The sequence below is a fragment of the Ambystoma mexicanum genome, chromosome 1q (assembly GCF_040938575.1).
Source record: "Ambystoma mexicanum isolate Mex_15411 chromosome 1q, UKY_AmexF1_1, whole genome shotgun sequence".
NCBI classification, from domain to species: domain Eukaryota; kingdom Metazoa; phylum Chordata; class Amphibia; order Caudata; family Ambystomatidae; genus Ambystoma; species Ambystoma mexicanum.
In genome coordinates this window covers 521,696,088-521,984,445 of record NC_090922.1, presented here as the reverse complement: position 1 = coordinate 521,984,445, position 288,358 = coordinate 521,696,088, and the positions used below count along the sequence as shown (strand labels likewise).

General features: G+C 45.3%; 1 protein-coding gene across 2 annotated transcripts; it reads left to right on the top strand.

The window, feature by feature from the left end:
- The first annotated feature begins 86,579 nt into the window (after positions 1-86,579).
- LOC138530615 (cornifelin-like) lies at positions 86,580-221,131 on the top strand. 2 transcript variants are annotated; one of them, XR_011284852.1, is made up of 4 exons: positions 86,580-86,773; positions 119,831-120,024; positions 159,483-159,619; positions 218,874-218,892. XR_011284852.1 is itself a non-coding variant. In XM_069640924.1 (4 exons), exons 2-4 carry the CDS (start codon positions 119,838-119,840, stop codon positions 219,873-219,875), a joined length of 414 nt encoding a protein of 137 aa, XP_069497025.1. In that variant the 5' UTR covers positions 86,581-86,773; positions 119,831-119,837; the 3' UTR covers positions 219,876-221,131. The 2 variants fall into 2 exon arrangements, 1 of the variants encoding a protein (XP_069497025.1); XM_069640924.1 differs by lacking the exon at positions 218,874-218,892 and adding an exon at positions 219,786-221,131 and having other exon boundaries at positions 86,581-86,773.
- The last annotated feature ends 67,227 nt before the right edge of the window (positions 221,132-288,358 follow it).

Here is a 288,358-nt window from a genome sequence, read left to right as displayed (position 1 = left end):
TGGACAGTGAAGAACAGCTTTATCTGTAAGAGCTTCTTTCAAGGTATTAAATGCTTTCTCTGTCTTCTCATTCTACCAATCTCTTCTCAAAGGAGTTGATTTTTTTAAAAGATCCGTTAGAGGGGCTGCTATGGTTGAAAAGTGAGGAATAAATCTTCGGTAGTAACCCACAAACCCCAGGAACGCTCAGACCTATCTGGCATTTCCTGGAAACTGTAATTTTCGAATTGCTATTAACTTTTCCTCTTGTGATTTGATAACGCCTATGCCCACATAATAGCCTAGATATTTTGTATGAGAATTGGCTATGTGTGTTTTTTTCGGATTAAAATGTAGCCCTGCCTGTTGCAGGGATTTAAAGATAGCTTCTAGATGAGTTAGATATTCTGACCAGGACTGACTGAACACGATAATGTCATCCAGGTAAGCCCCAACATACAACATTGCCATTGGGGTAGCAGGGCCTGATGGCCTGGGACTTACTGTTGTGGGCCTTCAGTGAAAATTGAAAGATGGAGGCCACTGCTGACTGCGTGGCTGCTCGGGAAAGAGCTCTTGCCATATTCTAGAGGCATGTGGCTCAGGTGGAAGGTACTGTGATTTTGTTGAAACATCAGCCATTCAATTTTCTTAATGCTTTACAGTCCACTATCAGTAGGAAAACTGTTTTTGGTAATCTTAGATAGTTGTCCTTTTTTGGATTAGAACTATGGAAACTAGCACCCCTCCAATCACAGATGGATTGGGATTATAGTCCACATTCCGCATGTTCATAGATTAGTACCATGGACCCCGTCCCCTGTCCCCTCTTTTTATTTTTCCGAATTTATTGCAGTTTTTCTTCTTTAGAGTGGAACATTTCACGGCCCTCTCCACGATTGAATGTATGGCATATTGTAATGGATCATCTAATTTCCATCACATATACTTTTCCATTTTGGTACAGCCCCTCCCTCCCACTTCCATAGACTAATTTCTCTAAGTACATCCCCCCATAAATTGTTGTAAACATTGCTTTACAAATATGACAACGGTCGTAGATATTGGGTTTATCGGTTGGGGAGGAGGGAGGGAGGTTTTGACAGGAAATAAATAATTTAGAAGAAATACAGTCATCTGAAGAAATGACAGGTTATCTTATTTACTTGCACGACCCCATCTACATTGTCCTCACTCTGTCCCTGCGCCTTATGCCCATGCCCAACTGCCCTATGCCAATCTGCTCTGTACAACTCCCCTCCTCAAGCAGCACCCCAAAGGTGCCTTCAGTGAGTGCCGGTGCTACTGTGTGCTCATTGTAGCACAGCTGCCTTGGTGTCATTGGTGGGCAGAGCGGTGCCATGAGACATGTTGTTTCAGGGTATCCAGAGTCCCCTGCTAAAATGATTGGGGAGGGTTATGAGTAATTGATCTTCCTGCTATGCAGGCAATGCTGGCCCCTGGGTTTTGTCAGGGTCTCACATTTCCTACTATCTTAAGGGTCTGGGACTCTTTTTGCAGGTTGACATATGCTTTTAAATGCTTAACAAACACATGTAATCTATTGGTTGTTCATAGGATAAGGCTATAAAGCTCTGGATGCTGTGACCTGCATAGGAGCTCTGGTAAGATCAAGGACGCAGTCTCACTTTGCACCAATGGCCTACCCACATGAAGATATGCGGTCATTAGCACGCGATTGAGCATTGTTTACATTGCCATCTGTGATTGCCTTGAGTGACGTTTTGCAGTTTGTGTCGCAAAACCTCTTTCTCGCTCATCAAGATGTGTGCAAGGTGCTTTCACATATGTACTCGATTACATTGCCTTTGTGATGACATGCATTTATGTACAAGTGTTGTACTAAAGACATACCTAGCACCAAGCCCAGTATTGTTGTAGTTGTAGGAAACACACAGATTTGGCAGAACAAGTCAAAGTCCACAGCACTTGTACACTGAAGAAATTAGGGAAGCACTAAAGCTGCAGGTGGCTGAAGGGTGTGGGAGCACTGCCAGATGCCACCCGCAGTTAAGAACCTAAATGAACACAGACAGTTCTCAGTCTCACTGCGCTGAACAGTCCAATAGTGACAGGTCTTCCAAGTAATTCAACGAAGGAGGGATTTCTCATGAGTCCAATGAGTTTAATAACGAAGTAGCCTGACACGTGTTTCGAGTCATCACCGACTCTTCATCTGAGGCTGAAAGTTTCAAGAGCTAGCCTAACCAATTAAGTATATCGTGGCCAGTGCCAGATGCACTCTCTCACTGCTTCGCAATTGCAGAACTCTGTGCAATGCTGCTGAACTGAATGAAATGAAAGTAAGCCCAGACCTTGCTGTAGTTGTAGTCCCACAATGATATGTGGCAGACAGTTGCTGTTGTGCATAATCATCAAACCATGTGTGGACCATGGAAGCATGCACAAACTTGTGCTAAGTGTAGCTCTGCATCACAGACTGATGTTGTGCAGCATGTGTCCGTTTTGAAAGATCTGCTCTAGATGGAGAAAACCTTGGCTCTCTGCAGTTTCCAAATCGTCCTCTAATGATGAGAGGGGGCTGCTGGGCCGACTGGTAGGCTGCCTGATCAAGGGGCCAATGGTAAGCTGAGGGGCTTCCTGATGGAGTGGGGAGGCTACTGGGCTTCCAGTTGAGGGGCTGCTGTGGAGGCTGGTGGGCAGCCTTTTGCAGGGGACTGCTAGGGAGGTTGATGAGCTGTCGGCTGGGGATGGATGCTGAGCAGGCTAATTTTCTGCATATTGTCAGGGCTGTGGTGCAGGCTAATGGGCTTTCAGTTTGACGGACCTCCGAGGAGGCTGACAGGATGTCTGCTGTGGGAGGTGGGGGGCTTCCGGTTAGGTTAATGAGCTCTGGTGGGCTGGTTGGCAGTCCGGTGGTTACCTGGTTGGCCTGCGGCTGCTGCTACACCAGGGCGGCTGTTATTAGCAGTGTGATTTGTCTTAAAGTACAGCAGTAGGGGCTGCTCCCTGCATGGAGACAGTTATAATGCATATGTCTTTTTTGCATTTTTATATTCATCCAGCCCCGTATTTGTCCATGGTTCTAGAAGTTGGCTATTTAATGAGCGTTCAGATTTCTTTTCAATGTTGTGATGCTTTGTTGTCCCGCCCCCCTGTGTGAGTAGGTGTTCATTTCAAGTGGTGTCTCGTGTGGTGGGCATGCATAATATTTCCATGTGAGCTTTTTCCCCATGGAATATCCAGGTGTACCATCTGTGTGGTTTCTCCTACTGTTTTTGGTCAGATCCTCTAGACAGATATTCATTGTGGAAAACCATAAATTGCACGCAACTGTAGAATGTTATGTGGCAAAATACTTTCTGCCTGATAACCTATTTGAGCCTGCATCAAAATAAGGCTGTTTGCCGTCTATTTCCTTTGATCCTAGTCAGATACCTAGGGCTGTTCTTAATATTTACTCTTTGCCGCGATGTAGGTGAGCTGGGCAAGTTATTTCAAGCCCTATTTACACAAACCCCCAAACCAGACTCATGTTCAGATGTCTCTCTTGTATGTAAAATTCACCAAATTTCATAGTGTGATAGTTAAAGCGGCCCCTCCCCAACGGTCCCTTTGGCCTCAGCTTTGGCGTGCAGCAAATAAGGAGATTAGACACAGACTGATGGATAAACCAAGATACTTGTATTAGATAGAAAATACACAGCATACAGAGTGATCCTCTGATGCAAAATACAGCAGGACAAGTGGTGGGTAGTCAGCACTAAGAGCTCTCAAGGGACAGCCCTTAGAACGCAGTTTATGTAGCATATCCTATGCACTCACTAATATATTATAGCATTTGCTCAATGGTGGGAGGTACTTGGCATGAAAATGCAGACATTTGGAAATAGCTGTCAACATCTCACTTGTGACCTTGTGATGATGCGTTGAGGGACATCTGCGGGGTACATCATGTTGTACTATGGATAAGCTTGCAACTTGTTCGCTTTTAAGAATCTGTATTTGTTTTGCAGTGTTGTTGGATACCTGCTCTAAGAGGAGCAATAGGGAATGAAGATCGGCCCTGTTGGTTTTAGTGCCAATGCTTGGGATCAGGAACCCTATGAGGCCTTTGAAACATGTCTAGGCATCACTTTTGAACCATTGGGGTGTGTAGTGAGTGAAGGCACGCCCATAAACGCTCATACCAGAAAAAATACAACCCGCTAGGAAAAAAGGCACAAGAAACTCTTGCAAAGATAACAAGTTTTTATTTCTACAAAAATAGGTGCACAGGCAAAGAACTCTGCTGTCATGGAATGTTCTGAGCAAAAAGGGTGCAAGCAGAAGCTTAAAAGGGGACACAGCGTCATTCCTATACAGTGAAAACCTACGTGACTGGTTGGTGCAACTCTATGCATGGTCGGCCTACTACCTAGGGGATGCCAGGCCATTGGCGCCAGCCCCGTCCATCCATCTTCCATCACACAGGGTCTGCTGGGCTCATCGTCTCAGGGGGAATCAAGGTCACAGAAACAATTAGATATATTTTGCAAATAGTGCTACTCTATCATTGTACAGTGCATCTGGCATGCTCAGAGACTGGCACGGGGGGGGTCTCGAGGTCTCACTGACACACACACATTTCATTCATCCCAGTCACGTCTTTCAGCTTCCAAGGATTCCATCCTCGCTTTTCTATCCCTTCCTGTACCTTATGAAATAAAGGTAGAGTGACCATACTATTAGATCTGTTATGGCTGATTGGTTTATGGTCGGCGGTCTGGGGTCGGCTGGTATCTTGGAATTCAGGGTCTTGGGACTAGGACAGTTGTAAGGGATAAAATTCCTGCCTGGGACTCCCAGGACCTCCCTTGTTAATTTGCATATTTAAGTAACTTTGGGTCTCACCCTAAGTTACTAGGGGAATCCAGACGTGGACCTCTTGCTCACTATTCTTAGAGAGGCACAGCTCCACCCTACTGATGAGGTCCAACCAGACCGAAACATGTGTCTGGGGATGCTGTTGGTACTCTTGTTCAGAGGAGAATTGCCTAGCTTTTCGGTGCTGTACTGCCCCAGGGCTGGACAAAGACTGATATGTTTGGGATATTTCTTCTCTGTGAAAGATAGTGAGCTAAAGACTCTGGGTAAATCTCTCGTAACCAGAACTAATGTCTGGCAGAGGGACTCCCAGGACCCCCCTTGTTAATATTCAACTATAGTTACTTCATATCTGCAAAATGGCATCTGTTTATATGCACACGCTATGTCTACACGTCTAAATTGAGTACAATATAATTGTGTTGGGACCTTTAGAGTACTCTCTCACCCCCTGGTTTACCATGGTTCTTCCATTGGGACTTGCCTCACTCTAAAGCGCCTAGGGGGGGTGGGATGGATCCCTTCCCAACATTCCCCCTTTTGTTACTTCCAGAGTAACAAACTCCGCCACACACATGCTAACATTCAACCCTTCTTACTGCCTCTTCATATGGTGGAGTCCCCTTGTGCAGTATCCAGTCTCTACGTATAGACCGTAAGCTTTCCCCTGATCATGCATATTCCTCAGGAGTGCATGTCATGTAAATAGATCCTTCATATCCTGCCAGATCAACCTACACCGCCTCATGATTCTCAGGTTCAGGGGGTGGAGCAATAATTGTTTGATACAGGTGGTCCACTTCATCCCCATAGGGCATGGGAAGCATTTGAGGGATGGTGTGGTCAGTTTGTATTTCACTATCTTTTGTATTGCGAGGTACTTTTGAAACCCTCATCATTGCGCTACTAGGCACTGCTTTGGCACAGCACCGGAAGCCCCTTTGTCAGGTTCGGAAGATAACCAAGTTGAACACGATGACAGGTACCAGCATCTTCACAATGGCTCCTAACCAGGGCCCAATTGAATGTGACATCAAACCAGTCATTTCTTTGTATTCCACCTTCTTTTTTCATACAAACTCCTATGCCATGCAGGGCTGCAATTATGTGAGACAATGACCCGTTCTCTGCATCTTCGGGAGCCCCAAAGGCACAATAGGAATCCCCAATATTTCAGCACATGCCTCCTTCCATCACTGTGAGCCTATCGAGGACATGCCTGTTCTGCATTGTCATCAACCTTAGGGCACGTAGCTCGACCTTTATGATGTTCAATCCATGCTCTGTGTCATTTGCTAACTGGACCAGCTCCCAGCGTACAATTTGCAGCCATTTTGCATTGGCCACTGCTTGCACGCCGGGTAACAGTAGGGGGGAAAAGAAGGTCTCTGCCGAGCTTAACTTTCTGTATTCTTCAGGGATTTCAGTGAGCAATGGGGTTGAGTCTATAGATAGATAGTTTGATCTCTTTTTCCTGCGATGGTTCTCGTATTGCCCTTTCCCAGGTAAGATGCAAAACTCTGGTGTTGTTAACGGGTTCTGTTCTTCAAATGCGGGAGAGACGGTTGGGGCTGTGTCTGGTATTGGCCCCCCTTGCAAGTGTTCTTCTGGGATTACTAATAGTGCTGATTGCTGCGTGGCCAGCGAACAGTAGCCCCTCCATTATGGTGAGAGGTCAAGTACACTTGTTGACCACAGACCCAGTAATAATCCTACACCGCTACCGTGCCCTTCTTCAGGTCTGGAATCAGGAGGGTCCTGGAGCATTTTACACAGGAAAATAAATAGTTCCTTCACTGTGGAAGCAAAGTTCACATGTTTCTTCCCGGTGCACTTTCGCTGGCATTTCCATTGCTGCCATCCATTGCAATTTTGTAATGTGCTCTGTCCATATTTGTGCGCAAGTTGCTTCCACTCGAGCCATGAGTTCCTCTTCATATCCTAGGAGGTCTTCTGCCAGAGTGTGGTCTCTTGCCATTTGCTGTTTATATATTTAAGTCCTTGAATCACCAAATGTGGCTGCTGCAGACATTTAATGTCTCTCAGATTATCAATACATTGCGGGGGTTCTGGATCAATGAGCTCTAGTCGCACTCTGTGTGCCTTGAAAGTACCTTCAAACCTACATAGCGTAAAATGAACCAGGCACTGTGCCTCTATGATTGGTGTCACGAGCACTACTCCCGAGGAGCCAGGACTGGCCCAGCGCCCCCGGAAGCAGACCCTTCTTCCACATCTCTGGACCCAGCAGACCCCTACAGGGGCCCTTTGGACTGTGTCCTGGCGCCTTTGGCGCCAGGCTCATAAAGGGCTTCAGTCCCGGCGCCATAGGCGCCGGGCTTATATTGATAAACTGTGTAATAATGCTTGGGTGGACTTACCTGAGGCAGACCATGCTGCATACTTACCCAGAACAATCCAGTCTGGCTGAAGTCCCCAGCCATCAGGGCTGGGAGGAACTATTTCCTCTATTCAGGAACTCTTTTCTTACCTGGGTGGGGCCGGTGGAAGAACACAACCTGAAGCACTTCTCTGCTATTTAAACCATGCCCGATGGAATACACGTGCTTCGCGTTATTCTGCATCAGCAGCAGGACGCTCACCGCGTCGGCTCCTGCATCCTGGCTCCTGACACGCCCGCCAGCACCCAGAACACCTGCAAACAGACAAGAAAAGAGAAGGCGAGCATTAGAAATTATACTTACCGCAATCCGGCCTCAGCAATCCTACCTCCGACGATCCTGCAAAGGAAAGGTACAAGATTAGCAGCGCTCTCAAACGCTCGCAGCCGCGCCGCTTTGCCTTACCCATCCGTGGCCTCGCCGAACTCCACCGCGGCCACGACGCCGGCAGCATCTCGGCACCTGAAAGACAGAAAAAGACAGTCATTAGAGGTGCCCGCTCTAAAGCGGCCACTTTTCTTCCACTTACTTACATGCTTCATCACGCGCGACAGCGGCTGTGTCGCCGGCAGCATCTCAGCACCTGTAAGCAGAAAAAGACAATCATTAGAAGTAAGCAGTCGCTTTTCTTTCACTTACCTTCCTCCACCGCGGCCACGACGCCAGCTACATCCCAGCACCTGCATAAGAGGAATACATGGTGAGCACTAACTAAGCACGGAGAACAAATACTCACCAAGAGACTTACCTGCTTTAGGTTTCTGGGCCCCGGCTCCTGTGGAGAAAAGACACTCATACTTACGGCTACCGCAGGAGAGACGAAAGGACACAGTGTCCGCAACTATTTCTCATCCAGTGACGTAACTGGATCCTACGCACCCCTGCACCTGAAGCAGGATGGAGAGCTCATCTTTACAATACCTAAGGTGAGAGCTCACAGAAACCAAGTTGGGGGTCAAGAAGAATGAGAAACGGGAGATTGGTGGGAACACATATCCACCCCAGCTGGTAATCAATCCCTTTTCTTCCACCTGCAGAAAACTTACTCTACGAGCAAGGCAATCCAAATTCGGAGGCCCCATCCAGAGCATCTTCCGGGCCCTGCGCCTCATGATAGAAGAAACGGTAGCAGTCCAGTTCGGGTCAGCGTCTCTGTGGGAATCAGATGAGCATTACAGAACGCGAAGCCTACCAATAATCTCCTACCCAGGCGCTATGGAAACTTCTGATACAGATCAACTGGCCCAGCTACTGGGGGAATTAAGGGCTGAAGTTCATGCTGCTCGCCAGGAGACGAACGCCCTCAGGAGAGAGTTAATAGTGTCAAAGGAACAAACTGACGATCTTGCCAGACAGTTATTACAGAGCCAAGCGGGGCAAACCCCTCTGCCCAATCCAGGGGGGAATTTTACCCCAGTTACTTCATCCAATCCCGTTCAAATCAACCTACCTGGAAATGTACCACTGGCACCACCTGAACGTTTTGCTGGAGACCCTAAAAGATTTGCAGTGTTCATAAATCAATGCCAATTGCACTTTCTCTGCAGGCCCGCGGCCTTCCCGAATGACCAGACCAAGGTAGCATTTGTACATTCGTATCTTAGCGGCAGTGCCGCCGATTGGTCAATTCCACTGGTTACACAAGATGATCCAATCCTTCGGAATTTCCAAGCCTTCCAGACGAGTATGGAAAGACTTTTTGCAAGGCATTCCCAGGGGCAGGCCCTGGACAATGAACTCCTTTCCCTACGACAAGGCAACCAGGATCTCTTAGCCTACATTGCATCCTTCAATAGGTTAGTTGTGGAAACTGGATGGCCCGAGGAGAAAAGAATCACGCTATTTCACCGAGGTCTACGCGGCGAACTCAAAGACGTCCTGGCCCAGGTCATAAATCCACCTCAGGACTGTTCGGATTATATTGATTTGATGGTCCAATTAGATCACAGGCTTCAAAACAGGAAGGCGGATCGATCCAGGTTTGAAATCCGAATCTTCACTAAGACTCAGAGCAACTCCAAAAGTGTTGATGGCACCGAATCTATGCAGATTGGGGTTGTAGAGGGCCCCTTAACCCAGAAAGAGCGTGACAGAAGACGGCAAATGCAACTGTGTCTCTATTGTGGGAACTCGAGACATTTCCTTCGAGACTGCCCTGTAAATCCACCTAAGAAGACCGTAGGAGCTTCCGACAAGAATTCCGAAATGTCTGAGCCGGGAAACGACCTTGCCCGACAAGCGTAGATGTCCGCTTGCCGAGCTTAAAAACCATTTCTCTGACCTCGCACTTCATTATGCCAATGGTCCTCGTAAATCCAAAGCAGCCAGAAAGATTGCATGCAATTAAGGCATACGTGGACAGTGGAGCTATAGGAAATTACGTGGACCGCGAGTTGGCTTCCAGGATGAACTCACCTCTTTGCCCAAAAGCTGTTAAAGATGTCATCAACACTGTGGATGGGACTGAGATCGCCTCCGGGCCGGTAACCCATACCACTACTGAAGTGACATTACTAGACCAAGACGGGCATCGGGAGGTAATAGTGTTCGACGTGATCAAGGCTCCGCAATTTCAAATAATTCTGGGAATCCCTTGGTTGGAAAAACACAATCCTCAGATTGATTGGCGAGCAAAGACGATAACGTTCCCAGAGTTTGCACAAACCTGCTGTCTACGATCAGACATTGGCCTAGCGTCAGTAACGGCTGACAGTTTGCAATTACTGCTAGAGTATCGAGAGTTTCAAGATGTTTTCCAAAAGAAACAGGCTAACACCTTACCGCCCCACAGGTCATACGATTGCCAGATAGATCTACTACCCGGTGCAACTCCTGCTTGCAGCAGGATCTACGCCCTTACCGAGCCCGAGAACCTTCACCTGCGACAGTACCTGGACCAATACTTGGCCAATGGTTTTATTCGTCCATCGAAGTCCCCTGCATCCTCGGCTCTGTTCTTCGTGCCAAAAAAGAAGGTGACCTCAGAACCTGTATAGGCTACCGCGCTCTGAATCAGATAATGGTAAAAAACAGATACCCTTTACCTCTGATCCCGGAACTCCTTGACCAGGTGAAGGATGCTTGCATATATACAAAACTAGACCTACGGGGGGCTTATCACTTGGTACGGATCAAGGAAGGCGATGAATGGAAGACGGCGTTTCGCACTAAATATGGGTTATTTGAGTACCAAGTGATGCCTTTCGGACTATGTAATGCACCGGCCGCCTTCCAATATTTTATAAATGATGTCCTCAGGGAGCTCATTGACGTCTGTGTTGTCATCTACATAGATGACATTCTTGTTTACTCCTCTTCGGAAGCAGATCACCGAAATCATGTTAGAACAGTACTTGAAAAACCTCGCCAACACAAACTATTTGCCAAACTTGAAAAATGTGTTTTCCATGCCACTGAAGTCGAATTTCTGGGTTTTATCCTGACACCCAAAGGAGTCCACATGGACTTGCGAAAGGTGGACGCTATTCTCAAATGGCCATCACCTACTTCTGTAAAAGGCGTTCAGAGCATGTTAGGCTTTGCCAATTTTTATCGCAGATTCATTCCGGAGTTTTCACGAGTGGTACAACCCATCACGGCTCTCTTAAGAAAGAATAAACATTTTGAGTGGTCTGAAGAAGCTGAACAAGCCTTCCAAGAGCTAAAAGCCAAGTTTACTTCTGCGCCAATACTGAAGCACCCACGCCCAGATCTCCCTTATATCGTCGAAACCGACGCATCCAGCTTAGCAATGGGAGCGGTCCTCTCACAAAGAGACCCAGAGACTAACCAATTACATCCCGTGGCGTTCTGGTCTCGAAAATTCTTGGCGCCTGAGGTTAACTACGCCATCACAGACAAGGAATTGTTAGCTATTAAATCCGCCTTTAAGGCCTGGCGTCATTATCTCCTTGGGGCCAGACACACCATCACGGTGATCACCGATCATCGGAATTTACAGTATCTGAAAACCGCCAAGGCTCAATCCTCTCGACAGCTCCGCTGGGCCCTGTTCTTTGCCGAATTTGACTTTGTGATCACTTACCGCCCCGGCAGCAAAAATGGCAAAGCAGATGCTCTTTCCCGGATAGGAATGAGAGACACCATTGTCAACCCAGACCCTGTACCAATAATTCCTGAACAAAGGATCTTGGGCCTGATTTCTTCACAATCCATCGAGGACATTGAGGCAAAAGTTAAACAATTTCTGAACCCAACAGACTTGCAGAACTGGCTACAAAAAGGAATGGATTTCACTTTAAACAATGACTTGCCTTATTTCCGAGGACGATTATTCCTACCACACGCCGATTTGCAAAGGCAAGTAATCTCCTGCTATCACAATTCATTGATAGAGGGCCACCCTGGCACTGCCAAAACAGAAGAGAAAGTGAGAAGACAATTCTGGTGGCCTTCGTGGAGAAAAGACATAAAAGAATTTGTGATGTCCTGTGGTGTGTGCGCTCAAAACAAGGATCAAAAGAAAAGACCGGCTGGACTTCTCCAACCATTAGACATTCCACCGTCTCCCTGCCACACCCTTTCTATGGATTTTATCACAGACTTACCCTCCTGCTCCGGGTACAACACTATTCTCGTTATTGTGGATTTGTTTTCCAAGATGGCCCACTTCATTCCGTTAAAAGGCTTACCCTCAGCTTCGGTACTAGCCAGAGAATTCCTCGAAAACATTGTCCGGTTACACGGATTCCCATCGGTACTTATCTCAGATAGAGGAAGCCAGTTTATTTCCCATTTTTGGTGTAGTTGCTGTCAATTGGCTCAAATCGATGTAAGACTGTCAACCAGCCATCACTCCCAGACCGATGGTCAAACTGAAAGAACTAACCAGACTCTCGAACAATATTTACGATGCATGCTACAACAGTCCGAGAGCAACTGGAAGGACATCCTTTGGATAGCTGAGTATGCATACAATAATTCCCCTTCTACACTTTGTATGGAATTCATCCTCGAACTTCCAACCTCGATCCACCTCAAGATCTTGGAACACCCGCCGTGGATCAGTTGGACCAGGTCTGGTTGTCCACCAAACACTTATCACTCAAAGGACCTTGCACTTCTAATCCCAAATATCTGGGGCCATATCCAGTTACGGCCATAATAAACCCAGTGGCCGTTAAACTAGGATTGCCAGCTCATATGAGAATACATCCTGTTTTTCACATATCGCTTTTGAAACCCATGCAATCTGGAACCAGACTAACCAAACCTCCAGAACCAATTCAAGTGAATGGAGAACCTGAATTCGAGATTAAAAACATTTTGGACTCTAAGATCATCAGATCAAAGCTGTTCTACCTGATTGACTGGAAGGGTTACGGGCCTCAAGAGAGGTCATGGGAACCCTATGACCACGTCCATGCTCCTCGTCTAATCAAGAAATTTCACCGACCCTTTCCGGATAAACCAAAACCCCCGGGGAGGACAATTTTGGGAGGGGCCTTGAGAGGGGGTGCTGTCACGAGCACAACACCCGAGGAGCCAGGACTGGCCCAGCGCCCCCGGAAGCAGACCCTTCTTCCACATCTCTGGACCCAGCAGACCCCTACAAGGGCCCTTTGGACCGTGCCCTGGCGCCTTTGGCCTTTGGCGCCAGGCTCATAAAGGACTTCAGTCCCGGCGCCATAGGCGCCGGGCTCATATTGATAAACTGTGTAATAATGCTTGGGTGGACTTACCTGAGGTAGACCATGCTGCATACTTACCCAGAACAATGCAGTCTAGCTGAAGTCCCCAGCCATCAGGGCTGGGAGGAACTATTTCCTCTATTCAGGAACTCTTTTCTTACCTGGGTGGGGCCGGTGGAAGAACACACACCTGACGCACTTCTCTGCTATTTAAACCACGCCCGATGGAATACACGTGCTTCGCGTTATTCTGCATCAGCAGCAGGACGCTCACCGAGTCGGCTCCTGCATCCTGGCTCCTGACACGCCCGCCAGCACCCAGAACACCTGCAAACAGACAAGAAAAGAGAAGGCGAGCATTAGAAATTATGCTTACCGGAATCCGGCCTCAGCAATCCTACCTCCAACGATCCTGCAAAGGAAAGGTACAAGATTAGCAGCGCTCTCAAACGCTCGCAGCCGCGCCGCCTTGCCTTACCCATCCGTGGCCTCGCCGAACTCCACCGCGGCCACGACGCCAGCAGCATCTCGGCACCTGAAAGACAGAAAAAGACAGTCATTAGAGGTGCCCGCTCTAAAGCGGCCACATTTCTTCCACTTACTTACGTGCTTCATCACGCGCGACAGCGGCTGTGTCGCCGGCAGCATCTCGGCACCTGTAAGCAGAAAAAGACAATCATTAGAAGTAAGCAGTCGCTTTTCTTTCACTTACCTTCCTCCACCGCGGCCACGACGCCAGCTACATCCCAGCACCTGCATAAGAGGAATACATGGTGAGCACTAACTAAGCACGGAGAACAAATACTCACCAAGAAACTTATCTGCTTTAGGTTTCTGGGCCCCGGCTCCTGTGGAGAAAAGACACTCATACTTACGGCTACCGCAGGGGAGACGAAAGGACACAGTGTCCGCAACTATTTCTCATCCAGTGACGTAACTGGATCCTACGCACCCCTGCACCTGAAGCAGGATGGAGAGCTCATCTTTACAATACCTAAGGTGAGAGCTCGCAGAAACCAAGTTGAGGGTCAAGAAGAGTGAGAAACGGGAGATTGGTGGGAACACATATCCACCCCAGCTGGTAATCAATCCCTTTTCTTCCACCTGCAGAAAACTTACTCTACAAGCCAGGCAATCCAAATTCGGAGGCCCCGTCCAGAGCATCTTCCGGGCCCTGCGCCTCACGATAGAAGAAACGGTAGCAGTCCAGTTCGGGTCAGCATCTCTGTGGGAATCAGGTGAGCGTTACAATTGGTACCTCCTGTGGTACTAATACTGTAGGTGCCCCTGGTGCATGTGGGGTTAATGAACACTTATATCAGCTGCTATTTGCTGTGTGTGTCCCTACTGCACTCTTATCCATGTACCACCTATTGGTCATCTCAGGGTGATGTACATCTTCAATCGCATCCAGGTCTAGCCCATGGTATGCCTCGTACTTGGCCCTTCATGCTTGGTGTCTCATTCTTCTATGTGGGCCAATGGCTTTACTCACAACACTTCTAGTACTAATATCATCATAAATAGTTGTGTTATAAAAATGTTTTAAAAAACAAATGGGATTTTTTTTCTAATATTGTGTTCACAGTCATATTCATGTATACAGTGTAATTGTTGACCTATTGTTATTATTACATTCATCACTATTATTGTACATATTTACAGTAATGTTGGTTATGTTTATGTATATCCCCACTCCTCCCAAATACATTCCTAATCCAAACATCAACATGGTAAATAGTTCTGCACCACAATGCATTCCACACATATAGGAATAGGAATATCTAGGAACATTCTGATAGCTAACATTTATTCTAACATACATAGATGTATTTGATTTTGCCAGCTCCATTGTCTTCTCTCCTAAAAGGAAAAAGGATGCACACAAAAGGAAGGGTGTGTGTGGGAGGGGGGAGAGCGAGAAATGGAGAGAGAGAGAGATAGATAGAGAGAAAGAGAGAGAGAGAGAGAGAGAGAGGAGGAGAGAGAGAGACAGAGAGAGAGAGAGAGAGAGAGATATTCTGATTGCTATTTCCCACACTCCCAACCAGTTCAGATAAAACACTACGGCTCTCACAATCCCGCTTGTTCAATTCCTGATAATAATCCCAGGCATTCCCGTTTGCTTCACAAACCCTCCATTTTTCACACAAACACTTTCTTACCCCACAACAGACAGCAGATTGACCATAGAGCCATTTTCCTGACATGTACAAATACAAGGGTCAGGCAAAGTCAGGCAATTGACCAGAATCACACACACAACTGACAGTACAGTACTGACAGTCTCTCCGCTGACTGCCAAGCCAGGGAGAGAAACATGGCCCAAGGGTACCGGCCTTGACTCTACGCACAAGAAAGAAAACAGTTCATAACATAAAGAAACCAAACTGTGTTGAGCGAAAGTAGCAAGTGGCTAATTGAACTTTGGATAAACAAAGAACAAATGATATAAGAAAAGAGGAAGGCCAGCATAGCGGAATCAAGTACCATGTGGGTGTTCACTCGAGAAACTCTAAGCGATTACCCTGCTGATGAACTACAGCTACCAGAAGACCTTGGAAAAAAGGCGGAAGTTGGCCAAGGTGGTCATATGGGGGTCTGGTCAATCCTGCATACAGTCAAAGGTCTTTGACCGACAGATGATTGGGAAACTAAGGAAAACGAATCCTGCATTGTATGAAAAGTGCACAGTGCGTTGCATTGTGTTGACTGGAGTGATCCCGGCGGAGGTTAGTTCACAGTGAATTGTTTGAAAAGACATTAAGACTTGTGAGTGTAAGAGTCTAAACTTCCATGAACAGTGTGTCCACAAGAGTGAACCCGGAGGAGGGATTTCCACAAAGAAACTGTTTTGCAAAAGTTGACAAGAGTAAACCTGGCAGAGGGAGGACAACAAAAAGGGACAAAGCCTAAAATAACTATTTAAAGAGACCATTAGTTTTTAAATACAAGAAGTATTGTAGGACCAGGGGAAGTGGATTGTCCCCCTTGGCATTGGTTTCTGAGCCGGCAGAGGGAGCCCCCGAAAGACAAGTTTGTGTGAACCCGAAGGAAGGAGGCTGGAAATTGAAAAGGGGTCGCAGCCTGAAGGAATAAAATCTGGGGGTGAAAAGTTACCACCCAAGGTTCAGTGAGAAGGGAACTGTTTAATTAAGTTGTTGAGTATGACTGTGAGGGTTCTGTGCCCAGAGGAGGGGTACCCAGATGTGAAGCCGCCACCCAAAGCGATACATGAAACAGAACTTTGTGTTTGTTTGTTGAAAATGCCAGGCCCTTGAAGGCAAGAGACTTTTTATTCAAAAGAGACTTAAACTCGAAAGAATCTGATAGCTGGAACGGAACTGTCAGCTCGTCCTCGGGAAGCTCAAGTGCGTTCTGTGCTCAGGAGACCCACCTTGTCCTGTGCTGAAAACGTGGGTAAAGGAGAACCCTGGCAATCACATCCTGACTTATTATTTGTGGACACTTCTTTCTTTATTGAAACCCCTACCCCACACTCTTTCTATAATTAGTTGTAAGGATTTGGTAATAGTTTTTTTTTGTATATGCCTTTTACTTTGACCAGACACCACAAGGACTGCCTTATTTTTCATTTGATGGTCAAAGCTTGCTCACATCTTAGATTTAGGTTTAGGTTAGGTGTTTTTCTGCCCTGGATTTACAGTTTAATGAACACCCTTGAATGTGATCACGTGTGTCTATCTTTACTGTTGCACCATGAGTTCCTTACAGTAGGCAGGGACCAGAGCTTCGAAGGTGGCTATGTGCTGTTTGCGGGTGCCCTGCAAACATCAGATAAAGAATCCAATAACAAAGCCCATTAACTTTCACAGCAAGGGGAGTTGAGAATATAACTTTGTAGGGACCATGATTCCTGGGATTATTTCATTTTCTGACACAACTCCTCACGCAAATAAGTTCCCCAAGAAGCAGCGGTTGGGCATTCAGGGAGTCTGTTTCTGTCATGGTTGTAGTGTTCAGTGTGCCATCTTGCCGCGCGGTGCATCTATCAGGAGACACATTTAATTGCACATGTCAGAGTTGTCAGGTACTCTTAAAAGTCGTCACTCAAAACACTGCCACCATATGGCCATCTGATGCCCTTCTGACAGTGGATATAGGTGTACTTATTTGCAAACCAGTGACCACCTCATTGGGTGATAAATGGTGGTCCTTGCTGGATTGTGTGCATAGGCTGAAGAGGGCCAATGGTAAGCAGGGCTCTCGGTACTTCTTTAAAGTGGTGGAGAGCTTAGATAGCTTGCTCTTGAATAGCTCATTGATCCTCTCCACACCACTGCTGGTCTGGGGATGATAATTTGAACAGATATGGTGTTTAATGCCAAGTAGTGCTGTGATCTCTTTGAAGAGCTCATTGAAAACAAAACATGTGTGCCATTATTGGACCTTGGTATTTCGCACACACCCCATCAGGGAAACACTTCATGGACAACACATTTGGCACCTGGGTGTGCTCAAGTACCTGCCTCAAAGCACAGTGAGAAGTGGCAGACCATAACAATCAGGTACCGTGACCCATTACATCTTTCTCCCATGTCTGCGTAGTCTGTGTAGCTCACAGAATGGCTCAATGGGGCTGGGCAGAGTTCCCACGTAAAGTTCAGAGCGTCATAACTGTGCTAAAACATTGACACGTGGTGCAATGTATGATCATGTTCGTGAGGTGCTCCTGAAGATTGGGCACAAACTAATCTTCCTGTATGTCTGCTGCAATGTGTTGCTTTGAGCTGTGGCCAGGGCCCTGAATTTGGTTGAAAGCTAATGCTAACAGTTCCTGTGGAATAAATGCTTAACAAGTGCACTCTTGTCTCCACAAGAGATCAGTCAGGGATTGTTTGCACTCTCTATTCTTCCACAGTTCTTTTTCCTCATTTGGCACATTGCCTAGGAGTTCGATAAGCTGTGCAATAGGCACAGCTGCATAGGTGGTATTCCGGTGATTATTTGGGGGCATGGTCACAACATACTCGGCAAGTCTGGGTACCGGGAGGTAAGCTGTCATTTTGTCTGCTGCGTCTGCTGCAGCGTTTCCCAGTGAAATTTCATCTGTGTTGTTGGTATGGGTGGCACATTTGATGACCGCCACTACAGGTGGCTTGGACAATGCAGTGATCAATATGTCTAACAGTGCTGCATGTTGTACTGGGGAACCGTCTGCTCTCCAGAAACCCCTCCTCTTCCACTGCGACAGACTGGCATGCACTGTTGTAGTTACGTATGCCGAGTCAGAATAGATGGTCGTGTGACACCCGTGTGATGCCTGCAGCTTTTCAATGAGCACTATGGGCTCTGCTGCTTGGGCCGAGTGATGAATCTGGAGACTTTACATAACCAGTGTCTCATATTCACCTCCATCGGGGCATACTACTGTGGCGTCCATATGTCTTTGTCCTGTCTCCTGATCAATTGTCGCTGACGCATCAACAAAGAGAACCTCCACCTCCTACAAATGGCAATTCTTTGCCTTGGGGACATCCTCCTCCTCCCCCTCATACGTAACGCTGTCATGCATCGTCTGCACACATTGCTGTTAAGAAGGTGGCAGGGTCTTACATCGCACAACATGGATATTTGGACTTGAGAGAATAATCTAATTTTCTGTGTGGTCAGGGTAGATTTCGATCCCTCCAAAATGGCAAACACTGAATGTTACACATGTAGAGTGATGGAACAGCCCATCATCATTGTGGTACTTTTCACGATCACGAATGCAGCTGCAGCAAATGCTTTCTCACACGCGAACTGTCCCTGCATAACTGAGTCAAGCGTGCCATTGTAATAGGCCAATGGATTGTGGCCCATTGTACTCTTCTGGATCAATACTGGATCAATACTGCAATTACCAGTATAATGTGAGAATATGTAGAAATCCTTTGTATAGTCTGCGGTGGCGAGCATTGCAGCTGTTGATATTAGTTCCTTTATGTCATTGAAATTTTTTGATCATGTCTGCCGCCCACTCGAGTTTCTGACTGCCTTTGTTGTGCTTTGTTGAGGGCCTGCAGAAGTGATCTGGTATATGCTGCATAGTCTAAAATCCATGCTCTACAACAGTTGCATAGCCCTAAGAATTTTTGCGTGTCCTTCACTGTTATGCTCCGTATTTCGGCCCACCCTTTCGCCTCAATGCCCACTATTTTGTCTAGTGCCATCTGCACTTCTTTGGGCAAGCCCTTTTTAAGAATAAAGTAGAAAAATGGCATTGACTGGTCCCACAATACCTGTCTCTGCTCTCCACATTTTCGGAACTTTAAGAATAAACTGAGATGGGTCTTCGTCATCACCCATAGTACATTGCAATATCGACTGTAGGTCAGGTGTGTCAGGGAATGCTCACCGCAGTGTGTCCCATATCTGTGCCCAAACCTTGTTAAACAATGCTCCATCATGTGCATCATTCCCTAAATTCACTCACGGGTATCCTGCTTTTACCCACACATCCCCGGCCTGGTCTCCAATAGATGCTACGAATAAGCTTTTTATTTTGGCCATTGCCATGGGCACTGCAGCTGTCTGTTTGTTGAATGCATAGACCCACTGACCTGCACCAGAGGTTAGGGGCGGTAGAACCTTTATCAAATTGTTTTAATCCATTTGTACCCATGGCAAGTAGTGTGGCCTGCCAGGCTCCCTATGTATAAGGGGCATTTGCATCTTCGCCTTACACCCGTCCATCCTCTTCCCACTTCCTTTTTTCCTAACTATTGCCATCTGGCCAAAACTGCTCCTCAGCCTTCCATCCTACAAACTCTCCACCTGGGGAGTTTGTTGTGGCACTTGTTCTGCCTCCTCTTCCTCATCGTCTTCGAACTCATCAAATGTACTCCACCCGTCTACCTCCCGTCGGCAGGATCCAAAATTCTCATAGCCTCAGCTATCCACTCGCTCGCTCCCTTCTCCTTTCTTCTGTACATGTATGTTTGTTATGGCCGTGCTATCTATTCTGAACAAGAAGTCTCCTGCTTTCCACCCATCTGATCCTTGCTCTGCTGGTTTATCTGTTTTTACTTTGTTCTGTGCTGCCCTCAATCTACTCAATTTGGGGACGCATATGGGAGTGGTGGGGCTGTTGCTGTGGTGGACACATGTGTCGAGTTAGTGTAACTTACTGCAGGGTGTACTGCTAATGGGTATATTCCCCGACACTCTGTTGGTGCCCCGCCCTCTTTTCTTGTACAGTCACCCCTGCTGTCGTTTGGCGCTCCTCCTTCCTCGGTGTCTTCCATATCTTCGAACATTTTCCAAAGGTATAATATCTCTTTCCGCTTTTGAAACTGTTTCCCCCTTTTGCTGTATGAAATACAGACATGTGTTCTAGATTTCCCCTATTATGGGACCCCTTCTCTGGCCACAAGCGGGGCAGCCCCCCATCTTTGTTTCCATCATTGTTTATGGTACTTTTGATTCTGTCACAATATAGTGACAGAGCCTTATACATCTACTCTATGGGTGTTTCTCCTCCCGTTATAATGGTCCGTGTGCCTCAATGTCTCTACGCCTCTGTTAACGTGCCACGCATGCTACCCTTCAAAAAAGTCAGTTTGCATCCCCTCCCTCGAAATCCAAAAAATTTAAAAACAATTTCATCCACCCCCACTCTCACACTCCACACACTCAAAATACACTAATACCTACACAATGCCCCTTCCCCAGCACAATAAAAACACAAACAAAACAAGCTAAATTAACAAGCTAAAATAGGAAAACTACTATTTCCGGGCCCACTAATTAATTTGGTTCCTTTTTTCCCCTGTTAAACAATATCTGTGGTACCACCTTCTCCCCAAACTCGGGAAGGCTCCCCACCATTCCATTTTTGTTTTCTTAATATTCTCCTTAAAGAATGAATATGTTTTCTTAATATTCTCCTTAAAGAATGAATAATACCAACCAAAAAGAAAACACACCCATACCACACCAACAATTTCACTATCCACGTGTTCTCACCCTTCACACTTTCCCATATACCCGTCACATACTTTTTATACTTTTTATCACTTGCAAGTTTATACTCACATGTTCACCGGAACTCCTCCGTCACGAGGTCCTAATAACACCAGCCTGCACTCTCCTCTGAGCAACAACCCGCTCCAAAGAGCAGACAGGAATTCTGCAAAGATGGCTCCTGTAAAACCACGGTAATTGCGTGTTTTTTTTTCGGGACTGGTCGATGTAGGTAGGTGCTGCCCCTGCGGAGAAGTGGCCAGAACACCTCCACAGGTATGGGGGTGCTGGGATCAAATAGGGGTCACCAATTGAAGGCAAGCCCCTAAACGCTCACACCAGAAAAAATACAAACCGCTAGGGAAAAAGGGCCAAGAAACTCTTTCAAGGATAACAAGTTTTTAGTTCTAGAAAAATAGGTGCGCCAGGAAAGAACTCTACTGCCATGGAATGTTCTGATCAAAAAGGGTGCAAGCAGAAGCTTAAAAGGAGACACAGCATCATTTGTATACAGTGAAAGCCTGTGTGACTGGTTGGTGCGACCCTATACATGGTCGGCCTATTCCATAGGGGATGCCAGGCCATTGGACCCAGCCCCGTCCGTTCGTCTTCCATCATGTGGGGTCTGCTGGGCTCATCGTCTCCAGGGAAACAAGGTTGAGGAAACAATTAGCTACATTTTGCTAACAGTGCTACTCTATCATTTTACAGTGCACATGGCATGCTCACAGACTGGCACAGGGGGAGTCTCAAGGTCTCACTGACCCACACACATTTCACTCATCCCAGTCGTGTCTTTTGTCTTCAACCCTTGCTTTTTAACTATAATGTATCCCTCCCTGTACCTTGCATTACTAATCATGCCATTATGAAATAAAGGTAGGGTGACCATACTCTCAGATCTTTTATGGCTAATTGGTTTATGGTTGGTGGTCTGTGGTCAGCTGGTATTTCGGAATTTCAGGGGTTTTGGGACTAGGACATTTATAAGGCTTGGTGGGGTCGGAGGCCTGCTCTGGCCTGTTTCTGATAACACGTGCACAAGGTTCCCAGCACTGTCTCGTGGCCTTGCAGGGCACATTCTTTCTTATTCTAGAACAAAAATATTGGCAACAACTTTAGAACAAAGGAGTGTTTCTGTGGAAGTTACCAAGCAGCATGGGCCTCTCTCATCAGCGCTTGGGCCTGTTCAGATTTCCCTTAAGACTTGCAGCCTGTGTCTACACACTAAATACTGCATGGCTGTGCAAGCCTCATTCTTCGAATATAGTTGCTTCATTTCTTAAGAATGGCATCTGTTTATATGTGCGCACAATGTCTACACGTCTAAATCGTGTACCATATTATAATTGTGTGGGGACCTTTAGAGCACTCCCCACCTCCTGGTGTATCATGGTTCTTCCAATGGGGCTCACCTCACACAAAAGCACCTAGGGGGGTGGGATGTATTCCCTGCCTTCCCAACATGAGCTTCTGGAAAAAGGGACACATGGCGGATCGCTGGGCGAATGAACCCAATGGTGCACTGAACCATCCAGTTAGTTGGCAGCCCTTGTTAGGCACTAGCCCCACACAGGAAATATAACCCTCTTTGGGTATAGAGTGCTATTGTGGGGCTAGGTGTGCCATTACTATGAAATTGTCCTATCCTACTGCCAGCTGTGTGGTTATAGGTAGTGATAGTAGCACTTTCTGTTAAGGAAATAGGTGGTTAATGTGAGACCAATTGAAGGCAGGGTGCCTATCACAGTGAAATAGATCAGAGCATGTGGAACAAATGCGGTCTGTATCCTAGGAGGTAAAGTATTGGATTAGGTGGGGTAGAAAAATCCCTGGAAAAGGGATGGGTCAAATTGGGACAAGAAGAGTCATTGATCAGGAGGTCATAACACCATTCAGCAAGATTGAACGGGACGGGGATGAAGGGGATCCCCCACTGGTATACATAGGAGTGTGGGAGCATACATAGCAATTGGAGGCATTCATTTGGTCAGCATAGGCCCCAGAGAAGTTGAGGAAGGTGTTGGTGTCTGGGTGTAGGATGGCAGAGGTAGGGGGACGAAGAGCCAATACCATGGTAAGTAATAGCAACATGTTGTAAATAATTCAGATTCAATAATGCAATAGAAGCATTATTCCGAGCTACTAAGTCCCACCTTACAGTATTTAGGGCCTTTTGCCCTCATGTTCCAAAGAATGTCAGTTGTTACAGGACCCAGTAGACAGGAGAGATGATGATGCAAAAGTTCAGGATCCCTGCAAGCATAATTATGACAGCTGCGTAGAGCTGGAAGAAATCAGCTGAGACGTTGGGCACATTCAGCTGGCCCCCAAACTTCCTTGGGCTGGAGGACATATGCGCTGCCACTCCAAGTGTGCAGCGGTATTGTATCTGCTTGATGACAAAAGATGTTGAGAGCAATGTGCCACCCATTGGAGACAATTGTAGCAAACTTTTGAGAGAGATGGGCCACCCATCAGAGACTGGAGTAGCAGTGGCTGATGTCAGGTGAGATAGTGGCCACACTCTGCACGTTGTACCTCGGGACCAGTAGCAGAACTTCATCATCGAGGATTGCTGGGTGCAGAGTCGCCAGGGTTTTAGCTGCTGGGACCCCAGTGGGCAGATGAAGAGGGTGTTGTTATCCTGTCCCCTGCAGATTGCAGCTTTGCTGTGTCTTTGGTGCTGGCAGGCGGCGGGTGGTCTTTGTCCTGGACCTCTTGCTGTTCATCATCATTTATTGGTGGTGCTGTTTTCACACATGGCTGGCGTGGACTCAGGAGTCATGGCTTCTACATCGTACTGCAGTGTGACTTGTCAGCAGGATCTGGAAAGCACCCTTCCAGCGAGGATGCAGGGATGATTTTCGCTGATGCACTTTCAGAACTACCACTCTCCTGGCAGGAGGCTGTGTCACAGCATTTCAGGCAGTCGAGGCAGAGCTTCTTGGATTTACTGGAAGTGAGACCTGACAACGAGCATTAGTCTTTTGCCATATGGAACAACAAGATCATCATTCAGTTGTAAATCACAGAGTTCAGGAGTAGGTGGTGGAGTAACTGGCATTCTCATGGGCTTACCATGTGTATCTCGTCTGTGAGAGGCCATGCACTCTATTTAAAGTGTTTCTTATGTGCATACGTGCATGAGTAGAAGAGGGAGGGCATCAGGCCACCTTAGGCCTGTTTCCTGGCAGACCTTGGCAAGATAGAGCTTCACTTTGGAGTTTTGGCGTACTATTACCCCTGCCAATTTTGAGAGAAAACTACAATGAAAGTTCTGAAGGATTCCTAAGGTATTGCAAATGTTCTGTACAATTTGTCCTGTGAAATGGGTTCCCCTGTAAGAGTTTACGGACCTGGGAGGCCAAAATGTGGGATGAACTCTTTGAGCAGTTTCTTGGCCACTGTAATGGAGTCAGCATATTTACAGTGATAGGCCTCAGTCCATTCAGAAAATGTGTCTAACACTACCAGGATATAGTCAAAGGAAGCATACTTGGTCATGGTGACAAAGTCAATTTGGAGATTGACAAAGGGGCCATAAGGGACTTCATGTGCCCCTGGAGGGGTTTCACAGGCTTTCCAGGGTTGAACGTGAGACATGTTGGACAGTGAGAACAGTATTTCTGAGCAATGAAGGAGAACTTAGTAGCAAACCAATAACTGAGGACCTCTGAGGTCCTTTTTCCCTTTCTTGAATGTGACAAAGAGTGAGCAACACGTGCTAGATACGGTAATAATGAGAGCGGGGTCACTAACCGGCCCTTGTTATAACGCCATATGTGATCAAAGAAACAAACACATTTGTTACTTTCCCAGCCCTGTTTCTCCGTCTGGGGGCCGCATCATGGAGGTCCACCAGGACAGAAAAAGATGCTAGGGGGTCTTCAAATGAGAGGAGAAACAGCAACACATTATCAGGAGCCTGAGGGCCATAGAGGACCACAATATTGTGCATGACTCTCAGCCAGCGCATTACCCTGTGAGGTGCTCTCAGAAAGTCGAGTGTGGGCCTCACACTTCACAATGGCCAACTAGGTAGGTAGCAAGATCGCATTAAGCAGGGCTTCAACATAGGGTGCATTGAGATTTGGAGTACCTTGTGCAGTTAGGTATTCTCTCTGTCTCCAGAGGGTCCCGTAGTTGTGTGCGATAACAAAAGCATAACGTGAATCTGTGTATATAGTGGCTGTGCATTGTATGGCAATCATACAAGGCCGTATGAGGGCAATGAGTTCAGTAACTTTGCAGATCATATTGATGGGAGAGGAAACGCTTCTAACACTTCAAAGGAGGTGCAAATGGCACACCCTGCCTGGAGACTACATGTTGAACCTCTAAGATAAGACCCGTCAACAAAGAGAATGATGTCTGCAATGGGGAGGAGGATATCCTTGAGGTCGGTTTTTGGTGCTGATACATTAACCGATGCAAGACAGTCATGCGGGTGACCGTCATCAGATGTGTTTAGAAGAGAGGCTCGGTTGATTGGGAAGTATATGATGAGAGTGATGTTGGTAGCAGAGAGGAACAATTTTTGATATTTGGGGAAATGTGCAGCAGATAGGTGTTGTGTTTTACCCCTGAAGAGGAGTGATAATACCGAATGTGGTACTGTTATGTTTATGAGGTGTACTAGGGCGATGTTGTCAGCTTTTGCAAGGAGAATGGTAGCGGCAGCTACTGCTCTGAGACATTTGGGAAAAGCAGAGCCTACAGGGTGTAACTGCAAGCTCAAATATGCTGCAGGGCGTTGTAGGTCCCTGTGCTTCTGTGTGAGTACGTCTAAGGCATACCCCTCTTTCTCATCGCAGAACAGGGTGAATGACTTAGAGTAGTCTGGAAGGGCCAGGGTGGGGGCAATGGAAAATGCAGTCTTGATCTTGGAGAAGGCTGTGGAGCAGCAGGAGATCATATGAGTTTGTCAGGCTGGGAGTCATCTAGCATCTTTTGCATAGGTGCTACCATAGAGGCCTAATCAAGGATCCAGGGGTGGCAAAAACTTCTCATTCCTAAAAAGGAGTGTAACTGTCTTTTAGTGGTGGGCATGAGGCATTGTTAAATGCAGGACACAAAAGAGGGGGCAAGTTTCCTAGTGCCATGGGAAATGCTGTGTCCTAGGTAACGGACAGTGGGTAGACAGAGCTGCAATTTTGTCTTGTTCACTTTGTGACGTTTTGCTGCTATGGCAGTGAGGAGCACTTTGGAGTCGTAGAGGGAGACCTCAAAGGAAGGTGATGCTAACAGTAGGTCATCCATGTATTGGATCATAGTGGAGTCCCCCGGGAAGGTGCCATCCTGGAGGTCTTCCTGCAGAATCTGGGAGAAGAGAGATGGGGGGTCAATAAAGCCCATTGGAAAGGACCTGTTTGTGAGCTGACGTCCCTTGTATGTGAAGGCAAAGAGTTACTGAGAGTCAGGGTGGGTGTGGAGAGAGAGAGGAGAAGGCACAGGCAAGATCAATGCAAGTGAAAAATTGGGCTTTGGGCAGGATACAGGAGAGAATGGTCAGGGGGTCCGGGACCACCAGATGTGAGGGTATTACCGCCTTATTAAGGGCATGCAAATCGTGAGCAAAATTAAATTTGCCTGTGCCCTTTTTCTCAATTAGGAGCAGCCCTGATCAATGAGTGAAGAGATGACTGGCTTGATGCCTACCGATAGCTTGAGGGCATATTCTCTACTAAGGCACACGTGGGAGAGGCACTTCCGGATTGAGATTAATACAAACAGGTTTAGCAGAGAGAATGTGTCCTATCTCATTGGCATGTGCTGGCCAGAGGTCAACTGGCACTGAGTCAATAAGGTGTGGTGCCTGTGTAGCTTGAGCGGGTGTGAGGAGTGAAGGAGGCTCTGTAGGAGGCTTGGGGTGAGTGGGTTGTTGGAGGAGATACAAACATTCAGCTTGCCTAGATTGTGGAACCTCTAGATGAATACTATCAGGAGAACAATAAATGGTACAATGCATTTTGCATAGCAGATCAATAACCAGCAGATTTGGAGGTGAGCAAGGGCTCAACAGAAAGGCATGATGTTCAGTGAGGTGACCAATAGAAACAGACAATTGATACCGGGTGTGGAATAGTTGTGCCAGAAATTCCAACAACATTGACAATTTCCTTTGAAACATTCACATTCGGAAATTCTGCAGCTCGCAGCATGGAGCACCTGGCACCTGTGTCAATTAAACAATTCACCTTTTTTCCTTGGATGTCACATTTGAGATAGGGGCCAGACTGGTCCACTGAGTGCAAAGCAAGAGACAGCATGGCAGGGTCCCTCTGGCAATGCCATTGTGGACCATAGGAGATATGCATGTCCAGGTGGCCCCCGTTATGAGAAGGAGGAGGTGGTGGTGGGTAGAAATTAGAATTGTCAATAGGAATTAAATAATTGCGAGGAGTACTGCCACCATATTGCTGTGGTCTGGCAGGTTTGGTAGGGCACTGCTGGATGAGATTGGCCTGTCTGCTTACAATATCTGCAGAAAGGTTGGCCCGGCTGGGGTTGCTGGGAAGGCAAAAATGGGTGTGCAAAAGTGTGTTGTGGCTGGTGGCCCTGGGGAAAAGTGGGAGGAGCTGGTTGGGCAAATGCTTGCCGTGGAGTACACGGGAATCCCTGGTCCCTAGATGCAGTCTTTTGTTGAGAATGCTGTTTCTGCAAAGCCATGAGGTGGGTAGCGCCATCTTGCTCCTGGCGTTTCAGCTTGTCAAAGAAATGTTGAGCTACATGCAGTGCTTTTTTAAATGATTGAGCTTGCCACCCAATCTGAACATTTTGCATATTGTTTGAAATTTCAGGAAGGAGACCATTCAAAAAATGAGAAACTAATGAAGGTTTAGCTTGTTCTCCAGTGTTTGTAATGCCAGAGTATTTAGTGAAACAGTCAGTCAGTCTAGATAGGTAGTCGGAGGGAGATTCAGACTTGTTTTGCTTGTAGGCTGCTATTTTTAACCAATCAGATTTCACTGGGTATTTTTCTTTGATGAGGACGGTAAGTGCAGTAATATTAGCAGTAATAGCCTCACCTACTGCCAGTGTGTCATCCCATTGTAGTTTGTCCATAATTTTTTTGTGTAGAGTGTCTTTGAGCACAGCTTGTAGGAGTTGTTTAAGGTCCCCAATGGTGGATCATAACAGGCAATCACTGTATTCAAATGTTCTATGAAAGTGTTGTGGCTGTCAGGCAATGTGGGAAAATGCTGTGCTACATGGTATAAGTCAGTGAAGCTCGAGGGAGTGTGAATTCTCATAGGTACAACATCAGTGTTGGCCTGAGGGTAGGTGTGCACATGCATAAGGGTGGTGGCAGCAGTGGTAGATCCATAGTGTGCAGTGCCGGAGGTGGAGACATGGAGACATGTGACAATTGGAGTGCTTGTCTAGTTAGTTCTTGCAATGCTTTGTAAAGTGGTGAGCCTGGGTCTGCTGCTCTGAAAGATTTCTGTAAATAATCAGTGGTCCACCTGTATTCCAGACTGTTATAGCGGTTATGTTGGGCGGGAGCAATGGGGGTGGAGTAAGCCAAAGGTATGGCTCTGGTGCTAGAACGTAAAAAGTGAGGTGGTGATTGGTTCACAGGGGGTGGTACGGGAGGTAGAGGAGGCTTCTTGGGGCACAGGGGTTGGTTGCAGGTGGCTGGGGTGGCAAGGCAGCTCGCTGTGGCATGGGTGTGGTGGGTCCATTTGATGTGGAGTAGGTGGTGGGTGGTCCCTCAGGAGAGACGAGTATGGCGCTAGTTCATCTAAAAGGTGCAGAGGTGGTACTGTAGGTGCTTCTGAAAGGGAATCTTTAACGGCATATGCAGAAAAACATGGGTAGAGGCCTGTTTTGTGTGTATGTTTACTGTTTGGTCGGCCGGCCAAGTCTTGGAGAGATGCTGGTATTGCTCTAATTCCTTCTCTAGGTTAGCTTGAGAGTTTCTCAGTGGCACTTAACTCCTAAATGGCTGAGTGCCATCAGCATTGCCTCTTTAGCAGAAACAATAAAACAGATATAGACCGCCAGGCTCTGAGTGTTGTTGTAGATAAAACAATGAAGGAGGGCCAATCACAAAAACTTAGTTATGATAACATTTGTGTTGTTTTTTCCAATCATGGCCTCCCCTCTGCATGGAAGCAGAGCATGTAAGTATGTCTGTGCACTACATTCCCTGTAGCATGGACAGGGTGCTGGTGAATAGTAGCAAATGATATTGACAATGCCCACAATAAATCAAGAAATAAAACACAGAGTCAATTTGTCAACCAGAAATCACACAAGTAACCCCAAGGGAATATTTAAACTCCCTAAACAAGGCAGGCCTGCAGGCAGCACATTAAAGATGTCTGCCGTAGGCCAAGGAAATGTGTGGTAATGGCGTACCACATCAACCCTCTGATTGATTGGCAAAGGCAAACCACAGCATGGAGAAAGTCAAAAATAACATTGCGGCGGAGGCCACACACAAGGCCACACCATCAGCTGTGACCATAGACACGCCACCCCAGGAATTAATAATAATCTTACTGCGACAGCATGCTGAGAAGGAACTCTTAATAGACAAAAATGGACAAATGCATCAGAACCTGTGACCAATCCCGGGGGCCGTGCAACAACAAACCTGGACCCCAAATTTGTAGATCTGCCCAGGTCACAAATCTTGGTTATGTGGCTGCACACTCTGAAACTCACTCAATCTGGAGACAGTAGCATGTCCCTATAGTCTGAAAACAAGAAATAGACTGTGACATCACACAGGAGCCACAGGCCTGAATAACAAGAAAGAAAAATCAATGAAGATCAAAACATCTTCTTTAAACAGTGTAAACTGCAAACCGAACAGCAACATACATGGTTAAACCTAACATGATAAACCAAAACTAGAAATCAAATCCTTCCACGCAAAAGTAGTATGAAAATACAAAAAACCTCAGCAGCAGCAGAAGCCCTTTTAACGTAACATGACAAATAGACAGTAGCAACACATACAAGCTGTTTGCAAAAAAGACCCTCTTAAAATGCGCAGATCCTTGTTGAGGAAAGAGTGGGAGTCAGTAAACTGTGATACTCAGATTAAAACTACCGAAATGAATTACACAAGGAACATTGGCTTCTATGTGCACTGTGGCAGGCACCCTGCCAGTGCTTTTTCACGTTTTCAGGGAGCTGCTCTGATAGGATAGAGGGGGAGTCCTGAGCTGTGGCACTCTGTCAGTGCTTCTGCAACTGCAGGGAACCTCTCTGCTAAAATATGGGATCTCTAACTTTTTCCCCACTTTTCTGCAAAGAGCGCTCCACACAGACTTGTTACCCCAGTGGTCTCTGAGCGACGGCCCCAAAATTACTACGCACAGGATAGGCTGATGCACTCACTGCTCTACTCTGGAGCCAATTTTGGCAATTTTGCAGACAACAGGTGTGCCACGATTATAAAATGCCCCCTCTGGTATGGTAAGGACCTTATGTATTAAGAAATGGAGTGTCTGAGAAATGTACCTGTACAGGGGGTGCGCTCAAATTTCAGTAATGTCTATGTGTAGTATATATTTGGGGAATCAAGGATATTATAAGAGCCGGTATGTGTCAGCAGTGGGGCCCTGAAGGGTAATTTCTCAACAAAAAAACTTCAGATAAGTGAAAACTAGAAAGACGCAAAGGCCTCACCATCTGCGCTTCTGCCCAAAAAAGTAATGCAAATCCACTAGTGGTTGCAGGTAGTGCTTCTCATTTAGACCAATTAGGAGTTCAAATATACTATGACAATGCTACAGCCATTTGACAATGTTTAACATCAGGTTTTATGAAACAAAAGTATTTTTAATTTGTCATATATTCCATCAACAAAAAGCCTTCGAAAACGCCAACACGTGTTTCAACCCTAACTGGGCGTCTTCAGGGCATAAAAATGTATCACTAACATGGCAAAACCACCAAATACACATTTTCAGATACAACAGAAAAACATAGATTATAAAGTCATCAGCAATATTAAGTAACCAAAAGAACATAACAAATTCAAAAGTCCAAACTATTGAGACAATTCAAGAAAGGAGGGAGCAAAGGGGGTATGGGGAGAGGGAGAAAAACAAGAAAAAGTATAGTAAGGGAGCAGTTCTCCATTTAGAACAGTTAAGCCAGAAAAAAACACAGGAAAAAACATGTATCATTTAGGAAACATAGTTAAACAAGTACCAATCCTATGTGGTGAGTACACAGTCCTATGCTTAGGAATATTTAGCAGTAGTATTCTGTAGCATTCAGATAACATAGCCAGGAACCCAAAGGAGCACTTGGTGAATATTCCACATCACAAAAATGGTGAGTAATATTAGCTGGAAAGGTACCTGGTCTGTAGAGGACATGCAGCTACTGGAGTGCAGAAGACTATGTTTTGCTGGTTGCAATAGCTCTCTTAGTTTCAGAAAATCTGTTAAATGAACGAGAAAGCCAGTCTGTAAAAGCAGCGGAACCTTGCTATTTGTGAAACAAGAAAGCCAGTTTCTTTTTTAAAAGATGTATATGTATGGGGATAAGTGACAGCTTACCTTGAATTTGCATCAAGAATAAGAAAAGCGTAATGCTCTTTAAACTCAGTAGTATTCAGATTTAAGCTTCCAGAGTAAAGCGGTGTGGTCTGCTAACAATCCCGTATTCATTGAAAGACTGAAAATAAAGTGCGTAAGAGAATACTGTTTGGTCTAGTGTCTAGCCTATGCGCCAGTAACATTTAGCAGCAGCCGTAAAATAAGGAAAATAGCAGCGTCTCGCGAAGCTTACCAATTAACAGCTTCAGTGCTACCGTGACTAATGGTTTCATGCCGTCTGGCCAGTCGTAGTTTCGTGGAATGTGGGTGTTGTTCTGGCTGGCCTATAACAGCTCAGCAAGTAGAAATAAGTGCTGGTCATGTGATCCGGTTCGTAGGGCGTTGCCTGGCAACCCCGTGTGCCTCTCTAACGTTGTGTCCTGTGTGAGTTTTGCAGATCTATTGTTCCCAAACATAGTAAAGGTGTCCTGAATGCACCATAAAGTTCCTCTAAGTATAATAAATGCTCAGGTGCCTTCGATCGCGAAATATGCAAGGCAAGTTTTTGTTTGTTGATTAAAAACGCCCCTTCGTGGGCGAGCATGGGATAATTACAAATATAACGTCCTCACGGCTGCAAGAAAGCCGTGCGAACAGGGAGTAATTGGATGTGTGTCATCCACACAGCTGCGAGATTAGACTTGTCAGGCAAATATTTAAAGAATAAAGTTAAAATTGGCGTCTTAAGTATAAAGTGGATGCAAATGTCATGTAGTGTCTCATTGCACTAAGGGCCGAATTCAATTAGGTTGATCATGTCAAAAAGATTATTTTTTAGGCAAAAGTAGAGATTATGTCGTGTTTCATGGTCACATGATTATGTGTCTAAAGGCACTGGCATGCATTTTGGGAGGACATTGGGGTTCAAAAGCTGGTGCTGCTAATAATGCTGAAAGTATCAGCGATAAAGCGATAAACCGACATATTGGTCATCTCCTGGTCCAAAATACTTTCACCAAAGGATATGTTACTTGAAGTGTAGGTCGAAAAACCCATAGCTAGGACACTTTTGAATGGGGTAATTTTGGGTCTGCACTGCTATATACAGTGGACCCCCAAATCAGCAGGTGGTTGTATATAACAAGTGTAGTACAATGGTTTCCATGACCCATATGTATTAATAAATTTAGTCAAGTAGCCTGCGATGTGGTGATATCACCAAGTCTCCAATGGTATATAGATCACATAAGTAAAGGTTCCTCTAACCAATCATAGAAATACATTTAACTCATGATCTTGGTTTAAACCAAGCTGTACACATCTCAGTCTGCAGATCATGCGAGCTTCCTCTTGTCTCAGTTTCAATTGTCTGTCTCCACCTCTTTCGTGTTGCTTGATGTGTTTAAGTCCGACAAATTTGATATCACTTCGATGTGCCATTTGATGTTCCTTTTGCCAATGTACTGCGAAAGGCAGTTTGGCATCTTGGCTATTCAGGTTGGACAGGTGTTCTCTAATCCTAATCCTAAACTCCCAGATGGTACTGCCAACATACACTTTTTTGCACACACAAGGGGATAGCAATGGGTGCTAAATATGCCCCTGTCTTAGCCAATTTATTTATGGCATACTTCGAAGATCTACATATCTTTCAAAATAATCCGTTCAGGCAATATATTCACACATGGAGAAGATAGATTGACAATGTCTTTGCAATCTGGGCAGGTACACTCACCCAATTCAATGATTTCATGAAGTATCTTAATCAGAATAACTTTGGAATTAAGTTCACTGGAAACATTGATCCTACAGAAATTATGTTCTTGGATTTAAAAATCTATATCTCTAAAAATACTATTCAGACCTGTAGCTTTCGCAAAACGACAGCTGTGAACTCTATTTTGCACGCTACCATCAGTTACAGACTGAATGTTATTAACAACATACCACGTGGTGAATTCTTGAGAGCCAGGAGAAACTGTAGTGAGGACAAATGTTTTGAAGCAGAATGTAAATCAATAAGAACCAGATTTCAGGAGAGAGGCTATATGACCTCAATCATTAACAAAGCACTACGAGATGCAAAAACAACACCACGCGCCTCTCTCCTCTCAAAGCATGTGGAGACACCAGCTAAAAGTTCTGCCACCTTTCCTAGGTTTGTGAACTTTATCACTAAATTTTCAAGTGACTCTAAATTCATCTACCATATCCTGAATAAACATTGGAATCTTCTGTTACTGGACTCAGATTTGGCATTGTACATTACCGAGAAACCTATGATTATATTTTCTAAAGCCCCCACTCTTAGAAACATCCTCTGTCCCTCATTCCTGCAATCTGGTTCCAACAGACAGTCTGCTCACTCCAAGTATCAAAACAATTGGTTTCCATAAATGTGGCACCTGTAATTTTTGCCAGTTTGCTTTGTCACCCGCAAAAATCTTCAATTGTCATGGCAATTTGAAAGTTACTATCACAGATTTGATCAATTGCCGTTCTAAAAACATCATATACGCAATTATTTGTGTGTGCAAAAAAGTGTATGTTAGCAGTACCATCCGGAGTTTAGGATTAGGATCAGAGAACACCCGGCCAACCTGAATAGCCACAATGCCAAACTGCCCTTCGCAGTACATTGGCAAAAGGAACATCAAATGGCACATCGAAGAGATATCAAATTTGTCAGACTTAAACACATCAAGCAACACCAAAGAGGTGGAGAAAGACAATTGAAACTGAGACAAGAGGAAGCTCGCATGATCTGCAGACTGAGATGTGTACAGCTTGGTTTAAACTAAGACCATGAGTTAAATGTATTTCTATGATTGGTTAGAGGAACCTTTACTTATGTGATCTATATACCATTGGAGACTTGGTGATATCACCACATCGCAGGCTACTTGACTAAATTTATTAATACATATGGGTTATGGAATCCATTGTACTACACTTGTTATATACAACCACCTCCTACTTTGGGGGTCCACTGTATATAGTAGTGCAGACCCAAAATTACCCCTTTCAAAAGTGTCCTAGTCATGGGTTTTATGACCTACACTTCAAGTAACATATCCTTTGGTGAACGTTTTTTGGACCAGGAGATGACCAATATGTTGGTTTATCACTTTAACGCTGATACTTTCAGCATTATTAGCGGCACCAGCTTTTGAACCCCAATGTCCTCCCAAAATGCATGCCAATGCCTTTAGACACATAACCATGTGACCATGAAACACAACATAATCTCTACTTTTGCCCAATAAATAATCTTTTTGACATGATCAACCTTTTTGAATTTGGCCCTTAGTGCAATGAGACACTACATGACATTTGCATCCACTTTTTACTTAAGACGCCAATTTTAACTTTATTCTTTAAATATTTGCCTGACAAGTCTAATCTTGCAGCTGTGTGGATGACACACATCCAATCACTCCCTGTTCGCACGGCTTTCTTGCAGCCATGAGGACGTTATATTTATAATTATCCCATGATCGCCCATGAAGGGGCGTTTTTAATCAACAAACAAAAACTTGCCTTGCATATTTCGCGATCGAAGGCACCTGAGCATTTATTATGCTTAGAGGAACTTTGTGGTGCGTTCAGGACGCCTTTGCCATGTTTGGGAACAATAGATCTGCAAAACTCACACAGGACGCAACGTTAGAGAGGCGCACAGGGTTGCCAGGCAATGCCCTATGAACCGGATCACATGACCAGCACTTATTTCTACTTGCTGGGCCGTTATAGGCCAGCCAGACCAACACCCACATTACACGAAACTACGACCGGCCAGACGGCATGAAACCATTAGTCACGGTAGCACTGAAGCTGTTAATTGGTAAGCTTCGCGAGACGCTGCTATTTTCCTTATTTTACAGCTGCTGCTAAATGTTACAGGCGCATAGGCTAGACACTAGACCAAATAGTATTCTCTTTCGCACTTTATTTCACCTTTCAATGAATACGGGATTGTTAGCAGACCACACCGCTTTACTCTGGAAGCTTAAATCTGAATACTACCGAGTTTAAAGAGCATTACGCTTTTCTTATTCTTGATGCAAATTCAAGGTAAGTTGTCACTTATCCCCATACATATATATCTTTTTAATAAGAAAGTGACTTTCTTGTTTCACAAATAGCAATGTTCTGCTGCTTTTACAGACTGGCTTTCTCGTTCATTTAATAGATTTTCTGAAACTAAGAGAGCTATTGCACCCAGCAAAACATAGTCTTCCGCACTCCAATAGCTACATGTGCTCTACAAAACAGGTACCTTTCCAGCTAATTTTACTCGCCATTTTTGTGATGTGGAATATTCACCACGCGCTCCTTTGGGCTTCCTGGCTATGTTACCTGAATGCTGCAGAATACTACTGCTAAATATTCCTAAACATAGGACTGTGTACTCACCACATAGGATTGGTAACTGTTGAACTATGTTTCCTGAATGATACATGTTTTTTCCTGTGTTTTTTCTGGCTTAACTGTTCTAAATGGAGAACTGCTGACTTACTATATTTTTTCTTGTTTTTCTCCCTCTCCCACTACCCCCTTTGCTCCCTCCTTTCTTGAATTGTCTCAATGGTTTGGACTTTTGAATTTGTTATGTTCTTTTGGTTACTTAACATTGTTGTTGACTATATAATCTATGTTTTTCTTTTGTATGTGGAAACATGTGTATTTGGAGGGTTTGCCATATTAGTGATACATTTTTACGCCCTTATGTAGTAAGTCTTGTGATCGTGGTTGAGGGCCGCCCCCCCAGAATACTTCTGCACAGTTAGGTGTAAGGAAGGCATGGTATCAAACAGTGAAGACAGACACAAGTGATCACAGTTCAAGGGTGTTTATTGAACTTCAATGGGTTAGTCGAAGCCTATCTAAACCTAAATCTAAGGATGGGAGCAAGGTATGGCCATCAAATAATAAATAACGCAGTCCTAGTAGAGTGTCTGTAAAAATAAAAGGGCCTATACTAATAAACCTATTGCCAATCCTTACTTCTAAATACAAATGGTGTGAGATGACAATGTATGCAAAAGGAAAGTGTTCAAGAAAGAATATGTCGGGAAGATTGAGAAGTTGGTTTCGCTACCCCACGTTTTCAGCACCAGGCAAGGCGGCACATGAGAGCTTTGCACACACTCTGGCTTCTTGACCACAAGGTAACAGTTCAAAATGTAGGCATCAGGACCTTCTGCCAAAGTCTCTTTCCCAATTGCAGAGGGCCTGATGTAACAAACAAAACACAAATGTTCCTTTCCTTTGTCAGGGTTTTCACATTCACAAGTTCACAACTGGTCTTGCTCGTTCAGGCTTGGACCCCTTTTCCACAATGTTCACAATTGGTCTCCCTCGTTTGGGACCAGACCATTTGATATCAGATTCGAAGACTTTTGAATGTGCAATGGGTTTTGCTTAAACCGTCGCAGGACCAATTCGATTCACTTCACACAATTATTCTCATCAATCTTCTATTTTCGCTTCTCTTGGCGGGATACCTTACAGAGATTTTCGATTGGGCACATTCACTGTGCCATACCAATCTGTCAATGGTATTGTCTTTTTCCTTCTCAAGTTCAAACATTCATCAGCAGTTTAGCTTTACTCCTGCCTTACATCACATGCGTTTAACAATGTTCATTCCACTGCTTCTTGGAACCTTGACTTCAACACAGACCGGTCTTGCATCGGTCTCCCCAACTCACGGCTGTGTTGATTTCACTATCACTTTTTTGCTCGTGGAGCCAAGGACAATACTATTGCGTTTGCTGCTCCTCCCCACCGTGGTCAGTTATGCGGGGGGCCCTCGGTATCTCTGACATACAATGCAGGATTCTTCATTCTGGTTTCCCGGCCTTACACTGTCTGCCTTGAAGAATTCTTGAAAGTAACAGCATCTTGCCGAAAAGGTCAAGGGTGCTTCCCTTCTTACGAACCCTCCTTAGTTTGTATTCTTTTTCCTCTCGTTCAGCTGCTGACTCAAAACTGCTATACCTTCATGTGCTTTGCCTCGCTCAGAGTGTGCTCTCATGCTCCGCCTTTTATCTATGTGTGCAAGTTTAATAGCAGTCAGTTGTGAGTTATTATTAGTAATTGCCTGACCTTGCCTGACCATAGTAGTGGGACATGTCGGGTACACAACTCAGGTGTGAGTCTGTTTTCTCCCAGAGCGGGCTGTTTGTGTGAAAGTGATTTTGCAGGAAAAGGGGTTGTAGAGTTTCCATATATCCAACCTGGTAGGGTGGGGTAAAGATGTTACTGGGAAGAGAGGGATACCGCATCTAAACATCAGGCGTCCCACTCCCCGAAGACACCTTACCCAGGTGATCCTCCCGCACTGGTCCACCCCTAGTGTCTGGATCCAAAAGCGGTGACAGTGCCTTGGCCACCTGAGAGAGAGATCTGCAGGGATTAGTGGGTGAGACACCTTCTGGTTTCTCACATAGGCCAGAGTACCATCTGTGGTAGTAAAAGCAACCCCTTCCCAAGGGTCACTTTGGCCTCAGCTTCGGCATGCAGCAAATAAGGGGATTAGACACAGATTGATGGGTAAACCAAGCTTCTTGCATTAGATAGAAAATACACAGCATACAGAGTGATCAGCTGATGGAAAATAAAGCAGGACAAGTGGCGGGCAGTCAGCACTCGGAGCACTCATCGGGAAAGCCCTTACAGCACAGGTTACATAGTATATCCTATGCAACCACTAATATATTATAGCATTTGCACAATGGTGGGAGGTACTTGCCATGAAAATGCAGACATTTGGCAATAGCGGTCAACATCTCACTTGTGACCTTGTGACGAAGCCTTGCGGGAATATCAGCTGGGTACATCATGTTGTACTATGGATAAGCAGCATTTGCAGAAACCCTACTATTATCTACTATATGTGGTGCTAATGATATACTTGTAGAGAGCAAGTGGAAGAGAAGGTCTGACACGTCCCTTTTCCTTGTTATAGGGTCTTGGTCTAATCTGCTCCTAGAGGGGTTTGGGCATGTTAGAGGAGCGTAGTGTAGAGGGAGTCAGAGGGAAACAGAGGGAAAGGCAAAATGGAATATCTGAGGCCTAAATCCCTAAAACAGAGCATTATGTAGCATACCATGGCATAGCATAACATAGCATAGCATAACATCTTATAGCATAACAATCCGGCCACATCAATAGTTTGTAGTAACTAGGTCTAACTTTGAAAGTGTTCAGTGCGTACAATAAGCACAGATGTAAAACATGACCACCATAGGAGACCTGCGTGTGGTGGATCTGGCATACTTTAATGTGGTTGGTCATCCTCAGGTCACGTTGCTATTTGGCACCGCTAGAAAACAGTGTGTCATTTCAAAAGAGACAGTCCAAAGCTGTGCCCATTCTGAGAGCCTCTGCCGCATTGTGCTTTTTCTGCTAAACCCCGATCTTCTCAATGGTGGTTCAGTAATGCAGCAAGTTCTCACACCATGTGCTCTAGGGACTTCAACAGCATCGACCCCCCACTTTATGTTCAACAATACTTAAACCTAAGTGTCTGAATGCAAGCCTGAAGGACCACCTTTGTGGGATGTTTTAACCCACTAGGCTCTGCCCTGCGGCATCACTGTGTGCTGGTGGCACCAGAATCAGCAAAATGGCAGCGAAAACCCCATCGCGCCAAAACCCATGGAATTTGCGCTTTGAAACACGGAAAGATGGCTGCCAAATCTACTTTGCCTGTTGTCAGTAGTTGAAGGAGACTCACTGCTGCAACCTGTCACTGGGCTGCCTACCGAGTAAAAATGGAAACTGCATGAAAGGCAGTGCTTTATTGCAGGAAACCCAGAAATTGCTCTTAAATACCTTTTTCTTGGTTGCTGAAAATACAAAATACCGGTCCAAAACACCGCAAAGCATCCAATATCCTTCCTGGGTGTTACCCGTCACTTAATTTAAGGAATCAATATGAACACACAAAGTCAGGAAAAGCAGAATCTATCATCAAAATATCCACAGTAAAACGTGTGCTTGCCTGTGAAAATCAGTCAAAATATGGGCGCAGTACCAGCGGCCGCCTGTATGACAGCTGTCAGTAATTGCATCAGAAGCTTAAACGTGTGTAATTGAAATCAAATGTTTGGAATTAAGTGACCTGTCATTAAGAGGAACATAGGTTGTAACTATTTACTCTCCATGATTTAGAGACTGGAATCAGAGTTCTAGCTGCTTGATTAAAAATTGCAAGTTCTATTTTAAATTAAGAAAAATGTTATAAATTGAGAGTGAATTTAGCTCATCTCAGAGTCACCAAACCAGTTCCCCCCAGCTTCTCCCAACAAAAGGCATCTCCCCTGCTTCCCAAAAAGGCTAGGAACTTACACCTTTGTGTTGATTAAATCAGGGGAGGAGATTTTGGGCTGCTCCTGGGAGAGACAATGGACCTTCCTTGGCTGAAAGGATATGTAGATTGTAAAGTGTCAACAGTGGCCTCTAGCCAGAGGAAGAGGGCGGAGATTGCTCTTGAGCTGCAATATGGAGATGGAGGCGGAGACAGACATTTTTGTGGATTCACAAAGCACAGAAAGCATATTTTTTAAAAAGACTGAAAAAAGACTGCAAATTTGTAAAAATTATAGAATAAATAGCATTGTTAATGTGATCTTTTGTGCACAAAGGACCCAGAACTCTGTGCAATGTTCTGAGAAGGCGCAGTGAAAATTCTGGTTTTGTAGCAATTGTATTCATGTCAGAAGCAGGAAACTTCATACGATTATGCCCATATACAATACGCACATATGTATTAAATTGTGGACAAATTAGACATTATGTCCCGGACAAAAAGTGTGAAAATGTGTCAAATCCAGGCCCAAGATCTCACAGCAATGAGGCTTGGAAGAGGTTGTGCTCCACAATATATGTGATCTATGTATGTTATTGGTATAAAGATTGTACACATGTAAAGATGTATGATATCAAAAATAGATTTTATGTGCATAAGGCAAAGGGGAGGTTTTCCCTGTCTCATAAAAAACATCATCATGATGACACACTGTTTCTCCTCCAATCAAGGGAGAGAGCAGACTTTAGCCAATAGACTACCGAGGGGGTGAGCCTAGGATAATTCAGTATACCCACCCCTTTATCAAACACATAAATGGGGACTTCTGAGGACCTAGAAAGACACACAGATCCACCCACCATCCCGACTTTGGCGAAGCACTTTGAAGGATATCCATCCATACTCCTTGTTCCAGACTACAGAAACTTTGCAAGCAGAAAGGCTCAGAGCATAGCTGAACCCCTTTCGGCTGGGCTTAACTTCCAGAACCCATCCCTCAACTTAAAAGGGGAACCGAAAGAAGCAGCCAGGCTGTGCTGTAACTGCTTGCCTGCCAAAGAAATATCTTCATAACCAGAAGGGCAGATTAAATTTCATCTGGTGCCGTGCTGTGCTCTGTAGACCAGAGCGCCTTGCTGTCCAGTCCTGCCGTGCAGTGTCCAGAGCGCCTTGCTGATCGCTGAACCAGTCCAGTCTGGTGTGCCCAGCAGATTTTCCCAGAAAGTAACCCTGATCAGAACCAGAATCCTTGACGGTGCCCTTCAAAACATTGGTAGTGAGTATCCATAGCATAGGATTGTCACTAGCCTATGTACTGTCCAGAGTCCTCCCTATCCAAGTCCATTCCATCTTATATCCAGAAATGTATTGCTAGAAATCCTTTTTGTCTTGCCTGAACTCTCTCTTATCCTATAGTCCTTCTGTAATAATATTGTTAAAATCATCTTTGCGCTGATATATTGCATCTGAAGAAGGCAAGCGTCTCGGCTGGCAGTTGCCTTGATGAAGTGGCTGAGCATCCGTGTAGTTTGTTTCTTCATAGTCCATCCCTAGTGTAAAGAAACCTTGTTTGTATTTTAAACGCGTAATAGCGCATCCTTGTTTTACAATTTTGCCTCTTTCTGAAAACAAACGACCTCCACAAAAACGTCCATAACTTCTTCATATTTGTAGCTAACATCCTAAGCTTTCTAAAGAACCCAAAACCGCATTTCAACTCCTTATGGTTTTTCCGCAATCGCGCTTACCGCGCGCAGAAAAGTTTTCCGCAAATTTTTTGTTTGGCCAAAATCTATAACTTGTAAAATAGCTTTTCATTGCACCCAACCTCAAAATTAAGTTTTCAACTTGCTCATTACTTTCAAATCATTGCTAGTGTGTGTCTGAAACCAGATAAAGTGGCTCCCATTAGAATTTAAACAATTTTAGTGATTTAGACCATGTTTAGTGTTTTACACATTCATTCAAAGCCAACTTTAAAAACATTTTTGACAAGTTTGCAATCAATTCTGTTTTTCTCTGGTGTTTGCTGGGGGGAAATTGGGATTGATATATTTGCTTGAGTTCTGCATTCCTGAAACCTGAAACCTGTTCTCTTTCTTTCTATCTCTTTATATTGCATATTGGGGAATTGAGGGGTGTGCAGGGGGAAAGAGTAATCACATTGCTATTGATTTGAACAAACCCACAAAAGTATTTTCTGTGCTGCATTGTTTTTTTTCCATCATTACTCCTTGTGTATTAAAGCGATTATTTAGTGTGACATCACCCCATTGGTAATCATTGTATACCCATTAAAAATAGTTTGATTATCTTGTGAAAATCCATAAATAAATATTTTAACTTTGCAAACCAGCCTGATTCCTGGTTCAGTGTGACCGTGGGGGTTAAAAGAGAGGGGCGTGATATAAGTGGTACATCGTTCAGAAATGAAAGAACTTATAGACACAAATAATTAATTAAGGGTTTCAGCTGTGCACACACACTAGGCCTTGATTTAGGTGAAGTGCCGGGTTGAAATCACTTACACCTTGGAACCCCCAGCTTTAAAAAATATTCAGGATTGGTGGCTGACATAATGAATTGACTTTGGTGATTTTTGGACCTGTTGCTCTTACCAGAGTTGCTTTGGATCTCCAGAGCTGGGCTGGGATCATGGTCTAGTCACCTGATTTGGCTACAGGATGTGTTGGCCAGAGGAACAATCTATGCAAACTGTTCCTGAAAAAGCGCAACATTTCCTGTCGCCGAAATAGTTTATGTAATCTAGCCAATTGTCTCTTTGCGGAAAATGTCAGCTTTTGTTTGCATCAAGTCCTGAAAAGCAAGACCCAGATTCTAGGACAGGGCTCCTACCTAGCTAACACCAGCAGAGATTACATTTAAAATGGCAGGCACAACGCTTAATCCTAGCACCTGCAAGGCAAGGGTGAGTGGGTTCAGAAATCTAAATGTTTCAGAAGTGGGAGAGAATTACATATTATGCATACTTGCGATGCTCAGGAGAAATAAAGTTTGTGATTATACCACCACCAACACACTACCACTAGTGCCTCAATACATTATTTTAGAGTACCTTCCCGGCAAAGCACCACAGAAGGTGGAAGAAAAGTCAAGTACAATAAAGTAGAATAATGAAAGGCTACAGCTTCGCAACCCCTGTGCAGTGCCGCAATGCCTTCGTCCACACAGTCTCAACAAGGCATTCTCATCCCCCCAACACCAAGTTAGTGGCCCTACGTAAAATGTCCCCCCACTTGGTGCTTCAAAGTCCAATACAAATATGGCACCACATTAATATTTAGGAAGAAATGTTATGGCCCCTTTTTGTTTAGCTGGTTCAAGTCCCGCCCCTGAGGTTTTTCTAGATATTGGGCCTACCACAAGGTCTGGTCTTCTTTTCCACAGCCTCTCAGGTCTAAACTGAAGAAGGCGCATCATGGAGTTAGTACAACCTTACTCTCCTCTTTTCTTTAGTGAGTCCATAATTGTGGACGTTGCCAGTGAAAACTATGTTATCCCATCTGCATACTCTGGCCACCAAGACATCAAAGATTGCATTTTCCTGTGCCAACTTAACCTGCTCTGTGTGTTATGTTGGTTGTGCAGTACAGGAAGGCATTTCTTGCAAATAAACAGCTGTCCAGCACAAATCAAAATGTATAAGAGGTCCTGTGTACACTGTGGGCCCGATTCATGGAATTATTTGCATGTAAATCTTTTCATTCTGTGCACAAATCCCTGTTCGTCGATTCATGGAATTGAATGCCCTGTTTTTTTCCTGGACTTGCGTGGAGTTCATGCAGACTCCGCACGTTTCTGCGAGCAGTCGAGGGTCTTGCGTGAGACTCCATGCAGAGCATGGGCATGGCTTGCGCAGAGGGCTCAGAAGGGGGCGGAACACCAAAATTGAGGAAGAACTTGCTATAAAAGTGACTTTCTGAGGGACGGCCTGCAGACAGTCGCTCACACGTCCACAATTGCACGGCACGAGACATATTCATGGATCTGATTGCACAACCTCTTGGCTGGGAAATGGCCAAGCAAGTCCTTCATACGATCCGCCACCCAAAGGCAGGCGTAAGTACACTTGCGTAAAGGATTTGAAGCACAGACCTAGGGGTGCATGTTGGATTTCGGGGTGCGTAAGTGATATATGATATGATATGATTGATATGATTGGTTATTTATAACGTGCTTAATACCCAGAGGTTTCTAAGTGCAGACCCAGGGATCGAACCTGTGTTGCTCCATGTCGTCTTGCTTCCTATGTGAACACTTTGCCCCAGAGTAACCAGCGCTCTGATGTAATGTATGGATGCGTGTACGCCGTTTAGCAAGGTGCAGGACCACTTTACAGAGTTCACACGCAGATTTCCCAAGTAGTCACAGAGTTACGATTTTTCATACACATGTTGTCAGGGTGCCGGATACAGTTACGGGGACCCCACCCAGGGACCCGAGATGCAGTTCTGGTTATGGAGTACACCGCGCACTGTTTTGAGGGTGCATGTATTTGGGGGAGCACATAAAGGTAGCTGTTCTGACTGTTTCTGCTTTGCGTGTGTGAGTTTTGGGGGCGTTCCGGCTGCGACTTGCGATTACTTTTACGTGGGACAATCAATTCCATGAATACGCAGGGCACGCATTTTTCATTCTGCGCCCAGGCTCGTGCAGTGTCCTTCTCCACAGGATTTCTGTGCACATTTCCATGAATCAGGCCCTGTGTCAGGCCTGACCCATTAGCCAGTGCAAAAACTGGCCAGAAAATATCAAAAGGTATCTCTTGGTAGCATATGGAATCGATCGTTGAGGAATTGGTTCAAAAATCTGCACTGAACTGGTCATTTAATAAACATGGGTACTGGATTTGTATTCTTATTAGTACATTTTTGGCATGCTCTCTCTTCCCCACCAAAACTGGTATTTACCATACAACTAGCTGCCAAAAGCGTCACAATTCATTGCCAAAAGCCCATCGACTCACTGCCAAAAGCATCATAACTGAATGCCCAAAGTGCTAACCAAACCATGCCCAACTAATCACATACACCTCGCGCTACAACCCTCACATCCAAACTTAGAAGAAATGAAACCTCTAGCTGCAAACCACCAGGTGTGCCCCCAATCTTCAGTGGTAACACGTAACCCCTCATTGTGCCATTTCCACAGTATGTCTTCTGATGCATGTGTCAAGATTTTATAGGGCATTTTATAGTGTGAGGTAATAATTCTCGTATTATGTTGTATTCTCAAATATGGTCAGTGCTAAATTGGCTCGCCCTTCTTGCGCTATCTAACAAAAACGACTAACAAAGAACCCACATTGGAAGCATAAGGAATATGATATTGTGCAAGTGATAATTTCTCGAAACTCGTTTCTATTTTGGAATTGGCCATCCACCCCGAAGAGTTGTCCGAACTGTTTCAATGTTTCTGCCACAATTCTTGAGACACTACAGGGAACTGTGACAACGAACTCTGCCTTACTCTAAGGATTTCTAGTGTGTACCTCCAAGAGTCCATAGACCTACTCTAGCTAGTGCATAATGCCCGTAGTGGTGGTATGGGAAGGATGCCCTGGTCACCATCCCTCAGCCCCCCACCACTGAGAAAGGGGCAGTCGAAAGCTGCATCAAACAGCTAATTGCCCTTTTAGGACCCGGTCAGGAGACACTCAGCCTCCCACAGAACAGTGCTCCACCTCCCCAGCACAGAACCTTTCATCACAAGGCAGAAACATTGAAACCGATTACTGCAGCTCCTACAGCAGACACGGCTCCACTGCAACCTGCTGATTCCCAGGTGCATGTGCCGACTACAACAGACAGAAAATCCAAGATGGCAGACTGACTTCTTAAAGCCACGGTCCCAACCCCTTCCCAGATCCCAAAGTGAAACACGCTACAGCTGAGCGGGGAAAGCAATTGCAGTCTAACCAATTACATGGCTGCAATAATAAGAATACACATGTGAAGGTCCTGGAGCCAAGACTAGCCAAACTGGTGGAACCACTCACTTCTTAAAAGAACGCCCAAGGAAGCAGAGAAGTGGGCATTTGGAGAAGGTTGTGGTGCGCTTTTGGAGCAGGATGATGATTGATTAAGGAGTCTGAGGAAGGCCTTGAATGAGAAACAGGAGATGAACCAAACAGGCCTGAGACACGAGGGGGAGAAGAGACATCAGAAGGTGGTATAGAGGAAACATCTAGAGTGAGTTGGAGAGAGACATCAGGGGATGGCAGGAGAAAAATGTCAGGAGGTGGCTGGAGCGTGGCATAAAGAGGTGGTACGAGTGAGATGTCAGGTGGGAGAGGCACATTAGTAGGACGTTGACGTGAGGAAGACATCAGGATGTGGTTAGAGAAATATGTCAGAGAAGGTTAAGAGCCTGATGAAAACATGAAGTGTTAGAAAGGTGGTAACAAGTAAGAGCTCGAAGGAATGGGAACGCATGTATACCCAAGGCAGGGTAAGGGCTGAGTCCCTGATATGAAGGCGTGAAACCCAGGCTGGCGGGAGGAACATGCATGTAGTATGTCTTTGAGGATGGGCAAAACTTAAATAGGAGTAGAGAGGTGCTACAAATGGTAGTAATCAGAACCCTAGATAAAGGAAGTGGTAAGGCCCTCTTCATCACTGATGTGGAGATTGGGGCTCTCGACCCCTGTTTGCTATGCCTGCCAGTGGGTGATTAACTCTGTCCATGCCAGAGGCTTGTGACAGAGCCCCAGTTACATCTACAAAACCTGCAGGAAGGATTCTGCCCTCACCACCAAGAGCCCAAGGCCATCTGAAAGAAGAACAACAAGGAATGTGGGGGACAAGGAAGTTCCCTAAAAACGTGCAAAATCTAGAAGGAAGAGCTTGTCCTGGTTCAATGGGGGATAACATACTTTACTGACATCTTGTGTTTTAGCTTGACTGCAGCAGAGGAGCGGAGGAGAAGGTTCTTGTGTTATTAAAACACGCTTGCACCTGAGACTGTGTCTGGAACCTTTGTGAATCCACCTCATCTGTGTAGTGCACGTCAATGATTACTGCTGTTTTCAAACGTATATGCCCCTTCATTGCCCACTTGCGATTTACAGACTTCTCACCTGTATTCTCGTCAGTTTGTACTCTAAATTGGGTCTACTAGATGGCCTAATTATGAATTTCAGTACAAAGGCTTTGTTACTTTCAAGAACGTAGACAGAAGTTCATGTCGTGGGCACAGTGGAGCACATGGACTGACAGCTACATCTCGACCTATGGATTTTCATCATCAACGCCTTTCACTGAGCAAACTCAGCAAAGACTCGGCAAAGACCAGATGTATCTATTTGAACATCTGAATAAAACAAATGCTGTGAGCATAAGATTAGAAATGAAATACACTCTTTGGATTATCTCCTACTTTGACAGGAAAAGAGAGCTTGTTGACCCTGGCTAATAGGAAGATTGTAAGAAAAGTTCTGATCACTTCATACCATCAGCCAAAGAACAAAGGGGTCAGCTTCCAGCTGGCAGGGACATTGGGAGAGTGAAGTGCAGTGACAAGCGAAAAGTCTATTGGGCGGTAGGAGACCCCATGCAAGGTGGAGGATTGTAGGGAGTTTGGCGGTGCAGGATTGCAGGGATCTCTGTCTGTTTGTCACAGCAGCTAAGGAAAGGTTAGTGAGGAGACGTCAGTGAGAGTGATCACTCCATGCAAGGACAGCAGTTGTTTTAAGGGTGGACATATAAGGCTGCTGGTCGGGAAAGATAAGTGACTGGAGAAGGAGTAAAAGGGTAGATAGCACAGTGAGGCCTGTACATCTACTAGCAGAGTTTGCAATTTTGTGGAGAGGAGACTGGGTCAACTGATTGAGAGAAAAGAGGAGATTGAGGCATTGAGGGTGGTGTAGTGATACGAATCTGGTCAAGAGAGAAGTGGCAGGGGCATCTAGTAAAGGGTTGCAGTATGGGTAAGCTGCAGGGCCTGCTGCTCAAGTGATGTTCGGGGTGAGAGAGGCTCCAGGCAATACTGCCCCTGTGGGTGATGGGAGGAGAGGTTGGAGAAGGGTGAAACGGCAAAGGACAGATTATTGTCTGGGATGACTGGCAAAGATGAAGCGTATCCAGTAATAACGTCGCCAGTGAAAAGGGAATCTATGTCGTCACTGCGCCACCCGTAACTGTGCAGACGAAAATCTCAATACCAATTACGTTGGAAATGGTACGGTTGCTACGAACCCGCGGGGGGTGAATTGGTGAAGAGGATGCAGGAGGGCTGTGCAAGGTTTCTAGTGTTGGCAGGAGGCCAGTGTTGATGGTAGTCCTTCAAGGTACGTTGAGGGAGCTGGAGAGTGTAGGGCATGATGTGTGGGAAGGTGTCTTGTTGAAATCTATCTTCAAGAGCATTTTCATTTGCACATTTCGAATATCAGAGAAGATAGTGGGTTTTGTGCCACCAAGCCTGCATAGGCGGACGATTGAACAGAGGGGGTGGGGCAGTGTCACGCGGTTGTTAACATCGAGGTTGGCTGTGGTGTGCGACAGATTTGGAGAAGCTTGATGTGAACAGGATGCAGCATTAGATGCATTAGTACTTCTGGGCAATGCTGCAGGGCCTCCCAAAGAGAGGCAGGGTAACTGCTGGTACCAGCCCAAGAGAGGGGCAGCCCCTTCCCCCATGCCTGAACCTCTCCTCATCTCAGTCGGATACACACAGTCTCTCCCACTACAAAGACAGGGAAGGGTGAGGTGTAAGCAATCACCTCACCCTTCCACAAAACAACAGGGTGCTAAGCACCGAGAGGAAACCACTAGTCAGGCAGGGAGAACACAATGCTTGCTCCCCCCCGGGAGCCAGACAGTAGGCTACTGCCGGCCAGTGGGTTGGGCTTCAGCCCCCACAGCCACACTTCAAAGACCCAGGTCTACCTCTGGGTCTTATAACAAGAGCTGCACAGCTCTCACAAAATACAAACTGTTTTTCGACCCTGAACGGGGACCCAAACAGTCAGGAAGTTCACTGTTAACTCAGTGTCTTCCATCTCTTTCTTTCTTTTCTTCGAAGTTTACTTTTAACTAAGTATCTTCCCGTGGCCTCCTTCGAACCTTGGGCATGCCCGTTTCAAGTTCATTGCAGCCGCAGAGTCTTGTTTTCCTGTCTGGCGAGCATTGTCCTGCTCAAACAAAGAAAATCCACAGGGTGCTTCTCACGGAGCACACGGCAAGCGTGTGAGCACGAGAGATCTGAGGGGAGGAATACAAGAAGAGCAGCCCGGCGCATGAAGGCGTTCGTTTCACTTTCTACAAGTAAGTAAGCCGCTGTGCTGTGTTGCATGGCAACGAGCGGAACATTCGACTGCAAACATTCCATTTTGGAAGCGAGCCAGCACGGAGCAATCAATTTTGACATTACGCACGTGTTGTGAAATAAACACAGGTTAAGGGATTCATGTTAATGGACTTTTGCCAGTGATACAAACGCGGGTTTTATGCATTATAAAAAACAGAGTAGATTATGCAAAATCGCACGCAATTGTTTCGGCAACAAAAAGGGAATTCTCCTGAACAGTGCAAAACAATTTCAAAAGAAATAGACATATAAATAAATTAAGAGCCATGAACCTTCCACAACATTGAAAACAGCAGACAAGCACTGACAGGAACAAAGAAAGGCTTGAGAAAGGCACAAACAAATATACCACCGTAAAACTGGCTAAATAGTTTATGGCAAAGTCAGTAGGTTTTTTGACTTTTACCCAAAAAGTGGGTTTTTTTAAGCCAGTCAATCCCAACAGAGCTCTCACCATACGCTTCAGAAAAGCGAACAGGTCACACCAGCAACAGGTACCCAGCACAGGCAAAAAACAAATAAGTTTAACAATAAAACTGGCTCACACAGTTTAGGGCAGCCACCAAATTTTAGTATCTATAAAGTTAAAAATAGAAATATTGTATTTCCTTTTTTACAAACATGCTGATGGCGCCCAAAAGGAAAATGCAGGAACCTACAAACTCGCCAGCAAAGCCTAAATCCTCCCACTTACTCGTGGCAATTGAGGCAGCCGAACACTATGGTTGGGCCTGGGTAAGGGGAAATCTATACGGCTTACCAAAAGAAGGTGCCCCCATGCCATCAGGACTTGGAGACAGCCACCCACCCGCAAAAAAGAGTCATCAGAAGGAGCAGGCAAAGGTAATAAAAACAGTATTTTGTCAAAACTAGGCGAACACATGAGGGAGATGCAACAAATGATGCTAGAAATTAGAGACAAACAACAGCCTCCCACTCGAATAGATGGCCCACCAAACCACAACGTTCCGCTGGAACCCACAATTATTATAAACCCCAATCAGCCTCCAATAATACCAACAACACCAAACGCTATAACAACAGTGGTAGCTGCATCCCCCGTAGCAACCCCCGCCGCGCCCCTAGCAGCCACAAGCCCAATTGGGCTCACAACTGCAATATCAACACCAGACCTAGGTGGTGCACTGAAAGCATGGGCAGCCCCCAATGCTAGCACATCAGGACAGCTAGCGGCAAATAAAAACAGCGGAACCGACATAATGATTAGCAGTGCCCAACTGGATCAAAAGTTGAAATCTTTCCACACAGAAATTCTGAATAGATACAAAAGATGTTTAGCATGGAACACAGACACTACAATCAAAGAGGCCATGTGGGCAAAATAATTTGTCGAAATTTTTTCACTAATAGAAGCACAACGAAAAGGGAGCGATGCCTTTAGAGACCCCAAGAAAATAGAAGAAAAGGTGATAGCCAGGAACGCACAGGTAGAACAGAACTGGGACAACTGGCTGAAATCCTTCACCATTTTGGCAACCATATATTTGGAAAAAGTTCCAGGGGACAGGGCCAAGCTTTGGGCCTACATGGACAAAGTCAGAGGAGGAAAAATCGCCCAAAAAGGAAAAATCTGGTTAGGATACGATATCATATTCAGACAGAGTATGTCAGAGAGGCCAGCCATAGAATGGGATGAGGTGCAGAATTACCTATACACATTAAATGCCGAGCTTCCATCTGAGGAAGAAGTTAGCATAACAATACCCAAATCCAATAAAAATTCTCAAGGGGCCAGACGCTCTGACAACGAGAAAAATAAGAAAGGGGAGCAGCCCTTTTGGAAAAACCAGCCCTTGGACAGAACAAAACTCACCGTGCTTCCAAAGCCAATATTCCATGCAGGAATTTTGGTAAAAACCTATGCACCTGGGGTAAAGAATGTTGGTATGACACAGCTGTACAAACAGCAATGGCGACCACCCGACACACAATTGCACCAGACTACCAGCCACAAATACGAAAGATTAGCAACAATTTTGACCAGCCAACACCAGAATACCGCCACAAACCACACCATGGTAGTAACCGCATGGACCAACCGGTGTTGGTACCAGGCAGAACCCCCCATCAACCCTGACAACTTCAGCAAAGCACTGTTGAGCTACCCAGACAGCGAAACCAGCAAAGCAATCCAACAAGGTTTTAAAACAGGTTTCATCATTCCTTCCAAAGGAACAGGGTCCCGCAATATCCAAAAAACTTGAAATCCACCAGGGACAACCCAGAAGTGGTAAACAACTAATTAGAGAAAGAATTAAGCCTGGGCGGGATCGCAGGCCCCTGGGATTCCATGCCATTTTTAGACTACCTAGTATCACCCCAAGGCCTGGTTCCCAAAAAGGAACCTTGGAAAATTATGTTAATTCATCACGTCCTACCCAAAAGGCCAATCACTTAATGACAGCATTCCACACACGGAATCTCTTGTTTCCTACACACATTTCCAAGAAGCAGTAATACTTATACAGGAATGTGGCAGGAATGCACTGATGGCCAAACTAGACATTGAATCTGCCTTCAGACTCTTACCAGTCCACCCAGAAACACAGCAATGGCTAGGGTTTACCTTTGAAAACAGATTTTATATTGACGGATGCCTTCCAATTGGATGTGCAGTTTCCTGCGCATTATTCGAACAGTTTAGCGCATTTTTTCAATGGGGATTTTAAAAAAACAAACAGGGGTCAAAGTAGTACACTATCTCGATGATTTCATGGTGATGGGACCAGTTGAGTCAAGAGAGTGCAAAAGGGCCCTGGCAGAACTAGAAAAGATGGCCACTCAATGGGGCATCCCCCTGGCCGCAGAGAAGACAACCAAACCATCCACCAACATAGTCTTTTTGGGGATTGAAATAGATTCAGTCGAGGGCCTTTGCAGAATCCCAAAAGCAAAGATAACAGAACTCCTGGAGAAAATACAAAACTTAAGTACCAGAAACAAGGGCACAGTAAAAGAATTGCAATCGCTGGCAGGTAGCCTCAACTTTGCAGCCAGAGTCATCCCGCAAGGGAAGGTATTCTCCAGGAGCTTAAAGTTTAAAACCATAGCATGAACCAAACCCCACCTCCACATCCGGCTGGGAAAAGAAGTAAAAGAGGATCTGAAAGTTTGGGGGAATTTCCTCAGAAACTTCAATGCACGCCATTGAATACATGGGCCAAAAGTGTCATCTTCACAGATGCGGCTGGGAGCAAAGGTTTTGGAGCCATTCTAGACACAGAGTGGGTGGCTGGGCAGTGGCCCAAGTCATGCCAACCAGCGGGTTGGTTAAAAAACGTCACACTTTAAAAAATATTTCCCATCTGGCTAACATTACACATCTGGGGCATGCAGCTAACTAACACAGAACTCCTGATTTGGTGTGCCAATATGGCTCTGGTGGGCATCATAAACAGAAGAACAACCAAATGCCATTTAGTGCTAAAAGTCCTAAGAGCCATTACTGCAGTCACACTGCAAGAAAACATTGTAGTAAAAGCCAAACACATCACAGGAATGGATAATAACATTGCAGGTGCCTAATCTCGCTTTCAGTGGGCAAGATTCCAGGAGCCAGCACCTCATTCCCAAGAAATGATGACGTCAATACCAGCGGGCTGCTGGGCATTTATATGGATCTAAAAGAAAATACATCATCGCCAACGCCAGAGAGCCAAGGCCGGGATGTACAACAAGAACCAGGCATCTCAATAATGGGTACCAACACCACGTGGCCGACAGTGATCATGAACCCTGGCATGGGTTTCCTTGCAGAGATGGCAGAGAAAGCACTGGCAAACACCACCACAGCTCAGTACAGTAAGTGCCTACAAAGAAGTCTTTAGAGCAACAGGTTTAAACCACGTTGAATTAATAACAATAAAAGATATAGAGATATTTTTAAAATGGGCCCATGAGCAGGGTTTTAAGAGGGATTGGGCAACAAGACAACTAGTAGCAATATCCTATCACTCCAAATTGCGGGGGCACACAGATCCCACCCAAGGTGCTCTGATCTCCTACGCCATGAAGGGCAGGGGCAAACTAGAGGGACCCCAGGTAGACTCCTCCACCCGCTTGATTTTGACAAATTAATAAAGATAAGAAGCAAGCTGGACAGCATATGCTGTCACCCATATGAAACCTGTGTATTTAAAATGACATTTTTTCTGGATTACTTCGGGGCTTTCCGAATAGGAGAGCTCATCGCATCAAGCACCAAAGCCAACAATGGTCTAGGTATCATGGAAACCAGGGTTAGACAGTTCAGTGTCAGTATAGACATACAACAGTCCAAAAACAGGGGCCAAAAGAACCATCAGCATTTGCTGCATTGACGATGCAACAAAATGCCTGGTGTGCATCACTAACCTTTATTATGCACAAAGGCCCAAAGTAGGGGGGAGGTTCCTAATTCACAGTGATGCCTCGGCACTAAGCCGCTTCCAATTTAAAGGGGTACTATCAAAAGCCATCAGCAAAGCAGGGTGGGGTCCCCAAGGAATTCGGCACCCACTCTTTTAGGATTGGGGCCGCAACTTCAGCCTGGCAGGGGGGGCTCGGCCCCCAGCAAGTAAAAAACATTGGGTGCTGGAAGTCAGACTGTTACAGAAGATATATCAGACCAGAACTAATATAGATTCCCCCCCTTATTTCTTTTTCCACCCACCAGAAACAACAGACGGGTGTAGGGCCCCACTCCGATCAGCATGGATAATCGGACACTCTTCCGTTTTCAGGACAGGGTGATGGGCAGAAGAAACCAAGGAGGGCCCACCATTTAGGAACACTATTGCATCCTGCTGCGGATACAGAGGCCTCCTTTGGGCAGACATACACGATAACCTAGCAGAACTGGTCTCATACAGGTATCCGCTGGAATTCTTGATTATACACCTCGGCGGCAACGACCTGGTGTCCACAGGAAGATGAAGCCTACTCGAAGAAATGTGCACCTCATTAGCAGGTATCTCACACAATTGGAGGCATAAGGACATTTATTTCTCAGCCATCCTTCCTAGAAGAAAATGGCATGGGGCCAGCTGTTATAAATCAGTGGATATTTCCAGAAGGAAACTGAACAGAGGGATAGAAAGATTCTGCACGGCCAGAGGTCTGGGGTTCATAAAACACCCGGCCATCACACTAGGAGACCCCAACCTTTTCCTCAAGGACGGCACACATCTATCAGGACATGGCATGGAACATTTCTTCCAGGAAATTTCCTCCACCCTAGCCAGCAGGGGCTGCAAATGACCTACTTTTGGGGGGAACACAGACAGCCGATAACCTGCCTGTGTGTGGCGGCACGGGCCAGAGGGGGTTACCTCAGGACCCGGTGCCCAAAAGTATCATACCATAAGGATATGCGATTATTGTTATTGTTTCCATAACCATATCTGTAACAATAAAATCCTATGGCCTTTTATTGCCAACACTTGTAACCTGTGTTGTCCACTTACTTTACGGGGAAGGTAGGGTCAGTTTATTGTTAGTGCATGCTTATGGGTCCAGCAGTTATGGGCAATGCTGCAGGGCCTCCCAAAGCGAGGCAGGGTAACTGCTGGTACCACCCAGCAAGCCCAAGAAAGGGGCAGCTCCTTCCTCCATGCCTGACCCTCTCCTCATCTCAATTGGAGACACGCAGTCTCTCCCACTACAAAGACAGGGAAGGGTGAGGTGTGAGCAATCACCTCACCCTTCCACAAAACAACAGGGTGCTAAGCACCCAGAGGAAACCACCAGTCAGGCAGGGAGAACACAATACGTGCTCCCCCTCAACTCCCTAGGGGGCCAGACAGTCGGCTACTGCCGGCCAGGGTGTTGGGATTCAGCCCCACAGCCACACTTCAAAGACCCAGGGCTATCCCTGGGTCTTATAAAAAGAGCTGCACAACTCTCACAAAATACAAACTGATTGTCGACCCTGAACGGGGACCCAAACAGTCAGGAAGTTCACTGTTAACTCAGTGTCTTCCATCTCTTTCTTCTTTTTCCAAAACCCTCCCACCCTAGAAAAGAAGGGAGAAGAACAAAGGAAGAAGGACACTGTACGGTGACCACAACAAGTCGTGGGACAAGAAGGCGGCACGGGCCAGATGGGGTTACCTCATGACCCGGTGACCAAAAGTATGATACCATAAGGATATGCGATTATTGTTATTGTTTCCATAACCATATCTGTAACAATAAAATCCTACGGCCTTTTATTGACAACACTTGTAACCTGTGTGGTCCACCTACGGGTTTGGTAGGGTTGGTTTATTGTTACTGCATGTATATGGGTCCAGCAGTTATGCCACTAATAATATGGCTATAGGGTTTTGGGGAGGCTGCTGTTGGCAGGGGGGGATTGGACACCTGGGAATTCAGCACTCGTTCATTCCTCATCACGATTGCGCCTTAGTGAGCGTGGTTGTGTTTGGGTCTGTGCTGCTCCTCCACTACCTAAAACAAGTACAAGATCAGCTTGACGATCGGCATCCAGAGTCTTGATTTGGTCTCTGTTCAGTCTAAAGACTTGTTCACCACCGGCACCAACATGACAAGGGAATTCAAATAACTCGGCTTTACAAGGCCCAGATCAATTCTCTGATAACTTAGATGTGCTGCTGTTTATTCTTCAACAACTCTCACCAGGAGACAACCAGCTATCAAAAATTGGAATACCAGGCGGGCTTTGAGAGAAGGGTTATTCCCCATTGTGAGGAAACTGCATTTTTGGAAATACCCCCACACTCCCCTGCGAGCAATACAGGGGTTATTTTCCTGCCCTGAGGAAGGCGTGAATGGATGCCATCACTAATGGCATGCCGAAACGTGTACCAAGGCCCAGAAGACAAGAAGGGCACTGTTAAAGACTAGATTCTTAACTTTCATGTAGGCAGATTTAAGGCATGAATATTAATCGTGCTTCAACCTTCAGGGTATTTTTAATTACTGGTACTGGTATGAGGGGTGGAGCAGCTATTGCCCATATGATTTGACCTAGGAAGGGAATGGAGGGTCGCAGATCTGTTGATAATCCACGCCGTGACACAGGTTTGGATATTAATAAGTTGATCAAACAGAACCTGAATGTAGCTGACCATATCAGTGGCCGGAACGTAACTTTTCCATAGAAGGATGTGGAGGCAGGCAAAGAAGCATGCATTGGTGAATCGAATACACATGGACATTCAAACATGGACATTCAAAGGGGAGAGTTTGTTTTTTAGTCGGGTTATGGGCATGAGGATATGTACCCTAGGTAGAATGGAGTTAATGGATCCTACTTAAAGACAGAAATGTACCTCAGGAAGGTAAGTGAAGGACAGCTGAGGGCTAGAGGTGGCAGAGAAACACCATCTCGGAAGCGTTCCTCTGAGTAGCGCGCCAATACAGGAATAAACTGACAAGACAATGTTTGAAGGATATACTATGTAGAAAGCATTGCACATGTGTTCAAAACTCGGGATTGGATAGGAGGAGATGTAGTCTGTTGCCTAGGCTGCAAAATGTGCAACCAAGACAAATGGGCTCAAATCCTGATTTCACCTCTTGAGAAAACTATGAGATCTGGGCAAATCACTTTACATAAGTGCCTTACTTTCCTTCCTTCGTTAACTACCAAGACTTAAGTCACTGTAAATGTACTCTGTTAAGTCTGAACTGTGCAGAGCGACTGGTGTGTGCATGTTTTCATAGACTACAATTATGCCTGGAACCGTGGCATGCAGAATTCTGGCAACAGGAAAAAATCAGATGTGATTACTACTTTGAGATCATCCTGCTAATATAGGACAAACAAGATGGCACAGCCACCATAATAATGACATCGAGCTAATGCTCCATTTAAAGAGGGCTAATGGAGTGTTGCTTTCGACTCATTGTGCTTCTTAAACTGGGTACACCCCATTGCGTGTTGGGAAACCTAAAAATCACCACCCCTCCACTTTGCAGATTAAACTATGCCTCAGAGAAGATGAAGTGGAAGGGTTTTGACGAAGAGGGTGGAGAAGGATTAGATCGTGAGTGCACTGCGAGTGCTATTTTCTGTGCCATTGAGCTGCTGGAACATCAAGGACGTTTGGATTTGAACAGCCGCTTGAAGCGGAAGAGAATTGCATATTACTGGAACCGTTGACCTCCGCCCCGCCCACTACAGCCACCAACAACAATAAAGGTGCTGGTACACGAGCATCCACGCACGTGCAACTGCAAGTGTACTGCGAGTGCTGTTTGCTGTGCCATTAAGCTGCTGGAACATTGAGGACGTTGGGATTTGAACAGCCGCTTGAAGCGGATGGTACTTTGTGTGCAAGCCAAGCCACATATATAACTACAGATGAGCATGCCTTTCGACATAATATCTTAGCGCTGCAATTTCCCTCTCCATTTTCAGAGAATTGCATATTCTTGGACTTGTTGACCTAAGCCCCACCCACTACAGCCGCCAACAGCAATAAAGGTGCTGGGTCACGCACATACACATGCGCGCAGCCGTGAGTGCACTGCGAGTGCTGTTTGCTGTTTGTGGGCTTGCGGCTGAAAGACTGTTTTGCTGATCTGGTGTTTTGCTATTGGCGTATCATAACGTTCTCGGACAAGTCATGTTTTTGGTGTACTTAAAGGGGAAGTGCGCTCAAAAATGGTATCGTCCTGATCGTTCGGGCATGTATTTTTAAGCATACTCTAATCGATCTTTAAAAAAAATCCTATGCATCTTACCTTAGTTTTCCTCACTTTTTTTTTTCCAAACTTCTTTTTATTTATTTTCTATAAGCAGACAGGCATTACGGCATTATATCCCATGCGCCGAAAACAGCGCTCAGTTGCTTGTTATTACAAAAGACAATAAACATGAACAAAAACAACAAGACTGTAAAGTCTCAGTGGGGACGAAGGGGGGGAGGAGGGAGGGGAGACGATGGGTTGTATATCAGGAGTCAGAACCAGCAAACGCTGTTTGCACTGCAGGAGTGCATCAGGAGTGGGATGGACCTGCATGGTACTGAGTCTTCATTAGTTTGTATGTGCTCTAGCTAGCGTGAGAGTCGAGGGGGAGGGGGAGAGCGGCGGTAGTTCCAAGCCGTTATGTCTTTACCGCTGGCTTCCCTTGTCTGTGGCTTGTGTCCTGTACTTCCGGCCTTATCATTAATCATATTTGTCCATCCATCGGAGGTAGGGAGGCTGTCAGGCTAGGCCTTGGTATTTCTGTGTGTAGTCCAGGAATGGGGCCCAGGTTTGCTAAAATGTGTCTCTGTTCCCAAACCGGAGGGCTGTTATTTTCTCGGCTGCTGTTATGTCCCAACACTTTATCCACCACATCTGTACTGGCGGACCCTCTGGGTTCTTCCGGAGTCTAGTTATTGAGATTTTAGCTGCCGTCAGTAGGTGGGCGCATAGTTCTGCTCTGTGGCCCGACAGAGGGAATTGGCCCTCGCCGCTTGCTCCCAGTAGGACGATACCAGGATTCCATGGGATTGTGAGGCCTGTGATCGTGTTGACTTCGTCTAATACTGCTTTCTAGAATTCGGTAGCCTTGGGGCATGTCCATAGTAGGTGGTATAGTGTACCTTTGTCTGGGCACCCTCTCCAACACAGCAGGGAATTGCGGGGTAGTTTTCCTCACTTTTTCACATGCGAAAACAACGGGTTGGGCACGGCCGTCTTGTGCTGATCTTATCCGTTGAGCCATCGCATTAACTTCAAGGGCGCTCGCAGCAATAATACAGATTGCCCGTCTCTAAAGCTGACATCTCTAGATGCGTACAGCCCTTTTCACAACTCAATGCACATCTCGTGTCAACGTTCTCTGTGTGCAAGCTATTGACGTGTGTCTGGAATTGGCCCGACGCCTCTTTCCTCAATAAGTATAAACAGACCCCTTCTCATCAGACAACATCAGAGTTGCTTTTTCAATCGTTTCACTGTATTTATTTTGGATCGTCTGTTACTTGTTTCAGCTCTGTTCAGCTACCTTTGCAGTACGATGCCCCTGAGAACAGATACTTACACCAGCATAACTATTGATTTCAATCGTTACTTGCATTTTTTTTTTTAAATCATGTAATGGCAACAATACAGCCCTACCAATATGTGCCGGAGTATTCTGAGGAGGAAGTAATTGAAAGAGAAAGATGCGGAAACAATGGGGAATCGAACGATAGTTGGGAAGATTAATTACCGGATCATGAACCTAAGCCTAGTCGCATGGAAGACTTTTCCACCTGGTGTACCTGCAATCGTTGCAAGGTAATGCCAGCTGAGGTGGAGAACTGTTGCTGCCAAGAAAACTCTGGATGCTTGGCCTACATGTCAGAAGAAGACACACCACCGCTATGCGCTACCGAGCTGCATGTTTTCAAGGCAGCCTGCCTCACAGAGTCGATGTTGAGGATTATGATGGTGCTTATGCATGAACTTCACGCAACAGTTTGCCCTCACAATCCAAGTAACGAGTAAGTGCACTCTAGATGTGATGTCATTTTGACCACTGTGACGGCTAATATGTCATGTTTGTCTCCTACATTGTCGTTACTTTGATCGATCACTGACAAATGAATGTAGTCTGCAAATTGAATATATATGTCTCGCTTTTTGGAAATCAGAGTATTCATCGCTTACGTGTCTTTCACTTTCAACTAAGAAACAATATTTCTCTGTGGCCCAAACCACTATGGATTGAATGGGTGCTCACTTTTGTAATGTGTCAAGACTATAAAGCGCAAGTTCATTTATCCATGAAGTAACTTTTGTAAGGGCAACTATGCCATAGAATTCAGGATTCATTTTCAAGTAAGGGTGGTACACTTATCAGTTTCATTCAATTACAGTATGCATGTTTCTCTTCCACAGGTGCTACAGACTGGTGGCCTACCGCTCATTTATATGGTGGCTTTATGAGAGGCTTGGATTCCGCGTTCGATGAGTAGTACCCGCCTGTTTTATTTGCGCCAAATTCCCCAGTGACAGCGGACAGTACAGGGGATGTGCACACACTGTGCTGCAACCTCAAGTATACAATTTGTAGTTTGTTTGTGACATCAACGTCACCAAACTAAATAAAATACAAATCAGCATATACGAATAGTTGTTTCAATTTTTCAGTGAATCACAAACACGCTCACTCATCTATGAGGGACATGAAAGAATAGTTGCGCTCACCTCCTCCGCAACAGTCCATTCCCCCTCCATTATACCCCACTCCGGTATTGGGGGGGTGGGAACGGCCAAAGTTCCAAACACCATGTACACTTCAAAAGGGATCTTCTGCACAGTGACCATTGTTCTCATGGCCTCCCCAGACCCAGTGTCTCCAGACTCCCATCTTCAAAACCCCGCCCCTGCAATCCACATAAGTGTGTCTCCCTTCAGCAGTGTTCCCAGCCTTTTGGGCTCACCTCATGCCCATCCATCCCCCGTCCAGTATCAATGGCAGTTCACACCTGTGGCCATGCGCTCACAAGGGGGGGTGGGGGAATGGGAATGGCCAAGGTGCCAAACACCATGTACACTTCAAAAGGTATCTTCTGTACGGTGACCATTGTTCTCATGACCTCCCCAGACCCAGTGTCTCCAGACTCCCCTCTTCAAGACCATGCAACAAACATGTCACACATTCACATACACACCCACTTTTCTAATCCTTTATAAACACCTTGACATTTAACAGGAGAACATCTCTGAGATCTACAAGGTATCTCGTCATTGTGCTACCTGTTCCCTGGCTACTTGACCCCTGCTTGCTGAATCGGCTTGTTTGTTCATCCATGTAAGGGTAGGTCAGCTATAAACTTCTCGATATTCATCGATCGCTGATCTCAAAGTTTCTATTTATTTCCACCTAATGTACCCAGTATTGTAATGTTCATTTATTTCAAAGACTTCACCGTTGTCTAATATTTCAAGTATTTTGACATCTGTAAATAGCACATTGCATCATTGTGCATTGTAATAGAATGGAAACGTTTGTGGTCCATGTTTGCAAACATGTTTCCTTTTGATGCTTGAAAGTTCATTCAACTGACGTGTAACACGTTATGATTTGTGGTATACCAATCAATTCTGTAAGAAATTTATCGCTGTGTTCATTCGACTGGGCTACACAGATTTTCGTTATTTGAGTAAAACAAATATTACAGACAAAGCTGTGTGATAATTCCGTCAATCAAATGCATACAGTATTGTTTTATTATTTATATTTTTTATACAGATCTTACAGACTTTTCAAGAATGCCTGCATGTATCATTTTTGGTTGCCCTTTTGTGAGCCATGCCAAAAGTCTGGGAATAGTCCTGCATACATTCCTGAAGGATATTGATTTAATAAGAAGATGGATTAAAAATTGCAGTTTTACAGTAGACGAGATTGCACAGGCTGTCTTCAATGACACGAGGGCCAATCGATTCCACATCTGCAGCTTGCACTTTACCAACAATATGTACGAACAATCAAAGTACACAAAAAAGCGTCAACCCAGAATTCTTCATAAATTGCTTCCAAATGCAATTCTAACTCAAGTAATGCACACGCTGCCTCAGGTGAGTTCTGGATGGTGAATTAGTTATGTTTGTTGGTATCTAGGACGATGGTCTGCATAAATAAGTATTCTCTATGATCTCTCGATTTAATTAAGGTAGCGTATTGAAAAGGTAACTTCATGATAGGATTAGAACTGTCAGTGTATATTTACTTTAAATTTCCATAGCTACCAGATTCTATTGAAATTTTTAAAATGTTACTTTACTATACTACATTTGTCCCCACTTTCTGGAGCCTCTAATAAATCAGTGAATTGTGACCATTTGTAAACAATGCCATAGTGCCCTTTAAAGGTTGCAGAATGTTTTCGTAATCTGTTGCTTGACATATCCCTTTTTTTCATAGACCACACTGATGGAAGCACAGACCTTCACAAGTAACGAAACCACCGACACATCCAGTATCCCAATGGTGAGCCCTATTGAAATTCACAAAGTTATATTTTCCAGTGTTGGATCTGCCCACATATCTAATACAACGTTAACTTGTCCCTTGTACTACTTTATGACAATGTACTGAAAATGAAGGAGCAAGAGTCTGCATCAATTACTTTTCCGCCAGTCAACATCAAGCTCACTTGAAAATGTTTATGTATAGTATCGGTTATTTACACTAAGTGGCATGTATGGTGTCTCTCTATATGTACCATTATCTGCATCTCATTGTCTCACTTCCATTTCGCTGTTTTCATTCATGTTAAAACAAGTACTGTGTTATAGGGGGATGCTGGAACTTCGACTACAATCACTACATCCTTTGCAATCGTTCCAAAGTATGAGGTATGCATACTTACAGTTCCCTTGTAAGAATGAAATTAAATCCTACAAAGGATATTATTTAGGACTGAAATACATGTAACCTTGCACTGTTTCAAACTTTTCCAATTTTGGTTCTAACATTACATTTCCTTCCTAATGCTGAATAGATTAGAAATCTTTTAAGGGCGACATTGCAATCAGTATGTTTTGCACAGTGATCTCAGATCAAGTACATGTGTCATCTGGGAAGGTTATTAGGTGAAATCTGAAATGCATATTATGACTAAATGACGTACACTGTTTTCGAGCGTAAATTCATATGAATGTTTGCAACAACAAATGTTATAGTATACGGTTCTTAATCATTTCATACTACATTGTGTGTAAGTGCTATGTGCAATGAAAGATTTTAATTTCCAGTACGATTGACATTTTATTGTTTTAATGAATATTCTATTCAAGGAATGTACCCAAGGTGTGGAATTAGAAGAGGAGGCACATGAACCAGAGGTGAACATAACCTAATATTGAATACATTTGGACATCACATTGGATTTGGACTAAATTTCTATGTTGTAATGTTTTCAAGTCCCTCATATTGGTTCTGTTTGTAGATATGTGCATGCACTGCCCATTTGGGTGGCAAAAATACTGAAATGCAAATGGATATTTGCCATCAGTCAAAGGTACACTGATGCTTGGTGTCCGTCAAACGCTCTGCTAGACCCAAACCACATCCGCACATGCAGTGCATGGCACTGGCATTGATGGCCTATGGTGGGTAAGATTTTCATAGCAATGATAAAAAGCCTGACCTGTGTCAACCCCATAACTTCCAGAACATTTTGCTTTGCTGGTGTATTATTTTATCTTACACCTCTGTGAGTTGGCATCTATTTACACACTCACAGAGTATTGTAGACTTTTGATGGGTGTGAATTTTTTTTTTGGGATCTCCATAGCTCGACAAAGCTCCCCATAGCGTCCATATTGTCTTTTCAAATGTATCCTCTTTGGCAACTTTTTGGCAATAAGTGCCTGTTGTTGCTAGGTTGCCATAGGGGCACCACTTTTAACTTTCACTGGCTAACCTTGACACAACTACAGTTCGTGAAGGGTAGAAAGTATCCTTTGATCCCTTTTGGTGATAGTTAGTATATCCTTTCTCATTTTAAATAAATGTAACATTTAAGTTACACGGAAAAAGTACCATTAATGGCAGGTGGGAGTAATTTGTTGAACAATTCAAATGATGTGAAAGGCCCACCAAGATGTCGCTAGAGGATGCAAACTGTCCTCACATCACAAGAAAGCATGCTCCCACCTTTCTGCTAAGTATATAATAGTTTAGTTTAGTTACCTTTGAAATGTTACGCTATTCTTGAAAGTATACATAAGGTTATTTTGCTTGCCTGTGAATTGGCTGTGCCTCTTCAAAAAAAGTAATGTTGTTGGTTTGAGTTTATTATTCCTGTAAGAATAATTGTATAACTGGGTTTTGCTTCCCCTGACATGCTGTTAGCCTTTGCAGATAAAGCCTGCTTTAGGTTTTGCAGACATAACTTTGGGTCATTCATACAGTGTAACACTGGGTTTTGCTTTGCATGGTCTGTTTTAGACAGACACAAAAAAAGCCTTAGTTTACACCGGCCTTTCAGTAGCTTGTAGTATCGGGTTTACTTACCTTGAGTGTAACTGTTATCCAAAACTTAGTTGAAATAATTGCTTACCCTACTGTGTGAACTAAAAAGCAACTGTAATTGAATATTACACTCCAAGGTCCAACGCCCCTAGAATGACTGTTATCAAGATTACAAGTTATATGGTTATACCATGCCTATTATATGAGTTTGACAAGATCAGAAAAATGTATTGTCCAGTTCATTACACTATGTGATTTCTTGCTGAGCGTCACCGTACAACAGATAGTGTCTACTATCCAGGCTATTACTGAAATGATATGATAGAGGCAGGGAGGCTGTTCCAGAGGGAGGCCCTAGCCAAAGAAAGATCAACCTCTAACTAGTTGCTTGGAGAAGGGACTGACTGTGAGGGAATTGTGGGTGGAGGAGCGAAGAGCTCGAGTAAGATGATAAAAAAAACTGTGTTAACATCCTCCCCATAGCAGATGAAATAAGTTGTTACAATAAGGTATCTGATTTTTATATGTACGATGTGGCGGTGCGTCACGTCGACAACAAGCGTGATGAAAGGGTAATTGTAAAGGGTAAAAGGCATGTCCTCGAAGACATAAAATCTATCCCGTGGCTCCATTTGGCGACAGACATGGATCAAGACATTGCCTCACTTGACACTTTCAGACCGGCACAACAGATACCTTTGACGCACGGATAACACATAAAGGAATTCGATGTTGGATGGGTTAGCCTGCACTCCCCAGTTATTCTCAACTTTTGAAAACTGATCTGCCGCCAAGGGCACATCCTACTCGAATAGTGGGAACCAATTCTTCATCAGCTCAGGCTCCTTCCTGACTTGCTATAGCCTTCCCAAGAAGAACCGCTTTTTGCTTAACCTGCGCGATTGCGCGGATTCACACAATACTGCTATGTTGAGCACAAGGGTACCCACTTCTCAGGGCCGCACTAGAAAGTTAGGGAACAACTCTGAAAAATTGTCTAATGCTCATCCCTGCTTACCCTATGCACTTGCACGGCTGATTGGTACAAGGCCTAGTCAGAACATGAATGCAACTTACTTGGTATGGGCACGCAATGTCACCTTTCTCGCATGAACCAGGACAGGGCTGCCTCAGGTGCGATAGATAGTCTGAACGGACATGCATGAATTTTAGTAGGTAGCGTGCCATTGAAAGCTGTCCCCTGTTACACTCACAACAGAATTAATACAACCCTCTCGGGGAAGAAGCCAAGAGACAGCATGCAGGATTTAACAAGGTTTAATTGTACCAAATTAAAAAAATATTATCTAAGGTGTCTGCTGTTCGAGAACGTTGAGACTCCAGAATGAATGTTTTTGCCTTTTGAGAGGCCAAACCATCAGTAATGACATCCCATATAGGGTCATAACCTGCACTAGTGATCGTTAGGACAGTATTCATGATTGTGCTGCATTGGTATATGCCAGCCTACAATTCGTTTATTTTTCAGGTGTATCTCGAATTCCGCAAGGGTCAGCGGGGCTCATCTCTCCATGGAGTGAAGGTCAGGTCGTGGGCTAATGCTTGTGGGAATGGAAGGAATTAATCAAGTCACACTGGCGCATCTTATCCGGTCTGTTTTATTATTGTGGCATTCTTTCACAAAATCGAGACCTACCCATTTCCGGCTTCAGTCGCTGAAAACAAGCTTCTATTGGAATTTGGCCTTGAGCGAAAGTCGGCAACCGCTAGGCTAGAAGGACACAAGGTGTTGAATACCCGCAAAAATGATAATATTTACTATATTGAAAGTGGACATTGGAACATTTAGTTTCAATTTCTGCAATCTGTTGTTTGGAGCGGACACTTTGTGTTACACCGAGAGAATGGAACTACCTAACATTATGTAAGTTCAACTATGCATACAATCTTTGCGATTAAAAACGTCATTTGTGCTGTGTGCACATTGAATAATTCAGCAACGTGTGAATGTGCGATTTGATGAAAATAATGGACATAATACGTTGTTATGTTGAATTATATTTATACTGCTTCATATTTAAAAAACAAGTGCGTATCTCCCGGTTTGTTTATAAGTCTACTAATAATTGTTATTTGTGTATAGTTTAAAGAGGAGTGAATAGAGGTTTGATTTTTTGGCTGGTATTGCTTACTGGCTTTGTTATGGGTTGTTAGCTGGAGAATACTGTGATGATTGTTCATCAACGATCCGCAACCGCAACCTGTATGCAGGCTAGTGATATCTAAACCACTTTGTCCACTGGAATATCCAGGTGTGCTATCAACGTTGCATTGTTGTACACCATAAAGTAGGTGTGCGGTGGAAGTGCCAGGGCTGAACAATTTTCAAGGGAACTTGGTTTGCTTTTCGATCAATAATATTCTCAGTTCCTTTATAATGCCATCTGTCTGTGGTTTCCAATATCCGCCAGGTTCTCCATCCCATTGGGAGCTATAGCTACTTCACAGCGCTAACCCTTCATGCACATCATGGTCTCAAATACTCCCTCATGTTGTCATGTGTGTGTTCATTATGTGTGGTTTGTATTCATGATTAGGTTTCATCCATTGCAGAATTACAGGGTAAATGGATACATTTGTATAAAGAACGGCTACTAAAATATAATTTTATTCTGGTTATCTACACAGATATATTGTACCATTCTGTGAATGCCATAGTTTCCAGCTACCGTCAGGTGGATTCTTCAATCAACAATGGCAGATACGCCTATGCAGAGCTTTTTGCATTACCATCATGTGGGACGACAGACAGGGAACGAGCTGCCCTATGGCGATACCAGCGACAAGGAGCAACCTTTTATCGTTTCTGGTGTAGCAACATGCTGAAGCGAAAGTGGTGCAAATGAAAGTGCAAAGAAATACATATATTCTCAGGAAAGGAACACCCTGTGCATAATTAGAATGTTTTGCTTGTGTAACATAAGGACACACAACAATTGGTTGCTGATCGCAATCAGCGAATCATGAAGACGTTAGAAACTACAATCGAAGCATGCAATGTTCGCTAGCTATAACTTTTATTACAAAAACATATAGTTCATTTCGTGGCCTTAATGTGGTTTTGGGAGCATTCCTTGACTATACATTGCAGACTTATGATGTTTTCTTTAAAAATATTATTTTCCTTTCATATTTGGGACGCACTTTGAGAGGATGTCTGTGTTTATCTTCCTGGTTCTGCGTTAAATGACGTTATGGAATGGGTGATGACTGGGCGTGTTTGGCTGTGCTGGCCACTAACGTCATGAAAATAGGTGGAGCATATTGTTTGGAATAGTGATGTCAGCTTCAGGGGCGGCCGATTTGTATTCTTGCTGCGAGCATCCTTGAAGTTAATGCGATGGCTCAACGGATAAGATTAGCACAAGATGGCCGCGCCCAACCCGTTGTTTTCGAATGTGTAAAAGTGAGGAAAACTAAGTTAAGATGCATAGGAAAAATGAACGATCGGGACAATACAATTTTTTACGTACTTCCCCTTTAAGTGTGATAACTCAGTGTTCCCCAAGGGTCATCATCTCTTGTATTGGTGGGAAAGGATGAGAAAAAAAGAGCGAGGCGCCTCATCCAAGAAGGACATTTTGGCGGCTCTGATACTTTTTACTGTCACACGAGACATTGGGCCTCATTACAAGTCTGACGGTAAGCCTGCCGGTGCTACCGGTATGTTGACGCCAGAATTTCAATATTAACCAGTGCCTGGCTTGATGGAAATACACTGGGGGATTATGACCCCGGCGTTCTGGGAAGTCAGGCGCCGTTAAATGTTAAGCCCTATTCCCATTTGAGTCCCATAGGACTCAATAGGAATGGGGACCACGGAAGCACCGGCACCGTTAATAATGGTGCCAGTGCTTCCGTGAAACTCTGCAGGCGGGTGCCGTTCCGCCCGCCAGGTCTGACCCTTGAGACGGGACGGCACCCGCCCGCAGAGTTGTAGTAGGCGGGTCCGGTAACAATGGTGCCGGTAGGCTTACCAGCACTGTTGTTGCCAGACCGCCATGGTCGTAATGAGGCCCACTATGTCCTTGTCATGATGCCTACCTCCAAGGAGCCAGGTCCGACCCAGCAACCCCAGAGGCAGGCATCATTTCCCCCAGGGGAGTGCCAGCGGGCCCAAGCTGGGGCCCTTTGGACTCAGTCCTGGCACCTTAGGCGCCAGGCTCATGTTGGACCTCTGTCCTGCCGCCTTAGGCGCCAGGCTCATAAAGCTAGACATGTGTTCAAGTGTTTTAATGTGCACTTACCTGATGCAGACCATGCTGCCACATCCAGGCCCTCTTGAGGCCTGAATAGGAACTACTTTACCTGTGGGACTACTTTCCACCCGGGTGTGGTCGGGGAAGGATACATACCTGATTGGAGGAAGGATACACACTTGGAACTTCTTCCAAAGCTATTTAAACCACACCCGATCAGCAACTCACGCTTCGCGTTGTTCTGCTCCTCGCAGCTGGACGCTCACCGTGTCAGCTCCTGCATCTGGACTTCAGCCACGCCTGTCAGCATCCTGGGTCACCTGCAAAGGGAGACAAGAGACCTACCAGCTAATCTGCACTACAGAGACATCACCGACGATCCTGAAAGGGAAGACATCATTTTTAAAAGCATTTCGTTACGATCGCTGCAGCGCTGCATTTCACTCACCTTTCCTGGGTTCCTCCATCTTCAGCAGCAATCATCCGGATACACAGCCACTTCCCAGAGCCTAGAGAAAAAGACAAGAACAAGAGGTGAGAGAAGGAAGGGAATAGGAAAAGCTCAGTTTCCTTCTAAGACTTACCTGTTGGGTCATTCCCATTTCATTTCGGGTCTTGCTGCTTCCAAGCAGGACCCCGGCCCCTATGGGGAAAAAAGACAAAGACATTAGATGAGCGAATGCAAAAACATTACCTGAGCGCTCATCTAGAACTTACCAGATCTTTACTGGAACTGCACGTTTCACTTCGGGTCGGCGCCATATCTCCGGCATTCCGAACCCCGGCCCCTATGGGGAAAAGACATCAACATCAGCGCTTTGTTGCAAGAAGTCTCCAAAGGAATCTTCATTCATCACCTGAAAAAAGACAATGAACATTATTATTTAAAGCTTGAACTTTTGAACTTGCAACAGAACTTTTACAGCGCCTTACCAGTATAATCAAGCTTACCTGAACTCCCTTCCAACCTCAATCCAGTGAAGTAACTGGGTTCAACGCGCCCCTGCGTCAGAAGCAGGATGGAGAGCTCGTCCTTTCAGACCCTAAGGTGAGACTTCACGGGGAATCGTGGAAGGGTATTGTGGAGGGTTGGAAGAGAGTGGGAGGCTTGAGCATAACTCAGTCAGTAGGTAATACTCCCTTTTCACGCACAGGGGAATATTCCTGCGAGCCGGAGAAGCCAGAGTAGAGGGCCCTTCCTGTCCATCTTCAGAGTCCTGCGCTTCACCATTGAAGAAGCATCAGCACTCGAAGCCAGACCTGCGCCTCCGTGGGAATCAGGTGAGCGTTACGCGAAGCCTACCCACAATTTCCCACCCGGGCGCTATGGAGACTTCCGAGACTGACCAGCTGGCCCAGCTTTTGGGGGAATTACGGGCAGAGGTGCACTCAGCCCGCCAGGGGACTAACGCTCTCAAAAGAGAACTGATCTTATCTAAGGAAAGAACTGATGACCTAGCCAAAAGGTTATTACAGGCCCAGGCAGGGCACACTCCTTTACCTAATTCCGGAGACATTTCCACATCAATGGGTTTGAGTAACCCGGTACAAATTAATCTACCTGGACACATGCCTTTGGCCCCGCCTGAACGTTTTGCGGGGGATCCCAAGAAATATGCCGTCTTTATGAACCAATGTCGTTTACACTTTCTATGCAGACCCGGAGCCTTCCCTAACGACCAGACCAAGGTAGCCTTTATACTATCTTACCTCAGTGGCAGTGCTGCCGATTGGTCTATTCCATTGGTAAATCAGGATGATCCCATTCTCCAGAATTTTCAGGGCTTCCAGGCCAGCATGGAAAGATTGTTCGCTAGACACTCTCAAGGACAGGCCCTTGATAACAAACTGCTAACCTTACGACAAGGTAATCAGGATCTTCTGTCCTACATAGCCACCTTTAACAGACTGGTTGTGGAAACTGGATGGCCAGAAAGCAAAAGGATCACATTGTTTCATCGAGGCCTGCGCGGAGAGCTTAAGGATGTTCTAGCTCAGATAGTAAACCAACCCCAGGTCTGCGCAGACTACATTGACTTGGTGGTTCAACTTGATCACAGACTTCAAAACAGAAAAGCAGATCGGTTCAAGTATGAAAACCGAGCACCGATCAAAACCCACGCTACCTCCAAGAGTACCGACGTATCTGAACCTATGCAAATCGGTGGTGTTAAAGGACCATTAACGCAGAAAGAACGAGAGAGAAGGCGGCAAATGCAACTTTGTCTGTATTGCGGGACTTCCGGTCACTTTCTTCGAAATTGTCCAGTTAAACCACTTAAGAAGGTGGTTGGAGCTACTGATAATGAATTAAAGACACCTGATTCGGGAAACGACCTAGCCCGGCAAGCGTAGGGGTCCGCTTGCCGAGCTTGAAAACTAACTCTTTGACCTCGCATTTCGTCATGCCAATGGTGCTCGTGGACCCAAAACAGCCTCAGCAGTTGCATGCTATAAAAGCATACATCGACAGTGGAGCTATTGGAAATTACATAGACCGTGAATTGGCTTCCAGGATTAAGCTTCCTCTCCGCCCGAAAGTAACCCAAGATGTCATTACTACTGTAGATGGAACCGAAATAGCCTCAGGGCCTGTAACGCATTCGACTGTTGAAGTGACACTGGTGGGTCAGGATGGACATCGGGAAGCAATCGTGTTTGATGTGATCAAGGCCCCACAATTTCAAGTAATTCTTGGAATTCCTTGGTTAGAAACACATAATCCCAGAATTGACTGGCGAGCAAAGAAGATAAGTTTTCCTGATTGTGAACCAACTTGTTATCCAAGAAATCCAGCTATGGGTCTAGCCACAGCAACTTCCACCCCTGTACAGCTACCGTCAGAATACCAAGAATCCCAAGACGTTTTTCAGAAAGAACAGGCTAGCAAGTTACCTCCCCATCGGTCTTATGATTGCCAGATCGATTTGGTACCCAATGCTCAACTACCTTGTAGTAGGATTTATGCTCTTACGGAACCTGAGAACCTGCATTTGCGTCAGTATTTAGATCAGTACCTAGCCAATGGTTTTATTCGCCCGTCCAAGTCTCCTGTCTCTTCAGCTCTGTTCTTCGTGCCAAAAAAAGAAGGCGACCTTAGAACGTGTATAGACTATCGCGCCCTAAATCAAATAACGATTAAGAATGATTATCCTCTGCCCTTGATTCCTGAGCTTATCGACCAGGTGAAAGACGCTTGTGTGTACACCAAGTTAGATCTCCGAGGAGCTTATCACCTGGTGCGCATAAAAGAAGGCGACGAATGGAAGACTGCATTCCGCACCAAATTTGGGCTCTTCGAATATCAGGTGATGCCCTTCGGTTTGTGCAATGCACCTGCCGCCTTTCAGTACTTTATGAATGATGTTCTTCGGGAACTTATCGATGTCTGCGTCATTGTTTACATTGACGACATCCTGGTGTACTCTTCTTCAGAATCTGATCACAGAAAACATGTTAGGGCAGTTCTTGAGAAACTGCGCCAGCACAGACTATTTGCAAAACTCGAAAAATGCATTTTTCATACCACAGAAGTTGAGTTTCTCGGATTCATCCTGACACCTCAAGGAGTCCAAATGGACTCGCGAAAGGTGGACGCCATCCTCAAATGGCCATCTCCAAGCTCAGTGAAGGGAGTTCAGAGCATGCTCGGCTTTGCTAATTTCTATTGAAGATTCATCCCGGAATTTTCCCGAACAGTCCAACCCATCACCGCTCTCTTAAAGAAAAACAAACGCTTTGAATGGACTCTTGAGGCCGAACAAGCCTTCCAGGACCTGAAAACCAAATTCACCTCTGCACCTGTATTGAAGCACCCGCACCCAGATCTCCCGTACATAGTGGAAACTGATGCTTCCAGTTCGGCCATGGGAGCTGTCCTGTCGCAAAGAGACCCAAAAACTAACCAACTACACCCAGTGGCCTTTTGGTCCAGAAAATTTTCTCCTCCTGAAATCAACTACGCAATTACCGATAAAGAGTTACTGGCCATCAAATCTGCTTTCAAGGCTTGGCGTCACTACCTTCTCGGGGCAAGACACACCATCACCGTAATTACGGACCACAGAAACTTACAGTATTTAAAGACGGCCAAAGCTCAATCTTCACGACAACTCCGATGGGCTCTATTCTTTGCAGAATTTGATTTTGTAATTACCTATCACCCTGGCTGCAAGAATGGAAAAGCAGACACCTTATCCTGGATTGGCATGGAAGAACCTAATTTGAGCTTAGAACCTGTGCCCATCATAGCTCAGCAAAGAATCTTAGGCTTAACTTCATTGCAATCTATTGAGGATATCCAAATGCAAGTAAAACAACTTCTAGACTCTTCAACCTTACTGGAATGGAGTCAAAAGGGTCCTCATTACACCGTTAAGGATGACTTACCCTACTTCCAGGAGCGGTTGTTTCTGCCAAGTAAAGAATTGCAAGAACTTGTTATTGCCCATCATCATGAATCTTTAATGGAAGGACACCCTGGTATCGCTAAAACGGAGGAAAAAATCAAACGCCACTTCTGGTGGCCTTCTTGGAGAAAAGACATAAAGTCTTTTGTACTGTCTTGTGGAATTTGCGCTCAAAACAAGGCTCAAAAGAAAAGGCCAGCCGGCCTACTTCAACCCTTGGATATTCCACTGGCACCATGGCACACCCTGTCAATGGACTTTATAACAGATCTGCCTCCTTGTGCTGGTTACAACACAATCCTTGTAATTGTGGACCTATTCTCCAAAATGGCCCACTTTATCCCTTTAAAGGGTTTGCCTTCAGCTTCCACCTTGGCCAAGGAATTCCTGGAGAATATAGTTCGCATACATGGTTTCCCGTCCATTTTAGTCTCGGATCGTGGAAGTCAATTTATCTCACATTTTTGGAAGAAGTGTTGCCAACTAGCACAAATAGATGTGCGGTTATCCACCAGCCACCACCCCCAGACCGACGGACAAACCGAGAGAACCAATCAGACTCTCGAGCAATATCTTCGGTGCATGTTACACCAATCCGAGTTAAATTGGAAAGACATCCTTTGGATCGCAGAATATGCATACAACAATTCAGTGCATTCTTGAACCGGGCAAACCCCCTTTTATACTTTGTATGGTCACCATCCTCGGACCTCTGATCTAGATCCACCTCTGACCCTGGAAATGCCCGCAGTAAATCATCTGCATTCCACAATAACCCGAGCCTTCAAAGAAGCTGCAACTCATTTACAGAAAGCCAAGAAAAAGTATAAAGAAAACGCTGATTTGCACCGAAGTAAAACTCCTCCTTACCAAGTAGGAGACCAGGTATGGCTAGCAACTAAACATTTACCCCTCAAGGGCCCGCAAACCTTCAATCCCAGATTCATAGGACCTTATCCCATCAAAGCTATAATCAACCCAGTGGCCTTTAAACTAGATCTACCGTCCAACATGCGTATTTATCCAGTTTTTCATGCATCACTTTTGAAGCCAGTACAACCAGGAACCCGATTGTCCAAGCCTCCAGATCCAGTTCAAATTGAAGGGGAATTGGAATTCGAAGTTAAAGACATTTTAGACTCCAAGGTGGTAAAGTCGAAACTCTTCTATCTTGTTGACTGCAAGGGATATGGACCTCAGGAGAGATCGTGGGAGCCTATTAACCATGTCCACGCACCTCGATTAGTACAAAGGTTTCACCGGAGATTTCCGAACAAGCCCAAACCCCCGGAGGGAAGAACCTTGGGAGGGGCCTTGAGGGGGGGTTACTGTCATGATGCCTACCTCCAAGGAGCCAGGTCTGACCCAGCAACCCCAGAGGCAGGCATCATTTCCCCCAGGGGAGTGCCAGCGGGCCCAAGCTGGGGCCCTTTGGACTCAGTCCTGGCACCTTAGGCGCCAGGCTCATGTTGGACCTCTGTCCTGGCGCCTTAGGCGCCAGGCTCATAAAGCTAGACATGTGTTCAAGTGTTTTAATGTGCACTTACCTGATGCAGACCATGCTGCCACATCCAGGCCCTCTTGAGGCCTGAATAGGAATTACTTTACCTGTGGGACTACTTTCCACCCGGGTGTGGTCGGGGAAGGATACATACCTGATTGGAGGAAGGATACACACTTGGAACTTCTTCCAAAGCTATTTAAACCACACCCGATCAGCAACTCACGCTTCGCGTTGTTCTGCTCCTCGCAGCTGGACGCTCACCGTGTCAGCTCCTGCATCTGGACTTCAGCCACGCCTGTCAGCATCCTGGGTCACCTGCAAAGGGAGACAAGAGACCTACCAGCTAATCTGCACCACAGAGACATCACCGAAGATCCTGAAAGGGAAGACATCATTTTTAAAAGCATTTCGTTACGATCGCTGCAGCGCTGCATTTCACTCACCTTTCCTGGGTTCCTCCATCTTCAGCAGCAATCATCCGGATACACAGCCACTTCCCAGAGCCTAGAGAAAAAGACAAGAACAAGAGGTGAGAGAAGGAAGGGAATAGGAAAAGCTCAGTTTCCTTCTAAGACTTACCTGTTGGGTCATTCCCATTTCATTTCGGGTCTTGCTGCTTCCAAGCAGGACCCCTGCCCCTATGGGGAAAAAAGACAAAGACATTAGATGAGCGAATGCAAAAACATTACCTTAGCACTCATCTAGGACTTACCAGATCTTTACTGGAACTGCACGTTTCACTTCGGGTCGGCGCCATATCTCCGGCATTCCGAACCCCGGCCCCTATGGGGAAAAGACATCAACATCAGCGCTTTGTTGCAAGAAGTCTCCAAAGGAATCTTCATTCATCACCTGAAAAAAGACAATGAACATTATTATTTAAAGCTTGAACTTTTGAACTTGCAACAGAACTTTTACAGCGCCTTACCAGTATAATCAAGCTTACCTGAACTCCCATCCAACCTCAATCCAGTGAAGTAACTGGGTTCAACGCGCCCCTGCGTCAGAAGCAGGATGGAGAGCTCGTCCTTTCAGACCCTAAGGTGAGACTTCACGGGGAATCGTGGAAGGGTATCGTGGAGGGTTGGAAGAGAGTGGGAGGCTTGAGCATAACTCAGTCAGTAGGTAATACTCCCTTTTCACGCACAGGGGAATATTCCTGCGAGCCGGAGAAGCCAGAGTATAGGGCCCTTCCTGTCCATCTTCAGAGTCCTGCGCTTCACCATTGAAGAAGCATCAGCACTCGAAGCCAGACCTGCGCCTCCGTGGGAATCAGGCGAGCGTTACAGTCCTGTTCCATGGCCTTGCCTCTGGCCCCCTCTCCGGTGGAGAATGATTTCTTGCCTGATAGGGGGAAGGAACTGCCACAGAGCATTGTTGCCCAGGCTCAAGTGGCGATTGATTGTGAGACGTTGACAAGTTCTCCTCTGTTATTGGAGTCAGAAGATTTTGAGTCTCTGCCCCAGGAAATACATAACCAAATCATGGGACAGGAGGCCTTTAATCGGGTATTGGCTTCAACCAATTCATCTAACATCTCCTTTCTGAACACCCCTCCCATATTTGCATCGGGGGAAGTGACTCTGCTAGCCTTGAGCGAACATCATTCTGGGGGACAGAGGGAATTTGAATCCAGCCTGCCCTCGATACAAACGCCTACTATTAGGGGTGCTGCTGGGGGAGCTAGCCCTCTCTTGTCTTGCACTACAGGAGAGCATTTGCTGTGAGCTAAAAGTTCATACCATCTATCTTCGAAAGATATCAGAACAATTGGCCTTCTTGATTGATACATTGGCAACTCAGAGGGGTGTGGCTGGTATCAAGTTATCTGCTCTGGTCAAGGCCAGTGGAAGTTGAGACAAAGGATTGCAGATTACCACTTCTCTGGCAGCCAAGGGCGGTATTCCTTATGAAGAGAGTATGTCCCCCCGGCTTCTGATCTGGGAGCAATGGGTGGACGGGCTGCCTCGATCAGCAAGGTGCTCAGGCCTCCCCCTCTCTGACCAGTAGAATGAACTCTAGGGGAAAAAATTAAGTAATTCCTTCCACCCCTGCGAAAGCATCTAGAAAATCTACCAGGAATTGTGTACGTGCATTGGGCAGGGCAGGCCAGACTGATACTCCACTGACTGATACATCATTGTGAGGGGGAGAGGAGGGTGGAGCTGGTGGTTTAATCTTTGGAGAGTGGGTTTGATGGCCTACAATCTCTAGTTGTGGTTGAGTCAGATGATCATGTGGCCGAAGGGTAGGGGACATGCACCGCCTTCCAACTGGGAGTGGGGGGAGGATTAGTGGCTGCAATGAGACATAAAGGGGTGTTAAAGGACGATAAAGGGCCAAGAGTGTCCTTAAGGACTTGGAGGGAGATATCTTTTATGACCTCTTTAGAAAGCCCCAGAGCTCATCTTTAAGGGTTAAAGATATGCAGTCTAAGGGACCCTCTCCTTTGACGAGCGAGGACTCGATTTCACTCGTGACTAGTCATATAAAGCAAAAATCGTTGGGAAAAGTGGGGCCCCAGGTGGACACTTCTATCAACAAGTTCGGGCAAGGTGTGGCCATTGAGGAGGTCTTGACATACACAGTTCCTGGGAAGGGCCTTGGAGCCTTGTCCCCTAATGTTCTGGAGAAGGTTGCTGAGGTAGTACCAACAGCTCCGGTTACAAATGGGGAAGGAGGGCTTTTGGCACCTCTGGTTTCTATTTGTAGAAGGCAGTGGGGGACGGCGGCCAGGGCTGACCCCTGTATGGTTCCTTGCGGGGGGGAGACAAATAAATCCGGACACTCTGGTTTTTCCCCTGGCACCAGAGAATCTCACCTCCCTGCAGGGACTCTTTTCATGGGCCCCTTATTAGGGAGGTGTGTGAACTCCTGGCAGAGAGATCTCAACCCCAGCCACAGACCTTTATGTTTTCTTCATCTCCTGTACAGTGAGTTTTGCTGGGCCATGGGGATCTAAAATCTGGAACCAGGGGGTTACCTGATGTTTTGTGGAGGGATACAACATTTCCTGATGACCCCAGTTTACTATTGTATTATATGTTTGATTACAGGGGACCTGGTTCACTGAATAGGCTAAGAGTCCTTGCTCTATTGAATGAAATCTCAGTGTTGAAACTCATTACAACAAAGGACATAGAATTGGTCGACTTCATCCATTCACAGAGGTTTGACCATGTGAGACTGGTCATACCCTCTCTGATGTTGTATGAGGCCTTACTAAATGAGATGCAACATTTTCATTAGCTAGGTTATGACTTATTACTGTTTGATTTGGAGATGACATATTGTGAAAGTTCACAGGATTTACAGAAGATTGGAGGCCCTTTTTTGGGGACGGGTGTTCAGTTTGTGGCAAGAACTGAGAATGTCTCCGCCAGGACTTCGATCCGGCTAATAGGGGCCTCTGATTTGGAAGGGGAAACCACTGAGAAGGGGAGACTAATTTGCTTTGGTTAGGAATGATTTTAAGAGATTGGATTTTGGAGTTGAAAGGGTTAAAGGATCACTTTTAGTGTAGGCTTTTTCTGTGATTTCATGCAATACCAGAGGGCTTTCCAAATTGTGCTCGAATTCCAATATTTGTCACCATTTGGGCACTTTTGCGATTATATGTTTACAAGAAACCTGGTTGGGGGCTGCGCTCTCTCTGAATGTGTTTGATATACAGGGTGAGTTAGGCTCCTAAGGGATAACGGGGTGACTGGTGGGCGGTCTCCTAATTGGCATTCATAATGGGGAGGGCTTAGGGGTGATCGATAGCTGCAATGTCGCAAATTGTAGGAAGTTCAACAGCCCAATCCTGTCTATCCGGTTTCCTTGAATGTAAATAATAGCCATACTTAGCTTGTGTGGCATGATGGGAATATAGTTAAACTTAATGTGGTACTATTGAAGGATTTTTTATTGTACCCATCTGGTTGACAAACTAGCAACCTATACACATACGACATTTGGGTGTTTATTTGCAATCAGTGATGGGGACGTTTTCCAGGAGCCTGAAGCGGTCTACTAGGCTTAGTGATCACACCCATAATTATGACCCTTTGGTGCAGGAATTGAAAAAGTCCAGCCGGAGGTGGATTTGGCACCTAGGTAAGACGTATTACTGCCAGGCTCTTAAACAAAGGGTCATTTGGCTCTCTAAACAGACATTGAAAAATCGTGTTATAGGTAATCAGGCCCTTATGTATCAACGGGATGGGGAGGTCCTGATGAACTCTTTGAAAGATGGAAGCTCACGTAAATGTTGGTAATTGATTAATGCTCCTGAATCCTGTCAACTAGGAGCCCAATCCAACTCCATCTTCGAAGATGTTTGGTGTAATCCCTTTTCGGAGCTGTATGGATCAAAGGGGATGGTCTCTAGTCAGCTAGAAGCCATTCGACTTCATGTTTGGGCTCTGACGCTCTCAATAGAGGATCTTGCTGTGTTGATCACCAAGGCCAGTGCATCTAGAGCTGGGAGCCTAATCAACTTATGAATGCAACACTGAAAAAGAATTCTAATCTTTGGTCTAAAATGTTGTGGATTTTATTTGGGGATATTGTTAGATCTAGATGTTTACCCACCTCTTGGAAAATGTCCTAATTCATTGTAATATATAAGAGAGGTGTCAGGTGAGACCCTTTGAATTATCGGCCTATCGCACTACTGGATGCTGATTCCAAAATATTAGCATCAGTATTGCTCGGACACATCGAAGATTGGTGCAGTAATAACAATATCCTCACATACCATCAGATGGGATTTAGGGAAAATATGGGCACCGATTGTGGGGTCTACTGCTGACCCCACTGCAACAATTTGTCTGGCATGAGAACGCCCTTCCTATATATGTTGCTTTGATGGATTTGTCGCAAGCATTCAACCTGGTGGATAAAATTGGACAGACCAGGTCTACCTCATGGCTTGTTGAGTATATGGCTACATCTGCATGAGGAGTCTCAATTGCAGGTTCGGCTGAACAATGATGGACAGTTATCTAAGGCTGTCACAACTATCAACGGCTTGCGCCATGGCTGCATCCTGGCACCTTGTGTGTTTAATCTTTACGTTTCAGATGTGGGAGACTGTCTTTTCATGGTTTCATTTGCTGCGACAACTATATGTGGTAATCAGATTTGCTGGGTGTCTTAAGCAGATGATTTTATTTTATTGAACCACACCCAGGTTGGCCTTCAAAGATTAATTGTGGGCTTCAATCAATATATAAATAATAATCATCTGAGGGTTAACTCATCAAATACTGTGACTCGAAGGAAACGAAAAAATCATTCTAAGCTCACTTGGTTTCTGAATCGAATAAAACTGTTACTGTAAACAGATATGGTTTATCTGGGATTTCTGATCACTTCTTTTCCGCGGAAGTGTTTTTTCAGGAAGGATTTGAAAGGTAAAGCAATGAAATTCATTGGCCCAATAAAAAGAAAATGTGACAATAAATACAGAACATTCTCTTTGTTACCAGCATTATAATTTGATCTTGCTAAGCTATACCACGTTTATGCCATGGTTTGGAATTATTTTCTGCATGGATTTTGCGGGAACTGAATAGATTTGAATCATATATTGGGCATGCTGTTCATTACTTTATTCCCAAATGTATGACCTTCCCTGCAATTCGCTATGAATTAGGTCTTCAATCTTTGCAAAGTCTGGTGGAATGGAGGGGGTTGTCATTGTTCAGAAAATATAATGTTGGTTCAGATAACTCCTAGTATTCATTATTAACTAAAGGGGTTAGAAACGGTTCTTCAATTGATGGTTTTGCTTACAATCTGCATGTGGAATGCCTTGCTTTATTAGCCAAATTGGGAACATCACTTGAAACCCCACTGTATAATCCCTTGAAAGTAAAAAAATAATTGAAACAAAGTCAGGATTGGGCTAAAACGAATGATATTGCCTTGAGATCATGTCTATATTCTCCGGTTATTTCATCACAGAAGGTGGTGTGTACCAGTGAACCTTATTTAAACAGATTTCCGAATAAAAAATTGCATAATAATTTCATGCACTTTAGGTTAAATCTACTGCCTAAGAAAGAAATCCTCGCCATGAGAGGGGGAGGAGGTAGTTTCCGCAGATTGCCGTTTTTGTAGAAATATGGGTGCCAAAGAAACACTTAATTTGCTTTTGACATTCCCAGCTTTGAGTGCTCAAAGGTTAGCTTGCCTTGAGCCTGGCAGTTATGAGATTTCTAACAAATGTACGAAAACTCATTAAGCTGAAGATATTTTAGCCTACAGTTCATGAAGATTTATGTTGGGTTGCCCAGACTAATTCGATTATCTTTCTGGTGTCCCTACCATATCCATCTTAGCTTCTTGAATATATGTTTTAACTTTAATGGACTTATGTATGCATTTTAAGTCTAGCTTTAGGTCGTAGTGTTTACGTGAATGTTGATTTTTATTTTGTAAGATTGCGGTCGTTGGCAAAATATGTGAACAGTCTGTATGATATGTCTTATATTTGTTGTATCTGGATGTAAAAGATTTTAATTCTCTTGTTTGTTTTGTAAAGGTTTGTCTAGACCAATACAATTTATAATTTAAAAAATAGCAAAGGAGAAGATTTGGACACAAGAATGAGAGGGAGCTTAGAAAGAAGAATTGGGGGAACAAAGATGAAAAAAGGAGAGAATGATGAGGAGAGGGGGCAAGATTAAGAGATGGAGAATACAGCAATGAGGAAAATGATTAATTTTCATCACTGACAGACTATATACAGAAAATGCCAGAAATCAGGCGTGGACGTGTTCACACTACACAAAAACGACATCAACCATTTCATTACCACACTAAACATTTTAAAAATTACAAATATCATCACATAACATTTCCAAGGACAATCTTTAAATAACATGTTTGTTACATTAACACATCAAAGCCCCCTCACATTTACTTGGCTGGAAAAACTCCCCACATGTGGAGGTCTCCGCAGCGCCAGAAGCCACAACATGGGCAGCCATGAATCTAAGAGTTGCCAGATGCAGAGAATCAGAATGCCTGGATTCTCCTTCTCCGCACTGGAGTTGTGGTGCACCATACCGGCACACATCTGATTGGCCACGGCTCCAGAAACTCAAGAAGGAACTGAAGATGCTGCTCTTCAAGGAACGTCTCACCCATTCAACACTATCAAGCAGCTTTCCCTCCTCCTCCTCTCGCCCCTCCCCAGCACACTCAGCCCTCCTCTCTCTGTATACTTAACCTTTTTTGTACAGTGCTCCATTGCTTGATAGATAGGCTGTCCACTGTACACATATGATGTACACCTTTGGCTCCACTAGAGAGCCAGTCCTCCTGGGCATCCTTACTCTGGTGAGTTTGCATGTGTCATAAAGCTCCTAGAAATAAAGAGTTCCATGTTCTTTCATCATCTGCTATTACAACGCCAGGAATTAGAACATGTACATTCAAATGAAAATGTTCATCAAAACATGTTTTTTTTGTTGGAGGGTTACCCCCTAATCCCCCCTCTCCTACCCATCTTTACCTATTCCCTACCCCCAACCCCTTATCTGCACTTTCCCACCCCGCCCCTAAAAAATGTGATTAACGTTTTTGTTATACACTTTGAAATGCCTGGCGTTGCAATTGCAGGCGATGAAAGGACATCGTACCAAATGAAGTACCTCGCTTCTTCCTGTCTTTCCTCACGTGAGTACACATTTCTTATGGTCAGGACCGGCCTTAAGGCAGGGCCCCATGGGGTAACACTGTATACCAAGGTCAAAATCACCTTTGGTGCAGGTCTGCACACCCTTAATCTAGTATAGTGACTATATAGAGATTAGATGTGAAGTTTTTAAAGCTCTTGTATACAATGTTCTTTATTAAGCTTAGAATTCCAAATAATACTCCAAACGGCTCTTTTTTTTTGCAAACCACCAATTGTATTATTTGCACCTATTTTTCTGGGCTATGCGGCCTTCGCCAGAAAAAAGCTACACATGCCAATGCATTTCTTTCGGACACTCAGTCCATCGTTGGGGCCAGTAGCTCTATATATTTTACAAACAATCATATGCCCAGTCACCCGGGTTGCTTGTTGGATCTGTGAAAAATATGTGTCAGTTAGATTACATTACATGATATTTATATAGCGCACTATGGGCCCGTAGGCATAAAGGCGCTAACAGAAGGGCAAGACATACAACAGCTGTGGCACCCTGTAACGCAGCATACTCATCTAACGCCTGAACTAGAAGTGAAACAAAAGAATCAGGCAGAAAAGAGGTATGCTCGCAATGATGCTACCCCCTAGGGCTAATCTCATGTGAAAAGAAAAGGTTTTGAGATCTTTCTTGAATATTGCAAGGAGTTTATGTTTACGCAGATAATCTGGTAGTTGGTTCCACAAAATATGCGCTTTGAAAGCAAAAGCCCCGTTCTCAGCCTTGGCTGTTCTTGGTCTGAGTTGCTCCAGAAGATTATGAGAACCAGACCTTAACGATCTGGAATTTACTTTATCATTAATGTAACAATGAAGATACAGGGGCATCATTTGCTTTCTGCACTTAAAAGTTATAACCAGAGTTCTAAAGTTAATTCTAGACTCCACTGGAAGCCAATGAAGCGCCTGCCTGGATTCTGATACATGTTCGTGCCTTGGAAGTCCCACTACAACTCTCGATGCCCAATTCTGAAACAATTGTAGTCTCTGTAGGACCAGCTTGCCGGTACCCAGCAATAGGCTACAGCAGTAGTCCAGCTTGGCCCCTATTATCACTCTTGCGATAGTTTCTGCACTTTTCTGTGCTATGAGTGGCCTCAGGTGTGACAGTAGTTTGACATAATAAACTGAGGAAGACACAACAGAGGTCACATGCGCTTTCATATTAAGAGACTGATCTAGAATAACTCCCAATATTTTAATTTTTGGAAGTGGGCTTATGACATTGTCTCCTAGCTTGAAAGAGCTATAGGAAAGATTTAGAACTTTCAGAGCATGTGGCGAACCAACAATCATTAGCTCCGTCTTGCTCCTATTTAATGCAAGATAATTATTCAACATCCAATTTACAATCAGCATAAAGACTCTGTTCACTTCAATCTCGTCCTGTTCGTAGGATCCAGTTAAGGGAACTACACATTGGGTATCATCTGCGTAGTTTGAAAAGACTACGCCCTCCTGCTCGAACATGAAGAAAAAAGGTGCCATAAAGAGGTTGTAAATACATGGTGAAGTACTAGCCCCCTGTGGGACTCCGTAGAGTACCGGGATTGGGTCTGCTTCCGCTGTATCCGAGCAGACAAAACTGTGTCTATGTTCTAAGAAGGAAGCAATCCAGGGTGCGGCATGATCAGAAAAATTGGCCACTTCCTTGAGTCTTGTATTCAGTATGGAATGTTCAATTAAATCAAAGGCTGCGGATTGATCCAATTATATGATCAGTGAGAGCCCACTCTTATCCATCTGTGTTAATAATCTGGACTTAAGCTCCAAAAGAGAAGTCTCAGTTTTGAATAGTTTTCTAAATCCCGATTGATGAGAATGCAGGATAGAATATTGATTCAAATGTTCAGCAATTTGATGATACGCCACAAGGTCAAAGATTTTTTAACAGGAACGGAGTGCTCGAGATGGGGCAAAAGTTCAATGGATTGTCCCTTGACAGCCCCCATTTCTTGATAATTGGAGTAACCATAGTTTGTTTTAATTCCGTTGGCACTTTCCCCTCCATAAGTGAGGCATTAACAAAGGTGCAGACTGCTTTTACTAAGGATGGAGCACAGGATTTAATTATCATTGATGCACAACCAACTCCTGTGCACTGTGATGGTTTCATCTGTCCTATGATTTTTTCTGATTCCAGTTCACTTATTGGGTGAAAATTAAAAGTAGGAATATCTATGTTCCTTTTAAAAACCTTGGGAGGAATAATACCCGAAGGGGCAGAATTCCACTTCTTTTAATCAAGCATTGTTGATCGAATATTGTGCAGCTTATTTTGCAGACCGTCTTGGATAAATTGACACCAATGCTTGTCATTTGTTTCAAATAGGCCCGATGGAGCAGGCGTGATTTCCTGTTCCTTTAATATTTTAAACAATTCTTTAGTGTCAGAATCGGCATTACTTATACAAGTGTTATGAAAGTTTCTCTTTGCCTGGACTATGGCATTTTTATAATCCATGGATGTTTTCTTATATATGGTTAGTGAATCTGGATTAAATTTGCGTTTCCAAACATAAAAAGCTTTCATCGATGCCGATTTTAGTTTTCTCAGTTCTTCTGAGAACCAACTCTTTTTATTATTGTCGTCTTTGCGTACCTTTTCCTGTTTTAAAGGGGCTAAATTATCTGATATGCTAATAAAATTTTTAGTTAGTGCTATGGCCATTTCTTGAGCCGTCAGGTCTTTTTCTGATGAAAAATCCAGCAGATTACCAATCAGTGGCTCGATATTAGCAATTGTTAATTGCTTTGGGTTGTGAGATATTCTTCCCTGTAGTTTGTGGTTCTTTTTAATTATAAAAGGTACCATTATGGTAAAGTTTACAAAAAAATGGTCCGACCATGGGCATAAACTAGTACTCACCTCGCTACAGGAAGTATTTAAAACACAGAGCCAATCCAATGTGTGACCCAAAGCATGAGTTGGGGACATCATGTGTTGGGAGAAACCTAGATTGCTTAGTGACAGTTGTAAATCGATGGCCCCCTGGTCATGACTGGGACCCAACCAATGATTAAAATCTCCCAAAATTATGTATTTTGAAGTGATTTTAAGCTGAGGTAATAGATAAATACGAATTGCCTCAGATGGGTCAATTTTTAAAGATGGAGGATGATAGATTAGAACAAAATTGGTAGTGGCTTCTGCATTCATGCCAATTTTTATGTGGATGGAATCTATCCCCTCAGAGGTGAGCCCAGCTGTTTCCCAGACTGTCAAGGCATCCTTTAGTATGAAAGCCACCCAACCTCCTCTCCCTTTCACCCTATCTTTCCTAATCATAGGTCAGTGCGACCAAGTTGCGGGACGTGTGTACTCCAACGTGTCTGTGCTCCGTGCTCAGCGGGCCACGGTCTCGGTGAGTGAATTTTGAAAACTGAAGTTTGTTTCCTAGAACTTTAGACGTCTGTGTGACACTGAAATCTCACTCTTGAAAGTTAAATTGGAGGAGAGGCCCTGAGTCCTTCTCTCATGTGATTACACTTGATGCTTGCCGTGCCATTAGCCCCCCGCAATGCCATCTCTGGGGGGTCTTTCAAGGGCTCCCCCGGGCTGCCATTGTGGGAGAACCTATTGAAATTAAATCCGCCCGCTCTAGTGCTGGCACTGGGCTTTCCCAAGCAGGAGTCGGGCGCACTTAATAACAATAGCGGGAGGATGCTTTTGCATCAGCTCCCTAGTGAGGTGATCGCTGCTGCGGCGAGTGGCAGTTTTCATTAGAATAGGGTGCTGATGCTTTCTCATCGGCACCCCATTGCAGTGATTAACTTCCTGCGACAGTGAGGGAGCATGGAGTTAAAAAAAAATGGCACCCCTTCCCGGCATTGACCAGGTGTCCGCGTGGGAGAGTCGACACATTTTCTTTCACTGCCCGCGAAGACCGGCACTGCTTACGGTAATGCGTCCTGAAGTCTTTTCACCATTTCTCTTCATAGTTTCATGATGACTCTCACAATTTCATTTTGACCTTATTGACTTTAAAGCTATAATAAGTTGTTAGACGTGTTATACTTTTCCAGTTCTATAGAGAGGGCTGCAACTACCAAAATGCAAAGCAATGGGAGCTAGAAACGCAGACCTGTGTGTCTCCTTGTCATGGCACACGCTAATGTTATTAAAACTGAATTTTAGGCGAACGCGTTTGGCTGGATCCCAACAGAATAATCTGCTAAAAGCAGCAGCGCTGCCCAGGAACAGGAGAATGATGGGACGGGGGCGAGCGCCCGCCAACGTGGACGCTGCGGCAAAGGATTTCCACAGTATATTCCCCACACGACAGGAGAATTCTACCGCTTTCCGCTCGGGTGGCTTTTTAAGCAGAAGGGAACACAGTCCCATCCCATAAACGAGAACGGGGACAGATTAAGGGAGACCAGAAAGAGCACCGAGGCGATTTACTACTGTTCATGGCTGCACAGAACAGGGATATGATAAACCAGCCAATCAGGGTGTAGCTGCAATTTTGCCGACATAGAACGTTGTCGGTAAAAGGTAAAGATACGTGTATGATACTGGACAGGGGGATAGCATTTACTGAGAGAAGTGAAAAGGGGGAAGTCGATTAATTAATTAATTAATCCATCCTTTGGCGTCGAACCACGAGAGGCACCAGCCATAAAGTTGTTTTTTTCGATGTCCATTCATAGAATTCAATGTATCTCGAGTCCTTTGCTTGTATTCGTCCGATGACAGAGCGTCGGCGACAGGGCGAAGCAAGAAGACGCCAGGCGACCTGGAAACGGGTTGGTGCGTCAGTGTCTGCGAATGAGGTCTAGGCAGGGGGTTTCAGCCAATGAACGTCGACTTCGCGCACTCTCCGCTCTCTGTCGCCCCCTCTCCAAGGTGGGTGTGTCCGAACTCTGGGATTTCAGGGGAGTGGGACCCTGAGGTGGAGTGCAGAACAGGGAACTTTGCAGCCGGTTCATTCGCAACACCGCTGATGGTCGTAGACGCAAGCCCCGGGGGACAAGAGGCTAATCGTGACGTCCAGAGCACCGCCACACGCCAGAGCACTTAAGTATTGAACAATATTTATTGGGAAACTCAGCCCTCTAACGTTATAGCGTCTTAGGGGTATGGGGGCAGTAGTGAAAGGGGTTATGATGGTAAATGGTTTTGGGCAATAGGTGACGAATGCCACAGATCACAGGATCTTTCTAGATGGGGCTACAAATGGAACATTCGAGACAGAGCAGAGATGGGTTCATGGAAGGGAGGAGCCGCTGACAGGTGACGGGCAGATTCCCGTATCGCAGCAGCAGCAGCGGCAGCGCTGGCACCGCATCCTTCCCCACAACAGAACCCATTCCCGGCCGGGTGCTGAGCCGACAGGTGCAACCTGTATCCTGAGAGCTGGGCATCAGAACGGCAACGCAGGGATACGGCGGCGAGAGCCCAAAGAGCGAGGGGGCAGAAAAGAGGGAGGGGGCCGATAATAACAGGAAAAGGGAGGCAGGAGGAGACGGTATGAGCGCGAGCGAGTCGTGAGAGCTGACCCTTGCCAGCCACTGCGGAAACTCGTACCACACTTTCACAAACGCCTCAAACGCCCGCACAGCACAGCACACTCCAGTCACGGGCGGCAGAGAAGCCCCACACGCTGAACCCCGGGCTTAGCCCATTGGCCGGTTTTCTTTCTTTCTTTCTTTTTTCTTTCTTTCTTTCTTTCTTTCTTTCTTTCTTTCTTTCTTTCTTTCTTTCTTTCTTTCTTTCTTTCTTTCTTTCTTTCTTTCTTTCTTTCTTTCTTTCTTTCTTTCTTTTTTCCTTCCCTTCTCCTTCCCATTTGTTTCCTTCCTTGCTTTCGTTCTCCTTTGAACCCATATTTTTGTTTCCATGCATATTTCCCTACAAGCTTCCTTCTAGTCGCCTTTTCCTCTTCCTTCCTCCCGTCCCTCGTCTCTCTCTTTTTGATTCGGGCTATAACTCCCTTGTTTCTTTCTCCCTTCTTATCCTCTCATGTCCGCTTTCCGCCTTTCATATTCCTGCCCCTGTCTTCTGTCTATATCTATACCCACCTCCCAGGACACATGGACCGCGTAGGACTAAATGGCACAGGGAATGCACAGCGCCACCGTTTGGTTAAATGGGCGTGTACCCGCCCCCTTGGGATAATTCCACCCGCTTGGCAGCAGCAGAACACCCTCCTCTTTTGCCACACTGCGGTCAGTCATCTGAATGCACGGTAACTGCTGAGGAGAAAATGTTGAATTCCAATTAACCAAATAATTGTGACAAATTGCTGCAGTGTGTGTGTCACAGCCTCTTATCATTCAAATGTATTATTCCAAAATATGCAGAGCCCTGAAGTGATCAGCACGCCCAGGCTTTCCGCTCATAGCAGTGCGCACTTGTAGTGTGATGTCCCCTTTATGTGGCAGCGTGGACTGGCTGAACAGCTCGAACGCGACAAGAGGCGCCTTGATAACCGCAAAGTCCCCTACTACTTGGAAGGGTATACACGACGTATCCCACGGAAGCCTGTGTGATGATAGCGCCTGCTCTGAGCCATTCAGTCACGCAGCGCCTTCTTATGCATGACGAGGTGGCCCTCGGATCCACGTAGAGTCACATCGCGGCACGGACGTCTTATTATTCGCATTCGGTGGTTATTGTTTCCCTGCTTGCACGTCCATATTGAGCAGCTGATGGTGATATGATATTTATAACGCGCTTAATACGCAGAGGTTTCTAAGCGCGGACCGAACCTGTGTTGCTCCGTGTCGTCTTGCTTCTAAGGCGAGCACGTTACCCCTGAGCTATCCTTCCAAGATAAAAGGGGGGCAGGATAGGCTTTGCTCTAATATTCTCCGGCACATATAGGCAATGCGGCACACAGTGAATAGTGCAAAAAACAAAGGGGGTCCTGGGAGTCCCTCTGCCAGACATTAGTACAGGTTATTGAGAGACTTACCCAGAGTCTTTAGCTCACTATCTTTCACAGAGAAGAAATATCCCAAACATATCAGTCTTTGTCCTGCCCTGGGGCAGTCCAGCACCAAAATGCTAGGCAATTCTCCTCTGAACAAGAGTACCAACAAAAACCCCAGACACGTGTTTCGGTCTGGTTGGACCTCATCAGTAGGGTGGAGCTGTGCCGCTCTAAGAATAGTGAGCAAGGGGTCCACGTCTGGATTCCCCTAGTAACTTAGAGTGAGACCTAAAGTTACTTAAAATATGCAAATGACAAGTGGGGTCCTGCAAGTCTCTCTGACAGACATAAGTCCAGGTTACGAGAGCCTTACCCAGAGTCTTTAGCTCACTATCTTTCACAGAGGAGAAATATCGAAAGCATATCAGTCTTTGTCCTGCCCTGGGGCAGTCTGGCACTGAAATGATAGGCAATTCTCCTCTGAACTAGAGTAGCAACAGCAACCCCAAACACGTGTTTCGGTCTGGTTGGACCTCATCAGTAGGGTGGAGCTGTGCCTCTCTAAGAATAGTGAGCAAGGGGTCCACGTCTAACAGTTCGAGCTGGACTGCCCCTTTAGGGGTGGGACCAAGCATGATTTGCATATGGTCTTTCCCCTTTTTGTAATGCCATGGCAGGCGAAGAATGATGGTCTGGAGGGTTGCCCAGAGCAATGCCAGAGGTTAAGATTCATTCTAAACCTTCCAGCCAGATGTTAAGTAGATGTTAAGTAATTGCAGCCCAACATGAGACCCTGATGAGGGGCTCAGCTTTACAGGCTGGCCTTTAAATGACACTCAGTCCTGTCTTCCCAAAGTAGGGGAACCTGGCCGCTCAACCTTTGTTTCAACCCTTCCTTTCCACCTTCATTCACTCATTCTCTTTCCCTATTGTTGTTTATTTATTTTCCATCCCTCGCTCACCACCCCCTGGCTGTAGAAGAACAGCATCCGACCTACCCGGAAGACTGGGCTGCTAAAGTCACAGTTAATTGAACCATAAACCTTTGACATGTCTAATTTTTGTTTGATTCATTTTGCTAGTGAAAGGGCCAACCATGGGCATAAGAGCGAGGCATGGTGTGAGAGAACAGGGCCCTCTGCAAGAGTAAGGTTTAACTTGTATGAGAACCAGGAAGTGAGAAAAGGGGTGCACGAAAGTGTAAAAAAAGTAGTGAATCTATATACCCCTATGCCTCGCAACTCCCCCCCGACCCTGCTTCCCACCGACTGCTTACCCACTCTCTTACTCTCCCAATACACATCGGGCATGAACGCACCAATAGGTGTCTTAGGAATGGTATTAGCCTACTTGTTCGAAAAACATTTGACCTTTTACTTTTGAGCGATTTTTTAGTAATCGTTTTTTTGGTTGAAATTCAGTCAAATTTAATTAAATATACATATATATATATGGGGTGGGGTAAGGGAATGGTGGGGGGGGGGGGGTGTACCGACCAAAAATTTCACCAAAAGAAATTCGGTCGATGTTAAAAGGTCATACATTTTCGACCAAGTAGACCTAAACCGTAGGAATGAGTGGTGAAAGAGAGAATGCATGGGGCAACTCAATGACCTGTGACGTTAACCTACCTGGTGCTGATCCTGCCAGCTTCAACCAGCCTCTGCCTTCTTGCTGCAGCTAGATTCCACGCCCCTCCTGTGTTGTTTGTTTCTTGCCTCAGTACTTGTGATTCTACTTGCTCTTGTGACTGCAGATATCTCCACAGATCCACCAGATATTACCAGTCATCATCCATTCTTTCCAGGTACAGTGAGTGGGCCTGGTGAATGGTGCCAGTAGAGGGCTAGGATCAGCAACACATAAGAATTGCAGAAACCATAGTACCAATGCCGAGTGCGCGCTTCAAAATCACCCTCATGAGAATGGAGCCATGGTGCCAGAATCAGTCTGGCCTTGCTGTCCTGATGAACATCCTAGCACCACAACGGGACATACAGGTTGAAACATGTACATTTTGATAGATATTATTGGCGAAACATGTACATTTTGATACACATTATTGGCGTATTGGTTTTGAGAATGACTCCCTCCTCCACTACTCGTGTGTTTGCACGCAAGAATTTTATGTTTTGGTTCACGTCATTAGCTTCCATAACAGTGCATATATTGCAATCTGTTTTGTGGTGTGCTTCATCCATTGGCAATAGCAGATGCCACATTGCTTTTAAGGGAGGAAGGCAGATTTCTTTCCTTCCCTCTTTCTACAGATTCTTAACCCAAGAGACCTTGCATCATTTCTGCTGATGCCCGTGTGACGAGTCAACTTCCGGGCACCAGTGGTCCAGGGATTAATACTGGTTCATAAACCATCAGTCAGCCCCACACCTCTAGTACACTAGAAGGGATCCAAACAGATTAGAAACACAAGCAAATTATAAACCTCTTTGTCCAATTTTGATAACGAGGACAGAACAGCAGGCTTATCTCTGAAAGGTCACATATCGTCAGCTAGTTGTAACACAGCAAAAATTCAGTTATTACCCAATGTTAAAAATGACTGTCCAGTCAAGGTTGTATACAAATATCTACTTTATTATTATCATAACCGACAGTTCTAGCAAAACTACGAAATACAGCCCACCCTGTAAAGGAATGCAGAGGACAGACAGTTTCAAAGAAGGAAAAGGGGTGTACTCTGGATACTGACAGGAGGGAGGTCGATATAGTAAATAATCCCAACAGTTCAGGGATACTAGGCTTCAACACAAAGGGAGCAATGGCTATTATAATGTCTGTAGGGACCTTCGGAGAAGGAACAAGGGGACAGAACCAAAATTTACCCTGTGCTGTATGTGTTCTTGGTGCTTGGCAGGGTCGAGTCAGTTTCAGGGCTCTTTGGAGCTTCTGTGACAGATGGGGAACAGCTGCTGGTATCAGGCGGCAAACAGTTCTGCGAGCGAAGATGGACGGATTGCTGCAAGCTGGCCTACACAATGGGTCAGGGTCAGGAATCGTCTCAGTGCTTTTCGTTGGGTCTAAAGCACTGATCGAGACGTCTAGGGTGTCTTTGAGCAACTGCAGGTTTGACAACAGTCAACCTTACATTCGGTTGCTGCTCGAGGAACTCGACTAGCTTGAAAAAGTCATTTGAAGCAGATGCCAGTAGATGCTTGTTGATGCACTTCTCCAATCTTCTACAATGGGCTGATGTTGTCCTTTAAGGCAGACGGCCCACAGCTGAGGAGTGTGTTGCAGGCAGATGCCTTGCCATTGTTTTCGGTTTCAGAGTCCTTCTGGCACTTCCCACCTAGGAAGCATGCTGCAGAACCTAGCAGGGCATGATGTGCGCTGGCTGGGTACTGGTTCTGGCGCTGCTGGAGGGTCCTCTGGATTCAGTATCTACCTCTGGCGGGAGACGATTAGGGGAGGGATCTTGCGTCCCTCTTTGGAGGTTGTGGCTTTCCGTCACTGGCGGAAGATGTAAAGCAGGCTGTACCTTGAGCCAGGGTCCAATAATTCGTTCTTCTTGCTACTCCTTGCAAAGTCTTCAGATGATCTGCCAAAAGAGGGGCTCAGCCCTCTTTTAAAGCCAAATGGACCACAATGATTGGTGTAGGCCAAGCCTACCTTAATGAATCAACCCTGGGGTCTCTATCAACAAACTCCTGTATGCATGAGGTCATTACCAGATTGCTTTGCAACAGGAAATGTAAAGGGGTGAAAACATGTGATACCAAGTCCCACCCATCTTCCAGTCTGTTGTGGATCAAAGAGCCTCTCTGGTTAATGGATTTCTCTGTGGCTCCTGCTTAAAGTGACAGGTCTCCCTTGAAGCTGCGGCGAGACGAGACTCGCTGTCTCCTGCAAACCACATCCTCGTACCTTATGAATGGGGCCCCGCTCTGGGGTGGACTACTGTAAACATGATGTCACAGACATGACTGCTCACTGTCAATTGATAGTGAGGGCGGGAGCTGGCTTCAGGTTGACACAGTTGCATATGAAAGGTTGTTGGAGTTTCCTGTCTCCTTGTTACCCTCTGCAGCTAGGCCCTATAGGGCCTGTTTGAAGTACATTATGTTGCTATGTTAATCACTGCCACCACCTGCAGGGCCCAACATGGTGGATCCATGGCACCTATGTTAGTTAATCATGCTGGCCAGGGCAGGTGGACAGTTTGGTTCTCCCCTCTTAGAGATGCATTGTGTACTTCTCCTGTCATTTTCCAAATAAATATGACAGGGGGACTGTGCCTGTAGGCTGTGTCCACCCACAGTACACAGGTCTATGCGTATGTCATGCGGTAAACATAGGAAAATGTGTGTGGATTAGCCCCACACATTTTCAGGAGGTTGATCTACCATCATTCAATTTCATTTAAACATTTCAAAAAAGCCGCGGAAAGAGCACACCCACAATGCAGATGTTCAAATTCCTCACAAACTGCCTGAGACCTTGGTGCCAAATTCGGGCTGCCCCCTTTAAGTTTTACAGCAGCCAAATACACCAGCCGGGTGTACTGAGGGGTGCTTGTACTGAGGGGTGCTTGACAAACCATATCAGAAAAAAGGGTATCAATGAAAAAAGGGTGTCAATGAAGGTACTGCCCCACACACATGTTCCCAATGATCGACGTGGGTGCTTCCTGTAGAGTTGAATAGTAAACATACATTTTATATTTGAGTGCCAAATTGTGAAAAAAAGCAAACAACATTGTAGGTTTCTACTGGTGAAGTTCTTCCAAGTGCAGAAGGTGGTGAGCAAGGAGCAGGAGGAGTGTTGCCTTGTGCTTTCAATTTTTGCCAATTGGGTTCTCAATGTGGGTTTTCTGCTCGGTACATTCTGCAGCTTTAGTAATAACAAACATTGGCAAAGACAATCGTTTGGGCATTTACTTCTGTTCTTTGCATTTTGCATTTTATTTATTTATTTTTTATTATTTCTGTGCTCCGGTTTTGGAACAAACCTTTCACAAAACAAAAAAAAGGGAATTTGGTAATATTACGTTTAGATAATTCACGATTTCATCACAACATATGATACAAACAGGACTTATAACATTCAAGCAGTAATGAAAAACATTTTCAATATTCCAGTTCATAGAACATTTTTCTTTTTTTTTAATGCGTCCTTGCGTTTACAGGCACCAACATGCAAGGAGCAGAGTGCAAAGTTTCAAAGCAGGATCTGATAAGGGGTGCAGGTGTGCAAGGGAATGAGAAGGGAAACTGAGCAAGGAAGAAAACCATTGGAAGATGGTGTCATTAATGATGAGCCAGAGGAAATATGAGTGGCCATGGGTGAGAGGGTAAGAAATAACGTGAGTGTGAGAGGAAGGATGAGTGGGGTAGGGTGAGCGGGTGGAGGGATAGACACAGTCGGGTTGGTGGTTGGGGAACAGTGTGCTGGGTTGGTGGGGCTAGAGTGAGAGAGGGGGATAGGGTGTGTGGGCAGGGGTAAAGATGGGGGGCAGGATTGAATGGAGAGGGGGTAGGGTGGGTGGGTCTAGAGAGAGGGACTGAGGGGTAGAGAGGAGCTGGAGTGGGTGATTGGGTAGTGGGTGGGTGGGAGTAGAGAGAGTGGGCTTGGGAAGGTGGGGGGTAGAGAGAGTGGGGTAGGGTAGGTGGGTGGAGCTAGACGGATTGGAGATGGCAGTGGGGTTAGAGAGCGAGTGAGTGGTGGGTGGGCGGGGTGGAGGTTGTGTGGGTGGGGGAAGAGAGACTCAGATTTGGGTGGGTGGTTTGGGCAAAAGAGAGTCGGGGTAGAGTGGGTGAGGGTAGAGAGAGCGGGAGTAGGCTGTGGGGGTTAGAGAGAGTGAGGGTAGGGTGGGTGAGTGAGGTAAGAGAGTGTGGGTGGGTGAGTAGGTGTAGAAAGAGCAGTGGTAGGGTGAGAGTGGGGGTAGAGAGGGTGGGGTAGAGAGAGTGGGGGGGGTGGGGCTATAGAGGTGATAGGGCTAAGTAGAGGGAGAGGGTGGGATGGGTGAGGGTAGAGGGAGTGGGGGTGGGTGGGGGTAAGGTGGGTGGTTGTAGAGAGAGTGGGGCTATGGTGGGAGGCTGGGGGTGAGTTTGTGGGGGTAGAGAGAGTTTTGTGGTAGAGAGAGTGGGTGTGATTATAGAGAGAGTGGGGATGGGAGGTTGTTGTAGTTGGTTGGGTGCAGAAAACATGAAGACTGATGCAGCCTTGGGAGGACTCTAGGTTGAGAGAATGTGGGTTGGGGGTATTCTTAGATATAGAGAGAGTGGGGGTAAGTTGGGTGGGTGGGAGCAGAGTGAGTGGTGGGGTAAAGAGAGGGGGTTAAACGGGGGGTAGAGAGACAGTGGGGGTGGGATGGGTGGGTGGTGTTTGTTGGTTGGGACATAAAAGATGAAGAACAAAGCAGCCTCAGAGGACTTGTCCTAAGTAGCCCAAATAAAACCCATCCAGCACATGTAATGGTGGTGGGGTTGGTGGGGGTTGAGAGAGTGGGGGTATGGTGGATTTAGGTAGAGAGAGTGAGGGAGGGTGGGTGGGTGGGGGTAGAGAGAGGGAGTGTAGGGTAGGTGTGTGGGGGTAGAGAGAGTGAGGGGTAGGCTGGGTGGGTGGGGATAGAGAGCGTGGGGGTATAGTGGATGGGTGGGGTGGAGAGAGTAGAGGTAAGGTGGGTTGCTGGGGGTAGAGTGATTGGGGTAGGGTGGGTGGTAGTAGAGGGAGTGAGGGTAGGATGTGTGAGGGTAGAAATAGGCATGCTTGGGCGGGTGGGTGTCGACAGAGAGAGTAGGAGTAGGTTTGGTGGGGAGGGGTAGGGTGGGTAGAGAGGATTCAGTTAGCAAGTGGTGGCAGGGTGGGGGAGTTTGTAGAGGTAGACAATGGGGGCATGAGTGGGACAGGGTAGAGAAAGAGGGGGTGAGTGAGTGGTGGTAGGGAGAGTGGGGGTGAGTGGATGGGATAGAGAGTGGGGTGGGTGTTGTTAGTTGCTTGGGACAGGGTAGAGAAAGAGGGGGTGAGTGAGTGGTGGTAGGGAGAGTGGGGGTGAGTGGATGGGATAGAGAGTGGGGTGGGTGTTGTTAGTTGCTTGGCGACAAAAAAACATGAAGAACAAATCTGCCTGTGGAGGACTCATCGAAAGTAGCCCAAAATAGCCCAAACACAACCCCACACATCACACGTAGTCTGGGTTCAGCTAGAAAGACTGGAAGTGGGGTGGGTGGAGTTAGAGAGAGTGGGGGTGGAGATAGAGAGAGTGAGTGTTTGTTCGGTGGGGACAAAGAGGCAGCCCCAGGAGGCCCAGTAGGACGAAAAAACACCTGCTGTCGAAAGTAGCCCAGAATAACCCACACAGAAGCTACAGTGTGAAATAGCTCCAGTTTGCGGCCTTACAAATCACTGTGTGGCTTGGAAAAGGGGAGCCTGGCACCCGATTTGCTTCTTACAAAGTTGCTGATCGGAATTCATATTGTTAGGGAGCTCCTTATTGGGTGGTTTGGCGAAGAGGGTTGTAATTTGGCATTTTCATGCCATGGGATTGCCGGTTGCAATGGAAACCAGGCATTCGAAGATCAGAACCCTCTTCCCTCTCTCCTGTATCAATGGTTACAGCATTTTTGTGGAATTTGCCAAACCCAAAAGTAAAACCTCTTGTTAAATCGTCAAAAACGTCTACACAGTTAGATGCTCAACATAGCCACCATTTATCATACTCAAATCGGTTATCAATTATAAACCTCCCGAATGGAATACTCCTCATTGTGGATCAAAATATTCCCTTTTAGCATTCAAAATGTGACCCATTAGTACTCGACATCTTTCTCATTAAACCATAAACACCATTTCCCAATTGTTTATTTTGTTCAGACCCCACATTCCCTTTTTCAAATCCTCATAACGTTTCTAATATTCGCTGATTCTGCTGCATGTGCACCTTGTCTTGTTTCACAAGAGAAGACATATCCATAACACTTGTTTGGAGAGACGAGGCCGACGTGCGTAAATCAAACACATACCAGATCAAGGAGGGATTGAAACCCGAGAATTTGCAGACTTCTAAATTGCAGAGTTTTAAACTGGATTATAGCTAGATGCGAGAAAATCTCCAGACCGGATAATATGTTTTTGGAACATATGCCCTATTATTTTGAAAAAGGCTCTGGTGAAGCCAAAACACGTGTCAATAAAAAGGGCACCAAAGTGATTTGTTCAAAACGTACTAGTACACATTTTTGAAAAAGATCCTTTTGTGGTGCAGTTACTTTGTGTGAAAACAAACAAACATCTATAGCATAGAGATAGCTCAGTGGCTATGAAAACCTGACTGCCACCTGTCCTGCATGCGCTTGAACTTACTGTGCTGCCAATGCATTCTCTGTGAGTCTTGCATGCTGTGACCATTGAGCCGCCATCTTTAATCCATATGCAGTAAGCTGAGAGCCATCTTGGCAATCGAAAAAAAAGACATTTTGCCAGCAGGGTACGGTGATAATGAGCGACTAAACAGCCCAATGCCACATGCACAGACCTCACAGCTGTAAATAATTTATTTATATTGCCCTACTTAAGAGCATAATAAAATATAGACACAGTGAAATAAGCTAGGCCTTCAAAACAAAAAGCATGAAAAGCAAGTAAAGCAAACATTGCCAAAGCCAACACATGTGACACTTTTTTGGTAAGGATGGTATAGGTATTTGCAAGCAATGCCATAATGGTACTGCCTGGCCACAAGATGGAAACTGTTGGAAAATGAGGCATATACTTCAGCATGTGATGTCAATTCATGGCAAATTACTATCTAATACCCATAGACGTGCCAAGATGGTTGGCTTTGTATGTGCTTGTTTTTAACAAGACTTCAGGGCAACGAATAAAAGCAATGCAATGACGTCGTTACGGGAGCACAAAAGGGCCCCCACCTTCAGGGTTGGGGGCCCCACACGGCTGCCTGCATCAAAGAAGTCAGGAGGTTTTTATGGCGTGCTGCTAAGGCTCTGAACCTGCTGCCTGGGTGTTGTTCACAAGTCCATTCTGTTCTTATCAATGAATCCTGTGAAGATATGCGTTCACTGGAGAACACACAGTGCACCCGATTCTCAAACATCTTTTTAGCGCAAGGGGCGAAATGTGCATCTCATTAGTTGCCTTAAGAAAAGAACACGGAAATGCACAAAGGACATCTGAATGTGTGCAACTTAGATGCGCACATTCTGCAATGCCCTTTTTCACTCGCTTTGCTAATTTGCGCAAATAAGGGCGGATTTTTGCACATTTCAGTGCACATCCTGCATCCACGAATGGGATGCACTTCCGGATGCTCAAAAAATGAAAGCTCTTAAGTTGCGTCTGTTTGGTTTAGGTGTAGGGGAAGGCTCAATGCACGAGAGGTTCATTTCTGCACCTCTCGTGCATTTTCTTTGAAGGGGAGATCAGCAGTGTTAACCACCGCTCTCCCACTTGAATTTCTATCCTTCAAACAAGGATAGTAGTGCATTTATATGTTTTACCGTGTATAACAGTGGCCTGCCCTTCAAGGGCCTGTCACTCCTAAATATGCTTCAAGTACTCATGCGGGTGCTGGGGCCGGCAATACGTAAGTGCCAGGAACATGTTCCAGATAATAACGCATTTAAGAAGTCTGGGCAGCGCATCTTTGCGTTACTGTTCAGCCACCCCATAAATGCTCATGTCACCTTTTAGAATAAAAATATTGAAATGAGCACATATGTGTGTGCTTTTATCATTTATTCTCAATTTTGAGAATCAAGGGGGCGCTCGAGAGCCTGTGACCAAAATGGCCGCTTCCTCTTAAACTCTGCAAGGGGACGTCTGGAGGAGGAGCTACTGAAGTTAGAGGAACTAGCAGCGGAAGACCCCGGAGCGCCACAGAGCAGTGTTTTGGGCAGCCGGGTGCCCCATGAGAGCTGGGATTGCCTGGGAAACAGGCAGCATCGGGGGGAACCCTGAGCCTGAGCCTGCCGTCCGCGTCCAGTGCCGGCGACTGCTGTGGTTTTTCCTCGAGGAGGGGGCGGGGTGGAAGCAGGCGGTGCTCATCCCTACTTGTGAACTCCTGGGGCACCTGCTCAGTGGCTGAGAGAGTGGATTGGTGCGGCGGTCCTCTGTGGCGGACATAACACCGGGTGCGGAGAGGAGGAGCTGGTGAGGCTCGGCGGAATGAGAGAGGGCAGGAGAGATAACCCTGCTGGCCCGGCGCTGTGGGATTGGCCCGCTAGCATAGTGACCTGTGGTTGGCCTGCATGGAGGTCCACCCTGCGGGGGGCTCAAGTGGATATGAAGCGACAGCCCGCGCTGCTGCTGACGTGGCCTGGTAACAATACGGGCACAATTCAGCTGACTGTCGCACATTGCAGCTGTTAAGTGCTGGGGCCAGGGTGGGCCCAACTGGTCTAGGCAACTGACAGAGGAGCTGTAAGGCGAACAGCGAGTGGCGTGGCTTCACTGAGTACAACATTGCCAAGAACCTGGACTGGTGACCAGTTTAAGTGCTGTATATAATAGACCCTTGATTGGTGGCAGCGAAGCAGAAGGGAGACCCTGGTGCAATTCTCTAAGACCTGTACCTGGTGGGGCTTGTGGACTAGTCCATAGGTGGTGGGCCATACACATGGCCAAAAGCAACAAGAAGCAGGGCCGTTGGATGTTTGGATCTAAGGGCCTGCCAGCTGGCACTGGTGCAATTTCCAAGCCTGGGGCAACTATGACAATGGACACTGGGGCGAGTGTTGATACCCCAAGCTGTAGCACCGCTGGGTATGACCCTATCCCTCATTGGAGATAGTGTTGGTCGAGATGAAGAGCAGGATTTTGGCTATCAACACTAAATTGGATGGGATAGCCTACAAGGTAGAAAGAATGCAGGAGAGCATTGAGAAAGCGAGTGGGCGTATCACTGAGGCCGAGCAGATCTTGGGGATACTCGAGGACTCCAGCACAGAAATGCACCGAACGCGGCACATGCTACAGAGGGAGGTGAGCGAGATCAGTGATAAAAACAAAGACCTGCAAGCGAGATCCCGGCGAAACAACATTCAAGAGTCCGTCCTGCAGCGTAATATGGAAGGGTCCATGGAGGACTTTATCAGAGAGGTCTTGAGAGACTGACCATTGTCGTCACAGTTCCAGGTAGAGCGTGCTCATCGAGTGTCGGAGCTGGCGCCAAGACTGGGGCGGAATCCACACCCAGTTATTACGCATCTACTGAACTATAGAGATCGCGATATGGTGCTGCGCAGTGCCCGAGAATTTGGAGATCTATAATATAAGGAGGTTAAGCTCTCCTTCTACCCGGACTTCAATCCTTTGGTGCAGTGGGACCTCCTCTCATTCCTGGTGGCGAAACGCTCCCTTCGACAGCCGGGTTTACAGTATGCCATGCTCTACCCTTCAAAATTGAGAGTGCTTCATAATAACGAGGCTAATTTCTTCAGTGACCCGGGTGAGGTGCATTGTTTTTTAGAGACACTTCCCAGGAGCTGAGGGACCGGAGATGGGGTGCTACTAGCTGACCCTGTGGTTGTGTAACGAGAGCATTGCAAGGCTTGACGTAAGAATGTCAGTGCACACTCGCAGATCTGCACTGGATATTTGATGTTGCAATGTTTATGTTGCAGCGATATTTGGGCGCTCTGGGGCTATGCCATGACGTGCCACCGTGCATGTAAAACTATCAATGTAAAGATACAATTATCCGTGTGTGATCCCTAAATTTGTTGGCCTCCTCCTCTTGAGGAATGTCCGTATGCAGGCCTGTGTGTTGTCGGGTTCGACGTCCCTGGGTGATTTCTCGTTTGAAGTTGGGGAGGGGGTGGAGCGGGGGTCTATTTCACTGCGAGTTGGGGTTGGGCAATGTGGGGGTGGGCTTGGGGTAAGTTGGCCTAATTGAGGCAAGTGTTTTTTTTTTTTTTTTTTTAAATGTATTTTATTTTATAACGACCACACAGTGCAACAGAACATAAATAGAGCACATCAAGCCACAACAAAGGCCAAACAACAGATGTGAAAAAGAAAAGAGAAAAAGAGAAAAAAAAGAAAAAAAAAAAAAAAAGAAAAAGACAGAACAAAATTAACTTAACAATCCCCTTCCCTCCCCCCTATGAGCCTGTAGGGTGTCCACCATCATTGTCCGTTCCGTGTGGTGGGGTTCCGTCGCTCTCAGATCCAGCCGAGGTCGACCCCGTACTAAACAGTTCAGCCAATAGCACCTTCCATGCCGTGAGGGAGCTCACCTCTTCCTCCCCTCCCGCCCTGCTGGCCTCCCACCATGCTGTCGTCTCGGCGGCAGCCCATTTCTGGAGGTCACGCCACCATACCTCCACCCGTGGCCTCTGACAATTCTTCCATCCCATGGCTATTCTGCGTTTGGCGAGTACATAAGCCAAATCTTTAAGCTTCTCCACGTGCCGAAGCTTGCGCGCCCTGGGGTACCCTCCAAGCAAACAGGCCCAGGCCGAATCTATCTTAAGTACAATGCCCCTCCCTGCCAGCTTCTGCGCTACTTCACTCCAGTAGGTTGCAATCACAGGGCAGGCCCAGAACATGTGAATCATATTAGCGTTCTCTGTGTTACACTTGGGACACGCCTGGCGCCCAGTGTCTCGAAATCTGGAAATTCTCAGGGGGGTCATGTATGCCCTATGCGTGATATATAGTTGTATCTGTTTAAACCTGGCATTCCTCGATACTTTTTTGTGGTACCCCAGGGCGCGCCCCCACTGCCCATCCGCCATCGGGGCCCCCATCTCTGTTTCCCATTCCAACCTCAGGTACCCCAAATCCTTCCCAACCTTTGCCATCAGCATATCGTACAGCCTGGAGACCTCATGCCCGCCCTCGGATGCGTCATACATAATCTCCAGCGTCGCATCCGGCTCGTCAGCCAATACGGTCTCGGGCCAAGTGCTCCGGACCTCCCTGATCACTCTGTGGAACGTCATGTATTGCCCCGTGTGCAGCCCCGCCCCCGCCTCTAGATCTGCGAACTCCGCCAAGGCCCCATCCTGCCAAATGTCACCCAAAGTGACCAGCCCCACTGACTCCCAGTATGTTCGCAGGATGGCCCCAAGCTGTCCGTCTTCCCTTGCCAAGGCCACCAGCGGCAGCTGCGGCATGCACGGCAGGGGATCCCCCATCATCCGGCAGGCTCTTCGCCACATGTTCCTGCCCAACGCTAGCATCTTAGGACGCCCCCTCATCCATGTGCTGGATGCCCAAATAATCTCTCGCAGGTAGAAGGGGGAGCAGTCCTTTCCCAACAGTCTGTGTTCCGGGGTTTCGTCGTCCGAAAGCCACTTGGCCACGTACTGCAGCTGCGCTGCCACGTAGTAGGCCTCAAAGTTCGGCAGCCTCACGCCGCCTTTCTCATAAGCATTCTGCAATTTCCACAATGCGACCCTGTTACGCGTGCCCTGCCACAAGAAATCTCTACATACCCTATGTAGTCTAGCAAAAAACCCCTTGGGTATCATGTATGGAATGTTATTGAAATAATGCAGCAGCCTAGGTAGCACGACCATCTTAAGCATAGCACCCCGGCCCATCATCGCTAAGGGTAGTTTCTCCCAAAACCTCATGCACTTCTCAATCCTCCCCACTGCCAATTCAGTATTGTGCCTGTGTTCCTCCCCGGTCGTGTGGTATACGTCTATGCCAAGGTACCGAAAGGTGCTTGTCGCCCATGGGATCCGCAATACTGGCAACCTCTCAGCCGGTATCCCCACATAGCCGCCCAGCGGGAACAGAGTGGATTTCCGAGGGTTGACCGCTATGCCAGAAAGCCAAGCAAACCTCTCCATCACCTCCAAGACATATTGCAAGTTCTCTTCAGGGTATTGGAGGTACAACAGCATATCGTCGGCATACAGGGATATCAGATGGCTCTCCCCCCCCACCTCTATGCCCACCGGGTCATACTGTTGCCGGAGGTAAATTGCCAAGGGCTCAAGGGCCAGGATGTACAACATTGGGGACCAAGGACATCCCTGCCTGGTGCCTCTACCCAACTGCCACCTGTCCGACACTACTGCCCCCGTACGAACTCTGGCTAGAGGCGCGCTGTATAATAATTCGGCCCACCTCCTGTACCCCGGCCCCATTCCGAAGTGATCCAGTGCCGCCAACAGCCACGGCCAACGAACAGAGTCGAACGCCTTGACCGCATCCAGCGCCACTATCGCCATTTCGCCGTCCTTGCTACATCCCCATTCGACCACTCTGTGTAGGCGTCTATGGTTGTGGGTAATGTTCCTGTCCGGGACATAGCCCGTCTGGTCAGGGTGAATCAGCTTGCCTATCACTCTCCTCATTCTAGCCGCCAAGACAGCTGTTAGGATCTTGCTGTCCTGGTTCAGCATCGACAAGGGTCGATAGGAGCCGCAACCGTGTCCCGGTGTATTGTGCTTGGGGAGTGGCACTATGACCGCTTCCCTGAGTGATTCTGGTAGCTGTCCCAGCTCAAACGCCTCATTAAACATGTCCAGCATGGGTGGGAGTACCTCTTCCCCATACGCCTTATAAAACTCACTGGGGAACCCGTCCGCCCCCGGGGCCTTGCAAGTGGGCAGCTGTCGCACTATCTCTCTGAGCTCTTCCAGAGTGATCGGAGCATCCATCTCCTCTCGCTCTTCATCGCTGATTCTGGGCAGGCCTATATCCCCGAGTACTTCATCTATCTCCTCTCGGCTCCCCCCTTCCCGATCTTCATACAATGTTTGGTAGTATTCTGCGAATGCCCCATTTACCCCTTCTTGCGTGTCGATCTCCGCACCCCCTTCGGTGATGACCGATCGGATCGGAGCCCTAGGGGTTTCGCTCTTATATAGCCAAGCGAGGAGCCTGCCTGTCTTGTCCCCACCCGCATGCAACCTCTCAATGTACTTCGTATAATTCAGGTTACAAAGTCTGTCCCAGTGCCCAGAGCACCGCTGCTGCAGCTCAGTAACTACTTCCATATCCGTCCCACCCTTCTCCAATTCTTTTTCCAGCTCGATCTCGGCCTCTCGCAGGTCGGTCAGGATTCCGCCCATTAATCCCTTGGACTTCGCGATAGCAACTCCCCTCATCACCACCTTAAAAGCCTCCCACAAAGTACCAGCCGACTTGACACTCCCTGTGTTCGACTCAAAGTACGCGACTATCTCCTCCCTCATGTCCTCCTTGAATACCGGATCCCGTAGCGCTTCCGCCCGAAGGCGCCATGTTGGAATCCGTGCACGTGGGGGGCGCAGCCGCCATTGCATGATTAGGGGCGAGTGGTCCGAGAGGACCCTCGCCCTGTAGTCAATCTGTTCACACTCCGTAAGAATGTCTGGAGTGGCAAAAAAGTAGTCGAGCCTCGTGTGCAGTTGGTGCGGAGCCGAATAGTGCGAATACTGCCTCCCACCCGGGTGTCTCGCTCTCCACACGTCTACCAGGCCTAGATCCGTTAGCAGCGACTGCAATACCTTGGCCGCTGGGCTGGGCCTAACCATTTTGTCATCCGACCTGTCCTCCCTGGGGTTAAGCACACAATTAAAGTCTCCACCCCAGATTACTGTGCTCCCCATCCCTTCACCGAGTCTCGCGCACAGTGTCTTAAAGTAAGTCGCTGTGTCCTGGTTGGGCGCATAAGTGTTTATGATACAGACAACTCTACCTTCCACAATCCCCCGAACCATGGCCAGCCGCCCGTCCGACTCCACAACCTCCCCCAAGAGCTTGAACGGGACATGTGGTGCAACCCAAACCAGCACACCCCTGGCATACGCAGAGAATGTGGATCCAACCACTGTCCCCCTCCATTTTCTCCGCACCATTTCAAGTTTATCCCGTGTCAAATGCGTCTCCTGTAACAAGGCCACGTCTATCCTCTGCCTCTTCAAATACAACATGACCTTATTACGCTTCAGGTAGCTATTCAACCCTCTAACATTCCATGTCAATACCTTAAGGTCTCCCATAATTTATCCGTAGCTCCCACTTCCCCCTCTGGTCTGATCGCCTCCCCCCAGTCCCGACTACTTCCCTTCTCAGTTTCTTCCCCAGGCTCACATAACAACTAACACCCCCCACCCCCCTAACCCAACCAACTGCCCAGCTCCATCCCTGGATCTCAGGCATCCCCGTGTCCGGTTCTCTCCGGAAGCCCGTGTAGAGAACCCGACACAGTGACTAATCTAAACACACACTGGGGTACGAATAAAACGGCCCTCGGATGCCCCCTACACATCTATATCCGCGCTCGCGGACCATATTCGAAACAGTTAAAAAGTGCATCCCCATCACAAAGTGGCAAAGACTATATTCCAGTCCAAATGTTCAAAGTCAGCCGGGCCCACTGTTTCACTTAACTCTCCCTGCTCCATCCGCCATCTGCTCATCGGGCTCCTGCGGGCAGTTCTGCGCATCGAGCCATTCCATGGCCTCCTCAGGGGTGTCGAAGAACAGCGTCTTAGCCTTGAAGAAGACCTTAAGTTTGGCTGGGTAGAGTAACATATACTTGAAACCGGCCGTCCGCAGGCGCCTTTTGACCGCCCCAAAGTTCATCCGACTGCGCTGCACTTGTAGAGTGTAGTCGGGGTAAGCAGTGATGGTTGCCTCCCCTCGCCGTATGGTGCCCCCTTTACGAAAATGTTCCAGAATCTTCTCCCGGTCTTTGTAGTTGAGGATCTTGGCGATCACGGGCCTAGGCGGATTACCCGGCGGTGGCCTTCTGATCAGGGCCCTATGTGCCCTCTCCACTGCAAATCCCTGCGTTAGGGCACCTCCGGTGATCTCCTGCAGCAGCAAGGTCTCAATAAAATCTGTGGGATTCTGGCCCTCAGCTCCCTCCGGTAGGCCCACAATCCGGATGTTGTTTCTGCGGGCCCGACCTTCTGCCTCTTCAGCCCTGCTTTCCAGGTTGCCTACCCTCTGCACCAGGGCATGGATCTCTCGTTTGTGCGCGGTGCATTCCGCCACAGTCGGGCCCATCTCCTTCTCCAGGGTCTCTGTGCGCTCGGCTAGGGTTCGCACATCTTGCCTCAGGAGGTTCACGTCCTCCTGTACCGCCCCGACCTGTAGTTCCATCGCAGTTTTCAGTTCGGCCACCGCAAGTTGGAGTTTGGTCTCCCATGTCGCCTTCAGATCTGCGATCGCTGCCAGGACCTCCTGGTTCGTTCCTCCTGTGGCCATCTCCTTGGGCGGGGCCTTCTCTTTGCTCCTGGTCCCCTCGGTGCCAGGCGACGTCTTGGCAAATTCGTCGAGCGTGGGCTGTTTATTCTTCGCCCTCAGGAGCTTGCTCGACATATCTTCGATCAGGAGCGTCCCTTCGATCTCGCTTAGGCCCCAGGCCTGGGGGCACTATGTCCCCCCGTCGCCACACAGTTTCGGCTACCTCCAGTCAGGCTTGCTCTCGCTGGATCGCGTTGAACGTGAACTGAGGGAATCGCCTCCAGAGTCCCGGTCCCCGATCCTTTGTCCCAACATCAGGCGACGGCAGCCATTTTGTCTGCCGGCGAAGCTCCGGCACCAAAACTTCTCGCGGCTCCTGAGTACACAAGCGCTGCACAATCCCATGTGAAAATGCATCCACATGTGCAGCCGAGCTTCGCATTTACAGTCATCACCGTCTATGCCACATCGTAGCGGCCGTTGCACGGATTCAGCCGGATAATGTTCGGATCAGCGGGAGCTCCCGTTCAGGCACGTCCTTTCACATGGCGTCCAAGCCACGCCCCCCAATTGAGGCAAGTGTTATGCATAAAATGGTTCACGTCTCTACAGGAGGTGGTAAACATGTGTGGCCAAGACTTATAGCTATTAGCAGGGGAGGATATAGTCGGAACGTGCTGATGCTGGATATAGATCCGAAGAGGTCAAATGGCAGCGTGCAATGTCATTAGTTGGAATGTCTGTGGGCTGAACAACTCACATAAGGTGCGGTAAGTAATAAGCTACCGTGAAAGACACAAAGCAAAAATGGTCCTACTGCAGGAAACGTATCTGGTAGGGCTGGAGAATGAGAATGTGGCAAAGTCCTGGGGCAGTGTGAGATACTATACCGAGTTTTCCACGTATTACAGAGGAGTTACGACGCTGGTGCACAAGTCACTTTGATTCTGTCATGTAGAGCAGATGGTTGACACAGATATGTATGTGCCTGGGATCCTGGCACTCTGGGATCCTGGCACTCTGGGATCCTGGCACTCACCCCCATCAGGATAATTAATGTTTGCGGCCAAATGTCGATGATCGCAATTTCTTTGATGACCTTCTGTTTAAATGCAGAAAGTATATGGATGCCAATCTTATTTGGGCAGGGGACTCTAATACAATCATGGATGTGGCTACGGATAGATCGGCAGGGGTACTAGGCCTCTCTCTCAGGTGGCGTGTAAAACTTTGGATTGCATGAAGGCCATGGGGCTATTGGATGTGTGGAAAGTGTTAGGGCAAGGAATGGGTGGGTAGACCGTATTGGAGGTTTAAAGCTAGAGCGTTGGAGGACATTGGACCTCATGTTTGCCGTTCCAGTAACAGCGGTATCAGTAAGCTTGCTGGTACCGTTGTTACCGGACCGGCAAACTACGAGTTCTGCTCACGGGTGCCTTTTCGCTCGCCAGGTCTGACCTGGCACACGGACAGGCACCCGCGAGCAGACCATGTTGGATGCACCGGCAGCATTCCTGAATGGTGCTGGTGCATCCGGCCTCCCCATTGCACTCCCCGGTGCATCCGGTCTCCCCATTCCCATTGAGCCCTATAGGGCTCAATGGGAATCGGGAGCATTTTTTTTCGACGCCCGGGAATGGGCAAATACCGGGTCTGGCGGGCCGTAATGACCCGGTAATTGCCCATTCCCGGGCGCCAGAAAAAAAATGATACTCATTGACCCTCATTACAAGTTCAACAGTAACGTTGCCGGTAAAACCGGCAGGCTGCTGCTGAAGTTGCAAATTTTACCGGCACCCGGGAATGGGCAATTACTGGGTCATTATGGCCCCGTTGGACCCAGTATTTGCCCATTCCTGGGTACCGGTAAAAAATGCTCCCCATTCCCATTTGAGCCCCATAGGGCTCAATTGGAATAGGGAGGATGGATGCACCGGCACCATTCAGAATGGTGTCGGTGCATCCAACATGCTCTGCTCGTGGGTGCCAGTCCGCCCGCCAGGTCCCTGGCGGGTGAAAAGGCACCCCGCGAGAAGAACTCGTAGTTTGCCAGTCCGGTAACTACGGTACGGCAAGCTTACTGGTACCGTAGTTACCGGACAGGCAAACTTGCAATGAGGTCCATTGTCTTTTGTAGCGAGGTACTTGAAATAGTAAGGGCATGTTTTGAACACAATTTGGGGGCGGTGGACTCCATGGCTACAGTTTGGGAAGCCTTCAAGATGTATCTCAGGGGCAGATGTATGACGTTGGAGTTTGGAGTGTTGAAAAATATAAGGAGGGGCTTGCGCTCCATAGAGACAGATTTGAAAGACTTGGAGACTGCACTGGGTAATGTCGGCATCCTGGCTCTTATTAAGGAGGACTTGGATAGGTTAATTTTCGAAGTGGAGCGTTTCAAGCATTTTATGAATGGGTATATGGTGCTAGGGGGCTAGCAGAGAAGGATGTGATGAGTGAATACCGTCGAGGGGCATCCCTGGTGAAATTGATTCAAGCTGCCGTAACAGGGTTAGCAGCCCCATTCACAGTCAAGGATATCCTGTTGGCTATTAAGTCGCTGCCCACTTCCAAGGCACCGGGTACTGATAGCATTACAGCATAAATTTATAGAGAGTACGGAATAAATGTGGCAGGCATATGCTGGCTATGTCACAGGAGGCACTGGGTGTGGGGACAATTCCTCCTTCTCTACATGAGGCGGTTATCACCTTGATCTTGAAACCAGGAAATGTCCCCCATGATTGTGCATCATATGAACCTATTTCCTTACTCAATCTGGATACGAAAATATTTGCGAAAAATCCTAGCTGACAGGTTGCTCCCCCACATGATAACGCTTATCCATAATGATCAGTCACGGTTTATACATGGGAGGTCTACTGAACTGAATCTAAGGCAGCTTTTTATTATCTTGTCACAAATTGACCCGGAGGTGCAGGCGGGAGCGGCTTTCTTAGACGCTGAGAAGACTTTTGACTCTGTGGGGTGGGATTACTTGTTCTCAGTCTTGCAGTTGGTTGGGGTCCTGAGTATTAACAAGGGGTGAGTGTCCGCATAAGTCTCTTCAGTGAAAGATCAGTGGCGTTCCCATTAGGGCGTGGAACTAGACAAGGGTGCCCACTGTTGCCTCTACATTTTGCAATCTCTGTTCAGCCGCTGGCAGTGCAACTCCGAAAAAACAACTTAAGAGGAGGCTCACGATACGGGCTGGCCGTGAACTAGTGTCTTTATATGCAGACGATATAGTCCTGTACCTTTAAAACCTAGCAATTAACCTACTTACGCTGACAGAAGTTATGGAATCGTTCAGGGAGCTGTTGGGCCTTCGTATGAACTGGAAAAAATCAGTCTTGTTCCCATTGAATGAGAATACCAGGGAAGAATACCAGAGAACCTTGGACCGTGCACTTCTATAGATGGGTGCAGAGTTTGGTTCGCTACTTGGGGATAAAGGCTAGCAGGATGGGGATACCTTGCTTGCCGAAAATCATTTAGACTAACTCAGAGAACTGCGAGCGAAGATTTATAGGTGGTGCTGTCTGCCAATGTCCATACTGGGACGACTTGCGATAGCCATAACAGTGGTTGTACCTAAAATGTTATACTTTTTTTTTTTTTTAAATGTGCCTGTGTATCCAGGAACATCGTTCTTCACGAAGCTGCAGAGTCTACTTATCTGGCTGATGTGTGTAAAGACTGGAGGGGGTCGTCTGTACTCTTGCTCTCTAAATGGCGGAGGAGAGGCACAGAGGACCCCTGCCAAGTTTCTCTCTTGTTGGAAACAATGGACAAGCAATCAAGGCCTAGCTTCTCTGGAGGTGATGCGGGCTGGTTCTTAAGTACAATGTAGTCCCCAAGCACCCACAAAGTAATGTCCACACACTTTGTTAGTGAAAACACAGCTCTTTATATAAATAAGGTTCACGTTATATACACAATCACAATAACACACTTGGTGCTCAGACAATTCTAAAATGGTAAATATATACAGTTCTAGGTGGTACTACTCTTACTCTGATTCCATTCAAATGCGACCACGGCTGACAGCCCCAAATAGCATACGAATCAACACAGTAAAACGATATCAACCATAGACTTTGGGGGAAAACAAGTTGGTTAGACAATTGGCAGAATACTGGCCCCGATACCTAGACACAGTTCTGTATGAGGATCCCCCCACCTGGTCAACATTTAAATGAAGATGCACTACAAGCCCAGTCCATATATTGTCTATTAGAGTCTTATCTCCTTCTATAAAAGTTCTACTGCCCCAAAGTACCTGGTTTTGTAGAGTTCTTTGGTGAGTCGTCGACAGGCCCTTCTTGAGCGCACCCGCTTTAAGGCAGGAGCCGCAGGTCATCAAGATTTGGTGAAGAAAGGGGTGAAAGTTATGGTTGAGGAAGCAGTTTCGGTCTTCGTGGTACTCGTTGACCAAAGCTTGTGAATGTCCTGTGAAGAAGAGGGGTGCGGTGCACCTCGACAACGAGTGTTTGTTGCCACAAAAAGTAAATGAAGAACTTTGGCCCAGCAAGGGTGTCTGGTCGTCGATGTCTGTTATCTGCGAACGGACATGACCACGGCTGGCTTCCGTAGCTTTGTCTGTGTCTCTGAGGTCTTCGGGTGGCGGGAAACCCACCAGCAGATTCTCCTCAGTCGTCGGTGGCGTTGACCTTCCCCGGCAGGACAAAAGCAGTCGACGAGGGTGAACAAGGGAGTCCTTGGATCAAATGTTCTTAGGCAAAGGGAGCACTGCGGCACCGGTCGGCGACAACGGTCGTCGACAGTGGACAGGTGTCCGGTGCTTCTCTTCGTTCTCCTCGTCGGTCCCTTTCTATGGTCGGCAGCTTTTTGTAGGTCTGTCTACCAGGGATCTTTGACAAAGGTCAGCTAGAGCACTATGGTCCCTCGTAGCTCTGGAAGAGATCTCCTAGCCAGGTCCTCTCTTGGATCAGTTCCTTGAAGCACAGCAGCTTTCAGATTAGCGAAGGACAGCAGCAGCAGTTCTTCTTCTTCCAGTGGGCTTCAAAGTTGAGCATCAGTTTCAACTTCAGCTTCTGAACGATTTCTAGCAGTGAGAGGCTCCCAGATATACTGTTGATCTCCCATTCACTCTGCTGGGTCACACTCAGGAAACCCATCACTCAGAAGGGCATTCAGGCTCTCAGGCAGCCAAACAGGCGCACAATGCATTCAGGCCATTCTTCTCCATCCAGACACTCACAACACAGAATGTGGATCCGGACAAGCATCCTGCCATTCAGCACTACACACTGCATTCATACCAGTTTCGGAGAGGGCTGCCTCAGGCATTGGGCCTCATTACAAGGTTGGAGGTCAGGGGTTACCGGCACTGGTAAGGATGCCGGTGCCGGTAACCCCTTACCTCCGTATCCCGAGGTCCCTTAGCGGGTCCCACTAAGGCCGGCTGGTTTTACCAGCCGCCCTTAGCAGGAGCCGCTAAGGGACCATGGAGTTTATAACGGGCCTGCTATTTGCGGGCCCGTTATTAGTTCCTTCCCCATTCCCATTGAGCACTATGGGGGTTTGAATGGGAATGGGGAATGGTTTTCAGAATGGGGACTTACCGGGTCCTCCAAGGTTGGAATGACCCGATAAGTCCCTATTCCGACAACCCGGACCCGGAAAGCGGTAAGGGGGTACCTTTAGCACCATGGCTACCTCTAACCTCGTAATGAGGCCCATTGTGTCAAACACCAGATAGTAGATACCCATAAAACAGAATGTGTAATCGTCACACACTCCATTCACCCAGGTAGCACCCCATGGGCGTGCCCACAACATACAGTCATTGGGAAGGCTCCAGCCAGTCTGGCCTGGACTTCCCCACAACACCATATATGGAACTCCCCCCCCCCCAACAGCCAGTCAGGGGGAAGGGACAGAGTCTGGGCTTCCTAGGATTCGGGAAAAGTAAGGTAACAGGCGATAGAAAGCAAGAGGCCATCTTGGTTCCTGTCAGGAATCCACTGATTCCAATGACAGGGCCTGGGCATCCCAAAATGCCACCAGCCCATACCCTGCTCTGTGTGTCACACACAGGTGCCCAAAAACATACACTAAGGGCACAGGGTTGTTCCGCCACCCATGGGCGCTAAAAGGGGTCTCCCAAGGGTCTGTACACCAAACCAAAATGAGGAAGAGCTGCACAGCCAGGAGTGCCACATGGACTCCTGGCCAGAAAACAATACAGAACACATACGAAAAAGGACTACAGGACAAGGACAGGGAGGCCCTGTCCCTCCAATGTATTTCCATCATCACAAAGTGGCACCCCAAGGACTCGTGGATTAAGTATGCAGATGGGGGACGGGGTGCCTCCAATATGGAAATGTATTTCTTAGTGGCACAGCTTCACTTTATTAAGTACTGGATGCCGGAGCGCTGGCGCACATCCGCACGTGCGGTTGGAGAAGCATTTGATCTGCCCATATTTGCTACAGAGCATGCTGGTGTCTCTAGTAGCACACAACAAATGCAAATTCGACCCAGTATGGATGCGAGCTGTAGCGCTTTTGAAGGTACAGCTCCTCTACGCCTCGTCATTCAAGATATGGAATATTGAGACCCTGCGCTCGTCCTGTGACGAACGCTTTAGCTATTAAATGGAAAAACATAGGGATACACTACATGTCGGACATGTTCTCGGAGGGTGTGTTTGGCAGCTCTGCACAATTTGCGGAGAGGATGGGAAAGGACTAGGTTCCAATATTATCGCATTAGATCAGCGTTTAGGGCATGGTGCCCCTCCTTCCTGGGGGAGCCAACGACGGTTCCATTGTTGCAATATCTCGTTAATTCAGCTAATGTGAGACCTGATGTATTGAATATTTATCGGTTGTTAATGGAAGGAACGGCCAGGGCACTGCTGAGTTGCCTGGTAAAATGGGAAGCCGATGCAGGGGCTGCATTTTCAGATAAGCATTGGGCAATCATGTGTGAATGTACGCAGTTGAGGTCTACCAGCACTAGGCTTAAACTGATACAGTTCAAGATGCTACATAGGGCATACATGACACTAGCGCATCTTGGGTTGTTTGCTCCCACTAATGACAATAGATGCCCCCTGTGCCGGGAGTGTTGGCTGGCATAATCCACATGTTGTGGTCATGCCCTCACATATCTGAATACTGAAAGGGGTTGACCAAGGTGTTTACGGAGATGTTGGGATAAGAGGTCCCATGTGAACAATTTTGTTGTATGTTTGGCTGGTTATCAGTCCTACCGAAGGGATATCGCAAATTGCTAGCTACTAGTGTGATACTGGTGCAGCTCTGTCTCCTGACCAGGTGGACTGGCTCTACTTCGCCTATGCCAAAAATGGGGCTAATGGAGATGCCGTGGTTCTGCAATATGGACCACAAATACAGTGCATTTTTGACCGGGGCAAACATACCACGTGACATTTGGACACCTTTTGTAGTATATCTAAACGCACAAAGGCAGGATGTGCTGGACCTGCAACGTGGTATGGCATCCGGAATGAATGCTCTGGGTGTTTGTTAAACATGTATGGGCCCTGGTCAATGGGGAAGGGGGTATGTTTGGCCGTGGCCATATGTATTGCTGAAAGCCCTACTGTAGTATTGGGAATAATGAAGTATCACCTGCTGGGTTGAAATTGAGAGGTATCTGGTTTTTTCATGTGTTACAACAATGATGTGTACCTGTTTGAGATGTGAAATGTATAAATAAAGTTATTAAAAACCAATTTCTTTTGCGAGTCAGTCTGTTTGTCCATTCACTGTAGGACCTCCGCCCCCGGCCCTCCCGTAGCGTTCTCACACTTGCGTGGGGAATAAATTGATCATGTGCAACCCTGAAAATCGAAATGCGTATTGATACGTTTGAGTGCCACGATTTTTCCGAAGATGTTCAGTCTAGTACATTTGCGTTCATATGCCAGATCACAGTACCAAATTCCAGCAAGGAAGACTCATGCCTTCATGTGGCTGAGGTTGATAAACTTGCCTGTGTATACATGCTTTTGGGATAATAACATCCGGGGCCAGATTATCAAAGCTTTGTTCTTGTGCAATTTAGTGAAGCAAATACATTTAGCACCAATTTAACTGCTTTGGTAAGTGGGAATGGAGCAAACAGGAGTAGCACCAATTTGTATTATCTAAAAAGGTGTTCACTAGAGCAAAAATATAAGCACTGTTCTATTTACTATGTTTGAGCAGTGACTTGAAACATAATGTAGTAGACAGAATAGATATTACAGAACATATTCAGATTTATTTTTGTTAGATTGAGGTTTAGTTGTGTATAAAATAACTACATTACAAGCAATGGAATCTATTGCAAATGGTAAATTGACGCGGATGAGTTTATGGGCTTTCCAGAGTGCTTATGAAGGCAGGGATTTGGGCTTTGAGGATAAGTCTAGGGCTGGGCTGATTGCTGCCCTGGTGGACTACCTGACTGATTGTGAAGCTCTTGAAGGGGGCGTGGGGTGTAACCAATGAGGGCCATACCCCTGAAGGTGTTGTTGAATCTGATTCTGGGAACACCACCATTCCTGCTACCTCTGTTCCGACCCCCAGCAATGTTTCTTCAGGGGATACCTCGGAACTTGAATTATTAAGGATGAAATTGGCATTTGAATATAATAAGTTGGAAATAGAAGATGAGCTTAATAAAGAGGAGTTGGTCCAGCAAGTGGAACTCAAGAATAGGGAAATTGAACTCAAAGACAAGGACACTGAATGTCAGCGAATCCAGCTAGAGAAAGCTAGAATGGAAACCTCAGCGAAACCCGTTGAGAGTGTCAGGTCTCCAGCCACCAAGTTTATGAAAGATTTGGTTGGTGTGTATGTGGAGTGTTCTGATATCCTCCAATAGATTAAAGCATTTGAGATGGCTTGTGGAATCCATTATGTTGATAAAAGAGATTGGGCTAAGTGTTTGTTTAGACTGGATATGACTGTATTCTGAAACTGAGTGTGGAAGAAAGGGGTCAGTATTGGTGCATGAGGTCTGCTTTGATTGCCAAGTTTGGCAAGACACTTACCCATTACCTTAAAAGGTTCAGGGAATTTTATAAAAGAGAAAATGTGTCTTGGGTTGACCGGGTGAGTGCTGTGCAAATGAACATGATGGGGTGGATTGATGGTTACAAAGTGAAAACGTTTGTTGAATTGTCTCACCTTTTGTTTTTTGAGCATTTTTCAGAAGCCTGTTCACCGGAGCTGCGCCACTATGTTGCTGACAAACATTTTAGATCCCTTTCAGCTTTTCTTTCTTTCCCCCAGAAGCTCACTGTCTCCAGAGCTCTGGTCCTCTCTAGGCTGGACTATTGCAAAAGCCTCTTTCTAAATCTTCTTTCCTTTACTCTTTGACCTTTACAACTTATCCAGAACAGGACTGCGATACTTGTCCTTAGCCTCAAGCCCAGGGATTGTATCTCTCCAGCTCCGAAATCTCTTCACTGGCTCCCTGTGGTTTCAAAGATCAGGTTCAAGACCCTCTGCATCATCCACAAGGCTGTTTTAGGCCTGGGACCACTCTATCTCCAGCGTTCTCTTCCAAAACATCTTCCTTCGCAAGCTCTCCGCTCATCCACATACAACTCTCTGAGGGTCAGGCGCTTCTCCGAGCAGAGTGTTGGGGGCAGATCTATCTCTACGGCTGGGGCCTCCCTCTGGAACAGCCTCCCTGCCTCTCTCAAACTTGAGCAGAACCACCTCCGGTTCCAGAAGCAACTCCCAACACCATCCTTTTCGCTTCTGCTTTCTCTCTTCCCCTCCCCTGCTGATGCACCCGACTGCTCTGTGCGCTGGTCACCTGGTCACCCTCTGAATGCAGGCCCAGGCTCCTGCATGTTCAGTTTCCCTTGCACTCCCTACGGGTTCCCTATCACATAAGGGTATGTATCTGCAACCCTACAGTCCCTTCTCTTTGCACTTATGAGCCACCTGCTGGCAGCACTTGTGAGTTAACTGCACTTTCCCCTTCCCCTCCCCCTGGCACTTCTCCTCTTCCCTCTTCCCTGCACTTGCACAATCTGAATGACACAAGGCCTAGTAAGATCCTTATTATGTCCTCCCTTTGTTTCCCTTTCCTTGTCTTGTCGCACATAGCAACACTTGTGTACAGGCGCGTTATAAAAGCCATATAATATCATATCATATACCTGCCTTGATGATGGAGACCATGAAGCCAGGATCATTCTCCTCTGCAGAACATGCATGTATAAAGTTTTTTTTTTAAAATGCCATTTTGGGTTATTTTGTGAGTTGTGTACTTTCCAGGTTTTCACAAAACAGGGCATTATTGTAGTTCATGAAAGTCAAATATTCAAACATAATTGTACTTTGCTCTATGAGAAGACTGGGAAACATGAAGTTGCAGATTGGCTCCAATCCAAGCTCAACATCATAAACAACAGGTGTGACCCCGGGTAACTCATTTAATCTTTTGGTGCCTGACCTGTCAAAATTGACATTTTCTATAAAAAAAAGATCAAGTTAAAAGCCCCGTAGAGTGATTTAGTTCTCAGGGTATGGGCTTCATTATGTCATGGTTTAACTAGCTGTAGTGGTGCTTCATATATAATAATAGTTGCCTTGATATATTTCATGCAACGCAGCCATGTGTTTCTTCGCTGACTAATGACAGTAACGCTTGTAAACCTTAGCTCTCTTCTAATCTGTCTATATTACCATGCGTGCACCTTTCGGGTAGCTGCTAATTTTATCCAGTATCTCTTCTATGCAATGATATGTGTACCTTTCCCATTGATTCCAATCTGTCTACATGCTTGAGCACTTTTACATTCTCCTAATATGAGTCCTCTGTTTATGCTGGAGTATGTTTACCTTCTTCATACGGCTACTAATCTGTGTCCTGCATCTAAAACGACACTTCCTTGTGGCTGTATTTTATTTTGTGTGTTAGGTGGCGCTAAGGCACTACCTATAAGGCCAAACAATTTCACTGTAGTACAGCAAGAAGGAATATGGGAGGTGAGGAGGGACAGACAACCCCTGTGTGTTGTCTGGTTATTTTCCCACCCATTGACTGCCCCTGGCCATGCTAATCCCTTTGGCCATTCCCAACCAGTACAACCCCATCCAGACCACAACACATCCTTCCAAGATTATGTGGTTTAAATGCAGCCCCAAGGACAAAAGGAACTTGTGTGTTCCTAACTGGGGCCTAATAATGCAGAAATACTTTCCTGTAATTTGAAAGTACACTGTTGACTAGCAGACCGGAAAGCCAGCATGGAAATTTCAACCCTGCCAAATACACCAACAGTGTTGTCAGAAACAGGAAGATTAAAATTAAGTTCACCATGTATGTGAATGACAAGGCTGAAAAGAAATGAGATTGATCTTCCATTACAGGATATTGAGACACTGAAAAGCATTTTTCAAAATCACCATAGAAATGAAAACATGTTGCAGTTTGGGTAGAAATAAACTGTTTACAGTGGAAACTTGTTGGTCTGAACCCTTCAAATGTATGTTATAACGTGAAGTTGGACATTAATGGCCTGATACAAGATATTAAAGCAGGCCTCATGAGTAAAGGAATGGCAAAATTCAAACAGACCAGTTTTCTGTCCATATAGAAAAACTGTGTTTAGCCCAAAAGACATTTTCTCATGAGATATGTAGGCCCATGCACTGCACACCTCCCCCTACTGTTATCTGAATATCAGGGAATGTCCATGAAGCTCACAGAGCCAAGAAAAGGGATGTAGCATGTGCCAAACTAAGGGTTTATGAGGTGAACAGATGGCCACTGTGAAGCCAAATTACCCTGTTAGTGGAAGTCAACTCTTAAAAATACATGGAATTGAAATTCAACTCCTGGTGAAGTCCAGGATCTAACTGAAAAGTTACAGGAAACTGCCACATGAGACTACCACATGAGTGAGGGGGCAGAGTTATACGCTCTGCTCAAGGAAGATAAGGACAGATGGATATTAGTCCTGGGGGAAAGAAATGATAAGTGCTTTATGGCAGGCATGGGCCAACGAAGGCCAGAGGCCAGGCCTACATACAAACAGGCCAACATAAGCTCATCTGCCTGTAACGTAAGCCCTCTGCGCCGCCGGTATAACCGTAATAGGTCAGTGTGAAGCACTGCTATTTTGTTAATCTGTGCAGGTTTTATCTTGCACGTTTTTTATTTGTTGAGCATTTCAATATGGGAATTGTAGAAAAAGCAGATTTAAATTGCGTACTGTTAATGTAGAATGTTCACAGTAGTTGAGACTCATTGATACATTTACATATTCAGGCTTCGATTATTTGAACATCTCAGGGACCTGGGGGTTTGTTGGGGGACTCGATTCTGGGGACTCTTCTTTGGTTGTCTGCCAAGTAGTGTCTTTCTTTCCTTTTTGGTTTTTCAACATACTCTTTTGTAGAATTGGTGTTGTCCTCATGCCTTTTCACTATGGGAGCTCAGCCGTGCAAGCTCTGAAGAATGATAAGGGTTTTTTTCTCTCTCCGGGCACTTAATAAAATATGCACGTTAGGGCTTTTGAGAACAGATGAGGAAGAGCTCCTGATGTCCGATGGGAAAGGAGCTATTAAGGCTGCCCCGATTAATGCCAGGTCAGCAGTGGCTCGTAGCACAGAACTCCATGAGTCCATGGAGGACCAACAGAAGGGTACATTGGTCTGTATTTAACCTAGTAAAAATCATTGCTTGATTCTGGTCAGGGCACCAATATCTAAACTAAGAAACCCCAGATGGGAACACCTTGGATACAGCGAGAACCTCTGTGCATGGCTTTAAAGGGACACATTATTTGTCAGCACTCACTTTTGGGATATGAGCTCCCAAGACATCACAAACAAATGTGCAGTTCCTACTTAGCTTAATAATGGATGCAGGACCTGAAACCTGTTGCTCTGCTGCTGCAGTGGCTGAAGCCTGTAGCAGGACGTCCTATGGCCCCAAGCCTTCGATAGAGGGGAAGGGTTAGCTCTCTATGTTGGCTTGCATGGAGTCGCAAGGTGCACTTCGAAAAGAATTTCCAGTGACCAACAATAAATAGAAACAGACACATAGTGACCAAAAATATTGAATAGACTGGTTGCATCAAACACTAATTGCAATGAGGCTAGTGGTGCCCAAAGCAGTTTAGTGGAATGCCATTGGGTCAGTCTTGTAAGTTAGCAAGTGGGTCCACGTTTGGTTTGGGGGTTGGACAGGAGGAGGAGGAGGAGGAGGAGGAGAAGGACAAAGGTGTAGAAGTTTGCAGTCATAGAACTTGCCTGCTAGTGGTGGCAGTCATCTTGTAAGCCGAGTGCAAGCAGGGTGAGCAAGACTAAGAGTTATTTTACTTGGACAACCACTCTTTACCTGGACACCCAAAAGGCTTGTTGTGCTCTGCCTTATAAATAATTGGTTTCCAGATCACATGGGGTTTGAGCCACCAGCCCGCAATGGTGGATGCACTTTCTGGGACCTTTGGTTGTGTGAGCACAACTGTTTAAGTATGTGTCCCCCACTGTCCCATCATATTGCTACTATACCAAAGTGCTCAAAGCACTCTACATATTCCAGGGCCCAGAGCTTTCAATGCCCAGTGGGTTATTTTGTACCATATAACCACGAGCTTGCGAGCAGTGAGTGGGTTGGTTATCTCAATTTCATATTTTGTTCTTGCTTACTCTATCATCCAGTGTACTGAGGATCTCTCTTTTTCTATAGGTTCTGCTGGTTTGTTTGTGATGGATAAGGGTTTGCTACAGAGCTATGGTCATTGCTTGGCACCATGCCCCTGTCTCATATGGCTGGCTCCTCTGTGATCCACCTTCTGCTATCTCTGTGTCCACGGGTCTGCATGCTTTATTTGTTAATTTGCCATTGTCGCTTGGGAGTTGTTTGAGTTTGTACTCTTGCGTGGTAGCCATCATAGATGCTAGAAGTTTGAGCACAAATATTCATTGTGTAGGATGGAGGTTTTTCTCTGTTGAACGATTGTTTGCTTGGTGTACTGTCTGCTGACTTTGGCCTTAATCTACAGTTATGTAATTGCTGTGAGATTTCCAATGTTATATTGCTTTAACTCAATTTTTCCCATGGCATTCATTCTCACAGGTGCAGAATGTCGTACCAGGAGGATTCAAAAATCCCCCTCCAGGATGAAATGCCCATGTCCTACCAGAACACTGAAAATGGTTGTCAGGGAGAAACAATTGTCCTGCAGCCCCAAAGAAAAGGAAACAACCAACCAGAGGCACTCAACAGCTGGAGCACGAATCTCTTTGACTGCCTAGATGACATAGAAGTGTGTAAGTCATATTGGAAGTCATATTAGAAATTATATACAATGTGTTGTGCATTAAAGAATTTCAGAACATGCCAGCTGCTCCCAGTTCAACGACATTTCCGATGTCATCTTTGATGTCATGGGTGGTAGTCCTTGGAGTGCACAGGGTGGCGCGGGTTATGGTTGCTTAGCTTAACATAACTGGTGAATTTCTGGGGGTTTTCGGTTTTACTTGTAACCATAATATAGATAGATTGTTATTAGTCCAAAGTTACTATAATGCCCCTTTAACAAAATTTTTGTACTGACTTTGATAGGTTTTGTTTACACAAACGGAACCATAACGTTCCCTTAAGAACGTTTTTTCACTGAATTTGATAGATTTTTACTAGCATTACTTAACCATAACGTCCCTTTAACAACGTTTTTTCAATTAATTTGATATGTTTTTAGTAACGCAACTTACCCTTAATGTTTTTAACAATGTTTTTTCACTGAATTTCATAGGTTTTTACCAGGATACCCTTAGTTTGTAAAGATGTACCGTACAACATACTGAACCCGCTGGCACCATGTTACTGCGCTCAGCAGTCGTTGACTATGCGTCTGGTCGCAAACATTGGGTGGCATCCAACCTGTTGAGGAAGGCAGTGGTTCTCTTACATAGTGGTACCATTCAGCAAACACAAGGAACATATACGAACAGCACTAAGTACGGGAATTGCAAGGGAAAATAGAGTAGGTCTAAGAACTGTGTACTTATGAAACAAACAGACCAAAGGCATAGGGAGTACACCATAACGGAATGCACCAACAAGAGAAGTGACGTCTGCCTTCAACAATCTTACCGCACTGCTGCTTTACATAGGAACGAAGAACAAAAGGCCAGAGTAAAGACTGAATTGCACTAAGACCAGAACGTCACTACAACGTAGTAAGCACACTAAAGTTTGTCTGCTAATTGCACAGTTGGTGCAGTGTACTATAGTAGATAAGCATGATGTTTCTTTTTTAACGGAGCAATGGCAAGCACCTTAGAATGGCTGGATGAGAATTTCCCTGACTGATGAGTCACGATAGTAACCCCATTGGTACGCATCACATTCTGAAACGTAAAATATTTAATTTGGATTGTTTCATGTACACCTAACAGATTTCTGTTTCTTTATGACAACATATTAGAAAGGAAAGCAATGCAGCATAACTGGCACCCCTTCCACAACAGCCTACGGGCACAGAAAAGGATAGAAACTTTGCAAATAGCAAACTGGACAGCATGGAAGCCAAAATGGAAGAATTGCTGAACAATTTTGCCGCATTAAAAGATTCAGTACAAGGACATATTATGGACAAAATGAAATACCACTGGCCAACCTGCAAGTGTAACCCTTAACCATTTCACAGGTCACCATCCCCTCAAATTCTGTGTGATGAGAGACGTTATGAAGAGACCTCAATCACTTCCTCCCCTCACGACCAACTTGTACAAATCCCCAATTCCCCAGCATATATATCCACTTCTGCTACCCCTTCCCTTACCTAATACTATCTATGAATGTGTGGAAATAAAGGTTGATATGTAAATTGTTGCTGAGTGTATATGTGGCTTTGCTTTTGTTTTAAAAATGCCGTTATGACTTATCGGCGCACAGTACTTTTGGGAATGACCACAATTAACAAAACGGGAGGTGTCCTACGGACACCGAACCTGCCCGGCCTATCCGCAATCACAATGGAGGCATCCGTATGACCCCAGTACAAACCGCATGTCTGCATCTTATAAACCACCTATAATTAGTTGTGGCAGTGGCCGTTTGTCTGTTGCACAACTACGCGCATGTAACACTACCCCTGTCCAGCATATGCGAAGAAACTTCTGACGGACTTTAAGTATTTCGACTTCTGACTGACTTTAAATAGTTTGAGGCTGCCACCCACGTCCTGCAGGTAGCTATACACTGCAGGTAGCTATACACATAAACATCCCACCTCCTGTACCCTACAAACACCCAGCTTGTCCCAAAATGGATGGCCCACGTGTGTCGCACTATTAATCAGTCCACAGATCCCAACGGTGTCCGTAGGACACCTATGCACATGCGCACAAAGTTTTCCACCCAAAACACATCCTGCGGACAGCTGTCCCAATCAAGAACATTCGTGACGTCACCATGAGACCGCACCCACGCTGTGCGTGCGCCCTTATTTGGCAGACACGATCCGGACCTTTGGACAGCGCTAAAGTACAGTGTTCTGCAATGTATGGAGTGTACTTGTGAAAGTGCACACTTACAAACATCCCGCAATGTGCTATTGCACATGTATGTATTTGTTTGAACAATTTAGGCCTCTTTTCTGCTTGCAAGGGCTCCACAGCAGCCCTACAAAAGGCCACACCCCAAAGCTGCTCCACATTCTGTTTGTAGCCTTTCAGAACAGAGTAGCGGGCCACATTGCTTTGAGCTTTAATTGATTTCAGACCAATTCTGCTCTGCTACATTACCTTTGCAACTAATGGGAACCATGTCAGCCCGGCTCACTGCACACAGTAATGTAAAAAAGTATTAACGCCCCTTCCTTTGAACCACACCCTCAGTACCGATAATCCCCACAGTCCCATTCCCATGGCCAGTATGCTGAAAATGGTATGATGTGGCACGTGCGCTTCCCCAAGTACCACGAGGGCTGCACCCCAGTAAAGCAGGAGCAGTCCTTCTTTCCCTTTCCACTATCTTCTTTACAGCATGCCCTCATTGGGTACTGTTAAATAGTCACACATGCATCCACCAATCACATTAAAGACCTCTCCATGTAACATTATCAGTTCTGTACGACACTCTTCTGCGTAGACACCACACTCAGAAACATTATTGCACAATCCCTTAGCCTTCACAGTCCCATTTCCATGCCCACCATCCTCAAAAGCTCCAGATGTGGCTTTCATGCTGTGTGCTGGCGTGGAGGAACAAATGTCAACCAGGGTAGAGAATTTCGTCTTTAGTGGTGGCCCTGAAAGGAGCCTTTTTTGTGTTTTTTGTAAGTGCTTCTAGAGAAACACCTTCTTTTCGTTTTTTATATATAAGAACAAACGTGAACAAGCCACGTAACCCAAATGCATGCCGCCATAGTGCATGACTACAACATGATTCGTAGCAAAACTGGCCACTTCTCTGCAAAAGTCAAGCACAACGCCGAAACTGCAGACATCGACAGTGCACCACAATGCCTCCACTCCTTACAAACCGAAATCGCCATGAAAGTCTCTTTCCTGGGCACAGCTGTGCAGATCTAGCACAAAGGCATCACCCAAAATCAACACTGTGCGTCCCTCCATGTCAGCTGGCCTCACTACTCAGAGTAATGAAAAACAGTTTTACCGCTCCTTCCTGTGAACCACACCCTCAGTAACCGATTGGATAATACCCACAGTCCCATTCCCATTGGCCAGCATGATGAGAAGATCAGATTGTGGCAGGTGCGCTTCCCTAAGTACCACGAAGGCCGCGCCCCCAGTAAAGGAAGAGCAGGCCTTCTTCCCTTTCCACTAGCTTCTTTCCAGCACTCCCTCATTGGTTACTGGTAGTCACACACACATACACCAATCACATTGAAGACCTCTCCATGTACACTATCAGTTCTGTACAACACTTGATATATGCCGTTACACATTCAGAGTGCAAGTCTTGTGCGATCCCAGTACACAGTTCTGGGAAACTATCCAAGATTTCTACATCCAGATTCATCGACATCGGAACTCAGCAATGGGGTATTGTAAATGGCACTAAGTTTTTAAAGCATGTATTGAGACGGCTCACACCAGTTGTGTTTACAAACAATAGGGCTGGACAAAAATGCTGCAGACAGTCCTGGAAACAGTTACAGGGGCTCAGAAATAAGGCAGGAATTGGAGTACTGTGCTGCAATGCAAAACAGGCACGTTAAATAGACAAATAAATCAACAGGAAGTGGTAATGTTCTTACTGCAGGTATTGGAAAGCAAAAACATACCCATAAATGAAATCGTTTCGATTTCCTACATGTAGAAACATACATACACTCTCTGCAATCATGTCATTCAGGAAGAAGTCCCTAATGAACGCTTTTTCCCTGTATCTAAACCTAACTGTGATTCTATTTCATTTCAGCAGGTGGTACAAAATGCAAACCATAACATATTGTATAGGCCTTCCAATTCCGATAATCGTTCCACCTAACATATACAATACTATAGGCAACACATAACATGAATGCTTTCAACGAACAATGCGGAAGGGGAAAAAAAAAGTAATTGCAACCTTACTACCTTCACACACGGACACCTGTCATGTGGCAACAAAACTTTCACACCAATCGCCGTAATGTACCACACAAGCGACACAACCGGGCCAGGTCATTACGCTTTGTACATTAGAAAGCATGTACAATCTTTGAAACAGTTGTAAAAGGAATTAGTTTCCTTTTAATAAAGTATAGCCCCAAAAATCTCCTTCCCCAAAGGCACTAAAGTCCATTAGATGGCCCTGAAACCCACATATGCGCACCCATTGCACACAGAGTCTGCCAACATACACTGTTGATTCATAACTCACTGCACATATAAATAGTAGATAGGGGCCATAAATGTACATGCATATATTGTGTCAGCTGTACATTCAGTGCACCATGTACAGTGTACCAAATGCTCCATGTACGTAAAAAGAAGTTCTACTTAAGTGGAGTATGTAGCATTGGAAATGCACAATGAAAGGGCAACACATTGCCACCTAAAATTTGCCTTTGTAGCCGCATGGTGGCGGAAATGGAAACCTGTCATACCTCTCTATCAACAGGGGAAAAGCTCAGTGTACAATAGGCTTCAGTGCTAAGCATGAATTATATAGTGCCAAATGTACAGGCATTATACAATTAAAAAACAAAATCCATATACCAGTATCACATTCTTGGCATGCATGGCTGCATAACGTTGCAGTGGGTGTGGCCAAGGCCTACCGTCTTCGGTGCGTGGCCTACGGCCTTTGCCCATGTACCCAAGAGCCTAGGCCTTGAGAACACCCTCCGCTAGGTTATGCAGTCATGCATGCGAACATGTGGCCAAGTACCAGAACCCACAAACGTAATGCAGCCACCTGCACTCCTACCCAACCCCGCACCATACTTCCAACCAAACCACAAAATCTGCTGACCATTGCTCCTGCTCACAGCAGTCTATTAAGTACACACACCCAATACAATACAGTACTGTGCAGTACTCTGTAATCTGCACAATAGCCACAACCCAACCACATAAAACAGGCACTGGAACCCTATGCACTTTTATAAACACAATATTCCAGCACATTACGCAGTGGACACACTGCAGGACTGGTGACTCCATCATGTCCAGGCATTGACCCAAAACTGTAGGATGGAACAAAAATCACCACACCCATTCAACCAACAATATGTACAATGGTGACACACCACACATACAAGGCAACAATGTAAAACCTACTTGCAACTACTGCACGAGGAATTTGTACATAACTGGAGTACTTTGCATCGGAAATGTACGATGACATGATAACACGTTGCCGCCTGACTTTGTTTCTGTAGCCGCATTGTACAACCCTGCCATACCTCTCTATCAACAGGGGAAGAGCTCATTGTAAAATAGGTTTCAGTGCAACACATAAATTGAGCCAAATGTAGACCTTCTATGCAATCGGAAAAGAAAATCCATATAGCAGTATCAGAGGGTTGCCATGCATGGCTGCATAATGTCGTGGTGGGTGTGGCCAAGGCCTAGGCTCTTGAGTGCATGGCCTACGGCCTTTGGCCATGCACTCAAGAGCCTAGGCCTTGGACACACCCACCGCAATGTTATGCAGCCATGCATGTCAACATGTGGCCAGGTACCAGCACTCACAAATGTTATACAGCCACCAGCACGCCTACGGCCTTTGGCCATGCACCCAAGTGCCTACATCTTGGCCACACCCACAGCAATGTTATGCAGCCATGCATGTCAACTTGTGGCTAGATACCACAACTGTAATACAGCCACCGGCACTGCTACCCAACCGACGCACCATAGTGCTGCCATGCATTGAAAGCTGTAGGTAGTTAGCAGAATCCACAAACATAGCACAGCTCCAGCACCTCTACCCACTTCCACTCACATAGTATTTTTCTACTGCCAACCAAACCACAAAATCTTCACAACATTGCTCCTGTTCTCAGCAGTCTATTGTAGAGAAGGAGCCAAGTACCCCAACCTCAAACGACCCGCCCCTTTTACCTATATGTTGGAAACCAGAGTATGTGACATATACAGAACAGTTAGATTGACAAAGAGCACAATATGGACTCAGTCCAGGGCCAGTACCCGAGAGAATCTGGAGTCAAGGTACTCATTGAGAAAACCTTATCTGCATACAAAGAAATATGATGGCCATCTGAATGAAATCCCTGAAGAAGCAGAACCAATAAACGGCAAGGATGAATGGTAGTATCACTAGCCATTGCCAAGTATATGTAACATGGAGCTGAAGATGAAGTACATAAAAGGATGCAGTGACCAGAGAATGCAGGTATTCTATAAGGCATCAAGAAAGTAATAAGGATAAGTGACATCTTGGGCTCAAGGTGAAGAAACGTATGCCACAGAAACAGATGAAGATATCAAATAATTTTACACGTGTACACATGCAGAAGAAACGCAAGCAGCAATGTAATCGTGAAGCTAGCTCTACGCTTATAGTGAATGGATTGCAGCATGCGCCAATGTATGCATACATAGGAATGAGATAATTATTAATGTTTCCACTAAACATATTATAGCAGGTTGGATATGAGCAAGACGGCCTCAGTTCAGGTGTGTCACAGTTAAAAAAGCAGAAATTGAATTACAAGCCGAGTATCAGTGAAAGGCAAGGCTGAGCAAGCCAAGAAGCCAAGGTCTTATCAAAACTGGAGTAAACTGACTTTAGATACAAAATCGTGTGAAAGAACAAACCTCCTGTTCAAAAGGAATGAACATAACAGGGAAGACGTCAGAGGTCTATTAGAACAGAATATTAAATACATGAAAAGGCTCAATTATATGGTCTCTAATCACATGGAAGCATGAAGTTGGATGAACAAGAAGGTCACACCTACGCATGAAGGCAGACTGTGCTTCGTACTCCCTAATTTTCTCAGAGCTAAGGACACTCTCAAGGACGAAGTTCAAAGGCCTAATTGACAGTAGACCACAGAAGTGATGATGGATTGATATGCTAATTGGTGGGAAACTAAAGTTAAGGCAACCTCGCGAGCATCTGGATTACCAACCTGCAGGCTGCTAACGAAGGTGGAAAAGTACTGAAGATGGATAGAGTGACAACCAATTGTAGAGGACCTGCTTATTCAGGGGTCCTATAGTGTTTAAACCAATGGGACGTTGTGTATTTAGTGACATTCATAGTGGTCATTTTTAGAGGGGGGCTTAGTTGCCCCACCTGATGTTAAGCAACCAATCACATAGTTACACTTTTTAGAATAGTATGGATCATATACTTAGACGTTCACTCTGAACCAATAGCCCATGCACATACGTTTTTGTAGCTTGCCACGTAGGATGACGTTAGTACACACGTGATTTAGACGTCTTTGATGACACATTTTGCTTATAAATGTACAGTTTCTTCTTAAAGTACTTTGAGTTTTGAAGATTGAGTGTTTGTGTTGATGTTCGTTATGCTCCCTGTTTTAGATAATTGATATTAAAACAGTCTTCCTTTTGACAACTTCCTGAGTCAGCTCTATTATTGATATATGAGTAAGGTCTGCATCCCCATCCATCTCGAGGGTAATTGCTGCTCATCAAAGGGGCTGGACTAGAACCAATACATCATAGTACAGTACAGTAAGCAGTAATGTGCGCAATGGCCACAATATCGGAAATGCACGATCACATGTCTAGCCATACATCGAAGGCGCTAGGGGCTTAACACACAGAAGCCTAGAACACCCTATGCCAAAATGCTTGTGTTCTGTGCAATCCACTCCTTATCTTTGATTGAGCCTGCCAGCACTCATCACACAAACAGGTTGCCTCAGGACGTATCGTGCCGTAACAAAGCCTGCCTGCAGTCACCATACAAGCTAGTTGCCTGAGGAGGTACCCACAAATAGTTGCAGTATGCACAGATACACTCCTCCTCCCTTTCCATCCCCTCTTCCCACCACCATATGAAGGAACGCATGTTTTCCAGCCCCTTTAAGCGCCACATTATCCTCAGCTACAGCCTAGCGGCGTTACCCAAACTTATGACACACATCACGCTTCCCTCCAGCCAAGCACCAGGCACGTCCAATGTCCACCAACATCATGCCACACTGCAAACCAATCAGACTTTTGACCGTGGAGCGAACAGGGAAATGAGATCGCAAAGTGGAGCCAGTTATCACTAATTTTTTGACATGTAAATTGTACCTGATTTTTAAAAAAGTACAGGACTAAAACCAAATTTACGAAAGCCCACTTTCTGGACCAAGGCACCACTCCTGCTGCAAATTTGGTGAAAATCCGTCCAGTCGTTTGGCCTGTAGGCCTGTGCACAGTTTTTCTCCATGTATGGAAAAAATTTGGGACCCCTCTCTATAACTTTAGCCCCCCTCCATGAAACCTCAGTCAACGTTGCAAAAAAATTCTGAGTGCACCATATAGTTTTTTCCCAAAGTTTTATATGAATTCGTCCAGGGAGAGTGAAGTTATAAACCGCCCAAAAAGTGGTCTTCCTATGAGATGAGCAACTTAACCATAACTAGACGGGCGCTACCGGGGGCTGTGTAATGTGGAGGAAATCAATAAAAATTTACAAAAACCTCTGCCGGGCCCTTGTCCACTTTCAACCCAGAAACTAATTTGGCCCTTTGAACGCTAATGGAACCTCAAAATGCCCAAAATTTGACAGTTCCAGCACTGACACAATGCACTGCTCTGCCAAAGCACCTCACCTAGCTGCTTCTGATCTGCAGAACCCCCAGCTAGATGAGCGTCGCATTTGAACTGGGCCATAAAATTCTCTCGGGCACCAATGAAAAAGTGGGCCACATTTGCAATGGCTCTTCCCTCTTTTTTGTGCCAGACTTTTTCAATATTACGCAAGTGCCAATTTTTGATAGAAATGCGATGCAACTTGTGCAGTTTGCAGATTATTTACACAGAAACAAGGGGCAACTTAGATGCACGTCTATCAACAAGTCTAGCTACTTTTTTGTATTGGTTTGCAAACCAATCGAAAAAACTGTACATTTCCAAAGCAATGCCAGAAAGTCTCTACATTTCTCAGTAGCCGCTTTTACAGTACAAAGTCGCTAGGATTCCGTGATTTACCCTAAATGCAGTGAGAACATCGCCAAGTTTGCAATACTGCCCACCACACCCAGATACCTGACTGACCATTCCTCAAAAACCTAGGATGAGGCATGTGCGATTCTGCAAATACAGCGCTATCGGCAGACATATCGTGCTGTATACGAGCGTGGGGGAACACATTGCAACCAGGGTAGGAGATTTCGTCTGTAGTGGTGGCTCTGAAAAGAGCCTTCATTTTTTAAACATTTTTTTATATAGGTACTTGCAAGCACACATCTTTCTTTTTAGGTTTTTTTTAGCTTTTCCTTTTCTTCTTCTTTTTTTACATTCACATTCTTGCAGTAACCTCTTCAAAGATTCCTGTAGATTGTAAACCAAAATTCCATTCCCAATGGTGGTCAATAAAATGCCATTTGCATGGAAAAAGTACACATTTCTAGGATTAAGGATGTCACTGTCACAGTAGAACATCCCAGCTGTGCACAAAAATTCAAACATGGCTCTGTTAATTAGACACCTTCCGACCTCTGCCTGCGGACAAATTACATTTGGATAATCCCATACTCTTCTTGGTGGTACACATGAAAAAAGGACTGTGTCAGTGGGAAAAATCGGCTTCACTGCTTTCTGCAACTTCTTGAGTTGACGCAGCAAATGTGCACAAGTCATGCAACCCAAATGCAAGCCCCCATAGTGCTCGACGACAACGTGAACAGTAGCGACAGTGGCCACATGTCTGCAAAGTGCAACCACAGCGCCCAAGCTGCACACACGCACCCCCACCACAAAGCCTCCACTCCTTCCAAATCGAAATTTTCAGCAATGTCTCTTTTCATGGCATACCTGTGCAGATCTTGCACAAAAGCATCACCCACGAGCAACACAGTGCGTCTCTCGATCTCTGCCATCTTCACTACACAGAGCAATGAAAAAAAGTGTTACCGCCCCTTCCAGTGAGGCACACCCTCACCACCTGATTGGATACTCCCCACAGTCACATTTTCATGCCCAGCATGCTGACAAGTGCAGGCTGTGACATGTGCGCTTCCCCAATTACTGCGAGGACTGCACCCTAGTTAAGCAGGGGCAGTGCTTCTTCCCTTTCCAATACTCTTTTGACAGCACTCCTTCATAGGGTACTATTAAATAGTCACACACGCATCTACCAATCACATCCAAGACCTCGCCATCTAACAAAATCATTATTATGCAACACGCCATATGTACCGTAAACCACTCACAGTAAAAGTCTAGTGTGATCGTAAAGCACCTGCAGTACAAACTTCTGTCTGTAAAAGTATGCAAAATGTATGCATCCAGATTAATCCACATTGGCACCCACCACTAGAAAGGACATTTATCAATATATTGTATACAGTACTTTTGCACATCTGGTATGAGTGCCTCTGAGCTACTCAAGAAACATACACTAATTTCTCCCATCACCTACCATCAAATACCACGTGCAATGGTATGGGCTTTGAAATGTTTCATTTACTCATATAAACCACTGCAATATCCAAATAGTTAATTTTCGTCTTTTCTTCTGGCAATTGTACAACTATTGTCCGCACTAACGTATCTCGTACAACATTCCTAAAATGGTTGCAGCAAAGCAGCACCTAATGCACCTTACCAATGCAAACCAACTACATACATTGCATACATAAGAACAGGGTGCCTGCCACTTTCCTTGCACACTGCACAGAATATGACATTACGTATAAAAGCAGAACATTTTATCGGTGCATCCACAACGCTACCAATCGTAAATGTGGATAAATAAAACCAGCAAGTGAAATAATTGCTCCACTCATGTAGAAAGCATACATACACAGAAAAGGTAATGAAATTTCACACACAAAAACATTATCCTTTCCAAGCTGAACACCTTTCCGAAACTTTTTCTCACCCTTCTACAAGTACAAGTAACCCATTTGCAAAGTAAATACTCGTACACCAATGCACACACTTGCTAAACTGCACGTCATACGCCACACTCACAAGTGAAGCACTTGGCCCCCTCACCTACAGTACTGATGCTGCCAAGTTCCCGTTCATATACAAAGTCATCCCATTTCACATACACACTAAGTCTTCCTACCAACACATCCCGACCCTTTTAAGTACTGTATTGTCCAAATGCACTTAGTATGCCAGTAAGAAACATATTTTCTTACTATATTCTCTCACAGTTTCCATAAGCACCTCTGTTGTGAAAGGCAGTGGAGTTTCACCTTCAAAATACAACCCAGAGTAAACATCAATGTGTAACAGGCGGCACACCTCTATCAAGTCATTGCAGCAGTTCCTCGACCACCATATAAAAGGCAACGACAAAGGACAAATTAATATACTACAAACCCTTAACTCCTGTTCAGTGCACAAATACACAGCAGTACAAGGACATTTGGTAAGATGCATTTCTGAACCTGCTTCAAAAATTACCTTCCACCGTATGAGATTATTAGCAACACACCATTGTAGTATACAAAAGCTCGTTTATAAAGTCTACTAAGGAGAACGTATTCAAACACACAACTACCTGGTCCATTCAAATTTTGCAATACAAGTGGTATACATTCCTATGCAAATGTAGCAATCAATGATGTATTACACATGCCAGCATTTGTTGAAAACAGTTCTGTAAACAGCACTCACCACTTGTGTTTACAAATGGCACTCCTGCACAGAAGTGCTGCAAACAATCCTACAAACAATTATAGAATATCAGGAATAAGACAGTAATTGGACTACTGTGCCACAATGGTAAAGCCACGTTAAACAGACAAGGGGATGCAGAGAAAGGTCTCATGGAGTTGGTACAAATATAGGGAAACAAAAACATACCCATACCTGAAATCTTTGAGACATCCTACATGTGGCAACATACATGCACTCTCTGCAATCATGCCATTCCAGACCAAGTCCTGAACAAACGCTTTCTCTAGGTATCTCTACCTAATTGAGATTCCATGGCATTTTAGCAAGTGGCACAAAACGCAAACCATAGCATATTGTGTAGGCCTTACAATTCCGTTATTCGTTCCACCTTACATATACAATCATATTCCCAATATATGATAAGAATGCTTTCAACATGTAATGCAGATGGAAAACAAAAATAACTGCCTGCGCACAACCTTCTCACACTGACAGGTACCACTTACTAACAAAACCTTCTCACCAATGGCCATAATCTACCACACATGCAACACAACCAGTTCAGGTCACTAAACAGCAGACATTGGAAATCAAGTACAATCAGTAAAGGAGTTGTAAAGTAATATGTTTCCTTTCATGAACAAAGAGGGCCTAAAATGACCTTGCCAAAAGTCTCTACACCATATAGAGGTGTACGCTTAACAGCTCACTTCTGCTGCTCTAACAAGTCTAAAATGTCCTTCACAACCATTCTGTAAATGTGACCACCCTTGGAGAGATGCACAGTTGTAACTGGACGAAGCAGCAACGTATCATTATATCAACTTACCCAATGGAGCGAAGGTGAAAAAACTGACTCCATAAACATACTTGTGGCATCCATATACCAGTGTAACATTGTTGGCATGCATGGCTGCATTATGTTGTGGTGGGTGTGGCCAAGGCCTACCCTCTTGCGTGCACCCAAGAGCCTCGGTCCTGGCCACACCCACCGCAGTGTAATGCAGCTATGCATGCGAGCATGTGCCCCGGTACCACAACCCAGAAACATAACACAGACACCAGCAGTCCTACCCGACCCGCACAACATAATGCAGCCATGCATGTAAACATCTAACCAGGTAGAAGAACCCACAAACATAACACAGCCTCCGGCACCCCTACCGACTTCCATTCACATATCATTTCACTACTTCCAACCAAACCACAAAATCTTCAGAACATTGCCCCAGCCCCCAACACTCTATTGACTACAAGGAACCACTACAGCATAATACAGTTCAGTACTGAGTAATCTGCACAATGGCCACAACCCAGCCACATAAACCATCCACTGGGACCCTATACACTTGTATACACACAGTATTTCAACAGTTCACCCAGTATACACACTGCAGTACTGTTCACTCCACCATCTCGAGCCATTCACCCAAAACTGGAGATCGTACTAACAATCACCACACCCATGCAACCTACAATGTGTACAATGCTGACAAACCGCACACCCAAGGCAACAATGTGAAACCTACCTGCAACCAATGGACATACTTTTCGGTGCAATGCCTGCAGCCATGCATCCAAGGCCTGCCTCCATGCATCCAAGGCAGTAGGAGCTTAGCACACACAACAAAGCATACTACACTCTTTGTAAAAATGCTCATGTCATGTGCTATGCACTCGCCATCTGCAATTGAGCTTGCCAGTTGTAACACCAAAAGAGGTTGCCTCAGGACCTATGCAGCTATAACGAAGGCTACCAGCATCCACCACACAAGATACTCGCCTAAAGACGTACCCGCAAATTGCTGAAGTACTCACTGATCCCACTGCCACATCGCCGTCTTCTTCCACCTAATGAAATATATCACATAATTCACTTCTCACCACCCCCACACTTTCCATCCCCTCTTCCCACCACCAGATGCCGCAAAGCATGTATTGCAGCCCCTTTTGGCACCTCACTGTCCTCAGATGCAACATGGCGGCATTGCCGAAAAATGACACACATCACGCTTCTTCCAGCCAACCACCAGGCACGTCCAATGTCTGCCGACATCATGACACACTCCAGCAAAATCAGACTTTGACCACGGAGCGAACAGGGAAATGGGACCACAGAGCGGAGCCAGATACCACTACTATTTTGATATGTACATTTCACCTAATTTTAAAAAAGTAAAGGACTGATTATCACAAAACTTGAAAAAGCATACTTTCGGGACCAAGCGGCCACTCCTGCCGCAAATTTCATGAAAATCTGTCCAACGGTTTGACCTGTATGCGTGCGCAAAGTTTTTGTCCATGCTGTCTATGGAAAAACATTTTTTTGGGACCCCCCCTAAAACTTTGCCCCCCAGGTGAAATCTCACCATACTTCCCAAAATATTCAAAGCGGCCCATATACTTCTCTTGCAAAGTTTGGTGAGGATTAGTCCACGGGGAGCGAAGTTATAAGCCGCCCAAAAAGTGGTCTTCCTATGGGTTGAGCAACTTAACCATAACTACATGCCTGCTACTGCGGGCTGTGTAATATGTGTATGTGTGTATGTATGTATGTATATATATATATATATATACATATAAAACAGAGCCTGCGGCAGCTGCTTTGTAGTTGTCAAAAACCTCAGATTGATTACCTCAAGTTTGGTGAGGTTTCTGGGGCTGGGGGGCAAAGTTATAGGGGTGGTCCCAAAATGTGTGATTTCCCTCATAGAAGCAATCGGAAAACAATTTTGCTCATGCCTACAGCCCAAATTGCTGGATGGATTTTCAACAAATGTGCCGAAGGAGTGGCAGCTTGGACCTGAAAGTGTGCTGTTATAAATTTGGTGTAAATCCGTCCAGTATTTTATTTTTAAAAAAGAAGTCGGTAAAAAAGAAATGTGTGATAGCTTGGTTCGGTCCGCAGACTCACTTCCCTATTCGGTCTGCGGACAGGCCTCCGATTGGTTCAGGTGCTGTCGTGATGTCCGCTGACATTAGACACGCCCGTTGATTGGATGGTGAAAAACGTGAGGTGTGTCAAAACCTTTGAAACGGTCACCATGTTGGATTCACAGACAGCCGCCGTAGTCCACAGACATTGCAGTAAAAACATATTAAAAAGCATAATATTACACTTGTCGAACTAATGAAACAATCTCTTGGGAGCTGAGCAGTGATGAGAATGGGATGGGAAATGGCCATTAAAAGCCCAAAAATCGGTGGTTTTGCACCTTTGAAGTTCGCAAACTGTTCAAGACAGCCCTAAAATGTTTTCAAACATCTCAGATGTTTGAGGGCATCCATACATATTTTTGCAATACAGGGTTGGTGAAAAGCAGTTTTGGGAGTGTATAACTTTAGCGCCACTCAATAAAACTGCCTGAAATATTATGATATCAATCTAGATGTAACCTTGAATGGTTCTACAAAGTTTGGTGCTGTTTTGCCAAGAGGGGACAAAATAAGAGGGGGGGTCTAAAATATTTGAAAGGCTTATACATTTGGTGCCGTTTCACGAATATGCACAAATGTTTGCATACAGATTTAAGACCTAGATTTGAATGTCTTTGCAAAGTTTAGTGGGATATTGTGGAAAGAGGGCAACATTAGCGGGGGTTTAACATTTTTAGATGGCTTATAACTTTGTTGCCATTTGACGAATGTGCAGAAAAGATTTTAGAAAGATTATAGAGACAACCCATTTTTCTGCAAAGTCTGAATGGATTTTGCCAACTGGGAGCTACGTTATATGACTATTTTATGTGCATACATTTTGACACTTTTCAAAAAATAAAGCAGTGTTGGATTTGCAGCAAAGTTGTGCAAGGAGCATTGGCAAGGACCTGAAAGCATGGTTTTGCAATTGTGTCTGTGCTTTACATTTTCTTGAAAATGTAGGTACAAAAATAGTGATATACCTTTGGTGATTGAGGTACAGCCGGTGGCCATGGTCAGTGGCCAGGATGACTTGGATAATCTGGCTACTGGCCATGACCATGAAGGACTGGCAATGGGGTTAAAGTGGGCATGGCTGCAAGGGACTGGGTATGTGGTGAGGTTTTTCAAAATCGGGATAGGTTTGAATGGAAAAATGAATTCTGCCAGTGGCTAGAATTCCATCCGTGGCTCCAGCCCGAAAGTGCTGCACAGTATTGCATTAACAGATCACTGAGACTATCGCTGCATACACTCCGATACAATGCTAATCAGCAGATAATTACCAAGCACGCCAAACCAGGTGCCCACGTGGTCACCAGGCCATCCGTTGAAATCATTACCCACCCTTATTTGAAACCATAGTGGGACAAGATATTGGGATTGGATGCTGGACTCATTTCCACAACCTCTCAACAATTGCTGGCCCACAATCCACATCCCTTGATGAAGACACTAGAGAGTTGAATTACGTGTCGGCTGAGTTCTAGCAATAAATATAACATCAAGAATGGTTTTGACGACTGATTCATTACGACAACAGTTACTTATTGAATAAACCGGTGCTGAGCTAAACAGGGCTCACTCTCCTATTCGAAACCTAACACTTGAAGAAGGCAGGGCACCTTCACAAAAGAACCCCATCACCAACAGCAGGGTAATTTGTTTAAAGTACTAGATGAAACACAGTGATCTACCCATTCTATTGCCCTGCGATTACTTGATAATCGTGTACTCTGATTGAATTATTGGGGCAAATCCTAGGTTTGAATGGGAAGAAATATTTTGCTTGTGGCTACAGCCTGAAGTGCTGTACTGAATGACAACAAACTACACGAGGAGCATCATCAAGGACACAAGGCATGGTTTTGCAAATCTGTTTTGTGTTTTATTTTTTCAAAATGTCTAAACGTAAGTACAAACAACAGTGGTGAAAGTTTGGTGCATGGAAAATGAGCCTGGCCCTCTGCAAGGATGAATGCATACTCTGATTTACTTATTGGGGCCTGTGGCATGGCCAAAGCTGTAGGTTTAAATGGGGTAAAAAAACTGCTGGTGGCTGCAGCCGGGAGTGCTGGATGGGATTGCGGCAAAGTTGTGCAAGGAGCATCAGCAGGTCCTGAAAGGATGATTTTGGAAATCTGTCCTGTGTTTTACTTTTTTGAAACTGTCGAAACGTAAGTACAAAAAATTGTGATATAACCTTTTTGCCATGGGCAGAAGGCCCGGCCTTCAGCAAGGACAAATATCTACTCTGATTTGCCTATTGGGGTATACACTGCTAATAACGACTTGCATAACTATGCGTTACAAAAAATACATTTGTTAAAGGAGGTTTATAGTTGTTTCATATATGTTAAAAGAGGAATTATTAATAACTTATATTCAGTGATGCAACTTTATGAAACATTTTCACTCATGAAAACGTATACAATTAACAGAAATCCCTTTGTTAAAGGGATGTTACATTTAAGATGTACCCAAACCTTGCGACTCCTTTGGTCCAGCAGTTAGCTAGTGGCCTCCCACCTTGACATTCCTTGGCACTTCCCTACTGGGCTCCCATGAGCGCTTGCACATCCATACTACCCCTTTTATGTATGAACCTCTCTGACTGCACATTGCATATGTGCATGTATAGGTTCACTATACAATTATTCGGTATAAGTATGGGAAATGTAGATGCAAAAGATTTGTAGAACATTGTTAAGTGGAAGTTGGTAGGTGGAAGTTTAATATGTTGTGAGGCTATATGTAGTGTTTTTTAAAGTGATTGGTGGATATATGTGTGAATGGTTTAAAGCAGGCAATGAGGGAGTGTTACAAACATAACAGCAAAAAGAGTACAAGGGCTGTTTTGTGCGATGGTGTGCACGTGCAGTCTAGGTTTTCTAATAAGGCATGGGATAGGCAGGGGAATGTGGAGACTTTGGATAGTTATAAACAGTAATGGATTATGCTGTTTATTGTATACTAGAGAGAAGAATTTCAGACAGAAATTTGTTTCTGTATTTTTTTCTTTTTTCACTAGTATACAATTGTCCATTATTTCCATTAGCATAGTAGGAAAAGCTAGTGGGAATGTTGGAGAATCTTATTGAATCAAGCTACTTTATTGAAAAATGTAAACTAGATGGAGTCTAAGCTTATATTTTTAGTTCTATTTTTAACTGTGAAAGGTGGTTCCTAAAGTGTTGCCTAAAGCTGGAATGTTTGTTTTTTGTTTTTTATTACCTTTGCAGGAGATTCCAGAAAATAAGGTGGAGAGCGAAATGCGGGATTGGGCACCAATCACACATATGGAGGGGCAGGTGGGCAGGGGAAGATTTTGCGTGTGTGTTAAATCTAAGGTAGAGGGCAGTGTTTCTCATGCTCCTTGATGACAGCTTCAAAATCACTTTGAAATTGCTCACCCCTGCAGAGTGGTTTGTTGCATTATATACAGAATACTGTTGTTTTCAAAAACGATATGGATCAACAGCCTCTTTAATTGCTTGCAAAGTAGCTGATGGGATTTTGTGTCCCACAGAATTAGGCTTTGTGGTTACATCATTGGTTGAGGAAGCTGAGGTAGATGAAGACAGCCAACTACTTCCTAAGAAAGGAGCAGCCTTTCTGAGAGCATTGCGTTTGTTGGATTTGGTGTGGCAGCGCATGGATGTGGTCCTGTAGGAGTACTGCCCAGGTTGTCCACGACTGACTACAATGTGGCACTCGGTGTAAAGAGAGGGTCCCTGTAATGGCCCTTGTGTCCCCTATATGCATGAATGCCTGAAGAATCAGAAACGAGAGATTCCAGTTGCTGTTTGGCCAGCCCCAGGAGGGCCAGTACATCCAACTTATGTGAGCAGATATTCTCTTACACAACCGTTCAAACCCTATCTAGCTGATGTCTTCAGGGACACAGTTGCCACATCGCTAGACCAGGTTGACTAATGAGAAATATTCAGCTGTGCGGACGTCATTGGTGACACCACAACATAGTAACGTTAGTCACAAAGCAAAATCGCATCCCTGCACAAAGTTACACAGACACGCATGCATACACACGAAGAACATGCATACACAGTGCAGTAGACAGAGGACAGATACATGCACATACTGGCAGAAGCCTTTTTCCCTTTCACCAGCCAAACGCAGAAATGCAAGAAAGAAAGAGTCACACAGAGCAAGCTTGCAACCGCTTATTGCAACTAACCATGTGGAACTTCGGGGACGTATAAGGAACCTGGAAGAGCCACATACTTTAGCCTTTGTTACATTTCCAACAGTGGTAAAGAACTGCCGCACCCATAAATCTCTGGGTGTTAGAGGAAGGCACTTCTTCTACCCCATCTTCCTGGTCTTCTTGATTGTCTTTTGAAGTATCACTCTTCTTTCATTGTGTGGGTCCTCCAGCTGGTGGTGGTGGCTCTTGGGGAGGAGGGATGGCAATAGCTGATGCCAATTTTAAGATAAATAGCTGTTTTCCTAATATTCTTCCAAGTGTGCTTGTGCTAGATTGTTAATGGATAATGAGTAGGAATAGGTTTAGGAGCTGTGCAAGGGTACATTTTGAGCTTCTAAGTTCCTAGATGAGCTGAAAAATGCAGGTCCGAACTGTTCGCGAAGCACAGACCCGTTCGCAAAGTGCAGACGTGTCATTATGCCTCACACAAGCGCTCACTCACGTGACACTGTCCAAAAAGTCTCTGATGACCTCCGACGTTCATGAACATCGATGAACACCAAAAACAGTGGAAAATGTTGCAAAAAGTGTATAGAAGTGTTAAAAATGATGCTAGAAGGTGGGGAATGGCAGAGTTTTAAGGTGAAACTTTCCATATTGGAGACAAATTTTGCAATATTGGGGTAAGTATGATATTAGTAAGTTGTAGCAAATTAGGGTGCACTGGTAAACACCCATGAAATTCACTGAAAAAATGTTGTTAAAGGAACGTTATAGTTAAGTTGCACTAATAAAAACCTGTGAAATTCAATGAAAAAACTTTGTTAAAGGGACATTATTGGTTACAAGTAAAACCGAAACCGCCAGAAATTTGGCAGTTATGGTAAGCTAAGCACCCATAACTTGCGGCACCACCGTGCACTGCTAAGACTAACACCCAGTACATGAAAATGACATCACAAATGTCATTGATGACATCACAGATTCATCACATGTTAAATTAAGGGGTTGTGTTCATAATGTTGGTAGCAAGATGTTAGGGGTGATTGAGAGACCTATCATGATCTACTTAATGTATTAAAGAATGTACTCATGAAAACAAAACATTATATTTGAGCATTCTTGTTAATAGAGGAACCTAGTTATACATACATATAGGCAACGGTTTCAGCATGCACCTCAAAAGTACAATATTTGTAATCTGGACATTTCTGATAGTAAAATAATAAATGCTACTTTATGAGAATTTTGAGTAATGTTAAACATGGAATAAATAGGTAACAATTGAAAACTTACCACACACTTGTGTTAGTAGAAAAAATACATATAAAAACCCAGAATGCATACACATTAGAGGCACATATAGGGAAACTAAAGTAAGGAAGAAAAAAACAACACCAAAAAATTACAATAACATTAGAGTTAATCATCATGTACACAAATTAATTGTGTGTTTCAGGCCTGCTTATTGCCCCACATATGCGCATTATGACCTCAGATTAAACTGTAAGGAAGACCATACAAAAAGTTTAATGTGTAGATATATAACACCTTTTAAATTTAGGAAATTCTCATTATCGGTAAAAAACTATCCTAATCATGTCAGTAAATAACAACCAGTGGCCCAAATAGTTGATGTCATAGGTTTTTATTACTGCAACTTAACCATAATGTTCCTTTGTTCACTGAATATATATGTATATTCAATGAAAACAAATTGTTAAAGGGACGTTATGGTTAAGTTGCAATACTAAAGACCTATCAAATTCAGTGAAAAAACTTTGTTAAAGGGACATGATGGTTAAGTTGCGCTACCAAAAACCTATCAAATTGAGTGAAAAAACGTTGTTAAAGGGACGTTATGGTTACAGGTAAAACTGAAAAACCCCTGAAATTCGCCAGTTATGGTAAGCTAAGCAACCATAACACACGCCACCACCGTGCACTGATAAGAATAACACCCATGACATCAAAGATGACATAACAAATATGATTGGTGACATCACTGATGAGATCACATGTGCATTTAATTTTCATAGGCAGTCCCTACAAGGGGGTTGTGAATGTAATGTTGGCAAAAAAGTGTCATGGGTCATCTGGAGATGTGTGATGAACTACATACTTGATTATGCAATGTATTGCTCCAAAGAACATTCCATTGCAGTGTTGTTTCTCGAACAGGAACCTACTCATACAGAAACATAGGCATTGGCTGCAGCATACGCCATAGAGATGTAATATTTCTAATTTTCCCATGTTGGATAGTAAAACGGTGAATGCTTCTGTATCACACTTTTGCATACTGTAAAACATATACTAAGTAGGTAATAATGCATCATTTACTACATACTTGTACTACTACACACAAAACATTAAGAGACCACAATGTATACAAATATGGGGCTTATACAGGGAGAGTAAAGTAAGTAAACAAGAGGCAGTATCATGAGCCACTGTGTATAACCAACATGATTATCTTTACGCATCAAAATGATTGCTGTGTTTCAGGCCTGCTTCTTCCCTTATGTATGTGCATCATAAGATGCAATTGAATTCTAAGGAAAGTACTGTAAGAACATGTGAGAATAGCAATGTCTACAAATGTAATACTTTTTGAATTTTAAGTTTTTGACTGGCAGTGAATAAACTCATCTGGTCTAGATATGTCAATGAACAAAAAAAGAAGGAGCTAGACATGTGATGTCATCAGTGATGTCATCAATCATATTTGTGATGTCATCATTGATATCATGGGTGTTATTCTTAGCAGTGCACGGTGGTGGCGTGAGTTTTGGTTGCTTAGCTTACCATAACTGGTGAATTTCAGGGGTTTTTCGGTTTTACTTATAACCATAACGTCCCTTTAACAAAGTTTTTTAATTGAATTTCATAGGTTTTTATTAGTGCAACTTAACCATAATGTCCCCTTAACAAAGTTTTATCATTGAATTTCATAGGTTTTTATTAGTGCAACTTAACCATAACGTCTACGAACATCTGACTTCATTGCGGACCTTCTGGACAGTGCCATATGACCATATGCTGGTGCGCGGCATGATGACGTGTCCGAGAACCCGTCCGCACTTCACGATAAGATTCGTGCTTCACGGACAGTTCGGAACCGCATTTTCTACTGATCTAGGAACTTTCAACTTCAAAATTTCCCTTGCACAGCTCCAACGCCTATTCCTACTCATCCATTAACAATCTAGTACACAGTACATACTTTTAGCAAAACTGCTATTTATCTTAAAATGGAATCAGCTAATGCCATCCCTCCTCCCCAAGAGACACCACCACTGCTGTAATCAAGGAGCATGAGAAACACTGCCCCCTACCTTAGAAATAACACACACGCAACATTTTCCCCTGTCCACCTGCCCCTCCATATTAGTGTTTGGTGCCTCTTCCCTCTTCCCTCATTTCCCTCCCCACCTTTCATGCTAAGCTCTCCTGCCTTTCGGAACCACCTTTCACAATTAAAAAATAGAACAAAAAAAAAAAGTATAGACTCCATTTACTTTATATTTCTCAGTAAAGTACATAGACTCAATAAGATTTTCCAACATTTCCATTTGCAATTTGTGTTATGCTAATGGTTATATTGTGGCTTTTATCCCTCGTTCCAGGGATGGAATGGTGGATACCGACCTGGTAGTCCAAGTTATCAGCCCAAGCAATGCGAGGGTGGATAACGAGGTCTCCGGACCATTACCCCCCATTCCAGCCCCTGTAATGGGTGATGAAGGCCATTAGCATCCTATGTTCCCAAAGTGGAAACCCGGGGTGCTAAAAAAAAGGATTTTTCTTCCTACACAGGGACGCCTGCATAGGAAGGAAAATCCTTTTCCAAGATGGCCACCAAGGAAAAGGGAAGGCGGTGTTCCATACAGGGCCCCTCTTCGCTTTCCATGGCAGCCTTCTGAAGGCAGAAAGAGAACCCTATGACCATATTACCATGAGCACATTTTTCTTCCCTTTCTTCCCTTTCAAACCTATCCCAATTTCGAATAACTTTACCACAAAGCCAGTCCCAGGTGGACATGGCCACTTTAACCCCATGTGTTGTCACTCGTGGTTATGGCCAGTAGCCTGATTGTCCGGATCATGACCTTATTCCATGACCCGGACAATCTGGCCACTGCCCAGGGCCACATGTGACACCTCAGTCACCAAAGGTAAATCATTATTTTTTGTACCTACATTATGACACATTTATATCTAGATCTATAATCTTTTTGCAAATCTTTGTGTAGATTTGTCAAATGGCACCACATTTATAAGCTTTTACAATATTTTGGGACCCCCCTCTAATTTTGCCCCCTCTTGACAAAATCTCACCTAACTTTGCAAAAACATTTATATCTAGATCTATTATCAGTTTGCCAAAATAAGTGTAGATTTGCCAAATTGCACCTCATTTATAAACCTTTACATTATATTGGAACCCCCCTCTAACTTTGCCCCCCTTGACAAAATCCCACCAAACTTTGCAAAAACATTAATATCTATTTCTATTATCAGGTTGCCAAATTAAGTGTACATTCGTCAAATGGCACCTAATTTATAAGCATTATTTTGAGACACCCCTCTAATTTTGCCCCCTCTTGACAGAATCCCACCAAATCTTTCAAACACATTCGGAATCAGGACGGAAATATAATTGCAAAATTTCATGCAGTTTCATTGAGTGGTGTCAAAGTTATATGCCATCCAAAAACTGCCCCCAAACATCTAAAGTGTCCCCGAACTTCCCAGGACGGCAAAACCACCCATTTTTGTGCTTCTTGCAGCCATATTCCATCCCATCCTCATCACCCCTCACCTCCCTAGAGATTATTTGATAAGTTTGACAAGTGCAATGTTGTGTTTTCTAATCTGTTTTACCGTGATGTCCGCGGACAACGGCCGATGTCCGCAAATCCAAGATGGCGGGTGTTTCCAAAAATCTGATGCACCTCATGCTTCACACCAACCAATCAGCGAACACGTTGCATGTCCGGACATGACGCAAGCCGATTAACCAATCGGTGTCCTGTCTGCGGAGCGAACAGGGAAATGTGTCCGCGGACATGGATATCACTAATGTTTTTGCCTTACGCTTGGGTCATTTAAAAACAAACTACTTGATGGATTTACACCAAATTAACAAAAGCACGCTTTCGGGACCAAGCCGCCGCTCCTGCCAAAAATTTGGTGGAAATCCGTGCAGCGTTTTGGGCTGTAGCCGTGAGCAAAGGTTTTTCCCCATTATGTCTATGGGAAAAAAATAAATTTTGGGACCCCCCTATAACTTTGCCCCCCTGGACCAAAAATCACCAAGCTTTGGAAAAAGATTCAGAGTGGGCCATATACCTTTTTTGCAAAGTTTGGTGAGTATTCGTCCAGGGGGAGCGAAGTTATAAGCCGCCCAAAAAGTGCTCTTCCTATGAGATGAGCAACTTAACCATAACTACATGGCTGCTACCGCAGGCCATGTAATATATATATATATATATATATATATATATATTCACTAAAAAAAAACATTGTTAAGGGGACGTTATGGTTAAGTTGAGCTACTACAAACCTGTGAAATTAAAAAAAAAAATCTTTACAAACGCGACATAATACAAACGTGCCATTATGGTTCACAGTAAAACCGAAAAACCCCTGAAATTCGCCAGTTATGGTAAGCTAAGCAACCATAACTCACAACACCACCATGCACTGCTAAGACTAACACCAAGGACATCAAAGATGACATCACAAATATCATTGATGACATCACATGTCTAGCCCCTTCTTTTTTGTTCACTGCCATATCTAGGCCAGGTGGGTTTATTTACTGACAGTCAGAAACTTAACTTTCTAAAGGTATTACATTTATAAATATTGCTATTCTCACATGTTCTTACACTACTTTCCTTAGAAATTAATCGCATCTTATGATGTACATATATAGGGGTAGAAGCAGGCCTGAAACACAGCAATCATTTTTGTGCGTAAATACAATCATGTAGATTATACACAGTTGCTAATGGTACTGCGTCTTCTTTCCTTACTTTACTCTCCATATGTAAGCCCCATATTTGTATGCATTGCAGTCTATTTATATTTTGTGTGTATAAGTAGAAATATGTAGTAAGTGATGCATTATTAGCTACTTAGTACATGTTTCACACTACGGAAAAGTCTGATACAGAAGCATTCACCGTTTTATTATATAACTTTGGAAAATTAGAAATATAGCACCTCTGTGGTGTATCCTGCAGCCAATACCTACATTTCTGTATGAGTAGGTTCCTGTACTAGAATGAACACTGCAATGGAATATTCTTTAGAACACCACATTGCGTGATGAAATATGTACTTTATTACACATCTCCCGATAATCCCTGTTAATTTTTTGCGAACATTACATTCACAACTCCTTGTATGTAAAGGAAATGCACATGTGATGTCATCAGTGATGTCATCAATGATATTTGTGATGTCATCTTTGATGTCCTGGGTGTTTCAACAGTGCACGTGGTGGCGCAAGTTATGTTTGCTTAGCTTACCATAACTGGCGAATTTCAGGGGTTTTTCCGTTTTACTGTGAACCGTAATGGCACGTTTGTATTATGTCGCGTTTGTAAAGTTTTTTTAGTTAATTTCACAGGTTTGTAGTAGCGCAACTTAACCATAACGTCCCCTTAACAAAGTTTTTGTTTGTCAATTGTACAGGTTTTTAGTAGGACAATTTAAGTATAAGGTATAGGTAAGAAAAAAATGTTGTACTACATGTCACAGATTTTCAGTAGGGCAACATAACCAAAACGTCCCTTTAAGAAGGCTCGTTCGCTAAACAGTATACACCTTGCAAAGAATGCCACATGAAAGCATTCTGTCGTACAGCACCGTGACATGTCCCAGAATCAGTGCACACTTACCTGAACGAACTATGCCTGGTGGGCAATGTGGAAGTAGAGTTTATATTCATGTAGGAACGTGCACCTTCAACATTTGCCTTACACACGCCAACATGTGTTGGTATGCAGCGATTGCCAATGCACTACACATTATATATTGGTAGTGAAAGTTGTACTTATCTGAAAAAGACATCAGCTAAAGGCATCCTTCCTCCCTAAGAAACAGCAGCAGTGATGTAATGTAAAAACATAAGAAACTGTGTCGCTACCTTGCACATAACAGACAGACAAAATTTGTTGCCATACATACACCCACTCACATTACCGTTTGATGCCTTTTTGCTCAATGCCGTTTGCATATTGCCTTATTGCCTGCCATGCCAAAAAGTAAAGCTACCCGTAAGCAAAGGTAATAATGCGTTAATAACGACCTTTCACAGTATAAAAAAAAAAATGTGCATACATTCCACATACTTTTACAATGGTAGCGGGCGCCCCTCTCTCGCAAGAACAGACATGATAACCTGTTCAGTGGTTATTAACCACTTGAGAGTTCGCAGCCACTGCTTTTACTCACTGTGCCTTTCACAGATGGGAAATATCCATTTGCATATCAGTCTTTGTCCTGCCCAGGGGCAGTCCAGCACCGAAATACAATGGCAATTCCAATCTGAACGAGAGTACCACCAGCAACCCCATACACGTGTTTCACCCTTGTTGGGGATCATCAGTGAGGTGAAGCTGATGCCTCTCTAAGCACAGTGAGAGGGAGACCACGTCTGGTTGCCCCCAGGAGACCTAGGGTTACCAATCCCAGGTTCCTTAAAAAATAGTTTTACAATGGTAGCGGGCGCCCCTCTCTCGCAAGAACAGACATGATAACCTGTTCAGTGGTTATTAACCACTTGAGAGTTCGCAGCCACTGCTTTTACTCACTGTGCCTTTCACAGATGGGAAATATCCATTTGCATATCAGTCTTTGTCCTGCCCAGGGGCAGTCCAGCACCGAAATACAATGGCAATTCCAATCTGAACGAGAGTACCACCAGCAACCCCATACACGTGTTTCACCCATATTTCTCAGTAAAGTACATAGACGCAATAATCTTTGCCAGTAGTAGTCTAAAATAGTAAAGCAGTAATGTGTGCTACTAAAAAGTATGTTAACTTGTTATAATCCGAGGCGACTTTGGCAGTGCGGATCAAAAAAAAAAATCCTGTTTTAAGATGACCACCATAGAAAGGGAAGGCGGTTATTGCATACATAGCCCCTCTTCCCTTTCCATGGTAGGTTGCAAAAAACACAAGTACGAGGCGTGACGCAGAACCTGTAAATAAACATTCAGCGACGTACAATCTAATAACTTACATTTGCAAATAATACAGTGGAATGTAAAAGAACATGTGAACATTTTACAGGTTACAAAGTATGTTTATTTAACAACAAATTTGAAGAGACCATCGGAATAATCCCATAATCGATGCAATGATTACAATGCTTGTAAGGGAGGTATTGCAAATGTTGAAGATGAGGAGCCCGTTTTTTTGCTCATACAAACATTTTGGGGTCTTCGTTGAAGCAGTCGCTTTGCTTCCACAGTGATGTCCCAGAAGTCGTCATGACCTTGAGCCTACAGCACCATAAATGATGTCACCTTGCTCCGAATAGCGAGTTCAGCGAATGGACACAGCGGGTTTACAGTGTCATTCCACATTATTGTTATGGACAGGCAACCGCTCACCAGCAGTTGTATTTGCGGTCCGAAGAAGCCCTCACTCGGGATTTGAAAACCATGGCACGCACAGTAAGGCAATATATACCTAGGTGGGAAAGGTTACAGAAAGTAGGTGTCAGTAACCAACCTGTACCAACATTTTTTAAAAGAACACACAGAAAATATGCAAAGTGCTACACAAAAGTACGTGCTCAAAGTTGACATTCTAGTAATATGTTACTAATGTCCATGTGTAGACGATAATTTAGTTATGAAATGAAAAAGAGGGGACAAATAAAAAAAAAAGAATTACGTCTCATCATTTGAAAGAAGACCAAAAAAACGTGCAAGGTTATACACAAAGTTATGTGGACAAAGTAAACTATTCAAATAAGAAATATTAATGCTAAAAAAGGTTGAGTGTAGTCATACCCTACAAATGAGCAACCTGTACACTCTGCAACATTACAGGAAAAATGTAACAGGGCAGAAAAATAATACGTCAATTATATTAGCACAATTAGATGTGCAGTTATGTAAACATAAAGCACGGTTCCCTGTAGAGTGGCCAAAAGTAAACTTACAAAATATTTACTGCCTCCATTCTTTATCTGCAAATCAGAGACGAATGTGTTCGCAGCAAAGAATCTTCGTTTACTGATATTGCATGTCCCTTACAAACTTTTTAAAACATAACCTTATCAATTGCTATTTTTTTCGACCCTTTCATTCCGTGAATAGCTAGTAAGTTTCTCTTTCGCTCAAGGTCAAAAAACAGTTGCCCCTTTACATTCACTCGGGTGCGCAGGCATATTGAGCGGTCAACCAAAAAAGCAACTCATGTGGCCTTCACTCTGAAGCCAAATACATTCTTTCTTTGAAACAACATATTGAAATTCAATTATGAGAACCACTACTCCCATACACCTCCTGAAGCGCTGTTTCCAGCAAACACTGCAGATGATGGCCTTAGTTTTCAAAACTTAAGAGGCCAATGTGAGGGAAATATTATTCCAAAATACATTTTATCCCACACACTGTAATTGGTTGTGGTGCAGTGAGCACACACTTCCATTTAAACGTATCATTTTGGAGACAAAAAAACTCCAATTTTTCAGTTTGTGCTTCCACAGCTCATTGGCCCCCCTCAAAGTTCACCTTCTGAAATAGTGTTGAGTGTGAGAAGTTCAATGCTCTCTTGTTTTGGAGGTGTTTCGGGCGACATCCGCGCACACGAAAACATTAATAAAAGATAGGGGGGGCACCGAAGAAAGCTGACTTAGTTCACGCTGTTCTTCAACCAATCAGGGAAAGAGCCACATGTTCGTGAGCACAACCTTTTTCCCCCATTCAGTCTAAGGTGAAAAGAGACGTTTTGAGTACGCCTCCCCCTTATAACTTTTGCCCCCCTGCACCAAAAATCTCCAAACTTTCCAAACAAAATTAGAGTGTCCAATATATTTTTTTTGCAACGATTCGTCCAAGGGTTGGACAGTCATAAGGCAGCCAAAAAGTGTTCTGTGTATGGAAACAGACACTCCACCATCACAACACAGTCACTAACGTGCCTGACTAATGTGCTGCAGTGGGTGATGGCAGGACCTAGAGATTTGGATATTTGTCCACATATTTTTTAAAATATAGGTGTACATTGGCATGTACCTCCACCGCTAACAAGGTCGTTTCTGGGTGCATGGGCTTCGTCCATGCACCCAGAAACGGCACCCTCCCCAGAACCATCTGACATGCTATCCTCTAGGACGAGTGTATGCACTGCAGTAATGTGATGTGTGGGTCTGGTCAAGGCCTAGGGTTTTAGGAGTAAGATGTATGGGCTACGGGCTGCAGCCATGGAAGCAAAACTCTACATCCTGCCCACAACCACCTTAACGATGTACAATAGTACGGGTGTATTGATAGGTATGGTATGTTGCACTTGTTCTGGCCAGAGACTGCACTCCTAGCTGTATGTCCATAGATATTATTGCAATGTGTGGATGTGCACTGGATTATACCTCCAGCGCTTATAACTTTGTTCTTGCGTTTATGGCCTTTGGCCATGCACCCAACACTGTACACTCTCCCCTCAACCATGTAATCGATAATCAATACTACACGTGTATCCATGGTCGTGAGATACTGCGGTGGTTGTGGGCAGGGCCTGCAGTCTTGTAAGTATGGCCTTCGGCCTACGGCTTATGGCCATGCATCCAAGACTCTAGGCCCTGCCCACAACCACCGCAGCATGTCACGACCATGGTGGCGTACTAACCAATAACACACCCATAGGAAAATGTAATATAATAGCGACATGTACTCAAAATCAATGGTCACTAACACCACTCATGTCCTACGAACATTTTCAAGGTGCCTGTACACAGCACAGACTCAAATAGCATCCTTAATAGATCCCTCATTTTCTGCACGTACAAACATCCTGAAGAAGGCGCCAATGCAGAATACATAATTGACAGTTGCCGCCCAAACAAGTAGAGTATTTCATCCGTCTCTTACTCTTTTAACCTTTAAGCACTGAAAGGAAATCAAAATAATTTCCCAAACACCATTTCGCATGGCGAACACATCATTAACATCTACCGGCCAAACAAGTACAGTATTTAACCCATCTCTTACTCTGTGATCCTCCCCACGCACTGTAGGAGAGCAAAACAGTTTCCAAAACGGCATTTCGCCTCTGGTAGGTAGCGCGCTGTCTTCGGATCCAACATGTCGGGTGCATCCACACATTCTGACGCACATCACGGCTTGCTGTAGCCAATCGGCGAAGACGTCGCGTGTCCGCGGTGATGACGCCACACCCCGACCAATTGGTATCATGTCCGCGGAGCGAACAGGGAAATGTGACCGCGGAGCGGACATAGATATCACCAATTTATTGAGACATATTTTTTGGTCGTTCTAAAGGAAAATACTGGACGGATTGTCACGAAATTTACTAAAGCACGTTTTCGGGACCAAGCCCCTGCCCCTGCCACAAATTTGGTGAAAATCCATCAAACGGTTTGACCTGTAGGTGTGCGCAAAGTTTTCCACCTTTCAGTCTATGGGAAAAAAAGACGTTTTGGGACCCCCCTATAACTTTTTCCCCCCTGGACCAAACATCACCAAACTTTGCAAAAAAAATCAGAGTGGCCCATATACCTTTTTTTGCGAAGTTTGGTGAGGATTCGTCCAGGGGGAGCAGAGTTACAGGCCACCCAAAAAGTGCTCTTCCTATGGAAACAGCAACTTAACCATAACTACATGGCCACTACCGTCGCTGTGTAATATATATATATATATATACCCCCCCCACATATATAAATATTCCAGGGTACCAGTGATCCAGGGGTTTCTAAGCCACCAGTCATCCCCACACCGCTAATACACCAGAAGACATCCAAACAGAATTGAATAACCAGCAAATTATAAACCTCCTTGCCCAATTTTGGTAACGTAGATGGAACGGCAGGCTTTTCTCTGAAAGGTTGTGCATCATTGATTAGTTGCAACACAGCAAAAATACAATTATCACCCAATGAAAAAAGGAGTGTCCAGTCAAGGTTGTATTAAATATATCTACTTTACTAATTATAATAGTTCTTTTATAATACGCTTAATACCAGAGACTTGGATTTGAACCTGTGTTGCTATGTGTTCTCCTGCTTTCAAGACAAATGCGTTGCCCCTCAGCTATCCTAGTGGATAGCTCAAACAATCAAAACAGACAGTTTAACAACACAATGAAATACAACCCACCCTGTACAGGAATGCAGAGGAAAGACAGTTTAAAAGAAGGAAAAGATATGCACTCTGTACAGTGACAGGAGGGGAGTCGGTATGGTTAATAACCACAACACTTTGGTAAGTTTTCTTGGCTTCAGCACAAAAGGAGCAATGGGTCTTAATATGTCTCTAGGGGCCATTTGGGAAGGACCAGGGGGACAGAACCAAAATGTACCTTGTACTGTAGGTGTTCTTGGTGTTTGACAGTGTCGGGTCAGCTTCAGGTTGCTTTGCAGGCTTCTGTGACAGAGTTTGAGACAAGAGTCAGCTGTGGGTATCAAGTGGCAATGTGGTTTGGCGAGCGAAGCTAGATGAACGGCTGTAGGCTGCCATACACAGAGGCTTGTGATCAGCAATCATTGTCTTAGTGCTGGTTGGTGGTTCTGAAACAATGTTTGAGATGTCTCGGATGTCTTTAAGCATCTGCAGCTTGACAACAGTCAGCGTTGCTGTCGGTTGCAGATCGAGGTACTTAACTGGCTCGAAAATGTCCTTTAAGGCGTATGACAGTAAATGCTCATTGACGTACTTCTCCCAGTTTCTTCAATGGGCTCATGTCATTCTTTAAGGTGGATGGGCCAAAGCTGTGGAGTGTGTTGCAGGCAGCTGCCTTGTCCCTGGTTGTAGGTTCAGAGACCTTCCGGCACTTCCTATCCAGGAAGCTTGCTGCAGAGACTAGCAGGGCACGCTGTGTTGTTTCTGGGTACCAATTTTGGAGAGGCTGGAGGGTCCTCTGAGTTATGTATCTCACTCTGTTCCCTGGGTGATGTTTAGGGGAGGGATTGTGTTTCCCTCTTTGGATCTCCTGGCCTTTCTTCGCTGGCAGAACATGTAAGGCAGACTGTACCTTCAGGCAGGGTCCAAGGTTGTGTAGAGGAGGTCCCAAATATAGCCTGCACTCCAGTCGCCCATTTTGAAGTACCAGGAACGTTCACACCGAGATATGTGACGTATGATGAGCAAATAAACCAGCAGAGAGCTGCAGTGGGGCTCTGCCTAGTACCTATTAGAAGAACAATACCTATTGAAGTACCAATAACCAGACAACCATGGGCAGTAAGGTACCTATTGAGAAAACCCTACCAGCAAATGAAACAAAATGAAGATTGTTTAAGTACTGTACAAGAAGAAACCAGAAAATCCTTAATGGAGGGTGAATGGTGACGTCACGAGAGCCCGGACGGACTCACAGGTAGACTAAATGACGAACCAAGAATGACACAAATAGACAAAACGCCCTGAGAAAAGAGATTGTGAGCTGAAGGTGATAGAAGGCTATCACAGCGTAAGAGAGTTGACCTGTAAGTAAAATAAAGACAATCGAACAGTTTACGACTGTACATATGCTTGGAACCGCAAGAAGCTAAACAGAACAGTGTGGCTTGCTATGTTAAGTAGAAGAATAGAGCGGCAAGCGCCATTGTATATAATCTACCTCAAAATGAAGCACAATATTATAAGTGCAGGTCCACTTTGCATAAGAAGCAGAACCAACTCAGGTTATTAAAGGCCAAGCGCAAGAAGTTCCATATTCTAGCATCAAGAGGAAAAAGGCTGAATCGAAACTCGGCAGAGGCAGCTCATGCCAGGGAAGCCGAGGTCACATAGATAGAAGCTGTAGACAGAAGCTACTTTAATTAAAGCAAAGAACAGACTATCCTGCATCTGAAGAATCGAGATAAGAAAGCGAAGACAGGTGGCAGGGTGAAACTAAAATCAAATGCACAAATGGAGAGAAACGAGGCAAATCTATGGTGTACTAGCACGTGACCAGCCGAGCGAGAGGAGGCACGAGTTCACACCTACGCTTGGCATCCGCCCAGACAGAGATATCAAAACTTTCCAGTCAGAAGATGCAGTTTCGAGGCCAACCACAGTAACATAATTGACACGTTGTTGAAGTGATGATTGATTGTAACCTTAATTGGAGGAGGCCGGGTAGCTGAGGGGGCACCCTGCACCTGGTTGACCATTCTGCGTGCTGCTAGGCAAAGTGGAGAGTTATGCATGGGGTTGATGCCAACCCAATCACAGTGGACCAAATAATCTATGGTCCTGTAGTTAGTAGAACCAATGAGACGTTGTACTTTTAGTGACGTTTACAGGAGTCATTTATGAAGGAAGGGCTTAGATGCCCACCTGACAGTATTTACTCAATCCCCTTACTCCGTTACCATATACAGGTATAGCACCTATATTAAAGTTACCTTTTTCCAACCAATAGAATTGCATGTTAACTTTTGAGTATTACACATCAGATTATGACATGTTTTGAGTATATAAGGTATGTTTTGTATGAAATTCGAGGGAGTTGAAGCGAGACGGGCTGTCGCACTGCTGTTGATTTCCATGTTTCTCTGTTTTTTGTACTTGTCATTAAACAGACTCCCCTTTGCCAAACCATTGAGTTGTCCTTATTGATTGGTGTTGGAGTAAGAGACCCTGCACCCCCATCCATCTTGAGGTGCAGCTATCTCGTCTTAAAGTGCTGAAGAGCAAACCCCTACTCTATGGGCCGGCCGGGGGTCTCTCGGTACAGCTTCTTGTGAAGTCTTCAGATGATCTAATTAATGAACGGCTCTAGCCCTCTTTTAAAGCCAAGTGAGCCACAGTGATTGGTGTAGGCTAAGTGTACTTTAATGAACCAATCCTGGAGTCTCTACCAACAATCTCCTGTATGAGTGAGGTCAAAACCAGAGTTCTTGCAACAGGAAAGGTAAAGGGGTGAAAACATGATCAAGGTGTGCCCTTAGAACTAAAATGAGAGAAATTACCTCTCAGCAGAAAGATCAGTGGCCAAACTCCCTCGATTAAAGAGCCTCTCTGGTTAATGGTCCTCTCTATGTGGTCTTTGTTAAATCGGCAGGTCTCCCTTGAAGCTGTGGTAAAACCAAACTCTCTGGGCCTCATTCCCGGTTTGGAGCTAACCATGGAGTAATTAGCTCCATGCTTGCCTCCGAAAACGTCCCAAATCCGGCATGGTGAATGGAGTAATTACCGGTCCATTCCAGGGTTGGAGGGACCGGTAATTCCCCATTCACATTTTGCCCTTCCCCATTCCCATTTCTGCCCCATAGGGCTCAATGGGAATGGGGAAGGAGGTAATTATGGCACCGTAAATGATGGTACTGTAATTACCTCCGAGGTACCTTTGCGGGTCCCATACTTAACTCCTGCTAAAAGCAGGAGGTAAGGAAGGACCTGCAAAGGGAACTCGGAATACGGAGGTAAGGGATTACCGGCATCGGCACTCTTAACGGTGCCGGTAATCCCTTACCTCCAACCTCGTAATGACCCCCTCTGACTCCTGCAAACCATATTCTCGTACCCTCTGTATGGGGTCCCCATAGCAGGTGGCTTACTGTAAACAGCAGTCCCAGACATGATAGCTCACTGTCCTTGATACTGAGGGTGGGAGCAGGCATCCGGTTGATTGTACATATGAAAAGTTGTTGGGTTTCCTGTCTCCTTTGTTAACCTGTGCAACTATGCCCCATTTGAGCCTGTTTGTAGTACCCTCCATTATTATGTTAATCACTGCCACCAGCTGCAGGACCTAACAAAAAAGCAGGGCGGATCCATGGAGCCTTTGTTAGTTAATCAAGCTGACCATGACAGGGGGGAAGGTTGGTCGTCCCCTTTCCTGGAGATGACATAGTGTACTCCTGGCTGACACATTCCAACTAAATATAACGGGACAAAAAAGATTGTGCCCCGAGGCTGTGTCCACCCAGAGTACACAGGTCTATGAGTTTTTCATGGTGTGAGCATTCGAAAATGTTTGTGATTAGCCCCACACATTTTCCTTAGGTTGGTCTACGCTCATTCCAATTAAACATTTCAAAAAGCCCAAGTGAGTGCACGCCCACCATGCGGATGGTTGAATTCCTCACAATGTATATATATAGAATTCATGCAAGTGGCTTGAACTTCGAGGCGTGGACTGCAGTTAGCTTGCCAGTGCCGCAGAGTGTGGTTTCGCTGTCTCGCTATTACAGTTCCAAGTTGAAAAATACGTTTTCTAGACTTTCCACTGCATAGGGATCACGGTAACTATTTCAAGACTCGGCACGCCCTCAATTTGCAAAATAAGGCTTTTATTATTCTAAGGGACAGAACTGATGCTTTTCACCCTCCCAGACTTCCTCAGAATATTACAAACATGCCTGAAACACTTCATTTTAAAACCAAATCATTGTCCTTTTTCATTTTTCATCATTTTGAAAGTGTTCCCATTCACATGCATATCATGGTCGCCATCTTGGAATGTATACATTTACATATGTGCAAATGGTTGTTATCACAGTAACATCCCCATACCATGTCAGATATACATACAGTTGTATGTATATGGACAGCTAGAGTTGGAAGAGCTGCAATACCTAAAAGTGAAACATCTGTTAACTCCAACCATATACTTTGTACCTAGACCACCAGATAGACCCATTGTCCCTTCTATGGGATCTTACTAGAAAAAGCCTCAGTGTTTATAGATGAATTTCTCTTCCCATTTGTTACAACACTCCCATATCCTACATAGGGGATACTATGGACTTCCTGAATAAAATCTCGAGTATACCCTGGAAATATATACAAATGTTTACAACCCTGGATTTACTGTGATCGCTATATATGATTCCTATGGAGTGGGAAGTCTAGAAAGTTCAGTTATCAATTTGGACAGGTATATACATATTTTGACAAAAAACAATTTGCATTGTTTTTTCACAAAATTCTCTGGACTGCCTTGAATAAAATCATCCATTGCCTGCTGCAGACCCCGCTAAAGTGGATATTTTAGGGATCATTTGTTAAACGGTTCAAAAGTTGGCAAGAAAACAAAAAAGCTATTTTTGGCCTACTTCCATTAATTTTCCCATACAGAAAAAAGGTGCTTCAATTGAACACACGTAGCGTGAAAACTGTGGCACGGATTTGCACAAAATAAGAAACACATTGGGCCCAAAGCGTCGTAGATGGGTTATTGTTGGTTTGAGGTAAAATATGTGCAATTGTTTTGAAATAATTCATTCATAATCTCTAATGGTGCATGTGTCAGGGAAGCTTTTGAGAAATTGCATTATTTCCATGATGCAAGCGATTCTTGTGGTAATTCTGTCAGAGGCAGAAAAAGAAAAGTGCTCAAAGTGATATTCATAGGCAGGAAAGGGGTGGGTTTACATCAGAGTAGAGGCGGGCAGGTGGAAAGTGGACCACATGTAAAGTGTACGTTATACGGGTGGGCTGAAGGCCCCCTTTGTGCCAGATCTTTTTTGTCTTACTAGGGGAATCCAGCAGACATCCTGTGGGATTCTTGTGGAATTGCTGCAAGACTCAGCAGGAAAAACAATAAGTCACACAAACAGGTCAGTGAAAGGGGGACTAGGGCAGGGTCAGGGTGAGTTTACAGAAGGAGGGACCTAGAAAGGAGGAGGTGGCACATGGAGAGTTGCAGTGGGGATGGCGATGCATGACTGCCGGAATGATTACCAGTAATAGTTACCACAGGAATAGAAAGCGACACAGGGTTGACAGTGGGATTTTCCCTGGGGAAACTACTGCAGAAATTACAGAAAAGGGAACAAAGGTGGCATGGACCATGGGCCACTGCCAAAGGCAATGGTTGGTGGAATTGTGTTACCTAGTAGGGAGATGGGCTTCCTCAGTCTTTTTGATTAATTGGGGTAAATTCCTGTATCCAAAGCCATAGGCCAGTGGGCCTCCGTCTTTTCTAATAATTGGTGCAACATGGACAGTGGCCTCTGGAGAAGATATATCATAACAAAACCTTTGAAATTCAGTGAATAAACTTTAGTTAATAAAGAGTTAAAATAATATGATTTATCACAACAAAACCAATGAAAGGCAGCAGTTGTGGGAAGTGATGACCATCTTACCTCATAGTCCCCACCATTACTGAGCCCATGAGAACATATGGGACATCACAGCAAGGATTAACAATGAGATACAAAATGACATTCGGACCTGGGGAAGGGCGCTTAGCCGATCAGGTGGCTGGAACAGCAGGTGAGAATACACAATCCCTGCCTTCTGTTCCAGCCACACAAAGCCCTTCCCAGGGTGGCGCTTTCTTTGTTCTTTTATTTATTTTTCTATTGTCGGGTGGCAATAGGGAGCCTTCCCAAGGCACTACACAAAGTTCCAGGTCCAAAAGCTAAAAAGCAATAACGTTCTCAGTTCAAATTCAAAAGGTAAAGTTCCAATTCAAACGTCAACATTTCTTATTGCCCATAGTTGTTTCTTCACTATTGGGTCCTTGGGGAATGCCTCCCTTCTCAAGGTATCTTGCGCTCATTGTATTCACAATGAAAGGGGAATGACTCCCTTCTTCTGGCCCTTTTCCAGGCTTACCCACAGATCACAACACCAGGGTGTCTCCCTTCCCCTGGCATTGCCTTGTGTTTACTTTATAGTTCACACCACTAGGGGAATGTCGGAATTTCCCCTGGCCGTTCCTCAGGCTTACTTCACAGTTCACAACCTCAGGGGGGAATGTGCTCCTTACCTTGGCCTTTCCTCGGGCTCACTTTGCAGTTCACAACACCAGGTGGAATGTCTCCCTTCCCCTGGCTTCTTTGCACTTTTAGCACAGTTCACAATACCAGGGAGTAATGACTCCCTTCCCCTGGCTTCTTTCTTATTCTTTTACTGCCACAAAGAAGATGGCTTACAAAGGTTCCTTTAGTGCTTGGCTTTGCCAGACCTGGTTCACTCTCCTGCCAGGCATTTCCCCAAAGAGAATGGCTTGCAAACGTTCCTCAATGATTTGGATGCCTCTTCTTCCCTTTTGTATGCAGGTCCAAAACCCGTATTCGTATTTCCTTCCCAGGGATTCCCTCCTCACCCCTGCTCAGTAGACTTCAATTTTCCCCAAATCCCTTATGCCCTCTCTAAGCTACCCTGCCCTGCAACCTTTTGGGTTCTTGGTGGCTTCCTCCGGTTGGTCTGGGCTCTCCGAGCTTTGGTTTTGGTCTTCCCCCTGCTTCTCTGGCTTTCCAACAAGTTACGGCATCCCCACAGCGGGACTCTGCATGCACCATCCAGGTTGTTCTCCTGGCCAGGCTTACGTCCTGTTCTTCCTCGCTGGACTGAACAGGGACATCTGGGTTCCCTCACTCTTGCCGCACTCTTTGGTTTCTTCCTGGTACTCTGCCGAACCGCTTCCTCACTCGCGGTTCCTCCAGGGAGGGCTTCTCTCTTTGGTAAGTCCTTTGTCTGTTTTTATTTAAAATCTAGCAAAACAACTCAAACGTGTATGTACATTCTCTTGAGGACTCTTCATTGCTCTGCATGTTCTCCTCGTCCCAGTATCTTCCAGGGAAGTCTTTCTAAGGTCAAACCTAGTCTTCCTCATCCCACTTAATGCCACAGTGGCAAATGGAAGTATGGGCTACAGAGGGTTGACTGAAGGGATAGCAGGATGTGTAGAAGGTGGGTGGAGGTGATGAAGGGTTGGCATACTGTGTTTCCTTCAGATGGACGTCCTAGTCCCTAGACGGGAAGTCTCTCCCTGTGAGATCCTCCCACTGAATACCACCCACAGGGGGACTATTAGGTAGCAGCCTCACCTCCCCTGTCTCATGGAAAGGGGCTACCCCCTTTGAATTTTGTTATTGTATATTTTATTTGAATGTTTTTCTCACTATTGCAATGCTGGAATTAAATTACTGCTCGTGTGCCTATATGCACCATAAATGAGACCTATAAAATAAAACAAGTGCATTCATTGACTCCTTATTAAGACTACACCTCTGTACTCCAGATATGCTATCACCAATCCACAAATGAAACTGAGCCTCAATGTCCCCATATTATGCAGCATTTGCGCGGGTTAGTGAGTGAGATAGAGAGAGGGAACTTCTTCACTGGTGTCGCAATGTATCCTTTACGTCAATAGCAGCCTTTCGGAGCTCTTGTGATAGCCGGCTCCCTCGCTGTGCAGAAGTGATGATGCAGTCTGTGATTTCCTTGCAGGTCTTTGTGGTGGCCTTTGTCCCTGCATCCATTGCTGCATGTTGGCTGATACATTAGGTGAATGCTTCTGTACCCCATACCTACCCGGAGCACGTGTGGCCATGAGGACCAGCCTGAGGAACCGTTTCAATATTAAGGTAAGAGGCAATTTTTAAAAAACATTTATTTATTGAATATTTGTGATATGCCTATACAACAAATAATTGTATTTCCAGGCGCCATAAGACAAAAATGAGGACGGCACAAAGGGAGTAATTAAACAATAATAAAAACAGTAGATAAACAATCGCAGTCCTACTAGGCCCTGTGACATTTGGACGTTCAAGTGTAGTGATGAGACGTGCAGGAGAGAGGGAAGGGTGAGGGAGGAGGGGGTAAAGTATGGGCCAGTGATGAGAGCCCATGAGGAGAAATACCTAGGGGTGGCAGTGGAGGAGGCCACTGGCTAAGTGCTAGGGCAGAGTTGTCCCTGGGGGGGATGCACAGTCGCCTGGCTGGGAGCCCAGAGGGCAGCGCTTAGGGGCGTGGGCGCTGGTGTCGACTGGGCGGAAGGCCTGGTAACGTATTAGACTCATGAAGGACCAGGTCACCAGTCTCAGCGGCAGAGGGGAAATTAGCATGAGAGGGAGAGAGGGAAAGAAGTAGAAAATTAGTTGTGAGGAGTTTCTGGAACTTAAGAAGGTCCGGCTCAAGTCTGAGAGGGGCAAGGAGGTTGTTCCAAAGGAAGGCACCAGCCGAGGATAGAGACCTACCCCACCCTCTGCTTGGAAAAGCGTTTGATCAGCAGAGAGTTAGAGTTAGAAGTGCAGAGGGCTCTAGCAGGGAGGTATTTAGGAAGAGAAAGTTGGAGAAATCGAAGTACCAGGCCCCAGAAACCCTTGTGGATGATGCAGAGGGTCCTTGTGATTACGAGGAGCCAGAGGAGAGATTTTAGGGCTGGAGAGATACAGTCCCTGTGCTTGAGGCCAAGTATAGGTTGATGCCCTATTCTGGATTAGCTGAAGGGGCATGGGGAGTAAAGGGCGAGAATGAAGAAGAGGCTGTTGCAGTAGTCCAGCCTAGAGAGGACCAGAGCTCTGAAGACATTGGGCCTCATTACGAGTTTGGAGGTAGCCAAGCTGTTTTTACCGGCATGGCTAACCCCAAACCCAGGTCCGGGTCCCACAAAATGGGAATAACCAGGCCATTCCAACCTTTGTGGGCCTGGTAATTTCCATGTGCGGGACCCGGTACGTCCCCAGTCCCATTTGAGCCCCTATAGGGCTCAATGGGAATGGGGAGGATGGTAACAACGGTCTCATTCATAACGTGAACATTGCTACCATCCTGTTCTGCTAGCGGGTGCCGCTCTGCATGTCAGGTCTGACCAGGCGTGCAGAGCGGCCCCGCGAGCAGAACTCGTAATGTGGCAGTAGAGTGATAACGACGCTGGCAGCACTACCATTGCCGTTATCACACTACTGCCAGGGTTGTAATGAGGCCCATTGAGTTTCTGGGAAAATGTGAGGAAAGGGAGAATGCCTGTAAGGAGGTGAAGCTGGAAGTGAGGCTTCTTGGCAAAGTCCAAGATGTGAGGGGTGAAGGAGAGAGCGCAGTCAAAGATGACCCCAAGGGTTTTGGCCTCACAGGGTGGTGAGGGTAAAGTGCCCAAGGAGGGCGTCCAGAGGGTAGGAGGGAAATGGGGTGCAGGTGTCTCTATGAGAAGTGTCTCCGTCTTACTGGCATTAAGGCAGAGATCGTCAGCCATGCACCATGCCTGGATGGCTGTCAGACATTCCGAGATGAGAGAAGAGGAAGAGGAGAAAGTAGAGGGAAGTTTGAAGTAAAACTGAGTGTCATCAGTGTAACACTGTAAATGAGGAGAGAAGGAGGGTACAGGTGAGCAAAAGGGGCGAGATAGATATTGAAGAGCCACAGCAATAGGATAGAGCCACGGGGGATGCCACAGGTAGAGAGTGAGGTGGTGGAGGAGAAAGGGCCCAGTTGCAGCTGGGAAGAGTGGTTCGTGAGGAAAGAGGTCAGCCAATCCGCTGCCCGGTCCGTGATGCCAAGGGTATCACAGAGGTGTTTTATCAGGATAGAATGTTTTACGGTGTCAAAGGCAGAGGAGATATTGAGGAGAATGAGGACAGCAGGCAAATTGGAGTCAAAGTTTACAAGCATGTCTTCACATGTGTTCAGGAGAGCAGTTTCCGTGCCTCTGGATACTCTGAATCCAGATTGATGGTCGTGAAGGCAACCAACAAGTTAAGTATGATGGGTCAATTGGGGGAGGGACAACTTCTCCAAGAGTTTACCCAGGAAGGGGTGGTGGAGATAGGGTGATAGTTAGCTGGGCTGCAGGGGTCATTAGACTGCTTTTTTAGGAGAGGGTGCACAAGGGAGTGCTTGGGGGTTAATGGGAAAGAGCTAGTGGTGAAGGAATAGTTACTAGAGGAGCAGAGGAGCACCTGTTTGGATTAGACCTTCATAGAGCGGATAACTTTGGAGACCTCATCAGTTGCTATGGCTAGAAGTGTGAAAACAAAAATAAGATATCAAGGCTGAGTACCCCAAAAGGAAATACATCAAACTCGGGTTACAAAGGAAAATACAAAGATCTTTATTTTATACTGAACAGTTTCAAAAGACAAAGCAACAGATAGCTATCGGCCCTCAGTACAACACAACGAACTCCAGCTTGGTTCGGTGTGCTCAGTGAATGGGACTGTACATTAGAATAGTCATGCCTTTTATACTCTCGAAATCATGATGTTCAACCCACCTACAAGTTACTATAAGTTAATACATCACGGATCTAGGGTTTGTGCCGAGTTCATACCTCTATACATTTAGGGTTTACCTTTAATACATTCATCAACAAGTCACAATGGCAACAGTATGTCTTAGGATTCCTCGTTAAGCCTTCTAAAACCTTTCTGTACAATATAGTTAAACAAGTGTTCACATTTCGGTATTTGAATATATTGTGTTCAACATGTGCTTGCGGAATAGCTTAGTTGGCACAGGTAATCCTCTACACACAGGTCAACGAAGGACAAGGTCTCAGTTCATGACCCCAACATGTGGCCTGCAGGCAGATTACATATTAGCTTATACACAGAGGTCAAGACGACCATGTTACATTCAGAATGACACTGTCCACCATCTTAGAACACAGGGTGACTTTAGAGAGAAAGTCTAAAATGGCGGATAGACCTAAAATGGCGCCTTACACTGATCTAAGGTCAAGACCTTGCAACGCGGATTTCTCCCCAAGTGGCTTATAAGCAGCTTGGCGTAGGCCAATATACATATATTCATACAGTTTAGGAGGCAGAATATGATTTCCCGTTCGACAAACCCTCCTTTTGGCCTATGCCAAGCTCGAAACTACTTCTGGTCACTTTTACAAATAACTCCACGTTTCACCATCCATACAACCTGAATCACTATCAGAAATGTCTATTGCCATTAGATTGGTTATCAGGATTTACTTCAGAACATATTCTTTGGAGTTCTTGTCTGGGACATATACCTTGTGTCCTATTGTACTTATCGCCTGTGCGCAACATCCACCTAACATCGAACATATACTAGGTAAACACTGTACACAGCAACAAAGGATCAACAGAATCCCTAAAATGATCAATAAGACCGAAAGTACCTTCCAACCCCAAGATCACACGAAGTCCCAGAACCAAGCACGAAGATCCCAGTTTCCCTCTGGAACATGCACTTCTGAACTAAGAACATGCAGAATTTGTATTGCCTTGAAGATAGTTTGGGAGGAGTCTGGCACGAAAACACAGCAAGCGCACCCCACTAATTTACACACTCCACCACGTCCAGCCAGAATGAAATCTAATGCCATCCGGTTCTGAAGTGCTAATAATCTTATTTTTTTCTGCTCTAATGTCATATTATAGAGTATGTCCATGGTCCGGTTGATGGTTCTCTCCACTACTCTCGCTAGTCTCCTGATATCTTCAGAGTTTGCTATTTGTCCCCAAAATGCCACAAAGGATTTCGCTACATCACCCAGAACCTGTGCGGGAGTGTCACCATTCTCGTCTCGCCGTGGACAAGCCTTTGAAACCTCTACAGTACTGGCTATGAATACCCCGGGTAACAAGATCCCCAAATAACAAGTTCCCTGCCAGTCCCTGTGTAACCATGGAAATGCTTCATTACCGCAAGCAAAGTAGACAGGTTCGCCTACATACAAAGGTCTGTCTTCCCCAGTCAAATTTGCAACGTTGGCGCAACCTTTAAAATTTCCAATTGACTGAGTTCCATTCCTCTGTATGCAGAAAGAAACTGAATCGGGGCTATGGTTAACAGTGTAAGAAGGAGGCATGGCATCCTTATTGCCTGTAGGAGCCATTTTGAAAGAGATCAAAGATTGGAAAGGACGAGAAAATCGATCAGAAGGCCTAATAGAAGCAATGTTGAGCTTGCTCCTATTCGCAAAGAGCGAGCATCCCAGGGGCGTAAGAACACGTTTCTCAAAACTATTCAAATTAGTACCATCAAAATTCAACGAGATGCTATTGTTCCATCGGCCAAAGAACCATCCTCTAAGAGAAGCATAACAAGCAGTTGTCAAAGGTAAAGGATGAATATACCAACCCAGCCCTTTATCCCCGTGTTTTGGCAAATGCGAACAGACCCAACAGTTGGACTTATTAAAAATGGCAGGTGTAGCATTCATGATGAGTAACAATGTATTATTGTATCTTTGTCTATGCTGAGAGTCTCTAGGAGATAAAGTGTGCAGATGCACGAAAGGAGTAGAAACAGTGGGTACATTTTCATTTGGTAACAAGGTCTCGAATGGATGCACTTCTTCTAGATACCAAAAGCTCAGAACAATTACTACCAAAAACCCAATCGACATTATAAAAAGACAGCAGTACGTTTTCGGGGCCCAAACAGTTTGTCAATTGTCACAGCTGGTCACACGATCATTTATCAGTCCTGTACGAGCGGTAGCGGTTGCAGGCATTGCAGTCTTCAAATGAAAAAAAAAGCAGTGTTATTTGCTGGCGACCTCCTGGCCGAGTGACTTCTTAGTCCTTCCACAACCCTAGCTAACAGAATCCCCTTTTTCAAACAATTACTTGGGCAAAAAGCAAGCCCCTGATGATTTTTCTTCTTCTTTCTTCGTCGAACGTGCCGTAAGTCTATTTCCTTGGATGCAAATTGTGCCTTGTTGTCCCTGGTACTAATTGATCCAAGAACAACGTGTCGTCACTTCCCATTGGAAGCAATGTATCAAGAGCAAGTGAAGATGCAAGACCCGGAAACAACAGTTTCCGGAAGCAAAACTTTTAGAGAGTGTGGAGACAAATGGCTGTTTCCCCAGGCCTCACAGGCTCAGAGGGAATCTCTGAAGCACTCTCAATGCTGTTTACTGCTTCAGGATCGTTGGTTGCAGTATCGGTGAGGGGTTCTCTTTCTTCTGTATCGTATGGCACTGGGTGTGGAATCCTCTTGACATGCATCACGTGGATCCAGTTTTTTCTTTTCTGCCTGTGACCCGCACTGCCGTCTGTGTGACCAGCAGGACCTGGAATGGGCCCCGCCACCGAGGTGCAAGGCAAGAGGATCGCTCAAATGCCTTCGTCAACACCCAGTCACCGGGCTGAATGCTGTGACCTGGGCCATCGTATCGTACAGGTAAAGCACCTGGTGATAAATCAAATACAGGTTTTTAGTCAACTGACTAGAGTAATCTGAAAGAAGTACATTTTTGATATTTTTCAACGAACGACATTTTGGAAGGTTCCAGATATTCGCAGGTCGCCCCATTACCAACTCAAAGGGAGAGAGCCAGTCTTAGTTTGAGGGGTTGTAACACGATCGGTAAGGTGTCCGGCCATTTTAGTTTGGTGCCAGCACACGTCTAAGCAAGCTTGCTCTTGATGATGCCGTTGTGTCTTTCTACTAGTCCAGCACTCTGAGGGTGTCTGGCCGAATGGAACCGTTTGTCGATTTGTAATCCCGCGCATATCTGCAGAATTACAGCAGTGACAAAATGTGGACCATTGTCCGACCAGATGACTCTTGGTGCCTGAACCTTGGGAAATACTCCTTTAACATAGTTTTTGCAGTAGTCATGGCTGTAGCGTCTTTTACAGGGGAAGCCTAAACCCATTTGCTGAAAGCACTAATGACAACTAACACATATTTCAAATTATTGCACCGTTCCATTTCAATAAAATCAAAGTGTATAACTTCAAAGGGGACAGAAGGTGGACCGAAACTTTCCCTTAGAAGTCGATGTTCCCTTTCCTACATTGTGCTGTAAACAGATCATGCAGTTCTGAACATATCGCTCAGCTATTTTTGAGATTTTGTCATTCGCCCAAACTTTCTCCAACATTTTTGTAAGCTTCCGGGCACCTATATGTGTAGGGCCATGAGCCATGGTGACCATCATCATTAAGTATATGTCAGGAAGTAGCCATTTCTCTTCAACTATATCCACCCATCATCATCAAGCTTCCCCAAGCCCTCAGCCCATTTCTTGGACTCCTCTAGTGTGGCATTGGCTTGGATGTCCCTTACACACTCAACACCCTCATCCATTGCATAGGCATTCACAGTCTCCCTTGAATTGTACACGCTTGCAGAAAAATCGGTGGCAGTCTGTTTAGCTAGCTGATCAGCGAAAGCGTTCCCTTTTCCTATATCATCTACAATCTTTTTATGTGCTGCGCATTTTACGACAGCTGAGTAGGAAGTGCAAGCGCTGAGAGCAGTTGTACTATTAGGGAGCCATGCTGGATCTTTGTACCGTGTGAAGTTAAGAACCCTCTTTCTGCCCAAAGTCTACCAAAGCTGTGAACCACCCCAAAGGCATACTGACTATCAGTGTATATGTGCATTGTAAGCCCTTCGGAAAGTTCACAAGCTCGGGTCAATGCTATAATCTCTGCACAGAGTTATGCGTGATTCTCTTGGTTTCCACGACCGTGCTTAATGTGGTGATTGCATAAGCAGCTGTGGACTTACCATCCGGAAGTTTGAAGCAGAAGCCATCGCAAAACAGCTCCCCTTGTGGATTATTCAAAGGAGTGTCTTTTAGATCACTTCTACCCTTTGTCTCTTGTTCGGTAATGTACAGACAGTCATGTGACTCTTCGACTCTTCGTCACTGCAAGCAGTTCATCCGGATTAAGAACACAACACCTCTTAATTTGTATGTGAGGAGCAAACGAGATCAATTCATATCTCGTCACCCGTGTGGAAGTGAGGTGTTGCATTTGAGTTCTGTTCAATAGAAGATCTACAGAGTGAGGCACCATCAGGGTTAGAGGATGGCCGAGGACCATTCCCTCTCTCTGTTTTACTCTCTGTTTTACAGACGCAGCAGCAGCAGCGACAGCTCGCAAACATCTTGGCAAAGCACATGCTACAGGATCAAGGGCGGAAGAAAAGTAACCACATGGACTATTCTTCCCTCCATGTTCCTGCGTTAATACAGCCAAAGCACATCCATCACATTTATACACAAACAACACAAAGGCCTTTTCATAGTTTGGTGTGCCCAAAACCGGTGCCGAGCACAATGCAGTCTTGAGCAGATCAAATGCTTGCTGGTGCTCCATGTTCCATGGCAATGGCGAAGAAATGCCCTTCTTCGTCAAAGCCAACATCGGCTTAATCACTAGTGAAAAAGTGGGGATCTACAACCTACAGTAAGATACCATACCTATCAAGGCTCTGACTTCCCTCTGTGTATTTGGGACAGACATGCTAGAAATTAGTTTTATCCGTTCAGGCATCAATCTTCTTCCCTCCTTTGACAGGAGATAGCCTAAATAGGCGACCTCCTGACAACAATATTGAAACTTTTTAAACAAAGCTTTGTGTCCATGTTTAGCCAAGTGCATATGTAATAACAGAGTGCCCTCCTTACAAGCGCTCTCTGAGTCGGCAGCCAAAAGTAAGTCATCAACATACTGAAGCAGTGTAGAAGTAGAGGGCAATTCAAGGGTATCGAGCTGTTCTTTCAAAGCCGTACTATAGATTCTAGGACTTTCCGTGTAACCTGCGATGCACTTGTAAAGGTGAACGAGCGTCCCCCTAAGGTGAACGCGAACAAGTATCTAGTGTCCTTATGTATAGGGATACTAAAGAAAGCATTCTTCAGATCCACAACACTAAAGTGAGTAGCTGAAGCCGGGGTCATAGTTAATATTGTCGTCACATCAGGCACAATTGGAAATTGCGGAGTGACAACCTTATTGATGGCATGTAGATCAATTATGAAATGAAATGGAATTGCATTATCATCTTTTTTGTACACGGGCAAAATTGGACTATTGCACAACCTACCTGCAATTTCCTCAATCACCCCTCGATGCACAAAATCGGAGACAATGCATTTCAAAGCTTGCTCACCCTCAACTGAAATCTTATATTGTGGAATACGGGGCAGCTTTACTCCATGTTTCAAGACTATTTTAACAGGCTCGATCTGCAAAACACTGACGTCATTGTCATCAATTGCCCATAAACAATCTGGTACATTACTGAATTCTGGCGGCAAAGGTCTGGACAAGAATTGTGAGACAGAAAGTTGCTGTGGTGAAATTGTCAAACGCACTCCATCAGAAGAACAATGAATTACCGCATTTAATTCCTTCAACAGATTCAACCCCAGCAAATTCTCTCCACAATTTGAAGTCAAAAGGAATGGACAGTGGTCTGTAAAGGGACCCAAAGAAACAGTTACCAGCGAAGAAACCGGACAGACAACTGGTGTGCCAGAAAACCCTACAGAAACATTGGTTTGCCCTGACAGTGGAATGTTTTGAACCCGAGAACGATCAAAGGAACACGTCTGTGCCCCTGTATCTATCAAGAACAGATGTTTCCTATTTCCCACTATCATTTCAATGTAGGGACCTTTCTGATTGACGGGAATAGGTGTAGGTTCCAAACCCTGTTTCGGGCAATCCTAGCGAAACAGAATATCGTCAAAAGGAAGTTCTTCAGAGAGGTAAGCGGCAGAAGGATGATCAAATATATTTCTAGTATCCACACTTGGTACCTGATTATCCTGCGAAAAAGGTTGCTGTGGATCCTGTGCAAACATACCTCTACCAGGGCCCCCTACACCCAGGCGACCTCTGGATCGTCTTCCCATATTTCCAAATGTGTTATTTGACCTTTGTCGAAGGACCAGACATTGTACATGCCAATGACCCTCTTGCCTACAATAGGCACACTGTTTAATGTTCACAGGACCCAAGGGCGCATTTCCTTGTGGAACATACTGACCTCTAATCTGTGAACTACCTCCTCTAGGGCCTCTGACTATTTGCTGTAACAATACTTTAGTCTTCAAATCGCCTTTTCTTTTTTCGACTCTTTCCTTTTCATTATTGACGCGATTCTCACAGTACTGAGCCATGTGCAGTACTTCTGACTGAGACTTTGCTTGCCAATCGCTCTCAGAAGACATAATCTGCGACTGGATGTCAGGCAGCAATCCAGGCACAAATTTGTCTTCGAATAATCTTTTCCCAGACTCTGTGCCTAAGTCTTGTCCACTGAAATCCGAGAATACCTGTTCGAACCAATTAAAGAACTCGGTAGCACCCTCAGACTTCCCTTGGACACATGCCGTAAGCTTGTCCCAAATAATTCTTTTTTCAGGAATTATGGTTTTCAATTTCGCAATGATTCTATCAGGTAAAGTTAGTATCACCTGAGGCGGTCTCTCGCCAGCTGGCCTTTCTCCATCAAATCTGATTATGTTAGCCCATGTATCTCCTAACCCTGGTACGTCGTCTATAGTCCTAACCTGTTTCCACAAATCTACGGGCAGGAGTACAGGAAACAACAAGTCAATATCACTTAAGGTGAATACTGAGGATTGGAAGACAGACTCTATTTCTTTATAGGATCCTGTCAGGTTTTTCCTAATGTCGGGAATAGCTTGTTTAATATTGTTCACTTCCTGTCTCGAGAACGGGACTGAACAAACTGTGACACATAATGTGCAGGTATTTCCACAGCAGCTGTACCCGCTGCAACATTAGCAGGGATCTCAACCTTTGGGACGAGTGTCGGAGGAACTTCTCTCATAGGCAACTGAGAAGTAGGCAACTCCGAACGCTCATTAAGCAACAGAGCCAAATCGAGCGCTAAAGCAGCCGAAGAGGTGTCAAATGAAAAAGCTCTCTTATAAATACTCAATAACTCTGTGGTACAACAAATCTTTCTTTTTACACATTCATCCCGCAGGTACTCTACCATTACCTGTATCACTTTCCTCTGCATTTCTGGCGTATACTGACTATATGTATCATATACTTCAACTGAAGTTATCAACATGTCTGAGATCCATCTAATCGCATCTTGAGTAAAGATTTGTGTTTCCTCGGATATCGATTTACGACAAGGAAGGAACCGCTTCTGTACGTACATACTATCCTCATCGTCATCCTCATTCTGTAACCTTTCCAACTCCTTTCTATATTCAAATATCCTCTCAACATGCTCTTGTACTTTCTCCACAGTATCTCTAGAAAGCGCTAAGGTGTTTAGATCCCTCAACCCTTGTGGGAGATCTGTATTGTTTAATCTGTCCCACATTACACATAAGTGAATCCCTAATCCCTCAATAAAAATATTTTTCTCAGGAAAATTGTCCATATTAGAAAGTGTGGCAAAAACATTAGCTCGATCATCCCTCTCCATACAATGTTTAGCCCACGCGATCAAGTCACGTTTCTTCTCTGGAGGTACAGTATTGCGAGTGACAACCCTTGATCCCGCTCCCTGATCGACTACAAGCGGTGCAGGAGCACTTAGAAGAGGGAGAGCAGGCAAGTTCAATGGAGGTACTGTTACTGGTGCAATAGGAAGAGGCGGAGGAGCAGGTGGAGGAGCAGCAGCAAAAGGAGGAACAACGACTGGAGGAAGAGGAATAACAGGGGGAGCAGGAACAACAGCCAGAGCAGGAGGAGCAGGAATAACAGCAGGAAGAGGCAAAGCAGCAGGAAGAGGAACATACGGAGGTGGCGCAGTGGCACCAGGCCTTAATTCATTTAACAATTTATCAATAAATTCGTCGGAAACATGAAAGTCTTTAGAAGGATACATTTCTGAATGCCAAGTGAGAAAGCCCTATCCATATTCCTAGCCAACTCAGACTGTTTATCTTGGTCATATAACAACGCTTTTTCAGCGTTCGTTTTATGACGGCGCGCATGTTTTTCCCTACTCTTAAGTTGTAGCAAAGCTTCCTTTTTCCAATTCTGTAAAACATCGAAAGCTGCAGGTCTAGCCTTTTTCTTTAATAAAATTGACTCTAAATACTCAATACAAGGGATTTCAAAACTACCATTGATGGGCCACTGAATTTCAGAAACATGTCTAGTTTGTCTGTGCCAAATATCATTAAACACTATACTACCAATGCCATGCTTACAATACATAGTACAAGCCAGCGACCTCCTGTGGTGCCAGACGGCTAAATTCCAAAGATTGTCTATCACTGCGGAATAACGCCCTGAAGCAGGTAGACAATTTCCCAGGCATATCAGAACACTGGTGTTACCTGGTTAATAATTGTATTTGCAGATACAATGTGCCAAAACAAATTATCAGGATACTTAAGAATCGGGTCACGACTCACCTGATCAAGCCTAAGGAGGTCCGATCGGATTTCAAAGATTCTTTTCTAACTAATCTTACCTCGTGTTTGGTGATTTCGGCAAATCTACCCGCCTTGATAAGTGGACCCTTGTCAAGATGCCGAGAAGGACAACAAGCTCACCGTCCAGGGATCAGGTCGTGCAGCGCTGCTGAGGTGTCGCGTCTCTTTCAGAAAGGGGCCCCTTTTTGTTACACCGTCCAATCCCGGTCCGATAGCTTGAGTCAACCTTCAAAGAGCTGGCATCAATCTTGACTGTCCTTATTCGGGTGCCATCTGTGAAAACAAAAATAAGATAGCGAGGCTGAGTACCCCAAAAGGAAATACACCAAACACGGGTTACAAAGGAAAATACAAAGATCTTTATTTTATACTGAACAGTTTCAAAAGACAAAGCAACAGATAGCTATCGGCCCTCAGTACAACACAACGAACTCCAGCTTGGTTCGGTGTGCTCAGTGAGTGGGACTGTACATTAAAATAGTCGTGCCTTTATACTCTCGAAATCATGATGTTCAACCCACCTACAAGTTAATATAAGTTAATAGATCGGAGACAGTCACAATCCGAGAGAGAAGCCGGCACATGCGGCGGAAGGTCGACATGGACCAAGAACAAGAGGCGGAAATTAACCACCTATAAGGGAAGCTCTGGGAGGCATTGCCAGCCAGCACGGGTCCAGTACAGGATGTACACCCAATTCAAGACGCTTTGGATTGAAGTGTGCACAGATTCATTCCGGCTTTTCTTCTGCCTGTCTCCGTTGTTTGGAGACCTTCACAGAAACACAGTGGGATCGACAGAATTATGGAACTTTGTTTGAAAAAGAAAAGAAGCTACATCTTGAACATCTAGATGACACATATTACGTATTGAATTTAACCATGTTGATATGAATTGTGGTTTCGGTATTCAACAACCTAAATGTCCTGATGAGGTGCACCAGATAGAAATAATATATGTCTATTGTGGTGCCCGAAACTCGAGTAGACGACAATACCATAGAGCCCACCTCGTGAAGTTGGGCTGCTTTGAGTTTCTGTTAAATTTATAGACAATTAATAACATGTTCACGAATAAGGCCTTTTGGAACATTTGTCTTGTTTAACTATGTGGAAAGGTAAATGAACTTAGTGTCAAATAGGTGCTTGGAATTCATATAACAACATTGGAGTCCTAATAGATGGGTGTTCTATCTCTAGAACAGAGTGATTAGAAAATGCGAGTTTTTGCACAGTACGAATGATGGATGGTATGAATGTGGATGAAAGTGGATGCGAGTAAAGGATGAGTGAAATGCGATCACAGTTTTTTGGTAAGATAGGTGCTCTTTCTAGATGTGACATGTGTGTCTTTAAAATTGGCTTTTAACATATGAAATGTCATTGTGTTATGTGTGGTATTTCTATAAATGGATATTTTTATAATGAATTTTGAATAATAAATGCAATAAATGAATATTAAGCTTACATATCGTGTTCTGTCTACAACATATGCCCGTTGAGTAGGGCTGCCTGGTTGGAGGGGATGGTTGTCAGCGTTTTTACGCATGACTTATTGTATAAATGAATGGAGGGGATGCACTTATCTTTGGATAATTGCCACTTTTGTATTGAGTTCATACCTCTATACATTTAGGGTTTACCTTTAATACATTCATCAACAAGTCACAATGGCAACAGTATGTCTTAGGATTCCTCATTAAGCCTTCTCAAACGTTTCTGTACAATATAGTTAAACAAGTGTTCACATTTCTATATTTGAATATATTGTGTTCAACATGTGCTCGCGGATTAGCTTCGTTGGCACAGGTAATCCTCTACACACAGGTCAACGAAGGACAAGTTCTCAGTTCATGACCCCAACATGTGGCCTGCAGGCAGATTACATATTAGCTTATACACAGAGGCCAAGACGGCCATGTTACATTCGGAATGACACTGTCCACCATATCTTAGAACACAGGGTGACTTTAGAGAGAAAGTCTAAAATGAAGGATAGACCTAAAATGGCGGTTACACTGATCTAAGGTCAAGACCTTGCAACGCGGATTTATCCCCAAGTGGCTTATTAGCATCTTGGTGTCGGCCAATATACATATATTCATACAGTATAGGAGGCACAATATGATTTCCCGTTCGCCAGAAGGGAGGAGCGCCAAGGGAGGCACAGGAACAGGAGCGGGAGTGGAGGTGAGGAGGTGAGGGTGGTGGAGAGTGAGGATGTCCTGGTTTTTGTATGTGAAATGGGAGGTCAGTGCGGTGCAGAGAGCCTGGGAAGGAAGGGGAGAGGTTGATACTGCAGTTGGATTGGCGAGTTCCTTGCAGATTTGAAAGGTTCTACTGTGTAGTTAATGGCTCCAGAGATACGGGCTTGGATTTGGGCCCTCTACTTGGAGCGGATAGAGAAAACAATATTGCCTTAGGAGCCGGCAACAGGCCAGTTTTTCAGATGATGAGCCAGAAGTCTGCCACTTATGTTTCGCAACTCTGCACTTAAATTTCATAGAGTCTAGGTTGGAGTCAGACCATCTGTTACACTTGGAGGCAGGCTTCATTCAGATCCTCATGACAGGGGCAAGGATGTCAAGATTTTTAGAGATGGAGAGGTGAAGGTTAGTGTTAGGGAGAATTCTCCAGAATGGCTAATTTCCCTTACCTACTGAGTCCCTCAGCAGCTTTGCTGGATTTCTAGGATTTATCTTTTTCACCTGGTAAGAGTGTGAGCCTTTTTTTCCCACTCTTACATGTGGTTGTTGTGTGTGTTTAACATTTTTTGTGTTCGTAGACTGTGGAGCCTCACCTACTCCATAGGCATCATCTTTTTACTGTGTGTTACACAACATCTTCAGTGCAGTGACACAGGGTTGTCTTTTAGACTTCCCAACTCAGACTCCATTTTCTGGGACAGACTACTGTCTCCCAGAACATGTAAAGTTGCCATTGACTTTATTAGTCTTTTTAAATCCACCCAGCACAAACTATCTTACATAGAGGACTGGAAAGGGTTACTAGCTATCCCTTTTTGTCTGTTTCTCATGGAACATTGTTTTGTTCCCTTTTCATTAAAATTTGGCTGGTGGCAGTGGTAACCATCCTATTTTTCCTACCGCGGTTATTTTAAATAGCCGTGGTATTGTTTTCTTGGTAGCCTCAAACTGAAACCCGCTGGACCATATTTACTTTTATACGGCTCCGGCTGGGTTTATTCACCATTTCTTTTTATAAAAGACTTTCTCGTGTTTTACTCTGTGCACCAAACCAGGTTTGGTTCTTTTGTTCACCGACCTTTTGCGGGCTTCTGCACAGAAGCCCTCCTTAGGCGCTTGTATGTCTGAGGGGGAAAGGATGTGAGGGATGTGTTTGAGACTCCCTGCACAGGGTCTCCTTGGGGACCCATGTTGCACTCTGGTATGATTGGCTGTGGTGACTGTCCCAGCGGGACAGCCACCCTGCTGTGTGATTGACAGCCAGGCTTGGTGAATGAGGGAAAACTGCATAAAAAGCAGGTCTCTGGAACTGAGAAGGCTGATTCGCCACTGGATCGAGATAACCGAAGAGAAGCTGACAGAAGAGGACCTCTACCATGACTGAACCTCCCGGTGAAGCCCTGCTGCGGGTCTGAATCCCCAAACTTCGACGAGAGGGAAGATTTGCAAGGAATCTTCTCCACTTGAGCTGGTGGGACCAACCAGTTTGTCAAACTGCAAGCAAGGCCTCCCTCCTCTGGTCGAATTTGCTGTACACAGCTACAGTGAACTGGATAGCCAGGAAGGTCGGACCCTGCTTGGGTTTAAAGGAGCGCACCTTTTATTCATCGCTTTGCTCCACTGATGGTTTCTTCCCTGGGCAGTGCAGGACCCTCCAGTCTTCCTCCTTCTTGTCAGTCCGACAGTCGCTTCAGGAACCATGAGCCTGCAGGACCTGCCAGGAACGTCTGCCTCAGCTACAGCATTCTTCTACTCTAAATGTACTGTGCTAACACGGTTGTTCGTTTCGTCCGGCCACGGTGAAAGTGTGTGAAATCTTTTGCCAATCCGAGGGCTTGTCCTTCTCTATTCTTTAAAGTAACTTTTCGTCCCACCAACTTCGTTCTGAACTCTTGGCAAAGACTTATCTGCAAACTACCCTGAACTGTGTGATCCTCGGCAAAGACATTGGTCCATTAACTTTGGGCCAGGTCCCTTGATTTGATTTCCTCACTGTAGTTCCTTTTTCTAGATTGCCCTGCTTAATTACTTGTTGGTGCTGCTCAACTTTTGTCTAACTTTGTCTTTACCTTCCTTTTAAATTACTGGGGTGCCATTTTGCTCACACTTCATTTTGAGCCTAACTTGTCCAGAATCTATTGGGTGCGGTGTAGTGTATTAGAAAGGTAATTTTTCAACTGCTTGATAATAGTGAAATGTTTTGTAACTGATGTGTAAATAAATGTATATTCTTTTACTCAGAAACCTTGAGTCAGTGTTTGTTTGAATCATAGTAATTGCTGTCCTTTGTGTAACTATTGATACTGCTCACTTTACTCACTTTACTCATGAGGTAAGTCTGGCTGCTCAGCCATCGCTACCACTTTACTGTGTAGTACAGGCTTGTATCAAAGGTGAAATTGTACTGTCATTTGTAGTCCTAATTGTGTGTGGTGTTCCCAAAGGGTACTGCATAAAATTCTGCCTAACACTGGTGTAGCGGTGAGGATCAAGTATGGTGACTACACTTAGAGTGCTGCTATTACCTTGGATCAACTAACCACAAGGCTAAACAACACTAAAAAACAATATTAATCATGTCTGATATGGAAAGTTACAGTCAGAAGACCCTCCTTAATTACAATGTGGATTATCTGAAAAATCTGTGTAGAGAAAGGAATCTCTCTGTTAAAGGCAAAACGTCTGAATTGATTGAAAGGTTGTTAGAGAAACAAAGTCTGGAGGGTGGATCTGAGATACCTGACCCCTCAGAACATGTGGAAAATGATGAGGATGATATGTGTCTATTATTGGTGAGTTAGATGAAACAGGTGTGTCCCACAATGTAGGCCTCACTGCTCCTTTACCTGCTCAGCAACCTCAACCTTTATCCACTGGGACCCCTACAGGTGCTACACTCAGTCCTGAATTCATTGCTTTAGAAAATATGAGGCTTGAATTGGAATTTAATTGTTTAAATGCTCAAACTGAACAAAAGCATCAATAACTTAAGCTCAGAGAAATGGAGATGAATCATGCCTTAGAAATGAAAAAGTAGTCTTTGGTGGAAAATGCTTCCCTCCCAGAGTCTTCTAGGTCTTCCTGCCCTAAGAGACCCTGTATGCCTAAAGAAATTGTCGGTATGTATGAGGCTAAGCTTGATATTTTGGGTTGGTTGGCAATGTTTGAATATAACCCTGGGATTCAAGACATTACAGGGAATCAGTTGCTTCCTTGGCTCTTTTCTAGGCTACCCACTGTTGCATCTGATGTTGTGATGGAGTTGGGGGAGGTGGATAGGATGGATTATGAGTGTGTGAAGCTAGCTTTAACTGCTATATTTGGGAAGACCCCTTCACAGTACCTTAAGAGGTTTAGGACTCTCAAAAAGCATGATGGTACCCCTTGGGCTACCTGGGTATGTGAATGTTTGAAAAACTTAGATGGTTGGGTTCAGGGTTACAGAGTAAACACTTATGAAGGTATGAGAAATCTTGTTATGTTGGAGTCAATTTATGATGCCTGCTCTCCTGAGCTCAGACAGCACTTGGCTGATTCTAAGGAGATAGATTCCAAAGTTAGCTAAGGCTGCTGACTTGTGAGTTGCCAACAGGGCTACTCACAAGGATTCTCGGGCAACTCAGAAGAAAGATGAGGGAAAGCAGCCAAAGAAAGATAACAAGGAGAATTCAAATACCTCCAATCGAAAAGACGGCCACAAACAGCAACATAAGGGTAAACCAAAAGGGAACCTGAATCAGGCTAGTGTACCATCTGGACCTAAACCAGATGGAGGTCAGAACAAACCCCCATTCATCAAGACATTTGGGAAATGTCATGTTTGTGGGTCAACCGACCATGTAAAAGGGGATCCCAGATGTAAGGGTAGACCTTCAGGGGTACACACTGTCTCCTTAGCCTTCTCCCCAAAGGAAGAAGTACCTATGGCAAGTGGAAACTTTCACCTACTGGCTGATGAACCCATGAGAGTCTCAGCTAGTGTGTCTTTAGTGTGCATTGGCTTGTGGGAGCAGCAGAATTTAGATGTCTATAATTCCATCCCAGATAATACTGAAGAGTATTATAAAGATTGTGTTCTTGTGAATGGCCAGGATACTCCTGCCATCAGAGACACTGGAGCCAGGATAACTGTGGTGGTTGAATCATTTTTCAAGGTGGAGGATTTTGCTAAAGTCCCCAAACGCCTCACCGAGTTAGCTGGAAGCCCTGTGCAAATGCTTCCCCAGTTACCAGCTCTCATCCAGTGTAATGGTATGACTGTTAAGATACCTGTTAGTGTGCAGAGTGAAGTGCCTGGTTGAGTCCTGTTGGGTAATGACCTGAACACTCTTGGAGTTGTGTCCAGTACCCCCAGTCCTCCCAGTAAAGGGAAACAGGAGCACAATAGGCCTGCAATGGAGAGGACCTTAAGAGCCTCTCCAGAGGAGGAGATAGAGGAAGCTATCACTCCCACTCCACAGGAGTTGCTCACTGCTATTTCTGACAAGAAAGAGGCAAAGGGGAAACCCAAGACCTCAAGGAAAAAGACAGACAGCACCCATGTGATACCAACAAGGACATCCCCAAGATTGTCCAAAGCCACACCAGTGACTCCTCCACCTGCTGAGGCAGAGTGTGAGTTACAACCATGTGTGGTTGATCCAGTTTATGAAGAGTCAGATCTGGAGGAAAACACTGTTTTGGTTGGGGATCTTGACCCTGTTGACCATCCTGAGCTGCAGTCTTTACTGGCAGAAGGTGGACCCAACAGGGCAGACTTCAGCAGAGGACAAAGAGAGTGTCCTACTCTCGAAGGTCTTCGACAACACGCTGCTTCTCAACTTGATGGGTAAGAAGTTGGAAAGCATAGGTTGATCTGGGAAGATTGCCTCTTCTACACTGAACCGACTGAGTCTATCCCTGGGGAGTACAAAAGAATTGTAGTGCCCCTAGCAAACAGACCCCAGTCCTACAGTTGGCCCATGAGATACCTTTTAGCTGGTCATTTGAGTTTCAAAAAAAACAAGGAAAGGCTCTCCTTATACTTCTACTGGCCTAAAATGGGTTCAGAAGTTGACACATTCTGTAGGAGCTGTCACACTTGCCAAACCTCTGGCAAGAGTGGAGCCAAGAATGTGGCATCCCTGGTGCCTCTCCCAGTGGTGGGAGTTCCTTTTGAGAGGGTGGGCATCAATATTGTTGGTCCCCTTAACCCTTCCACATCTTTAGGAAACAGGTTTATCCTGGTTGTAGTAGACCATGCTACTAAGTATCCTGAAGCAATACCTATGAGGACTGTTATGGATCAGGCTGTGGCTAAGTCTCTACTTGGTATTTTTACCAGAGTAGGGTTTCCTAAGGAAGTGATATCCGACATGCGATCCAATTTTATGTCCCACTACATGCAAGTCATGTGGAAAAACTGAAGTGTCACTTACAAGTTCTCTACAGCCTACCATCCACAGACAAATGGACTGGTAGAGAGGTTTAATCGTACTATGAAGAGCATGATAGGTGCATTAGAGGAACCCCTTAAAAGAATGTGGGACCTTCTACTGTCATGCCTTCTCTTTGCTTATGGAGAAGTCCCTCAGGAGAGAGTTTGTTACAGTCCCTTTGAACTTCTCTATGGCCATCCAGTCGGAGGCCCCTTGGCCCTGATTAAGGAGGAGTTGGAGAGTTCTCCTTCCCCCAAGCCAGTCAGAGTGACTGACTATGTGAAAGGTCTCCGGAGGAGAATGTCACGCATGATGGCAGAAGCTACTGATAACTTAAAAGCAGGTCAGGCTCTGGTCAAACATCGGCATGACCAGAAGGCCAACATGGTTGAGTTTACTCAAGACCAGCTTGTATTAGTTATGGTGCCAACAAGGCAGAGGGCCTTGCAGGACAAATGGATAGGACCCTTCAAGGTTGTGCACAAACTTGGAGATGTGAACTATTTGGTGGACTTAGGCAGACCTAAGGAGGCTCCCCGAGTCTTTCACACCAACCGTTTGAAGGCATATGTCTCGAGACAAGAAGTGGGAGCTTTGCTTCTAGCTTCAGCTCAAGAGGAGGAGGAGAGTGACCCTCTACCTGACCTCCTCAGAGGCCAACCTTTGGATGAGAACATAGAAGGAGTCAATCTCTCTTCTCAACTGACATCTGAACAACAGGAGGAGTGCAAAGTTCTGTTAAATCAGTTTGCCTCCCTGTTTTCACTTTCACCAGGCTTGACCCCTTAGGGGCCAGCATGATATTCTCACTTTTGACTGGCTACCTGTGAAAAGCAGATATTACAGAATGTCAGAACAGGTGAAATCCCACATCAAATGAGAGGTCAACAAGATACTTGATCTCAGGGTTATAGATCCCTCTACAAGTCATGGTCTAGTCAAGTTGTTCTAGTACCAAAGGCAGGATCCAAGGAGTTGAGATACTGTGTGGACTATAGAGCTCTAAATGCAGTCACTAAGACTGATGTCCATCCTTTGCCAAGGACAGATGAACTGGTGGATAGACCTGGTTCAGCCAAGTACCTCAGTACATTTGATCTGGCGTCAGGCTATTGGCAAATAGCCCTGACAGACCATGCCAAGGAGAAAACTGCATTCTCAACCCCAGCAGGCCTCTACCAGTTTAAGGTTATGCTTTTTGGATTAAATAATGCACCTGCTACATTCCAAGGGTTGGTCAGTCAAGTTCTGAATGGGATGTATGACTTCTGCATGGCATACTTGGATGACATTGCAGTGTCCATCCCTACTTGGAAAGAACATGTTGATCACTTAGGATATGTTTTGTAGTCTCTTGGGCAGGCCCATCTGACCATAAAGACAAGCAAATGTCAAATTGTTCAGAGCAAAGTGGTCTACCTTGGTCATGAGGTGGGAGTAGGTGAAATAAGGCAATTGCCTAGCAAAGTACAAGCTGTACAAAACTGGGCCACCCCAACTATTCAAACCCAAGTGAGGGCCTTCCTCGGTCTCACTGGGTACTACAGGAATTTCATAGAGAACTAGGGTACCATAGCCTCTCCCTTGAATGTCATCTCCTCTCCAAAATTTCCTAAAATGTTTAGATGGAATGAGGAGTGCACTCAAGCCTTTGAAAGCCTGAAGAAAGCCCTTTGTCAAGCTCCAGTCCTAAGAGCTCCTGATTATCACCAACCATTCATTGTGCAGACAGATGCATCCAATACAGGTAAAGGTGCAGTTCCTAGTCAACTGGATGAGAAAGGTAGGGAGCACCCCATTTGCTTCATCAGTAGGAAACTGAAGGAACCAGAAACAAGGTGGGCAACCATAGAGCGTGAAGGTTTTGCCATTGTGTGGCCTTTGAAGAAGTTTAGACTATACTTGTATGGATCTTCTTTTTTGTTTCAAACTGACCACCAACCCTTGAGATGGTTAATGCAAATGAAAGGGGAGAACCCAAAACGTCTAAGATGGTCAATCTGCCTGCAAGGGTTTGATTTCAAGATTGAACACAGAGCAGGATGTCACCAGCAAAATGCTGATGGTCTCTCTAGGATGTTTTTAACCGACTAGAGTGAAGAGATTCATCCAGGAGTGGATTTCATCCTCCTGTCCCTTAGTCACTTTACTGTGTAGCACAGGTTTGTACCAAAGGTGAAATTGTACTGTCACTTGTAGTCCTAATTGTGTGTGATCTTCCCAAAGGGTACTGCATATAATTCTGCCTAACAGCTAGCACGGACAGTGTCAGAAGTAGGGGGGAGGAGGGATGAAAGTGGAGGTGAAAGCAGTGACTGACACTCCCTTCATCGGTCGAATGACGGCAAAGGAGGATGGCAGTGCGGTATGCGGTTCGAACAAAGGACAGAGTGGTCCCAAGAGGGAGGAGAGGAGAGAGTGGTCATAGCAGCAGAAGGGGGTTGTGACCGGGTTAGAGATAGGGATGTCACCAAAGATGAAGGTATCCAGAGTGTGTCCGTTTGAGTGGGTCAGACCAGAAGGAAGAATAGTAAGAGAGAGGGAGTCACAGCGGTAGTGGAACACTAAGGCGGCAGATTCAGGGGAGTCAAGATGAATATTGAAGTCACCAAGGAGGAGGAGTTTAGAAGTGGAGGTCAAGAGGGAGGAGGTGAGGTCGGCCCATTCAGAGAGGAAAGGAAATATAGGGCTGGGGGGCCTGAAGATGGTAGCAAGGGTGAGTCAGAGAGTAGGAGAGACCCCAAGCCTACCGGCGAGGCTTCAAAGGAGGAGTAGGATTGAGTACATATGATAGAGGCAGGGACCAACTCAGGGAAAATCAGGGCCACTCCACCTCCGAGCCAGATGGGCCCAGGTTTGGAGAGGAGTTTGTAGCCCTCAGGAAGAAGAGTGTCAAGAGCAGTGACAGAGCTGGCATTGAACCATGTCTCTTTAAGAGCAAGGACGTTGAGGTCAGTATCTTCAAGGACACAGATGTCAGAGGAATGTTTGACAGCAGAACGAGCATTGAGAGTAGCTAAGTGAAGCTAATTACAACCTTTTAAAGTTTTCCGGGGTGGGGTAAAGGGGTGTTGTACTTCCATTGGTGGTGGAGTGGTTAGGGGAGGAAGGTAAGGGTTGCAGGAGAAGGGAGGACCTATAGGCCCCTGCCCTATACATTCATTCCTGAGCCTGTCTTCTTCCAACGTGGAAAGGTTTATCTCTTGCAAATGTATGATTTTGGCATTCTTAGACTTATGACTGCTGTGCTCAAATGTGTCCTATCGTTAACAGGGTGTTTTAGGCCATTCATATTTTTGGAGAGTATTTTAAAACATTGTGAACTGGCTATGAACATGTGTTAACAGTTGCAAGAAATTCAAGACCCTTCAAAGCTTGCACGAATATGTGCCATGTGGGTTAACTCAGACATGCAGTCCATGCTAATATCAAGACATAAGTATACACTGCTGGGGGCTAAGGAGGCTACAAAAAGAGCATATCCATGTAGTCAGGGAGCACATACATTACAACAGTGACGAAACTGCGGAGTCATGGTAAGCGGCAATAGAGCAAAGCAGTTGCACCATAATGATAGGAGTATAGGTTATGTGGTTAAAATCTGAGTATTTTCTCATGTGGTGTTCATTTCCACAAAGTGATGCTCCAATGTGATCTAGTCCTTCTAGTGTCATTTAGATCTGGCTGACAATGGCAGAGAACCTGCCTGGTGCTTAGATCTGGCGCCCTGTTTAGGATAGGCCACTATCAATGCATGTCCGAGGTCCCTGGGGAGATAGGTGAAGGAACGACATAGTCCTGCGAAGAATGCTGCGGAACAGAAACAAGAACAATTGAGGAGTCAATTTGGTGCCTGTGAGGTTGAAGCTATGAGGCAAGTACACCTGGTGCTTCAATAAGGCGCAGTGTAGTAATGGCAGCCCCATCATCACCAACCCATGCATTTCTGTAGTTGTAAGGCCACTTATGGTAGCTCTCGACCAACATTTCTGATACCCGCTTGGACAGTTTTGGTAACTCATTGGCCTCTCCTTGTAATACAGGTCTCATAAAACCACAAATTAGCCCTCTGCTCTAGTCTGAGTAAGGGCCCCAGCATTAGAAAAAGTGGGGAAGTAGCGAGTAGACACTCTTGTTCCAGGTCTGAGACCAGTATTTCCAGGAACAATACTATTTGCACGTCCAATAGTTCCTCAGCCCATCCAGAGAATATCAGCTCCTGTGGATGAAGGGGAAGCAGTGCCCAGAAAATCAGTGTTTCACCTCACGCACCTCTGGTCAAAAAGGCTGAGGGGGCCACACACAGTGGCGTAACACAAAATGTGGGGCCCCTCTGCAAGTCATGCTGTGGGCCCTCCTTCCCAAGCTCGACAACAAAGCACAGGCTGCACAACACCCCGGATATGCCTGGACCATTATGCATGTACAATGTGCATGATGATCATGTTGCTGCAGGGAAATACTGCACTAGATGCAAGTATGTGTTTTAATCAAACTTCAAATCTTTCACCTAACATAGAAATAAGGGGGCAATGCCTGGCTCCAGAGTCCTGACTCCCAAATGTACCAACCAACTCTGTGCGTGGCCAATAATATTATGCACAGTAATGATACCATAGGAAAACATGTTGATGCTGGCTCTGCCAGTATCCCCATGTATGAAAATTGTGTTGTGGGCTTTGTCCCTAATGCCAGTAAAACTCTTCTGCCACAAGAAGGACACATGTTACTGCTGCTGCAAAAATGTCTTGCCCAACCCCCGCACCACCATGCAAGAATTTGAATATTGACTTTTGACCTCAATGCCAGTAAAACATGCAATGCTACAGTAAATGCATTTCCTTGTTTGGTTGCACATATTCCTCCACACAATGGGCCTCATAACGACCCAGGCGTTAAGGGTTAACGCATCGTTAACCCTTAACGCCTGATTCCGATTTTAACGGCTGCTTTTAGCAGCCGTTAAAATCCATGGCGCTAACCTGCCATGATGCTAATTACGCCACCGTAATTAACGTAAACGTAGTTTACACCATGGTGGTAAAGTTGGCGTAATTACCGCCTGGGTCGTAATGACCCCCGGGTAAATCCCCATTTCCCATTTACCCTTCCCCATTCCCATTTTTGCCCTATAGGGCATAATGGGAGTGGGGAAGGCGCTAATTACGCCACCGTAAATTACGGTGGCGTAATTAGCATCATGGCAGGTTAGCGCCATGGATTTTAACGGCTGCTAAAAGCAGCCATTAAAATCGGAATCAGGCGTTAAGGGTTAACGACGGCGTTAACCCTTAACGCCTGGGTCGTAATGAGGCCCATTGTCTTTAACACCAGTAAAACCTGAAATGCCACTGTAAGAAAACATGGACTTGCTGATTGCACAAGTGCACCCAAACCCCACACGTAAGACCCCACATCATGTCCACTTTGGCAGCACCTATGTATATGCCAGTATTCCCAGATAAGAACATACTATTTTTTGCTTTGCAATAAGAAAATATGTCAAGGCTGGCTCAGCAAATATATGCCAGTATCCCTGCGGAAGACATGCTCCTTTTGGCTTCACCATTCAAATTGATATGCCACAATAAGAAAACATGTCCAAACTGGCTGCACAAAAATGACAGTCTACTCGCATATCATGCTTGCTTAATGATGGAGGGCTGTTCATTAAAAAATATCATCCCGCAGTAAGGAATTGATAGACTGCCTGCGCCCAAATTCATATATAAAACCACTTTCCCACCAAACTCTGAACACCTCACTCAATATTGTTATATTTCATCTGGTCCAGTAATTCTCATAAACACCCTTATTTTTACATAATGTTGCATTGTGTGCATGAGCATGCACATTCTCCTATTCTAAATCTGCATGGGCTTTTGATGGACAGGAACAGCTGCTCAGCCACTTCGTGTGCTCTGCCAGCCTGCTTGTAGTCTATTTTTAGCACAGGCTGCATTCACTGTGTGCTTTGAGCAGAGCTAACTACAATTCTAACAGTTTTACAAATATATCCATCTCAATAGTTATTTGTACCTTATATTTAAATCCTATCTTTATCTAGTGACCCTCCTCCCCCTTGGACTCTTGTAGTGCTTACAGAAGACTTGCCTAATTCTAAAGCACTTGGGAAGTTTGGGAATGAAGGAAAGCACTAGTCTCCTTCCCAACATGGGCCACGGAAATCATTTCCTAATGATTGCTGATGACATTTTTCAATGGTGAAGGATATTCGCAAAGCAAGGAACCTCTTGCCAATTCATAGGGAAACAAATAAATGGGACTCATTGTCAGCAGCAACAATGCCCGCCAGTTTTAGGTGCCACAGGCTTTGCAAGTGTGCCACAATCTTCTCTGTTTTCTCCCAGATGTCAACTTTGTTGTTGTCTTTGCCTTCAAATCCTTTCATATGTATATATATATATATATATATATATAGTGACCTAAAGCTGAAATGCATGCACTTGCTTCCCCTGTGAATTTCTTCAGGGTACGGGCCCCTTTAGGCTGACAGGGGAAGGGATGGTCACTCAGTCTGCACTCATAGCCATGCAGTCAAATGCACTTTCCAGTGGTCAACGTGTCCATGGTGAAGCGTATATTCTGGCTCCTTTACCAATCTAGATCCTGCCCCAGTAGGACAATTAGCTCATCGTGGAACTCTAGTTTGAAAAGTAATGGCGACTTAGAATTTACCAGTATGATCAACTTCACTCATAAACTCACAGAACTTAGTGTTTTCAACAAAAGAATATGTCAAAAAGTCTGTAGACACCATTACTACCAAGTTAGCAGTGATCAAGCATACTCTGTCATGCGGCCTATAGTATTTTTGTCCATACTCAAATACCCCATCACACAGATGTGGTACAAAGTGGTATCACAGCGGTAAGTGGAGCTGGGTCCCATACTCTATAACAATTTTGGAATTGCTCCAATATTTTCTGTGGTGAAAGTATGGGCTGGGGGTCTTATGGTTATTGGCTGCTGGTGGGAGAGCTGCAGTTGAGGTATTGTGAGTTTATCCCAGTCTGGTACTTTGTGTCACATGACATGGGACCACAAATATGTTGTAACCAAGTGTATCCAATGCTCCTCCCAGAACAGTTTTCTCATGTGCATGTTGGGAGATGTTGTTCACCTTGGTTCTGGCTGAGAAAATGCCGAGGTTAGCGCTGTTGTGCTGTGCAAAGCCAGTGGTGGTGGCATTGGTGGTCTGGCTTCTATGCACACGCATTTTCCACTTTCTGATCTTACAGATTGTGCTTGGAAGAGACTGAAAAGAGATGGCGCAGTAGCTTTGTCTTCTACTCCATCTCTATCACTGCCATTGGCCTCCTTGTCAGTGGATTCCAGAAAATGTGTTTGCATCAATTGAATCATAATCTTTTTCTAGCTCATCCTCATCATTATTCCCACACTCGTTGGATATGGGTGGTGGTGAAGAACAAGAACTTCCCAAATTCCACTCCTATATGCCGCGTGTGTGTTTCTCCGAGCTCATCACTAGACGCAATCTGCACCTCTCCCTGCCGGAGAAACACGGAACGTAATCCTTTCCTCTTCCTCTGACTGTACTCATTGTGCATGTACTAACATCTCTTGCGCAGAAGGTGCTGCTGAATGTGACATATTTAGTTCTTCAATGTTCCATTCACACTTTTGACATTCGCTTTGCACGCAGAAGCAGCAGTGTGGCCGATGTAAATCATCTCCCCCTAACATCATGCTTCTCTCTACCCCTGACCTGTGTAAGTGCTCTAGACGTCATGGTACTCAAGATGGTTATTTCTCTTTCCACCGTCAAGTAATGTCACATATGCTTATGCCTTCCAAAGTGGTCACAGGGAATCTTTCTTCCGCAGTCACTGCTACTGAATTTACTCTCCAGTCTCAGAACATTTCCAAAAAAAACCTTCTTCTCAACTAGTATATTGTCACATCACACACCTTTTCCAGCTAGTATTTTCTCTCGTCCGTCACGAAAGTTGGAACACCCATTAAAGCTACTGAATATGCTGTCCTGCCTGAAACGAATTGTAAACATGTTTCTTTCCAACTAGTATTTTGTGTCATCGCAAAATGTTGTCACACTGAGTCACAGCCACTCCTGCCTGCTCCCAAACAATTCGGGGGTTTTCACATCACCACCTAGTTCCTTACAGGAAACACAAGTGCCATGCAAGGTGGGAGCTGGCAATCTCTTAGCCCCTAGTAGCCAAACAAACATGGCCTGTCCTTTTTCAGTTTTCTACCTCTCCATCATCTGAATCCTGTTTTAATATTCAACCCATCTCTCAACTAAATCCTATTTCATGTTTCTACTGCTTGCCCAAACACAGCCTGATGTAATGTTCTCCCTGTCCCACAGCTGCTCTAGCACACACTTGCTCCGACTTCAAGACTGACGATGAACCATGAATTAAGGGAACGTCGGACTCGGAAAAAATTGATTATAATTCGGGTGATTCGGAATTATGTTAAATTATGTTGCATGCATTGAGGCCATGGCTATTCAAAGTGAAGAATGTTTTTCTAACTGTTCAAACAAAAATGAGGTGCATACCCCTCCCCCAGGCAGCAATCCCATATATGTCATCTGTCCATTTCTCCATCCACTGTAAGTGCAAACCCCCAGTCCTAATAATGCTAGAATCTGGGCCCTATCTCAAGCCAATAAAGTTGTGTGCTGTTTATTACGATTGCAAACCTTGCTGGCTGATTGATTGTGCAATGTTTTCCTTCTGTGTATAGATCAGAGTCTGTCTTTGCTGGCATCCATAACAACAGGAGGAGGAGCCTATAAATATTGCTGCCTCGGCGGAGCAGAGTGTTTCTGCTGTTTATTACGATTGCAAACCTTGCTGGCTGATTGATTGTGCAATGTTTTCCTTCTGTGTATAGATCAGAGTCTGTCTTTGCTGGCATCCATAACAACAGGAGGAGAAGCCTATAAATATTGCTGCCTCGGCGGAGCAGAGTGTTTCTGCTGTTTATGGAGCTGACGACGGAAAAATCAACCCAAGATGGAGGAGGCAGCAGGGTAACTCCTGCGGGGTCATCATGCCGCCAGGACCGGGGACCCTCCCCTTGGGGTCAAAAGGCGAAAGGGCGGAACGGCGCCAAAGGCCTAATGGCCCAAAAACCTGCAAAGGGTCAGACAAAGGAAAAGGGGCGGGGCCACCAGGATATAAGCAGGCGGGACCGGGGTGCCAGGCATCTCGCTCCTGCACTGGGACCCGGTCGCTGCCTCGCAAGTGTAAGGAATTTCGTTTTGAGATCGGGTTGTGGACGCCGGAGGACCGCCCAGCGGACGGAGGGAAGCACAGCTAACCGGGGCTGTGGAGTCGCTGCAAGAGGAGGCCGCGAAGGACCAGCAGCAGGATCGCCCAGCGGATCAGGGAGCGGACGCCGGAGGACCGCCAGCGGACGGAGGAGAGCCCAGCTGATCCGGCGGGTCAGGGACGCAGGAGGACCGCCCGGCAGACGGAGGAAAGCCCAGCTGATCAGGACCGTGGAGCAGCTGCAAGAGGAGGCCGCGAAGGACCAGCAGCAGGATCGCCCAGCGGATCAAGGAGCGGACGCCGGAGGACCGCCAACGGACGGAGGAGAGCCCAGCTGATCCGGCGGGAGGAAGCGCGCACAGCGTTGAGGCGGGGCTGGAGCCCGGACCTGGGGCGGAGCGGCACAGGCGGAGCGGAGATGAGCTGGAAAGGAGCCCGCTCGATTCAGCGAACGGCTGGGGGGCGGATCAAGTGAGCAGCTCCAGGGCCTAGGAAGGGTAGGGGCCCAAGGGGCAAGGAGGCGCGGCAAGGACACCCGGGGCAGCAACCCAGATCCGAGCAAGCCCAAACCGCGGCAACCCTCCCCCCCCAGACGGACAGAAGCAGCTCGAACGCAGGGCCTGGTCAGACGCTTCGGAGGGACAGCAGCTCACAGGCGCCCCCCCCCCCAGGAACAGCCACAGGGGAGGAACGCTCGTACCAGGAGAAAAGGGCAGGAGAGGAGGCACCAGCGGGGGGGGCAAAGGAAATACGAGCAACAGCAGCAGGCTGCCCGGGGAGAGCAAGAAGCAGGGTCTTGCACAGGAGTGGTCAGCAAGCAATGGATCTGGCAGCATTTATGGAGATGGCCAGGATGGCAGCGGCAACCCATGGCCCGGACTGGATGACAAGGATGGTGGCCCAACCTAGCCAGGAAGGGCCCAGCCAGAGAGTGGAGAGCTCCCCTCTGATGTTTCAGGACAGCTGCAGTGAAGCCACAGTGGTCGAGGCAGAGATTCACAGCATGGAGGAGGAAGAAGAGGAGGAGATCCAAGTGAGCAAAAGGAAAAGGACAATGACGGCCAAGGCCAAGGCAAGCAAGGAACAGGCCAGCAGCACCAAAAGACCGCGGCAAAAGGGGAGGGCGCAGGAGGATGTGGCTTTAACGGCTCCTACACCTGCTGAGGCTCCAGGGAACCATGTGAGCCCACCCAGCACTCCTGTGACCAGAACGGTGGAGGTCGCTGACGGAGGAACCACATCCCTGGAGACGGTAAAAGGTATGGTGATTGAATGCATGCAGGCCTGGGGGAAGAATGTGCAAATGCCAAATGTTGTTGCCAATACTAGTATGTTAGAGGGAATGGTGTCTCAAGGGGTTATAGCTACGCAACCAGGGGTACCACAGGGGCTAGGGGGGCCATGGTGCGGAAGTAGGAGTCAGGGCTGGTCACAGTCAGGGGGACTAAGTCAGCTGCCAAAGAGGAGTGGGATCCGCCCGGGGGCTTCTTAGCGGTCGGTCTGCCTAGTGTGGGCCCACCTATGGGGGGCGGTCAACTGGCACAGATGGCGGGGCCTCCTTGGGGACAGGAATGGGCGGGCCAAGGGCCAAGGGCACCTAGGAACGGGGAGATGGCCCAGCAGTTTGCTACAGGGGTACCAACAGCGGCACAGGTGACTCAGAAGGCAGTGGGGCCTGGGCCAGGGGCGGTCTTGCCGGGTGGGCAGAGCGCAGCACAGCTGCCGGCGGTGGGCCCGAGCAGCGGGGAATCAGGGGGAGTGTGGGGCCAGGCAACCCGGTATGGGAGACCAATGCCGGGGTTCGCACCAATGCGGGCTACGGTAAACTCCTTGGTGTGGCACATTCCATGGGGGGTCAAGGAGAGGTTGTGGAGGAAAGAATTTATTGACATCTTTGACCTATTACGGATTGTACCCACGGGGGGAGGGCTGAAGGAGTTGTCTGAGAAAGAGAAGGAGAAGAGGGAAAGAGAGTGCACCAAGGTGGAGCGCTCCATTAACAACTGGCTAAAAGCTTACAGGATGTATATGTCAGTCATGTTGGAGAGGTACCCGCAGGATGCACTGGCAATGATAGCATACGAGCAATATGTGCATGATTTGTACCAGAAATATGGCGGCAAGGGTTGGCCGGATTATGACCAGGGCTTTAGGTTAAAAATGCAAATATGGCCAGCAATGTCATGGGATGAAATGGATGTAGGGGGGTATATGGACAAAGTGGTCCCCTGCAGGGAACCCCAGGACAAGCCCCATGGGGAGAGATCCCGGGGGGGTAGAGGCAGGGGCGGGTTCTCGCAACAGGGGAGAGGTCCTTTCGCGGGCCCTCCTCCTGGGTGTACCGGGCGGCAGCTCACCAGGGGGAGCAAGAAATCTGCTGGAGGTTTGCAGAGGGGTACTGCTCATACGGGAAGGCATGCAGATACAAATACCAGAAGGGTGGTGGCGCGGGCCCCCGCAAAGCTACTCCAGGAGTGGTTAAGCCCAGGGAAAGTGGTAAACCAGAGGAGAAAACAAATGGTGATTGATGCGCCGGCAAAACAAGGCGTTGTTAAGGAAGTGGTGAATGACAATTGTATGATTAAAGGGACACTGCCCACACCAGTTAACCTTCTTGCCATGACTCCCTTTCTAAATATATATCACAACAAGGCCGACGCAAGGTTGTTGTGGCAAGGGTTCAGGTGGGGCTTTCGGATCCCTGGGACAGGTGCCCAAGGGGGGAGGGAGGCGGCCAACTTACGGTCTGCACTGGAGAACCCTGAAGTGGTGGAAAGGAAGGTCAACAAAGAAGTGGGGCTGGGGAGAGTGGCCGGCCCATTTACGGGGCCTCCCATGAGCAATCTGGTTGTTTCTCCACTGGGACTGGTGCCCAAAAAGGAAGAGGGACAATTCCGCCTGATACACCACCTGTCCTTCCCCGAGGGTTAGTCGGTGAATGATGGCATCCCGGAGGAGCAGTGCAGGGTGCATTACGCCTCCCTGGAGGACGCAATATAAATGGTGAAAGCAGCAGGGGAAGGGGCACTATTGGGAAAGGCAGACATAGAATCGGCCTTCCGATTGCTACCAATCCACAAGGAGAGTTTCCACTTGTTGGGTTTTAAGGTGGGGGACAAGTACTACTACGACAGATGCCTACCCATGGGTTGCGCGATTTCCTGTTCATACTTTGAAGCATTCAGTTCCTTTCTGGAGTTTACGGTTAGACTAGGGAAGAAGGGAGGGGGAATATTGTACTACCTAGATGATTTTCTCTTCATTGGGAGAGAAGGGACAGATGAATGCGGGGCCCTGATGGAGGCATTCCAAAAGCGAATGGAGCAGCTAGGGGTCCCCCTAGCACCAGGGAAGACCATGGGTCCAGCAACAACATTGACTTTTTTGGGGATTGAGATTGATTCAGTTAAGGGGGAATGTAGGCTCCCGCAGGACAAGGTACAAAAATTGAGGGGCATGATTCAGGAGCTATTGGGGAGAAACAAAGCAACGTTACGGGAGTTGCAGTCACTGGCAGGGAACCTCAATTTTGCAGGCAGAGTGATACCGGCCGGGAGGGCATTTGCCAGGAGTGTGGAGCTAAAAACTGTGGGCTTACAACACGCCTCACAGCACGTCCGATTGGGTTCAGAGGTAAAGGAGGATCTCCGGATGTGGGAAAGCTTCTTGACAGACTCCAACGGGGTGGCGATCTGGAGGGCTGACTGGGCAAGCAGCCAGAAGCTCAAATTGTTTACAGATTCATCTGGGTCCCTGGGTTTTGGGGCAATCCTGGGGGACAGCTGGTGCGGCATGGCATGGCCAAGGGAATGGCACGAGAAAGGGGTCATGAAAGACATTACGCTGCTGGAACTTTTCCCCATAGTTGTTGCATTTAAGTTGTGGGGGGGCAGCTGCGGAATTCAAGGGTCGCCCTATGGTCAGATAACTTGGCGGTGGTACAGATTATTAACACAGGGTCATCCAGCAATCTGAGGGTTTTGAGGCTCCTCAGGGAACTCACCAGAAGTCTGTTAATGCTGAACATCGAGGTTAGGGCACGGCACATTCCAGGAGTAAAAAATACGGCCGCTGATTCTCTGTCTCGTTTACAGTGGGACCGGTTCCGAGACAGCTGCCCCGAAGCAAGGGAGGAGATGACCCCATTCGAGGAACAGTGGTGGGGGATGATTGGGGCAACCTGACCTCGCTGTAGAGACTGCCCTGGCCCTAGGTACAGCCAAAAGGAACAGGGCTTGTTGGGAAAGTTTCATGCAGTTCCAGGAGGAAGTGCTGGCTGGTGGCCAGGGGGAGAACCCGGTGAGGGCATTCATAGGCTGGTGCTGGAACATAGGGAGGACCCGGGCGTGGGTGGGCTACCACCTGGCGGCCATAGCACATTACGCAAAAGTAAAAGGGGAGAAGGACCCCACTAAGGAGCACTACGCCTTGCTGGCCATGAGAGGCTGGGCTAGACGAACCATAGCAAAGCCAGACGAGAGGCGGCCAATCGATATTGGGAAATTGCACGGGTTGGTTAAATGTCTAGGTGCAGTGTGTAGTGAGGAGGCTGAGAGATTGCTCTTCACGGCCGCCTTCACGGTGGCATTTTTTGGGGCTCTCAGGATCAGCGAATTGGTGCCGGAGAACAAGGCCGGCAAAGGGAATGGGTTCTTGCGCGTCAGGGACGTCCAAGTGGGAAGCGCTCAAGTCGTCATTTATGTAAGGAGATCAAAAACGGATCAGAAAGGAAAAGGGGTGGCGTTGACCTTACAGGCAATTCAGGCAAGCAGGGCTTGCCCGGTGGCGGCGGCGGCAAACTTTATGCAGCAGCGGCGGCCATCAGGGGCTGAGGCGCCGTGGCTCATGCACAGGGATGGGTCCGCACTAAGCCGCTTTCAGTTCAGGAAAGTGATGGCGCTAGGTTTGGATAACATGGGCCTGGCAGGGGGCCGGTTTGGGATGCATTAATTTCGGATAGGGGCCGCCACCTCCGCGGCAGTCGGGGGGTTAGGGGCGGAAGACAATAAGAAACTGGGGAGATGGTCTTCAGGATGTTATAAACGTTATGTCAGACCAGAAAAAATGTAAAGATAACCATGGCGTTCCCTCCATTTCATTTCCCAGCAGTGCGCCAAAGGAAACTACGCACAGTGTGGGTAGTGGGGCATTCATTCATCTCAAGGGCAAAGGCGAGCTGGACGCAACAGCAAGAGGTCTTGACGGCCGGAGAGTTCAGGATCGAGTGGCATGGGGTGCCAGGGATGAAATGGGCGCAGCTGAAGGGGCAATTGCAAAAGCTGCTGAGTAGGCGGTGGAGGCCGGACGTATTAGTGATACATTTAGGAGGAAATGACCTGACCAGCCTGGGCAGGGGGGTCTTGCTGAGGGACATTACAAACTCACTACAAGAGATATTGGCCCAAGTAGGGGAAACAGAGATCATCTGGTCTGAGGTGATTCCCCGGGCACAATGGAGAGGGGCAGAGAGCCATTCAGCAGTGGAGAAATCAAGGAGGAAGCTGAACGGGGCCGTTGCCAAGTTCTGCTGGGGCAGAGGTTTCCAACAGATCAGACACGGTCTGATTGACGGGAAGGCACCCGAGTACTTCCTGGCGGATGGGATACACCTATCCAAAAAAGGAATGGAGCTCTTTTTCTGGAACATTTGTACCAAATTGCTGGAGTTGTGAGAGGAATTGTGGAAAGGGGGAGCCACGGTGGGCGGGAACCCACCAGTTGGCGTGGCGGTGTTTGGGCAACCAAGCACAAATGATAGACTCCGGACGAGCCAGAAGGAAACGGAATGGGTCTTCGCTCTTCCGGACCAGCGCTTCTTGGGGGCCTAAACGGCGGGGGCGTCTGGTAGGGACAAATAAGGCTCAGCTTCCCCCAAAACAAACGGCGCTCCCCCCACCCACGGACACCTGCACGGGCAGGTTTGGAACAGGTACAATGGGGCGGGGGAGTTGGGGGCCTACTATACCAAGTATAGGGGGAAGCAAAGGAAATCCGGCAAGCAAAGCGCCACCCGTACAGAATGAAGTTCACAATGTGGTGTACAAATAATTGGGTTGTCATGGAAATAAAACTGCAGCCAAGTTTGCCATTTGAAATTCTGTGTCATGCCAATTTGTGGGGATAAGGAATAATGCATTGGGGTGCATGCGCAAAGTATAATTGGCAGTAAAGGCAAATGGACGGCTGCAGGGGTTATTACGATTGCAAACCTTGCTGGCTGATTGATTGTGCAATCTTTTCCTTCCGTGTATAGACCAGAGTCTGTCTTTGCTGGCATCCATAACAACAGGAGGAGGAGCCTATAAATGTTGCTGCCTCGGCGGAGCAGAGTGTTTCTGCTGTTTATTACGATTGCAAACCTTGCTGGCTGATTGATTGTGCAATCTTTTCCTTGCGTGTATGACCAGAGTCTGTCTTTGCTGGCATCCATAACAACAGGAGGAGGAGCCTATAAATATTGCTGCCTGGGCAGAGCAGAGTGTTTCTGCTGTTTATTACGATTGCAAACCTTGCTGGCTGATTGATTGTGCAATCTTTTCCTTCCGTGTATAGATCAGAGTCTGTCTTTGCTGGCATCCATAACAACAGGAGGAGGAGCCTATAAATATTGCTGCCTCGGCGGAGCAGAGTGTTTCTGCTGTTTATTACGATTGCAAACCTTGCTGGCTGATTGATTGTGCAATCTTTTCCTTCCGTGTATAGACCAGAGTCTGTCTTTGCTGGCATCCATAACAACAGGAGGAGGAGCCTATAAATATCGCTGCCTCGGCGGAGCAGAGTGTTTCTGCTGTTTATTACGATTGCAAACTGTGCTGGCTGATTGATTGTGCAATCCTGTCCTTCCGTGTACAAACCGGAGTATGTCTTTGCTGGCATCCATAACAACAGGAGGAGAAGCCTATAAATCTCACTGCCTCGGCACAGCCGAGGCAGATTGAGCAGAGTGTTCCATGTTTAGTGGTTGGTTGGGAGGAGGAGAGACTAAATAAGTGATACTCCCCAACCTTTCCAGAACCGGCCAACTCGCGTACATCGATCCAGAACATTGGTTGGGCGGTGAGTAACACACCTGGTGCGCATGTGAATGAGTTGGCTGTTGAGGTGATGCTCTAAAACATAGACATGCAGGAGATTGGCGTGTTCAGTGCCCTGTACACAGCAATTGAGCAAGTGGTGCGGGTAATCTGAGAAGTGTCCTCACTTGCTTTTCTCCTCACCGGCTACAAACAAACCAACAATAAAACCCAATTTCTGGTGTGCAGGGAATTAACATCATACCGTCATCTCACTCTGAGTCGGAGATTTTTGATTTTAGCACGTAGAGTCCCCCCCCACCAGCCTACATGAAAACTCGCCAACTGGCCAAAGCGGCTCTCAAATGCTTGAACATAACCGTGGAAATGGCCTCTGATGCTACTATTACCATACGTAAGGCAGCATGCAAACATCTTCCAAGCCGTCCTGAAGAGTGAGAAGAAGCCAAGGATGGGGATCCTAATTCCCCTACAGAATCAACCATCTTCAGAAAGGAAAACAAAGATGCTGATTCAACTAAACGGAAAACAGAAGTGACATCGACCAGCCAAAATGAGAGAGAAATGCGAAGTATAGACCTGACTCCATCTCAAGTGGCCCTTGAAATAGCCCAATTGGAACCTTCAAATATGCACGAGGTGGACTCTGAAAGGGCTGCGGTAGAGCTATATTCCAAGGTTGAGGCTTCCTCTCCCTCGACGGTGCCTCCTAAAAACTCGGAAACAGCAGCACAGCTAGCCAGAGATCTCACTGACCAGACTGAGAACATTTGTACTCAGAAAAGGCAGAGTATTACCTCTATTCAAGTCAGGCTGCCAGCCCTTGAGGCAAGTATGTCCCGAGAAGAACTAAATGTAAGTCCCCCATATTCCATGAATGACCCAAATAGGAGCAGTTGCGAACATGAAAGAGAGAAAAATGATGCTGGAGGAAGTAGACATTCAATTTTTCCCTCACTACCTTTCAACCAGCATGCTCTCAGAAACTCTTCACAAATTAATCATAGAAGAACTTTAAATAACATGACAGCCGACTCATCTGATGAAAGCCTTGATGACTTAGCTTGGGGCCATCAAAGTACAGGGGATCAAGGAAATCAACCGAATGTAGACACAATGGAACTGCAAAGTTTAATCATGGTGTCTTTTTCAATCACAGTAATGCCATTTACCAAATTGTATGAGTCAATCAATGGCTCAATAAATAACCAAGGCATCATGCTAAACATGCTTGTTATCAAACTTAGTGTGATGGAGACCATGGCAAACAAAACTGAACAGCGCCTCAATAAAGAGGCAGAAACCTCAGCATTATGCAAAACCGCTTGTGTGATCTTGCAAGAAGGGAGTCGTCCGATAAATCCACGCCGATGGAGGCGCTTCTTGAAGACTGCAAGTGGATACGTGCAGCATATAAGGGTGCACAGAGATCAGAAAGCATCTCGTCAAACAGACCTATGGCACCAAACAACCCCAGCGCTCCCCCAAAGAAAACAAATTCACCATCGGAGATGCCCACTTGAGAAAAGGAAGTAAATATATTTTCCATCTTTTCAGGAAAAGACCCTGAACAGAGTACCATGTTGAAGGAAAAACAACAATTAAAGGTAAAACAGACCAAGAACCAAACACTGACAAAAAAGAACAAATCAAATGTTTCAAAGGCGTTCCTTCGGAACTTGAACACCCCCTTCCTTTGCTTATAAGCCAATATCCATAGAGATCGAGAAAAGAATTGCCAAGATCCTTTGCCCTAATCAAAAATATTAAGACAACATCATCGACTGTAGAAAATTCCAACATCTCACTAGAAGATAACATCGATCCAGTTGATGATACCTACTAAGTGATCTGGTGGAAATCATCGAACAAGATCGTGAAGATGAGGACTGGAACAACCTTTCCAACTCTGAATGGGAAGCAACAGAACAACTTGCCACTAGAATCCCAGTTGACCACATTGAAAGGCAGAGGACAGTCAAGGGTTCAATGGCCAAGAAACCAAATTATACAGCAGGGTACAGGTCGTTCTTAACAATGGAACAGAAGCGTAATTGATCAATTCAGCATGAAACTTGTGGAATCCAGTCCATTGCGCAAAAAAAAGAGATTTTTTGTGGAAAAAAATGGGATCGTTCCAAAAGAGCAACAAGAAACAACTTGCAAAGTTCACTTACAATGGATTATGAGTGGACAAAAGGCACCAATATTGAACCGTAACAACGTTATGAAGTTACTTCAGCATGTGCCAGAGATCCGATATATATCCTCCAACAACATCAAAGTTGATGAATTCGCAACAGAACAGAAGATGGACTGTTTAGTCTACATAGCCAGTCAAAAAAGATCAAAAACTCAATGTTACAACAAAGCGAGAAATTGTTATCCTTGGGTTATGAGATCAGAGACTTCCAAGGCATGGATCGGCTATCACAGGCAGGCTTGCAAAAGCAAATCAAGCAAGTGAAATTTGGCAGCAAAGTAATCAAGAGCACCAGAGGAAAAGAGGTCACAAGATGGAATACTGCACCATTGCTAGCATCTAACTCTACTCGGCCCCCATGCGCTCCCACTATTGCTTCAACTTTCATTATCGTTTTTATTAAGAAGGGAATTACACACATTTAAGTTTACAGTGGTTAACAGCTCCCCTGCACTGGAACTGGTCACAGAGCCAAAAAAGGAAAAAAATGGGATTGGTTAGCTGGCGCTTTAGCCAAACGGTGCGACCATTAGATTACAGTGAAGATGGAAAGCCCCTACGTATGGATTTGTTCTTGGAATATGAAGGGATTCAACTAATTGCTTACCAATAACATGAAAGACCTAAGCAAGTATGTCATTTGTCACCAAGAGTCATGCTTTAGGATAACCCCCTCGTGCAATGGTTATGAAGCGTTTCTAAATCCATCCACAAAGGGGCCCATGGGGAGACCCTCAGGACTATTGATTCTTATAAAGGTTGACGCTGGGTAGAAGCTGATCAATCATCATATGCCTAATCCATACGTCCAGATTTTAAAGCTGTCAAAAATGAGAAAGGGAAAGCTGGAAAATCTCCTGTTGATAAATGTTTACTGGAGAGTGAACTTGTCTATTGAAATCAAGATTGTTCAATCCATTATGAATTAAGTTGACCAAGGCTTGGCTGAATGGGAAAATGCAGTAACGATATTATGTGGAGACCTCAACATACATTTGTTGGACGACAGAGGTTGTTCCTGAAACAAAAGAGACTTGGAAGGTAGAGCCCTAGAGTGGTTTCAGGAAACATCCTCGAGAGACCTATGCATGCTAAATGCACAGACTGTGGGAGACATCCCTGGAGCATGGACATGGGGGAGAGGGGAAAAAAGGTACTCCTTTGACTATTGTTTTGTTTCAGGCAATCTTAAAAACAGAGTACAGCAACGTGAGGTAGTAGAGAAATTCGAGAGCAATCATGACCTGGTTGCGATAGCTATTGAAAATCCAATACGAGACGGACAATGGGACCAATAGAACCGACCTGAGTCACAAATCAACTCATAATATGAAAAGCAAGAGGTGCGGTCAATGCATGAGCAATATGAAATGTCAGTTGAAGAAGATCGTGGTATGGTTGACTATACCTGGATATTTAAAAAAATCATCAAAACAGCTAAAAATTCAATCACTATAGAACAACCACTCAAGCATGCCTATGACCCAATGGTAAGAAAGGTCAAACAACAACTTTGTGTCGACTTAAGAAAGATCAAAGCTCTAAAGATGCCCCATGTTTGGGAACTAAGTCGCATCTGCAGACAAATGTATAAGAATTGGCTCATAACAACAAAAAGCCACCGATACAGAACAAATGCTAAAGGCAATAGAAAAAAAAACCTCTAGAGATCTTTGGGATCTGCTGAACAATGGAGGAACCTTTATAGCAAATTTAATGTTGAGCCTGGTAAGCGAGGTAAGATGGAATAGCAATTATGCAAAACTCTTTGCTGACCTTGAAGATCCACAGAGAGTATGAGAGAGGAACCAGCCAAAGGTGGAAGATCAATATAGAAAGAGAAGATCTGGAGGCAAGAATAAGAGGGCTCAGCTCATTAAGAGCCGCAGGCATATCAAATCAGCTCCTCGAAGAAAATCTTGAGGAATTGAGGTAACTGGCAGCACAAGTGGTTGATCAGGTCCTGAGAACGAAAAAAGTTCCAACGACTTGACGCGAGGCCATAATTGTACCCTTATACAAGAAGGGTGATCGTGCTGACCCTAGGAACTATCGGCCGATCGCCCTTCTTGATTCAATGGGCAAATTATTTGCATCTATTCTAATACGAGATCTAACTGATTGGGCTATGAAGACAGGAAGGTTGGATCCCCACCAAACTGGATTCTTAAGAGGGGTTGGAACCTCCTTGAATCTTTTCATAATTGGTGTCCTAAAACAACAAGCACTAAAATCGGGAGCCTTTATCCATAGGACCTTCATGGATTTGAAACAGGCTTTCGATTGTATAAACAGGACAAAATTGTGGAAGAAATTGAAGAGTTGGTCCTGCCCCCCTGACCTGCTTGCAGCTATACAGACTCTGCATTCAAATACATTGATACAAATAAGACTCACTGAAATGGGGATTTTGTCTGACATAATCTTGATGCACTGTGGGCTAAAACAAGGTTGTGCCCTGGTCTCATTCTTGTTCAGTTTATATATCTTGGATCTGGGTGATTCACAAAAAGGAGCGAGGGCGTTCCCACCAAAAATCAACAGTACCATAATTCCTTGGATTATCTATGCTGATGACATAGTGTTCATGGACTACACACAAATCGGCCTGCAAAGGCGTATTATTCCTGAACATGGCACCAGCGGCAAGGAGGCCAAAAAAAGAAAACCAATGGTGGGTGCAAACAAAGAAATTAGAAGTGGTACAAACCATGGTGTACTTGTGTGTAGTCATTAATAGAAATATGGATGACGGAGCACATTATCGCAAACTTCGAGCTAAAACTAAGAAGCTAGCGGCTCAAGGCACAAGGATTATGTGCAAATACTACAAATTCTCGCTTGCACCCCTGCTGGCCTTCTATCGTCAAAAGGCAGTATCTATCTTGACATATGGCTCAGAAGGAATGCTGAATCTAACTTGGAAATCTTGGGCCTTATTGGAAGGTCTCTTTTGGAGAAATATTCTTAGATTGCCCGGCTCGTTAGCTGTCACAACAATTAAACACGAGCTGAGACTCCAGTCATTGGAGTCAATCGCCCAATGGAAGTCCATTGCGTTCTACAGGAAGTGTAAAATGGCAGAGAAAGGAACTCCCTTTGAAATCTTCAATTCAACAAACAATGTGAGTGATCATCCATTGAGGGTAGAGTGGGAGAGGATTGAAATCATTCTGGCAGAGGAAAATATAGATCTTGAGGAGTTAGTTATCAGTCCCACAAAAATCAAAACCAAATTTCACGAAAGTGACTGGATTGAAACCACTCACAAAAGAAATCTTGACGAAATTAGACCTTGTCTGGAACTAGAAAAAAAGGGTCTGAATAAACCCCCGAAGTATCTAATAAAATTCCCCTCTTCACATTACAGAGAAGTTCAATTATCCAGGAAACAAATAATGCAAAATCAATATCAATGTGGATATTGTGACTTCCCAGGGGAAATTGAATCCCTCTTTCACCTTGTAACTGCCGGCCCAGCATTATCTAAGGTGCATGATGTGTACCTCCAAAGCACACAAGAAATGTAGGCTGACAACCCTCCATCTCCAACGGTGGCCATGGATAGTGATGGGAGAGAGAGCAGGCCTCTGCATGGTGGTTTTGCAGTTCATAGAAGCCGTTTTAAAGCAACCAGAACATTAAATGATGGGCTTAGAGGAGCTAACCACTAAAGTCAGTGTCCCTGAACTCGAAGTGATTAATAAGATCTCCATGAAGGAATAAGGATAAAAGTTATTGAAAAATGATGTTGTAAATTGATTTATGGAATGAAAATTAACTTTTGTTAAAGCCTGTTTTTTAATGTAAATTGTTAAATGCCTTATTTGTTGTGATAAGTGTAACCATTGTTTAAAAAAAAAAAAACAAGTTGCGTGCTGTAACATCCAGACCGGGTATTCACCTCCGTTCAGACCCAGACCGCCTAAGCGGACAGGAATAATACTCAGTGAAGCAGGCGAGCGCCTTTCCATTATTACATCAGAGAAATTCTTACACGGGGGATCACAACCTTCCATGTGACCCACATGGGGGGGATCCGTCATGAAGCCAAACGGATCAACCAGGCACACATGTCTGACGTGAAGCAGCGTGGCTTTTTGGGGGTATTTACACAGGGTGGGCGAACTCCATGCGATCAGATGCAAACCGAATTAAAGTGTCTGCTGAGGGGTTTCCAAGAAGAGAGAGAAACGTGTTAGCAGGTAAAATGAGATTAAGCGTTGAGAAAGATGTTTCTTTTCGCAGCTGTTCCATCTCTCTTTAAATGGGACCCGCAGCACATCTGCTATTTCTTTGTGCGATCCTGACCTATTTTTAGAGTTTGTTTTAACCTGGCTCACTGGCTTAGCTCATTTCATTTTAGGGCAAAGGTCAATCCTTGAGGCTACTAATGGACCCTGTCCCCCACCTAAGTCTATTGTGTAGCCCTACTGCCTCCTTTGTGGATTGTATTACAGGGGAACCTTGTCACCCATTTACTTTTAGTTTAAGAGCCTTTCTCCTTGATCAGTGTAGCGCCAATAAACTGGTGGCAGTGGTACCTTATTTTTTACATGTATTAGGTGATCTCCTGTGTACCCCTACTTTTTTACCACATAGTGGTCATTTTACCACTGGAGTAAAGGGTAAGCAATGTCTATTCACTTTCATGTTCTTTGCCTGAAATCCTATTGGATTGGATGGCCACTCAGAGTTTGAAAGTTGCAGGTCCTCTGATACATGGGCGGGGCCAGGAGCTGGTCCACAGGTCAACCAGTGGAACTGAAGATTGAGATTACAAGAGGGCATAGAGGGATGACTAGAAGCTGTTGCTGTGACAAGTCTACCAAAGCCAGCTCCCAGTTGGTGAATCTCAACTCTCTATCGAATTTGGGAGGCCTACACTGAGTCTCTCTCCCTTGGGCCACTGGAAACAACTGGTTCAGTGTCCTGCAACTGGTTGCATGTCTTTTTGAAGCTCACAGAAGCCACTGACCCACAGCTGGCCTGCAACCTGCGTATAGGAAGGAGCCCTGTCTTGGTGGCTCAGACTAGGTGAGGTTGCGGAGCACGTAGCTTATCTGCACCCATTCTTTCCAGTGAATGAGTGACTGGGATTTAAATATGGCGGTGAACCGACTTCAACATTCAGTGAGAAGGGGTGGTGGGGCATGGAATCAGTGAGAAGACTGTAGCCTGTGCACGAGTAACCAATCATTATCCCACAGCCACCTGACACAAGTTAAGCAAGGGATGTCCTTGGAGGCAAAGCCAAGTCCATACATAAGGGCCAAATGTTGTACGAAGGTGATGGGCGTTTGTAGAGAGTGGCAGTGCAGTGCAGAAGGATGGAGAGAGGAGAAGAAAGGATGACCAGCTGGCGAGGAGAGAAGGAGGGTGGAGAGAGGGGTACAGAGGGAAGGAGATGTAGCAGAGGAGGAGGTTGGGGAGAGCGGATCAGAAAGGATCCGGTGGAAGAGTGAATTTGATGTGTTTTTGGTTGCCCTAGGCCTGCACGACGATAACCGCACAAGGCATCTGCTCATGCACTCAGTGTGCTCGGCAGCGTGGGACATCATATATGAACTTCCAGAGGATTACACTGATACTTTTGAAGTTTTGAAAGATGGTCTGAGCACACAACTTGCACCTCATTGACTACGAGTGCCACATCTTTACACCACAATGAGAAACTCTAGGCAACTTTGCTGTGTTCCTCAGACAGTTTGATGAATACTCCAATGAAAACATTACTATTTCAAGTCATCACCGGGTGCAGATCCACTACGTTTCCAAGGACATTGTTACAAAAACGCTGCACATTAGAAGAAACACTCAGCATGGCCCAAACAGTGCTTGCAACAGATACCCAGGCAGATGCCATGGACAAGCTGAAAGTACCTCAACCCTCACTGATGCCAGTGCCCCAAGTGAGTTCAAGACTGAAACAAATCAAACCCATTGACCGATCATGGTATCAATGTGGGTATGATTTTCCTCATGACAACATTTATCCAGGCAAAATACATGCATGTCACGCATGTGGTCAGGAGAGCCATCACGGGGCACACCGTTGCTGCACAGGAGACCACACAGACCTGGACTCCCATGAACACATTCACACCGTGAGACAAACCCCAATTCAAAATATAACAATTCATCTGGTGTCCAACTTAGTTGAGAGGAATGGGGGCCCTCAATGGTCTGGGGTTGTTGGTCCTGTGGCCTATTCTGGCTCTTTATAACCCTGTCCCTCCCTCCCTTGTGTCACCACCTCTGGAATGGTGTGATGGGAAGGTGGCCTCTGAAGTTGAGAGGCCAGTTGCTGAGTATACCACTCTCTCTAAAAGTGTCAGACCTGAAGTCCTTTTTCTGTCAGTTCAGCAGTTCCTATGCTGTTAAAGACCAGCACCATGCTTAGCAGTTGGCTTCTCAGCTTGGAAGTCCTTCCGCTGAGCAAAGCCAGGCTTAGCAGTTGTCCTCTCAGCTTCAAAATCCTTCCGCGGAGCAAAGCCAGGCTTAGCAGTTAGCCTCTCAGCTTCAAAGTCATGCTGCTGAACAAGGCCAGGCATAACAGTTCGCTCTCAGCTTCCCAGTCCTTCCACTGAACAAGGCCAGGCTTAGCAGTTGGCCTCTCAGATTCACAGGGCAGCTGCTGAACAAGGCCAGGCTTAGCAGTTACCCCTCAGCTTCACACTCCTGCCGCTGAAATAGGCCAAGCTTAGCAGTTGTCTTCTCAGCTTCAAAGGCCATCCGCTGAACAAAGCCGGGCTCAGCAATTGGACTCTCAGCTTCCCAGTCCTTCCACTGAACAAGGCCAGGCTTAGTAGTTGGCCTCTCAGCTTCACAGTCCTGCTGAACAAGGCCAGGCTTAGCATTTGCCTTCTCAGCTCAACAATCCTGCCTCTGAACAAGGCCAGGCTCTTAGTTGGCCTCTCGGCTTCACAGTGCTGCCACTGAACAAGGCCAGGCTTAGAAGTTGGCTTCTAAGCTTCATAGTTCTGCTGCTGGACAAGGATAGGCTTCTCAGTTGGCCTCTCAGCTTCACAGTGCTGGCACTGAACAAGGCCAGGCTTAGAAGTTAGCCTCTAAGCTTCATAGTTCTGCCACTGAACAAGGCCAGGCTTAGCAGTTTGTCTCTCTGCGTCACAGTCCTGTCAATGAACAAGGCCAGGCTTAGCAGGTGGTCTCTCTGCGTCACAGTCCTGTCACTGAACAAGGACAGGCTTAGCAGTTGGCTTCTCAGCTAAATAAACCTGCTGCTGAACAAGACCAGGGCTCTCTCAGATTCATAGTCATGCCGCTGAACAAGTCCAGGCTTCTCAGTTGGCTTCTCAGCTTCACAATTCTGCCACTGAACAAGGCCGCGCTTAGCCCTTGGCCTCTCAGCTTCACACTGTCTACTGCTTACTCTTCTTCCCTCAGTCTGATGAGACCTAAAAAAGAAGAGGATTGCTTTGCTGTGATGTAACCACAGTGGAAAAGCTTTTTGCAGAGGATTACAAAATTCACAAATGATCATTGTTGCTGAGGACTTCCGCTGGATGCCGCACTGATAGCATGCTCTGCAGCCCATCGCACGTGTTTCCCGCTTTCACTCAATCTCTCCAAGACCCTCTCAGGCACATACTCTGATCTGCAGGTGACTCTGCGAGTAAAGGAAAAGTGCCAGAAGATATGGTTCCTGTAAGTGACACCTCCTGCTGCCGGATTTTTCTGTATTTCCCGAGGCCCACTGTGGTCGCGCGTGCTGCACCGGAAGTCCAGCCTAGGTGGCTTTGCAGATTAAACCCAATACACCATAGAGTTCTATAGAATGATGCAGAGATGGATCAACGCAATGTAGAAGACTAGCGAATGTTCAAATAAAACCGAGGTTTAGCTCAGTAACTTAGGCCTTAAGTGCCATCACTCCACCCCAGTGTCCACGTCCCATGTCCCCGACTGTAAATGATTTTAATTAGGTGTTAGGGCTCTGTGCACCTGCAGTATACGTTCTCATCTTCCTACTTACTCTAGGAACTGCTTTTTGTTATAGCCATGTGCACTAGCCCACTATTGTGAAGCACCAGTGGCAGTTTTACAGAAATTCTGCACCGGTGCAAGTTTGCATGGTATTAGCACTAGGGCAAAGTTTGTGCTAGTGCAAAAACATTAGGATACGTTAGAAAACCTTTGCACCATGGCAAGTGCAATTTTACATGGTATTTGCACTGGGGCAGAAAATTGCCCCAGTGCAAAAAACACATACTTTCAATGCATACCGTTCCGTAGTAGCACCAAGGCAAATGTTGTCATATCGCAAAAATGCATTGAAAGGAGAGTTTTTTGCCCAACCTGCATTTTAATTAATTGTGCAAAGGTTTTCTAATATGGCCCACATTTATTTGCGCTAAGGCAAACTGCCCCAGTGCTAATGCCCTGAAAAATGGTGCAACGTTTCTGTAATCTGGTCCCTGGAAGCCAGTTTGGTCCACTTCCGGTTGTTTCCTCTTTTTCCGTTCCACGCAGTACCTTAAGGCAGATAAATAAATACAACTAAGCACATTTATTGCCCGAGACACAGAAGGGGAGAACGTTGGACGTAATGCCCCAGTCAGGACCGGTGCAAGCACTAGGCAAACTAGGCTGCTGCCACCTGCACTAGCCACAACTTGTTTCAATCTCTACCGTTATGTATTACAGAATAGGTAACAATGCTAAATTTGGATCTGCATCCTCCAGCAAAAAGGTGGCACCCTCCTGCAAACCACAGCGCTTACTGATGCGCTAGTCCCTTTCTTAAACCCCACAGGATAGTGGAAGCAAGCCTGCCTCTGGGTGGTGCATTTCTTTTAGGTTGGAAGATCACAGGCGCTGGCTGACATGGTACAAATATGGTAACAAGTATGTGGTTGGTGGACGTTTTTGACGCAATGGTACCCGGTCACTCCTGAAGCACTGTTGGATCATCCTGGAGTTGGGCCCTTTTCATGATAAGACAACTGTCAGGTAGGATAGGGCAAGAATTTCAGGAGCAGGGAAGTGGGGCTTTATGCAGTCAGTGGTCGGAATGGGTGGGAGTGGTTGGGAGCAGTGCTCCTCTACTTTTGTTTGTTTAGGTTTTACTGTTCCTATACTTTTATCTCAAAAAAGAAACCATTCCGGAAGGGTTTAGTTTAAAATAAAACTGTAGAAAGAAGTTGGAACGTTCACTGAGCATTCCCTTAAACAGAAGATGTGTTTGGATTGCGTGTGGGAAGCGGCGTAGCAATGAGGTTTGTGGGAGGCGGGGACAGGCCAGTAGGGAGGATAGTTCCAGTCAGGGACGTCATTCTGTCAATCTGGAAAAATGAATACCCTTCATTTGAATGATAGACGTAACTTGAGGCCGTGGGCCAACCGTCTTATGCACCGAATTATAGAAATATAAACTGCTATGCTTGACCGACGAGCGGCCATTTTAAATGTAGCAAGAATCGCCCTTTTACTTGTTAACCATTGCTCATTGCTTTCTGTCTAAAAACTGCTTTGCAGCTTGCAATTCTTGCGGATTCTGCTTACTCTGCTCAACTGTTAACATTGTTGTCTGAATATGAAAGGACAAGGTCGCGGGACTGAAGCGTTTGCTGAACTCCTCATGAGTAGCCCAGAAAGGAATGCCCACGCTCCCTCTCTGTAGACTTGGGAGGAAGCTGCAGGGCATTTAATCACTTCACAGCTGCCAGCCAGTCTCGTACGATGGTAGAATATGTTAGAATAATACAGTTAAAGGCTTGAATTATGCTTCTCTTACTGCCCCCCTTCGCAAAACCCTTTAGAACGTGTCGGCTCCCAGGACACGAATAGTACTTCATAGATAGCAAGACATCGAAAGTGTCATAATTGTCATACTCATCGGAAATGTCCATTGTCATCCCGAGTTCAAAGAAACCTAATAAAGGAGGGTGTTAAACATGACTTTGCTGATTGTATGATATGCATTTTGTATATATGTAACTGATGTACGTAATTCGCTCTCTTGTGTCCCTCGAGGTCTAGGAAACTCACCTCGCGGGGCGTGAGATCAGAATTGGCCAATTGATACTATCTTTTGCTTGCAATAAACCCTAGCATTGGGAATTTGAAACCTCGTGTCTGGCGCTTCTTTTCGTGTATGGTCATTGCCTTGTTTCCATAGCACGAGGGACCCCTAGGGGCCCCTTTCAATTCCACCAAAATGCCAGGGGTAGCGTAAGTGATATCACATGACACTTGACCTCTGATGAGATCACAGGACGTGATGTCATTTGACCCCACCCTCAAATGACATTACTGGAAGTGATGCACATAATCTTTCAACCCTTGACAAATCAGCAAGTGGCATCACATAGCATTGTTCCTAAATACACTAAGAAAAATATGGCTAGATATCACTGTAATATATAGATTTCATACAAGAATGGATCACCATATGTAGCATTAATATCAGTGTGTATAGGCCAATATTACCAAATTACTGTGAATGTATGCAGATGTCCAACAGAACAACCTGGACTATTGTACATCACTCTGGCTCAACTCTGAACAGACAGAGCATCTCGAAGAGGCCTAAACCCCAAAGCGCAGACATCCAGTGCCTGCCCAGTGTCTGGCCAGAGACTGGAAACAGCAACTAACCAACACAAGTCAAACCAGAAGACAATCCGAGGCTGTACCACTTCATGCTTTTACACTTGGACAATCGGCACAGGGATTTTCTTGTCAATAGTGCACTTTGAACCATTGTGCACCAATTCACTCCAAGTCAGCCAGAGCCTGAATATTCCCTAACCATTTCCACCACAGGCACCCCACCATCCACTGCGAGGTGCTAAGGGTCCTCTGTCAACAGCTTTAAATATCTGACACCCACTCCCGGCCTCCAACACCTTACACCTCCAATGCCTTTCTCCAACACCTTCATGCTTACACAGTGCCACCCTCCACCAACTTAAGTCTTCACCATTCTCCAACACCGTCAACCTCAAGCAAACTAGCAACTTACGTCTCCTGTGCCCTCCTTCAACACCCCAACAGTGAGTCTCAGTTACCCAACTCAAACATCTTATATCTGCATGCAATGCAATTCAACACTCTTACAACACTTTACGTCTCAAACACACTCCCCCTCACTCCCTCTCTAGTTAGTCTCCAGAACCAGCCTCCATAACATTCAGCCTCAAGCACACACCACAAACCCAGAGCTGTGTCAGTGGTTATGAATGATTTTAAATCTTCCAGCCATCACCTTGTTGTTTTGCTTATTTGGTAAGTAACCCACAGTTTATTTTTCTTTGAAGGAAGATTGAGGGAAATGTTTGAAACCAGAGGGTGTCTCACCTGCTAGTCCCCAGGGATCTCTATCTCAGTTGGCCAGGGCATGGTCATCGCCTTTGTTACTCACCGGACGGGAAGTAAACCAAATCGGTGGCCGGAAGACACAGGACTGAACTATTGATTGAAGAGCTAGGTCGGGGCCTCCAACCTAGCCTCCTCTCTGTGAGGGCACAACACCTTTTTAACGATATGACCCTCTGCTGGGTAGGACCAGGCAGATGGACTGATCGCTCAAAAGGGCGGGGAGGACACGCCGCCAAGAACCCAGCTGTAAAGGAAAAACAAGAGGTGAGTAATTGGAACTTTAAGAAAAATCCCTTTCCCTCGATACTTCCTTCTAGTAGTACCTGAGCTATGCCCTCCCCTTGTTTTAAGGCAACCGGAACCACCTATAAGTAAGAAAGGAGAATGTAAACTATACTAACTATAGTGGTCGATTAGCTACGGGATATGGAATCATAAAAATAGAAAACCCTTACCACTGCTGTGCTGTTGAGTCTGTGTTGTCCCAAAGAGTTCATAAAACGGAGGTGCAAAATAACAAATGGGTAGGTTAGTTAGGGAACTGAACCCGGGCGGAACGAGGGCCGCGCTAGAGTCGGGTAGGTGCACTATCTGCAAGGCGTCCCTGTGCACTACTGAAGAATGTCCAATGGAAGTCTGATTGTGGAGAGGATGGTAACAGCAACAATAAGAGGCACAATTGAATTGGAGTATTGCAGGTGATGGAGTTCAGCGGCAAGGTACAATGAGTACAAGAAATGCTTGTTTAGCAAGTGGTGAAAAAGAAGAGTCTTACCGATGCCGTGATCACAGGTTTCCAAAAGGCGGCAGGTATAGGCAGTCCGTGAAGGAGGAAACAGGTCTGGTACACGGGTAAGTAGTTTTCCAAAAGCGGCAGGCAAAAGCAGTCCGTGAAGGAGGAAACAGGTCTGGTACACGGGTAAGTAGTTTTCCAAAAGCGGCAGGCAAAAGCAGTCCGTGAAGGAGGAAACAGGTCTGGTACACGGGTAAGTAGTTTTCCAAAAGCAGCAGGCAAAAACAGTCCGTGAAGGAGGAAACAGGTCTGGTACACGGGTAAGTAGTTTTTCCAAAAGCGGCAGGCAAAAGCAGTCCGTGAAGGAGGAAACAGGTCTGGTACACAGGTAAGTAAAGTAGGATTGAAGACGGAACTTCTAAACACCGGGATGCAACTTTAATCAGAAGCAGCGTCTTGCCCGGTTCTGAGGTTTAAATCGGGAAGGAGAAAGGCGGAACCGGACGAAACCGAGGTTCACGCATCATCGCCTCTCTGCTGACAGCGGGAGGCGGAAGGCTGGGAATCGTAGTCCAACTTGCCGCAGAGTGCTGCGGAGTGAGCCGAAGCCACTATTTTCCAGGGCAGTTGCCAGTGGGCGTAGAATGGGTTTGCAATGTGACGCATGCCCTTACGAAGGGCAATAATCCTCCTCCAGGCCTGCCGAGGTGTAACAGCATCCACCCCAAAGGCGGCACCACCCCCCTACGGGCATGAAAGCGGCGAAGCAGGGCCGGAGCATGAATATTAGATAAAGGCTCCCAAGACCTATCCTCAGGGCCAAAACACTTCCAGTCAACCAGTTAAAAGGACGACCCCTCCGAAGTCGGAAATCCAGGATATCGGCCACCTCGAACTCATCATTGCCATCCACCCGCACCGGGGGTGGGCGGATCGGCAACCGCATGTTGGCCGGACAAGGCTTCAGCAAGCTGACATGAAATACTGGGTGCTGTTTCCAGGACGAGGGCAATGAAAGACGCACAGCAACTGGATTTAAGACCTTAGTGACAGGAAAGGGTCCCACAAACTTGGGTAAGAGCATTCGTTTACCAGGCATTCTCAGGTTGCGTGATGACAGCCAAACCTTCATACCCACACGGTAGTCGGGTGCAGGTGTCCGATGCATGTCAGCAAATTTCTTAGCCTTTGCCTGAGCATGCAGCAGGTGTTGACGAACGACCTCATGAATGGACTTGAGGTCCCGAACACACGCATGAGCCGCTGGATTGTCAATGGGAAGATCAGGATCCAGGGGCAAGGACCGCGGATGGTGTCCGTAAAGTGCAAAAAAGGGAGATACACCAGAAGCGGTATGCAGAGAATTGTTATAAGCGAATTCAGCATGTGGTAGCAACGCCAACCAAGATGACTGGAAACGAAGTGTGAGGCAGCGCAGGTATTGCTCGAGAGTAGCGTTGAGCCATTCAGTCTGCCCATCTGTTTGTGGATGGAAGGCAGAGCTGAACCTGTCATCAATGCCCAGAGATGCTGTCAGAGCCCTCCAGAAACGTGATGTAAACTGTGGTCTGTGATCCGAAACCACAATAGAAGGCAGACCAAAGAAACGAAATATGTTCCTAAGGAACAATGAGGCCAAAGTCGGAGCAGAGGGCAAACCCACACAAGGAATGAAGAGCGCCATTTTTGTGAAATAATCAGTTACCACCCAGATGGTATCAAAACCGTCCACCGGTGGCAGGTCCACAATGAAATCCATAGAGACCATGTACCATGGCTTGTGAGGAACCGGGAGTGACTGCAACAAACCCACAGGTTTAGACCGGGAGACCTTACATTGAGCACACACAGAACAGGAGGCCAGATAGTTAACCACGTCTTGTGACATAGACGGCCACCAGGCCCGACGACGGAGCAAGTCCAGAGTCTTCTTTTGGCCTGGATGAGCCGCTATCAAGGAGTCATGGGATAAAGCAAGGGCCTGGAGATGGGCTTTCCCCGGGGGCACAAACAGGCGGCCCTAATATAGCAAAGTCCTTGTACCACATCAAGATTTAGGGCTACACATTCCTCTTTATGTGTATTCACCCAGTCTGAGATTAAAGAACGGAGCAAAGGTCGTGGAGTGCACGCACATACGACCCTAGAAGGCAGCAGAAGAGGGCAATCGGGTTTGCTTTGCTCCGAGTGAGAGGGCAGGCGAGACAAGGTGTCTGCACAAACGTTGAGACGGGCTGGCCTATACGTGATGGTGAAATTGAACTGGGAAAAGAAAAGGTGCCAGCGGGCCTGCCGGGCAGTGAGACACTTCATTGATTTGAATGCCAATAGACTCCGATGGTCAGAGAAGACAGTAACCGGATGACGGGCCCCCAATAGATGATGACGCCATTCAGAGAAAGCGATTCAGAGAAAGCGACTGCCAGCAATTCTCTTTCCGTGATAGGATAGTTGCGTTCGTATGGTGTCAGCTTCCTCGAAAAGAACGCAACCGGATGAATCTCACCCGAATCCTGACAGGGTTGCGACAGAATAGCCCCGATGGCCATCCCAGAAGCATCAGCTTCCACAAAAAATGGTAGGAGCGGATCGGGATGTTGCAGCACTGGTGCTGAAGAAAAAGCCGCTTTTAAGGCCTCGAAGGCCGATTGCGCTTCTGGTGTCCATCGGTATGGCTGTTTTGAGCTAGTTAAAGCCGTCAAAGGAGCCGAGAGGGTAGAAAATGAAAAGATAAAGCGCCTGTAAAAGTTCGAGAACCCCAGGAATGACTTTAGGGCTTTGGTTGTAGTAGGAACAGGCCATTCCAAAACGGCCTTAACCTTGGACTGGCTCATCCGGATACCCCGGTTGGTAAGGTCATAACCTAGAAACTCAACCTCCGATGAATTGAAGATACACTTCTCGGCTTTGACGAAGAGATGGTTCTCTCTCAGCCTTTGTAAGACGAATCTCACATGTTCGGTGTGTTCACTCTTGGATGAGGAGTAAATCAGTATATCGTCTAGATAGACCACAACAAACCGGTCCAGACAATCGTGAAAGACATCATTCATGAAGGCCTGAAAGGTGGCCAGGGCGTTACACAACCCGAAGGGCATCACTAGGTATTCAAATAACCCGTACCGGGTCTTGAAGGCGGTTTTCCACTCGTCCCCTTCTCTTATGCGAACTAGGTTGTAAGCACCCCGCAGATCAAGTTTGGTAAAGATTATAGAGGATCCTAGCTGATCCAAGAGTACAGAGATCAGGGGAAGAGGGTACTGGTTCTTGACTGTGATTGCAATTAATGCCCTGTAATCAATACAAGGGCGAAGGTCACCTTCTTTTTTAGGAACAAAAAACAGAGGAGACGCTGCCGGTGATCTCGATGGTCTGATGAACCCTGTAGCCAATGCCTTGTCAATGTACTCTTTTAGCACTTTGTCTTCTGGCAGTGTGAGCGAATAAACCCTGCCAGCAGGTATTTTAGCCCCCGGTACCAGGTCGATAGGACAATCATATGGCCTATGTGGGGGCAACTGATCTGCTCCACCTTTATCGAAGACGTCCCGAAAAGAAGCGTATTCCACAGGGATGCGAGGTTCAATGGCATTGGTAATGGCACCTATCAAGGCCATTGAGGCCACCAGGGCTTGACAGGAAGTACCAGAAATGCTACTAGTCTGAAAACATCTTTCATTACAGACAGAGGAAGGAAATTGTACCACCTTCCTGGCCCAGTCAATGTCAGGATTGTGATGTTGTAACCACGGAATGCCCAAAATTACACGAACTGGGGGGCCTTAATTAGGTCGAATGTGAGTGTTTCAGTATGTCCATCGTCCGTCTGCATACGGACGAGAGACGTGCTTTGAGTAACCAGACCTGAGACCAGAGAAGAGCCGTCTACCGCATGTACGGCTTCAGGTTGAGGTTTAGAAACCACAGGAACGTTATTGCTCATGGCATAATCATGATCCATATAATTCCCAGTAGCACCGGAATCAATTATAGCCTGAGAAGAGAAAGAACAGTCAGTTGTAGTGGTAAATACCACTGGCAGACTAACAGGTACGGTAATTGCCACATTCGAGTCCAAAGATAATACCCCCGGCGTAGGGACTCCTACTATCGCCGGGTTCTGGCATTTCCCGCCTTCTTAACGGGTTTTTTGGAGAATCCTTGAGTTGGTGCTCAGACGAACCACAGTACATACATAAATTGTTGGATCGACGGTGTTCACGTTGTGCAGGAGACAACGGACCACGTACTGCCCCTATCTGCATAGGTTCAGAAGAAGCAGAGGAAGGAGGTTTAACGGAATCAAGGGGAAGGGGCACTGGAGTCACATTTTTCCGTTCTCCCTTCCTTTCAGATCTTCTAGCGTCTATTTGTAACACCAAATCAAGTAACTCCCCGAATGCGGTAGGAATCACTGGCACAGTAGCAAGGATGTCTTTTAACTCCTCAGACAATCCTTTGTAGAATACCGCATATTTCTTCTCTTCCGGCCAACCCGTCTCGGCTGCCAACTGATTGAACCTAGTGAGGTATGTAAAGAAGGAAGACGTACCCTGACATAAATTTAAGAATTCTAGATCCGTGGCCTGTGACTTGTACCGGGTATCAAATACCCTATTCATGGCTGTAATAAGAGCGTCACAGTCCTACAAAACATAGCTATTGGATTCAAGCAAGGGATTAGCCCAGGCTGCCGCCGTCCCTCCGAGGTGCGAAAGGACAAAGGCCGCCTTCGTGGTGGGATTGGGAAAGGCCGAAGGGCGACAAAGAAAATGCAATTTGCATTGGTTGATAAATGTCCGGTACTGCTTTGGATCACCCGTAAAACATTCCGGAGGAGCCAATGGGAATTGGGTGGCCATCAGAACGGGGCCCGAGGTGAACCCAGAGGCGGAGGCTGAATGGGCTCCAGAACCTGAGGCAGTAGCACCGGACGGATCAATTCCCAGAGTCTGGGGTGCAGGAAAGGGCCTCATGTTGTCAATCCGCTGGTGTAAGGCATCATGTGCGGCAGTCATGTCTACCCGTAGTTCGGGTACAAAATGAACTAGAGTGGCCAACGGATCCGCTTCTTCCATGGCTTCTGATTTTGTTACTCACCGGACGGGAAGTAAACCAAATCGGTGGCCGGAAGACACAGGACTGAACTATTGATTGAAGAGCTAGGTCGGGGCCTCCAACCTAGCCTCCTCTCTGTGAGGGTACAAGACCTTTTTAACGATATGACCCTCTGCTGGGTAGGACCAGGCAGATGGACTTATCGCTCAAAAGGGTGGGGAGGACACGCCGCCAAGAACCCAGCTGTAAAGGAAAAACAAGAGGTGAGCAATTGGAACTTTAAGAAAAATCCCTTTCCCTCGATACTTCCTTCTAGTAGTACCTGAGCTATGCCCTCCCCTTGTTTTAAGGCAACCGGAACCACCTATAAGTAAGAAAGGAGAATGTAAACTATACTGGTCGATTAGCTACGGGATATGGAATCATAAAAATAGAAAACCCTTACCACTGCTGTGCTGTTGAGTCTGTGTTGTCCCAAAGAGTTCATAAAACGGAGGTGCAAAATAACAAATGGGTAGGTTAGTTAGGGAACTGAACCCGGGCGGAACGAGGGCCGCGCTAGAGTCGGGTAGGTGCACTATCTGCAAGGCGTCCCTGTGCACTACTGAAGAATGTCCAATGGAAGTCTGATTGTGGAGAGGATGGTAACAGCAACAATAAGAGGCACAATTGAATTGGAGTATTGCAGGTGATGGAGTTCAGCGGCAAGGTACAATGAGTACAAGAAATGCTTGTTTAGCAAGTGGTGAAAAAGAAGAGTCTTACCGATGCCGTGATCACAGGTTTCCAAAAGGCGGCAGGTATAGGCAGTCCGTGAAGGAGGAAACAGGTCTGGTACACGGGTAAGTAGTTTTCCAAAAGCGGCAGGCAAAAGCAGTCCGTGAAGGAGGAAACAGGTCTGGTACACGGGTAAGTAGTTTTCCAAAAGCGGCAGGCAAAAGCAGTCCGTGAAGGAGGAAACAGGTCTGGTACAAGGGTAAGCAGTTTTCCAAAAGCGGCAGGCAAAAACAGTCCGTGAAGGAGGAAACAGGTCTGGTACACAGGTAAGTAGTTTTTCCAAAAGCGGCAGGCAAAAGCAGTCCGTGAAGGAGGAAACAGGTCTGGTACACAGGTAAGTAAAGTAGGATCGAAGATGGAACTTCTAAACACCGGGATGCAACTTTAATCAGAAGCAGCGTCTTGCCCGGTTCTGAGGTTTAAATCGGGAAGGAGAAAGGCGGAACCGGACGAAACCGAGGTTCACGCATCATCGCCTCTCTGCTGACAGCGGGAGGCGGAAGGCTGGGAATCGTAGTCCAACTTGCCGCAGAGTGCTGCGGAGTGAGCCGAAGCCACTATTTTCCAGGGCAGTTGCCAGTGGGCGTAGAATGGGTTTGCAATGTGATGCATGCCCTTACGAAGGGCAATAATGCTCCTCCGGGCCTGCCGAGGTGTAACAGCCTTTGGATCCAGACCCTGGGGGTGGACCAGTGCGGTAGGAGGACCTGGGTTAGTGGTCTTCAGGGAGTGGGGGGGTGAGGCAGCCGATGGTGAGACCCGGTATTCCCCCAATTTTTTGTTCATCTACCCTATCCTATTTTGTATGATTTTTGGAAAGTCCCACCCCCCTATTTTTACACAAACACTGGGATGAGGAAGAGGGTGACTGAGAGTAACCAGACTGACTCGCTCACATCGTACTGGACATGTCCCCTTAATCAGGTCAGGCGAAGTTAGGCACTTTACACAAGTGCATACACTTGACACCAGTTAGCTCTCCTCACTCGAATAAAAGGCAGCACCAAGAGACACACTATGAGCAAGGCAGAACACGAGTACGAGAAGAAATTCTGGGACAAAGGCACACCTACTGGAGCAGAGCAACGGACCAATGGATGAGAGCAGCGGGCCAAAAACCCCAAGGATTCCCTACTGGAGGTTGTTGCCTACAAGGACAGCCTTACTCCATGACGTCTAACGTGAGGAGGAGAGCTGGTTCAACCACATTTATTCTTTTCAACACTGATTTTTCCTTTGCATACATTTCTCCTTTTTACACTTTTTCTACAAGAGATAGGGTAGGCATTAGGTTTTCTTAGCATAGGCCATTTTGATTTGACAGACTCCACTAGGACGGTTTTGTTTATCGTTTGATGGTCGAGACTACTCTTAGTCATAGGGCAAAGTAGGAGTTTATCCAGGCTCAAGTTTTTCAATAAAGGTTTTACAAAATGTATCCATTGTGTCAGTGTCATGCTTGTGATACCATGCCTCCCCTACAGGAAGGATGTGTTGCAGATCATAGTGATTGCATTTTTTTTTTAAAATGTAAACAGCAGCAGCATCACGACATCACCCATAGAAAAGACTCATTTTTAAAATTGTCTTTGGTCCTTCATATGTTGCTTGGTTTCAGCCTCCTCCAGCTTCTAAGCACTGGAACAGGAATGGAAACCATGTTGCACTGCATCCTCTTATTCCCAAAGATAGTGTGTTGCCCCTGAGCTATCCTTCCAAATGTATATATTTGTTTTGCTTGTGGAAGCAACTGATGGTTTACTTCAAAAGCAGAGGGCAACTTCATGTAAATCGATTATCTCACTTTGCGTCTATCTGCAGTGTGCCTGTGATGCAGGTCTGGCAGATTTGGGTCAGGTCGCACAGTGCCTAGGCAGGATTGGTGGCAGAAAACACTGGGGCACACCCCTCTCAGGCCCAGTGGCTCACTGGCTGTGCAAAGCAGACAAAAAGTAACATGGATGAGATTTGCGTTCATGCTCTGCCGTCACTGAGTGGCACATTTAGCTGCCTTTACAACCGCCTTTTCAGGTGTAACACAGATATCTGCTCTTGGCACTGCCTCTTTGTCCAGTGGCCCAGGGGTAGCAAGGTCAGGTCTAGGGGTAGCTGAGGGGAAGCCAGGGGTAGCAGCTGCACCCCCAAATGATGTCCCTGGCATACAGGCATACTAATGGCAGCTCTGATTGCCACATCACCCTTCTAATTCACCCAACTGCCCCCATTCACTGATGCACCAAAAAGAGGAAGTGGTGGTGATGGATTGCCAAGACCTAGTGCATGGAGCTGCTTTGTATGTTTAGTGTCCCATGATCACTAGTTAGTGCTTAAGGGGGCCAAGGCAACGCATGGAACAGATTACTGGGCCGATTTGGAGGCTGGCTGGATGCATGTGAGGTTGTACCTGTTCTTAGCAAATTACCCAATCCATAATGATGACACAAACGTAATCATCGTGTTTATATATAGAGCCTCATCGCTAATTCCAGTCAGTTCAAAAACTGTATTACCCAATTTAATGGCACAGTTTGTTGACCTGGAGGGTGAAGGGCTAATTCTACACTGCAGAAGCACTTGCAAAGTGCCAGCTGGTGCCCCAACTACCCCAGGTGCCACCGCATTACCCTAAACTATGATCATTGTTTGTGCTCGCTCATACTTCATACCACCCCTGCATAGGTCAGTACCTCACTTGGGCCACCCCAGTCAAAAGAGACTGGACACACCACTGTTCTCTTTGTGACCAATGTGTGCACTGCCCATGCCTTTGCTGTACCTTTCTATGGGCAGAACGTGCACCAGCCTTGATCATGGTGTTGCTTTACCTGTTTTGATGGACGCTTGCACTAAATGAAGTCATGCTGTCTGTGCCTGTTTGTGAGATGTGCGTATCAGGGAGATAACAGGATTGTTTAGGTTTTTAATAAGTCATGGGAACGTGTTTTTAACAATTTTGTGTGTTTAAATATGTATATTTGTCTCCCTGGCCCACTTTCCTGTTATTAATGTGATTGATGTAATTTAGGTGATTTGTATAAGGTTGTTTTATACAATCAGTATTACATTTAAAACATTTTTGTTTTAAAGATGGGCTTGCTCATGCTGAATCTACTACTGTTTGGTAGACAAGTTTACAGTGGCAATTACTAAGATGTAGCTCGTTGTGAATAGCAATGGCCACGTGGTCCTAGCTTGTGAGCAGAGCTTGCACAGGCCCTGTCTATGCTGAAGGTGTGAGAGGAGCTTAAATGGCCAGGCCCATGATGCATCTGCTGAGATTTTTGAGGGTTGCCTGCACTCGCTCAGCACATTTTATTTTATTTATTTTTGTTGCTTGTTGCTTGTATAGCGCGCCAAGTCCAGAGGCATCTCTGCGCTTCTTATATAGACATTTTACATTTGTTGCATTACATGCTGCACCTTTTAGCGAGAGAAGATTACACTATTTTCACCCATGCTGTACCTGTCTTATTTGTGAGGGAGCTACATGTGGCATGCCCTACTTGTAGGATTGTGCTGGCCATCCCCCCATGCCCGTGTAGGTCAGTGTGTTGTGTGAGAGAGAGAGACACATAGGCAATGCTATAGACAGGGTTACATGGATTGAGTGGGGGGACTGAGAAATAGGGCACACATATCCTGGTCTCAGTCACTGTGTTTCACTCTCTCTGCAGGGCAGCATTGCTACCGACTAATTGGCCATGTGTTGCTTGTTCTCCTTGCAGCGGCCCTGGTCTCAGTCACTGTGTTTCACTCTCTCTGCAGGGCAGCATTGCTACCGACTCATTAGCCATGTGTTGCCTGTTCTCTTTGCAGCGGCCCTGGTCTCAGTCACTGTGTTTCACTCTCTCTGCAGGGCAGTTATTGCTACCGACTCATTGGCCATGTGTTGCTTGTTCTCCTTGCAGCGGCCCTGGTCTCAGTCACTGTGTTTCACTGTCTCTGCAGGGCAGCATTGCTACCGGCTCATTGGCCATGTGTTGCCTGTTCTCCTTGCAGCGGCCCTGGTCTCAGTCACTGTGTTTCACTCTCTCTGCAGGGCAGGTATTGCTACCGACTCATTGGCCATGTGTTGCTTGTTCTCCTTGCAGCGGCCCTGGTCTCAGTAACTGTGTTTCACTCTCTCTGCAGGGCAGCATTGAAACCGACTCATTGGCCATGTGTTGCTTATTCTCCTTGCAGCGGCCCTGGTCTCAGTAGCTGTGTTTCACTCTCTCTGCAGGACAGCATTGCTACCGACTCATTGGCCATGTGTTGCTTGTTCTCCTTGCAGCGGCCCTGGTCTCAGTCACTGTGTTTCACTCTCTCTGCAGGGCAGCATTGCTACCGACTCATTGGCCATGTGTTGCCTGTTCTCCTTGCAGCGGCCGCGGTCTCAGTAACTGTGTTTCACTCTCTCTGCAGGGCAGCATTGCTACCGGCTCATTGGCCATGTGTTGCTTGTTCTCCTTGCAGCGTCCCTGGTCTCAGTCACTGTGTTTCACTCTCTCTGCAGGGCAGCATTGCTACCGACTCATTGGCCATACATTGCTTGTTCTCCTTGCAGCAGCCCTGGTCTCAGTAACTGTGTTTTACTCTCTCTGCAGGGCAGCATTGCTACCGACGCATTGGCCTTATGTTGCTGTTTCCAGTGCTCCCTCTGTCAGATGGCTCGGGAGTTGAAGAACCGTCACTGAGGAGGATGAAAGTCGGGTGATGGCTGCATCCAAAGCAAAATGAAGCAATTTGCACAGCTAATATGTCGCCTGTTGCCTGCACTTCCATGCTGTGCTACGTGCCCCTGCTGTGTTTCTGTGCATTAGTCCTACGCTTGCCGTGCCGCTCTTGCTTGTTGTCTGGCTAAATCTTCCAGAAGTGACTCCAGACAGTACGGGGTCATCAGGACAAAAAGAAGGGATTGAAGGCTCTTGAAGAAGAGCTTTGGGGTCTAGTGAGTATATTACTCCATCTGTGCAATGCCTGTGGTGGTGCGGTCTGTCTGTATATCCCACCATGACCGAGACTGCCAGTTCACCACCGCTGGTGCCACAAGGCAAGGCAGCTCCAGGGTTCCTTAGGATGGACACAGGTCCCTATGCCAGAGGCATGTGGAGATATCACAGTCCATGTGCTGACCAATGAGAAGCTGCTGCCAGGGACACATCGATGGCTGTGCTTCATTTCCCCACAATGTTAGTTAATCTATTGATTATAGCGGGATGGAATGTGCGGGGTAAAGGATACCATGGTTTAATTGTTATAACATGTAAAATAGCAGTGCCATGGAGGAGCACAGGGAGAGGAGAAGCAGAGGAACTTGCAAGGACATACAAAGTGAGTAGGCTGATGATTAGAGAGGAAAAGCAACAGATTCAGAGTGCGTCCAGAGCAGGATTAGATTTAAAGACTGAGCAGGTAAACCATAAATAACAGGGAGCCGCCCGACAAAGCCAATTCCAGAAGCCTAGGTGAACAAGAAGAAAAGAGAGCGGCTGCATTTAGGATATCCTGAAGGTAAGAAAGTGAATAGCAGCGGTAGACCAATGGAAAGAGATGAATTCACTCAAGATGTGTGAAAATTAGGGTCTTCTTCAAGATGCTGTGATCGGACACATTGAGCAGACTTGAAAAAGGTGACCGTGTTGGGTCAGGGGGCGTTGGAATAGATATATGTAGAGAAGGTTAAGATGCCCACAGCTGTAGAGAAAAGTACACTTAGCGAGGGGTTGGTGGGGAGTAACAGGGCTTGAGCCAGAAGTGAGAAAGAGTGGAGGGCAGGAAAGTAGGAGCGCTTGCTTGGTGGCTGCCGGCAGCGATTATTTCTGTTGTATCATAAATGTAACATAGCATTATGTGACGCGCCTCTTCTCTGATCTGGCATCTGATTGGTTGTAGAGCTGTTAAAATATCTACCAACATTGTAATAAATCTAAACGTTTGCTCAATGTCACCACTTGGTGTGTCTGTTGAGATTGTGAGCCTATCTTCAAGGGCACTGGATCCTGGGCTACCTTCGAGACTGACGCATGAATTTAACAGCCTAAGACAGCATTAAGCTCTATTCAGCTGATTACAGAAACTCCAACAAAATTCACCAAAGTTACGCTCAGTTGAAGCAAACAGTAGCAGATCTCACCGCACCGAGCTTGAAAATAATGAATGATGAGTTATAGATATATGCTGAGGGTGCTCTAGTAAGTTGTCCCAAACTAATAAAATACTAATGTGCAGTTACCAATGTGTACATTTGGCAAAATCATCAATGACTTTAGTCTAATTTGATGGTATCTAATTTATTTTGTATGTAGAATTGTTATATGTTCGATTATCCAGGTATTCCAACTGTAATTGTTTCTTTAATATTCCTGATAATTGATATGTCCACCAACATATGTTTCGACCCATCAAGTCTTTGTCAAGGATGCACAGTACTGGTACATCAACAAAATAGATTTAGGGCCAATATTCATTTGATATCAACATCATAATTCATTTCCAGGTAATGCAGATAGCACATGAAACAGTTGTTTGACCTCAATGGCTGCAACCATATTAAAAACCATGCATCGTCATATAATATTCCAAAAACAATGTACACACTATCATATGTCGTGTTTACATTTCTGGAGGAAGGGGAAAGTTCACAGAAGAGGGAAAAGGGAAGAAACAAAGAAGCAGGAGCATGAGTTCCTTTATATATGTTCATGTTGTTGTCTAAAAGCTCAGAAAATTGCGATATGTTTTGTAAGGAAAAATGTGTTACATAGGTTTAGGTTCATCTGAATTATGCAGATTGCCTGCATGTCTCCTGTTTGGAACAGCGCTTCCCGCACAGGACACATCCATACTCAGATCGTTAACATCAATTGGGCTCCATCATATTTGCATTTTTCCCAATGGGTCTGGGAATTGAATTTAGGAGAGACACATTCCTGTATTTAGAGCAGATCTCATTAACATTAAGTGTGTATTGCTAAAAATGCAATTCACTGGACATCGGTGGCAACACACCTATCTATTTTGTAAAAGACAGGATGCATAACCATTTGATTACTCATGTACCATCATGATTGTGGGCAAAATCCCTAATTCGAAACCCGCCCTGAGCGGGATCATATCTTTTCAGACAATTGGAATGTGATGTACTATAGCCATTACCAAAGCATTCCTTCATATGGATACATATCTGATGGCCTTTTGAATATATAATGTACTAAGAATTGAGATGAACTCTCCTATGTAATTTGTAGAGGACAGGTAGCGTTGCCTTTGAGTTGTTCACACCTATTCGCCATACCCGTCCTGAATCTGCTCCTCGATCTGTGAAAACAATGAAACATGTGATTGAGTTGCACTCCTGACAGTGAAGTCCTGCATACAGGTAGGAGTGGTGTCGTGTGTAATAGAGCTTACCTTCTAAAGAGTATTGGCATGTGCTGTGTCTCTGCTTGGTTCGGCTCCGGTGTTCCACGTATAGAAACGTGTTCGCCATTTTATCTATGCTTACATAGGCCACCTGACCTCACGCACGGTGCGCATAGTTCACTTTTACCATCCAGGGGCCAGAAACTTTGCACCGGTGCAAGTGCAATGTTTGCACGGTATTAGCACTAGGGCAAACTTTGCCTAGTGCTAATACGGAATGGTCTTAGCACCAGGGCAAACTTTGCCATATTTTCCAAAAACATGGGACACATTAGAAAACTATTGCACCATGGCAAGTGCAGTTTGGCACGGTATAAGCCCTTGCCCAAAAAAGATACATTTTCACTGCATTATTTCAACAGGGCAAAGTTTGGCCTAGTGCTAATACGGAATGGTATTAGCGCTAGGGCAAACGTTGCCCTGGTAAAAAATCGCATTGAAAATGTATCCTTTTTGCACTGGGGTAATTTTAGCCCTGGTGTTTATACCCTGCCAAACTGCACTTGTCGAGGTGCAATAGTTTTCTAATATGTCCCAGTGTTTTTAAAAATAGAGCCAACTTTGCCCTAGTGCTAATACCGTGCAAACGTTGCCCTTGCACCAGTGCAAAGGTTCTGTAATCTGGCCCCAGCTGATAGCCAATTATCTTGGCATAAATAGTGTGGATATGTACATAGAAAAGACCAATCTGTGATGTTAAGCACCCTATAGGCAAGGGCATTTCTGAGGAGAGCAGCTGCTGGGACTAGTGGTGTGTTTACTAAGCAACATGTGCTGAGTTAAGTCGGAATTGGCACTTGTGGGTCTTGACTTCCCGACATGTTGATGTGCTCTCTTATCCTGCTGTAAAGATCCCAAACAGTGCTGCCTATGTAAATCTTCTTGCATGCCTATATGATCACATAAATGTTATGTTAAGCTGTTTGATATTTGTATAGCGACTACTGGCATTGATATGACTTTGTAGCCTGTGCAAACATATCAATAAAAGGAGAAAAACAATGGGTGCGAACAGTACCATCGCCAGTCTCCAAGACACCTGGTCCTCTAGAGGAAAAACACTCTCAGCCCCCCACCACCTTGACCCACCCACCTGAGTCCCCTGAATATCCATTCTCCTGCCTGTAGGAGTCATGGGTGCCTGATCCTTGGAAAGTGTGAATTCCAACAAAGTATTATGAACAGTAAAGTGTTTGAAGCTTCCCTGTGAGTCTGGCAGAGATTATGGCAATTAAAAAAGCCAACTTTCCAGTTAATTGCTCAACAAATGGTTGTGCAATTAACTAGCTGTAGTATTTAATCTAGCTATGAAATAATTAATGTAGCCAGATTATGGTACTGGTGTTACTACAGCGCAGAGCTGGTACTTGCATGGTCTCCAGGCACTCTGGCAGATCTGAAAAGGTGGCGGGAAAATAGTAGGGTAGTGGGCTGAGAGACAATCCAAGACTGCTTTCCTGTTTTATTGGCTTGTGCAAGACTGAAGAACCCGCATACTGTGAAAATCTAGCTATGCAACAATATAGCTGCAAACGTTAATTTAGCTGCTTGACATTAACATAGTTGCAGCAGAGATCCACCTGCACGCAGTTCAACTGTGCGAATTAATCAAGGCGCTACAGTTAAACTAGCTATGCAACAATCCATCAACATCTGACAGCTGTAACAATGTGCCTGCAACAAACTAATCTGCCTTTGCAACCCGAGACTAGCTGGAAAACAAACCTAAGCAACATCGATAAAGCTGCAACATGAATCTAAGGGTGCCCTTGGGGCTTGGCACTTTCTTGCTAATGTCCACGGCAAAGTTAAAGCCCAACCAGGACCAACGTTTGACAGCTCTTACCGTGAGATTTGTATTAGCTGAACCAGGAATCAGTATCAGGAACCGGGAGAGAGACCACTCTTTTTGATTGGCTAAGAGGGATACCGCCCCTGGTGCTGAGCAGTATCCAATGTTAAGCACAGTCTCAGTTTTAAATACAGAGCTCAACGATGAAGGGGACTTTGCTTTGAGGTCAATCTGGTGCCTTTCCGAGGGCACCACGAGGGCTGAGAACTTTGGGAATATTTTGATTGTTTTTCTCCAGCTGCTGGCAGACAACACTCAAAGCTTTAAATGGCTGAAGATTGTAATTTTGGAGCCGTGGCCGCCGAAAGACACGTCTTTGGAAGACATGTGCTCCTCTTCACCAGTGGCGCCACAGAACTGAGGTGAGTATGGTTCACCTGTCCGGTTCACTGCTTCACTGGCACCAGTATCTGACAGAGGCCTTTCAGGTTAGTGATGCACGCCTCCAAGCCAGGCCTTACTTTGGGCTTGCTTTTTGTCCCTTGCATGTTTCTTGTAGACTTGTCCTTTGGCATTGTTTTAGGGCAGAAGTTCATTTTTGCTTTTTTGGGTTCTGTCTCCCTACCATGCTGGGTTCCCTAAAGATTTTTTTGGCTTCTTTGATCATTTAACTATTTTCTGGCAAGAGAGTCTTCTATTGCTGTCTCCATGCTACTGCAACCCTTTTTTTCTGGGTTGCTGCCCTGACTAGTACATATTGTTATCAAGGCAAGAGTGTTATTTTTAAGCACCCCGTTTTGGTACTAGGAGTGTGATGCCGAGAAAGCTGGTGTCAGCTGCAATCGTTTTTGCTTCACCAGGGGCGTATCCGTATCGCATATATTGTCATAAACCTCTGACAGCCGATTGGGTACTAACAAATTCGTTTAAGCTCCACTCCTGGCCAGTTTATTTTGAGCCATCTCTTTCCTAAGTGGACCATGAGACATGGCCAATATTGCTGTTTTGCTGACGTGGACTCATCCAGAGCCCACAATTATACCCTAGGCTTGGGTTTAAAATGGTGTAGACTAGTTTTAATTCTTCTGGGCTTTCCACTCTACATCCTGTGGGGGGTAGGCCCGTGTGTTTGAGGGTGATATTTTGTTTAAGGGCCCGCCTTTTTGGTTGACCACCAAATCCTTTGTTTGCTAGGCTTAGGCCAGCCGATGAGTGAAGGTTTGATAAGTGGGAGCTGTGTGAATGCCTCAGTCCTGTAAGGGCTCCTGTTGCTGAGGACTTGATGTAGACATACTGGCTGGACTGTGGCTCCTCGTTTTTTTGGTTGCTGAAATTCCATCCTGTGCTCTTCCTTCACGTTCCCCAGTCTTCCTTGATGGTCAGACTGCCTTTCCTCGACCTCTAGCTATGCCTTTCTGCCTCTCTTTCATATTCTACTGGACCAAGCACCAGAGGTGTGGCCGGGAATGTCTAACAAGTGGGGCCTGTCTACGCCTCTGCCAAGCATCCCAGGATAGGGAGGCATCATGGCCTGGAAGACAAGTGGATGGGTGCCAAAGACCCCTGCTGGGGCGTCCTAGGTCTCCCCCTGCTCACCTTTTCTGAGCAAGCATATCATTTTAAGGAGCTACCAGTCATGCATCACCCAATTATTATTATTTTTTTTACTTTATTTTTAGATTTGTACATAACAGCGAACAAACTTGCACCAACTGGGTGCACCAATAACCATTGCGCCTCTCAGCCCACCCTCTTTTCCCACCCTTTCACCCATGTCTACATTTTACGCAAGTGTTTTGCAGTGGCTTGCTCCCTTTTTGCCGTTCCTGGATAGCAGTGCTTTAGGGTGGTCCACATCTGTTTCGGTTTTTATGCGGTCTGCTCTTGTGAGTCTGAGTCAGTTGATGTAGTGAGTAGATATGCAACCTACGGGCCCCATATGTCCGGAGGACGTGTGTGTAGGGGCAGTGTCCACAGAAATTCAGTGTCCATATCTTGACAGTACAGAATGTCCTTTTTCCAGGCTGTCAATGCATCACCCAATTTAAACAAGAAAAGAAACTCACTGCAGCCCACTCGGTTACAGGATAAGACTCGGTATTTAGTACCCATTGCTTCTGCTCTTGGATCCTGTGGTGTTTTGAGTGTGCTGGGACCTATACTGCCCAATAGCTGTTTTGTCTTATTGGATGCACCATTTTAAAAGTGACTGCTGGTCTTCCCGCATGTTTGAACTCTTTTCCTCCCTGCGTGAATTATTATGTGCTTAGTATTCCTGTTAGGATTATCTGGGCGGTACTCGTAGTAATATAAAATGGCGGTAGTAGCGAACACTAGTGAACCTGAAAGGCAAATGGGAAACTAATATTGGGGCATTAGAGGTAGAGGATTGAATTGAAGCAATGGGCTTACCAAGGGAGGCCAGTATCACATGCATGTTGCACCTAATGCAGTACACAATATCACATCAAGGTTATTACAACCCAGAGAGGCTACACCGCATGGGGAGGGCACCAGACCCGATATGCATGAGGTGCGGGACCAAGGCTGGCACCTTCTTTCATACTATTTGGGAATGCTCAGCAATACAGGGGTTCTGGCGCTCGATTAGGGATGTAATGTGCAGAGTACTCTGGTCTCCCGTACCGGACCTTCGCAAATTGGGACTCCTGCACATATGGGGAGATACAGGTTTTAACTCTAGGGAAAAAAGCCTAATTAAAATGGCCCTGATGATTGGCAAGAGAGATCTGGCGGCGGGGTGGGGTAGCCCTGTTGCTCCTAGTACATAAATGGAGAGAACGAATGGATCACTGCTCTGTGCTGGAACGAAGGATATACAGGGATCGGGGTTGTCCCCAAAAGCATAACAAAGTGTGGATCCGATGTTTGGAAGTGGATTAAAACAAGAGACTAGGAGTATATTAGACCGGTCTACTGGTCCCATCAGGTATATCTACCAGCAGTGGGCGGGGGGGGGTGGTTGTGTTGGGTAGCAGACCCAGGGATGGGGAGCGTGGAGATATTTGGTTTATGTACTGAAGAGACGGGTCATGGGAATGAAAATGGGCTGTACTGGTTGTTGTTTTATGATAAAGTGTGTTTTTTTGCTAAATCAATAAAAATATTTTATAAAAGAAAATAGGCCTTGGAAGAGCCTAGGGTCAGCAGAGGTTTATGTCATATTATGTTGTGCGCCGTTACCACCACTGGGGCGGTCTCCAGGCATTCACATGGCTCTGCAAGAAAGGGGGCGGGGTGGGTTAGTGAGGGTCGAATGATAGGATTGAGTCAGAGCAAGGAGAAACCGGCGTCTGTGTGTGTTGGCTTGCAGATGGGTTGATTGCTTGCACTTGCTTGCACTTGCTTGCACTTGCTTGTTGTATCCATCAGGAGAAGGTCCAGTATCTGGGTTGTTTGTTGTATATGGGTGTTTGTTATGTTGGGTGTGTGTTTCATGTGTAGTTTGGCTGGTAGTTACAGTTGTGGTTGTGAGCACTGGTTTGTTGTGTCCGTGGGGGTAAGGTCTAGTGTCTGGGATTGCTTGTTGTATGTGAGTGTTAGTTATGTTGTGTGTGTAGTTTGGCTAGCCCATGGGGCATTTATAGTACTTGGGAGGTATGCTGGAGCGGAGCAGGAGCAGGGTGGTTAGTACATTTGGTACTCTCAACGTTCTTCCAAGTGTGCCCTCAGAGATCATCTAGTTGCAACTCAATGGAACCCTTCAATTTTCTAAGTGCAATACACTGGTCCCCACCACCCTTCCAAGCTCAACACATTAGCCACTCCCACAAATTCCTCTAAGTGCAATACCAAGCCCCTCTCTGCGCAGCAAGATTTACCAGACACAAAGTGTGATTCTGAGTGCAGCAAGATTAAACAGTTTATGTGACACATAGCTAATCTTCACCATTCTGTCTCATGTGATGCATGGCTAATCTTCACAGACAAAGGACTACAAGCAGAAAGGCAGTGCACTCTAGATGCATACCCGCTAAAGAAACGGATTGGGAATCAAAGGAAAATGCAAAATAAACCCCTCAGAAAACCACCAACCAGGCCAAAAAAACGGATTGCAAAATACATATAAGTCTCTCCAAAGGCACCAAAAAGCCAAGCCAAAAATAATATAGGAATCAAAGGCAAACACTCACAAAGCACCATCCTGGCCCTACGACTTCTTACCAAGTGATGGTGTGCAGGATGGCTACATATTACAGTCAGTAAGGCAGGGGGAAGGTGTCTTGACCTGTGGTTTTCCCTCTGTGTGTTTAACCAAGTAAAAGATCATTCCCTCTGGTTCAATAGGAACTTTAAGGGAAGAAGTGAAATGGTGCTCCCTAACGCAGGGTTGTATTGATTCAGACATTTGGCAGACAGCCAATCACTGATTGCTGCCACAGTCACATTTTGCAAGCTTGTCCCCAGACTCTCTGCAGTTGCAGAATCAAACTTGAAACCATGACACCGTAGAGAATGTTCACTTCTTTTAACATTTGACCTTGCATTCCGAGGAGGCAGTAGCCATGGCAATACCTGGCAAAATCACAATCACACACTCATAGAAAGAAACATTGATTCTACTAGTGTTTCAGTACGACACAGACACCAGTGTACAGATGTCTGTACACTCATGATAATAAAAGGTTGCATCCAGCCCACTGTAAGAGAGTAGTATAGGAAACAAGGTGCCTTGGAGGCCTAGGGCCTTGTGTGTGTAGGAGCAGGGGAAGAGACTGTGACACGCAAAGGATGTGTGTCCTTGAGGAGAAATCAAATATCAGGGACCTACACAAGTGCAGGAGTGAACTTCCAGTCATTGTGCATTGGAACTGTCGTAGGCAAAGGCTATGGAGGGACCTTCTCTTACAGCACTGCTTGAAAGCACACATCCCAATAGCAGGTCGTTACATAATCATTAAAATGCTAATTGTGCAAACACGGGCTCACCTCCCTGGGCACGCCTCTCTTTCATCTCCTCTCGTGGGCATAATCTGCTGCCAAACACTACATCTCCTCACAGAGGTAATCCTAATGCACCTTGGGGCGATATGGCTCAGGAAGCTTTGACAATCTCCTTGTGGACCAGAACCCCTCCTTCTTAAACTCTGCAATCCTATTCTCGATCTTTGCCTCATGTTTTGCTAATCAATTGACTCTCATAAAATCACCAGTGAGCCCTGTTACCCAGTCCCACTCAGCCCTTGCTTTATTGCATGATGAATGGGTAATCCCTAATATGATACCTCACCCCATACAGGGACAACTGTATCAATTGCACAGCACTGGGAACCCGCTAGTAACCGTACATGCCCTTGAAAAGAGTTCTTTAACATGTTCAGCAAATCTCTAAAATATGAGACAATCTGGTTATGTTCCAAGAAGAAACTTCAGGTCATAACAAATTGTTATAAATATAATAAATACATAATACGACTTGTACTGATTAAAACCAGTTTCTCCGAGCTGCAATGCCCCTAGGTACATTTACCCTACTGCAACAAAAATATAAAAGGAAACCACAAGGGAACATTTAAGAGTTCACTGATGGACTACTTTGAACTAACTTATAGTTTTGCCTTAAGAAAACACATTGTACTAAGATTAATGCGTGCGCAAAGAACAAAACATTGGAATACTGCCAATTTAGAGACATTAAAACAATGTTTTTTTAACCAGCATTCTGGAATAGAATACATAAATGAGCAAACACAGACAGATATTGTTTCTGGATCTGTAATGGGACCTGTTTCTGTATCTGTATTGGGACTACAGTTCAAAATATCAGGTGGTACCAAAAGCTTACTGATAAGGTGGTAATGACAGAATTTGACTGTTGTTTGATTAGCTGCCCAACATTTCCATGAAAAGGCAGACAGGCAGGCAAGAAGCTACTGAGACTAAATTGGCAGGTTCACAGATTTAGTGATTATGGGGACAGGAGAAGGGGTACAGTTATCAATTCCGATCAAGGTGGATCCCCGAACAGACCACTGCTTATTTTGAACCCACGTAGTGATTGGCATAATTTCGGTAAGGAATTTTGACATGAAGTCAGAATGTCCGAAGTAATACAAGCCATGGGTAAACTTTTGGGGTTATATCTACTGTATAAAATGGGATGCAGCCACCTTCTCTAACAGTCTTCTCTGACATCTTCTCTGACAGTCACAGGGGGCACACATTCAAGTTGCTAGCTACTAGCCATCCATCAAAGTCACTTGCCACCTCAACTATATACATGTACACAGTGCAACATTAGAATGGGCATTGATGAGAAGTGATAACTGTGGAACCAATAAGTTATTTGTATTGGAGTTAAGCAAAATGATACTGGTGAATAATTACTTCAGACACAAAGCACAGTTTTACTTGCAAGCCTCAGGAAGATCTACGGGCTCATCAATGGCCCCGGCCTATGCAAACTTATTTATGTTCCATCTAGAATCAATGTATATACTCACAAATGCGAGATGGCTAGATAAGATTGTGATGTGCAAAAGGTTTATAGGTGTATTCGTCATCTGGAGAGGAGATAGACCGAACTTGATAACTTTGTGGAATTTCTGAACTCCATTCATGAACAGATTAAGTTCATGATGGAAGTGGGAACACCCAAATTGCACTTTTTAGATGTGGAATTGGAAAACAAGAGGAATGAAATAAGAACAAACATTTATCATACACCAACGGATTTAAACAATTCTCTACATTACTCAAGTCATCATCCACAACACCTAAAAAACAACTTCCTTTACAGTCAATTTCTGCATTTGAAAAGAATAATATCATATGAAAATTAGCTGCAAAAGGAAAACTTGAACATCACAGAGAAATATGAAAGGAGGGGATACCCGGAAGACATCATCAAAACAGCAAGAGAAAGGACTGAGATCCTGGAGAGGAAAGACCTTCTAATCCCTAAAAGCAAGTAGAGTGAAACACCATTCCTCTGTACCCTTCGGTACTCGGGGCAAAGCCATCATATAACGAGACTGATCAGAAGAAACTGGAGATAGTATTGGACCCACAGCTTCATCAACTGTTCCTTAAACCGCTGATCATTGCGTACAAAAGAGGACGGAACTTTAAGGACCAACTTGTTAAGGCGGAAAGACTAGCAAAGGATAAACAACAAACGATAAAGAAAAGGAAGACAGGCACATTTCCCTGTTTGAATTGCAGCAACTGCAATAATGCAATGAGGGCCAGCCACATTAGACATCCCAAAAATGGTTTAAAAAATCGAATTAACTGATTACGCACTTCAACAACATTAAGTCACTGGTAGCTCGCCACTTTAATGAAAGAAGAACAATGTAGCCCAATTAAAAGTGATCATATTGGAAGTAGTTAAGAAAGCACAGAGAAGTTGGAACCATGCGAAGCGTATGGACCAAAGGGAAATCTTTTGGATGGAGAAAGTGAATAGTTTAGTCCCAAATGGGATGAACAAAGAATGCAATTTAGACGGCTTTTTGTGAATAAGGCCTCATATAGTGGTGTCTTGTGATTGAGAACCCTATACATTCTCTGACTCGATGTAAGAAAAATGTGTCACATAGATAAATATAACAACAGTGAATTGTATAGAAGTCACACAATGATCAGAATTATTGTGAATAATAGATTGTGAGCATGGCTAAGAGGATAAGCACATGGGTCATTGTTTTTGATTATCTATTAGGGTCTTAACCTTTTTAACATATTGACATTCCATGAAAAAGAACTCCTTGCTTGAATAGAAGTTCTATTACCTTATAGATACAGAATCCACCTATAAGATAAGGATTACATCTAGACATCTCGGACACTTGGCCCATGGATCTCCAATCTAGCATGTCTAGACAGAACATCTACCCACTAGCATTAAACTCCATAGGACATAGAGTAGATAGTTGGATAAGAATTGATACAACACCACTATGCAATTTATCTGATAATGGGTATGTCTAAACCAGACTAATATACTATTGGCCCAACACTAAATGGTACATTAACTACTTATAAAGGGCTGAGTAAAACCATAATGAAAAATTCAAATACATCATTTAATTAAGAGGTCCAGTTGACTTCTTATTGATGATTATAGTAGACATTCAATATTTCCCTGTATTTCAGGAGTAAATGATATAGATACTGACACAGTTATAGCATATATACACATAGAGTAGACATCTAGCAGTTTAGAATGTAATCATTTCAAATTTTTGAACTCCACTTTACTATATGCTGAATGTGGAGCTAACTCACAAATGAGCTGCATCATTACTTGCTACAATACATTAGACATGGATATGGTTTTGTTTACAAACGCATCCGCATATTCATCTAAAACAGGATGACATCATCACGCACGAGCGTGATGATGTTTCAAATCACAGAGCAGCCATCTTGATTCACAAAAAACCTTGCGGCTCAGTTTGGCAAGCAGACTCTCTGCAGGAGTGTTCTACTACGGGTAAGAGACACATAGAAACGTCCTGATATACACAGATTAGGACTTTGGAACTGGTTTTCATAATCAGAAATATAATATCCTTTGTATTCATTTACTTTGACAGGATAATTCCCAATAACAGCCCACTGTCAGCAGCATTGATGTGAACAACAAGGCAATCACCTTTAAGAGAACACTGAGATATGGGACACAAAACTGGTATGCCCTTGTGATCTGATTATGAGAGAGATACAATTAAGCCATTGTGGATTACAATGTAATACTCCCAAAAGGACCCTTAACTACTCATCCCTATTATTTTTATTTTTAGCTGCTTGGGAAAGAATTACACCATGGGTCATTAAGGGTTAGATAGTGACCAAGTGGAGGCTTCCTATACATTTTACAGTTCCATACTGAAGACCCCCACCTGACAGGTAAAATTGTCCAGCTTGACTACGTTGGATTACTCATTAATCCTGTACAAATATTGCTCTCTTTAAATCTATTGTGATAAAGGTTCTCACATTTGAAGTTGTTTGAAATAAGTAATTATTTATAACATTTTTGCTACTTTTAAATACAGAGTCCTGACTTTGACTCACTACACTTCTCTAATTTTCAGGAGGAACTTTGTAACATCAATCGCACCTTATCTATAGGCCACCCAGCACACTCCTGAATTTCCAAGCCGACATCTTACATCTCTTAGGTAACAACCTCAAACCCAACACTAAAGCCATACTCCTAGGAGACATGAACCTCGGATTTAATGACACAAAAGACAAACACATTAAAACCTTTGCTAAAGCCCTTCTAGACCTACAATTCATCCAGAGAATTGACTCTGCCACTCACACTAAAGGCCGCATACTAGACTGGCTAGTCGACCACAACTGCAGGGTAGACATCAGCTCAAACACGTCACAACCATGGACCGACCACCATCTCAACCACTTCTACATCCCAACAAAGGCACCTATTAGTCAAAACCTTCCCATGCCAGCGGCCCTAGCCAGATCAAAAACATTACTCACCAAAGACAGAATGTGTCCACTCCTAGAAGTCTCAGCACTAGCATCCCCCACCTCCAATAACCCCGAAGAACTAGTCGAACTTTACGACACCACCATTAAAGAGATAATCGACACAAATGCCCCACTAGAGACAAAAAAAGCGAGAAAACTCTTCCATGTCAACTCATGGTTCAACCAAGACCTCCATGACCTAAAAACACTCAAAAGACAAGCACTCAAAAAATGGTATCCTGTCCCTCCGCCCCACTACGCGACTCATACCTAACTATTGCTAAACAATACACAAACGCCATAGCCAAAGCTGACACATACAACACTAGAATCGACAATGCCCAATCACATTCAAAACAACTATTCGCTATCTTCAACGAATTAGTCATACCGCCTGCATCCAAACATCAAACAGTCAAAGACGAGAAATGGTGCAATGACATCCAGAAGGCTATGCTTGACAAAATAGACCTACTCCAAAAGAAAATCAAAGCCAACTTTGACAGTCTACCCAAGTCTCCTCACAAAACCCAGATTGCCCCAGCCCTAAACACCCTACCCAACACAACAACAATCCTCCACCGCCATTTACCTTCAGAAAGGTAACCACTCCTGAGGTCCTACGCATCATGGAACACCTAAACCTTCTCTCTGCAAGGGGGACATTTGTCCAGCAAACATAATCAAAGACTGCGCTGAGCCCCTAGCCCAGTTCATCACTACCTTTATTAACGCCTCATTCACCACAGGCTCAGTACCCTCCTCCCTCAAGGAAGCTTGGGTTCGCCCACTACTAAAAAAGCCCACTCTAGACCCAGACTCACCCAACAACTACAGACCCATTACAACAGTGCCATTCTTGCTGAAAATCTTGGATAAGGCTGCTTATCTACAGATACAAGCCTACCTTGAATCTCACAACATCCTAGGCAAGAGACAGTCCGGTATTCGCCCACACCATGGCACAGAGTCAGCGCTACTCGACCTAAAGAACCAACTCCTAAAACATATGGATAAAGGCAAATGTGCCATCCTCCTACTCCTTGACCTGTCAGCTGCGTTTGACCTTGTCGACCATAAAACCTTAAAGACCCACCTCACCAATACAGCTCACTTCTCGGATGAAGCTACAACATGGATCTTATCCTTCCTGGAGGGCAGAGCGATGAGGGTCTACTCAGACCAAGCGTCAGCCACTCCCTCCCTCATCAATTGTGGAGTTCCACAAGGGTCCTGCACCTCCCCCACACTATACAACTTATTCACACTCCTGCTATTCAATGACCTAGAAGAATTCGGCATAACGTTCACCAATTATGCTGATGATACTCAAATCCTTCTACCACTAACTGGTGACTACGAGCAAGACCTAAAAACCCTACAAAACACTTATGCCATCATCCAGGCATGGATGGCAGCCAATGGCCTATGTCTCAACGGAGACAAGACAGAGATCTTACTGGTGAGACCTAAAAAAACCCTCAACAAGCTAGACAGCAAATACAGCACCTTCCTAATTGAGAACTCAGTAATCTCTGTCTCCTCTGCTATAAAAACACTGGGAGTATACCTAGATTCTACCCTGTCAATGGACAGACATGTCAGTTACATCTCCTCCTCAGCAGCCCTAGAAAACCAAAATAATCAATGCAGTAAAGCCCTACTTGTCCACTACAAACCGCCTCAACATCGCCAGGGCCACCATAGGCGCTAAACTGGACTACTGCAACGTCCTCCTACTAGGCACCTCTGCCAAAAACATTAACAGACTTCAGATCGCACAGAACAACGCTCTGCGAGCAGCCCTCAATATTCCAAGGAGGGAACACATCTCCCTAGCAAGACAAAATGCCCACTGGCTCCCAGTTAAAGAGCACATTCAGTTCAAGACTCTCACCATTACCCACAGATACATATCCCAATCTTCCCCTAGCTACCTTACTGAATGAATACAACCAGTCCAGTCACTCAGACCCAAAGGGGACTTGTACGCCAACCAACTCGCAATCCCCATCTTCATCAGAGTTAAAGCTGGCGGCTCGAGTTTTGAAGTCCTAGCGCCAAAAGCCTGGAACTCCTTACCGCCTAAACTAAGAGCTGAAACATCCCTCATAGCTTTCAGAAAAGCTCTGAAAACCACCCTATTCAAGTGAATCTCTCTTATAATACTACTGCATGCAACAATATCTGAATATTACAACTGTACCATGCTCACTGTTCTCATGTAACCTCGGAACTGTAGCCATGCCTGTAACCATGTCTCCATTTCTGTTTTGTCATTATTTTCACCATGCCAAGCAAACCTTCTTGTAACAGCGCCACAATGCCCTAGGGCAGCTGTGCGCTTTAAAAATGCAAATAAATAAAATAAAATCAAAGCAATTTGAACATTAGAGAATTTGAGCAGAATCTATAAAAGACCTTATGATCCAGGTGATTATCTGATCATGATACCTAACAGATATTAACGGATGCTTATTATATGTTATATGTTATAGACAAAAAAAGGATTGAAAACATACAGAACAGAAAGCTCCTTATGAAGGGGATCAATCCCCGAAACGCATAGCTCAAATACTCAAGAATTTGGAAACCACTACCCACGTTATGAATCGGATAATATGAAAAATTGTTTAGGACTTATTCATGATTAATTATAATGGTAGTTGTGCAATAGATTCTGGTGACAGAACAAATCTTCAAACATAATTTGATTAACTTTACTTTAAAGTTTTCTTTTTTCTTGACCAAATAGTTGAATTTAATATGTGGGAATATGTGTAATTAATGTGTACATGAAATTGAATAAAATAGTAAATTTCCCAATTTTTTACACATCTAATTACTAATGGTAATTTTCCTTTGGAAACAATAGTACTATTAGTAAAAAAGTGGTTGCATCAATAACACACTTAGGGTGTGCAAGGAACGGGATGGTTCCACAAAAGTGTGGGCCACTGCTGTTCTTTCAACATTTCTCACTCACCAAGAGTCAAATATCACTAGATAATGGCTAGTGGAGTGTGCAAATTATGCACACCGGGCAAACCATGGAACAGCCCTTCCTCATCGCAACAGGGACTGCTGGCCCTCATTCCTCCACAATTCTGGTCCTCTTATGCAAATGAGGTAGGATGCATCACGAGTGTAGAACCTAGACATATTACTCTGAATCTAGCAAAACAGTTTCCCTGTGTCCCATAATACACCATTTCGAGAGAAGCAGGTGTATTAAGCTCATTGAATCTCCGCTTCAACAGAGTATCATTGTACCAACCCATAGCCCATGCAATACCCCAATCCTGCCCATTAAGAAACCAAGTAAGGAGACTTGTTGTGTTGTCAAAGATCTCTGTGTTGTCACTGCACCTGTTCGGAAAACCTTTCCTGTGTTTCCGAAACCAACAACTATTCTGTCTTGTATACCTACAGCAGTAGGTCTGAGCTCAGTATTATTCTCTGTATCTGCGTAGACTTAGTCAATATTTATTTCTCTTTACTTCTAAATCTGCTGGGTCAACATTTCAAGTTGTAGGCAACTCGCCAGACATAAAAACGCACTATCCACCTCAATTATTCCCGTACACAAATCACACAATGTATTATTTGCCAAGAATCAATTATCACTAGCTGAAGGCTAGTGGCAAGAGCACATTTTGAGCCCTGAATCTTTGTTGAACATCTTCACAAGGCTTCCAGAACGGTTCGTAGAGAGCCTGACCCTCTTTTCACAGCTCCTAAAGAGAAACTTAGACACACTTGTGTTCAGAGATGTGTCTATTTTCATTCAATACACAGATGACTTGTTAGGTTTTCCATCGGTAGCAGCAGGTCAGCAGGATTCCTTGGATTTGATAATGGCACAAAGCCACTAAGGAAAAGTTTCATTTGTGTCAAACCTCAGTTAATTACTTTGGGAATTCAATACCTGCAGAATAGGCACCTGACTCAGACTCAATTTGATGTTGTTCCCCAGAGTTCTTAAACCTGTAACCCACAAACAGTTGAGATGGTTCCTGCACTTAGACAGGTATTGCAGGCAATGGATACCTCCATGTATGCCTCCATCATGAAGCCCTTACAAGCCTTGCCCTAGAAATAGTGCTGATCCTCTTATCTCATCCTCAAAAGCAGACCACCTGTTCATCCAGATCAAATAAAAGCTATCCAAAGCCCTGGCACAGGTCTCCCTAATCACCATAGAGCATTTACTCAGTAATGTGATGATCTTGCTCTAGGAGTTCTGACCCAAATGCACAGTGACAGGCACTGCCCTATTTTCCATTATAGCCCAGTCCTGGACCCTGTAGCGACAGATCTACCACCCCATCTTCGATCTATAGCCACTACCACCTTGATATTAGAGAACGCAGCTAGTTACACTAGTTTAAGGGTATCCAGTGAAAATGGCAGTGCCTCATGCTGTTACTGCTTCACCCCTGAAAGGATGACACTGTGCTTTTTCAATTCTTGTTTGACCAACTATAAGAGTATGGACACTGAACCTAGATTATAATGGAAATAGACTGCTGCAAGTTGACTTTCTAAAATGTAAATATAAGCTAAATTCTTGGAAGATATCACATTATCAACAGCTTAAGGATCTTCTAATAACAGTTATTTTTCAGTTAAATGCTAAAATGCAAAGTCATCCAACACTGTTACAACTATCTAGGGTTATGCATGCAGTAATCTGCATCTAGAATGTTGTTCCACCCAAAGCTGAACTGTTTTTACAGTATCTGGTAGATTGGCAGGGTTACACCCCAGCGGATTGTACGTGGGAATATGTCTCCTCTATGCAGGCCCCGCGTTTAGTCTGGCTTTTCCAATGCCTTCATCTGGGCAAACCGGAGATATCTCCTCTTGGGAGGGTGCACTCTGTTACATCACGTTTCTGCCAACAGGCACTGTGGTCTAGATGGAGGAGGATGTCATCTGTGTTTGTATGTTCCTCCAACATGGCTGCCGAAGTTCTATGCAATGTTCTAGTTTCTCCAGGTGAGGCGTGCCGAGTGAGAGCCGTCGCAGCCACGGCATCGGTTTGCGGTCTGCAAGAAGTACATGAGCATAGGAGACAGGAGCCATGGCGCATTGTTACTTTTTGGCAGAATGCTCGTGAGTTTGAATCCCTTTTTTCTGTATCCCGCTTCCATCACTGTTCTAATTATGTGTCGTTTTTTTCTCTAACCTTTCTCTCTTATCCCAGAGCTCACTCCTCATATCTCTTACATCACAAGAATCGCCTAGTTCCTGTCCCTCCAGCCCATAATTCCATGTACTTAGTAAATATTGCCTAGTCCTTCTGAAACCATTGCCGCTTGTTCTAAGCATTGTGTGCTTATTGTATTTATTTATTGCTTATCTCCCATCACAGTACTCCGGTAGGCAGACATACTTATTAGAAACACGTAGACAGCACGGAGAGAGGCTTCTTGAGGGGAAACAATAAGTAGAAAGTGAGAAAACCTATCCTGGGGGTGCGCAGCCACTCCAAAACACAAAAGATACTTGTATAAGGGAGAGATGTGAGCTGCATAAGTGGAGGAACTGGTGACTTCTCAAGGTGAGGGGAAACAACCATAGAAGAGCTCTGATTACTACCATCTACAGATATTGCAAGACAACAGGATTTTTTCCCCCCTGGAGGGTTTCCATGGAGTTCCTGTGACCCAGGGAATGGTGGGGGTTCCAGGGAGGTTCTTTTAGTCTTCAATGGCCGCTGCATCTGAAAACGTTTGTCCATTGTGATGTGTATTATAGTGATTCTGATTCATTGGTAAGATTGTACATAACACGATGTAAATAACACAACGTGCATGCAAAGTAAATTTGGGCCCAAAAATACATAGACAGTGAATGGAAGCAGGTATATACTGGAGTCAGTCATCAAAAAATAGATTTAGATTCATGATATACACAGCAAAGATCAATTAGTCATTGATATTGGTCTCTGTAGAAAATGCGCCTATGTAAAATACTACTAACCAACTTATGCTCGTTTGGTAAGAAAGATATAGGGATGACTCTTCTCAAGCTTTGGTCATGCCACAAGGTCAAGAGCTTCTGGCAGGATGTCCTCCAATTTATTGAACTTATATTGAACACTTAATTTCCACATGTACAAATCATCTGTACGTTACGATTATTCCAGCATCACTAGGTCTACCTAAAAATATAATAGGATGAGTTTATAGAACCCGTATAGTAGCAATGAAACATGTTCAAATAATGGAAAAACACTACTACTCCCGTGGTTGAAGATTGGCTTGAAAGCCTGATGAGTCATTCTGCAAGAGAAAGGATATATATATTTTCAAAGGAAAGGTGTGGAAATGTGAAGTACCTTTAATTAAATGTATGCATAATTATTCCAAAGTTGTTTTTGCTTCAAATTCTTTTTCCCTATCTCTTCTCTTTCTCCACTATCTTTACATGATTGTATGCTTAATAAATTAGGTTGGAATGGGTGATCTATTGCAGAACCAGCATGAGGATTAAGAAGAGGGTCCATGCGTGTACTTTATTGATTATTTATGAGACTACACTGCTGTTGAGTTTGTATTATTAAAATGAAAAAACTATTTTATATAGAAAAGAGAAGAAATGTACTATTGGCTACTAATGTGACCACATCAGGTTATTTTATCCTGCATGACTGTATCATGGTTACAGACCACCTACCTCCCATTCCTGATCTGAAAGACGTACCTCTGTAAAACCATGAGTTAATCCTTCATGTCGATGGTTCATGTCTTAGTGGCAGCTTAGAGCTGGATATCTGGGTAGCACTCAGTTTAAGTGCTGCAAGCGCTTTGCTTGCCAACTGCCCAGGTTACTGAACCTCTAACCATCGCACAGACCTGTATATTAGCAAAGGATAAATCTTCCACCATGCCCACAGACCTTTACTGCGCCCATGGTGTCACTCGTTAATCTGGCTAATTGTGGACGCAGCAAGGTGTCTTCACCCAGTGGGGGACACCTGTAAGCAACTGGCCCCATCATGCTAAATTGCATGACACTTTGTTGCCTTCTGCTCATGCTATCATTAAATGCTAAGCTCAATTATCACATGTGTTGGATGCTGCTCTAGGAAATGGTCTGGCTGACGACATGGCAAGGGCTGCGGTGCTCAAAGGCCTTTTGGCTCTTAATGTCCTTATCTGTGTTTGAGCCGACCAGTCCGCCAAGTCCTCCCCTCTCTAGCCTGGCAGTGTTCCAAGGTTCAGCTCCTGGAAATGAGAACACATACCGGTTCCGCAGAAGATGCAAGTTGAGTTTAGAGAGTATTGCGCGGTTCCCATGGTATCTTTGTAGTGCCTAGAGTGCTGTTAGCCTACCTTGCTCGACTAACTCACTGCATAGACCACAGAGTCAAGACAGGTATGAGGGCTATTAACTGTCATTGGTTTGCTCCTTATTTTTCCACCGTAGTTCGTCATTATTATAGAACCTGTTCAATCTGTCCAGCTCACAATATTAATCAATCATTTCAAACGTTGACAGCTACACACCAGCGGACCATTTTTAAAAATTCACATTGGCTTTATACAGCTCCCTAAAAGTGTATCATTTTTGTATGTTTTGGTCTTAGTGGATATGTTTTGCAGGTGGGTGAAGACATACGCCTGTATGAAGCATCAGACACCACTAAAGTAGCAAAGACGCTGCAGACACAATGTATTCCCTGCTTTGGCCTGGTCATTAGAGACATCGGTAAAGATCTTTATATTAATCAAACACCTATGCTCTGTGCATATAACCCCCAATCCAGTGTTGCTGTACAATGCCGGAATGGTGATTATAAAATGTAGGCTATCCACATGTTGTCAGGAGACTGTCCCAGATGGCCAGAGGCACTGCCACTAGGGCCACTCCATATACTAAACAATGCAAATTGTAAACATGGGTTATCGCCACAGGATTCTGACAGGACATTCCATGCATGTGGCCACTACCCCACCCATAGCCCTGTATACGTGTCTTGAACTACTGTGAATCTCTAAAAGGCTGTCAGATTGTTCTACTGGCAGGTAAAAGAAGGACTACCTGAAACCCCTGACAGTCTGTGCCATTCACCTGCGCCTGCTGTTTGGATGTACACTTGGAGATAGAGTGTGCTTCAACCAAGATGGCGGGGACCTTTCCTGGTTTTGCTGACCAGTGACTCTGCTGTGTTGTGTACAGTAGCTGTGGAGTCTTGCTTCTGTGTGTTGCTGCATTGTGCTCCAGCACCCCAGAAGCATCCCAACTCTCTATACCTGCACTTGCAGCTGCATCACATGCAGCTGCAAGTCTATATTTGGAGCAGCTCCATCTCCAAGGCTGCATCTATTCCACCAGTTGCTCTGGATACGAACCAGCTCTGGCATCAGCTTTAGCTGCTGCATCCAACACAACCACCAGTATCTTTATGTTCAGTTGAGGAAAATGGAAAGCAGTGCATCCCTGCTCCAGATACAGAGGCACCAGTCTTGCACTCTTATAACCACCATCCTCGAGGTGTGAGGTCATTCGCTTGCATTTCTGTTGTGAGTTTGAACAAAACATACAATGCCTCTCACAGCAGACACTGCACTTTTTTTGCATTATGTTCATTTCGGAGGTAACAGAGTGCTACAGGAAGGAGCTGCTATTTGTACAATCGTGTCTACAACATTGTTATAGGAGTGTTTGCCAGCTTTTGGAATTCTCATTGTGGTGCATCTGCACAACTCCCAATAATGCAAGATGATGGCAGGCCACCTGCACCCTTCTTCATGCATTCAGACGACTACTCTGTATGTGCATAGCCTTGTTGTTTATCATGCTAGTGGGACATTGTTTTGCCTATAAAATCTTTCATGTACTGTAAGGAACTAACAGTTTTACTGTGCACCTGAACCTTGAGCGTGAAACTGACTACACAACATGCCAATCCATTTTATCGGTACGCTTCCAGTACAGATTGTTGGGCCTTTTTCGGGATTGCTTGTCACAAGTCCGCAAACACGGGCACTCATCCGTGGATTGAAAGCAAAAACCTTTATTACATGCACCCTGGCCATCATCCAGAACATATCTGACTGCTGGACCTGCACTCCCTTTCACCAACAGACTTTGCATTGGCAATTCGACTGCTTCCATTCGAATGAGTGGACATCTGTGGTGACAAAAGACTTTTTTCAAAGTTGGAAGATCTTAAGATCAGTTCAGGTCATGGGTCCTTACTCAACACTGGGCCACCGCATTCCCCTCTTCATTCTGAACTAAAAGTCAAAAAGCTCCTGCTAAATCAGCCTCTCCTTCCAAAGGTCTCCTCCGTTATGCAAAACACAGCATCTGTGGGTATTGAGCTTAGGGTCCTTTAGGAACGTGCATACAATGGATGTGTTCACAGAATAACTCTGAGCCCAAATAACCTAACCAACTCAGGAAGATGGCAAAGTACTGTTTTATTAACATTTATCTAAACAGGGAGTTACAACGAAAATCAACAGACGTTTGCTCAATTTCTCTCAACAACCTTTTCATAAAAACAAGATTATATACGCAAAATATATCAGAGGTGACATCATACTATGTAGCAATTAATAAAAACCTACTGGGGATGGTTATAGGCTTAAGGGAAGCATCTAAGGGAAGCATCTAAGTACACATTATATAGGAACAAGGTTTGTGATTGGCTGCCCAATGTCAGGTGGGCAATACATGCCTACCTCTAAAATATGTCATCTTCAAAACATGCCTCTCTTGCGGTTTTCCCTCTCAATCCCACTAACTAAGACCTTCCATACCACCTTCCTTTTCAGATCCGCCAGACCGCCTGCAGACCATGAAAAATGGCAACGGTGTGCCGTATAAGTCACAATAAAATATAACATATGGAACCATGCAGAGACTGGCAAGTTTGTAAGAAATTCTGTAACCATTAAGTACACGGTTTCTAATTGGTCTTCAACAAGTTCCTTTATTATATGGACCTCTACTATTGGTTGGCACGCTTGTGCCATGTGTGGAACATTTGGTTCACTTAACAGCACATAAGCCCAGACCCAGGTGCAAGGAGGTGGGTCTGACTCTATCTCCCCACCCAATTAGCCCAACATCTCTCATCACCCAAGCCTTCTGCCATGACGATTGTCTTTTAACTTTACCTTGCAAAGTATCCTTGTCTCTGGGAATACATGGGAGTGCGGGCACTCACTATCATTGTTCTAGCACTCCAAGTTCAACTCTATTTTCATCCTTGGCTCACATGACAGGAGACCACGATTTGTTCCATTTTGCAGGTTTTAAATGTCTTGAAATGAATAGAACTTGGCCCTCTTGGTGTTCTTTCTTTGCACCTTAACCAAGGATGATTCATCCTTTGTACATTCACTCCTCTCCAGAATAGATAGCCGACCGTGGCTGCTTCAGTCTTGACTCCAGGCCAGGCAACCTCGCCATGCAGATCCACGATTTCAGCTTATTCTTGATGTGACACAATTCTCCCTTTCTTCTTCATGGGTCCTTGTTTACTAAAATTCATGATACCGATGTCCAGCTCCTTTACAATGGCGGCTTTGCCTGCATTCTATTCACTACATATAGCCAGCTTCTATGATGACTTAGTCTACCTTGCATTTCTGGACAATTATTGAATGGTTGATTCTCTGCAACACTTTGTGCACGTGTAATCTTCATATTTAAGAGTTCATTTGATTCTTTACTTTGTCATTAGTTTCTGAAGGATCCATACATCCTCTTCAGCCAATATCCTGAGACATCGTTCATTCTCTCTTATGATATCACAGACTTCTTTTGGGGATAGATTGGATAGGGTTTTCTAAATGGGTTTCTTCTTTCGAATATATATGCTGCAGTATTGGCACAACTGCTGGTGTCAAACACGGCACAATCTCAGGCTTCTAACATATAGGAGGTAGGGAGTTGGATTTCCTGCAGAGGCATGCAGCTGCTCTTCTACATTCCCCCCTCTGGTCGACTCCTCAACCACCTCCTCAATTGTTTCCACATCCTGATATTTTCTGTTCAAGAAGTGTTTCTTTGGAGTCCATATCTTCATCACCCCCTCAGGGTGACGGCTGATTTCACATGTTCATCTACTCTTCATGTCATGCAATTATATTTTCCATTCGGGGTACTATAGACCCGTCGTCCCATGTACTTCTTATGATTCTTTGCATACAGGAACTTCGTTCCTTCAGGTGCTATAATACTGGCCTCTATATATTTTCGGATAGCTTCCTCAGTCAGCTCCTTGGTCTTAGGTTCAGGTTCAATATCGATCATGATCTTCAGTCCTACCACCTTCTTTGCCGTTTTCTTGCATTGGGCAATTGCTATCCTGATTACTCAGAATCCGAACATCACCAGCACTAATATTACTCCAGGAATCTTGAATATATTTGCCAACCACTGTGAAATCCATGAGAAAAGGGAGACAAACCAACTTTCATCTTCAATGACATCTGTCTCATCTTCCATCTTGTTATGCAGGTCTGTCAACAACGTTTTGGCCCCTGTCATGGTCCAGTTTTGTTCATCATGAGAAGGTAAGAATGTCCAACATGATGGCCCGATCGTGGTGCAAACTCCTCCTTCCATTGCTGTGATCATATCATGGACATATCTGTTCTGGAGGGTCATCAGTCGTTTGGCCCTCAGCTCTTCCTTGATAGCATTGAATCCCTTTATGGTAGCATTGATTGCCTGCAGAAGCTCCCATCTGTTGATCTGTAGCCACTTGGCCTTTGCTACTGTTTAGATCCTAGGCATGAATATAGTCGTAAATATTGTGGCAGTCTTGCTGAACAACCGGTGTTCCTCAGGAATGGAGTCATATGCTGTTATTGATTTGGCTGAGAAATAATTCTCTCTTCTTGTCCGACTGAAAAGTTCAAGTGATCTTCTTTTTCTCATATGGGCATCCACTTTTGGAAATTCACCAATTTTCAGGTCATTTTGAGGAATCACTAATGCTGAAACATGGATGAGCACCAAAGAACATACTCCGCCCCAATCCTTGGGAAACCTTATGTAAGCTCTAGATCCACAAGCCCAATATCGGTCCATAAAACGGCTGTCCCTTCTCCCATCCTAGGAATGTCAATTGTGGTTTTGCATTCTTTGTTATATCCCACATGATTCTTTCCATGTCTTCAGAAGCACAGTGTCACATTAACCAACGGGATTACAACTACTGGACCTGATTCGTCTTCTACCCATGTCAGTAGTTTGGAGTGTTTGGGCCATGATTTTAAACATCCATCATTCACCTTCTGTACTTCTTGCACATACTCTGTTTGAGCAGGTGAAATGCACAGGACATCATTCCTTCTTCCCATCCCTTTTTGGAATTCACTCATCCATAGATCAATAATTGAGTTTGTTCCCAACATCCAGGTGATCCGGCTATTTCTGTCATATCAGGGCAATTCATTCTCTTCATTTCTTCAATGACCACCTCATCCTGTCCTGCAGCAGGATAAACAAGCATTTTGCTCTTCCATCCAGGCTCCTTTTCCATTTGTGGCGTTTTGATATAGTCATCCTGGTATGGAAACAACCATTTCGATCTCCATCGCAAGGTTGCCCAGCTTCCTTGGAATTGTCCTCAAGTTGTACATGTTGCAAGATGACTGAGGCGCTTTGCATCATGCTCTGGAACCTCTCTGGTAATGAAAGTTTGTACTGTATTAATGGGATAGGGGATGAGAGAGCAGACGTAGCAACCCTCCTTAGATGCTCTCTTCCCCATTTCTCTCATGTGTTGATGCCAAATGTTATTCCCCAGGTGAGCTGTGTTATCTAGATAGGTATTTATCCCTTCACCATCTTCTTCTGCATCTCTTTTGTGTCTCCCAAAATCTGTATAGTAATAATAGAGTAAATCAAAAGTAGTTTTCACAGTAGTATCCCTTCACCACTGCTAATAGATACCTATATCCATTACATGTCTGTAGTATATCAACATAGTCTATATGTAAATGCTGAAATGGACCATTCAGTCAAGGTATTAATCCTCTAATTGTTCTCAGTGTATGCCCCGCAGTAAACCTTTGACACACAGTGCAGTTCACCATAAATAGTGAAACGTGTTCCAACAAATTAGGAATGAACCAGTCTTCTACAATACTGGCAGCAAGACTTTCTCTAGTTAGATGTGTGGGGTAATGCAGCTGCTCAAGCGTGATTTTTAATAACGTTACTAGCATCACTGGCTTTCCAGTGCTGTCCTGTCACCATAATGCTTCTATGTGGGATAAAGAACACTTACTTTGTTGCCACAGTATTTGCTCTTCCTGTGGTGCACTTCCTTGAATCTCAATTAATTGGGTTATTGAAAACTTATTAAAACCCTCTTGTACTAGCCTAGTTGTAACTGAATTCTCTTTAATACTGTGTGTCAAAACTCCAAATTTCTGGAGAATATGTAACCCTTTTGGCTTCTTCGTCTGTGGCTTTGTTCCTGCAAGAGATAAAATCTGTTCGCTCAGTATGCGCTGCGCATTTAACGACCGCTATGGCCACTGGGAGTTGTAGTGCCTTAATGAGCCTATTCAATAAGGATGCATGCTGCACTGGAGTGGCGTCTGAGCGCAGGTAGCCCCTCCTTTTCCAACGTGTTAACCCTGCATGTACAGTTGACATCACGTAGGCTGAGTCACTGTACACCATCAATTCCTGCCCTTCATGTTTCTCAAGTGTGACAGTAAGCACCACTAATTCTGCTGCTTGAGCTGAAAAGTGAGATGTAGTCTTGCACTCGCCACTGCTTCAAATTCTCCATTTAATCTTTGCCTTATCATTGTAGTGCCTGAATGCCTTTCCCTCTAGTGTGATAATTTTTTTCAAAGAACCATTAATAAAGAGAATTTCCCCTTTTGCTAAGGCATTCTCTTTCACACGGGGTATTTCATCATAAAATTCAACATAATTAGCACAGTCCTAGCATAGCACAGCATAAGGAATGTTAACTCGGTTTCAAACCCAATGGAATTAGTAGTGAATTTATCCAAAAGAGCTCTCTCTTGTAATCAAAATCACAGCATGTAATCAAAACATTAGAGAAAGGTCTAAAATGCGTACCTAATTACAGCAATGGTATTTTTAACACACAAGTTGAAATACATAAATTGATACATAAGCTCAAACTCAAAGTATTCTTTTCTGAATTACCATCATCTACAGAACCTAAAATACAGGAGAACAAATTTACTGAGTTGAAGCCCAAAAGTACCTTTACAGCACCAATAAGCATAACATCTATCGAGATATTTAATAAAATGGAACTGAGTGACATTAAGAAAATCCAATTTAGAAGCCCCAAAGTTCACAACTTAAACGTAGGGGAACTCTCTCAAATTAAAATATTATTCTTGGATGAATCCATCACAATCAGACCTGCAGACAAGGGAGGGGCTATTGTGATTATAGATGCGGAAGATTACAATTGAGAATGTATGCGACAACTCTCTGATCGCAGTACATATGCAAAATTGTATAAAGACCCTACAATGGAAATTAAACAAGATCTAGAAAGCATCTTAAATACGGCAGAAGAAATGGAATGGATTACGCATAAAACCTGATCTTTTTTGCTTATACCGTATCCTAAAACACCTATACATTCTTCCAAAGATTCACAAAAGACTGAATAATCCCCCAGGCAGACCAATTGTTACAGCAACAGCAAGCATCTTACAACCTCTTGGGACCTATATAAACTTTTTTCTGCAACCACTTATACAGAAAAATCCAACCTACGTGAAAGACACAACACCATTTTTTTCCAAATTCTGAACCAGATCAAGCTAACAGAGAAGTATATACTTTTCACAATTGATGTCAACAGTTTGTATATGAGCATTCCATATAATTTAGAGCAAGGAGCAGTTGAATGGCTGATTTTGCAAGAAGATTCCACTGGAGCATTTAAAGAATTTTTGATGATCCTCCTCAATTTAATTTCTTTGAACACCTGCTTTGAATACAACCAGTCATTCTATCTTCAGACATTGGGAACAGCCATGGGGGCAATAATGGCAACTTCTATGCCTATCACTTTATGTACCATTTTGAATCAACACATATACTGTATCATCACCCGTGGAAGAAACCCATTAAGAAATGGGTGCGGTATATTGATGACATTTTCGGAGTATCGGGCGAAGTAGAGAGGAACTCGAAGAATTCTTGCAATATATAAACTGCATAGATACCCGCATGTAGTTTACTATGGAGATCGGTAACCCCGATGTACATTATCTAGATGTTCAGATCAAAATAAAGGGACCTGATATAACCACAAACCTATTTACAAAACCTACAGACAGGAATATTCTATTACACCAGATGCCTATCAAAAGAGCAATAACCTTGTGATTTGTCTTGTAGCCACTCAAGGCAGATCGACATCAAAAATTCCTGACAAATACCCAGGAACTTATCACTTTCTTAACTGTGGGAATTGTAGTAATATCATTAAAGGATCTACAGTTTCCCATCCAAGACAGGTGAGGAAATTGAACTGAAGTACCATGTTATGTGCTCTACAGAGAACATAATTTAGAGCATTAAATGCCCACGTGGCATCTACTGTGTAGGTGAAACATTTAGAAAGATTAGACTTCGGATGAATGAACATAAATCCCTGCATTAGGAACAATAACCAATCATCAGCTGTGGCTAGACATTTAGTGGAAAAAGGACACACCGTGTTGCAAGTCCGATTTCAAGTACTAGAAATGATACAGACAAAAGGTCACCACATCAATGTCAAGAAAAGAACGTGAGGCGTTTTGGATTGATAAACTAGATGCCCTTGCCCAAGGAGGGATGAATGAGAAATGGGACTTCAATTGATTTTTGTAATCAACATTGAATGAACTACTGTTTGACCCACACAAGAATGGTGCGGACTACCACGAACATATGTACTAACCACATATCCACAGATGATACTTAGGTTCAAACATGTATAGATTACCTATCAAACCTTTATGTGTGTGGTTTCATTACAGACCTAATAGATAGTGCCTTTTTGACTGTCAACACATACATGCCTATCGCATCCGTAGTTGAATTAAGTATGATTTCTAATAGAATGATTTGCAGAGTACAAACATGACCTTGAGGTTTATGTGCATAATAACTCCTTGTTATTTCCATTTGCACCTTTCCAGTATTGACATGTGATTTATGTATATTTCCTCTACAGTGTACCTATTGATATGACCATGAAAATCACTTTAATAGTTCCGGGAGCCATTTCTAGCTCTGGTTAGTTATTTGTATCATACCTGAACTCTGCATATATCTATATGACCCTGGATGTCATTACAACAGCACTGTGTAGTCATTTCTGGCCCAGGTATCACATCATCTGACCCACCACAAACACTTGCCCATTTACATGAGTGAACCATTTTCTTGGCAATAGTCATTCCTTTGCCGTTTGACGCAGACCTTGCCTGCGTGCATTTTTACATTATGACATTATTTATCACCCACAGAGTCGGCGTAATGCACTCAATTATTTCATACATTTTACTTCTCTCCCTTTAGTGTTTGGTTACTGCTTAATGATTTTAGGAAGAGGGACATATTTATCATGCACGTGCCCATCATTTTATGTTTTTTCAATTTTCATTTCAGAAGTGGTCTTCTTGTAGTTTGACTATTTATAACAAGAGTATTTTTAATTCCCTACTTCAGTTATTATGATTATTCACATAATTTTCCATGACTCATGATGATTTCAGTAGCGACCTAGCCATCTCAAGATGGCCGGTCGCTTTCCATGTCCCAGTCTTCTCTAGTTTCAATTACAACATTTTGTTGTGATATGTATCCACTGTTTGCTGTAATGCGTCTTGCCGGCTTTCACCCTCCGACATGCTGTCGAACTCCCGGTGAGTGCTTCATCCGAACACGTACAAGATACTACACAGAATTTGGTTGGTTTTGATCCTCAGTAGCATACATTTTTTTACACTGCAGTATTTGCTGCCGTTGAAATTCATACCCAACCTGAAATATCGCTGCAAGTCAACAGTGAAAGCCACTGTCAGAATGCATTCTTACATTTCGGTAAGGTATTGTGATCACACTAGTTTTCTGCTTGAGGACACACAAGTAGTTTTTATGCACCAATATGAATGTTAGAGGAATGAGACTCAGTTTGTTTATTTATCTATTTTTACAGACATGTTTGTGCTGCAACTGCCACTGTCAGCACGCATTCTTACATTTCGGTAAGACATTGTGATCACATTAGGGCTCTGCATGGACACAAATTAGTTACTTTTATGCACTAATTTTAACGTTTGAGGAATGAGACTCTGTTTGTTTATTTATCTATTTTTACAGACATGTTTCCGCTTAGTAAGCACCAGCAGTTCAGTACACTCTTAAAGGTGACTCTCTTTGATATATACAGAATCTCCTGATTTCTTCTGAGCTAACACATGAATCTGGTCTTTTTTCTTTTTTTCTCTATTCCCACACACTTCCTTTCAAATGTACGTATCTCTTATTTTTTTTATGGCGATTGATTTTTGCGACGTACAATTTGCATATGTGGAACATGTTTGTGCTTTCATGTTATCTATATATAATGGATTTTTATACATTGACTCTGATGTATAATGTATACTTAATTTACATGACTTTCTATTTTTTTACAATTTGCTAATGTGGAACATGCTGTACATTAAATTGCAATTATCTGACCTAACTTAAAGATTGTACTGGCCCTGACGAAGGACATTTTGTGTGAAATTCATAGGCCCTATGATGCATCTGCCTCTAACTGATGAAAGATTCATCAACTAAGAAGATACATATTTATGAATAAATCAAATTGAAGTCTTTTTCACTTGGATTCCTGCTCCTTATTATAAAGAACATAATAAACCACCATGTGGACTTTGGGAGTTCAGCCCACATTGCTAGCTTTGTAGCCACAGTCTTTCCTCTTGCTTGATTTGTGTTTGCCTTACACAGAGGCACCTCTTACTGGGTTTGCACCCCACACAGAGAAGTGAATTGAATTAGATCTCTTACCTAAGTTTCTATTAACGTTAGCAGTGCACACTCACCGCTCGCCATGCCCATGAAGAACACCACTTTGTTATCTGTTCGGTCCTCCCTGAACATATCGTCATCAGTTATGCCAGTCAATCTATACACTTCCTCAAGAGCTATCACTGTTCGCCATTGTCTACCCTCATCATCTATCGATTGGAGCATTGCCATTTCCTTTTGTGCTATGACTGCTTCCAACTCTATAGGAATAGTCTGTCCCCCTTTGTCATCCATAGGTATTTGTGGTCTAAACAGAAACTCATCAGCTATTCTCCGAATCCTTCCCACCAGGCCAGGTATCCATGTGAGTAAAATGCTCACTACATATAGAAAAATCTCTGGATCTACTGGAATGCCTTGCAGAGCCACTTGCCCTGTGAACACCAGTATACACTCTCCCACATTTAAATAGTTTATTCCTGGAGTGGAGCACACTATTCCTTGATCGGTGAATTAAATTGTCACGTTAAGTTTTGTCATTAAATCTCTTCCCAAAATATTAACCAGTGTCTGTCATGAATATAACAAGGGAACAGACATGTCACATTATCCTATGCAAACTGCTAATTTATCAGTAAAAAGAACTCGACTCATAGCTCCTGCGAACCCTTGAGCATTCATGGCAATATCTGACATTGGATATTTTCCCTGTCGTATGCACAAACAAGTTGCTCCAGTGTCTACAAGAAATTAAAAGGATTTGCCTTCTATCGTCACACTGACCCTTGGTTCCTTTTGGGGGACTGGTTTTATAGATAGTATTGAACACATTAAGTCACTCTGTGAGCTGTCCTATTGTGGATACAGGCCCATCCCCGTCCCTGTGAAAGGATTTCCTCTTACCACAGTGACATGTCCTATTCTGGGTGTCAGTACTTGTCCTGTGTTTACATGTCGCTGCATGTCGCTGTGTCTGCATAGGGGTTTGTTGCGACTGCCTTGTGGCTGACTCATTTGTACTTGTCCCTACTGTGGTACCTGTTGTACTCGGCTCTTGTGTCTGATAAGATGTTTGATCCTGGGAAAAGCCTTCTCTGGTCTGCGTGCTATATGGTGGAGGGTAAGCTGTCCCCGTCTCGAGAACTGTCCATTCTGTACATGCCTGTGGCTCCCACATACATGTGCAATATGTCACAATTCCAACATACTGGAGGAACTCTCCTGTTAGTCCCTCCTTGGTTATTTCCTCCTTGACCATTATGATTCTCATTCTGTGTACCTTGAAACTCACCTTGATTATTTTGAAATCTGCCTCCTCTTCCTCTATAAACCTTACCTCTGCCTCGTGGTGTAAATCCATATCCACCTTGGTTCATCAGGTTCAGATTATTCGCCTGTGATGCACCCATTGCCTCCTGCATTCCTAATCCTTCTCCGCTTGTCAATACCGCCCCTTCTATTGAAAATCTTGACAATTTCTTCGGAACTAATTTGGCTTCCTCGATCTTCCTATTCTCATCTTTCTTCTTGTTTTTCTCTTGTAATAACCGACAATGGTGTACTATTGTCAGCTGTATCTCAGCCCATGGCTTTGCTTCCACCCCTACTTGTTTCTTCATCTGCCTCTGTACGTGCTCAGGCAACCCCTGACATAAAATGTGGTAAAATAACACCACTGTGTTTTCCCATGGCTCGCAAGCTTCAAGTTGCCATTTCTCCTAATGTAACGCTCACCTGATTCCCACGGAGGCGCGGGTCTTGGCAGGAAGGTGTCTGTGACTCGAAAAGTGATGTGCAGGACTCGATTGGCTTCTGGGGTAGAACCTCTTCGCACTGTGTGTCGAACTCAAAGGGTGAGGTTTCTGCAGGTGAAAGAATATGGGGATTAAAGGTCTGGGTTGTTGAATGTCCCTATCTCTCTCTCTCTCTCTCTTCCCAACTTGTCTGTAGAGCCCCCCTCCCAGGTCAACGTGCTCACCTTAGATAGGTGAATGCTGGGCTCTCCATCTGCGTCTAGTGCAGGGTGCCGTAGCCAGTTCCTTCACTGGTGAAACATTGGCCTCTTGACTTCAGAGGATGGTTACCGTCGTTGTCTGCACGACCGGTAAGTTTCTGGACACCTTTTGTCTTTATAGTCTTTTAATGCGTGGCAGTGAAGCGCCTGGAAATTCGTAAGTATGGCAAGCGCTCTAACTGTCTCTTTCCTTGCAGATTAGTTAGTGTTGAAGAGGCGCCGGAGTATTCGCAGGCGTTTGATTGCGACGAGCGTGATGGGCGTGAGTAAGTACCTGCTTAATGTCTCTTTCTTTGTCTTTGCAGGCGACGATGCAGAATGAAGAAATCCGGAATTCGCCGCGTGCCGGTAAGTGTAACAATGCTGTTGTCTTGGCAGATGAAGATGCAGCGTGAAGAATCCGGAATGCACAGCGTGCTGGTAAGTATAATAATGCTGTTGTCTTTGCAGGTGAAGATGCAGCGTGAAGAATCCGGAATGCACAGCATGCCGGTAAGTATGATAATGCTGTTGATCTTTGCAGGCGAAGGTGCAGCGTGAGACACGGCCGCTGCCGATGGATCAGGTGAGTAAGCACTGCATGTAAAGTTCGTCTTGCTAACCTGTTGTTTCTGGTCTTTTGCAGGTGCTGATGTTGATCGGGTACAGGAATGGTAAGTATAATTCTTGCAGGTTCAGGATCAAAAGAAGAAGGGCTGGAACAGACTCGGTGAGCGTTCTGCTGCAGATGCAGAATAACGCGAAGCACGTTTCATCAATCGGGTGTGGTTTAAATAGCCTTGGAGTGATGAGGCGTCTTCTTCCACGGCCCCGCCTAGGTAAGAAAAGAGTTCCTGCTTCCAGAAGAGTTCCAGTGCTGTATCCAGGGAGTGGAGCTGCCCCACCCAGGTAAGAAAGTAGTCCCTGTTCACCGAGGGCTTCTAAGAGGCTGGTAAGTAAGCAGCATGGTCTGCCGCAGGTAAGTCCACCCAAGCACCTTCACACCAATGATGAGCCCGGCGCTTCCAGTGCCGGGACCAATGCTTCTGATGAGCCTGGTGCCACCGGCGCCAGGACAAGGTCCAAAAGGTCCCTATGGGGACCGGCTGGTGCCTAGGATTAGGGTTTAGGGGCCTGCTTCCAAGGACGTTGGGCTGATCCTGGCTCCTTGGAAGCAGTGATCATGACACCTAAATATGAATGTAAGCAATATGGTCTTCATCTTCCTTCATCTTACGTGTCATAATTGCACCCATATCTCATGTGTCAGGACACTGTACCCTGAGTGCCCTCAAAACATCTGCTCTACAATTATTAACCGGCACCCCATCATGCGCTGTGTTTTGGGCAGTCACACTTGAATATCCCGCTCTCCTCCCTTTTTCATCAGCCCTCTCTCCAAGAATGCTGCCAGGAGAACTTTTATGTCTCCTATGGTCAGCGTATTTCCTCCTGTTATTTTCTCTAATTCGTATATCCATTTCCCAGCACCTGAAGTCAAACTAGGGAGCTTGCATTTTAAGTTATCCTTGACCATGGAATATATTGTGGTCTTGCTCCCCCTTTTTCTAACAAAGGAAACTGCGTAAACCCTGTCCCATAGTCGGATCCCACTATTAGTCTATCCATGGCAGGATAATCATCCCTTTCTGTCTTCTTGCCGGTAATGACCTTAACCTGCTTACTTATGGTTGAGACTCTCCCTTCTCACTATGTGATCATCCTCTGGGACAATCAGGATATGCTATGGGATTTGGTGTTCTATCTTTAGGTTGTTCCAAATCTGACTATCTCACTTCCTAATCCATTTGCAGACTTCCTTCAGGGGTGCACAAGCTCCCTCCTTCTGCCCCAAGAGCAGACTTGTCTGACATGTCTAGTCCCCAACTAGTGTAACTATCATCCCCTTCTCCCTTATCCAAGTTCAGTCTGCTCAAAGACAAAGCTCGACTTTCATCACTGAACAGGTTTCCCTCCTCACTTCATGATTGTGGTACTGGGGAACGATCACCGTTCCCTCGAGTTCCATACTCGCTACTTCACCTTAACTGTTGATAGACTTTATCCATCCTTTCTCAAATGCTTTCCTCATGAAATCTTTCTTTTCTATTGCTACTCTAGATACTGCTGGCGTTACTTCCTTTATTGGAAGAATCTCTTCCACTCTGTCCCATTGTATTTCTGGGCTTGGCCTTATTTGTTCTCTACGAATTAGGCTGGCATCAAGACTTCACTGTCTCCTTTTCCGTTCTATTTCTTCATCTACTTCCCTTCACTTTCTCGCATCCCTTCTAATTCTTTCTTCCTCTTGCTTTTGTTCTTCTCCTCTCCTTACTCCTTCCCTTCTTTCCTCTTCTTCACTTTGTCTATGTAATCTTTTATCCCTTAATCTTTGTGCTTCTTCCTCCTCTCTCTTTCTTTCATTTCTGTCCCTTTCTTCTATCGCTGTATGTCTATTGTTGTACTTTCATTGTTCTTGTGCACATTCTTTTATTTTCTCTTGCTCCTTTTGATATATCTGCTCTCCTTGCGCCCTGTTTTTCCTTTTCCGCTCATCTTCTTTCAATCTCTTCTCTCGTTCTTTGTCTTTTCTTTCTTGTTCGTCCTTATCTTCTCTTTGCCTAATTTCCTCAATACTTTTCCCATCTATCTTAAGTAATATCTGTCTTCCCATCCATTCGTTTTGTTCAAGCGCTATCTTGTCAGTCTTATCCTTCTCTCCTTTCCATCTCTTAATCTCCCTGTCTATTTCTGTCAACAAATTTGACCGCTCACTCTTCTCTTCCTTGCATTCTATGATCTTATGAATCTCTTCCTTGCTCTTATTCTCCTCTGGACTATCGTCACTACTATAAGCGTGGGGTTTATATATCGGATTACTATACCCATTTGCTGCTCTCAATTCCTTTATAGGATGCACCCCTAGTTCTTCCATAACAACACCCATTGCTTCAGTTGATGTAAGGGGAGCTAAGGGCTCAACGCCTTCCTCCTAATGCTGATTAAGCATCCACTCCTCAGTTGGCGGGTCTTCTCTTTCCTCTTGATACATCTTCCAGAGCTCTAAAATCGCTAATCTTTTCGCTTATTTCTTCCCTGTGTACGCAGCATACAAATATGTGGTCATGTGTTGCATTACTGCTTTTGACAATGATACCTCTTGTGTCCACGTCATGAACATTTTATCTGTCATGCCATTTACCCCTTCCACACTATACTGTTTGAACTGGGGCATATGCTTTGGCAATGTCTAGCATAGGTGCATGAGAGTAGTATCCCGCATAATGACAAGTCTCACTTGACTGTCGATACTTACCAGATTTTGAAATAAACCTAATACTTTGGCTTAAACCACCACTTTTCAACATTTTTAAAACAACAAATATGAGCAAGCACCATCAATTGCTGCTCAAGCCTCTTATTTCAAAAGTCTATATATTCTCTTGAATGGCGTATCTATTCTCTTGATTGGCGCCAATCGCTTTGCTATACTCTTTCACTGTGTCTTCTCAACTTTTTCAATTTTTCACAGTCTCTATCAATCTTTGATAGTTTTACTCAACAAACAACATTTAGACTAGTCAAACATTACACATTCTAAACACTGCGATCACCTTTTCTCTCGCCTTTACTATACAGGGTTTGAGACACCACCTTACGTAATCCTGATTACATGTTTTATATTTCACTCTACCCCCACTGGGATTTGAGATGTCTCCTTCTAACTCTCATGAGTCAGGGCTTCTAGGCACTACCTCTTCTCTTCACAATATTTCCCGTTACTCAAAAATTATCACAATCCCGTCCCTTTATCTGCCATTCCCCTTAGTATACTCACCATTCATTAATCGACTCGAGGCCTTCAGCATCGACTCCTCCTCCAATCAGAGCACTCTGCCTTCGGTCCGCAAAGCGCCTGTAGAAACTGGGCTGGGATTTCATCAAAGAGGGACCTGCCCACCGTCTCGGTTCTTCTTGAAAGTTCCTTTCTATCGGCCGCTCTCCACAGGAAACCCTGTGATCTTCTCGCTAATGTTGGAGGATCATCGGAAAATCTGGAGACAAACTAGTTTGGATCTTTTTTAACCATCTGCACCGCTACCACGTGAGTTTAGAGTCCTATAGGAATGTGCATACAATGGATGTGTTCACAGAATAACTCTGAGTCCAAATAACAGAACCAACTCAGGAAGATGGCAAAGGATCTAAAGCAGGGAGTTACAACAGACATTAACAGACGTTTGCTCGATTTCTATCAATGATCTTTACATAAAAACAAGATTATATACACAAAATACATCAGAGGTGATGCCATACTACGTGGCAAATAATGATAAACCTACTGGGGATCGGGATAGGCTGGAGGGGAACATCGAAGTACACATTATATAGGAACTAGGATTGTGATTGGCTGCCCAATGTCAGGTGGGCAAAAAATGCTACCTTTAAAACATGTCATCTTCAAAACCATTAAGTACACAGTTTCTAATTGGTCTTCAAACTATACGGTCCTTCGTTATATGGACCTCTACAATTGGTTCACACGCTTGTGCCATGTCTGGAAGCCCAGACCTAGGTGAAAGGAGGTGGGCCTGATTCTATCTCCCCATCCAAATAGCCCAACATCTGTCATTACCCAAGTTCTGCCATGAAGATTGTCTTTGAACTCGGCCTTGCAAAGTATGCTTGTCTCTGGGAATACATGGGAGTGCAGGCACTCACTATCACTGTTCTAGGACTCCAAGATCAACTCTATTTCCATCCTTGGCTCACGTGACAGGAGAAAATGATTTGGTCAATTGTTCAGGTTTTAAATGTCTTAAATGAATAAAACTTGGCACTCTTGGTGTTCTTTCTTGGCACCTTAACAAGGGATGATTCATCCTTTGTACGTTCACTCCTCTCCAGAATAGATAGCTGACCTTGGCTGCTTCAATCTTGACTCCAGGTCAGACAACCTCGCGATGCAGCTCCATAATTTCAGCTTATTCTTGCTGCAACACAATTCTCCCTTTCTTCTTCATGGGTCCTGGTTTACTAAAATTCATGATACCGATATCCAGCTCCTGTATAATGGCGGCTTCCCTTGCATTGTGTTCACTACATATAGCCAGCTTCTATGATGACTTAGTCTACCTTGCATTTCATTGTCTGTACAATTATTGAACGGTTGATTCTCTGCAACACTTTATGCACATGTAATTTTCTTTTTCATATTTAAGAGGTCAGACGATTCTTTACTTTGTCATTAGTTTCTGTAGGATCCATACATCCTCTTCAGTCAATATCCTGAGATGTTGTTCATTCTCTCTTATGATGTCACAGACTTTTCTCTTTTTCATATTCCTTCAGGGAGTTCCTCCCTCAGATTATCATCTCTTCGGGGATACATTTGATAGGGTTGTCTCAATGGGTATCTTCTTTTAAATATACGCTGTGGTATTGGCACAACTGCTGGTGTCAAACATGGCATGATTTCAGGGTTCCAACAGATAGGAGGTAGGGGGCGGGATTTCCTGCAGAGGCATGCAGCTGCTCCTCTTCAGTATCAGAAAAGTTACCTATACCACATTAACCTCAAATGACATTTCAATCAATAATGTCCCTTTCTTCTTTGGTGCAAGATTCTCCTTGAGAGTCTGGTCACCCGACTCATCGTGGTACCTATTTTATCTGTAGAACGCCTGCCAACAACTGGCTTTTAATGGCATTGATTAGGTGCCTGTTATATCTTATGTTTTGCCTGTAATTAGACATTGCACACAATTGCCTGCACCTCCAGAACAAAAAGAGAATGCAGGTGGGAGATGTTTGCCAAACGTATGGGTTACCTGATGCCTGTAATAGGCAGAACACCAACCCTAGACAAAATCTGTGAGCTGTGCCTAATATTATAGAAGGATATTTTATTTTTTTATTTATTTTATTGTGCATTTGTAAGGCACTTATACAGCAAGTAAATTGTGTTTCAAAGCACCCACAGGGCAACAAGGGGGGAACATGGGATTTAAAAACAATTAAAACACTGAAGAATAAAGACAGACCTACTAGGCCTTATGAGCATTCAGAATGTACAAGTGCAGAGAGAGGAGTGAGGAAGAGGGAGTGGGGGTAAGTGCTAGGAGTGCCCGTGCTCGTGAGTGAGCAGCAGATGTAACTGCCCAGTGGAGGAAGTGCTAGGGAGAGGTCAGCTGCCAATAAACAGGTAGGTACAGACCTACAGTGGCATAGGCCAGTGAGTGCCAGGGTAGGTGCTGGAAGCAGGCATAGGCTAAAGGTGATTGGGTGAGGGGGGCCAGGGCCCAGAAGGACACACAAGGGCCCTGGTCACCAATCTCAGCAACTGCAGGATTAACAGAGGAGGGAGGAAGGGAAGGAGGAGTTGAAGAGGATACAATACTAGCTCTGGATACCACACTGGCCTTAAGTGCTTTATACGGCGCTAAGTTTTGCACATACATTCCTGATGCCTCTAATAAAATATCAGGCAATGTCTTCTCACATCTGCAAGTCTGCTGCCGCTCTACACAAGGAAAAAACAAGTAAAGGCTGGTCCTGATGGGGTTGGTTTATATAAATGTCCTTGGGAAGCGCCATTTTGTGTAGAATCCCGATCCTGTTTGCAACGCTGGTTGGAGTATACAGTGTGCTTCTCCTTATAAAATGCGCACTTAACTGCGCCTGTCAGAGTGCTATTAAGACTATGAAGATACAGCAAAGGTTGATGGCAAAGAAGATCTCTGAAAACCTGTCAAGAGGAAGTGATGATTGGTACCTAAAAATATCAATGGGACATATCTTTTTATGTGTGGCCATTTGTAAAAGCCACAGAGGAGGGTAACTGGTGGGTACAAAACTGAATTTCAATGTTCTAGGCATGAGTGTTGTAAAAGTACAATCTTGACCTCTTCTGCTGGTGCATGGTGGAGAGAAAAATATAGATCTATTGCTGCACTTTTGAATGTTCTGTCTTAGCAAGATAAGTAAAGTACACAGCGTTCAGGTGTGAACCTTTAGGGAGTGCATTTACTGATCATGCTTTCGCTGACTGGCAAAGTCTGCTTCAAAGCCCAATTACATCACCTCAAACACCCATCCCATCCACGCTGGCGAGTGTATCTGCTAACGAAGTGCAGACACTTGGGCGCCTGGGACAGAGCGGAGAACAGTGTATGAAACTGTACTATTTGCATATTTGCGGATGTCTCGCTGATGGCAAAATGTTCCAGTACGTTCTTCTATTATGACTGTGAGATCATAAAACCTATAGAAGCAGTATGATGAAAGGAGGCTTGGGGGGCTTTTCTGAATGTTCTAGTTTCCTGCAGCTGTGAGGCTGATTGAATAAAGGAATTCTAGCATGGCCGAACTGACATTGAAGTTCTGTGTTCCTTTACACAACACTACATTGCTTCCAATTGTGTTTACATGCCGCCACCTGTTCATGAACAGGCTAGAAGAGCCTCATCCTACCGATTTCCCAGTTAATCTGAACCCGATTCAACTTTCAGACTCTTCCATGCCCCAGTCACATCCAGTTCTGTTGCCTCGGACTGCGACATTGAAATTCTTCCTGCGCAGAAACCTGAAGGGTTCCTTCCTCTGCTATGTTCACTCTTTCCGCCCCTTCTGCCAAGAGTAGTCCTTGACATATTTGCTGCAACAGTTAATTAATTCCCTGATTTCAAAATTAAAAACTCGATGGCTATGCATTTGGCATTCATGGCATATTGACACATTGAATACATCCCTTGGCATTTATATCCTGCCACCACGCTGCTTGATTTTAAAAGAAGGGCACAATATGGATTTAAGTGTTGGTGCCTTGGTGTAAGTAATGGCTGACCCTTTGCCAATGGATTCTTTTAAGTTATCGCCCATTGCTAGATTATTGCATTGTTTCTTGAGTATTCTTTGCAGAGCCTGACTATTAGCATTATATCTTGTGATTATTTCTATCTCTTCTATTACCGTTTTCTTCCTTTTGTCCGGAGGGACCACTAAATATTGCCTATTCATTGGACGGATTTTCAATTCAGCTTCTTTCATTATGCTGTATGTAAATATGTTCTATGTACAGCGCGTAGGCATATGTGCTATACAAATAACACATCATTATCATCACCTCTGCTGGAGACTCAACAAACCACTTTCTGGACCAGTCCCAGTGCTGTTCGTGACCCTACCACTACGTTGGTGAATGGTGCAGTATAAACACAATTGATGTAACCTAGCATAGTTTTCATTGGCTTTCTCCTTCACCCTAGACCTTCGTCCTACCCATTCATCTGCATCCTCCACCTTTGTCATAGTCATTTGCATTGCCCTTCCTCATAGTCCTTCTCCTTTGTCATAGTCTTTCTACATCGTCCTTCTCTGTCATCATGGTCCTTAAAAACATCTACATGCATTCATCCTACTCCTTTGTCATAGTACTTCACCATAGCCCTTCATCATAGCCCTTCGTCGGTCCTTCTCCTTCATCGTAGTTCTTCATCATAGCTATTATCCTTGTCCTCCTTTATCGCAATCCTTTGTTATGATAGACCATTCACTTTGTCCTGATCAGTCTTCATCATGTTAGTCCTTGTTCTTCAATACAACCCTTCATTATAGTATTTTCTCATAGTCTTTCATCCTAGTCCATTTAGAAAGGAAGCTGAGAGTGTTTTTTAAAAGTAGCCCTAAGATGGAGAGCTCATCCCACCATCTCATCAAAAGGAGCATAGGCCTGTGTTGAGTACAACAAATGTCCTTCAAAAGTCTTAGATTACAAAATGGAAACATCACAGTCTCCAAAGGTTTTTAACAAGTACCCCACCCATGAAACCCTCATCACTATCAGTATTCGATGCACCTTAATTGGTGTATTATTTTGTAGCTAATGGGTGCAATTATTCATAAGGCTGTTTGTGTCTTCCAAGGCTCCTGGTGTTTAAAGTTGGAATTCTAGTGAGACCCAACATTAATCGAGTAAACTATGGAGGTAGATGTAATCATCGTTTTGGGAGGATAGCTCAGGGGCAACACACTCGTCTTGGAAGCAAGATGACATGGAGCAACATAGGTCCGATCCCCATGTCTGCGTGTTATAATTTTGGTGAGTTGTATAAAGACCAGTCAAATGCTGGTAGGACCTCACAGGAGTTCATGATAATGTACCATATACTGTGGGGGGAGGGGTGGATTTTTTAATAGGGACATGCAAGCTTTGGCTTAGTAGCTAACATTATAGCAGCCTTTTGAGCAGATATTGTCCCTGACGGAATTTTAAAAACAACTGCGTTATCCAAAAGCAGTTAATTTCTACTAACTCTTTCAGCCACATCACCCAACATGATCTTCATTATTCGGAGAGATTTGAAAATCTCAGTGCCGAATGCTATCCCACCCAATGCCTCTTCAATAGGGAGAGTTTTGGGCATCTTTTCATAATTCACAAATCAGAGGTGCCGCCTTATGATTTTTCCAGCAACCTTTTGTGGTTGAGTTAAGTCTTGCACCCACAGCCCTCCAACCTTCTGTCAACACAACAGTGCTTTCATTATTTTCTTCAGATCCTACTGCTCTTGTGGGATAAATGCAATTTGAGGGCATGGCCTTGCATCAGGAGGCAGTGCTACTGATTGCAATTGTCCAGTGCAGTTGTTCCCTTGTACTCAAATAACTGTCAAGGGATTTTCACTTCCTGTATCTTAATGGGAACAATACTGTCAGCAGAGACACCCTCCTGAGGGATTGGTTTCGCTAGTGGAGGATGAGATGCATGACCCCGCCCCCACCATCATTTGGGGGGCAGCTTTACCGCTAGATCCAAGCCAGTGGGAACTCCTCGGGTATAGTATTCTCCACTTGCACTGTAAGGCTTTCAAGCGCAACAAGCATCCTTTGCAGATACGAGTCCAAAGTAGTTTAATCATTTTTCCTTTCGGTGTAGGTCGAATTCCATGGAGAGACAGTGGCTTTACATTTGTACATTTTAAACTTAATATTAATCGAAGACTGAGCAATAAATACAAACTCCAGAAACAATATACAAACAAAAATTAAGAAAATTTCCACCTGTTAAAACATGGGGCTGAAAATGCCTGTCACCTGCTCCTAACGGACATTGCAATTTGCACAATTTGCGCATGCAGTGTGCCGGTTGTAGGGAGGCTTCAAATGTCATCCTCTTGCTATCAGATGTGGCAGCCAATCAGCTATGAGGACATGCTGACACAACCTTCTCCTCTCAGCTGCTGCAGCACCAGTGCCTTCAGACCTCTGGTTACTGTGATGTACACAAACAGTGGAAGTAAACGAATGTCCTTATCCAAAAGAGCAAGCACTGATAACTGACACAAGCGATAATCCCCCCATGTAAACTTCCTCATGTAAACTACCTTTTGCTCACTCCAAAAACATTCCTTAGTCAATTCAACCTTAACTTCACAAAATTGAATTTTCCCTTCTTTAAGCTTTTTATTATCTAAATCCTAGCAGACCTCCAGGTCGAGTAACTTAGTTTACCTATTCAACCTACGAGAAATGCACTTGATCAATTAACTTGATGGCATAATATTTTTTTGTATTGAAAATAACACGATGATACATGAAGAAACATCACCTGCAATGTTAATGTGCCTTTTCAACATTCTTCTCTTGGACATTTTGAAACAAAATTTCCAATAGACTGCAGAGAGTACAATATCCCCATACGTGAAGTACCATTAGCTAGGGCTAATATGAGGGTTAGAATACATTTGGGTGACAGGCTTACAGTTTGCAATAGCTTGTTGGTTCGAGTTAGGGTGAAGATTACTGTTAAAGATGGGGGTCGGTTGAAAGATTCCACCCACAATGGCCCATCAGCCGAGGCCCAGAATAGGCTCGGGGTGTAAGTTGTGTTTAGACTTATTAAATACATTTACCACAAAATAGTGCAGGATGTTACTTGAAAGAATAGGAATGGCTGCAAGCTGATGCAAAATTATATTAATATGAATAACAGGACATTTGTTTATTTTAAGAGTCAATCATCTGTACCTCACAGTACAGCCACTACTAATGATCTGTGTGGCAGAGGGCATGCAGAGGGGGCTGTAGGCCACTTCCTGCAGTGAGATGGAGTTACACTCATGGAAATGGATGAGGTTGGCGGGGTACTTGCTGGTGAATCCATTGAGCTTGGAATCTAAGGAGCTGAGATTGCCACACTCTGTTTGACAGTTTCAATTTAGGCTGCTATCGGCAGCTGTGTCCAGCAAGCCTTTGCCATCCACCACCCAGACTGATTCCTGTGCTTTGGCTTCTCTCAGCTTCATGCCATACCTCCAGAATGCCATTTAACAACTCTTTTACAGACAATTGAGCTCATTACGAGGTTGGCGGTAACCCTGTAACACCGTTTCCGGTGCCCGAGATCCCGGTGCCACCGGGACATTACAAGTCCCGGTGCCCCGGGATCGCAGGCGGCGGGAAATGCTGTTCCACATTCCATGCTATAACAAGAGACATTTGCCAAATGTAGTTGATTCTGTGCAGAACTAGATCAGATAGCCAAAAACCTCTTACAGCAAGCTACAGTGTGCACATTGAGTGTCTGATGTGGAGTACATTGACATACTGGCAGGTGTAAAGTAAGATCTTTATTGTAGCACACCCGTTCCAGGCCACATGGGCACCTTATCTGCTGATAACAACTGATAGGTTTCAGTGAATGCTCTCCTTTGACCTCTCGGTACTCAGTACACATCCACCTAAGAGCTGCTCGACAGCCCACCTCCCCAGACCCATGTAAACAAGCTTGATCAGCAGATTGCCACAACCTAACTTCCAAGTGAGGACATTACTTGAGATTATCATGGTGACCTGCTGCCATCTCATCTCGAGGGCACATGTGCACAGTCCAATTAGTGCACACCAACATTGCAGAAGGGAAACTCGACCTTCCCAAAAGATATTCAACTATACTAGCGATCCGGTGGATTCTGTGAGGCCTCCATCTGACCAACCAATCAAGATGCACTCTTGCCAACATCTCATCTTTCTCCAGTTCCTCTTTTCCCTTTTGTGCATCATGCCATTCTCCTCAATGAAATATGCTACTGATGCATCCTCATTTTTATAATTTTCCAGACTTTTCGGCAAAGGCAACCTTAAGATGCATTTGGCTTAAACACCTCTTTGCTCCTGGTTTAATTATGTCTGAAACACATAACAATGGATACAGACAAATGGAGTGTCACCTGTCCTCAAAGAGACAGGTCGGCATCTACACATGTGCTAATATCATATAGGAGCCATGAACCAGTCCACGTTTTCTCTTGCAATAATTGAAATTGTTTTTTTCCACTGTCAATACTTTTCAGGAAAACATGATCATATTTGGGCCTCATCGGGAGGTGGGCGGTATCCTGGTGGTAACAGCGCTGGAATACCGCCAATGCAAATTGTGTCATTGCTACTTGGTCCGGTGCAATTTGCGCCAGATCTCGAGTAGTGGAAAGGCTGTTAAGCCCCATTCCCCATTGGGTCTATTAGACCCAAAGGGGTTTTTCGGCACTGTTAGCGCCGGCACAAGTAGCTCTGCGCTAATAGCTCAGAAAACGGGCAGAAAGTGGAGATTTTTATCTCCAGCAAAAAGCTGGTGGTAAAACTCCCAACTTTCCATCCAACTCGTGATTGGGGCAGTCCTTAAATGCTGCAGAAATAGCATTACCGCTGCATTTAAGGGCTACCACCCAACTCCTGATGAGGCTGTCTTTTCAGATCTGGCTTAGGACTGCCCCAAAATCTTCGTTGTGGGAATCAGATGTTGTATCAAAATTATCCTTCACATATCGCTCTCCATATTCCCATGAGCATGTGTTCATAGTCCTTCGTCAAGTCATATTGCATTTTTTTCTTCTAAGGGAAAAAGTCAGATTGACAAACGTTTGTCCAAAATTGATGGAATACTTCAGCAGGCTGAATAATTATCTTATTTTATCCTTGTTTTCCTGTCTGGGTGCCCTCTTTCCACACCTGAGCAAGGAACCTCGTGCAATACAAATGTCATAGCTTTGTTCTGAGTTTATTTCATCTTGCACATACTTTTCCATTCATTCAGCATCTATTTTAGCTTTCCAACAGCCCTCAGGAGAGCCCATTTTCGAGGGCTCTTCCCTTTTCACTCACCAGTCCTTGATGTCTCCTCTGGGCGGCTGTCCTGTCTCTTTCTCCTCCACCGACACGGTTTCCTCTGACCACGAGCCCAGCTTGCTCTTTGCTTTGTTCTGTGTGTTGCTGGCAGTACCGCTTTCTTCCCTCAGACGCTGCCGGTGCCAGCTTGCAGATCTCGTCTCCATCTGCAGCTCCGGCTGCTATCTTCCGACCAATGTGGCTCACACTTCTGTGGCCCTCTCGCCGCCTGCCCGACCCTTTGCTCCACAGCTTCTTGGGGTCACTTGCCGGCATCCTGTCTCTCCTGCAGGACCCAACTCGCCTGCTGCCCGGTATGCAGCATTCTCCCTTCAGGCCCGCAACGATCGGCCCGACTTCTCGTCTGCTGTTCGCTTGCACGCAATTGTCGGCTCTACCTTTTAAACATCTGCAACCGCTTGACAGGTTGCAGGTGTGAGTCCATAATTTCAATTGACTGGTCACAATTAGTGGAGCATTCCAGACATGCATGAAACTTGCTAGGCAGGCCTCTTCCTTGTCTCAGTAGTGGAGTGGTGAAATTACTTACTACTGTTCACTACTCCCAGTCGCCTCTTCCTCGTCCCAGTACTATAATGGTTTAAATGAGAGGAATTGAAGGGAGATGCAACAGCCCACAAAGGCAGGGGAAGGGGGAGGTTGGCTCTCATAAGAAAAAAGGGGATACCATGTCTCGCCTGCGGCCCTCTTCTTCTTCACCATCTTCCTAGTGCTCCCATTCTTATGATATCTTCTGTTGTTATTCCGGGCAGAGGAAAAAGGGTAGCAATATCCCATGAAGGTAGATGGGACTGAGGGTTTATCATGGAATGGAAATGGGGGATACCGCCTCTCACCCAAGGTCCTCCCCCTACCATTTCCCAAGTCTCCTCCACCCAGGTGATCCTCCCTCGTATCCCCGCCCTCAGGGTTGGGATCCTAGAACGATGGCCCATCCCTGGCCCCCTGAGCAGAGGATGGTAGGGATAGACAAGTGAGGACACCCTCAGGTTCGTCACATATGTTAATATGTAATTTCCATTTAATGGCCAGTACTCTCCGTGTATTCTTTCCTAACCTTGATAAAACTGCCACAACCTATCATAATGTTCTTATTTCATTAAACATTTTGTCCCTTAAGTAGGTGTTGCATCAACCTTTGTAAAATTACATGCTGAGTAAATCCAAGCTAACATTAGCTTAAATGAAAGTGCCACTTCTGGTTTTATAAAATATAAATAGGAGCTCATTTTCTTTCCATTATTTGGTGGTGGGGAGCCACTACATGTTGACATACACGTAGGCGGCTTCCCGGTGTCAACTTCAGATCCGCTGTCCAAGCCCAGATCCTCTCCCACCTGGATGGTGGCAATGCTCTTTTGGAAGAACTTCAGGTGACTACCCTGGCACCCCTGAGATGTGTCCTGCATGCTGCAGCATGACTCATTAAAGGACTTTGCAAATTCAACCACATCACCCTGACCCTCGCAGAACTACACTGGTTCCCGGTGAAAGCCTCTTTCATCTTCAAACCCTGCTGCATCATCTACAAGGCCGTCACCCTAAAGTCCCCAGGCCACCTCACCGAGAAACTCAGCATCTCCAGAGGCCTACAATCCAACTGAAGCAAGGAAATGTGTACACTTGAACTCTGATGGTGCAGGAAGGAAAGAACCAGAAGACAGGCCTTCACTGTGTACGCTCCAAGACTCTGGAACCTCCTCTCCATCAACGTCAGACTTGCCCCAGTTCAGGAAAGAGCTCAAGGCTCACCTCTACAAGGAAGGGCTCCTTCCTAGCACCTAGGTCCACAAGCCATGCACTGCCCACCTGAAACCTATTGATTTGCTCACCACTGTCTCCTCCCCTGGTTGCTTGTAGATCCCTTGCTGCCAATTGTCAACCCTTGCCCTCCCCTGCTAGCACCCCACTCCCTTTTTCTCTGCTTCCCTCACTGTGTTCACCCCTTTACGAATGTGAAGTGCTCTGTTACTTCCTGAAGCTAGGTCTGTGCTCAATAAATACAATAATAATAATAATAATAATAATAATAATAATAATAATAATAATAATAATAATAATAATAATAATAGTCACAGTCATGCACACCCAGAACCTTTCATTTGTTATGGAAATTCTAAAGGATTTTATGTTTTTCAGTTCGATCAATCCCAGGAGGGCCCTCTCTTTCTTTGACAGGTCTAATATGGTCACTGTCTGTTGCCCTTTGTACTTCACTGTGGCCCATGCATATATATATATATATTCAGTAAAAAAAACTTTGTTAAAGGGACGTTATGGTTAAGTTGCACTAATAAAAACCTATGAAATTCAGAAAAAAACTTTGTTAGAAGGACGTTATGGTTACAAGTAAAATCTAAAAAACCCTGAAATTCAACAGGTATGGTAAGCTAAGCAACTATAACTCACGCCACCACCGTGCCCTGCTAAAACAGGACATCAATGATGACATCACAAATATCATTGATGACATCACTGTGGCCAAACATGACATTTTAAAAAAGAACTATTAGCGTTAAACAAGGGTAAGTCTAGACATAGCCTGCAAACGCAGAGAATCTGTACTCTTCGTGAGTGACAAAAAATTACAACTGCAAAGAAAGATAATAATTCAGTTATATTGTCAAAATTATTGTTCTGGTAATAACAAATTTAAACTCGGTCCGGTGTAGAGTCGTCATATTTACTGCCTCCATTGGTTGTTAATAAAGTCAGACAGTAATCTATTTGCACCAAAGATTCCGCGTGAACTGATATTTTATGTGCCTTACAAACGTTTTTAAAACGTAACCTTATCAAATTGTATTTTGTAGCAAACTTTCACCCCCTGCATTGTTGCTTAATTTTCACTTGTGCTCAAGGTCAAAAAACAATTGACCCTTATGGGTTTACTGAGAAGCGTGGGCCTACTGAGCTCGCAACCAAAAAAGCAAAGCAAGTGACCTTCACCCAGAATTCAAATAAACTCTCACTTAGCAACAACATATGAGAATCCATTCATGAGAACCGCTACTCCCATACACAGACAGAACCCCTGTTTCCATCAAACAGTGCAGGTGGCTGCCTCAGATTTCAAACTGTAGGACGCCAGTCTGACTGCAATATTATTCTAAATACATTGTAACACAGATCCAGTAATTCTTCACCGTATGTTGATCATCAACTTCCAATTTACCCTATGACTTTGGTGACAATAAAACACCACTTTTTGACTTCCTGCTGCCACATCCCATCCCAGCCTCATTAACGCTTATCTTCCGAAACAGTATTTCATAAGTGTAACAAGTGCAATGGTGTCTTGTTTTATATGTGTTACCGGCGATGACCGCGTACACCAAAACAAGAACAAAAGATGGCGTGCGCAGCGAAAGAATCTGACGCACTGCACGCTGTTCCACAACCAATCACGGACATGATGCCACGGATTAGCCAATCAATTTCTTGTCCACGGAGCGAACAGGGAAGTGTGACCACGGAGCGGACATAGATATCACTAATTTTTTCAGACATACTTTTTGGTTGTTTTAAAGGAAACCACTGGGCGGATTGTCACCAAATTTACAAAAGCACGCTTTCAGGACCAAGCTCCTGCCGCAAATTTGGTGAAAATCCGTCCTGCGGTTCGGCCTGTAGGCGTGCACAAAGTTTTTCCCCCATTCAGTCTATGGGAAAAAAGAGTGGCCCATATACTTTTTTTGCTAAGTTTGATGAGGATTCATCCAGGGGGAGCGTAGTTATAGGCCGCCCAAAAGGTGCTCTTCCTGTGGAAACAGCAACTTAACCATAACTACACAGCCACTACAGTTTGTGTTCAGATCTAGATTGTGTTCAATCTACTTTCAAGATTTACTTAGTGCTGGTTGCTGTTCTTTTGTTTTTTGCACACTCTGGAATAACAAGCAAAAACACCACAACAATTATGTAGTATCTGGGAACCCAGGTAGGCCAGCCAGCACACAGGCACCACGCAGGAGTCAGTCAGGTACAAACAGGAAAGGTGCTTTATTGCTTGGACCTCAAGGTAGAAGGTTACAGGGGAGGGATAGGGCTAAGGTATCCTTCTAGTACTAGTTCCCATCTCCAAGTCCCCACAACAGTCCTCTCTAGAATCCCACCACACACCACATTCTACATTCCCTCTGCCATTCCTAAGGTAGCTGACCCACACAGACAGCAAGGAAAGCATTCACTCTGCACGCACACATGCCAAGTAAACATGCCAGACACCACAAATGACATTTAATTTTAAAGACATGAACATGTGTTCAATCTTTCCTTATCTGTTTGTGATTGTTTTGTAGCTTTCTTGACATGTTTTCTTTCCTTTTGCCTTTGAGTGTCATGTTCCTTTGCCTGTGCTCCTGTCAGCTCTTGGGTCTATTCTGCTTATCTCTATTTCTTTTCTTTTCTGCATTGTTCACCTATGTTTTGCCACTCCCAAGCGAAAGTCAGTATGTTCCATTGTAGTCGCTATGTTCTCTGCATTCATGGAGTCTCCAGTCAGTCAGGTTCTCTCTTCGGCCACTGGGCTAGTGATATGCATTTGGAGTTGTCTGTTTATGAATGTGTGGGTAAAAGCTCCAAAGCTGCAAATTGTTGACAACACCTTCATTGGTGAACCATTGTCCTCCATGGATTCTTCTAGGTTGTGTTTCCTAGAGTAGAGGTTAGGTCTCGCTTGCTTTGTTAATATTCGTTACATAGTATTTGTCTGATGCTCCCATAGCAATTCTGTGCTCATATTAGTTTTCATCCAATGGCTCTAGTGGGGGTTCTTGATAAAACACTCCCTCATCTTCTGGACCTACAGAATTGAGCAAGACATCTTTTCTTCCTTGTTTTTGACATGTTCTTTTCATCAGTCACCACAACATAGTTTGTCCAATGATCCGTACTTCATATAGAGGGAATTGCTGGATGGCCTGAGTGCATTAGAAAGCATGGTAGATGTACCATTCTTCTTCTATGCATGTTGATTATTTGGGGAGGATGGGAGTTGCAAGACTTCAGCCACTGCCACCCTTTGTATTGGCCTCTCCTTGACACAAGCTTCCAATTGTGAGTCGAGCAATGATAGCCAGTACAATCATAGACCTGACTGTAGTTATGCACTCTGGTCTTTGATAACACATCTCTTTGCTCCTAGAGTAAGTATTGCAAAGTCATAGCCTTTGTCTGTGTGGTTGTGCAACAATGGCTTATACGGACTGTAATGTGGCCCTGTAATACTTATTTGTTTATTAGTGTTACTATTGGGGTATTTATTGAGCACGGACCTAGCTTTGGGAAGTAACAAAGTGCTTTACAATCATAGGGGGATGAACATTGTGAGGGAACCAGAGAGACAAGGGAGTGGGGAGCTAACATTGGAGGGCGGTGTGCAGTTTGGTAGCAAGCGATCTATGAGAAATCAGGGGAGGAAATAGTGGGGAGCACATCACCCAGGTAGGGTGGGGAGTGGAGTGTGTGTGGATCTAGGTGTTAGGGAGGAGCCATGAATTGAAGAGGAGGGTCTTGAGCTCCTTCAGGAACTGTAGAAGTGATGTGGCGAGCCTGATGTTGATGAAGAGGTGGTTTATTCTTCCTGCTGCTGATATCTTTCAGATATTGTGACATCACCAATCACGATCCTTTATGCATAGCAGTGTTCTCACTCTTTCAGAGGTAGCACACATGCTCCAGCATCCTTTAACTCGTAAATATGCTTTCTTCACAATATCCAATCACTGGGAATGAGCCACTGCCATGTTTTCAGATTGTTTTGGAGGTGAGTTGCATGTTCATCCATCTATGCTCAAGTCACCTGCTAACAGCATAGTTAACTCAGCTGCCTGCCAATATTTCTCGTACCAAGAACCACTTCTTAGTCTGGAGACCACACTCGACATCAGCTGGCATCAGTACGTAGGGGGTGTGTATGGGCACTTGATGTGCACACAAAATATCCTGAAGGAATACCCTCCAGAACTCGAGCCTGCAGATGAGTTGGTGTGGTTTTAGATGTCCTGGTGTCGGTGGGGGAGGATTCTGAGCATTTTATGTGGGTACTCACCGTTTATAACCGTTGCTCTATGATCAATCACTATTGGGCCACGCTTCAGGACAAGCAACGAAAAAAAATAGTAGTAGGAGTTTTCTTCCTCCCTTTTCCCTCCTTCCCCATCCTTTCGTTCTTACTCCACATGAAGTAATTTTGATCATCACAACGCTCCTTAACAGCATTCGTCTAGTTCCAACTGAACTTGAGGGACCTGGTTTACATTACATGTTCCATTTGACTGGTATGATTTGGAGCTTTACATGATCTGCAAACAGTACACAATAGATACTTATGGGTCCCTGTAAGCACAGCAGACAGTGCGAAACTTTAGGAGAAATTTTGGTGTCAGGTGCAGACCCCGCCTCAAACCTTTAAATTGGTTGGAGAACTTTAAAAAAAAATAGCTATTTGTTGCCTGCACGTTACACAAAAATAGCTGCAATAGGTCTATTAACCCATTTGATTGTCCACTGCCCCCCTTCCTGATTAGATCCATATTTCACCCCACTTGAGAGGATATTTCGTTTTACAGAGATATGCTAATCACCAGCACGTGTGAGCCACCGAAAGGCTGATCAGGGCAATTACGTCTTTAGCTTCATCATTGGGTATATTGATACGGGCAGGGCAGGCCTCTGTCCTCTGCCACTGTACGTTTGTTGCTGTTGCCTGTGAATGATGGAAGGTAAAGAGTGTGCTCTCAGAGTAGGGATGTTTGGCGAGGGCCGGCTGAAGATGTGCCAGAGATGGTGGGGGCCCATTTCAACATGATGTTAGGGGGCCTCCAACTTGGATAAACAGTCTGCAGACTCTGGGGTGCTTAAATGATAACAGAGCTAGAGGAAATTGGTAAGGTGTTAAATGCTGCTGATTACCACGGAACAGGCAGCCACTGGGGTAGCTGAAACACTATCGTCCACTGAAAAGCTGCTTAGCACCTTGCTCACAGTGGGCCTCATCACGAGTTTGGCCTGAGCCCTTAAATGCGGCAGTCACAGTATTATCACTGCATTTAAGGGCTGGCCAAATCACGAGTTGTGCAGAAAATGGCATTTTTACCTCCAACTTTTTGCGTTTTTTGCACTATTACCTCTGGACCTAATGGGGAATGGGGATTTACCTCCCCCCTGCCCTGCCCCTGAAACTCGTGATCTGGTGCAGATTGTGGTGAACCGAGTTGCGGTAGGGTTATCAGGGGTGGGCGGTACGGATACCGCCCAACTTGTGATGAGGACCAAAGAGTGATTAGGCAGAAAAAACTGGAGTAAAAATTCAACGAGGTGATAAGAATATTGTTGGATACTGGGAGAGGCAGATGTGATGGCACAAAAGCACGAGCAAGCGATGGCGGCTGTGATGAATCCAAGGAGATCATCGCCTGTCTCGAAGGGGTAGCCAGCCCCCCTTGGGACTAGGGAGGTGAGCCCACTATGCCCCCCGGGGGACAGGTTAAGCAGAATCCCTCTGTTGGTGACTCTCCTTTAGGGGACACGAAAACCCCAGAGTGGGGTTTAAATCACCATCCCTCCCCCCAGACACAAACACATTTATAGTGTATGCAGGGTCTAGGGTGTATGGTAATCCTGCAACCCCTTTAATAATGGCTGACTCAGCTTGACCCATGCTGTGCTCAATCTCCTTGAAGACAGCGGACAGGCGAGGAAACTGGCACCCTAGAGGAGCATCATTCAAAGAACTAATCAGGAGATTGTCTCTGCAAGGCCCCCAGAGTTCAAATGCACCAAAGCGCCAATGGAAGGTGTGGCTGGTCAGAGAGATATTGCGCCATACGCAGCATCCCGGCCAGCAGTGCACAATAGGAGAGTGCAGCAGGGCAGCACGGACGAGCAGCCAGAACAGTCCAGAGCAACCACAAGAATGAGGATGGAGTACCTCGGAGGGACAAGGCAATGCCCCAACAGGAATTTGCCTATCATTTCTCGAGCACCCTTTTACTTATTTCTGTTATTGCATAGAGTTTGGAGTTATACGTTTAGGGAAAGACCAGTCCATTTTGAAGGTGAAGATAAATTAAAACTCCCGAACACTGTACCTAAATGTCAGAGTCCTATTTCTGACCTGTCACACAATCTGTAACGTGCATGCTGCAAAGTGCACATTGAATGTCCTAAATTAAAGAAGATGTTGCTGTGCTACATCACTGCCAATAAATGTCCATGCAGCAATGTTACATGCCTATTAAGCACAATGTGGAGACGACGTATCACGAGACGATGGGCTGGGAGAGGATGGGAGAGCAAGGCGAAGATTGCCTAGGTCCAGGAAAGACTGCTCCTGCATTGCTCTCCAGAACTATATACCCTATGATAGTACTATTTGCATATGTATACTATCAATACAGTAATATTTACCTCCTCTGACCTGGTGTGCATCTAATTTATGTTGAAAGGACACACCATCATTGGTGATGAGTCAGGCCTTCCACACCACAAATGCCTATGCCGAAGGAATAAAGGATTATGCAAGATGCAAGCAGCACCACCCCCACCACCATTTCTACTGACACCAGGTAGGCCAGTCATACCATGCCCCCAGTGGGAAGCGTTATTTCCCACATACAGGGAAGCAGGACATGCTCCCCAAAGGAAGGAAGCCTTGTTGCTCAATGCAATGGGAGTGGAAGAGGTAGAGGATCTTTGCAGGGTTGAATCAGGAATTTGCAAGACGTGTGGATGATGTTGAGGATGTCTGAAAAGAGCCCATCAGAAGAATAGTGAAACGGGTTTTGAACAAAGAGAACATTGCACTGCACAGGTTGCGATTTTATTCAAGAAAACAGGACAGTGCAATCTCAGTAAACAGTTATATGGTCAGGGTGTGTGAGTTGGCAGCCCTCTACGAATTAGGGAGCAACACTGGGAAGATGATTCAAGATATGTTAACTGTACACACCAATAGCAAGAAAGCACAAGACAAGTTCATATCAGAAAAAAACATTCACGTTAGGCAAAGTGATCCAGAGAGCCAAGACAGCTGAAGAAACAGCACAAAGATGGAAAGAATAGGCAGGTAACAGCCTGGCCCCAGAAGTATATGCATTCCAAGTAAGTGGAAAATGAGAAGGATCGAGGTATCAAAATGTCAATACGGAAGGACTGGAAAGGACAAGAGAAATGCTGAGATATCATTGATGCAACAGCAGCAGACATCTAGCCAATGACATGATGTGCCCAGCTAGAGTCAGAGAGTGCAGCGGCTGTGGAGGAACGGGGCACTCTGCTGAAGGATGTCAGATTAGGAGCTAATGGCAGTAGAAATGACAGACGTCAGAGCTGACGAAGAGTTGCCAGAAGATGAAGCACACAGGATACTGATGGAGAACATGGGAAAGCGCAGAAGGGAAAGCCCCATTGCATAACTAAGGTAGATGGGAACTAGACGAGTCATGGCTGGCTCTGGATCAGATCTAACCAAACTGCCGATCGTCATATATATATATATAGCAATGGTGAGCAAAAAAAACCAGCACAGTCAAAGCGAGAGAACTTCCAAAAGTATTTGGAGGGACCAGTATAAAGCTGCTCCGATACATCAAAGGTTGGTTGGAGCCGAAGATAACGTTTTCAGAAAAGGACTTAGCAGTGTTATTCTGGGGCAATCAGGCAAAAATGGTGACTAAGTTAGACCCCTCCCCCCCAAGTACCAGCGACCAAGTATTGTCATTAGATCAGGAAGAGCTTTCAATCACTAAAAAATATTATCCTGAATTGTTCTCCAAATCTCTAGGCAGAATCAAGAATCACGAATTACGTGCACACAATACAATTAAGACCTGGAGCTGTTCTGTAAAGCATAAGGTTCACGCTGCGTCAGCCAATGCACATTATGCACTTGAAGCACAAATGCAGAAAATGCTCAACGAAGGTACCATAGAAGCAGTAGAGTCGTACAAGTGGCTGAGCCCACTAGTTCTGATTAAAGAAGTGATTCTGACAGTTACCTCTTACCCAGCGTAAAAGAGTTGATACTAATAATGAAAAAAGCAAAAATCTGCTCTAAATTAGATATGTGTTGTGACTTGCCTTTCCCTTCGATTCTGCTCTGAATGTAAGTGAGGTCACGGGTGCCTGGATGTGGAATGTTGAGTGAGTGTTCTCTGCTGAGTGCTCTGTGAATGGCAGTGGATGAGAGGCTGGCTGAGAGAGAGGCTGGCCGGTGGATGCGCCCCATTTGTACCTTTCTTGTAACTGTTTATCCTTCAATATGAAACCTGCAACCAAGTAAAGAAGACTTCCTTTCATACCTGAGTACTAAGAAGGTCCTTCCCTAGTAATATGCAGGATGGACACTATCAGGCTCACCTTCACAAGCCGTCCAGGCCACTAGCGGCATTCAGTACACCGCGCCGGATCTTCCAGTCTACTCGCATGCCGTTTGGCTTGTCATCTGATTTGTCAATCTTTCAATGGATCCTGGCCTGACTATTGAACAAAGTGGGGAATGTGTCATACTTCCAGGATGACATCCTGATACATACCACGGACGAGTAAACGCATGGCGAAGCACTGAGAAGATTGCCAGTCCGGATCATGTATTGATCATATCTATGGACTCCAGTCATTTCAATTCTGCTTTCAGTCTTTTTCTTTGCATAAGATTATGGTTCGACGAGGGATGGGCACTAATTGTATTGCCATGGCTATGTAAACAGTATAAAAAGTCAGACGAGATCCCACTGTCTGATGACATGAGGAGGAGAAATCAGTCTACCCAAAAAGAACCATCCGAATTGCATTTTTGACATTATAGTATAGGTGTTGAAGCTTCAATATGAGTGCTTGCATGCAGTACTCCAAAGACTGGAAGAAGTGGAGTTGGCTTCGAACGAGGAAAAATGCCAGATACACATGATCCCAAAACAATTATTTGTCTGCATCTTTTCAGCGGATGTATATATCTACTGATAATCAAATTACGATCAGCATGGTTGGAAGAAACTGCTTCCCAGTGAAAACTGCGCAATATAATTCAAATATGAAAGAAATGTGGTTATTAGTTGCCACCTAGTGGTCAACCTTTGAAATAGGCTCAGAAACGAAACCTACATTTAGACATGGTTGTTAAAATATATCAAAAGTAATATTACAATGCAGTGTTATTGACCTTAATATAAAATAAAAATGTATCTATGAGTAAAAATTGAAAATGAGAGAAAAGATGTATTAGCTAAAAAAAAAAAAACAGTCAAACAATCACTGGTACTCTGCCACGCCTCCCACCTTCTTGCCCCCTTGCCCATGGGCCAAAGTGAAAACAAGCTTATGCTTAGGGCAGCCACTCCTCTAACTCTCACTCCCATCTCCTTCCTTGCCCTCAGCAAGGGATGATGCATCTATCTCTGGTGTCTTTTTTTTTTACATCTGTCCTATTTTCTCCCCCATCCAGAACCTTTTTAGTTTGTGCTATTAAGTGCCGCTTGCGACACATATAAGCCGAAACTATTGCATTAGACTACAGATAACAAGGAATGGCATAAGAAGAGGGACATACAGCAAGTAGGTGTTGTTTGGTTATGCGCCCACCCATTGACTGCCGCTGGCCATGCTAATCCCTATGGCTTCCCAACCAGTTCTTGCCCTTCTCTGCCCAAAACACCTCCTCCTGGGAACTCTTTGACCTCACTTTAATCAAGCCTAACCATCAAATATTGCACTCTAAGGGCCTGAATGTGTTTTTTCAAAGCATGTCTTCTTAGTTAATGACTAAATTGGAGTTATAAACCTGCTACTGGTGTAATTAAACATTTCTTACTAGGTCTGCCTTCATCCACTCCATTTATAAGCGCTCTGCCTGTCCTTCACTGAAGTCCTGTTAAAACACTCATTGGTAAATCCAACAGTTTTGGTTTGTGTATAAGTATCACGCATTTGCCAGACACTGCTATTAGATGTCCAGGTAACCGCACCATTTTGCACCTGCTACCATCAATGGGCAGTTAATACCACTATGGTTGTGCCTGTCAAATGCCGTTCCCATGTCTACACAAAAGCCCGAACTGTTGGCACTGCCAATTCTCATTTCTTTCTCTGTCTGCTTCCTTCCTGAACCCACCTTTCCCCATCCAGTTGTCAGCACAATAAAAAAAAAAATAAGTAAATGGGCCTTATTATAAGTCTGGCAGTAGCCTTTCAGGTAAAACTGGCAGGCTGCCGCCAAACTTGTGAAAATTTCCGGCGCCCACGAATGGGCAATTACCGGGTCATTACGGCCCTGCCGGACCCGGTAATTGCCCATTCGCGGGCGCTGGAATGAAATGCTCCCCATTCCCATTTGAGACCCATAGGGCTCAATGGGAATGGGGAGGTCAGATGCACCGGCACCATTCAGAATGTTGCCAGTGCATCCGACATGCTCTGCTCGTGGGTGCCATTCTGCCCACTAGGTCCGACCTGCTAGTTCCCGTCTATTTAAAAAAACATCTCAGTGTATTTCACCATACATCTGGTTTAATTAGCTAATTAAAATTAATAAAAGGTCTATTTGTTGGAAGCCATGGCTCTCTTATGGCATTTAACACAGTGGCCAGTTATTTGCACAAGGTGCTCCAATTCTTTAATGAATTTGTTATTTAATTCCTCTTTCCGGTCTCTAGCATGCAACAATATTTGACTGTTATTGATGCAATTATGGAAAACTATGATACACTGATATGTAAATCTACTGCTCCCAACACTGAAACACTGCAACACATGAAAAATTCCAATATGTCTGCCTCATTGTTTTATAAAACGTTTCAACAAGCCTCTCCCTTGGAAGGTGTGTGGGCGTGTTATCACGCTTGGCAGTAAGATTGCACTCTACTGGGTAGTCAACTACTCTGGCCTCAAGTATGGAATCATATCTCTAAAGTCATCACGTATGCCAGTCTATTTCAGACTCTGTACTTTTCCCATCATAGAGTTTTCATTACTCCTCTTACTTTTCAAATCTGGCGCTGCACAGAGTGATAGGTACCTTTAAACATATGTTTGTTGAATGTCATTTTGCCGAAGCCTTTTGGGTAAGTGTGTGGATTACCTTCAAGATTATTTTTTAACTTCCAACAAGATTTCTGTCCTCATTTCTTTTCCTAGGCAGTTCAATGTTACAAGATGTCATAGATAAGAATGGTAGCTACCTGTTCGATCTCCTTCTCTTAGTGGCCATCCAAACCATAAACTCTAATTGGAAGAATTTTGATCGGCTACATAATAAAGTGGTGGAATTCGATATGTAACATCCATAGATTGGAAAGATGTAAAGCCTCTACTCCGCATTTACACCATAGACACGAGTTGAAATGGCAGCCTTTCCTAGATTTCCTAGCTGGTATAGCCTCCATCTAACTTTCAAATAGAAAATCTGCATATTGCTGCCATATAACTTTCCCCCCTTCCCTCCCTTGTGTGCATGTTTTGTTTTGTTTTTGTTTTCAATGTGTGTCATGCTCTTTCTCTTTATTTTTCTTTCAATAATTTTTAGTTTCATATACATGTTGCATATTTTTACATGGCCTTTGTATACTCTAATTTCTCACCTTTAATAGTTGATGGTTAAACTATAATTGTACTTCACAAAATTCATCCCAATTCATATATGCCTTGTATATTTCTGTCTAAAATAAAAACATTTCAAGCATAAAAATAGAAGCAAGACCACTGGAACTGAGGCCATTCTGTCCCAAGGGAGCAAAGTAGGTGCCACAGCCATGGTGGACGGTGCAAGCTGAACAATGACAAACAATGCTAGGCGATTCAAGCAATCAGAAAGAAAGGTGCTTGGCCTAGACTGGGAATGCAGACAGAGTATAGTTAGCGTGACATACGTTTGTGGTTGCTGTTAGATGCTACCTGGGTCAGCAGTTGAGGGTGCTTCTGTATGATGGAGGCATCGGCTGGCCTGTGGCTGGCAGTGCAAAAGGGGTTGTTCCCTTGTTGGGTGTTTGAGGGCACCATGAGCTGGGCCTGAACCACTACCAGGATATGAGGTTTAGAGGGCCTTGTCTGCAGACTTGTGGCAGCTGGAGACACAAAGACATGCATGCATTCGCTGTCCTATCCGTGCAGTCAGCCCACACCTTTTATTCCTCCCAGTGACGTTCCATGACATCACTGTGTACATGAATGTTTGCGTGTGTACACCCAGTGCCCCTGCAGCACCATAACAGTTATGAGAGATGTCAAGCCTGTGGCATACTTCGTTAGCAGCAAATCAGCGAGCCGGTCAAGCACATTAGAGAGCTAGTTGCTTAAATTGCAACACCCTTGGTATGAAGTGGTATACCACCCAAATTTGCAAGCCGGGGTGGAGGAAGTGGAAATTGAATGCACATCACACCAGTGGCAGATTTAACCAAAGGGCCCCGTAGGCAAGATTGACAAAGGGCCCTGGGCAGGCAGAGTTTAGAGTGGGAGGGGTTAATGGCTATCACAATTGTGCCATTAATGAACTTTAGGGACAAATGTTTCACCTGTTAACGTCACTAATCACCTCCGGTTGCACATGGTGAGCTTGCTGAGCCTGTTCGAAAGATAAGATCTCAGTGGGAGGCCCTGTGCAGCCTGAGCCATTGCACTTTGAGGCGAGGCAGGCAGAGCAGGGTGCTCTGCCTGCCTCGCCTCAGCACACACACAAATTCCTCTGCAGCACACACACGAATTCGTCATAAAGCATTCTGTGAGAAGACGGAGGAACACATTGAGTGAACAAGGGAATTGACTATTACCTAGCACTCATACATATAGGAATGAAAGGCGGAACGTGAGAGTGGCGCCTAATACACACAATTCATGCCCAGGGCTAAACGAGACCAAAAGAGTGAATGCGCAAATAAGAAAAGACCTACCTGGAAGGTACGAGAATATTTCTACTGGAAATGCTGTGCGAGTAAGCTGTAAACATGGCGCTTGAAAGCCACTAGGGAGTGGTGGAAACCAAGCCTCACCTAAGAGGAAAGGAGTGGTTTCCAAGTATGGATGACAAGTTTCATCCAACAGTAGAACACTGTAGCCTAATACAGGTGACGCAACAGACTACACTTCTGGTACCAACAATCACCAAGCCCTCACCACCAGGAACATAGATGCACATCCTACCCCACCAGGAGCATAGATACACCCCATACCCAAACAGGAGCAATAATGCACGTCCAACACCACCGGGAGCATAGATGCACATGCTACCCCAGCAGGAGCATAGATGCACATCCTACCCCACCAGGAGCAATAATGCACGTCCAACACCACCGGCAGCATAGATGCACGTCCTACCACACCGGGAGCATAGATGCACATGCTACCACAGCAGGAGCATAGATACACCCCATACCCAAACAGGAGCAATAATGCACGTCCAACACCACCGGGAGCATAGATGCACATGCTACCCCAGCAAAAGCATAGATGCACATCCTACCCCACCAGGAGCATAGGTGCACATCCTACCCCAGCAGGAGCATAGATGCACATCCTACCCCAGCAGGAGCAATAATGCACGTCCAACACCACCGGGAGCATAGATGCACATGCTACCCCAGCAGGAGCATAGATGCACATGCTACCCCACCAGGAGCAAAGGTGCACATACTACCCAAACAGGAGCAATAATGCACGTCCAACACCACCGGGAGCATAGATGCACATGCTACCCCAGCAGGAGCATAGATGCACATCCTACCCCACCAGGAGCAATAATGCACGTCCAACACCACTGGCAGCATAGATGCACGTCCTACCACACCGGGAGCATAGATGCACATGCTACCACAGCAGGAGCATAGATATACCCCATACCCAAACAGGAGCAATAATGCACGTCCAACACCACCGGGAGCATAGATGCACATGCTACCCCAGCAAAAGCATAGATGCACATCCTACCCCACCAGGAGCATAGGTGCACATCCTACCCCAGCAGGAGCATAGATGCACATCCTACCCCAGCAGGAGCAATAATGCACGTCCAACACCACCGGGAGCATAGATGCACATGCTACCCCAGCAGGAGCATAGATGCACATGCTACCCCACCAGGAGCATAGGTGCACATACTACCCCAGCAGGAGCAATAATGCACGTCCAACACCACCGGGAGCATAGATGCACATGCTACCCCAGCAGGAGCATAGATGCACATCCTACCCCAGCAGGAGCAATAATGCACGTCCAACACCACCGGGAGCATAGATGCACATGCTACCCCAGCAGGAGCATAGATGCACATGCTACCCCACCAGGAGCATAGGTGCACATACTACCCCAGCAGGAGCAATAATGCACGTCTAACACCACCGGGAGCATAGATGCACATGCTACCCCAGCAGGAGCATAGATGCACATCCTACCCCAGCAGGAGCAATAATGCACGTCCAACACCACCGGGAGCATAGATGCACGTGCTACCCCAGCAGGAGCATAGATGCACATGCTACCTCACCAGGAGCATAGGTGCACATACTACCCCAGCAGGAGCAATAATGCACGTCCAACACCACCGGGAGCATAGATGCACATGCTACCCCAGCAGGAGCATAGATGCACATCCTACCCCAGCAGGAGCAATAATGCACGTCCAACACCACCGGGAGCATAGATGCACATGCTACCCCAGCAGGACCATAGATGCACATCCTACCCCAGCAGGAGCAATAATGCACGTCCAACACCACCGGGAGCATAGATGCACGTGCTACCCCAGCAGGAGCATAGATGCACATGCTACCTCACCAGGAGCATAGGTGCACATACTACCCCAGCAGGAGCAATAATGCACGTCCAACACCACCGGGAGCATAGATGCACATGCTACCACAGCAGGAGCATAGATACACATGCTACCCCACCAGGAGCATAGGTGCACATCCTACCCCAGCAGGAGCAATAATGCACATGCTACCCCAGCAGGTGCATCTATGCTCCACATCGCCACTCTTAACCCTCGCTCTGCTGTCAAACACTCCTCTGACATCTGCTACCTCCTCGAATAACTTAACCTGGATTTCCTCACTCTCACCATCCCTGCCATGAGTTTTGACACTCTCCTCCCTGCTGATTACAAAATCCTTTCCGATCCCAGAACCAACCGACCAGGAGGTGGAGTGGCCCTGATCTTTCCAGAGTGGCTCAGCGGCATAGACTTTTGGTTTTCCTGGCAGGGGCTGGAGTGAGTCCCTGCTTCTGTCATTCCTACGCAGGCCTACTCCCAGAGGTGTAGACAGGGTAGGACCTGAGCGGGCAAGGCCCACCCAAAATTTGTAAATTCCCACTCAAAAGCACTGTATAGGCATTTTCAGATGTGAATGTTATTGCGGTGGGCCCAACTACATTAGCTTCAGGCCCCACTTGTTGGTTAATCCTGGCTACGCCTCTGCCCTGCTCCTCCTTTGAATGCCTGGTCTGCAGGCTCTCTATCTCTCCTGACCTTCTGCTTCCTCCCAGAGTGAGCTCACCTCTCATCTTCTCTCCTTGCCTTTACCTCTCACCTTTTCCTCCTCTGAGACCTTACCATCCACCTGAATGATTCTAATCCCTCCTCTGGGCTCTTCACAACCTCTGCAACATTTTCTCTCCCTCTATTCTACCCTCTGGTCCGACATACTCTGCTGGACACACCTTGTATGTTCTCATCTCCTCAGACATCCCCCTCTCCAACCCTCTCACCACTTCTCACTCTTGGACTGACCACTTTCTGCTTTCCTGACACTTGAAACTTTCAGTCCCTCATGCAAAGCCCACCAGAGCACTGCCACCTACCTTCTCAGTCATTCGACCCATGAAGCATGTGTCAATGTATTCCGTTGCCTCTACTTTCTCTGCCCCTCCTACTCCTGTGGCTGACTCACACTGTGACACATCCCTCTCTAATTTAGATCTTTCTATCTCCAACACTCTGGACATCTTTACCCCTGTCATGAGAATCCATCTGAAGCCTACCTCCAAGTGCAACTCTTGGGATAACTCTGACCTTGCCACCCTGAAGCGCAGGTGCAGGGTGGCCGAGAGGAAGTGGAGGGCATTGCACGCATCCTCTGAGAAACTGGCCTGCTGCCTGCTCCAAAGGCAATAAAGAATATCTGTCCTGTCCAAGAAGGTAGTCCACATCCAAGCCCGCTGCTAACATTGGCAAATTACTCCTCACCTGACTCTTCTCCCGAAGTTGGGCTAGGTGATTCTTCTAGAGTAATGGGTGTCTTCTACTTTCATGTGGATCTTTGGTCTTTGTAGAGATAAGGCCGATCTCAAAGGGAAGCCACCATGCCCGCCACAGAAACCAGCTGAGGCAAGAGACCACCGCCCAGAAACGGCTAGCTGAAGGGGAAAGGCCAATAAGGCAAATAAAAGTTTAATTCTTCTGCAGGTCAGGCTCGCTGGTATCAGTGACGTAGGATTCCGTGAACCCCCCAAGAGGTCCATCCAGTCATGATCAATTACTAGGGAGAGTTTCTAATCCTGAGCAATAACTGTCACCCTTGGTATTATGGCCACATGAATTCCAAGCAGCTGCGGTGGAACAGAATGCTTAGAAAGGCTAAGATTAGCCAGAATAGAACTTGCAGCTGATAAAGAGAGAGGCGCCAGAGAAATAGCAGGAGCAGCTCGGAAGGCGGCAACAAAAAGGGATGGCACCAGAGATACCAACACAGCACAAGAATGCTGAAGTAGCAAGTCAGCAGAGCAGGGCAGCGGCGTAAGGTAGTGGGAGCTCCGGAGGACAAGAGGCAGCAAGGACGGGTGAAAGAGTGAAGGGACGCAACGGAAAACAGCGTCTTACCCGAATAGCAAGAGCAGTGGGTTGCAACATGCAGCGTTCACTCCGGAGGATGCATATGGAGAAATGGGTTGGAGCCATCTAGAAAAAAGACTAGAACGGCTCTGTGTTCTAATGAAAACGTAATGGCACACTAATGGCGCTGGCACCCTCAGTTTCATACCTTCCAGGGAGGACGGATGATGAAACCAGCGTCCCTGCAGCCTATACCAACACGGCCAAACTCTATAAAATCTGCAAGGAGGTGGCCAATCCTTCTGCAGTCTCCACCCCTCCTGTTCCCTCCCAGGCACTCTGTACAGCTCTGGCTTCTCACTTCACCACTAAATCTCAGGACCTCCTGTCCTAGCTCTCCTGTTCCTCTCCCTCTACCTACCTCAGCCCACCTCTGGCCACCTATCCCTCTCCTCCTCCTTTCTCCTCTTTCTCTCTGACAACACCTGGCAATGTTTCTAGGCAAGTCCGATCTATGAAAGTGTCATCCAGAAAGGAGCTCCACTGCTCCTCCAGAACCATCAAGGACCACATTGACACCCTTGCTTCAGCCTTGGTCGATTTCTACAATCACTCTTTCGCCACTGGATCTTTCCCCTCTCTCCTCAAGCACTCCCTATTGCACCCCCTACTTAAAAAGCCTTCTGAAAATCACACCTGTGTGACAAACTATCACCCTATCTCTATCACTCCTTTCTTATGCAAACTCCTGGAAAAGCTGGCCATCTCTGAGATTATTCTCCACTCTGTATCTGTTGGTTGTCTCCATGACCATCAGTGTGGCTTCAGATCAGTCAAAGGCACGGAAACTACTCTTCTGAACACCCGTGAAGATCTGCTCTCCAATCTTGGCTCCAGCCTTCCTCCGGTCCTCATCCTCCATGACCTTTCCTCTGCTTTTGACATGGTCATTCATGCCACCCTGATCAATCGGCTTTGTGAGAACCTGGGCATCACAGATCTGGCCCTGGAGTGGTTGACCGCCTTTCTCCTGGACCGACCCTCCTAGGTCCAACTTTGGTCCTTTCTCGCAACCATCTCTATCTCCACATGTGGTGTTGGGCCTTATCCTCTCACCCTAGTTCTAAAATGTCTACTCGGCCCCTTTGACCTACCTGATCCCTACCTTCTCCTCTAACTTTCAGTGTTATGCGGATGACACTCAGCTCTCTTTCAGGCTCCCCTCAGCCTCCTCTCCTCTCTCGTTTATTTCTGACTCTCTATCTGTGAATCAGGATTAGTGTGTCTTCAACAATCTCTACCTTAATGCCAGCAAGACAGAGATCCTTCTCATTGAGCCCCTGCTCCTGCATTCCCTCTCTCACTCTGCAAGCCCTCCTTGGGCCCTCTTCCTTCGCCTTCCTGTGCGGCAAAAAACCTTGGTGTCATCTTTGACTCCACTCTCACCTCACATTACGGACCTTGGCAAGAAGGCGCACTACCAGCTGCACCTCCTCAGAGATATTTATCCTTTTCTCACTTTCCCCCAGAAGCTCACTGTCTCCAGAGCCCTGGGTCTCTCTAGGCTGGACTACTAAAACAGCCTCTTTTTCAATCTGCCTTACTCTACTCTACAACTAATCCAGAACAGGACTGAAAGACTTATCCTAGGCCTCAAGCCCAGGGACTGTATCTCTCCAGTACTGAAATCTCTCCATTGGCTCCCAGTGGCTGCAAGGATCAAGTTCAAGAACCTCTGCATCGTCCACAAGTCTTTCTGGGGCCTGCACTAGGTCCAACTCTCTCTTCCAAAATAGCTTCCTTCTTGAGCCCTTCGCTCAACCACCTCCAACTCTCTGAGGGTCAGAAGCTTCTCCAAGCAGAGAGTGGGGGGGTAGATCTCTCTCCTCTGCAGGTGCCTCCGTATGGAATGGCCTCTCAAACTTGAGCCGGGCCACCTGAAGTTCTCAAATCATCTAAAAACCTTCCTTTTCTCCTCTGCTTTCTCTCCCTTACCTGTTGACCTACTATCTGCTGCGCCAACATGTTGCTTGGCTACCCTCAGAGTCTCAATGGGTTCCAGGCTTCTCCATGATCAGCCCCCCTCCCCTACACTGCCTCTGGGCCTTCCGCATACATAGGGGATGTAACTGTAACCTCTACAGCCTCTGCCTCCTTGCACTTACCCAGAGCCGCGCTGCCCTGGCTGCACTTACTCAGTGCATTCTACCCTGATTGCACTTCCCCCTCCCCCGGCACTCCCGCCACTCCCTTCACCCTGCACTTTTGCGTTGGTGCACTTGCACAATCTGAATGACACAAGCCCTAGTAAGATCGTTTGTCTTATCCCCCCTCTGTCTTCGCTCCCTTGTCTTGTGGTGCCTAGAAACACTTGTGTACAGGCGCGTTATACATACCATATCATATCATATGAGGACATCCACATGACGACTATTTGTTAGTTACACACATGTTGGTAGGGGAGGGATGTGCAATGGTTTTACAAAGGTTTGGGCGGCCATGTTACAGGTCGCCATGCATCCTTACTGGGAGGGTCCTT

Bases quoted from the DNA above. Each gene is read 5' to 3' on its own strand.
- LOC138530615 (XM_069640924.1), top strand. From the start codon at position 119,838: ATGTCGTACCAGGAGGATTCAAAAATCCCCCTCCAGGATGAAATGCCC. The intron at 120,025-159,482 runs GTAAGTCATATT...ATTTCCTTGCAG, and splicing joins CCTAGATGACATAGAAGTGT to GTCTTTGTGGTGGCCTTTGT. The intron at 159,620-219,785 runs GTAAGAGGCAAT...CTCTCTCTGCAG, and splicing joins GGAACCGTTTCAATATTAAG to GGCAGCATTGCTACCGACGC.